General features: G+C 41.7%; 1 protein-coding gene across 17 annotated transcripts; it reads left to right on the top strand.

Annotated features, from left to right (window-relative positions):
- Nucleotides 1–42,929: 42,929 nt before the first annotated feature.
- Mbnl1 (muscleblind like splicing regulator 1) lies at nt 42,930–228,003 on the top strand. 17 transcript variants are annotated; one of them, XM_076867098.2, is made up of 11 exons: nt 42,978–42,996; nt 94,300–95,297; nt 190,140–190,310; nt 199,938–200,138; nt 209,531–209,788; nt 210,947–211,000; nt 211,858–212,011; nt 219,023–219,058; nt 219,741–219,835; nt 222,811–222,885; nt 224,611–228,003. In XM_076867098.2, exons 2-10 carry the CDS (start codon nt 95,124–95,126, stop codon nt 222,865–222,867), a joined length of 1,200 nt encoding a protein of 399 aa, XP_076723213.1. In that variant the 5' UTR covers nt 42,978–42,996; nt 94,300–95,123; the 3' UTR covers nt 222,868–222,885; nt 224,611–228,003. The 17 variants fall into 17 exon arrangements, 16 of the variants coding, with proteins under 16 accessions (XP_076723228.1, XP_076723213.1, XP_076723210.1 ...); XM_076867095.2 differs by lacking the exon at nt 42,978–42,996 and adding an exon at nt 66,279–66,465; XM_076867108.2 differs by lacking the exons at nt 42,978–42,996; nt 94,300–95,297 and adding exons at nt 66,281–66,465; nt 126,663–126,781.
- The last annotated feature ends 60,355 nt before the right edge of the window (nt 228,004–288,358 follow it).

Genomic DNA, 288,358 nt, shown 5'->3' on the forward strand with positions numbered 1-288,358 from the left:
GTAAAAAACTAGAACAAAGCTACAAGCTATAGTTGGAAAAATAGCAAAAATCCCAATTTGCTGGAAAGTATTGTTAGACCTAGTCCAGGAGGATGGGAGGATGGAAGAGCCTGAGTAGTGGATGGGGCGACACCACAGAAGTTCTTGAGGCCCTAATGCAGGACTTTATATGTCACTAGAGAGGTCATAGGGAAGTTATTGTGAATATTTTTAACTTGACAACTATTTTTTTAAAGCAGAACATAAAAAAAATATCAAGTGGATTCTATTCTGAACAGAAGAGGCAATTGACTAGAGAACAGACTTAAAGTTTAGGCATGAATCTGAATCTAGGAAGGGGACTTGGGGAAAATGTGGGAGAGCAAAGATGAAGACCAGAGAGGCACTTTAAACCATTGTTAACCAAGCAGGGGATTTAATCATCCAACTTCTCACTCTGGGGAAATGTTTTTAGAAAGTACCCTTCCTCTTTTCTCTAATCTGTTGTTGAATTAATAAACTATTAACTACAGCACATTTGCTGAAACAGGAACTTAGGCTGAGAAACATTCATGAGTTCAGCCTACGCTAACCACATGCAGAGTTTCACTTTCAGTCATGTTAGCTTAAAGCATGTTTTACAGCACTTTGCACTTTTTTTCTTTTGCTTTTCTTTCTTTTATTTTTGCTTTTAGAGGGGTGTTTTAAAATGGATTATGAAAAGATTACCTTATGCTAGAATCCATATCACTTCCAGATATCTGAGGATATTCTGAAATGGAAGTGGCATATACATGAAATTAAAAAGTTCCCCAAAGTTGGGGACTTAGCAAAAATTACAGAAATGAAACATATCCATCCTGGGAAAAGTTTTTTTTTGTTGTTGTTGTTGTGTGTAAGTTACATGTATAAGTCAGAGAAACCTAATAGAAAGAATTCTCTGCAGTGTAGAAGCATTTGGCAGGTCTCTCTATGAAATGACCTGCTGCCATTGATGCTTTCATACTGCAGTACCTCGATCATCCAGAGAAGACGATGTTGGATTAAGGTAGAGAAGAGGATAGGCAGCTCCTCTCACGTCTTGACACACTGTGACTTCAGTGGCTATAAAGTTACTTGGTAGAAAGGAGATTGCAAGGAACTTGATCAGAACATGCACTTTCAAATGCAAGGGCTTCTATTACTGGCCTTATGACTCAGATGTCATTCCTAATAGGGTTATTTTTTGGTTGCTGTTCAGTTTTTTGAACTCCTACTAGCTAATCTATGAAGATGAATCATAGCCCGCTTCAGATCCTTCATCCATTTTGAGACCTTCCTTTAAACTGCCCAAATTATTCATCAAATCAATGTGTATTAGCAATCATTTATTCATGATGTCAACATGCGTTGTCTATAATGTGCCAAGAACTGTGCTGAGTACAGATGATGAAAAATAGTGATAAGACAATATGCCCAAAATAATTTTCAGTGCTCTATCGTCTACTTTGAAAATATATTCAGAGAATACTGAATGCAGGGCCAGCCTTGCTGAAAACATTTTGTCTCTCACATCAAGATATTTACAGATTCTAGTACTGAGGTTTGGATAAGGAAAATATGTGCCAGGGATAATTTAAACAATATTCATAGATACCTCTTCATTATCTCTAGAGGAAGGATCCTGCTCTGCTACAATCTAATGAGGAACAAGAGGAGAATAAATGTCCCTTCTGGAAAGAGCTTTTCTGTACTTAGGAAATTGCATTGGCATTCCACTTTACTGTATTTAACGTCTATTAGAGGTACTTCGAAATATCTTTGCAAAAGGTCCCCAAATCTCTCCTCATTTTCTTTTAAAAGAATTGAGGGACAGAGCATAGATGGTCTGTTTGGACTTAGAATAACTAGCCACACTCAGATAAGGAGCAAATCTTGGGCTGGGGATGTGGCTCAAGTGGTAGCAAGCTTGCCTAGCATGCGTGAGGCACTGGGTTCGATTCTCAGCACCACATAAAAATATATATATATTGTGTCCACCTAAAACTAAAAAATAAATATTAAAAAAAACCTCAACCTCACACAAAGTGCGATTTAAAAAAAAAAAAAAAAGCAAATCTTTTGAAAAGGCTTGTCACATTATATACAATTAGAAATCACTCAACAAACAAATCTCCCCTAGCACCAGTGTCCACAGTAGTGTGATCACTGTGGACTAAAAGCCAATCTAGGTTCTGGCCACTTAGTCCACAGTTTGATTGGTGTGTTCCACATCCTGAAAAAACAGATGGGACTTTTGATCAGCACGATTAATATCTTCCTCCCTTGTAAAGAAATGTGGGAGACAGACCATACTAAGTAGAGCAAAATCAACACTTATAAATACAAGTCTAAGGAAAACTTAGGTCCCTTTTCATTTTCTATTGCTTTACAAGCATATTCACGTTTATTTTACATCCAAAAATCTGTCTTTCCAATCGAGGACCCTCAGGTGCCCCCCTGGACTTTGTTGATACTTTAAGTGCTCTGTAAACCAAGGGCTTCCCGAGGACACGAAATTCGCTGGTGTAACAGCCACACTCTCTCTGCCCTGAAGCATCTGTGTGCTGTTCAAATCCCCATCACTTTAAGGATGGTTTTGGAGGTTTCCTGTTTGTTTTGGTTGTCTGGGTTGGGTTTTTGCTTTTATTTTTTAATCTATAAAGTGAGTTCCAGCTTCTTGACAAAAGAGAAGATTGAATTGCTAATGCTGAAAAGACCTCTGAAGTCAAGCACTCTGCTCACTTCTCTGGAAGCCTGAAGGGGGTGGTGAGCAGGCAGAGGGTTAAGAGGGGGCCTGCAGAGGTGGACAGACATGCTTTGCAAATAATGGCTGTAAGAGGACCCCAGGCATGTGCTGACCTGAGGCTTACAGGGTGGCCGCAGTGCCTCTTAAGAGCAATGATGATCTGGTCGCATGGGGGAGTAAACAGATGCTGGGTTTGCAGGGTTGGGGGCCAGGGTACCCTCAGGAAGGCTGAGGGCTTGCTAGCTAGCATTGATTTGGATGTAGCTATTTATACTAGCACTTCTCAAAATTTTGCCATTATTCCTGCCTAAGAGAACATAAATTGCTGGACTCCATTCTCAAAACTCTGATTCATAGGTATGGAGTGAAGGCCCCGGAATTCCTAACTAGTATTCAAGCGGTGCTGCTGTTTCCAATGAGACCATGGAAAGAGGAGCTTGAAATAAAACAGCAGCCAGGTAAGGAATGTAAATGGGAGAAGCCAAACAGTGGAAAGCAGTGGAGCTGAGAAGGGAAGGAGAGGCTCTGCCTGCAGCATTCATGTTGAAAAGACAACAACAACAACAACAATAAAAGCCAAAATGAAAGGATATGAGCCGGAACAACCCTGTCCGCTTTGAAGGCTTGAAGATCTCCTGGAGTCCTTCTGTATATTACTGGCATTCTCTATACGACAGGTACAAACTGGATCATGACTTCATTGAATTTCATTCCTATATTTCAGGAGCAGGAAACTGAGGTTCATGGAGAAAAGTAGAATATGCAACAGGAGAACCACAGTGAAAAACTTCAAAGAAGCGTACTTTTTAATAACAATCACACACCCACCTAAAGACCTAAGGGGTGGGCTGCCCCTACCTTGGGAAGCTCAGGAGTAATGGCCGAAGGTCACGGGCAGGGGGCAGTGTGCAGGGCACAGCAGGGGCTGGCACTCATTGAAGGAGAGCAGCCCACCTGCAGGCCTATTCCATACCATGGGCTCTTCTGGATGCTTTTCTCACTTGTTCTCACACTGCTCTAAAGGTGGCCTTGTTGAAACATCAAAACATTTTATATGAAGATGAGGAACCTGAGATCCGACCTGGGAAGATCAGTGACTCTTCCAAGATCACAGCCCAGTGACTGTGGGCCTCGGGACTGAGAGAGGCCTGTGTTGCCCCTGACCATGTTGGTTTCTGTTCTGTGGCTGAACTGTGTTGCTAAAGGTAAACCCCCTGTTCTACCTGGAAAAGGAAATGAGCAAATTTCCCCTCCTGACCACTCAGATAGCACAATCATTGTCATCCCAGAACTGGAGCTGTCCTTGAACTTTGCATCAGATGATCTGGAGAAAGTGGAAGGCAATGCAGAGGACAGTTTTGGGGACTGGCAAATCTGGCTTTAAATTCTGATTCCATGAACTCTCCTGTCATTCTGCCTCCACAGGTAACACAACAGGTTGAGGTCAGTCACATCCAACTAATATGAGGATAAATGGCCAATGACACAACTTAAAGTTAAATGACATAAGTTGAATATTTGGGCATAACTGCTGGCAGGGGGCAGTTGGCTTAGGGATGTTATTTCCCCCACCTTTTTTCTAGGTTATGTATGGGCAGGAGCACTCAGAAACTGTTTTCACGACTGCTTAACAACCCCCTTTTGTTTTTCTCAGCACCTTATCTTAACTCTTGTACTCTGGTTTCCTGTTCCACTGGTCTCTTCCGCTTTGCAATGCCCCTAATCTTTTACTGAGCAAAAAAATGTCTTTTGTCTCATTATCCCCTTCTAAAATGCAGGCTAGCCCAGATCCCAGCATTCCCTAGAGAACAGATGCTACTGAGGGGAGAGTTCAAGCACTCTGTCACTGCACAGGCACCAGCACCAGCGTATTCCGCAGTTTAGATTTTATGTTTGGTTTAATCTCTCCTGGCAATAAAAATAAACATTATAGAAAATAGTAATAAATATCATGGACACTTATTTTAAAAAGGAAAAATATGTTCTCTAAAATGCTGTAAGCCATAAAAATATCCACATAATATCCTCAAAGTATTTTTTTTTTACAGGCTTACATGTGCAGATGTGCATGCGCACACAAGGTTCCTAACTGGGTTCTCAATGTTCTTCTCTGGACATTACATGATTCTTTCTCCTTTGTTGTTAGGAAACAGTTTTAAAATGTGCTGGTGGTTGCACAGTGTTTCATCACGTAGCTCCCCTCCTTTCTCATTTGTTGTGTGTGATTCCCTGGAGAAAGAGCCACGGTGCAATTACCTGTTTAAATTGCCATCACTTGCCAAAGGGGACTAATGGGAAAGGGCATGGTTATGGCCCGCGTTTAGTCTCTCAGTTTGTTCACCTAATGATTTGGAGGAAATGCAGAGTCCGTGCAGCTGTGGTTTTGTGACACAGTTACCTAAAGTGGCAAAAATCCAGCATCCCCGGTGCTGAGAGAAGTCTTACCACAGGCTCTGCATGCTGCTTCGATGGCAACATTCTTTCAGGTTTCTTTTTGTTAGTGGAAGAAGGTGGCCTTCTTCTGCAAACACTTCTCAAGCAAATAAAAAATAAAGATTTTTGGTCTCTTTTTATTCTCTGATAACAATGTTTTTTAAAAAGGGTGCCTGAGTTCTGGATCTAAAACCAACCATGTATGGCAGATTCTCAGGGGTTCAGTCACATAGTCAACTGAAGCAATTTTCAATAGTGATTATTTTAAATAGAAATTACTTTATTGTTCATTTTCAAATTCCTCTATCAACCCTGTATTCACAACTGCTGTATGAATCCAAGCAATTTTGTCCTTCAGTAACCCTCTGTTTTCTAATCTGCAAAATGGAGGCAGTTTAAGTAGCTAATTCTTAGGTCCAAGTCATCCCTAAAATCCAATATTTCTCTATTCCGAAAGATGACTTCCTTTGGTTTCTAAAATTAAAACATAATAGAGTCATATGAGGGAACTTGTCTTTGAGGATGAGAAAGAATTTGTTTAAAAGCCTTATTAATTTTTCAGACATTGTTGTACATCAATTAAACTAAAACTTTAGAAATTAAACACTTGCATAAGGTATGGCAATCAACTATGGCTACTGATCATATAAAATATAAACAGGCCCCAAACCTGCTGAGTTAACAAAAAATCTTGTTGTCAGGACACTATTAGTTTCGATAAGATCACTATTTTAGTAAGACACAATTAATTAAAATATCCCTTTATTTTGTAAGATAGAGGTTCACATGGGAAATGGTACATTATCCAGAATTTCAATAGTTCAATATAATTAATAGCCAGAAGTGTTTTGGTGCTTCAATGAAAGTACACCATAAAAAAACTTATTTTGAGGAGTACTTTAGCAGTTACAAAGTTATCATGTAAAGACATGATATTACATGCATGCATTCTTGCTAGGGGGTGCCTCTTTGGTATTTTTTATTTTATTTTATTTTTTAACTAACTCAATTTTTACATTCTTTGTTTGCCTCTAAATAATGCTAATTTGTTTGGTCAGACCGTAGGTGATGGAGGTCAGTGCATTCTCTGGAATCCTGTAGGTGACCTCATGGTTGATGTCCTCTGTGGTATGGACACAGCTAAGGACCTGGAAGTTTGGCCAGAACAGTGAGAGGTCTCCAGGGACCACCTCCCACACAGCTGCCACACTGCCCATTCCCACTCCTGTTTTCAAGGTGGCTCAGACCTTTCCAAGAAATGTCTAGCAGTAAGTTTGAGCCCAGCACTCCTCTCGGGCTCTGTGACAGAGCCCTGGCACCAGTCAGCCAGACATCTTGGAAGAGCAGCCGTTCTTCACGGGGGGCCTCCACGTCCCCTGACAAACACCTTCCTTTGCACTGTGTCTGAGCGGTCTGTCTGTCTGCATCATGTTATTGTTCCCTTCCCTCATGTCTCCTGGCATTTTAGCAAAGTGAGTTTTTGGAGTTTTTGGCTCCTAAATTATATAAAACAAACAAAAAGTGTCGGCTGCTTCAACTTTCGTTTTCACATCAATATTTCCTGGACTTTTCAAACACACACACACAAACTTTTCTCAAGGTTTTAAAAAGGACCCCTGATTTCAGAAATAAAAAAACAATGGGAGGAAAGCATGGTTGTTTACTAAATTTGTGGCAAAGAATCAGAATATGTGAATGGCCAGCCTGCAAAGCATGTAGTTAAAATATAAGCTGTTTAATATCAACTTTATTGTTACCATCCTCTCAAATGCCTTCTCTACAAGCCAGGGCCTTGCAGAAAGCCATAAAAGGGAAGGAATATAATTTTGTTTGCTGGCTCTTACTGAAAATCTAAAATAGAATAGTAACAGAAATCATATTGGCCAGCTCTAACCAAGGAGTTGTGAAACTTGGTCTCAGAAGATTGTAAGTTATGGTAAAAATGTTGTAGTTACCATCCTATTGACTATGTTTTATAGGAGTTAAAACTTTTGTTTAACCAAAAATGATTGAAAGCAACAGACAGCAATTAAGTAGCTACTCACTTAGATCTAAAAATAACTTACAAAATATATTATAAACAATGATGTGGAGCTTTTTAAAATATGTCTTCATTTGAAAGATGACAGTTCATTTTTTTATTTCCTGGTGAGAATTCGGATTCTTGCAATGAAATTTTTCAAGTCTATGTAATTGTATCTTTGTAATAATTCACTTATTTTTCCAGTTGATGGGCTGGAAGGGTAATAAAACTGTGTTGTTTATTTCATAAATTCTAAAATCTTTAAAGCAAATTTGGGTGAATGAAAGCTTGCAAAAACACTTCTATAGTAAGAAATGACTTGGCTCCTCTTTGAATTGTGACTGTCTCAGAAAGTGACTCATTGGCTACGGCTTGAATAGCTTAACCCTTTGCAGTGCAAGTAAAGTGTGTGTACACATGATACATTTTGCAAAATTCAAAATGTTTGAATTACAGATGCATATATAAAATTGTGAGGCACACAGGGAAAATTTGGGTAAAATGTCCCTTAACCAGAACTCGAAAAATTACCATCAGCTCTGGGAACTTTTGCTGATGTAATAATAATACACACTAGGGTTCACCTTTAAAAATGCCTCCCTCTGCTGACTACTGCATTATGACACGGCATAATTACTGCTCTTCAAATGCAATTGTGAATGTGGCTCTTACTGAAAATCTAAAATATGGAATTATTTTTTATTTATTTTCTAATTATAATTTTCAATCAATGTAATAGCCAAGGCTACATTCCAGGAACACAAGTCAATTTATCTCTCCGTATTTTTTAAAGTAAAAAGAAAACTAAGCCTTTTCTGACTTTCTTTCTGAAATTACTTCCTTATTCTATCGTGAAAACAAATTTAATTAGAAATTTAAATTTAAATATGAAACCCTTTATCAAGATATGCATGTAATTTGTTTTTTTTTTTTTCTGGGCTTTGTTCTCCATAAGAACAATTTCTATGGTTCAGGCTCTAGTTCTAAAATAGTTTAAAAGTAGGATTATGTTTTTTAAGGAACCGAAACACCGATTTTCTGTCTTGACTGGCTTTATCAACGCCTCTTTCCTCCTTCCCTCCACTACCCTCTCACATACCTTTCCACAAGCCACCAGCCAGCTGATCCACAGTTCTTTCCCAGCTCCATCAAGTGCTTTCCAGGTACCCTGAGGGTTGTCCCTGGCCAGGGCAATAGGCGTGTTAGGGAGACTGTTAGGGAGACGAGTCCCTGAGACATTAAATACAAGCTACATAGGGCAATGTTATGAGTCAGCTGGCTTCTCTGTCTCCACAGCCTGAGCTCTGCCATGTTTGTGGAGGAGGTTGGGCAGTGGGTGCACTTACTTGCCGCTCTATGGGGAAATGCGGTTGCTTTAGAAATCAGAACAGCAAACCATGGCTATTCTGAACCTACCAGAGAACAAGGACCCGCCTCCTTCCCCATTTACATGGTTTGGCTAACCGAAGGCCAGTACTGAAGGCTCTTTGGGGAAGAGTCTGGGGACTTCACCAGACTTCTCTTTGGCATGCTTTCCAGCTCCAGGCTGCAGTGTTTCCTGGGGGCTTTGAACATCTGAAAAGGCAAGAGCTCTAGTTCTCCGTTCTGTATCAACCTGCCATTAGAAATTCTCTTGATCTTGGTTGCCCAGATTGTTTTTTCTTCTCTTAGTTTTTTACCCATTTTATTTCCAAGCTGTCTATGAGGAAGACCATTTATTTCTTGTCTATTATCAATGTTTCTGATGCCTACTCTTTTCTTAAAAGAATAATGGGATAAGATATAAGAAGACACTGGAGCGGGGGAGTTGTTTTACATTCCATCCAAGGAAATTATTGACATTGCACTCTGCTAGTCAAAATCCCCACACTCCAGTACGCAGGAGATGGCACGTCCTTCTGCTACCATCATTTCAAAAGTCTACTTCTGGCCCTGAGAACACTTCCCCTTTGGGGTAACAGGAAATTCAGCCTCAGGCCTCCTCAACTTCCTTTCCTCCCACTGGCACCAGTTGTATTAGAGGAGGGAGAGGATCATAGGTGGATCATAAATGATGCAGAAGCCATAAAAGGTGGTGCCTTTTCAAGTATTCGCCCTTCTCTACGTGGGACCATCTGATTGTTGGTCCTGCATTGACAGCTGTTCTGTATTTCAACAGAAGCCACAAATATGAATATTTTTGTGTGAATTATCCCAAATCCAAAAATTTATTTAAATGATGCCATTTAAATAAAATATATCTTGGAGCCAGTTCAGCCCAGTGGTTGACATTCTTCAACTTCTGTCTTGAACTGAATAAATGATGGACGGGCACTGGCCTTCTGCTGTTGCAGCTTTCTGCCCTACGTGAAGGCCAGGGGTCAACCTGGCTGCTGTTAACTTTTCAGGGTGGAGGGGCCCAGTGGAGATGCTCACTTAGCTGGACTCCCATCTAATATTCAGTGATTATTATTTATTAGGAGCACTTTGTGCTTCAGGATTTCCTTGGTGCTAAGGGTTGTGAATGCAGCAGTAATAAATTAATTATAGCAAATCATAGGCATTGCACAGGCCTGAAAAGGTGAAATTGTAGGAAAAGTTTGGTTCTTCTTTGGAAATTTTCCACAAATCCGTTTATATGAGGAATACATTTGTAAAAGTAGAGACACGAGAGAGGTTAGATCCCCAATACACGATGGTCTTCAAAAGTCCAGGAAAGAGCTAGTAATGGAAGTCCGAATCTGGACAGGGAGGATGGGAGGAAAGGAAAGCAAAGATGCAAGAGGTGTGAGGAGTGCCATGGGGGGGTCTGGTACCAAACACACCCCCAGCCGATGAGGGGAGGCAGAGCGAGCCCAGAGAGCTAAGGTTGGAGGACCATGTGATTAAGAGGATGAATTTTCCCTTAATAAACATTTTGATAAAGGTGGGTTGCACAGGATCTAGAATCTGTTGTATTTGAACCCTGAGGCTCTCCTCCTGAAACTCTCCACAGGCTTTCTAACATGACTGGGCCTGCTTTTAACCTCTTCTGTTTGGTCTAGAAAGTCCTTTACCACAAGACAGCATACCCTCCAGTCCTTATTCAGCATGCAGAGTGCCCAGTGTTTGCTTCTCTTTTACAGACGTTAAATGTTCTGCTGTTTCTGAAACATGCCAGGCAAATGCTGCCGTTTTGCTGTCCTGGCTGCAGTGCCCGCCTTCTCCTTCTGCGCCTGGCAAACCCAGTGCTGAAGGCACTGGCGTTGAAGGTGCTGGCATGGCAGAGGTCCCCATGGCAAGGCCAGTCATGCTTCCTCTCCTCTGTTATGGGCTGATGTTCATTTCAGATGATGATTCTGGATGCCTAAGACTTCCTAGATTTCTTCCAACCTGTTCTATGAGACTTTAACAGATGACAAAATAATTCACAGTAGTCCACTGAATTTAGCAGCTTCCTAAATTTTACTGAGTATATCATGTATTCAGCTGAAATTGGTCAGCAGATATTTTTCCCTCTTTAGGAATGCTAAGGTTTTAAATTATATTGAATGTAGTATGTGTATGCAAAAACATATTTGAATATAATCAAACAATTTGGTGACATTCAAAAATAGATTCTTTTGAACTTTACTCTTATTTTTAAGAAATAACATATTTGTTGATGACTTAGACATGAAAACAATATTTGAAAGATTGCTTAGCATGCATGAGGCACTGGGTTCAATCCACATAAACAAACCAAATAAAATAAAGGTACTGTGTCCATCTACAACTAAATAAAATTTAAAAAGTAAAAATAAAAAAATATATAAAATAGAGTGGTGGTTTATCAATTCTTACATAAAAGACTTGAATCTGCGGTACTTTGTTTTGAGCATAAATATCAATGCTCTCAGGAGATTTGGAAAGCAGTTTTTCCTGTCACATTTACCAGTGTTATTATTTTAGAAATTAAATAATCAGAATTTGTTTCTTTGAACTAACAAAGAGCATGCCTCTATCTTAAGCAAAACTTCTGAAGGTTTTTATGTTTGTTATATTATCTGAAGATTTAAAATATTTTAGTTTCCTAATATTATAAGTTAAAAAATAAAATCATTGAACCATCAAACAACAAACAAAACCACCAGTTTTGAACGCCATCCTTCAGTGTGGTGGACACGGAAAGCAGTCTTTGGCTTGTTTTATAATTTTCCTATTGGGCAAAAGGGGAAAGTGCTTCATGATTACACAATGACAGGACTGCTGGTTCACTCTTCCCTGCCTTTCGGGGACACATGGGTGGTTGGCTGCCAAATCACCGAGAGCCACCAGTAGGTGTGGTTGAGGAGAGTGGCGAAGGACAGGAGGGTGGTCAAGGAGCTGTCTTCATTGTTATGCCCATCACCAGCTTTGTGACCAGGGTCACTGTAAACGAGATCCACCGAGTTTATAAACTCTGTTGCATAAAAAGATATTTCCCCACATATTACGAGGAAATTGCTCAACTGAAATGCCAGTGCTCCACTTTCTCTGATCATTTCACCACCAAAGCAGCTCCAGGCACTGCCGTTGAACTGGAGGAAAAACTCCACACGGGTCCAGGAGCCTGGGCGTTTCCAGCTCTCCCTGCTCCTTCCCCCACCTGGGAACCGTGAAAACAACTCGGGGCTGTGTACGGAATTAGAGCCATTTAATAGGGTATTATACTTTGAGAGCTGATAATTTCGTTCAGGAAAAATGAAAAGGCTATACTATTTTCACTGGTTGAATTCCTGTGAACAATCTTTATTTAAAGATGGGGTGCTTGTCCTGAACGTTAAATCAAGCCATGTTTATACAGGGGCTACTCAACAAGTGTTAGGTTCTGACTAACTGACTGATGGCTTGGCCAAAAGGAAATTGAGGACACCAAAGTACTGGGAAGGGGAAAGGGAGCGAAGGGTAGAAGATGAAAACGAGAATGATAGCCCCGTCCTTCCAGTGGAGTCCCCTTAGATGATGTCTGCTGATAATAAAGTAGGCTCTTCCAGGAATATTTAAAATGCATATTCATTAATTTATCAAATGCCAGAAGTACATATTTATTTAGCAAAATACTTCCTCAGTGGAAAGTTTGGATGTCCTTGTGAAACATTAGGAGATTTGATTCTCATTATCTGTTGTGTTGCTTTAAAATGAAATCTTTCATGTCTAAACCACAACCGGTGCCCCGTTTGTGCATAAATTTCTGACTCTGGCAACAAGCAGAGGGGAGTACAGAGACTTGGGGGAACAGCTAATATTGACTTCTGTGTTTCCCAGGAGGGTTCTCAGAGCTGACTGTGAATGAGAACTGTGTTTCCGCAGCCATGAGCTGGGGGTTGAGAAAACCCAGGCAGTGAGCTTGATGGGGAAAGGCGGCCTCTTCTTCTAATGTCCCCAGTTCTTTTCAGTAGCCATCATTTGCAGAATTTCAGTCAAGTCTTTCTGTCTCTCAGAGGAATAGAAGAGTAGGGAGGAGAGAGAGGCTCACCCTTCCTCTTGCTCAGGACTCCTGCACCCCGACCTTGAACTTGCCAATTCCCTGTTTCCACCACTCCAGCCTCATTCTCCTGCCCACCTGACCACTTCGTACTACATAGGTCTTGGTTCTCACCTCCATCTCTGACTTTGAACTTGACTAAAACCTTCCGTATTTATTTTCTTTTCCCCCAAGACAGTATGATATATGTGTTCATTTCCTGCAAATGACTGTCCCCTGCCCAAGGTCATCTGAGGGTTCAAGTCACACTTCTTCCCACTCTACTTACACTACCACAGGGCATCCTCTGGATGGCCAGTCATCAGGAGTGTGTCCTTAGGAGTGGGTGTCTATGGAAGGCTCAAAGACACCCTGCTGCCCCTGAGCAGGAATTCATTTACATCATCCCAAACAAACTATCTCTGTCTCCCAAACTCATTTTTCATAATTAGTAAATAATGTCTAAAAGAGATTTGGGGTCCAGCTCTTGAAGCAAGGTCAGAATGTGCAGTGACGGCTTGATGCACAAAGGCCCTGGAGAAGTGGGTGCTTGCTCTGACACAGCGGTCAGGAGGAAGGCTCCTGGGGTCTGGGGGCCGGGGGAGCTGCTGCAGGGAAGGAAGACGGCTATGAGGACCTGAGGACCACTATCCATCCCTGCCTTCCTCCTGGCCTTCTGCACTCAGAGAGGTTGAGAGAAGGGACAGGGCTTTCGCACAGTCCCTCCAAAACCACCCCACCTCCTGGGAGGGCCTTCAGCTCTCTCCACCGTCCATCTGTGCCCCCCCCCATGGCCCTTATGTCCTCTGGCCTCCCAGACTCCCGCCCTTGGTCCCGTCTGGGGCCTGTGTTCTCCACGGGCTCCTTCCGCTTGCTTCCTCAGGTGTCCTCCCAGGGCATCACCACTGTCCCCTGCTCTGAATCTTCTTTGGTCACCTGCATCCTCATCTGGTTCAATGCAGTGTTTAGATCAAGTGCAGGGCTGAGGCTTAGGAAAGGATTTTTTTTTTTTTTTTCCCAACAAAACAAGAAATCCAGAAATAGTTACTGGTGCTGATTCAACAGCTCAGAAATGTTGGGACTTCACTCCTCTGGGCCCCTGGACGTTTGTGATCACAAGCCTCTTGCTCTGGCTTCAGTCATCCATTCAAATTCCAGGCAAGACGGAATTTGTCGTTTCTTCCCCATGTCTCCATTTACCGAAGGCGGACACCAGAGGACAGCAGACCAGCCGAACTGGCCGGGTCCTGCAGGAGCCCCCCAGGCTGTACCCCATAAGCTCTGCCAGTATTCCCCTGCCCGACAATAACTGTAGGGAGTTTAAAGTCTCAGGAGGCCTCACTGGCCTTCACACACAACTTCAAGCTTCCTTAGGAAGGGAGAGGGCGAGAAGGAGGACAGGTAGGGACCAGGTCCCTGCCACAGGGTCCTTTCTCTTCTGTTAGGTGATAAGCCCTTATTTATAACAGAGCAGTGTGGGATCAAGAACCCTGGGGTGGCGGTTAATTTTATGTGCTTGGCCAGGGTGGTGAAGAATCTGGAGGAGCACCATTCCAGGTGTCTCTGTGAAGGTGTTTTCTAGATGTGATTAACACGTGAGTCACTCCACTGAATATCACAGATGACTCAGCATAATGTGGGGGAGCTCCTTCAATTAGCTGAAGGCCTTAAGAGAAAAAAATACCCAGTCACCCAAAGGCAGAGGGCATTCCATCTCCACGCAGCCTTCAGACTCAAAGGGCAAGGTCTCCCCATGTCTCCAGAATGCTAGTCTGCCTCTGCCTTGTGGATTTCATACTTGAAGTCCCCACAAGCAATTCCTTAAAAATCTCCATTGAGAGAGAGAAAGAGGGCTGGGGATGTGGCTCTAGTGGTAGCGCGCTCGCCTGGCATGTGTGCGGCCCGGGTTCGATCCTTAGCACCACATACAAACAAAGATGTTGTGTCCACTGAAAAATATATATTAAAATTCTCTCTCTCTCTCTAAAAAAAAAAAAAAGAGAGAGAGAGAAAGAATGTTCAAGATTGGTTGGAATAAATCTGGAACATGAAGACTGCATTCTAAGTCCTTGTATTGGTGTGTGATTGGTGCATGGTGGGTGGAGCAGATCTTGGATTTTCCTTGTATTGGTGTGTGATTGGTGCATGGTGGATGGGGGCAGATCTTTGATTTTCTCATTTCCGTATTCTTATTTCAACTTCCTTTTTTCGTTTCTTGTTACTTGAACTTTTAAAAATTGAGCTTCCCCATTAAACTGCATTTGACCAAGTTGATCTAATTAAAATAACATACTAGAAGATTCTGACATGAAGTGTCACAGACTCATTTCAAGGCATGTGGGAATATCCAACAGCTGGGGCATCAGGGACTGTGGGTGCAGGGACTGAGCCAAATAGATGGGCTCCTTGGAACGTGACCAGTGTTGCAGGTGACAGTGCCTTCATTAGTGTAAATGTAGATGGTTCAGGCTAGGGTGTGGGGAACAGCAGCACGAGGGGTGACATGGGACAGGCTGTGCTGTCGTGGGCTAAAGGCATTGCTTGGTTTGGTCTGAGGCTCTGCCAGTCATTCTCTGTCTTCACCTGAGGTGGGGAGAAGGTCCTACATGCCTATCTTGCTAGATTCCCTCAGGAGAAAGGTTCAACTTGGCTCTCATTTGGCTATGCTGGCTAGGGCAAATTGGACTGACCAAGACTTCAGGGCCTTTGGGTTGCCTGAAATTCTTTGCCCACAAGAGAGACTGCATAAAAATACGGTAAATAAATAAGTTGAGAGTAACCCTACAACTCAAAAATCAAGTCCAAAGGTCATCAGAGTATTTAATGTAAATGTGTAATATGCATGTTCTTAAGGAGATATCTTCATTAAATGCAGAGTTTAAGAGATTAAACATCCAAAGTTTAAGAGATTATTTCCCCTTAGAAGAAAATTCTTGTTTTTCCAGCTATAAGAGCAATTATGGGGGAAGATGTTAAACTCGAGGAGAATCTATATGCCTTGTTTTAGATCATGTTATAACAAAATTTCCTCATTTTTATTGAGCTACTTGAAAGTATCTTTACAAGAAGGAAAAAAGAGTTATCTTTCTCCTAATATGGCGAAATACAAGTAGAGTTTATTATTGAGATTTACTGTATTATTAACCCAAATTAGTTCTCTGTGAAATGTGACCAGTTATTTTTTGGATATCACTTCTTTTATCTTATAACAACTGTAGAAGATCTGGTTTTGACCAAAAGTGTTTTAAGATGTAGCTCAAAATTTGTAGTTAAAGTCTATAACTGCGTATGTGATTAAGAGCCTTATTTTCATAGGTTTCTTTTATTTTGTTTTATTTAGATAATGGGATTTAATTAAAGTCCTGGATCTGAATACTGACTTCATGTGGAACATTGGAAAAGCTGCTTAATTTCTGCAAATTCCACAACTCCCCTATGTGTTGAATAGGGATAATAATAATAATCTCATTTACTAATAGGTTCTGAATTTCAAGGTTTATCGAAAAAGCCCATGTACAGTGCTCAGTCAAGTACATAACATAATGAGAACTGGAGAGTTAGATAAGTGTCAGTTACAATTTTTACATTTTATAACAAAATGATGGCTAAGTTTAATAGACATAAATTGTTTCTCATTTTAAAACATGTGAAATCTTGTAAATGGACATGATTACAATCACCTATGTGCAGAATTTCTTGTTCACACATGAAAAATCTACTGATAATATCGTTGTCTAAACTGTCTCTCCTCACCCTGACTTAGGGGAAATATTCACACGAAACAGAGAAGTCGTACTTCAGATCAATAAATACAGGACCCGGAGGCAATGGAGTCAGGGAATCAGGATGAGGAATGAAGGGTGGGAGAGTGGGAGGGGAGGCCACGGGCTTTATTCCCACTGTCACTCTGCTCCTTCCAAAAGACCTTGCTCCTACCCAGGCTAGTCTTAGGGTAGAATCCTCAAGGGCTCACATAAGCTGCTCTCAAATCACTGACGATGAATAAATTGCTCCTATTCTTATTATATTATCATTTAGGCATTCAAACTCTAAAAGATCACCATTCAGGAAAAAAAAAACAGGGGCAGCAAAATTTCTAAAAGACCAGGAAACACCAAGGTCAATAGCTTAAGGAGAAATTTTGAATTGGTAAGTACCATGGGATAAGGCAACTGGTTTTCGGCCACAGGCCACAGGCTGAAAGCTGGACCTGAAAACAGGGAGACTGCCCACCACGGGGGATGGCAAAACAGGAGTGGCTTGGGGACTCGTGACTTGGGCTTGCTGGAATACCAGGGAAGGGAGGGCAGCTCTCGGGCCACCGGGCAGCACTGAGCTTGCTTCAAGCTCAGAAGCACACCAGGGCATGTGCTAGCAACCTGCAACTCCACATCCTCCGAGAGCAAGTGATCAAGACTCTGGACAGGAAGCCTGCTTCTCCCTGCTTTATTATTTGGCTTGAATCATTCCTCAATTAACATTAGCAGAAGTGCTCACAAATCTGTAGTGAATCTTGACCACACGTTCTTCCCTTTCATCCCTATTCTTCCATCAAACAACTTGAGTTTTTAGTTCCTCTAAGTAAAGCTTTCACACTCTGGTTTTGTTTCCAGTTTCTGTTTTTCATTCTTCTCCCCTCTGTTGTCACTTGTGCTGATGGAAACTCTTCATCGCAGCTGGGAAGAGTGCTATGCTCAGTAACTCAGGTAGACTCTAGTCCAAATGGATGTTTCTTGGCAGACAACCCTCAAGCAAGAATTTTTTAACAGACACGGGCAAAGTCTCCACATCCACATGTTGAGTAGTAATAGTGCAGCCTTCTTGCATGAAGCCTTTATCCACATGATTGTTCTCTTCTTGGTTTTCATTCTAGGGAAATATCCAGTGTGATGAACTAAGAGCATAAACTCGTGGGCCAGACAGATCCAGTTGGAATCCTGACTCCTTCTTACTCTCACTGTAACATTGAGCAAAAGGCTTGACCTCTCGTGGTATCAGATGCTGCCCTTTGTTGGAGAACCATCAAAGTGAGGTAAGAAAGTGCATATGACAGCACTCCATGGCTATGTTGTTTGCATCGTCCTTGGCGTCACTAATCCTGTTTCCTCGCAATGTCCGGTCACTCTAAAATGCTGACAAGGCAGAGCTCATAAAGCCCAGAATTTATAGAAAGTTTGTTATGGTGCAGCTTATTGCCCCTTTCAGAAATCCTGGTACCCAGTTTTTTTCTTTCAAGTTTTGGTAGTTAAGTAACTGCAAAGTCAGATACCATTCTGTCCCTCCAGGCAACAAAAAATACAGAGAAAACATGGGGGGAAAATTCACTGGGTGCTTTAAATACGATCAAAACTCAAGATAAAGTTGGATAGATGGATGAGAAAACTGATCCATTATTTATATGGCCACATTACTTTTCAAAATGCCTAATTTCTTCAGATCGCTTACTTGCTACCCCTAATTGGCCTCATGGAATAATCAGATAGAAGGATCTGGTGGCCATGGACATATTCAACATGGTAGCATGGGAATAGGGTGAGAGATGAGAAGTGCAAGTGGAAGAACCTGCCTGATAGTAAATACAGGAAATTTTGACACTTTTGATGAAAAAAAACTATAAACATGTTGTAGACTGACATTTGCCAGTTCCTTTAGTAGATCAAACTTCTTGCCAAATAAACTGTTATGCAGAACTCTCCTGTAAAGGATTTCAGAGTAATACTTGGATTAAAGTGACTTTACAACTTAAAAGTTTGCATAATTGCTCCTGTTGTGTGCAGATTCAATGACACCTAGGCCTTTGAACCCCAGGGTGACAGAGGACACTTTTATTCTCAGCATTCATTGCAATTGAGCCCAAACTTTATGGAACTGCTAATAGAGTTGGATCCTGAGGATCCCTGAGAATTTACTTGAAAATCTCTAGGGTAGAGCATTTAAGGACAGGTTTTCCTTAACTCAGTTGAAAATGGGAGTTTTTGAAGGCTTCTTCGAATTGGGGTGGCGAGACACACTGCTTTAGAAAGACTACTATGATAAAATGACGAGGGTGAGTGAGAAAACAACAGTTTCTCTGAGTCCTCTTTATCTGCAGAGTGCTGAAATAATTCAAAAGGGCTGAACCAGGGCCTCAAATTATGGTGGAGTAAGAATGAGGTATTCACTAACATTCTAGTCGAAATTAAGGCTTTATTCTCTAGTAAGAAACTTTTATTTCCACAGCTTTGATATCATGGTAGCTTATTGCTTCTACATTGACCACATTTTTATAAAATGTAAGTTATCTTGAAATTAATTGTTACCTAAGAAATGGAACCTTTTCTAAACATTCTGGAATGTCGACTTTTATAATTATATTTGGTTGAAAATACCCGAAAAGAATTCTATTTTTCTTTCTTTTTCTTTTTTCTTTCTTTCTCTAAGGTTTTAGTTCTTTCCTCTGAGCCTCTTGACCCATGCCCTCAGGTCCATCTTTTCAGCATGAGATTCATTAGATAAAAAGCCCACACGCCACCCTTTTACATGTACAAAAATATTAGTAACTTACTAGGCTTAAGTGAATAAGGACCCCCTCGACCTGTGCTTCTATTTTCTGTATCACAAACTTCGTCTAAGACAGAATTGCATTTCTCCTTAAAATTTGTCCTAAAGTGTAGGCTTTTCACCTGACACTGGAACCAAAGTTTAGACAGAAAAGTTCAGAATAGTTTTGTTGCCAAGTTCTAGAACTCAGGCGAATATCTTGAAGATGTAAACAGCTCTGTCTAAAGGTTTTACGACACTTAATTTATCAATCATCACCAAGAAAACTGATATTCCACACAAGAAACCGCCAACGGGAGGATGCTTATCACCTGTCGCTCACTCCAGATTTATTTTGTTTCAGTCATTTTAAGGGACTTCTTCCATATGCACTTCACATTGCCGAGCCAGTGTGATAACAGCATCAGCAACAAAATTTCCTCAATACTCTCTCAGATTTCAGATTCCTTCCTGGGTCTTTATAGGATCACCTTGATTTTCAAAGTGTCTGATTTCTTCGAATCTCTCGCTTGGTACCCACCAGTTGGCCCTTATGGAATATCAAGCAACAAAGAAATTTTAAAATGTTGTTACAATTACATGTATTATAAAAACCAAAAGGAAATGATGGTTTAAAGACCACTTTGTGACAGCCATGTGCCAATCAGAAATATTTCAACTCCAAATGGTCGAGGCTGTTGAATGATCATTTTTTTCATTAAATGGAATTATCTCTGTAATTTCCTGAGACACCCGTAATTTCAATGCTTAAATTTGATTGTAGACATGACAGGGAGGACATAGGTGAAGAATCCCTCTAAATTAAATAAATCCACCACTCTTTGGAGAGGCACGGCCACACAGACGGCAGCTTCTCTGTGTGGGATGGTTCCCGTGCCATTTCGGGCAGCTCCTTCCTGAAGGGGCACCCTCCCATGCCCACTGCACTCTCCCACCCCCACTGTCCCCTCCCACTCCCACTGCACCCTGGATCTCCACCACATGGTTCTTATTTCTTTGTAATTTTTTTCTCTCAAATCTTTCTGCCTTCTAGACTTAAAAGAATCCTAAGGGAAAGACCTGCTTAGTTTTATAGACACAAAATAGGTCCCAAAATATACCCCAATTTTCTGTTCATTATTGAAAAACATTGGGAACCAGGCAGATCTAAGAACTGAAAGGCCAGGAGCAGCAACTCAATCTGTTTCTTCTGGTTCAGTCTTCGAGGCAATCTTGGGCTGTGCTTGCTCTCACCCCTCTTACACACATACACATGCACACATACATGCACACACTCACTCTGGCCACCTCTGCCAAGCCCAACATCCTATCTCATCGTCTCTCTCCTAATTCCCCAATCTCCTTTCCAACACCTCTGAATATTGACCGTCTGTTCCAAATAAGCCCGTCCTTGGTCCTCACATGTTCCACCGAAGCTCTCTCCAATTTAGAGTAGTTCTCTGTCTGTGACTACCTGTCACTCAAGTCCTACTTCAGAGAGAAAAGGACACTGAAGGCGCGCATCATTTTGTCTTTGAAACCAAAGGTTTATAAACTTAAAAGTGACCCAGAGTCCGCAGGATGTCCCAATAATAGCTCCATTTCATCATTTTGTAATGTTTGTTTAAAACAAAGTTAAGCCTTCTCTATACCTCATTCATTAACCTAGTGAGTTACTTTTAAATGCATTTTAAGATTAGACAACTAAAGACCAGAGAGGTTAAGTAGAATTTCCAAAGGCACAAAGGAGAACCTCAGAGTCGGGTTGTTTCTCTTGTGGCATCCTGTCTTAGAGCAATAGGATCATTATGTTTCCCGGTCTCACCTTTCACTGCAGGACAATTTCTGTTTTCAGAAGCAACCTGGCATTTTCATAAAAGCCTCCTCTGACAAACTGTGTCTTCCTAATTGCCAAAGCCCTTTTCCTTCCAGGTTCTGTAAGCCTAGGAGCATTTGCCTGGTAAGTTGCAAAGAGCTCCATATGGAAACCAGCCTGATTCAGGGCTGCCAGTGAGAAGCAGCAACGTTTCCATAATGGACATGAAAAAATCTAAAAACTCTCAGGAATACGTCAAAATTTCAGGCACCGTGACCTGATTCTTGGGAGATATTTGGGGCAAAGATATTTACTAAGACACATCAAAGGCAGAGAGGTGCTTCTGATGAAATCTGTATGATCCAAGCTTCTCTACTCACATCATGATGAACTGTAGCCAGTGGGAGTGGTAGTAGAATTGCTTTTTTATTATTTATTTTAGCAGGGGAGAGGGACATGGATGGGAATGGGTGATGTCTCTCCTTAACAGGCAGAGTAAGCAAGCAGGATGAACCATGAAAAGTACAAGGCAAACCAGAGGACATGACAGCTGAATGAAGTGCCAGAGGGAAAACACAGACACCATATTTTCTTCTCACAAAGTTTTGGGGTCTCATGATGACAGGAGGCAGAGGGAAATGCTACCCAACAAAATCTCTGTAGTAATGGAATTTTTAAAATCTCAGCTGCCTACTCAAGTTTCCCCTAGTTACATGTGGCCATCAAGAGCTTAGAAATGTCACTACTGAGGAGATGATTTTTGTTTTAAATTTTATTTAACTTAAATTTAAATAGCCTTGCATGGCTAGTGGCTACTATTAAGATAGCTTGGAAGTCAAAATAGAAATTGAAACCATTTGCACCTTTTATTCCTGTCAAAGTTAATAAGTTTCTGGTTTTTGAAAGTATTATAAAGGCTATACTATTTGTAACTTGGCTCAGCTTATACTTGTGACAAGTCTAAAGTTAAGTGACATAGTCCAGCCTTCCAAGCCTAGATCCCTAAGGTCGGCAATTGTAAACAGTTTAAAATGGAAATAATTCCCCTGAATGCATTAATGATCTATCCAGAGACACAGGTAAAGCCCCTTTACACAAAATAGCCTAAGGGGCCAGGCAGGGTGATCCATGCCTGTAATCCCAGTGGCTCGGGCGGCAGAGATAGGAGGATCATGAGTTCAAAGCCAGCCTCAGTAATTTAGTGAGGTGCTAAGCAACTCAGCAAGACCCTGTCTCTAATAAAATACAAAATAGGGCTGGGGATGTGGCTCAGTGGTCAAGGGCCCTGAGTTCAATCCCTGATATCCAAAAACAAAAAAAAACATAGGGTAGTAAATTAAGGTAGGAAATATTTATGGTGGTTCCCTTTGGATCAGGAAAGAATGCTGTCAGTGGCCTGGGGAAACCTCTGCCCCTGGCCTGGCCCTTCTTCATCTGTGGCTGCAGTATGAAAGGAGAGGGAGAAAGGGTAAGAAGAAAGGTGAGAATATCAGTTAAGCTTCTCAAGTTCAGGGGCCTACAAGGCCTGGGAAAATAGTACTGCCACAGGAGGTGTGAGCGGAGAGCCCTGTCCCTGTCCCACGATGTCTTCCACGGTGCTCAGTCAGGCTGCCCTCACCACCCTGGGGTGGCCACCTGCCTCTTTCATGGATGCTGTAGATCCACCTGCTAGATGATTTCTAAGAACCCTTTCAATTCTGGGCCCCTTGGATTCTAGGATAATATACCCAGTATCTTCCATGGGGAAAAGGGGAGTCTTTGTTGAATCAAAATTCTAAAATCTTAGACTTTGAGGTAAGGATACCTTTACAACTGCTACTTGAACTTATGGGAGGAGTTTAGAGATTATTATATGCAATTTTTCCCCTAGGTCAAGTAAAATCACAGTTTACTTTCACACCCACCAAAAATCTCTAAAGCAGGTTGCCACCATGGGCACAACCTAAATTAGTGGTGTATGTTCCTTCCTTATTTTACACGATGGCACCACATGGTGTCCCACCAACAGGTCTGAGAGGGCAGGAGGTACTCAGCAAATGCTCAGGGAATGAATAGTGTGGGCTCCTGCATTGAGCATAAACATATTTCTGTTTGCACGGGCTTATTTTAAGCCACAACTTGCTTGAGACAGTGTCTGAGGACACAGTGTTCATTTCACCTTGTGCTCTTCTTCATTTTTGGTGCCAGACCAAAAAGTCATGCCAATAATTAAAGCCAGTGGCAAGCATTTATACCTGTCATGGATACTTCAGCTATCTAGGGCTTATGAGAGCCATGACCCTAACTCCATCTCCTTCCCTGTCTCCACATCTCTCTCCTTTCTCAAAGCCCAGAGATTTTCAACAGTTGGCTTAGGATGGTTAGGATACCTCTGCTGGAACTAATTCCACTCGGGGACTGTGAGCTTCCTGGATCTGTAGGTTTCTCGTTTTCAACTAATACAAGAACTTTGTCCATGATTTCTGCCCCCTCCTTTCCCTCCTTTTGTTCTGGTTCTCTACTGGCTTCAAATTGTCCCTTAGGCCATTGAAATTTTGCTTATCTTTTTCAGTGGTATTTTTTTTTTCTTTGTGCTTCTCATTCTGAATGGCTTCTATTGCCTTGCCTTTACATTTTCCAAAATGAATTACTTCTCCTGATTTTATCTGGTGAAATTCTCACTTAAGATATTTAATTTTCATCTCTGCAGGTTCTGTTTGTTCTCTTTTACACCATTTTTGTCCTTACTGTGTCCATATTTTCTTTTCTGTCCTTGAGGACAGGAAACATATTGATCATAGATATTGTAAGGTGCCTGTCGCTGACTTTACCATCTCTTTCACTTCTAGGACTGGTTCTATTGAGTGATTTTTCTCCAAGCTGGTTACAAGTTTTTAATCCTTCATACATCTAGTAATTTTTTCACCAGGTGCCAAATATTGTAGATTTTAGGTGTCTGGGCGCCCGATTTTGTTTCACTTCTTTAAAGATTGTTAGACTTTGGCCTCATCTTAGAATGTTGATCTTTTAGCCTTCTTATTAAGTCACTTCGGGGAAGATCCAGAATAAGTGCTGCCCTGGCTCCTTCAGCTCCAGTCCTCGGACGTGGGCTCTGCTGTGAGCCTTACCAATGTTCTGTATATTTCACAAGGCGTCTCTGCTCAGCCTGATGGGAATGCAAAGCCTCCAGCTCCATGTGGGTTCTGTATGTTGTTCAAGGAAAACTCCCACGTAATGCCTCTTTTCAGATGTGAGACCCATGGGGCTTCACTGCACTCTTGGGTTTGTGGTATGCAGCCAGAGAGGCACAGGGATTCCTCATCTCCTTTAGGAGGTCCTTCTCCACCTGGCTTCTTTATCTCAGGTTCTTTGTACGGTGGGGTGGAGCCTCCTTGGCCTGAGTTCCTACCTCTCCAATTCTGTGACTCCGCCAGGCTTATTTTAAGCCACAGCTCGTTTGTTTCTTCCCTCAGTGACCATTACCTGTGCTGCCTGTGGCTCAATACTGAAAATAGAAATGTCCTCTGCTTTGCCCAGTTTTCTCCTTGCCTGTTACGGCCTCATGGCCAGAAGCAGAAATTCCCAGGTTTCCACACTCAACACTCAGAACTGCTTGGGTTTCCCTTCAGTCCCTTGAACACACAAAATCCTGACTGGCCCCGTGCTCACGAGTGTGTAAAGCACACCATCCCTGAACAACTGGTTACCTCCTCTTAGGCTGTTGCCTTTCTGTCTTCTCAGGAAAACCTAAAATATGCTTTGTCTAGGATTTCAATGAATATATGAACAACTTTGAGGACAAGAGGTATTTTTACTTGAGATGGAGAATCAGATGGAGATGGATGTGAAGACATAATTGAATCCTGTTGTTATGGTTTGGATGTGAGGTGTTCCCCAAAAGCTCATGTGTGAGACAAGGCAAGAAGGTTCAGAGGTGAAATGGTTGGGTTATGGGAGCCTTAACCCAATCAGTGAATTAATCCCCAGTGGGTTTAACTGAGTGGTAACTGAAGGTGGTTAGGGTGTGGCTGGAGGAAGTGGGCTTTGGGGGCCTGTGCCTCTGGGGAACATATCTGGTATCTGACAAGTGGCATCTCTCTCTTTGCTATCTGATCATCATGTGAGCCACTTCCCCCCACCACTTTCCACCCTGATGTTCTGCCTCACCTTGAGCTCCAAGAAATGGAGCCTTCTGCCTATGGACTGAGACCTCTGAAACCAAGAGCCCACAAATAAACTTTTCCTCCTCTAAAATTGTTCTTGTTAAGTCTTTTAGTTACATCAGCAAAAAAGCTGACCAAATTACCTGTCCACTCACAGTTCTAATTATTAGTGGTGGGTACTGCAGTTTCAGGCTACCAGGAGAGTGAATTTTAAACATCAGTGGAAATAGAAATCTGATATTATTGTGATTTTTATCATAATTCATTTTAAAATAATTAAGACAGGAAGCTTTCCGTGGTTGATTGACTTTGCCTCCCTTTCTAGAAGTTACCTGTATCTTTAAGTTTTCAATAAAACTCAAGTTATGAGACAGGTTTTTCATATGAAATATTCCTTAAATCTGATTTTAAATGTAACTATGAAATTTAGCTGTTATTGCTCCTTACAATTCTGAAAACAGGTATAGCCACAGATCCAGTTAGGCAAAAATTTCCATATTTTTTAACCCAGAAGATTCAAAATTTAAAACTATTGATCTCAATATAATCATCCTCATGCAGCATCAGTGAACACATAACATAGTAACTTGGTTCTGTTTGAATCAAAAAATTCACAGATTTTTATGGAATGAAAATGGTGTATCAGTGGTTTTATAATGTTCTTCCTGTCTCTATAATAAAATTCAACTAAAAATGATTTTTAAGTGAAAAATTAAGATATACTATGGGCCATAAAGGGAGAATGCCTGAATGATTTCTGGTATTGATGTGAAGATTTATTCAAGGACTCTCGCAGTTTATATTACTACATGGCATCCATCTTTTAAGTACAAAGAACCACATATTGCAAATCCCTTTAAAAATTATCATAAGCAAAATTCCTTATTTATTCAGATAGACAGTAAAGACCCTTCTGCAACATAATTCAGGATGAAATACTCAAATGATTTCAAACTTCAAATCTTCAACGGCTCTACTTAGACTATTTGGAAAATTGTGTGGAAAGTGTTAGGAGGCTATGTGAATGAACTTGCTTCAGCACGAGATCCCATGGATTGGAGAGCTGTAGGGCACAGTGGGTGCAAGGGCCTCACCTTCCTGTCTCCCTAGCATCAGTCATAGAACTTTCTGGTAACCATCTCCCTGGATTACACTAGATGGTAGTACACAGTACACTCACATTTCAGTCTTTTGTGGTATGTTTAAAGATTTTATTGTTTTCTTGACCAAGCTAAAATAAAACAGATGCAAGTCAATCCAACAAAGATGTGAATTTGACACATGAGTAGACAGAGGGCAGAATGAGTGTCTCTTCCTCATTGTTTGCTTAAGCAATGTTAAACATATTCTGTTATTGTGAACAAGGGCTAATGTTTTAGTAGCAAAAACTGCCAAGTTTTGCCAATTTTGAAACTGGCAAATTAGACATTAGGAAAATGGAGAAATGGGAAGAAACATGATACTAAAATCTGGGAAACCTACTAAACAATAGGAAAGTTCATGCACTGACTCACTCATTAAACAAATATCTATTAAATTGAGCATGAGTGTGTGTGTGTGTCTGTGTGTGTGTGTGTGAATGCCTGTGTATAATTGTAAATTATGTTGTGCCATGAAAATTGCATTAGGTCGAAATGCAGCCATCACTATCCTAATGCTAACTGTGAAGTGAAAGGGAGGCATTACTAGTACACAACAAATCCCACTTGTTTTCCAGCGAGACAAAATTATGTTTTTACTAAAATGAGACAAAAGGGTCAACAACATAGGTCCACGTATCATTACATCCTTGCTTTGCAAGAAATCAAGATACAGTATGTGCTCATGCTGAAAGATGCCTGAATTAATTTGGAAGAGTCTAGGGTAGGTGCTGGGGCTGTGGCTCAGTGGTAGAGCGCTGGCCTAGCACATTCGAGGCCCTGGGTTTGATCCTCAACACCACATAAAAATAAATAAATAAAATAAAGATATTGTATCCATCCATGACTTAAAAAAATTTTTTAAAAATAATCTATGGGAGCTTAAGTAGAAAACAAAAACTATTTTCTAAGAAGGTATTTTTTTCTTTTTCTTTTCTAATATCTGGACAGATTTTTCAACTGATTCTCTAAACCTTTATCAAAATGTATCAGTCTATTAGGTCAGTTTTGCTTTTATACACCAACATTTTATTCTTTGTAGTAAAATAGAGAACAAATCTTTGTAGTAAAATAGAGAACAAATCTGTAGTAAAATAGAGAACATATTCCTTATTTTTTCTTTTTCCACAATTTGAAACAAAAATTATTTTAAACAGAAAATCATGAGAAATTTAAAGGATGATAAAATTATTTATTCATAAAATGACTTACTAATATTTACAACACATGTGGGCAATCATTTAAGAAATGTATTTTGGTATGTTTTAAGTTTTCTAACTGGAGACCCTTCTTCCTTATTGTCTTTCAAACCAAATAATATTTCATGTTGGTGTAGAGAAAGAATATGGAAGAGCAAAACTTCAGTAAATTTTATTGAGTTTCTTTGCACATTTTTGGTATTTTCAATTAAAATAGCTTAAATTCTTGCACATGAAATAGGTCTTGACATATTTTTATTCCTCAGTCTTACAACCTAATAGCAAATGTAACCTGACAAGTCATACTTTTGGTCAAAACTTACCAGCTGAGAACTCCAATTCACTAAGTGTTGACTAAAAATTAAAATCATTTCCACAGGAACTAAAAGTAGATGACAATCTACTTAGTACTCAAATAATATAATACATTAAATACAAATATGAAAAAATAAATATGACAAAACAATATAACCTATAGAACAATGTATCATACATACAAATTATTGAGAGTTTTGAAAATTTTCCACATTATTTCATAGTTACTGGAAAGTGTCCATTATGTTTGACTTTGATGATTTTTTTCTTTTTCTCAAAAAATGTCTATGAATATGAAATGAATAGGCCTCTTGTATACTTTCACCATGTCTGTAATATTCCCAAAGTGTATATAAGTGTGTTTCTAGTTATATCAAGGATTTTCTAACAAAAGTTTGAAAGAATCACCAAGTATTTTCGCTTCCACCACAAGTGGTCAACCAACGTTAATCACGTGCAAGGCAGAGGACCATGTGCTGTTTGCAGAACGGTTTCAATGGACTGCCCGTGTGTCATCATGTCACATCTGTCAGCCCTGGTCTGTTTTTTTCAAATTCTTGACTAATTCAACCAACCATTACCTTCCCCTGTGTCACACTTTAATTATAATTAAGTAATGAAGTATTTAAAGTACTTTGTCCCAAACTTTCTCATATTATACATGTAAAACTGATGTCAAAAAACATTATGTCATTTCTCTTTTAATGTCAAACCTAGAAGAGTTGAAATAATAATAAACACATATAAGCTTCACCAATTTACATTTCGACAGTTTTTGTTCTCACTTCCTGATGACGCACACGTGTGTGTGTGTGTGTGTGTGCGTGTGTTCCTGTGGAACTTTCTGTTCCATCACTCGATACTTTACCTCACAGGTTTTGGAACACACCTCCTAACAAGGACAGATGACGTAGATCAGTGAGACGGTGTAAATCTTGCATTAATTAGGCATCACAAAAAGTTGCATTGCTCCCTCTGGTTGATCCTAAATGAGATCTCTCCATTAAATAGCGATTTCAAGATCTCCCTGTAATAAAGGTTCATTTTACATTTATAATTTTAAAGTTGCTGTGGGGGGTGATATTTTAAAATTGTGCAGATATTTTGTCCTCGAGAAACTTTCACCACCTGGTTTGCGTACTGAGATACCCTGGTCTCCACTACACCTTACGTTGGTGGTGACATGGTGGCAATTTTCCAACCCCATCCCTCCCTGCAGATGTATTGCTGGCATTCTTCTCTGCGGATGACAGCTCCCCTTTTGCAGGCCTCCTCATTTCCTTTCCTTTCTCAACCTTTTCAGGGACCACTCGGTCAAGTTGTCCAGAGATCTCCGCCGTCTCACACTCTTACCTTCAACCTGGAAAATGCTCTAGTCTTCAGTCATGCACCAACATCTCCCATGCTGCGCATCCCAGACATGCCTTGAGAACCACTCTGTGCCAGTTTCCCCGAGGCCCACAAGAGCAAAAGGATGACTGGACGAGGGACAGACTCGGAAGAAAGGGAACCAAAGGGAAAAAAGATTTTGAGTTTGGACTTATTGGCTCTACTGATTAATGGAAGCAGGAGGTTAGGTCTCAGGTTGAGAGGGGGCTTCTTTATTTATTAGCTTTATTTATCTTTTAAGTTGACAATTTCAAACATAAAGGAAGCCGAATGAATAAGAAAATAGACCCCCAAATACCCTCCATTCAGTTTCCCCCAATCTGACTGTCTTCTCGAGCTTATCACATCTCCTGCTCACTCTGTTCATTTCTGCTTCAGTGCGAATGCCCTCCATACAGCCCCACTGTGTCTGTGCACGTCAGTATGTGCCTCTAACACCAGGTCTGTGGCAGATTCCTGGAGCCTCTTCTCCATCGTTCAACCAAACATCAATTTACTTTTTATTCCTTTTGCAAGGGCTGGGGTCACGGCTCTATGGTAGAGTACTTGCCTGGCATACATGAGAGCCTGTGTTTGATAGACAGAATCAAAAAAAAAGAAAAATGCTTTTGCAAAAGTGGTTAAGATCTTAAGACAATGACCTGAACAGAAGAAGATTATCTGGGTGGAGCTTACCTAGACATCTCAATACTTTAAGTCTAAGTCTAGAGATGGAAAACGGAGGCAGTCAGAGATTAAAGACTGAGAGGAACTTGACCTGCAAGATGTGCTCCATCACTAGTGGGAAGATGAAGGGGTCCAGGGGGAAAAGAACATGGCCTCTAGGAGCTGAGAGGAGACCTCGTCAAAAAACAAGTATGAAGGTAGCGACTTTCATATCCTAGTGTCCAAGTTCACGTATATAAACTTGGACACCAAGTTTCAAAAAGGAATGGCAACCCTGTCTGGTGCCTTGCTTTCAGCAATATAAGACCCTAAACAGAGCACTCGTCACATTATGTGAGATTCTTGATCCACAGAAACTGAAGATAATGAATTTATATTGTTTTATGTTGTAAAGTTTGTGGTAAGTTGAAACTATAAAAAATTAGTAGGGGGGCTGGGGTTGGGGCTCAGTTGCAGAGCACTCACCTGGTGCACGTGAGGCATTGGGTTTGATCCTCAACACCACCTAAAAATAAAATAAAGATATTTTAAAAATTAGTGGAATTATATGTATAATATATGTATAATGTAAATTCATATTTATATGTAAAATATAATGAAATAATAGAAAAACATAGAAGGCTATTTAGTTTAAAACCTAGTCACCATATCATTATGATATCTAACAAAGCCAGCAATCATTGCTTACAGGGTCTGCCACATGAGAGGTCTTAAAGGGGCTATTAATCTTGGCTGTGTGGTATGTTAGACAGACTTTCATGAGCCAGTTAGGAAAGTTAAAAAAAAAACAACAAAGTCTAATCTTGTAACTACAGGGGAGTAAATTTAAACAACTAACATAAACTTTTGAATCACATCCCAATAAAACTCAGAGTCTGTCTGTATTTCTGAAATTAATTAAAGAGTTATAATCAAATCACTGTGGAAACCAAATTACTTAGAACATGTTAAATCATGTCATAGTTAACTTCCTCTCTTTGATGAGTATCTGCAATTTTAAATAATTTCAATGAGTCATTTATTCTAGAAGTTTTTTTAAGAGCGTGTCATTTGCATGACATATTCCTCATTTCTCCCAAAGGGGCCGTTCCCTTTCCAGTTTCTTTCATAATATCCCAGTGCTCTCTTCAAGCACCCCTGAAATGCACCCCTGAACTGCAAGGTTTAATTTTTTTTTAACTGACCCTAATGAAGAGGTTTCTAATTGTTAAAAACTTTTCATTCTGATAGTGAGTACACAGTGTTTGTGGGACTATTTTCTAAACTTATTTTAGAATTTTGCTTCCAAATTAAAAAGAAACTGGTCATTTTCTAAACATTTCTTATCTTGCTTCTGACAAATTCCTTTGTGAATTTTGACTTCTTGATCTTCCTCAGTACAATGTTCCCTGGATATTTCTTAAATTACGACCCCTGATCCCCTGAAGTCTTGCTTCATCCGACCACTAACTTCCTGCGGTATTGAAGATCCTTATTTAAAGACATTCTCCACATCTTATTCTCTTTCTAGAAGGCTCTCAAGGTTTTGTGGAAGGAAATTACTGATGCACGTCATTCACTTTAGAGTAAGAACTACTCCAACTTAAGGCCTAACATCATGTCATTACCTATTTCCAAGATTGCCTCTTGCAAGCATTGGCCTGTGCAGGTTTACAGCAAATAGTGTGTGTGTGTGTGTGTGTGTGTGTGTGTGTGTGTGTGTGTGATAACAACAAAAGCTACGGCAGGTAAAAATGCTTTGAATATAGAGTAATCAACATAGGCATAGGAGCTTGGCTTGTTAAAAGATTTAAGCCAGTAGTTCTAAACTTATGAGTCATAGTTTTTACAAATGTTCTCTAAATCATATCCAAAGGATTAAGTAGAGTGAATATATATCTTCTGTAAGAATATGTGCTACTGTTCAAATGTTTGGAAGTGTTGTTTTTTGTTTGCTTGTTTTCATTGCTAGGGATTTGAACCCAGAGTCTTGAGCATGCTAGGCAAACATTCTACCACTGAGCTGCTCCCCCAGCCCATAAGTAAGAACTTTCAAGTGTTATCAAGTTTCTAGTAGCTTTGTTATTATATATTTTCCAGTCTGTGAATAATAAAAAATAAAAAAGGCAATTATATAGTATTCAGTTATATTTTATATAATCTCATGTTTAAAAATGATTTAGATAGAAGATATAGAAATCTAGAAGGATGAACAACCAAATTGAATAGTAATAATCCCCAACTGACTGACTGCAAAGGACAGTGAATGATCTTTCATGTCCTCTTTACCATTTTCCTGTATTTTCCAAGCTCTTGTCATGATTGCATATTACTTGTACAACTCTCACCTACCAAAAATTTACATATGTACTGTTTGTATCTATATACTTATATGAATATGTGTGTGTGTCTCCCCAAAAAAATATTTCCAGGAAGCCAATGTGTTTTGTGTCCTGACACTCAAGAAATCTTGTAAACCAACCTGATTTAGTCAAGAGTGCAGAATGAACATTCTGTCTCCCTAGGGTCTGCCAAAGTTTTGAGCTTTGACATTTTTGTGAATTTTCAGTCACTGGGAAACATAAGTGACTTCACTCGAAGCCTTTTAAAAGCTGTGTAACTGCTGGTAATTGACTTCTGGGAAAAAGAGAATGCATTAAGGCCCAATTTCTAAATGTTTTACAACAAAATGGCATGTTGTAAAGCTATCCAATGTGACCACCAAAAGCTGTTGGTAGTGGCCAGATGGATGTCTGTACTTGCCATTGACCCTCAGGATTTACCTTCTGATACTGTGATTAGGTCTTTGACTAAAACAGCTGCCTCCACAACACAGAGGTCAGTACTCCTAAGGAGCAGCACTTCTCTTTTTGATGTTTACCGTTCCACAAACTGTGAGCCCCTGCATTTCTAATTATGGATCTCATCACAACCCCACACAAACAAAATAAAGGCAAGTGAAGAAGCCCATGTGTGACTGTTTAAGAGAGCATCACTGTTCTTAGGAACTCGTGTACCAAGGCAGCCACAGCGTCCCCAGTGCCTCTGCTTGGCTGTGGCCACTACATTGCCTTCCCCGGGGCTGGGGTGGCCACTCCCCAGGCACTTCCCTCTGGGGGGGACGTTTTCCCTGACCTGACCCCATTCTGAAGCATGTTCCTGTGTTGTAGAGGTTGTATGCTGTTGAAAGAGAACATATCCTTTCTTTGTTTTGATATAGAAATAACAAACATAGCCCTCACCCAGTGGGCAGAAAGAAAACAAATTTCACCAGCTACATAAAACATTTCTGCTCACGGATTTGGAATGTTCTTGCAGAAAAGGGTGTTTCTTACAAAACTGTTTTGGTGAGCATAATTCATTTGTTAAGACAATACTAAGACTCTTATAATTTATATAATTGTTGATTAAAATTGCAGTGAATGTTCTTGAATGAAAAGTGTTATATCTTTAAATGACTTTACATTTTTAAAAATAGAAAATAAAGTATGAATCAAAAAATTTAATCAAGAAGTTATTTAAATATGCTAGATTAAACTTTATAACAATTTTAAGTTATATTTTATTTTAATTATCCAAGAAGATTAGAAAGATAATTATTTGTGTTTTATAATTCACTGGTTCCATTAGACAAATATAATTTTTTGAAGACCTAATGGGAAGAAATTGAAACACTTTATGAAAAATAAAGCAAGTTTTCCTCCTTTGGAGCTAGCAGAGATAGTATATTTTCTTGATTCAAAGACTTACTTTTTCCTATTTGAATAGGTCTCAAATAAGAATTGGTCTTTTTGATTTTTTTGTGCAACGTATATTTGACTCCAAGTGTCCACATATCTGGTGACCTAGAAGCAGAAATCAGAATTCCAACACCACTTAATACCACCAGGGTATACCAAGCTTCGTCACAGGCAAAGAACGGATCGACACTGTTGGGAGAGAATCCTGCTCCACAGGAGAGTGCTGGGCTGTCACACCTGGGCACAGGTGCCACACAGCTGAGTGCCACAGTGCAGGCTGAGCATGAGAGAGTCCCTGGGCTCAATCCTCAGCACCCAAACCAGGACAACACAGAGTGACTTCTTTCTCCGGCTGTCACACTCTGAATGGGTGATTCTGCCCCTAGAACACCTGACGTATGTCGTTAACTCCCTCAAGAGGATTCTAGAAAATACATCATTAACTTGAGGGAGAAATCAGAAAAACTGTGAGTATGCTAGAGCTACCAGATTGTTTTTATCGAAACTTTTTCTTGCATCATTTTCCTGTTTAAAAATATCAAATATCTCCTCTTTGTAAGGCCCTGACATTTTCCTACTGGCTCGATTTCTGCTAGGTCGTTGGCTGCTCACTCTGAACCCTAAGATCTACAGTCTAGGGCTGAGCCATCTAAAGTTATTGAGCACTTAAAATATGACTAGTGAGATTAAAGATTGGATTTTTAATTGTGTTCAGTTTTAAGCAATTGATGCTTACATTGAAAAGTGGAACCATTATCATTTTCTATATTGCTGCATATTGAAATGGTTACATTCTTACATATTGGGTTAAATGCAATTTTATTCAAATTAATTTCACCTGTTTCTCTTTAATGTTGTAAGTAGAATTTTTTAAAATAATGTATGTAATTAGCATTATATTTCTACTAAAAAATGCCAGTTTATATACAATTTAAAAGTCTTGCTTTTCTTGATATTTTATACTTCAAATAAAACATGCCCCCTCCTCTGAGCATCATATCTGATATAAAAGACTCTTTGGGTTGCGCATGATAGAAATTTAATTCAAAGAAGTTTCAGGAAAAAAAAAAGAATGTATTAGTGCAGTAAATTAAAGAGAAACAGGGTTTCAGGCTCAGCTGGAGTCTGTCCCTTTCTCCCTCTTGCTCTTTCTCACATCTGGTTTCTTCTCTGTTGGCCTCTTTCTTTCGATGTCTCTCTCATCTGTGGTCTCTCCTAGTTTCAGCTTATATAATTATTATTTTGTTTTGTTTTGGGTACTGGGGATTAAATCCAGGGACACTTAACCACTGAGCTGTGTCCCCAGCCCTTTTTATATTTTATTTAGAGACAGGTCTCACTAAGTTGCTCAAGGCCTCCATAAGTTGCTGAGGCTGGCTTTGAACTTGCCATCCTCCTGCCTCAGCTCCTGAGTTACTGAGATTACAGGTGTGCATCACCACACCCAGCCCGGTTTACATGATTCTTTTTTTTTTTTTTTTTTTCAGGTTCACTTGATTCTTAAAGCAAGCTGATCCCAGCAAAAACAGAGCTTAAAATTTCCAGAAATTTTGGAGCATAAATCTTATTCCAAAAGTATGTCTCCCTGAGATTTGAATTATATGCTCATCTCAGAACCAATCACTGTGGCAAAGATCAAGCATACAATTTACAGGCCAGACACTGGTCACATGCTTACACTAGCGTTGATGTAAGAGAGAGATCAATGCCACTCACGTTACACGGGCTGATACCAAGGAAGGCCAGTTCCTCAGGGAAAAGCCATGGGACCTGTCACTGCAAGAAAGAGAATTGGTAATGGGTACAAATGTGCAAAGAGCCTGATCGCCCACACGATAAGAGTTTTGTCTTTTACAACTTTTGTTTGGTTGGTTGATTTGGTTTTCTGTGCTGAGCACTGAGCCAGAGCCTTCCCCATGCGGAGCATGGACTCCACCATTGAGCTAACCCCCAGTCCTTTTATTTTTTGTATTGTTTCTTCTTCAAAGAACATTTTTGAAAATACCACTTATTGCAAGGCCCCTCAGTCATCTTCCCGAGCCTCTTTCTCTCTGGCTTTGTCTATTGTGTTTCTTCATCATCCTTTACCAGCCCTCCCAGTTTATGCACCACAAATATCATACCGCGTGCAGCTGCATGAAGTGGTGCCCTCTCTCCTGCTCCACAACTCTGCAAACTGGAGTCCTCTAACCTGGGACACCTACAGATTTGCAGGTTCTCTGCTACTTCACCTTCTAATATATCAGTTTCACACTAACATGCGCCCCTACGTTGCATGACAGGACTGATACAGACCTTAAGTGGATACATTTTAAAGTAACAATTTCAGGTGATTTAATGAAGGAACCATATAAGGGGTTAGTATGAGGTTTCCCTCCCTGGGTGAAACTTTTGGGTTATGAGAGCCTTAATTTAATTAGTGTGTTGATGCACTTGAACGTGTTAACCGCAGGGTAACGTAGGCAGGTAGCTGTGGCTGGAGGAGGTGGGTCCCTGGGAGTGTGCCTTTGGGGTTTATATTTTGTTCATGGTGAGAAGAGCTCTCTCTCTGCTGCCTGATTTGCCATGTCCTCAGCTGTTTTTCTCCTCCACATCCTTCCATCATGATGTTCTGCCTCATCTTGGGTCCAGAGCAATGAAGTTGGTCATCTGTGGACTGAGACCTCTGAAACTGTGAGTGCCAAATAAACTTTTCCTCCTCTAAAATTGTTCTTGTCAGGTTTTGTGGTCACAGTGGTGGAAAAAACTGACTAAAATAAATTATTTAGTGGTGTTGGCATAATTAGGAGTCAGTGAGGTCTGAGAGCACCCAAAGGCTAGCAAAAGTAGCAAGCCATTACCCCTTCTAGCCCTGAGAGGCAAAGAGGAGCCATTTTGCAGGAACCTACTGACAGCCCAAGCCGAGGAAGAGGAGAAGACAAAAGGACAGCAGCTACAGGCAGGGAACAGCCACTTGCAAACCCTGGACCTAATGGGAAGAAGCAAAAGTAAATACTCAGATTCTCTCTTCTCCATCCAGTGATGGTGCCCCCATTGGCCAAAGTCAGTCAGCAGATCAGCAGATCAGCAGGTCAGCACAGAGGTCAGCTTCTAGACAAAAGTGTAGGGCTAGAAGGACAGGGAAAGCAATGCACAGTCCAGCTGATTTTGTATTTCCAGCTCTTCTTAAGCTTCTTTCAGAGAGTAGGTAAAAAGTCTCAAATGGATGAATGACTCCCCACAAATCTTCTCTCTTCTGATTCTTTGAATTCATTTTTCTTAATAAGAACAACAGATATAAGTTGTAAAACTATTTGTGGTTTAATTTGTAGAATTTTGTAAAGTTTTCAAATATCTAGATTCACAAAGTAAAAGAATTTTTTGGTTTGATCATGTGTCTCAAATTAGATTTTGAAATTGTCAACACCACACTTATGAAGAGGCATGTCCTTTCTGGCCCTTCAAACTGGGTAGCCAGTGAGTACTCAGAGCACCCATAAGGTGGCTATTCTCATCTCCTTTTAGAAATATGGAGACTGAAAGTCCGAGATATTTGAGAATGATCAGACAATGACTTTGTCTTCCATTCTGTAAATTCACAGAGACAAAACAATAAGCATATGAATGTTAAAATATTAATGCTAGTTCTTCAATAAGATAAAAATAAAACCAGTGAAACAGAAGTACTTTTTTTAACCACTGAGCTATGCAGATAGCAATTGAAATATTACTACTTTAGTAGTTTTAAAGTGGCTATGATAATATACCTTGGGAAAGAAATAGTGCTAAAGCTATGGTATATTTATTTTATTTTAATTGAAAACTTTTTCCAGAGACATATGCACATTGCTTAATGCTTTCCAGGGATAAGTTCATACAGGTTCAGTATTGCTTGTCTGAAATGCTCAGGCCCAGAAGTCTTTCAGATTTCAGATTTCTTGGTATTTTGGAATATTTGCATGTACATAATGAGATATCTTGGGAACAGGACCCAAATTTAATCTTGGAATCTGTTTATGTTTCGTATACACCTTATATACATAGCCTGAAGATAACATTAAACAATATATTGACTGTCACCTGAGGTCAGGTATAGAATTTTCTACTTGTGGCATTGCTTCAGTGCCCAAAATGTTTCCCATTATGGAGCACTTCAGATTTTGAATTTGCATGGTATAGATACTCAACTTGTCACAGAGAAGGAGGAGGGGCAGGGGAGAAGGATGAAGGTGACAGAGAAGAGGCCTGAGGAATTGGGGGTTGTTATGGTAAATATAAGGAAATAGGGAAGCTGTATAATAGTTTTCCAGTCTACATGATTTTTTGACATCTTTGTGGAGTTTTTTTTTCATATTTTTTTTAATTTGTTTTAATTAGTTTCACATGACAGTACAATGACCTTGACATATCATACATTTGAATCAGGTGGGATATAATTTCTCATTTTTCAGAGTATACAGGTTGCAGAATCACATTGGTCATGCAGTCACATATATACACACAATAATAATAATGTCTGTAACATCTTTGGAAGGGTAATTTGAAAGTTCTAAGTGTGAATAACAACAATTACTACATTATTGCCTTATTGAAATAGTGGCCAATTTTTATTCAAAAACAAGGCATTTTGTTGTATTAGACATATTAATCTTACATTATTTTTAATAAAATGTAAGATGTATTCTTCATACATGTTATAAAACTTCCGAAACATGTTTTAGTATATTTTTGCAAGAATGTGTTGCTTGGCATGTAGAAGAAATTAACATTTTATTGACTAACCAGGTTTGTTCCCAATACTAATGATAACTTAGAAGAGATGAGCACCACAAAAGGTTTAGGTTGTGGTCCCAGAAAGCCCTGTCTCACTAAAAGAAACCAGGTTCCTTTAGACAAATGGCCGATTTGGGGCCTAGGGCAGGAAATACACAAAATTATCCCAGTTATCTTGTGCCGGAAAGCAAGGATATTACCAAAAAATATTAGGGTCATCTCAAAAGGTTATAGCAGCCAGTGTAGAGGGCCTAAAGTGGATTCTGGGAAGACTAGAGCATCATCCAAACAGAGTGTTCATGACACTGGGAGACCGAGAACCTCACCTCAGCAATCAAGCTGTCCAGGGAGCACATGTCCACGGTGAATGAATAGGCAAGTCATCAAACAGGAACAGGAAGGAAGGACACAGCATGAGAATATGCTCAGTCTCTGTTTTAATCAGGAAATGCAAATTTAGATATTAAGATGACATTTTCTTACCCATCAGACCGGCAAATCTTTAAAGGTTTCTCGATACAAGTATCGACTATAGGCAATAGTGTGGGAAAATAGGAAATATTCGAAGTGCAAACCAGTAAAACATTTTTGACTGAGCAAGTCAGTCAGGACAAGTAACATTTTAAGTGTCTAGACTCTCTGGTCCAACAGTTCTTTCCTATATGTAGCCTGGAGATTTGGGCATTCTATTAAAGAGGCCTTTGCTCTGGTGTTGACTGGCCATATTGTTTTTGTTTTTGTTTTTTTTTCCTAGAGAGAGACAGAAATTTTTAAATATTTACTTTTTAGTTTTCGGCGGACACAACATCTTTGTTTGTATGTGGTGCTGAGGATCGAACCCGGGCCGCATGCATGCCAGGCGAGCGCGCTACTGCTTGAGCCACATCCCCAGCCCAACCATATTGTTTTTAATTTGCAAAAAGTAACACAGATTCAATCGATAGGGGGATTTTGTAAGCATATGAAATAGCTCAAATGAATGTCTTGGGAATATCGTCAAGTTATAAGTTAAGGAAAAGATACATAGTGTGGTGCTATTTACATTGAAATCCCATAAATATCAAATTCTGGATGAATAGATATGTAATTTCACAGGAAATATGTCTTCAAAGATACACACCAAACTGATAACACTGCTTACCTCAGGAAAGGAAACCACCTCACACCTCAAAGGGAATTAGGATGGACTTTGGGTTTCTCTTTATTTTTCATACTATAAATTCTAAGTAAGTATCCTTTGTTTTGTAATCTTCTAGTAACCCTCTTAGGAGAAAAAGGAAGTCCCCCTTTACAAGTGAGGATACAGGGATAAAAATAATGGATGGTGTGCCCCAAGGTTAAGTAAACAGTTGAGTTGAAAAATGAACTCAAGCTGATAGTAGGGCCTTCATGCAAACTCTCCCCAGATCACAAAGAAAAAATGATTTTTTATTGTACTGATCAGAATGTCTCCAGGGAGATATCTGGGTGTAAAAGGGCACTTTAGCAGCCATTAGTATTTGCCATCTGAATGCATATTGAGGAGACTGTGGTAAGCAGGCAGGCCCAGACAGAGTCCGCAGAGCAGCAGCCTCCCGAACACACACTGTTGCAGACTTCTGTGAGAGGAGGTCAGAGGGCAAGGGCTGAGGCCAGGCTGAGACCCAGAGAGCGCCACCAGGTGGAGGAAGGGTTCTGCAGTGGGCCCAGGCTGCCTCGTCACCTAAGAGGGCTTTGAGTGGCACTTTGGGTAACAAGGAGCTCTTCGGTGACCTCAGCAAGAGTCCTGATGAATAGGAAGGGGCAGAAACCCAGGAGGAAGGAGTGTAAGCAAACAAGGTGGACTTGGCAGCCTGGTGGTTCCTCCAGATGGCCAGGTCCATTGTGGGTGTCTACCCAAAAGAACTGGAAGCCAGAGATGCAAGCGGGTCTCTGTCTGTTGGAGTCTACAGCAGCACCAATCATAGTTGCCAAAAGATGGGAACAACCCAAAGGTTCACCAATGGAGGGACAGAAACATAAAGCATGGCAAACATGCAGTAGCATGCTATTCAGCCTTGGAAAGAGGGACATGCAGACACATGCTAGGTCCTTCATGAACCAGTTCCCAAGTCACATGGTCGATCCTAAGTGGACTAAGGCAGACGCAAGAGGACAAGTGTCAACATTCCCTTACACAGGGTCCCTGGGGTCTTCAGATTCACAGAGACAGAAAGTAGAACAGTGGTTGCCAGGGTGGAGGGGGTGGGAAAGGACAAGTGACTCCTTAATGAGCACTGAGTTTTAATCTAAAGGATGAGAAGGTTCTGGAGGTGGGCAGTGCTGGTGATTGCCCAGTGACAGCAACATACACTTAGAAATGGTTCACATGACCCATGTTCTATGATATACTTTCTACCACACCTACAAAACCACAGTGTTGACAACTTCCCCAAAAAGTTCAGAAGAAGGGAAAGAAAGTACTATGGTTGTCAGTCAAGGAGAACTTTTTAAGGGGGAGGAACATCAAACATATATACCACTGGGAAGTGGTCATCAGGAAAGCATAGTTGCACACCTACCCTTCAGGTAAGAGGGACACACACTCTGACTCACATACTTAACTAGCCCATTAAAATTATGGTTGACCCCCTTATCCACAGGGAATGTGTTACAAGACCCCCCAGATGGAGGCATGGGAGTGCATAGTAACACGCCTTACGTGATAAAGTTTTTCCTATTTTGTTCTAAAACACTGTTCTAAAATATACATCTTAACCTCAGCACAGGTTCCCTTTGAAGCAGGGCTTTCTCGATTCTCTTTGGCATATTTGCACTCGCAGCATCACTGTCCTTGCATTTGGGGGCCGTTATTGAGTACAACAAGGGTTACTTGAATCCAAGCACTGGAGCACTGTGCCAGTGGGTGTGACAACTGCAGTGACGACCAAGTGACTAACGGAGGGTAGTGCATCCAATGTGGGCATCTGGACAAAGGGACGATTCATGCTGTGGTTGGTACAGAGCAGAAGGGCCTGAGATCTCATCATGTCTGTCCAAATGGGATGCAGTGTTAAACTGATGAATTATTTCTCCAGTTTTTACTTAGTATTTCCTGGCTGTGGTTGACTACTTGTAACTGAAACCTCAGAAAGGAAAGCTATGTATAAGGAGGTCCTAGAGCACCCACAGACATTGAGGACTACACTTCCTGAAGTGGGACTGGGTCTTTGGGGTCAGAAGAGCCTAGTGTTTCATGATACTCACATGCAGTGATATTTAAATTTTATCTCAACACACAGAATCTAAGTCATCTTCATTCCATCAATAACTTTTTCTTCCAGTATTTTCCTACAATTACCTCTCTAAAGAATTCAAATAAAATTTGATATTGATGACACTTGGGGATTTTGGGTTTTTTTGTTCTTACTTGTATTTTTGTTTTGTTTTCTTTTGAGGGTATTATTATATGGTGGTTTTCTTAGTTTGGTGTATTTCTTTTTACTTCCAATCAATTCACATTAAATTTGAGGTTAGGTGAAATAAAAAAAAATATTCCCATTTCTAATCACTCCCTACTCTGTTGCCCCTTTGGAAATATTATTAAATAAAAAGCAAAGAATATGATACTCGGAGAGTCACTAGTTTCTAAAGTCTTGCAGTGTGTGGAGGTTTGCATAATTACTGTCATTCTTGCAATCCCCCCTCCCACTTCCCCATTGAGCAAGGGAGGGTTGGAAGAACTGCCACCAGTTTGCCACCCGTGGCTTTTATTAACGGGTAACCTGGGCATGGGAGAAATGTGTACCTATATGTATATTCAGACAGACAGATATCCTTTTATTTGAAGTTGACCACAGCATTTCCTTTGATCAACTGTCTCTGTTCCTTTTCAACCAACCTTTGTCCCTATGGTCCTTTAAATATTTCCATTTACTTCTCCAACTTGGAAGAAACTTAACCAGTTAAATGCTCAGCATTGCAAGATCTGCACCTGTTTTTCATTCTTGTGGCTTGAATTATGAGAGATCGTGGATAAGCAACAGTTTCAGTTTTGCAATGCTTTATCTCTATGTAACAGGCAAGTATGCATGAGAAAGGAAGTTAAGACTTATAGGTAAAAACACCACTACCCAAATTCCAGGAAAATGGCCACTTACTGCTCTTGAACTTGGATTCTCTCTCTGTCTCTTTCTCTCTCTCAGATGCTTACAGTCAGATTATCATTTAGGTTATACTGCAGAGACTTTAAATTAACTACATATAAAAGTAAGTGTATGCCCCATATATTACTTTCACAGTTTTCTTCCACATACAGTTTTTCTTCCTTTTTTTATAATTATCATTAGCCACATAGAAGATGTTTCCTTATATAAGTGAGCCTACTTAATCGAGTATAGATTTTAAGAACTTAACTTTTCTAAAATATGCTTAACAGATAAATATGTTTATACATTAATTATTTATGCATAGATGCGTAGATTATAGCATGTTTCCATGATTCCGAGTGTAAGTATTGTGAATAATTCACCATTTCCCATAGAATTTATAAAGCATAATGACTCTGGTGTTTCACAACTTCCTCTTTTGGTGCACTAGCCTTCTGCAGAGGAAAAAAAAAAAAAGGTAACGTGACTACAGAAGAGAGCTGGGTAGAGAAACAGATCTCCTTGAAGAGCAGGGAGTTCAGCTCACCAATGGAGCAGCTTGACCAGCAGCTGTAGATAAGACAAAGAGGTAAGAAGAAAGCAACGTTGTTCATATTTTAGGATTTGGGTTGCTATTTATATGCCAAAAATGTAAATGCTAAACAGATTATAAAATAGATTGTGTAGACCTGATATTTCACTCAAGCAAGTAGTACATATTTAAAATAAAAGACTTGCATAAACATACGATTTCAACTTCACTCGCAACCTTCTAAAAAGCCAGGAAATTTAAAAAATTATCATCGCTCTCCAACTTATATTACCTGCAAAGTAAAACGTTCTCTTTCTTGTGTGTGAAGAAACTTTGGATGAACAAAGAGAACTTTCCTTCCTCCCCTACCATCAGTTTATTCCTACCATTTCTAAATTCTCTCACGTGGATCTCTTGTTCATTTTGAAAAACCATTTAGTTGAGCCTTTTCAGAAAAAAATACATTTGTTTTTACCCACTGCGAAAATAGATTGAATTATTTTGAATGTAACATTCCAGTGCTATTTGTTATATCATCATATGATGACACTTAAACTTAGAGTAATTTGTGATGATAGCATGATTTTAAAGTCTAAATAAGTAAATCTGACTTTTGAAATGGTTTTCCTAATAAGATTAATTGGTAGTTATAATACTTAAAATTGGAGTAAGAACTAAAACTAAGATCATTTGAAGTGATGGTTGGTGACCAACATAGGCTGAGGGTGATCTTGTTAGTAAGTCCCCAGATAATCTAGGTCCTGTAGGACCCTTGCTCCTTGCTGGTGCCGGTCCAGGACAATAGCAGCTCAGATCAACTCTACTTTATATAATTGTCTTCAAGGCACAGCAATTTTTAAGACTTCCTTTTAAAAGCTGTTGGTTTCTTTATACTTCAGTGAAGACATTACCGATATTTCATTGAATACAGCTTTAAGAAAAATACAGATTTAAGTGAACAATTTCTGTCATGTTGTGTGGAAGCAGGGGAGTTCGTCTGAGCACTCTGTCATTGAAACATTTTGAGGTGAACACTATACATTGCCTGTGTGAGCTTTGCCGAAGTAAATATCCCAAGTAATGTTTCAGAATGCTCACTTGATTTGGTTTGCTTTTTGAATTCGACGAATCTCATGACTTTCTTGAAGAAAGTTCTTATCCCTTCAATAAATGGATTTATCTTTTATAAACTTCTGTAAAATTTGTGAAATATGTAATAGAACCAATAGAACCACGGTCCTGTTGGTTTATTACATTACCTGGTACCCACTTTTGTAAAAAATCTATTTTCATGTAATATGCTATAACAATAGTTGGTGTCTCTTTATCACAGGGAAAAGGAAAGCAGGTTGGTAGTATTATAAATTCAGGAAATGAATTAAGGACACAACTTTGACATTTTTGGTTTAGATCAGAATTTTAAAATTAAGATGCTCTTTTGAGAAATCCATTAAAATTGTGCATCTTTGTCTTTGGGTGCCACATACTAATTAAGCACTAATTCCAATAGAACTTATGTTAATTTAATACCAATTTAACACCATCTCTTTTTTTTCAAACAATTGTGGTTTTGAATGGACACAATTTTGCGTATGTGATATTTTGACATGGTGGACTATTGAGCATTACGGGGAAGTTACAGTGAGTGCATGTGGCTCTCTCTGGGGAATGAGCAACCCTGAGAAAATGGAGCCGAAGGAAATGGCCAATGAAGGCCAGAGCAGCCCGAGAAAATGCTGTCCTGCTGGAAGGACAGATTTGTGGTAATTCTTGTTAAGGCCTGAATGAACAGACCAGTTTTAGCTTGTTGAAAATGAGTTTAGAATTTGTTCTTTCCTTGTGAAAATTCTATTTTCTAGAAGAAAAAACAGAGTGCTCATCTGGCCCAGCTTCCAGGACACACAGGGGTGACTGAGGGAGAACTTCTTGTAGCGATTAGCATTGCATTTTTTTCTCACATGCTGTTGTTTTTAAAAAGCAGTTAGAACCTGCCCCGGAATCCAAAAATTTTAAAGTGAAATTAGACACATTGTAAAGAATCCATTGCTCAAAAACACATTTTGACTTTTGAACTACAGATACGTATTTTACTACGATTCATTAGAGTATATTCATGTGACAATTATTCAGGACAGATATTTTCCTTGAGTCTTATTATAAAACTTGGAACCAGGCAGCTGCTCAATGGCATGGTGAAGCCTGGGGTCTGTCCTAATGAAACATGGCTGATCTAGTGACCTGTGGGCCATCTCACAGGTGATCTATGTGACTGGAGAAAGCCAAGTGGCCTCGACTCTCCCTGTTAATGGGTGTGTCCTCCTGCTTCCCAGAAGGACCTCCCAGTCTCCCTCTAGAAGAATCTGACCAGCTTACAGAGAGCGCTCTCCCACCCTGACACATAGGCAAATATATTATTTTCCAAACAACGATTTTACTTGGGAACAACCATGCCATTTGTTTTTGACATAAATGACAAGGCTTCCAAAAGAACATTGAAACATTTATTTTTTACTTAGTTGTTTTGTTTTTTTCTTCTTTCCATCATTTTCCATTTTGCACCAATAAAGAGAAGGAAGTCAGTTGCCTTGAAAGAAAATTTATGGTTTGCGTACGAGCTAAGAATATTCTGATTGCAAAACCAAAACTCCTCTAAATCTAGATAATGTACGTCTTTTAGCCTTTTAGAAACAATTTTGTGTCTTCTATTTCTATAGAACTTCCATTTATTTTTAATGAATGTGACTTCCAAATAAGTGTCACACTTAACATTTTCACATCTACTATACTAGAAATATGTACTAATAAACAGGAAAATTACCGTGTTCACAAAATAACTGCTGTAGGAGCAAATGTGGCCTGTTATGATAGAGTGTGCATCTCACTTCATACACAAAGCAATTTGTGCAAATATGAAAGATAAAGGAAGCCATTTTATATTTATAAACATTTCTACTTAAAAAAAATGAAATGCAGTCTGACTTATACATCTGCACTGTAAAAAATTTAAACATTTAAAAACACGGCTAATTTTTGAATCTTTAAAATACAAATTATTTGTTGAGAATTGTTATATTTCCATCACTTTCCTGACAGCATTAATGTTTTTTAGTATTTTTTTATGAACTAAAATTTGGCACTTAGATTTAATGTTTTCAAGATTATTCCAGTTTTATTTTTTTGCCATTGTATATGTATGCCAAAAATATTACATTTTATTTAATAATATTTTATTTAACATTTGTTATTTTTTACATCATTGAGATAAATACCAGATTTGAGTTTTTAAATCAAAATTCAAGGAGAAATGAATTTAAATCATTAGCTGACGCTGGAACCATGGAAAACAGATCATAAATCAAGTGAGCCTAAAGGTGTTGTTCCACGCACACCTCGGTATTATTTTGCTTTAAACATATCTTATTATAAGCCTTTAGGTATTTTTTTTAGTAGTAGTAGTTACCACATTCTCAACATTATTCTCACCTTGGAAACAAATATGTAGTAATATGATTTTGAAAAACATCACCACAGTTTGTTCTGATTCTGGAAAATATAAATAAAATTAGTAGAATTTTAAAAATATACCTTCATTCATTTTATTTTCACTTGGCACAAGAAAAGAACTTAAGCAGTTGTGTAGTGTGTATGCTTTGTCATGGTGAATAGATCTGACTTAGAGGAGTTGCAGAAGTCCTCACCATGAAATTAAGTTGTTTTCTGAGCAAATAAAATCCTATGTGTGTGGTGGCAGGTATTTTTTAAAATGCTCACCAGAAACTCTTATTAATTATTCAAAATATTTTTATTTCGGAATAATTTCAAGCTCAAAACGTTTCTAGGAAAAAAATTATAATGAATACCTTTCTGTCCTTAATTAGATTTGTTTGATCTCATTATTTTCCCACATTTGATTTCTAATTTGCTCTTACTCTTTTTTTTATCCATTTCTTTCTGTAACCATGATTTTTTCCCCTGAACCACTAAGAGCATGTTATGCATAGTGTGGCCTTTAATTCTGTGCATTCCTCAGAGTAGAGATCGTCGTACGTCCCAGGGGCACGTAAATGGCTGCTTCATAAATTTGCAGCAATGCATAACTTTTATCTAATATTTGTCCATTTTCCAGTTTTGTTGCTTATCTAATAATATTCTTAATAGCAATTTCTCCCCAGGTGATCATTCTGTCTAGAATCAGCTATCACTTTAAGGTGCCACCTCTCTTTTAAAAAATTTAATACACAAATAAAATTGCATGTATTTCCTGTGTATATCATATTGTTTTGAGACACATATATTGTGGAATTTGAGGTAATTAACATAATCTACTTGTGTTTTGCGATGACAACACTGAAAGTCTTCCTTAGCATTTTTCAAGAATTCCATACATTGTTATTAACCATAGTAATGATGTGGTACCATAGATCTCTTGAACGTCATGTCCCTTTATTCTCTTTTAATGTGGGACATTTTTATATCATGTCTTTGTCTCTTATGAAATTGAAGATTTTAAAGAACACCAATACTTTTTAATTTATTTTTTAAATTTAAATTTATTTTTAATGGTACATAAAACAGAAAACCTGTATACATGTATGGGCCACCCTGTGATGTTTCAATACATATATAGGTTATATACATAGTATAATGTTCAAATCAGGGTGAATGCATTTATTTCTTCAAATATTTATCATTTCTTTATGGTGCCAACATCCTATCTTGCTGCTCTTGAAATATACAGTGCAGTATTGTTACCTGGGTTTTTTTCCACTTAATAGCATGTTTCTCATTTTGTGTTTGTCTGATTCCTCATGATTTGATTGCAATTCTGCATTTTCGATAGAGCACTGCACAGGTGACGTGACCTCTCATGCTGACACCCATGAAGGCCCATGGTACTCGCCTGTCCCACCTGGTGACGTGGCCTCTCATGGTGACACCTATAAAGGTACCTAGTGCTCACCTGTCCCACTTGATGACGTGGCCTCTCAGGGTGACACCTATAGAGCTACCTGGTGCTCACTGCCCCACCTGGTGAGGGGACTCTCATGCTGAAAACTTGGAGGCCCATGGTGCCCACTGTCCCACCTGGCGAGGGGGCTCTTTGCTCCCTGAAAGCTCCGTTGAACTCTGTGGTGCAGTGATGACTCCTCACCAACTCCCGGGGATTTAGCAACCACAGTCACAGACCTTCCCATCTGAGGCAGTCTTTTCTATAAAGATTACAAAATTATGATTATTCAACTTATCACTCGTCGGCGTTAACATCGTCTTTTCCATTCGGCTGTAAACACAAGAACTCCTTCTCTGATGTTTTTTCAATGATATGGATTTTGCGTTTCCCTGTGTTTCTTGTATGAACTGCTGAACTCCCAGGTTTTCAACAGTTCTCTACTGCCTTAATTATGTGATATCGAGTTGTCCACAGTTAACCCCAGGAGCTCCGTCATTCTGTCTGTGTCCTGGTGATGTCCCCATCCTAGGAGTGAGCACCTTCTCCACCTGCCCCCCGCCCCGGAAGCCTTCACCTTCATTTCTGTAGTAGGGAGTGGCCATAGGTACCCAAGTCAAGTGGTGTTTCAATCAGCTTCTTCACTGCTCTGACTTAAAGACTTTACAGGAACTATTTTAAAGGAGGAAAAATTCATTTGGGGGCTCACAGTTTCAGAGGTCTTGGTCCACAAACAGTAGGCTCCATTCCTCAGGGTAGAACATCATGGTGGAAGAGTGTGGTAAAGGCAAGCGGCTACCATGACGATCAGGCAGAAGAGACTCCACTCACCAGACACAAATATATACACCCCAAAGCCATGCCTGCAATGTCCACCTCCTCCAGTCACACCCCACCTGCCTCGTCACCACCCAGTTAACCCATCAGGGGATTAATTCACTAATTGGGTTAAGGCTCTCACAACCCAATCATTTGTCCTCTGAACTCTCTTGCACTGTCCCACACATGAGCTTTTGGGGGACACCTCCCACCCAAACCTGAACAGGCACTTAAGTGTATTCCCCGCCACTGGCTGCAGAAATACATTAATGCACACGCACACCAGTAACATGAGCACACAATCTGCATGCCAACGTTCATGCAGGCACACACATGAGTATTCATCTACATTCAGATGTGGCTACCACACACGTGTATTCTGGGCACCCAGTGCTCACTGGTGTTTCCTCTTCAACCTGTCCCCGCAGTGTTGCTGCCTCCCCCACACCGGGGTGCAGTCCCTGGATGCCAACAACACTGCTGTGTTTACACACCTGTCAGTTCTATGGCATGTCTAGAATTATTATAGAATTGCTTCCCTTAAATCACTGCAATAAGTAGATCTTCTGAAGCAGCATTCAGGGTCTGTGCCCACTTCTTCCCGGGCACACCCACCTCCCAGAAATGCTTTATTTAGAAGTTGCCTGGATTCTTCCTTCCCTCTTTTTCTCCCTCCCTCCCTCCTTCCCTCCCTCTTTCTTACTTTCCACTCAAGGTGACCACAGTATTAATCTCAAATACAATTAAGTTTGGTCCAGTTCATTTCCAGCTTCGGGGCTTTTTTTTCCTTACAGTTTTTATTGGATTTCTTTTATTTTTTAAGTAGATTATTTATTTATTTATTTATTTATTTATTTATTTATTTATTTATTTTTAGAGACAGGGTCTCACTGAGTTGCTTAGCGCCTCACTTTTGCTGAGGCTGGCTTTGAACTCACCATCCTCCTGCCTCAGCTTCTCTAAATTTATTTTAAATATTTCTTTTCTAAGTCATGGAGACAAAGGGCTACTCACCCTAGTCATTTTTATTATGCCCCATGTGTCCTAATTCAAATGTTATTGACAGAATTCACAAATACTTACTTGAGTTATCGATCAAATTTTTTTTTGTATTTCAATTCTAATCAATCTACCTCTAGCCTGAAGTCTAAATATTTGATATTTAGATGTTTGATATCAAAGAATATTACTCTCTGATATTCTAAAAAGTGACAACTTCAGAAAATGAAGTAGTTACTTATGGTCACAATGATACTTGGTAAACCCTATGGATTCCAGAAGCTTTTTCTTTTTCTTTTTTTAGTTAAATGTGCAGACAGCATCCTATTTACAGAAAAACAGTTACGTAAGGAAATAAGAAGAAACTATGAATTTTTGCAATAGATAAGCACTAAAAAAAAATTCTCTACCTTTTGTATATGTTTATAGAATATCCCAGTCTCCAACATTTCCCATATTCTACTCCAGTAAACGGGCTATGATATTTGTGGTGGGAAGAGAAAGTGGGTCAGTCTCAAAAGATTGATTTCCAGGTTGTACACCTTCTGACTGTGGGTCTGAATAAGTCACTTTTCTATGGCCAAGTGACTCTCATCCCACAACTTGACTAATAAAAAGTCAAAGGGCCTTAACTCTCCGCCACTTCTGGACTTGTAGACAACCTCTGCTCACAGGCATCTCAAATTCCACACTCCCCAAACAAAACCTCCTTTCCCACCTGTCCTGGTGCTATGTGATCTTCTCTCCTCAGTGCAGAGCATCACCTCACCCCAGCTGCTCAAGTGATTTCCTCTGACTTTCCCTCTTCCGTACTCCACCTACCAGCAAGATCATTGTATATCCAAGATACTTGCCAACGCTGAGCAGACTCTCCCCTTGTGCATCTGAGCACGGCATAGGACGCTGTGGTCTCTGTTGGTCTGTGTGTGTGTGGTGCTGGGATGGCACCCGGGGCTCCTGCATGCCAGGAGGCATTCCATCACCCAGCTGCATGCCCAGCCCTCATCTCTTTCCTCGTTCAGCCTCCTAGGAAACTCTTTCTCTTCCTTGCAATCTTGCCATAATCTGAGACACAAATCCCACTATGTGGCTCCCTGCTCAAGATTCTTCAATTGATTTTTATTTTAATGAGGAAAAAATTCAAATTCCTCCTATGGCTGTTTCTTGGTCTCTGCCTACCTGTCCCCCTTCACAGTCTTTCCCCCACTTCTGCACTCACCAGATCCTGGCTCCACTCCTCCACTTTGCCCTCAGGGTACCCCAAGCTCATTCATGCCTCTTGGACTTTGCAAATGCTCACTCCTTCCTTCTTGGTATGCTCCTCCCACACCTCCTGTGATACAATCATTTCCTTATTCAGGTCTCTGCCCAAATGTTTCTCCTAAGAGAAGTCTCCCATAACTAGATATTTACAATGTCCCTGGCCCAGTCACTATCATTAATATGGCAAAAGTTTTTTTTTTTTCTTTAGTACCAGGGATTGAACCCAGGGGGGCTTAACCCCTGAGCCACATCCCCAGCTCTTTTTATTTTTATTTTGAGACAGGGTCTCACCAAGTTGCTGAGGCTGGTTTTGAACTTGCAATCCTCCTGCCTCAACCTCCCCAGCCACTGGGATGGCAGGTGGGGCCACTGAGCCCTGCATAAAGTTGTAATCTTTATTTCTTTATTCAATGATTTGTTGCCTGTTCTTCCTATTCAGGATGCAAGTTCCAGAAAGGCAGAGACTTGGGCTGTGTGATCCAGGCTCATCCTCAGCTTGTACTCAGATGCACAGAGCCTAGTCTGTGCTCAATGAATAAATGATGATCAAGCCAAAGACCCCAATGTTTCTGAACCTCATATACAAATCAAATGGGCAACATGAAAGTACCTGTGTCCCAGGGCTGTCCCAGGGCTGTCCCCAGGAGGCCCTGGCCACGGCAGCCCTCCCAGTGGCCATGCCACCGTCAGGGCTCACGTTGAGTGCATGGAACTGAAACCAAAAAGTGGTTGCTGGAGATGGCAAGTGGGGAAATTTTCCATCCCTCTGTGGGGTCTCTTTTCCTCTGAGCTAAAGAGAGACAGGTTCACGGTGGTTGCCACTAACGTCTGCGAATCCCAGGGGGGCAAGCCCAGCTTGCCCCACCCCCTTGCCCTTCCCACCAAGAAAGACACCCAGGTGCTTTGACAGCCCAGGGTCTGGGCCCTCCTGGAGCCTGGTGGCGGCACTCTGTCCCCCTAGTACCTTCCTCAGGAACCATCTGCCTGGCTGGTTACATATTGAAATGAGGACTATTATTCTCATTTTATAGACTTAAGGAAAAAAGGAGAAATTCAGAGATGTAGTAGCTTGAAAATGGTTACAAGATGAATCCTGGTGCATCTGTCTCTAGGGTGGATCTTCCTTGTGTAATTATGGCACCTCCACTGTTTTTTGAGAAGCAAAGCAGGCAAATCTGTGGTTTAGATACTGTAAAGAATTTATAGATTTAATGGTGCCTCCCAGGGGAAAAAAAACTTATAGTCTAGTAGAAGAAATATCAGAAGAAGTAGAGTGTCAGCCACAGCCTGAAAAATTTGAAGTGTCCTGTGAGACAAGTGAGAAGTGTACTCATTTGCGGGGATGGCCCGCCGTGCCCTGCAGGGTGGCTCTAGACTCAAGCCACTGAAAGCAGCTCATTAGCTGGAGAAAGTTGGGATAAGAAAAGTTCAGAAAAAAATTAGAGAAATGAAAACTAATGTTAATAGTGCATGAATTAAACGTCAAGCCCTTTCCTTCTGCTCTATCGTCCTATCCTAGAGGTGATTGGTGGCCTTGGGGTTCATCTCAGGAAGTGGGCTGTGTGAGGAGGGCTTTAACTCTCGTGAGAAGCTAGTTTCCATCTTAAACAGGCTGCTCAGCACTCACCTGTCCAGCCCTGGGCATGGGCCACTGTGCCACTCGTTGGAAACAGCAACAGATAAGATCCAGGAACCCTCAAGGAGCCCAAGGAGGGAGAGACGATGAGCAAACCAGAAAAGAGGGACATTTTTAAAGGGGACTTTTAATGCAATATGACCAAAAAAGGTAGCAGAGTGAAAAACCAAAGGAGGGAAGCTTCTTACCCAGGTGGCCTCTGAGAGGGGAAGGCTCAGGCCAAGCCCTGGATGACAAGAGGGCAGTTGCCCTGCAGGGGACTCGGGCAAGAACAGCCCAGGAAAAATGATTGCCATGAACAGGGACAGGAAAGAGTGTGGCATATTCGAGAAGTAGACTGGAGATTGGGTCTTAGAGGGAGGAGGGAAATGAGGACGCTCGTCATGCACCATGGACACAGGCCCAGGAAACTATTGTTTGAAAAAAAAGCGGAAATTACTACATAGCTCAACAGCTTTTTGGGAGATGAATTATTATATTAGATGAGGTCCTGAAAAGGCAGGTCTACCTTCAGAAGTTAACTACATTTTCTTGCCTTTTCATTTCGATAACAGGTCAGATTTGATCAAAGTGAAAAGGGCTCAAATATTATTTAAATTTGTCAACCTAAGACTTTCAGCAGAATTGGCATGGAATAATTGACCCTGGTCTCAGCCAGGTGCAAGTCTGAACACTGGTGTCCGGTAATGGTGTTGCCGTGAACCTTGATTTCTGCATCCACATGAGGTGGAAAGGACTAGAACAGAGGCTGTTTTCCAGCCCCCAGAGATCACAGATGTGCCCTTGTTTATTCCCCAAACCCGACACCAGTGACTGTTGGGCCCATGTCAACATCAGCCTGCTCCTCTTAAAAATAGAAGCAACTTTGTCATTTTCCACAGTAATTATAAATCTCCTCTAACATTTTAGAATTATCCCAAGAGTACCAAAAATGATCTAAATTATTACCTATTAAGCCCCAGCATTAGTTGGACCTGACTTCCTGTGGGGGTGGAGAGGTCGAGGGAGGTGACGTGGGAGGGAGTTTGTAGCAAAGAGATGACTGGAAAGGACATGTTTTAATTGAGTGAATGGACTCAACCTCCACTGGTCACACCCCCAAAGTTAATGACAACAGATGTGGAGTCTTCTGTTTCTGGTTTGGGCCAAAAGCTGGCAATAAAAAATCTGGTAGGGGGCCATGGGCTGTGTGAGTCAGCAGTACGGGCACAGGGGGAAAGAGAGGCTGGTGGTGGCTCCGAGGCGAGCAGATGAACATTTGGCGACTACCAGCTCAGTGTAGAGTGCTGCAGGGAGCCCCAACTCCCGACCCTTGTGCTGCTGTGTTGGGGGGATATCCATGGCTTAGGAGCTGGGTGAGCAGTGCTGCCCACCTGTCATTTACTTGTCCAGGTATGCCGCAACACCACACTGTCACGTCACTGCAGAGTGTGAGGCAGGTGCGGTCCCCAAGTGCAGACCCAGGAGACAACAAACCTGTGATTATCTGCAGTGAGTCTCAGAGGACAGCATGAGACATTGAGCACTTCCTGACCTGGCCAACCGGGTGAGAGGCACAGTGACTAGAATTATGGGGGTGTTAGGTTTCCTGCCCGATGAGTGGATGAGTGGTGTGCATTTTCTTCGTCCATTGTTTGAAAGCCTGTTAACTAAGCCCTAAATCCTGTGTTCCCTTCCTGAATCTAGTTCACGTCAAAAATGTGTGCCTCTCTACTAAGTACACTCCACTAAGTACAACAATAGGCTCCATCTATTGATGGAGAGCTTGGGAGTGCAGACGTCTCTTCACATACTGATTTCATTTCTTTGGACATAAGCCCAAGAGCAAGATTGCTGGATCACATGGTGTTTTCGTTTTTAATCGTGGGGTGGGGGTGGGGGACCTGTGTATGTTTTCCATAGTGGCTACACCAATTTATACCCTGGCCAACAGTGTGCGAGGCTCTCTTTTGTCTATATCTCTGTCAAAGATTATTTTTGTCTTTCCATAATAGCCATCCTACCAGGAATATTTCATCACTAAGAGATGAGATGTTAAGTGTCTCCACCACAAAAAAACAATAACTATATGAGGTAATGCACTTGTTAATTAGATAGATTCAATCATTCCACAGTGCATTACACTGTACTTTAAGACATTATGTTGTACATGATAAATAAACACAACTTTTTATGTTAATAAAGAAAAAAATTACACGTTTTTGACATGAACTAGATTCAGGAAGGGAACACAGGACATGTGGGTTTAGGGCTTGGTTAATAGGCGGTGCTAAGGATGCCTTCTCTGGAGCCCAGGGGCCTCCTGCCTTGTTTGGTTTTGCACAATGAGACATTGGCGACCCCTCGTATTTAAAAAAAAAAAAAAAATCTTTCAAAAGTATCAAGAGTCCTCCTTCTGTGGGTGATGTCACTGATCCTACTGACTAAGGCTTTGCTCATGAATAGTTCTTAGCAACACATGGTCATTATTTTCTCCCCTTAGCATTCTGAGCAATTCCTGATGGGTATTACAAGAATCAAGAGGGCTGGGGGTGTAGCTCAGCAGCAGGGCACTTGGGCAGCATGTGCGACACCCTGGGTTCAATCTCATGCAAAGGAAAGAAAAGAAGCAAGAAAGCAACTGAAATTTCCATCCTGTGCCAATAGCTCTGACTGGGTTGAAAGATATATTCTTAACAAACATGGCCCCAAAGGAAGTGGCTCCCGTGAAGTACTTGCCATGCACTCTCACACGGCAGCAGATGCCTTTGCCTGGCTGTCTTTGGCTTGTCTTTCTAGGTTTCTTCCTCATCCAGTGCGAGTGGGTGGGCAATCTTGGACCAAAGAAAGCCTTGCACTGGCCAAGGAAAGGCCACCTTTCCAAAGCGCCAGTTCTTCATTGCAAGGGACACATGGGGCCCCTTTCTAATGACATCTTGCTTACCCACTCAAAGACTGCAAGGGCATCTCTGTCCCTATACTAGACTATCTCCTAAAAAGTAGCTGAATATCTCCTAACTTCTTATGATTTGATTTAAATCATGACATTTTGGAGGGACCTGAAGTTGAAAAGGAGCTTATTATTTGTAAAATTATATTTTAAAATTCACAGTTACTATCCATTAAATAATAGCAATAGCCATAATGTATCAAAGACCTCACCTATGTTAGGACAGTTTTCTTAAGTCATTCATTATCATCTTTCCGTGAAGTAGCCATTGAAGTCTTCAGGAAACTGTGACTTGAAGCAATCGTTCACTATCTCATGCTTAATAACAGACTCTGAAGCCTGTTTCTATCACTCAGGAGCAGCAGTCCTGGGCAGAGGAGCAGACTCTTAAATAATGCTCCATTTTCTTTCCATCCTGATTCTTCTAAATATTTGGTGGCCTACCCAGGCCATGGCCCCACATAGGGGGAGGGGGCGTGGGACGCCCGATTGCCAACGGCAGCAGCAGGAGAGACAGGCAAGAAGGCAGCTACACCTGGGAACTGGCCCAGGTGCCTGGCAAGTGACAACCTGTTGCCCAGAGCCCCAGATCAGACAGTGTTCTCTTCTTATTCACCCAGTTATTCATTTAGTGGTGAACCCAATAGATTTACTTCATTTGGCTGCTTCTTCCACCACAGTGAGGAAGGTATCCAAAGTATGCCACATGTCATCCACACTGTCCTTCCTCCCCATAAATACAGGGGCTGCCTCCTGTGAATTGCAGATCAGTGCCAAGCATGCCCTTTCCCACAAGTTCAGGATGGATGGAGCAAAGCTAACACCTTCCAGTGCCACATGGAGGGCTTGCTGTGTAGGGGCCTGACAGATTACTTACAGCGTCTTCCAGATAGACCTACCAGAAATCCGTAGGAATAAACAGATCTCAAAGGCCTCCCCGGGGGAAAACCGTCCTGGCTAAGTCTGTAATTTAGGCTGTTTTTAGAGAGGCCCAATTGTATAAAGATAGAGGGTCAGTGTGGCCGGCTGCCTTTGTACAGTTAACTTTTTCTTTACTTAATTTCAAAGGCTAAAGGACAAATAGAAGAGTGTTTTTGCAGGAACGTGGGCATCTGAAGCTGTAGAAGGCATGGGCATGGCGTAGGCACAGGGGTGGGAGTTACAGATCACTGCTCTATTGCTAGTCTGAAATGATCCCACATAAACATCTTTACCATGCCACCTTGAACAGAACCAAGAAACTCCTGTTATAGGCACTCGATGCATTACTTAAATAAGCATGTAACACCTGATAACCAAGAATAGAAAAATAACTTTACAACCAGGAAAAAGGATTTTTAAAAGAGCATTTACTATGGCACAATAAAAGATAATACAATTGGATTTTCTTTTTTCTTCAAATATTAATTCAAAAGCCGACATGTTATGCTCCCTGAAAATATCAGAGGCTGACTTTGTCCACAGATGTCATCACTTTATAAGATTAAGCCTAAGAAGTGAATAAAAGTACTATCCAAGAGCACAGCGAGGGCATAGCAATAATGTTAGCTACAGATTTCTTCCAAACTTGCCCTTGGGGCCACATGATGAACATCCTGGCCCTTAACAGAAATAAAGTCACTATTTCTGGCAACTAGTAACAGAATTCTGTCCTTACAAATGAAGATGAACCCAGGCAGTGTAGACAGGTAGTCTCAGTACTTTGATGATTCTCAATGGCTATAATTCTAGACATCTGAATTCAATCAAACAAAGGGGGAGATCAGAAAAATAATGATAATTGTCTGTTGAGTGTAGAATCACCACTTATACACTCTTAATTTTCTCTTTTATTCCATTTTACCCGTTTAGATTATTTACTGAACTGATCATAATTTGCTAATTCAGACTCATTATCCTTGCTAGACTGTACACTCAAGCAGCTTTGGGGTCAGTCTTTCTAACCCTGTGCCTTCAGACTGCAGAAAGGCCAGAATCATGCTGATGTTGAGTGACTATTAGGGGACTAGGCGGGAAAGTTGATAGCAATAAGGTTTGGAATGAAAATGAAACAGTGTCTGGTGACCTGATGACCTATGTGCAGAAAAATTTGAAAAAGGGAAAGAATGTTCCACATTGCTTAAATGTTCCACATTTATTACTGGGCAGGCTGGATGGATCAGGCCCTGTTAGCAGCTTCTCACTGCTAATCCCACTGCAAAAATATGGACATTCAGATCAACCCAATTGTGACCAGGATCTTCCCTGGACTGATGATGGTGAATTCACAAAGGCTGTAAATGAAGACTTTCATGCCAACTTCAAAGTCATTTCAAATGAGGTGCATCTTTTTCATTTGTCCGTGTTTATGATTTAACTTGGTTAATTTGTCAAATGAACTTATAAAACAGAGTCAAATTTGCAGAAGAGTGTTTGACTATTTCTTCATGTGAATATACACACAAAAGAAGTGGTCCAGGACACACTGGGGGTCCCGGAGGCTGTAACATTCTCATGGGGGTTCATGATTACAGTTTCTCAGCAAGGGATGAGGCTACGGGATTTTAAGCAAACAGCAATCTGTGTATTTTAGAATATGTCAGTTTGTCCCCTGTGAGCCTGGCCACTTCTCTAGTCTATGTTTAAGCCCAAAGATGGTGAATGCTTACATATTTTGGTTGCCTGAGAAGCTCCATCTCCAACTAGGTGCATGATAAAATAAATATCTTCTTGCTCCTCCAAGTTTAGCTCCCACAAGTATTCTAACTCCCAGGTTTCTAGGAGCTTATGAACACCAGCTTATCCAAACCTAACTCTATTTGAGGCAGATTTTCCTGCAGATAACACTGTTTCTATTGAACCAAATAAACTTTACTTGCCAAAGGGAGAAATGGAGCAGGTCAGTGGATTGCCAAGGAGCCTGAGAAATTTCCATTTTCTCAACTCCAGTGCAACCTTGCCGCAGCGTACTGAAACCACCTGAGGGCCTTAAGAAAAGCCAATACGTGGTGCCACTCCCAGAAATTGGTTTAATTGGTCTGGATTGTAGTTTATTGATCTGAAATGTAACCACGGTTGAGAGCCACTGTGCTAGTTTTAGTGTTCTCATTTCTAGCAAAATTATCACCTCCTAGGCCTCCTAAGAGGGCTCAAAGAGAATGTGTGAAGTTGGAGTCCCTAAGAATCCTGAATTCCCCAAGTTCCATTCATCCTTTACCTCAGGAGGGGAACCAGGAAGGGAAGGAAGGTCAGTGGGAAGTCTGAGAAGGCCAGGAGGAGGGCTCCCTGCCCATTAGCAGGTCATTAGGGTTGACAAGCTGTCCTCTGTCAAAGCAAACACTTCTGATGGACTAAACCTCATTCTCACCTTAGTGTTAATGACTATAATCAGATAATCTCCTGTCACCTAGTGGATTGGCTGAAGGTCTAGGGGAGGAAAGGAGGAGAATCTGCAAAGCCCTCCTGGGGTTCACAGAGGTGCCCAGGGGATCCCTCTGCCTGCTAGCCTCTGGCTCCCGGAAGTGGACTTGTTCCTTGGTAAATTTTCAAGAGGGCCCATAAAGCATCTGAAAAGGAAAGTTTCCCCTCACAGTGCCGGGCAGTGATTTGTTGAAGGTGTCCTCTGATCAAGGCACGTGTCTAGTGGCCCGTGCTGCCTTCTCTGGGTCTTTCTTTCTGCCATGATGCTGTTAACATGCAGGGGATGGTTTTACCACTTGCCAGCTGCTTGGGGGTTGGTGAAGAGCAAGGCCTGGCCCAGCCAGCCTTCCTTCCATCTGCTTGGCACATGGTAAGCGTGCAGGGCTTGTTGGATTGAACTGAATTGTTACATTTGCTACACTTGCGTCCAACGGGGTCCCCACTAGACCAGCCTGCGAGCACCCCAAGGAACACTCAGGCATTCCTGCATCCCTGGTGCCAAGCACAGCTCTCGGCATATTGTTGGTGCTCAATAAATACTTGTTAAACACATTTAGAGGCAAAAGCCAGTGTACTGATGTCTACATTGAGATATTAAAATTGATTTTCAACTGTACACTACTCAGTTCCCACACTGGTGAAGAAGGCAAACAGGGAAGATGGGAAGAAGTTGCAAGTGTGGAACTCCTCCTGCTGATGAGCACGACCAGAGTTGTTCTTATTCAAAGTCCTTTTGGGGCATCTCTTGAAACATGGTTTGAAGGTCATTTCAGGAAACCAGCTTGGTAAGAAAGAAAGAAGGTCCAACAACCAGTCCTGAGAGAGCACAGGATGGAATGGAGAAAGAACTGGGACACCTCACAACCAAAGAAAGGGGCCTGGAGAATGAAGTGAGGAGACAGACACAACAGACACCCACCGAGCAAAGAATCAACCCTCCCTCTGGCACTTAAAGGAATGGGTTGGCCTTTAGAAATAAAAAAAAAAAAAAGGTGATAACCATACTTTTCATGGTCTTGTTTCCCTACATGGATCAAAATTAATGTGCAGAAATGTTTGGATTACAGTACATAAAACAGTTCACTATAACATCAATACGTAAGACCTGTCACTACTATTTTTTAAAAGATTACGTGGGAATTCTGGGCTAAGCAACAGCACACAGCACACAATTTTATGAGAAGGTTGCACAATATTCCATTTTTTTTTTTTTAGAGAGAGAGGCAGAGAGAGAGAGAGAATTTTTAATATTTATTTATTTTAGTTTTCGGCAGACACAACATCTTTGTTTGTATGTGGTGCTGAGGATCGAACCCGGGCCGCACGCACGCCAGGCGAGCACGCTACTGCTTGAGCCACATCCCCAGCTCATAATATTGCATTTCATTATTATTTTATAAGCAAAACTAGATAACAGTATACTTTCACCTTCAGGCTACTGTTTTACATCTATTTTTTTTGTATTTATTAAAAGACCATCATTATAGCCTTTCATGGTGGTGCACACCTGCAATTCCAGCTGCTCGGGAGACATAGGCACAAGGATCACAAGCTTGAGGCCAGCCTCAGCAACTCAGTGAAGCCCTAAGCAACTTAGCAAGACCCTGTCTCAAAAAAATTTTGAAAAAAGAGGACTGGGGATGTGGCTTGGTGGATAAGCACCCCGAGGTTCAATCCCTGGTATTCCCCCTAAAATACTAGACATTTTCTTTTCCTATTAACAGTCCATAGAAGACCTGTTTACATCCTAGATAGAGTGTTTAGAAGTATATTACACATTAAGCAGATTAATTTAGGCTCTTGGGATATAGGCTGGGAAACACTGTGAGGCGGGCCTCTCGGTCTCTTAGTAGCTGTGAGGCTTTGGTCAAGGGTCAGCTCTCCAGCCCCATTACCTCATTGTAATGAGTAATACGGGATGCCATTTATTCCATAAGGTTGTGTTAAAAGATTAAATTTAAAAATTTGAATTTAAATTGCATACATAGTACAGTATCGATTATGTACAAAATAAATAAATAAATAAAAATGCGTGGAAAAGCCCAGAGGAAATAAACTGTCAGACTAACAGTCTTTGGGACATGGAATCACTGCTGATTGTCATAAAAGTATGCATCTTAAGTGACATTGAATATTCTATATTGTGTTGATGCTAGGGGAGAAATCAGTCTCCCACACAGGGTTGCCACCTACTTCACTTGTCACAAGGCATGGCGGTGGCGATCCAAGGCACCCTCCTCAGCCCTGAGAGGCAAGATTCTAAGGTGTGCCGGACCTACTATTAAGCTTAGTCACCCTCTGTGCTGGGCCTCCAGCAATTTGCTGCTCCTCGCCCTTGTGGACAGAGCTGCTCCTTGGATTTGCCCTGACCCAGCAGCGGCACACCCCGGGTCTTGCTGTGAGAACAGATCCTCAGCCTCAAACAGCAGCTGAGCTGTCTGGTTTGGCTGGGGGTTTGGCTCACAGGTAGAATGTTTGCCCAGCACAGTAAGACCCTTGGTTCAATCCAGCACTGGGTTCAGGGTCCGGGGAGTGTTTTCTGATCATCTTTATGAAAAGCAAATTTGGATCATGTGCCATAGCACCACCTCCTCTAACACAACCATTAACAAAGGTCAAGGTCAAGATCATAGCCTTAAATTTCCATTTGATTAATTTGTTAGTTTGCCGCTCTGTCAATTCCTTGGGCTCAGGTAGTCCTTTGCTTTTTCTTCACTCCTGGACATACAGCCCTACAATCAGGCCCTGGACACTTGACCCCAGGATTCTCCTTCTTTGCTTGGTCTTTCCCCAGGCATTGCTGTCTTGCCAGTGGAGGGCCCAGCCGCCTACCTGTCGTTACTCCATCTTGGAATGTCCTGCCTGACAGCAACTCTCAGCCTATTTTACTTCCAAGTGCTGATCTCCATCTGAAATTGCCCAGAGCTTATCTTCTTCTTTATTCTTCACTTGTTTATGGCTTGTCTCATCCTGGGAGAATGTAAAACCCTTGGGGGAGGTGATCTGTGTTCCCTTCTGTAACCACAGGATATAGAATGGGACCCAGCTATGGTTGATGCTCAGTAAACATCGGTGAGGTAAATACAGTCATTGTGTGAAAAAGTGGTTTCTGTAGGGAAAAAAAGAAGAAGGAGAAGGAGAAGAAAAGGTAAAGGATAAGGAAGAATAAATGAAAGAGAAAAGGAAAGATGTAAAACTGACCACGTTTATAGACAGCTGCTAGGGCCACCTCTGGGCTTCCTGTTGTCCCCACTGTCTTTTAGGACAAAGACACAACAAATGACCTGAAGAGTTAGAAGACATCAGTGCAGGGTCTACTCATCCCTATGTGATGCTCTTTGCTGGCCTCACAGGGAACAGAGCCAGACGGTCACCCACATCCTGTCCTGCTCACACTCTAGGCTCTGAAATTATAATTCTGAACTGTATTTGCTTTCTCTTTCTCCATCGCCAGATCCCCAAGTAGTTACATTGAAGGGTAGATTCAACTTTTAGGTAAAATAGCTTGAAAAATGTATAATGGAATTGATATTTTGCTGTTTTAGTTTTTATATCATTTTAAGATAAATATATTGACTTTATATAATACTTTCACATTTATGTGTTTTATTACAATAAGTAGTATATATTTTGCATGTGTATATTGTGTTATATACTATATATACAGAATTATATAATAGAATACATGTTATTTACAGTTGAATAATGGACATCGTTTAAAGGACTTATTTTGCACATGAAATATACAAACATCCTTGATGATAAACAGAATTCATGTAATTCTATCAAGTGTACTTAATCATATAGCTGAACAATTTGAATTCAGGCTAAGAAAGAGTATCCCACCTCTGCCCCTGCTGTGAAATGTATAACAAAATACATTTAATGCATCTCTTTAAAACTGCTTCTCCATACAAGTATATATGAGATGCTTCATTGCTTTCTGTAAGTTTCTTCTCTTAACTGTCTACATTTTAGCATGATAAGGAAGGACCAGATGTTGAGTCCCAGTTTTGACACCAGGTTTCAATTCATTATTTCTATCCTGGTCTAATAGAAATGGCATTCCTGGATCAGTGATTCAAGACCTTTTTACATGTCCATTTTTAAACGTATCTCTTTTTTTGTGATAGTTTCACTTAGATGATTTGGGAGAAGGGGGCAGAAAAAGAAATTACATTTGCGAGGCAGTGAGTGCTTGTTGAGCTGTGAATGTGGCGTGTAGGACAAAAAGATAAAAGTCTCACACACAAACACACACACACATTTATGTGGGTGTGGTAAAGACCTCCATTTGACTGAAAAAGATAAATGCTACCATTTCTTTTATCTGTATTATTGGTAAACAGAGTTGATGTTATCTTTAAAAACCATATCCCCTTATCTGTATTCCTATAGGGATGTACTGGTATAATTAAGACTCACTGGACTGATGTATTTCAGGAACCTGTGCTGAACACTCTTTCCTCTGTCTGAAAAAGTAGTTTTATTTCATCTGAAATTGTTTTCTATAATTTCCTTTTCCGCCCGCAAATGACCTTCTTTTTGTACTTATGGATGTACTTACTCATGGGCCTGTGGACTATAACTACACTTCACAGAGTAAGAGAAACCAGAGTACTCTCCTGGCACTGAGGAAATATCAGTGATGTTCTAAATGGGGAACTATTAACTTTTTATTACTGCAATGATTTCTTAGTAATTTCCACAATTTGCAATGTGGTTAGGATGCTACTGGTAGTTGAAAGCTGGCAACCTGATTTAATATTTTGACATGATCTAGTGTTTGTTGCAGTGCTTCAAAAATTTAAATGTCACTCTTCATATTATATTATAAGTGATAATAGATTAGCTTTAGCCAATGGATATATTGTTTTATGTTACAATTTACTTTGGCTCAGTTTTGAGTTCTCGATTTACCATTTTGTTTTAAGAGTTGTTTCCTTAGCCATTCCTTTTCTCTTTATCTAATGTAAAATAACATTTTTTTTCTTTCTTGTTCTTTGCTAGAGTATTTATTTTACTGTTCCAAACATTCAAGGGTCTTTCTTGTATTTCTTTGTGCTCCATTAGGTAGAGCAGAAATTTTGTCTCAGTTTCAATTTCTCTTTTGTTCCCAGCAGTTCCTTTATTGTGTAGTGCTGAAGTAGAAAAATAATTTCCCTTCTTGTACCATACTCAGGTTCAAAGTCCTGCTTTTCACCGTGTTGCTGCATAAAGTGAATTTCTGACTCACATAAAAAAAAGAACACTAAAGCTCTAACTTGGAAGTTGACAGGGTCTGAGAACAATGGAAAATTAACTCGTGGATGAGACCACGGCAGCTCACCAGGCACCTTAGGAGAGGGACATGGGAGCTACCTGGGGCAGCAAACTGCCAGCAGATGTAAAGGTGGCTCTGCTGTCAGGAAGTTAGGCCTCTGCTGTCACAAAGAGTGGGCCGCCCACAGAAGAAACGGAAGGGCAAGCAACAAGCACTCCAGTAGGCTAGGCCAGGGGCCTGGAAGTCTCCCAAGACGCCTCCCTTCCTCATTCCCTGCATGAGTCACTTCTCCACTGTGTCCACACCCATGCACCCTTCCCTTGCCATCACCCCACACTCCCTCCTGGCTGCTGCCGCAGGTCTTTCTGCAAGTCCAGACGCCGTTCACTGTCCTGACTGCACAGGCTTCTCTAGCTCATCAGTTCTCAGAGTAAAGCCACAACTCCTTTGGATTATCAATAGTCTACTTTCAGCCTCAACTGCAGCCACTTCCCTGTGGGACACTCCCTCCCTTCTCCTGGAAAGTCTGGCGAGGCTTGGCTGTGCTCTCTGTCTCCATTGGAACTCAGCCCTCCTTTCATCTTCTATAGCCTTTCAGGACACCAGTTGGGGGAATTCCTCCAGGAGGCCTTCCTGACTCTCCCCAGGGTCCTCCTTGGCATGCCCCCACAGCCAGCACTGTCTCTCAGGTAGAATTAATTGGTTGCCTCTTCCCTCTGAGAAGTGTCATCTTTGAGTGTAGGAACTCTCTTATCCATTCTTGCATTTATGGCATAGTAGACATTTGCTGTAGTTGTGGAAATGAATGCTCATTGAGAAGAAAGGAAGTCCCCATAGCTTGGGTAGTTACTGATTGGCAAATAGAAAGTACCCATCCCTGTTCTCTGAGAAAGTGTCAGTGTCCTTTTACTTTGTTTCAACTGTGTGGGGACTTGGGTACTTTTTAATGATTAACACTGAGAAGTGGCACGGTTTAATCAACTTATTTCTTCATTCTGGAAGTGATAAGTACAAAGCATTAACTCAAGTGTTTTGTGCATGTAGCCAAGGGTTAAGACCTCAACTCTGTTATTAGTCTTTCTAGAAGATTCTGTACTTTAGCACTTTTCCTGATGTTTTCCTTTCTTCTCCTCTCCCTTTTCTAGACTGCGCAGTGACCTCTCTGGAGGAACATTGTGCCATACCTACATTTTGTCTCAAATTATGTCCCAAACCTGGAATAAACATTCTCAGAATCATCCCTGGGCAAGTTACTCAAATTCCTTAATTTTGAAGGAAATCCTGTCCCCAAATCTTCAAAACATTATCTCCTCACAGCAGCCCAGGATTCTTTCCATTCAAGGTGCAGCCAAGCTGCATCTTAAGGCACCAGTGAATTATGATTTGAGGCTGTTTTCTTTTGCTTAGGCAACGACATGGCTTAAGCATGCCTTGGAATATTTCAGTATCTTGGAGAATATTTTATTCTACAGGAGGATCTCTACTTTCTGTACATCGCACAGCACAGAGCAGGCAATTCGGGGGTTTTTACAACCCAACTATCATTCATGAACACGATGGGACGCTGGTCTGTGTCTGTGCTTGTGCGACAACCAGTTCTACCCAGGACTTCCAGACCGAGCACAGCCTGTTCTGAGACAGATCCACCCCGCAGTCCTGCGGATGCTTTTCCCGCCCGTTCCAGCCTTCAGGTTCCAGCACCGTGCGGTGCGTCTCGGGACGGCAGCGCCCTGGGAGCCTCAGGTTGGGGCCTAAGCGGAGGCTAACCTTCAGCCTAACCTTGCCGGCGCCCTCGCCAAGCAGCGTCCCGGCCGCTCCGCGAGCCCGCGTGCCCGGGGGCGTTGGTGGCCAGGGCGCGGCGCGTCCGCAGAGCGCGGGGCGCGGGGAGCCAGGCGCGGGCGCGGGAGCGGGCGCGGCGGGGCGCGGGGGCGGCGGGGCGCGCGGGCCGGGCCGGGCGCGGGCGCGGGGCGCGCGAGGCCGCGCCGTGCGCCGCCGCGCGCGCGCTGCAGCTGCGAGGCCGCCGGCTTCCTGGTGGGGCTGGGCGGCGGGGGAGGGGCCGCGCGGCCACGGCGGAAGCGCAGCCGGCGATAAGAGGCCGCACCGCGACATGCAACAGCCTTTCCACTGCGGCTGAGCGGGCGCGGCGCGCGCGATGCTCGCGTGACGGGCGCTGACAAGTTGGCTGTCCCCGCGCGGCGTCCGGAGTCATGACTCCCACAATGCCTCGGGCCCCCGCCGGGCAGTCGGGCTGCCCCGAGAGCGTGTGAGAGGTGAGCTGCCACCTCCGCCCGCGCATTGTTCGGGCCGTGGGCTGCCGCGGCGGCGGGAGAGCGCTCGCCGGCCGGGCGGGGCGGCGGGCACGGGGGCGCCGCGGCCGGGCTGCGGCGCTGCGGGCGCTGTCACCGCGGGCACCGGGGCGCCGGGGGCGGGGAACAGGTGCGTGGAGTGGACGCACAACTTGCCGGCCTGTGGGGCGAGCGCGGGTCCTGTCTCCGCTCCGCATCCCTCTTCCCGGGCGGCCGTCCAGCCCGGTTTCCATCTGGGCCAAATATGTGCACGCAAAGGTTAATTCTCTGCCTGCTACCCATAAATTACGCATGACATGTTTAGCTGGGCTGCCTTATATGGAGAGTGCTGTGTTTCAGTCCAGTTTGTTTTTTGCTAAGTTTGCAGGGCGGAAGACGCCCTGCATGAGAAGGCTGCTGCTGCTGCTTTTCCTTCTTCTGCTGCTGCTGCTTCTTTTTTTTTTCATCGTTTTGTAGTGCGTCACTCAAAAACTGTAAGAAAAGTAAGTATAGAGGCGCTCTGGGTGGAGCCGCAGTTGGTTGATTGCATTGCTTTCTTGAAAGGTCGAAAAGAATGAGAAGTAGTTGGTACTTGGGTTCTGGTTTTTAGACAAAAGCAGGACAAATATGTGGCCCCCCTCCACCCACTTTTTTCTTTTTTTTTTTTTAAACGGAGCCGGAATCTGTTATTGGTAGTAATGTGTCATGTGAGAATACTTTGATTCCAGAGCCTGTAACACGAGCAGGTATATGGTGGAGCTGTGCCTTCCCGGCTCAGCTCGCTCTGGGCGCTTTACAACTACAGGGTGTTGATACAAGACTAATTGTGCTCTTGCGTCTTGGGGCCTGGAGCCTCTGCGGCTGCTGGGATTCCGAGGTATATTTCCGTGGAGCATGCCTCCCCATGAAAAAAACCACGGAGGAAGCAGATGCCGGAAAGGTGACTGCCACTCTCTTGGCTGTGTGTGCCCATCAGCGCAGGCAGCACTGTTGGTTGCAAATGCATCCTCAACTGCCATACTCCAAGGAATTTCTTAAACAAATTAATAAACCCAGAGAAAAGTCATAATTTAATTAATGCCTTTGGATTTGCAGGCCCTCTGCAATGTGCTTTGAAATACTACACCAGTGGACGTCCTGTTCCTCCCTCTTGGGTTTGAACACGGTGTCTGTTTATACAAAGAGGGCATTTAGTACATAACTATTCTATAGCAGCCGGATTGAACCCTGCCACGGTCTCTCTCTGTGGGTTCAGAGTGCTGGTGTTTTCTCGCCTTGTTGCTGTTGAGATAAAATATCACTCTGGCGAGTTAAGACGAAAGTTGAACAACTTCAAAATTCATCCCAAGAATATGAAGTTCAATACTTAGAATGTCTTGGGTGTGGAGTGATAGCCCACACAGAATAAGTTATTTTGTAGCCTGTGAAAGCACACTGCTGTCACTTGGGTCTTTGCTTCCTTAAAGTTGGTGACAACTGCGGTTCCAGACTCTTTTAGGAAACCTGCAGTGTTCCCATTTTCCCTGGTTTTGTGCATTTGCTTGGGGGTTACATTTTCTTTTTATTGCTATGTTGTTAGGCCTTCTTTCAAAATGCAGACATAATTTTCAGTCTTCTTTGTTTAATGCGGGGTTTCTGGCTGAGAACTACAAAAGTTACCTTTTGTGCTTTAGAGAACAGGTTAGGTCAGCGCCAGCAAACCTGTTCATCTGTCTGTAATTATACTGTCACTTAAGACATAATAATCGGGTTTTATTATTACTAAGAGACTCTGCAAAACCTCACATGTGCCTAGTTGGATTTTTTCCCTCATATAACTAGAACAAATCTATGTGTAGACGTACAACTGTGGTACTCTGTGCACTTGTGCCAAAGAGAAACCAAAGTTCTGTGTGGTTCGAGATGATATTGCTGTGTTTACACTTCCATATTTGAGGCAAACTTAGACTCCAAGTCAAATTCATTAAACTCTATTCCAACATTCTGTTCTTCCACTGGGCACAGAATTCCTATGAAATGAAACACTGGGTTCTCTTCCAGAACAAGAAGAGATTCTTCCAAGGTTTCTTCTTGGGGGAGAAAAGAGTAAAATCGTATATCTGATTGAGGAAGAGTATATGACTTTGTTATATAAAATTTCCTGTCTTCATTGTAAGCAAAAAAAAAAAAATTGCTCTTGCATTTGTGACTGCCATCATACATTAGGCCTGCATTTGACATACCTGTTTATAGAAACACAATAGTCTTCCTGTACCTGCTGGCTTTCTGCTGGGTTTTTGGAGATGTACAGACTAGAGAGCACCTCAGGTCCTACTTGGAATAAGTTTGAAAAGAAGAGGTGATTGAAATTTTTATGCTCTGAGAAAATGACATTCAGGTGGGCCGAAGACCTGAGGGTCAGGGGCATGGAGGGAGGAGGTGAAGTATGTCACTGAATGATTGGTTCAGTATGAAGTCCAGCAGCCATGCCATGTCTATAGAGAGGTTACACAGGAAGATGGTGAAGTGTCTGGCCTAGTGAGCCCCAAAACTCCATGGTTTGGGGAATCTAGAAGGTGCTATCCTGTCAGTCACTAGTCTTATGTTCCTAGAGCACTTGAAATGTGGCTTAGTCAGATTGAGGCTTCCTATAGGGTAAAATGTGTACTGATGTCGAAGACTTCAGACAAAGGAAAAAACAGAACATCTGACTAATGTTTTTATATTGATTATATGTTGTAATGATAATGTTGTGGCTGTTGGCCTCAGTAGATCTTGTTAGGTTAATTTCACCTGTTTCATTTTACTTTTTTACAGTGGCTACTAGGAAACAATATAATAAATGTGGCTGACATTATATTTGGATTGGAGAGTGCCATTCTAGAATAAAGAAGGAAAACAGTATTCTGAGAAAAAGAGTTTGCTGGTCACAGCATAATGAAGTTGACTTTTAGTTTGCAAGAGAAAGAATTTATTATACATAGAAATGCCTTATTTTTCTTATTCATTGTAACCAAAATTTGAGAAAACATACCACCTTACATCTATTTTTATTTCCTGAAAACTACTACTTAGTTTAGAGATTTAATGGTGAGGTCGTAATAGCAGAGAAAAGGCTTATAATTAGGAGATGAGTCTTAACACCTCTCAAAGGCCAGAATAGAGTATGATTGCTACTTGGGAACATTTTAGAGACACTATAGTTATCATTGTCCTGGAGTTACCGAACATAAACAAGTCACTAAAATTTATTTTAAAGTAGAGTTTTCGGTAAATAGCAGTTATCCCCAGAAACTTAATATGTATTTTCCTCTGCTCTAACTTTCCTTCCTTAGAAAATAAAAACACCCATTACGCAACCCTTGACCTGGTGTTAATACAGGATTCACAGGAGCAAAAGCTTGTCACCAGGAGGTGGGCTCAGGCCTTGTTCAAGTGTTAGGAAAGGTAAAAAGAGGTAATGTCACAGCTTGGAAGAACTCGTGTGCGCAGAGACATGGTCTGGAGACAGCGTCTGGCTGCAAACAAAGCATGATGGCACAGGTCCTAGAGACATTCCTTTCAGATACTTTCATCACTGAAGTCCATTGTGCCTCGCACAGTGAATCTGGAGCCAGAGAAGTGTGGTTCTTTTCTAACCATATAAAGTATGCTTGCTGGTATTTTCTTGAAAGACGTCAAAAAGAGATGCATGTACTGGGCATTCTTGGAGGCAGGAGGACAGGTTCCACGTGGAGCGTGGAGAAGACTGCTTCCTGGCTTGGTGGCCCCTTGAATCTGTCTTCTGTAGCGTGAGGCCTCAAGGAGTTACGTGGAGGATTGGGGGACGATGATCCCATTAACTGCATTGTTTCTGATGAGTCATGGGGCATAGTCACTGATGGCTGGAGTGTTATTGATTGAAAAGCAGAGGATGGAAGAAGAGCTATTGACATGCAGCATTAAATGTCTGTGAACATATTTTTATTTTTAAGTTCAAGGTAGAGAAATTGATTTTTATGTAATTTTTTCATACTTCACAAATGTACATTTATATGAGCATATAGCCATATCCTTGAAAACAGATCAGAGATACCTAGTAAATCTATGATTGTGGGTTGACACCTATTTTTAGTCTTTTAAAACAGAAATTCACTACATCTCTTTCAGATAATCACTCATGTTTCTGGAGAGGTATCTTGTCACACATGCCTGGAACATTCACAGAATTAATCTTTGAGAAACTTGGTGTAGGGGGCATATATTCAGCGCTTTTCCCCACTACTTTTGAGATCTTTTTCTAGGTTGCTGTGACTATTCTTTGTTTAAACCATCAGAGGAATAATTACTCTCAAGGTTAAATGTAGACATGTTGGGTAGAATATAGAATTGTTTTTCTACTGAGGTCAGTTATTTCAAAAAGGCGGAGATGTTTCTAGAAGAGTACATGGTTCATGTAGTATGTCTGCTCCAGGAAAACAGCTGTTGCTTCTTTTGACTTTGTTTCAAGAAATGGAGAGAGTGACTTTTACCTGTCCCAATAGGTACTTGGTGAAGGTACAGGGGGTGTGCTCTCCTTAGGTGGGCAGATGCATGCATGGGAATATGGGTGTGGAGATGCAACTTTTGCTAAAGCAGCTGAAGTAAGTTTGGATACTCTGTGATAAATGCCATGCTATTATTAAAAATTGTGGTAAATATACAATCCACAGACCACTCTTGATAGCCATACAGGTGTCAACTTCATTCTAGTCTCTCGTTAGTTAAAAAGAGATTTTCCACCCCCTCTGGAGGCATTTTTAAAAAATTTGTATTCAACACTGGATTTTCTCTACATTTTATTTTTTAAAAAATTGGAGGCTATTAACTAAAAGTGAACTTGTTTTAAAGAGTAACAAGATTTTAGGATTACAGGGATAAGCTTAATCCTGTAAAATGAATAGTCTAAGGCTGGTTTGTAATATTAATTTATCATGTAAAGTTGATTTGTAGGTGAATACATACTGTGAGACATACCCCACTAGCTCATGAAAATCTACCGAATTTAGTCCATATATCCCCCTCCCATCCCCATTGGCAGTCTGCTGAGGGGAATGAAAGTTTGGAGCTAGCTGTGAAACAGAAACAGCACTTTAGAAACATGGCACAGAAGTCCCCACACAGAAAAGGTAGGTCCATGCAGCTCAGACCCATGTGCCTATAATAGAGCAGATAGTTTTGCAATGAAGCATGCTTGGGTTTCTCATTACTTAATTTCACCTTTACCAAAATCGTGTTCTCTTAAGGAGCATTGGTGACATCTGACTGAATTTCCCATGTGTGCATGTACCGTCTAGACACGGGGTTTTCCCACATGTTCTTAAGCCTTTTATCTGGCAGAAGTGTTTTGTTTCCCAGTGACCTGTACTAGAATGTCGATAGAGTGCGTCATTAGTGTTAGTGAAAACCATAAAATCAAAGCTTTTTATAGTTACATACATATCAGAAAAACAAAGTGGGTAGCCAAGGCAAGCTGTGGATGTAGAGAATTTGCCCAGGAGAAGCTTGATTGAAAGTAACCCAACTCTTAGACTAGGTTACGATAATAACTTGAATGTGTGCCCAGAATTCGTATATTAAAGTTCATCATTGCAAATGATACCGAAACATACCAAAAAACAGTGATGTAATTTTGGAAAGTAAATGGGCATAATGAACGCAAAGAGAGAAATACACGGGCTCGGGGGTTAGAATCAGAAACAGCCTGAGTATCTAATTTACCATGACTGAGTAAAAGTGACCCTAGACCAGAAGGTGTGGCTGATGGTTTTGGACATAGGTACGAGTGTCCTATCTTGAATTCAGTTTTATGGGTGTTCAGAAACCTTTATGATACTTTAAGGGCCCTGTCTGTGAAAAGTATTATAGCAGTGTCTGTAAGTTTTGTACTTAGAATCTCTGTGACCAAGTAGACTCTTCCAGAACATTCTTAAAAGCAGGATAAAGTTCTATATGCAGTGAAACTGTAAGGAAGTCAACAGTGAAAGACTTCTATAATCTTCCTAGTACATGGGAAGCATGTACTGTGCTGACCAATACAGGGTCAGAATGAGGCCTTATTCTTCGTATTCATGTTGGGAGAGTATCATAGAGCTTTCCTGAGCTTGCCTTAGTATCAGCATTCAGACTGTCCATAGTTCATTGTATCAAAATTTTTTCATCATCTGTTTAATAATCCATTTATTAGTATTGCTGATGATACTAGAAACAGTACATTAACATTTTATTTGTTTCTCTCTTGTCCCATTATAAGAGAACTTTTCTTTCAGGGAACATTTCAGGCTCCCTTGGTTGGAGGAAATACTGTCTTTCATTTTCTAGTAGAAACCAGGTGGGCTATTCAGTGAGGGGAGGTGAGCAGAGGAGGGGCCAGGGCTTGCTGCTGGGGACAGCCCTGAGCTGTAGCTAGACTCAGGATTCCCCTTCAAAGGCCCCTCATTGATATTTGTGTGGACTGAATTTTGGTTTCACAAAGCAGAGTTGGGAGGGCACACCAGTTCCTATGAACACTTCAGTTTGTTTTCAAAGTCCAGTGTTTATTGAGTGTAGGTGAGCCACCCAACAGACCTCACGGGGCATGGCACGTTTGGAAGGTCAGAACTCCTTAGTAGATACAAGTGGTGACAGCCAGATGACATTCATCATTTTACTGTTGTATTCATAAAACATTTATTATTTTTTTGTCAATTTCTTGAAAGGAAGAACAGATTTAAGAGAAAAAGTTTGCTCTTCCCATGGCTTTAGTTTCTACATCTCTGAAATTATAACATCTAAATAAGAATGATCAAGTTAACAGAATGTCTCTTGCTGTACATCTCTTTACAAGGTCTCATTTAGTTTTTTCTGTAAAATAGGCCCTGACCTTGGCCTTCAAGGTTAGACAGAACAACTAGAGCTTTTTTGGTCATGTGCATAGTTCAGAGGCTTCATTGTTTTCTGATTTCCATGTCCAAATTTTTAACCCAGATTTTTGGCCTCCCCTAATATGTAAAGAATCGTGATGAGCAGAGCAGCCATACTTGTGCTCACTAGGATTTCCCACGTGCATCAAGTTGAGGCTGATGTACTCATACCTGTATTCCCTGGGAGGGCTTCATGAGGTGGGCATGACCAGTACCCTGGATTCACAGATGGGGAAACTGAGGCACAGGTATACTTCTTGACCAAGGTTATTTACCTAGTAAGTAGCACAAGGAGTTGAACCAGGGTGGTCCCATTTCAGGACCCATGCTCTTATGTGAAAGAATAGAAACAGATTTTTTTAAAATGCTGTGTTGGCTGCTGATAGGAGGTTGAGGGCATGAAATCTTGGGGTACTTGAGGAGTCATACTTGCTGCATACACACCTGGGAAGCTCCAAGAGAGTGGGCGAAGAGGAGGCGGGTGGAGGGAGATGCGAGAGGGCACGGAGGCTGGGGAGAGGCCGAGCAGGTGGAAGGAGGCTGCACTGGGCTTTGGACACCGTTGAGGAGCTTGGGAGAGTATAGCAGGTGCTGAGCACGAGCTGACCTTGGTGAGGGAGTTGACCTCATGGAGCTGTGTGCTGGTGACTTTGAACAGAGGAAGGATGGGGCACATGGATGAAGTCCAGATTCTGGTTGGCAAGCAGAATGTGGGACCACGTGGAGACAGGAATAAGGGGCATGGGAATAATGGCTGCATGTGCTGGGGACGTGTGCCAGGCCCAAGGTCCTGAGGTGGAGCTGATGAGGCCAGCATGGGAAGCTTTGGTTTACTACCAAGGATTTAAAGCATCTTAAGGATTAAAAAGCTTCCTATCCATCAAAATCCCTTATTGAGAACTTGACTGCTTTCCCTGAGTATCATTGCTATATTAGAATAAAGAATTATATTTTAAAATATCAGCAAGAGAGTGTCTCATCAGGGCTTCTAACTCGGCTGGGTTGATGACACCATCAGTTCCATTACTGGCTGTGCCAGGCCTGGGCCATGCTCAGGACCTGATGGGCTACAGAAGGCCACCGAATTCTCCATCCTGACTTGGCCCTTCTGAAGTCAGTACAGCCTGATCTTTACCGTCTGTTGCTATTTGCTGGGAGGTGTCTCAGTGTCCACGCGGCCTGCCTGTGTGACCTGTCCTCAGTGATAAACAAGGCGGCAGATAGATGCATGATAAAGCGAGTTTGCAATGTGCTCAGCGTGGCTGACATTTGTCCTCCTCAGACCTGGCTATTTTAGGGAGGGTATCAGTATAACTGTGTATTCTTTTTCCTGGAAATAAAAATCCTCAGTGATCAGTCACTCTTCTAAACAGAGCGATTTGCCTATGGGAATCACTAAGCGGTTGCATTTGGCTCATGGCTGTGCGCATGGCTGTGATTCCCGTAGAGCAGGAGGCTTTCTGTCAGCAGCCCTTTGACTTGAGACTCTTGCCCACTTGTTCACATAAATGACTTAGCATAGCATAAGCAGAAGATGTCATAGTAATGATAGATCATCTTGTATTCAATCATGTATAGAGAAATCCCCATGAAACCAAGACAGTTTTAAAGAAAAAGATCCTATTTATAAGTGCTCACCATTTATTATTAATTTAGGTTCTCTAGATCCAAAAGAGTAATATAGGAATTATACTGTTTATGTGTCTTTAAATACATAGCATGTTTATATGGAGCTAAAGAATAACCTTGCTCTGTCTTGTCTTGCCTTTGCTATGCACTGTTAGTTATGAGGCAGAAGCCAACTTTGAGTACATGCCTTTTTCTGTTAGACTCGTTTTCTTATCTGGTCTTTGCCTTGTGCCCTACAGATGCATTGAAAATCATTTTGTTATATTAAGAGAATGCTTAGAAAGTCTTCTTTTTTAATTAACTAAGACGAAGCAGTATTGAAATGAGAACTTCTTCTTGGCCTTCTCTATTATTGTACTGATTTTAACTAGACTAATTGGCTCCAAATGAATTTGAGCCCTTGTTTGAGTTTTACTGCCCCACCATTCAGGGAAAGCTGTGCTGTCAGTTTGGGGGCATTCCCAGGAGGCATTTGGTATTAAGTACCTCCCTGAAAGTCTTCAAGAGATTGGAAGGACAAAGTGGTTGGCAATAGCAGGGACACCAGAAAGTCATTGACGTAGGGATAGAGAGTCTCTCTGAGGCAGTGCACAACCTTTCCACTAGATAATTTGAAAAGTGCAGTACAGTAGTAGTTTGGACTATTGAAAAATATATACCTCAGAGAAGATCCTGCAGAGTGCTTTGATGAGGCAGGGGGATACTTGCTAAATGTTGCATAGTGGAAATGACTATCAGAGGAATATAGTTTTGAGGACTGGGATTTTTTTTAAGAGCATTTATTATATTGGGAGCAATTAACATAGGAAGAAGAATATTACATGTACTTCTCAGTAATGGGTTAACGTCTACTAAGTGCCCAAGTCTTTCCCTCTCAAAAGTTACTTTATCATGTTAACAATAAGACCATAGAAAGGTCAATTCACCTTTTATGTTCTGCTAAATAGTCAATTAGCACACATATTTGGAGCACCTATTAGAGTCAAGAGATTGTAACAGATCAGGAGAGGAGGCTCTCCAACTGAGTGACAGTTTCTGACTTTCTCTCATGAATAATTGAGTTGGGGAAAAAGACACAGGAGTTAACAATGGAGACCACACAAGGGAGACCAAAGAGGAAGCTCAAAGAAGGAAGGAAATTCAAAGAGGAAGTCTCTGAAACTGAATGGCCAGGACCTCTACGCAGAGGCCTCTGAAAAAAGGTCTGGGGGTGCAGCTCTCTTTGCAGATGTGGAGGGAAGCAGTGCACACAGGGCAGATGTAGTGGAGCAAGCTGTCACCCCTGAGCGTCTTCTCTGCGGGAGCCATGATGGGCTTGTGTTCTTTTCTGTGAAAGGCGAGGTGGGAGAGAGCACCCTGGCAGTGGTCACAGTTATGGGCTCATAGTGCTGACCAGGACACTGAGACTCAGAGAGGTTAATGTAGCAGCTAGAAGTCAGGTCTTCTATTGCATCCCAACCAGCATCCCTTCCCACCCTGTGTGATTCTGCCAGGGGTGAGGGTTAGGGTTCAAGATTACAAGACAGTCATTTAAAAACTTTACTCTTATAACAATGGACACAGGTCTAGGAAATGCAAATTTAATTTAAATGGTTGTCAGATTTTCATGTTTATGCTTTGATGTTGGGATTACAAATGGTATATAGTTTGGCGAACGTTTACAATCTTTGTTCCTTGGATTTGTAAAAACTGAAACGCACATAAGATAGGACTCCTGTTTTGTGGCAGGATGAGGCTGATGGCGTGTGCTGCCTTCTGCACTGCCCTGGCACTTGTGTTGGGCTTCCCCTCAGAGAACGACCGACTTGGGAAGTTCAGAGGCAAAGCACAGTTGTCCCTCAGTATCCCCAGGGACTGGATTCCAGAACCCCTCTTGGGTCCCAACATCATGGCTGTGCAGGTCCCTTACATAAGGTCCTACATGCTTGCCCTGCATTTCTAATCGCCTCTCGATTACTCACAATACCCAGCACAGTACAGATGCTGTGTCCGAGGCTGTCAGACTGGCAGGGAAAACCGTCCACAGTTCTGTGCCGACTGAAGGTTCTCCAGTGTTTTTCTCCAGAGCCTCCAGCCCATGTTTGGTTGATGGCAGATACAGAGCCACAACTGCTCAGGGTGGGAGCAGTCATGGCGCCATGCAGCTTCCCCAAGACGTGGTAGAACCTCAGGCGTGCTTGTGTTTGGTGCTTTCAGAAGTCACCCTCGTCACCCATTGGTCTGTGCCCTCTGTGACTGCCCCTGTGACTCAGCTATGTCTTTAAAGGATGAGTCCTTCTGAGGACATGTTCTGCAAGAGACCTCTCCTTGGCCAGCAGCCTTCTTTCTTGGGGAGCTGATCAGGACATACCCCAGATAGAGCCAGATGTGGTTCAGAGAAGGAGGGTTGTCTTGCTCTTGGCATCAGAGCAGAGTGTTCTGGGGCAGTGTTGACCTTGTGCTGCTGTCATACCTGGGCTTCGGGGGCAAAGGGGGAGGAAGATGTGCCTGTTCTCAGAGTGGTTTCTGTATAGTGATAGAAACGTTCACCAGTGAGTTAGGGCAAAACAAAGTGGGCACAGAGGAGCCTAGAATAGGCTGTTTGTGGGCAGAGTGTGGAATTTGCCTAAAACCATTCAGTGAAGCATTCACTCTTTAGTCACTTTGTATTAGAAAAAACAAAATCCACCTATAATTTTACTAAAATGATATGACTCATTGCTTAAACTTTTTTTTTTTAAAGAAATTTTAAAAAAAGTTGTTAATAAATAAGCACAATCCAGCCACAGTATTATCCTGGATTAGGCAGAAGAGATTAATTTATTTTTCATTTTGGTGCTTATGGAGCAATGTGGGGACGTCTAATTCCTGTGAATCTTTTCCACATTAACTCCTGATTTAGGGATAGATTCAGACACTCTGTATTGACAGTCAAGTTTCAGAGCCTCCAACTTTTTCAGTAAAGAAAACCCATAAGCGAGAGGTAAACGTGCTTGGTTACAAAGGGTCCTGGTGTACGCACCATGCTTTCTCCCCCATTCTCCTTTGGGTGCAGGAGATAGAGCTGTGTTCTGCAGGCCAGCTTCTCGACTGCACATGGTCCTTGTCAGGGGAGGTGTTCCTGGTTTCCAGGACTCCATCTGCCCTCTAGGTTAGAAAACTAGCTGCTTCCTAATTTCAGAAAACTAGATGTAATTTAAATATTTGTTTAAAGCCCCCTGCATGAGAAAGTTTACTCTAAGATTGTGTTTGAAATATTCAAGAGCAATTTGGGATATGATTTCTGATTTTCTGAAGTTCATGGCTTAGAGAAAATGGCCCATTCATGAGTGATATAAAGCAGAACAGCCACCAAGACCTCAGCATTACCAATTGTGATATTAAAAAACTGGGTTCTCACCTGCACAGTTCCTGTTCACTTATCTAGGGGAGTGTGGCTCTTACAGGGCTCTGAGAATTAGGATTGCTCTCCTGACTCACTGGGAGATGGGAGACCTTCTGGGTTAGAAGATTTGCTTGGGTGGTACAGCCAGGTGTTTGAGGGCTGAGACTCAGCCCAGGGGTCTTGCTGTTTGTGGGTGTGCTTGTTGGTTTCCATGGTGAATAGAAATATCCAGATCAATGCAGATTTGAGGCTGACTCCAGGTTAATTCTGGAAAGACTGAAGGGAGTGAAATGTGAAAGGAAGTTTTTGAAGCATTGCAGTCATAAAACAGCAGACGTGAATGGACTTTGAAGTCTCACTGGCTTAGGAAGGAGTCCTGTGTCAAGTGGCCTGATCTGCTGGCGTGGTTGCATAGTATTCTGCTCCCACCTGATATCCTCGGCCCTAGCACTCTCCAGGATCAGCAAAATCTACTTTTAGACTCAAAATCATCACCCCCTGTGAAGTTTCTGATGTCACTTCTGAGTGACAGAGCACTCTGCCAATTGCTCTGTCGAGTGGCTTGCTACATGGCCAAATTCTGTTTGTCCTGAGCCCCCAAAGAGCGTAGCAAATGCTATTGCCCCCTGTTCAACTACATTATTGCAGGGTCAGGGGGATGGATTTCATTTCTCTCATCCTAGAAAAATACAAATCTGTGGCCAACATTCAAATAAACAAACATGCCATCGAGAATTGATAGCTCTGTGTTCTCTTGGAGATTTCTGGTTGATTGTTCTCCTGTACCCCCACATCCTTAGCAGAGTAATCACAGCAAGTCTGTGTGTGTGCACGTCTGTGCACATTTTTGGGTTTTATCCATATGTCCGATTGTATTCCATAAATTTTCATGAAGTACTGCATAAATTGTAACTAAAGTTGGAACAGAATAAATATATGAAGCCACAAGATTCATTCTTCAACTAATGGGCTAGTTTATAAATTTGCTTTGAAACATGTTTTATGTCATCTTGTGGATCTCTGCATTGAGTGGACTTGTGAGAGTGTAGGCTGCCACAGACTCTAAGTAGAACAAAAGACACTTCTAGAGACACATGCAAATTTCAGTGTATTCTTCATGACTGTGTTTACTGAGGCTTGAGGTCAAAGGGTTGGTAAGTAGGTACCGTCATTCGGACCTCAGTCTGCATCTTAATGAATTGATTGCCATTACGGTTTTCTTCTGCTGGCATTCGTTTTTTTTTTTTTTAACATGTATTATTATTATTTTTTTAGTAGTCGGTGGACATAATACCTTTATTCTATTTAATTTATTTTTTTAAAGATGGACACAATATCTTTATTTATTTTATTTATTTTTATGTGGTGCTGAGATCAAAACCAGTGCCTCACCCATGGCAGGCAGGCACTCTACCACTGAGCCCCAGCCCCAGCCCTGGCGTTCAGTTTTAACCTGTGTTTGGAGCAACAGTTTTTTGGCGTACTAATTGCTTGACATTCATGGATAAAAAATATTTTCCCTTAATATGTCAAAAAATTTCAGAGATAGATACATTCATAGAGATGGATAAGTTTAAAGATTCTATGCTAAGGTTCTAATGTATGGTACTAATGTGAGGAAAAGTAAGCACCTACATTTCAATTCAGTATTTCTGTGAAAAATGAAATATTAAATGTGCAGATTATACAATGTTTACTGAAATATACAATTGAGTTCTTTTATATTCTACGTACTGTGGTAGGCATTGGGTAGGCATAAATAGTAAGTACATCAGGAAATGTAGACGTCTCTCCAGTTTTAAATTGGCCATTGAAGGAAGAATGACGTTTTGTAAGGTCTTCCTGCCATTAAATTTTTGGTCATTAAAAAGTATTGTGTATAGATGCCAGGAAATATTTATTTTAAAGCTCCTGCCAATGTTAGGTGTATTATGTATGCATAAGCAGAATATTTCCATGTAAAGGAAAACGTCATTTTATGCTTAGCATTACTGCTTTACAGTTAAGTAAAAGTCGAAGCATCCAGAAATAGTTCAGAAAATAGTCCAGAAAGAGAAAACTCAAGTTTGAGTGGCCGCAGAATATTGTGAGTTGGAAAGGTAGGGCCAGCACGGAGGCTCTGGCTTTGCCGCTCCATAGCATGCAGAGTGCTGTGACAGCAGGGCTGAGCAGCTGAAAATGTCTGCAGCCGGGAAGCTTGTGAGTTTCAGAAGGTCATTTTGGCATCCTAGTAAGAGCACCGATTCCCAGACAAGGTCCAACTGGACGGCCAGGAGAGGAGAGAGGTCCCAAACCCTGGGGTTGCAGCAGCCAGGATTCTAATTGGTTGTGGCCGTCTTTCATTGAAATATTTATAGAGCTGTGAGCTTTGCTTTTCTCTTCTGAAAGTTTCAGTTTTTTTACCTCTGGTTTTGTCCTGGTAACAGGGCAAATGTTACTTTAGTTTTATTTGTGTATGTCATCAACCCTGTCGAGAGGAGAAGGAGCGGACTACACAGCACTGAATGTGCGTCAGAGGCACCTGTGAGAGAGAGCGCATGTCAATCAGAAGGAAGAAGAGGAAGCAAGTATTGGACATGAAATTGAGGGTGAATTTCTCAGCTATCTGGCAACTGAAGCAAACATGTTAGGAAGTAGAAAAATCCATTTAATGAAAGTTCTTCATATCCTATATAGTGTTTTATTGTTTAAACCTTTAGGGTGTTTAAATATATAACTCTGCCCTTAAATGAGATCTCGGAAGAGATGAATTCTTATTACTTAAGAAGTGAAAGCAGAATTCTTTTTTTTTTTGATGTATTTTTGTTTCTTTATCTTTATGTGGCGCTGAGGATCGAACCCAGGGCTTCCCACTAGTGAGGCAAACACTCTACCACTGAGCTCCAACCCAACCCCTGAAAGCTTGTCTTTCAAGGCCCATCCAGCCTCCTCTCCTGCCAGCCCCATTGCATATGGACACACCCGAGAGATACCACTCCCTGTGCCCATGGTCACCCCTTCCCCAGCTCTCTGCCTTATGGCCCATATTTCCACAGCCTGGCTTGCCTTCCCTCCTTGTCTCTCTGTGGGTAAAAGGCACTGTTCTGGAGCTGGGGCACAGCTCTGTGGTGGAGTACATGCCTAGGATGTAGGTTCAGTCGCCAGCACTGGAAAAAAAGCCATTTTCCCAGGTCCACTTAGATGACCATCACAACGCCATCTCTGACTTTTCCTTCAACCCACCAGTTTTACCCCTTGTGTCTAGGCTGCGGAGAGAGGGTCATCAATATGATTAACACAGTCAACACACATACATCATTTTACCTGTGTATTGCTTTTAGCATTAATGCTTACATTTATTCATTTAATAATGTATGGAATGCATTTAAATTTATTTTGGGAAATATGTATTCCTCTAAGACAGGAGGAAAAAAAGAACTGGAGAAAAGAAGCACCCTTGGAAGAACAGCAGGAGAGACATTTGGGGATGTTGGAACCGGGATTGTAATTTTTTAAGTTCTTTTCACTTTGGGTTTTAATTTTCTGAACCAAAATACCATTGACTACTTCCCTGGACCACCAGGTGACTTACCTAATGGGGAGCAGGTTTGGCACATGGAGAAAGAAAGCCCTCACTGTCACTGTAGGTAGTGCTGGGGGCTTCTCTCCGCCACGCTCCTCTACAGTTTTAACAGCTGTCCGGGCTTCACTGTGTTGGGAAGGGTCATCCCCCCTCGTCCATGCTTCCCAGCCACGTCCTGGTGGCCCTTGGAGCCTGGCTGGCTCGGGCTCCCTTGGCCTGAGTGGGTCTCACCCGTAGGGCACTTTCTTCTCACACGCTCAGGTTCCCGAGGGAAGCACTGAAGGAAGCGCAGGCTCCTGTTGTTCCCAGGCATATTCAGGTGGCCCTGGGGCCTCTTCCTCAGAAGCCAGCCTTCCAGTCAGCAGAACCTGTGACCTGTGAGGAGAAGCCAATCGATGTGGTGTTGGATTTCCACGTCCCCAAGTGTACATGTTGATGCCCAGCGTGGATTACAGGGACAGTGTGTCCTTCACTGTGCTCACAAAGGAGACCATGCCATCTCCCTGGGAAACCTTACCTGAAGGTGTCCCTGCACTTACCCATCTCACACCCAGCAAGCCTCAGGAGAGACACCCGGTCATGGCCCACCAGCTTGACCCCGGGCACACCTCGCTCTGATTTTGGCATCTGTGGTATTTATAGTCCTTGTCATTTCCATGATCTTTGGTATGAAATGGCTGGGGTTGTTGTGAATGAGGTTTTGTACCTGGAACCATCAAGACCTGACACTGAATCCTGGCTCCTCCGTGTAGCTAGCTAAGGGGACTGCGGTGAGCGTCTTGGAACCATGCAGTTTATTGGTTGTGAGCAATCACTGTCTCTGAGACTTATGAAAAACAAAGAATGAGGATGAAGATAAATTATACACTAGTATGTAGAATATTATTTGCTGTGTTGAACAACAGTAGGCGGTATGAGTTGTATGTGGAGAAAACCCCAATTCTGTACTTAGCTTCTTCACTGGCAACTTCAGAATTCAGTGACCAGATGATGCCCTTGCAGGGAAGGCCTGAGCTCACATAGACAGCGGCAAAACCTCACTTTTCTCTTTAGTATTGGGGGCCCTTTACCGCTGAGCTACATTCCCATCCCTTTTGTGTTTTTTATTCTGAGACAAGGTCTCAGTTGCTGAGGCTGGCCTTGAACTTGGAACACTCCTGCCCCAGTCTCCCAGGTAACCGGGATTATAGATGTGTACCACTGCACCTGGCTCCAAGATAATTTTCAAAAATTAATCTCTTTAAAGGTTATTACCTAATAATAGTTTTATCCAAAACAAAATGATTCTTATTGCAAGAAGATTACAGAATGATCTGAATCTTTTTTTTTCTTCCTACTAACTTGGATATGGAGGGTTTATTTGAATTCAAATAAAGGGCTGGGTTTTTGTTATATTGAAGGAAAAGATTCCATTAATTTTCAAATACACACAAACATACACATACATTAATTCTTATTTCACATTTTATCTATAATGATAATTTATTCAGTCATATTTTAGTGATTGGATAGGTAGGTGTCTCAATTGTTTTTCATATTTTTGTGAAATAATTTTACTATTCTAAATTATTATTATTGTCTGGTGGTATCAGGGATTCAATTCAGGGCCTTATATGCTAGACAGGTGCTCTACCACTGAGCTATACCCCCAGCTCTTACAGTATTGTTCTTATAAATAGATAAGGAGCCTACATACCACTCTGTAAAGCATTTCTCTTACATGTCTGTGTGTGAGTATGTATAATAGTTTGATACTGAATTGATTGGAAAATATGAAAAATTCAAGATTGCTACATGAGCACTGCTCTCATTTGTCTGATGCATTCTTTAAGATGCGCTGGGGGATTTTGTACAAAGCTGATTGCTTTTGCCTCCACATTAGTAGTGCACTGTTGGAAAGGACTCAAGTAAATTCCCGGAGACAGGAAGGGTGGTATTTTACCATGTGCAGAATGTGAGCGTGATGCTGGGGGACATGCGTGACTTAATGATGAGCATTGGCAGAACTTTCCAGAACATTTTACAGGTGTACTAATTTTCCAAAGTAGTTGATAGAGGATAATCAAATAGCATGCCACTAAATATGTAAGCAAGCCATCTTTTCAAAGAAGAAACACTTTAAAAAAAAAAAAAAAGGAAATGATGGGGTCAGAACACAGTGAGCAGTCAATTGTGACAGGAGTGTGCTAGCTTTAGTTGACTGTGATTGTCAGAGTTATATGGGGTTAAGTATGACCTCTAGAGTCTGGTAAAAACCTGAGTTTCCAGTCTTGTGCCTCTGGGTGTCTGCTGTCTGTCCTAGGAGTATGTTTTTAGTGGCCAACCCTAAGGGGTGGATTCAGGTTCCCCTGGCTTCTTTCTGGAAGTTCAGCCTCCTAGAAGGTTGGCCTTGCAGCTGACCGATGCCTGGCGATGGCGGGAGCTTGCTTGCGGCTGCTCTGGGTGCTCTGATGGCCTGGAAAGCTACTTGTTGACCAAGAGCACAGGATGCAGAGGGACAGGCATAGCGCCCCAGTCACTGTCTCATTAAAAGGGCAAAGTCTTTATGTGTCCCCATGTGTCACGGCCCTTCTGGGATGCACAGAACCTATGTCCTATTGAAAGAATTAGGAAGAGGACTTTTTTTTTTCTTCTTATTTAGCAAAGGAAACAAATCTCAAGCTGTCCTATTGGTTCAATATGTGTATTCTTTTGTAGAAAGTAGAAAATCCTAAGAATAAAATCTTTGATCCCATCTCCTAAGACACATGACTTTATTTATACTCTGACAACATGGTGAATCACTTTGTCAAAATGGGAATAAAAGCCTTGGAAATGCCCACATCCTGCCACCCAGCCATTTCAAGTCTTTTAAAAACCCTCTTTGAGTTACTTCTGTATCCTGGGAACTGTTGTTTACTCACCGGGAGAGAGAGGAGAGCAAAGTCAGGGAGGAGTGCTTCTGCTTTCTAACAGGACACTTGCTCAGGCGAATTAGAAGAGAGGACTGGGCATGGGTCTTGGTTCTTTAATTGGAAGTGCATGCGGCTTCAGGAGGGCCCAATGCAGATCTGTGAAGGAGGCCTCTGCATGCCCAGCCTTGGGAAGTTACATGTGGGAAGATATGTCCGGGCACCCATGAGCCTTCCAGAATTTTGTTGTGCCTTAGCTAGTCTGATAATAACTTATATTTATAGTAGTTGTCAGAAACCATTTCCTTTAGTCAATTAGAATCTAAAGGAGGAAGAGGGGCATGGGCTATTTACTTGCATTTGTAGAAGTACTGTGTTGAAGCATTCTTTAATCCTGTGACCATGCTGTCAGGTTTCCCGAGTAGAGCATGTCCACAGACACCTGGAACTGCACAGTGTTTTTATTAATATGAAAATAACAGTAAGCTATGGATTGTCCATTTTGATACTGTCAACCCCCAAATTTATTCAAAGTTCCAGCTTCTGTTTTTTTGGCAAATAATTATGGAATACAATTGCTTGATTGTTTTGGCAAGAAAGGCTTTACTTTGAAATAACAGGAGTCTAATAACATGTTACAAATGTTTCCATTGATTAGCTGCCTTATATGAACCAGCAGTTGAAAATACTTTGCAAAATACAAATAGGCTTTTAGTTTCATTATAAGAAAATAAAGGTCCGTCATACTTTTTGGCATATTCCTACAAGAGAAATTTACAGTGTAGATTTAAAGATGGTGTCTTTTCAAAGTAAGCTTAGATTTAACAAAAACAGTGAAGCGTATTATCATTCATTGCTGGTGAGAGCATTTTGGTAAATATTTTCTTGAAAGAAGTTTGTTGTTCTAGTTCAGAGTTAATATAAGATGTATACTATTAAAAGCACTTATATATAAGGATAATTTTTCATATGCAAATGCAGCATTGCCTAAAATAGTAAAATATCTAAGTTAAAGAAGTAGATATAGAGTAATGTATAATTGTTAAAAAAATAATTACATTGATAGGTTTCTGTTGACATAGATCATTAGAGTGTTTTATATTTATACTTATACTGTAAAATAGCAACATGATTTGTTGTTATTAAACATTCCAGACCTAGTGAAGCATGGGAGTTAGTGTGGAACCTTCCCCAAAGAATAGGAAAGGCATATGGGGAAAGAAACCCAAGAGGTCAGCACACCTCTGAGTCTTGACAGGCCTTACTCCTCTAGACCAGGGAAGCACACCTGGCACCTGATTCACTGTCAGGAAACATTACTGTAAGCTTTATGTGAATTTGAGATTTTTTTTTAAAGAAAAAGCTCACGTTAAACTGATCATCTAATTTTTGGTTTTGGAATGAATTCATTTGATATTGGCATACTGTTACAAGTGTGTGTGAAATCACTTGTTGAGCAGGTGATCGTCTAGATCAGATGTGTCAGTCAGTAGAAATGCCCACCCATCCATCAGGCTAAATAGACCGTGCAGCATCTGCTTGGCTACGTATTTATAAAAAGTTCGGAATAAGAAATGTGCTAGCGAAATAACAGAGACTTTTACTGATTATGTGGAAAGGAGGGAATGTGTGTGTGTGTTGTGTTGGCTCATGAGAAGTCTACTAATTCATCTTTTAAGGATGCATGTAAGTAATTCCATACTATGTTCACTCATAAGTGGTTTTAGTCATTATGATTATTTTAGGTCTTTGTATTTAATAATATTTTTTTATACTTTTCTCAAAATGATTAATAATTAAGCAACTTATTTTAAGTAATCTTTAATAGAAGCCAGTAAATTCTTCCTGATTGAGTTTACTGTGTTAGGTTTTAAAGCAGACATTTTAGAAATTCAAGATCTATTTGTTAGGGTCAAGATTTTATACTCAGATTTAGTTTTTAGTATTGAAAGGAGTTGCTACATTATATTTTTAGAAGTTCTATGAAGTATGGCAACAACTGATCCTGATAGAGATTAATTTCTATTTTGGGAGGGTTTTAAAAATTATACCTTCAATTTCTTCATATGTTTATTTTATTGTTTATTTTCGTACTTGGGATTGAACCCAAAGGGGTGCTTTACCACTGAGCTAAGTCTCCAGTCCTTTACATTTTTTATTTTTATTTGGTGTAAGGTCTAGGTAAGTTCCCCAGGTGAGACGCCCTTAAACCTGTGATCCTCCTGCCTCAGCATCCGAGTAGCTGAGATTACAGGTGTGCACCACTGCACCTGTGTGATTTCTACTTCGTCTCAGCCAACTTGAGTCTGCTACAGTGGCAGCAGGAACAGGCTAACAGTGGAGAAGATCTTACCACCCCTGGCTGTGAGAATGGCTTCTGTCTTGGAGGGAAGGTTGGACTAGTGGGGCAGAGGGGCACCAAGGGAGCAGCTTCCACTGAGGCCTGTGGACTGGGGACTCTTTCCTCAGCTCTGGTGGAGCACCTCCGTGGTCACTCCTGAGCTGCAGTGGTGTCACTAGGGCAGCCTCAGAGGCTCTGCTGCCACCCGCGCCCCCCCCCCCCACCCAGGCAGTGAGGGACACATTCTAAGATGGGCTGGTAGAAGTGTTATCAGCTCCATTGAGAAACAGGGTGACATTGTTCAACAGATGGAGAGGTGCATCATGAAAGTGAGACTTTAGCCCTTAGTCGGGTTGTCAAGGGTCTAAACTCATCTAGATAAGCTGTAGGGTCACGTCCTATGATGGGGAGGGGCACTGTGAGGGGACACAGGACCATGGCGATGGCATTCCATTGGGCAGTCAGGGTTTCCTCCGGCTCCTTTCACTCTGATGGATTGTGGCTGCCTCCACATACCATTCTTCCTGAAAATCACCAGGATGGGGATATTGGTCTTTTCTGTGACTTAGCTCTTGAGTACAGAACAGCTTTGTTAACTCTGTGTGAGTCTGTGTTTTGATTTCTGACTGTTTTTCATTTTGAAATATTACTAGTTTTGGAAAGATCAGCTATGACTACCTGAGGCTCAAAAGATTATGCCGTTGTGTAATAGATGAGAGTAAATAAAACACCGAGGGAGTAGGGTTTCTCCTGAAGCACGTGAGGGTAGCACCATGGTTTTCTCTCATTATTCCTCCGCGTAGACTCAGGGCAACGCTGAACACCGCCTGCTTGAATGTCATCAGGAAAATGCAAATGTTCTCTTCTTTTGCCAGAAATGAAGACTGGGTCTGTCAGAAATTTGCAGATAATTATTTAAATGTTTCAAATTTGCAAAGCCACACAAAACTGTTTTGAATTATTCTGTGGATAAGAAAATCTTCTTTCAACTCACAATCCAGGAGGTATTTAAATGTGGTTCTATTTTAACTTCATTGCCTCCTGCTCTTTCGAGGGAGCACCTTCCAGTGTGAATTCTCTTGGTTATAAAGGTGGCATTGCCAGCTCAGTAAACTGGGCCCAGGCACCGGGACTCTTAGCTAGGGCGCACAAATCAGGCTTCAGATCCACCAGGACAGACATCCTCTCATGTCCCAGGTGTGGGTGGCTTGTTTTCTGTGGGTGAGATGCTGTTGTGTGCTTAGCAGTTGCCTGTGCTCCAGGGATCCTGTGCCACGGCAGAGCAGGACAGGTAGCGGGACAGGTAGCGGGGGCAGGCGCATGGTAGTACTCTGCGGTCTTTCCTTCCTGTGGCTCGTTATTGCTGGTGTGACGTTAGGCCTCTGTCTTTCATCAGGACTGGACTGGTGTTGGGAGGAGCAGAAGGTTGAGCCTTTGTACAGTGGCTGGAGAGGCCACTGGGAGGAACCCTTATGGTAGGGGCTGGCTGAAGGCCTGTGGAGGGCCAGCTAGGATCCCATGTGATGCCAGTGCAGCTGCTGTAGTGGGGATTACCTCCTGGTGACCCTAGACCTCAGGTGCTTCCTTGTGTTGCCTGAGGGAGGATCATTCAGAATTCACCTTCCATCCCTGTCTGGAGAGAAGCTTTGTGTTTACTTTTGTCTCAAATGTAAATATTCTGATTTGAGTGGAGTGCAATTAGTGGCCTCTGGAATTCTATTCTGTGGCCATGGCACTTCACCTGACCATCCACCGCCCCCCGCTGGTGACTTAGGGAACCAAGGTTGGGAGGGGGTGGCACTTTGTGATCTTAGATGACTTGCCTGTGTTCGTAGATGCACCTTCTTCCTCTGGGCAGCAGCTAGTCTGCCAGCCCAGCACAGTGGCGGCGTCGACCGAAGGCTGTCTTTTCCTTAGTAGTGTTTCTAAAACTCCAGTCATCTACAGTCTCGTCCCCAGTCTCCGTGGTCTGCCAGGGCCTGCTCTCAGCCTTGCTCTTTTTATTGAATTTGAGCTTTTTTCTAAGCCGTCGAGCTGATGTGGTCACAGAACCCGCAAGCTGTTCTTCGCGTCCCATGGCGTCTGGGAAACTCATGTATTTTGCATGATACCTGCAAGCGTGTGGCGCTCCTGGGAGTGTGCTGACCCCTCACTAAGAAACGCCCATCTCAGTTCTTTGGCCAAAGGATGCTGAACACTGCTGAAGGCTACTTTGACCTCAGACCAGTTTTTCCCATCAAATAACTGACCTTGTTCCCGATTCAGCACCTCAGCGGGGAGAGCGTTGGCGGACCATCACCCAGGAGTGCTCAGCTGAGCGTTTGCCTCCTGCGATCTTGGTTCATATTTGGGACCAGCCCTGAGCAAAATCGCTGGATGAGCAAACTTAGTTAGCTGAAGGGCTGTGTTGCTAATTATGGACTCGTTGACATCAGTGACCCAGCGGGAGAAGTTAGGGGTTTGGGCAAGGGGTCCCTTCTTGTCACCTCCAGACTTACTTGGTGAAGTTGACCTCACCGTCCAGTTAGATTAAAGCTTAGGGGGTGAGAGTCATCATGGAAGACTGCCCATTGGTACCCAGTTACCCTCTTGAGCACATACCTGTCTCAACCTCAAGAGCTTATGAGAAGGGTCCCCAGATTCCTGCCTGAACTACTCAGGAGGAAGCTGGACCAGCCTGCACGCATTTGGCCTGGGGGGACAAGAACAATCAGTAAACACACGTGACTAAGAGATCTAACCTTGCTCATGGAGGCTGCCTCGTTCTCAGAAGTAGAATCTCATCCCAGACCTTGGGCTATCCTCCTCCTGCTCTGTGTGCATGTGGGTCTGGAAGGTGCTCAGACCAGGCCGTCCAGCACAGCACCTCAGTACCCTCAGGGCGTGACACTGGCCATGACAGTAACTCTCCATGAGCTCCATGATTTTCTTTTCTCTTTTACTTAATCCTTGCTCTTTTTCTTGGTTTTTCACCATCCCCATCATTTCATGTCGTCATTTCTGTTTCCCCTTACATCCGTCCTAAAGAAGAACACGAATGTGACTTCTCAAGAAGACATTAGTTCTTGGTTCCCAGGCAGAATATCGTATTTATGTAGAGTGTATCATGTAAGGTGAGGAACTTGAGAATTTGGGGTTTGATAGGGGGTTAAAGAGGGCTTGTTAAAAAGGCTTCAAAAGATTTGATTTTCACTGTAAAACCATTAACTTCCTCAAGTAATCTCTTTGTGATTGGGGAAGTTTATCATAATATGTTGAAGTACAGGTCATATATTTACCTATTAGACAATATCTGTAAAGTAGAAATATTTCCTTTAATAATCATTAAAAATAAAACAATTTTAGGGAAAAGATGTTTGTAAGACTTGTCACAATCTGGATATTATCCACATGTTTTAAAATGTCATCTATGTCTGTGGAACCAAAGCTCATTACCAGCTGAAGGAATCCTTTGAGAATTCAATATTGGTCTAAATTCTGTGAAATCTTAATTTACTAAAACAGTTAATGCTGATTTCAAATCTTCTCTGGAATTCTTTTTTTGAATAAAGAAAAGGAATAAGAAATCATATTCCTATATCAGCAGTTCAGTCAAATCAGTTCATAGGATAGAATCTGAATTTTGTATGCAAAGTGACTTACATGGGGGCGGGGGTTGCCCACAGCATGGGATCCAGCAAGACCAGTAACACAGAGGGGTCACTGTCTGATCTAACTGTCAGTGTGTGTGCCCAGCTAATGATAAATATTTTGATTCTCATCTATACTTATATCCTTTTTACAGTTAAATAGTATATGATGAACTTACAAACACATGTCTACAATGTTTTCAAGAGCACTTTTTCAAATAGAATTTTTCTATCCTGTAAAATAAAAGCAACCAAAACACTAATTTGTAAGCATTTTAGTAACTTTAGTATGCTTTGTGCTGAGCCGCAGCCTCAAGGAGCCTGTCACGTGGCGGAAAGGAGAAACGGTGCACTCTCGAAGGCAGTTTTGTCATTGTACTTAGATATAGCCACCAGTGCAGCTGTGCAGGTCTCTTTACTGGTACCGCTTGTTTGGACCCCGTGGATCATGACGGAAAAATTTCCTCAGAATTGGGGACACATCCTCATGTTCATGTTTATTCCAGAGCAAACTTCATTTACCAAACATGTTAAAAGGTCTGTTGTATTCCAGGATCTGGGGAGTGGGGTTATTGCGGGAGTCCACATGTTGTCAGGGAGTTGATCATCACCAAGGGGCCATAGGAGGAGGCCCAGGTTCTGAACATAGTGAGGTTTAGTATTGAGGCCCAGCCTTCAGAGACAGTGGGATCTGATAGCAGCTTAAGCAAGGGGGAGGGGTTTGCCACGTTGTGGGGGGCGGAACCACACATGAAGCCCCAGGAGAGTGTAGTGGGCAGCCCTGTGCCTCTGCCAGAAGAGGGTGCCGTGGGAGGAGCTGCAGAGTAGTCTGTCAGCTCAGGCCAGGGAAAGGTCCAAGGCAAAGAATAGAAGTGGTAGCCTCAGAGGTTCTGGAAAGACAGAGGCTGCCCTCATCTCTGGATGTTGGCCTTGCTGAACAGTGAAGTTCAGGGTCTGGAAGTCAGACTCAGAGATGAAAGAGCAGAAAGATTTTGGACACTGGGAATGATAGGTGGAAAGCACTAGGGAGCGCAGGGCGTGCAGCGCAGGCAGCTTCTCCTGAGCCGGAGAGAAGGAGCTGCTTCCGAGAGGGCTGCATGTGTGAGGGGAGGAAAGGACAGTACCTGAGAAGGACCCCGCAAGGAGGATGTTCGCAGAAGGTCACCTGGACAGGAGGGGGAAAGTGCTGGAGGCTGAGAAGCAGGATAAGGATTTCAAGTCAGGTGAGCAGCAGGTCAGAGAATTGAGAATCCTGCTCAGCGGCCACTGTTGTGACCAGGACGTATCTGTGATGTATGAGCTCGTGTGCCTTGATAGGGAGGAAAGCAGGAAGAGGGCCTTGGGAGTGAAGGTGTAGGAAAGTCGCTATTTGGAACGAGAGAGGGAACTGTCCGAGGCCCAGGGAAGAACCCTAGACAATGGGAGCGTCTAAGTAAGTGACCCTGGAGCATAATAATTTATAAAGGCTGGTTCTGTGTTTTTGTTTTATTTATTTTTGGTACTGGGGATTGAACTCAGGGTCAATCAACCACTGAACCATATTCCCAGCCCATATTTGTATTTTATTTAGAGACAGGATCTCAGTGAATGGCTTAGGGCCTAGGTAAATTGCTGACTTTGAACTCATGGTCCTCTTGCCTCCTAAACTGCTGGGATTTTCATACTTGGGTGTGTTTATGCATAAGTGTACACGTGTATGTATATTTTCATGCCCTACAGGTTATCTCAGTCCTAATGTAGTAATTGATTATTTAATCTACAGGTCATTGAGTAATGCTAAATGTGCAGCAGAGATTCAGGAAGATAGACACAGCTTAGGGCTTTTGACTGGAAATAACTTGGATTTTATAGAATCAGGCATTAGGACCTGAAAATGTTTTTTTTTGAAAACAAACATTTCTGAATACTTGGATGAGTTGGTTCTTATGTCCCTCTCAAAAGTTTTTGTTGAGGGAAAGGGGAAATACTGGGGAGTGATATTGGCCAAATTATATTGTTATATTTGTGTGTGTACAAATATGCAACACAATCCCACTATTATGTACAACTATAATGCACCAATAAAAATATGGAAAAGTAAAAGTAAAAATGTTTTGGTCTTGCTACAGTGTTTTCCAAGTAGTTTTGGAAGATAGGTTAAACTATATTTTTAAAGTTACTGTTGAGAGCTGAAGTATTAATCTTAAAAAAATAGAAGTTTAGTGATATTCATAACTTCAATGTATATGTATTCTATATTTTATGTTCTAATTCCCCAAATTATAAATATACAAAATACCAGTCTACCTGTTTGGCCCAAGAAGCGCTCCTTTGGAATGTGAGATTTAGTTTCTAAAGCCTAATTTTCTTCATTAGCAACATTGAAAAGTTAAAAAAAAAAAAAAAGCTGTAATTTTCCTAGCTAGTAAAATTTTCTAAAACTTTTTCATCCTGATTGAAATAGAAAATCAACTGTCAGGCATCCATACCCTTGTCTAAGGAGTGGCCTCAGTTGTCCAGGGAGCAGACTCTGGGTGCTGCCCTGCCCTCTTCCAGTGCCCCTAGACTGCTGCTGAGGTGCTGGCTGCCCGGTGGATTGCTCTCCTAATATTTAATGTTTCTGCGACTGAATCACTTTCTCCCCTGAGTTGACTTGGGATTTGCCAGACGCACTGACAACACTGCACTCCTTATTTTCGCCACATGACCTCAGCTTCTGCTTTAAAAGTGTTGGAATAAAGGATGCTTTTGTTCCTATCTCGCCTCCTGTGATATATGGACGAAGTGTCTGCGGGCTGAATGGAATAGTTCTACAGTAGGAGGCTGCCTTCAGTGCAGGGGCTGGCCTGGGCTCCGAAGGAAGTGAATCGGATAGGTCAGGAGAACGTACCATTTGTAAACACCCCTTTCCTTTTTTATTCACATGTCAGGACAGCAGCAGCAGGCTGTTCAGCCCTCCCTGCGCAGAGCAGAGGAGCAGCCGGGAAGTGAGCTGCAGTTTTTAAACCTCGCCTTTTAATCCCCGGTAGTGATCTTCAAGGGCTTGGGCTCCTGTTAGGAGCTGTTTTGAAACTAACATGGTTTAGTCCACTAACTGCATGTTGGGTAAATTCAAAACCCACATGCTCGTCCTCTTGCAGTGGAATAAGTCACATCTGATGGACATTTTCTGTGCTTATAGCATAGTAATGAACGTCTGACAGGCGCGACCTTTCATAAGACAACCCACACTATTGGCTTTCTGCCCAGAATATTGCTGCAATACTATCTGTGATTGGTTATCTCTCTATCATGCATTGCTTCACAAGGGGAAACGGCCCCTTTTTTTAATAAATCTACGATGGCTGGCTGCAATATGCCTCACTGTAAGTATTTGTGTGTGTGTGTGTGTTTGTGTGTGTGTGTGGGAGAGAGAGGCAGAGTTTGAAAATTACTTAGTCTGGTATCACATGGCAAGGTTGTGATACTGTAGGACAGCAGTGAAGTGCTACTTAGTAAATCTTAACCTATCTCTTTTTTCTACAGGTTGGTACTAAGAAGTGCCTTTCCTGACGTCTCTGCTGCTTGGAACCGCTTCTAGAGCAGTCTCTGCTTTTGCCTTGCTTGCTGCCAGCTAGACTGTGACGACAGCACATCCACCCTCCACCTCTGCCCAGACACCCCCATTTCTACTTATAATCAAGAGAAAAGCTCTAAGTATCTGGCATTGCCCTAGGCTGCTTTAGTTTTAAAAGAAAAGTTTGCTGAAAAAGTAAGATATCTTCTGCCAGGAAATCAAGGAGGAAAACAAAATCATTTTCTCGATTTTGCTCTAAACTGCTGCATCTGTCTATGCCAAACTAATCAATACCGATTGCACCACCAACTCCATTGCAAATTCAGCTGTGAGGAGATTCCCTTTCAGACAACTTTGCTGAAAGCAGCTTGGAAATTCGGTGTCAAAGGGTCTGCCACGTTTTCATGCTTGCATTTTGGGCTCCAAATTGGCACTGGGAAGGGGTAACCGAGAGCACAAGGCTGATTCCAGGCCCTACTTTTAAACGTTCATCTACTTACAATCCTAGTATTTCTCTGAAAACCAAAACCTCTTTGAATTAACAGTTTCGTGCTGTGAATTTCTCGTGGGAGATCTTTTCCTTGATATCGACAACACAGTTTTCCATGTACTTTTAAAGCAGGGAGTGGGGGAAATATTTTGGAGGGGAAATTTTCATCATCATTTTACAGTTTTATCAGTTCATTGGTTTTTTTGGGGGGGGGTTGTTGCTTTTTTTTTTTCTTTTCTTTTTTCCCGGGGGGTCGGGTTTGTTGGTTTCACTGAAAAATTTAACTACCTGTAAAATCTAAACATGGCTGTTAGTGTCACACCAATTCGGGACACAAAATGGCTAACACTGGAAGTATGTAGAGAGTTTCAAAGGGGGACTTGCTCACGGCCAGACACGGAATGTAAATTTGCACATCCTTCGAAAAGCTGCCAAGTTGAAAATGGACGAGTAATCGCCTGCTTTGATTCATTGAAAGTGAGTAAACATTCTATTATTTTAAGGATATGCAATAATTGAATACAGTCCTCTGACTGGGAATTGGGGGTTGCTTTATTGATAGTCCTACAGATGTTCTTATGATGATGTTGGGCTGGGAACTTTGTTAGATGATAGCACCAGGCAACTTTGCTCAAAGCAGATTGGAAATTCAATGTCAAAGAGTCTGCCACATTTTTGTGCTAAACTTTGTCTAGCCAACCCTGTTGTGAATAACTTTTTAAATTTTATTTATTTATTTATTAATCGGTCCTTTTAGCTCCATGCCTTTTTTTTCTGGAGCAGAAAGTGTTGATGTATGTTTACTTCCTAATGGAAACATAGTATCTGTTCTGGATGATAAATGTGGAGATATGTGTTTGGCATATGCAGACCTTATATCATGAGGGTCTCACAATAGCTGAATGGAGATGATTTGCCTGTGTTGGCATAGGAACTGCCCTGTGGTCAAAGAACAGTAGATTTTAAATCAGTTAATTTTACATAGAAATTTTTTTTTCACTTTTTTTTTTTTTTTTTTTTTTTTTTACTATTTTGAAAAGTTGGATTCTCTTTTTATTTTATGGGCATATTATTTTAAGGTAGAAGTCTTGCATTTTGTGGAAAATATAACTAGAAGTGAGAGCCAGAACTTTTGCTACAGTACCTTATTTGTGGCACAAGCTTTATTGATAATGAATTTTATAGATAAGTGGAAATTCAGAAGTCCAGTTATTCATTGGATTTTTTTCAGCCTCAAAAATTCTAGTTTGAAGGAAATTAGCAGTTGATTTTGTGTTAGATCCTTATTAGTTTTTATTTGTAACAGTCTCAGTTAGAAATGTTAAAAGTTAGCTTTTGTGGGCTCTGGAATACTAAAAGATTTACTTAAGTGTTTTTTGACATTCAAAAATGTCATTAGATTTGCAATCCAGATATCAGATTTGGAAATGTGTCTTGTGAAAGGTAGCATTCATGTCTTTATTTTGACACACAAGATCAAGACTAGAAATGTGTTCTTAGTACTCTCAATCTATTTAATCAGATTTTTTTTTAATGCCAACAATGGTTAATTCATTAAACGTTTGAGGAGGGGATCAGTCTCATATCTACCCTTATACAGATGTGAAAGTGTCGAAGATCCAGCTTGTCTTTTAAAAAACAAATAGTGCTTTAATAATACTTTTAAAAACAATATCAGGGTGAGTTATGAGTTAGCTGTTTCAGTCAACTGCTTCTTGATCCACCTTGGGCTGCTTACTCTGCTAAAGTTTTTGCCAAAGATTCCAAGGATATCATCTTCAGAGTAGGATAAAATTGAGACGTTAACAACCACAGAAATATCTTGAGATGTTAGGTTGTTCTTAATGTCATAGCCCTGAGATCAATAAGCACAAGTTGTAAATTACTCTCGGGCCTTCCCCCCTTTCCTTTGAAAGGCGTGGATGAAGGGCACAGTGGTTATACTTTCCTGAACACGTATTCCTAAATTCATGCTGACCGAATTCAGGTGTAATTAGAGATGGGGACCCGTAAAATAAGGGCCAAAGGGCTAATTGCTCTTCTCAATAACCAGCTGTGTCCATAAGTGACCCTGTTTTGACCCAATTACTGATAAATCCAGTCTTTAATCCTATAGACGGTTGCTGGTGCATTTGTAGCTGCAAAGGAAAGGACATTAAATTTGGCTGTGACGTTGAGTGGTTTCGCAGAAGACCTGCCCTCCACAGCGTCTGGAAACATTGTGAAACATTAATATTCAGTTGCTGTTTTTCCATCTGAAAATATTTTTGTAGTTGCTGCTCACTTGTGGCCAGGGAACAGTTCCCCTTTGAGCTGAGCGGCGGCATCGCTCAATGACAGACTGTGTCACTGACGGGATCCAACTGCCACATCAGGGGCTCTGTTAGCTGACAGGCGGTTTCAAGATTTTAAGTTTATTGATGACATGCATTCACTGTAAGCAGCTAATCAACATAAACTTTGTCCTTTGTCTAAGAGAAACTGAAATCTATGTTGTCTAAAACTTGGTAAAATATCTGGGGCTTGAGTCAAAGGAGAAGAAAGTAAACATAAGTTTATTTATGGTGGAGCTTCATCATCAGGACAGCAGCTCCTTAAATGTTGGCGACATAACTATAGTAAGAGTGAATTAGGACAGTTTTGCATATGCAGTAAAATGCTCATGCCTGAAAGACCACGTCTCATATATATACATTATAACTGATGCACGGTGTGATCTTTTAAACAGTGTTGAAAACGCTACCTTTTAGATGATAGCCTCCCTGTCTTCGGTTTTGTGGCTAAAATAGATCAAAAACATATTTTAAAACAGTTCAAGTAACTGTGACTCATGCTTGAAGTTCTGAAATTTGGGAGCCTGGCACAGGTTCTGTGCCAGTAACCACTAGATGGCTTGCATTGTCTCAGTGAGTACAAGGAATTCAGAAAGCTCCACATATCCCGACTTCTTCAGCAAAATGTGCCCTGTGTGTTCCTGCAGTCCATAGTCCAGCCTCTGTGAGTTCTTGAGCCGCGAGATGGAGGTGGCCTGTGTAATCTGCTATTTTTAGAAAGTTAGGAAAGCAAACCAAATACTCTCTGAGAGGACCCTGTGAAATGGCTGTCCCCTTCAGCTGTGCCGTGGCAGGCTTTGGCCAGGCTCCCGGCTGACTTACATCCACGGCAGACTTCTTGTTAGGAGAATTTGCTTCATTAAAAAACACAAGTTAAACAGAACAAGAAAGTATTCATTTATCTAAAATCAGTTGGCACGATACTGAAGATGATAGGAAGAAAGTTAGCTGAGGGTATTTCAGTTGGTATTCTGGTGAGTTTAAGTTGCAAAAAAATAACATTGAATATACAACAGGGAAAACATAGAAATCTGTAACAATAAATGTATTGCTAAGTAAAATGGTTGTACATGGTAATGAGGAATGTATATACGGAGTGTGTGTGTGTGTGTGTGTGTGTGTGTGTGTGTGTGGTGAAGCAGAATAATATGAGTTGCAGTGAGTGTAGTATACCAACCAGTATTTTAAGCACTTAATTTCTCTCATTAGTTTTGCTTTTAGATTTGGAGTTCTTGTTCACAGTCCCTTTTTCACAGTCCTTAAAAGAGTACGTTCCATCTGAGGCTCTGCATGTTTACATGCTGTAGCTTTGTGTGTTTTACTTACTTCAGAAATCTAGGACATTTGAAATATGTATTGTTTTATGCTGATGAGGAATTTTCCTGCTTATGGCTTATGAAAGGAGTACGAAGAGAGAGAAAAAATAGGAATTAAAAATGCCAGTCTTAAAAGCCATCTTTAGAATGTCATATATAAGAAACAATATTTTAGATAATAACTGATTATGGTTACCTATTTTCTTCAGTCATGACCTTTCAAATTTAGGGAGTATATGTAAAGAGAGCCTACAAAATGTTTTTTTTAATGTGATGTTGAATTTGTTATATTCTTGAAAATTAAACTTTTATTATATGATCGACAGAAATGGAGACTTATTGTTGATTGACTTGTTTTCTTTCAAATATCCATTCACTTTTCAGTTCTGGGAGGGAGGGAGAATAAACCTTTATGTTTAACTATATGTTTTAAAAAAAAATCTATCAAAACTTATTTTTCTTGAAACTTCAGTAACTTGTTCTCTTATCAAACTAAACAATTTCATTTAAGATAATTAAACTTTCATTTTGCTATTATACATATCTGTGTATGTGTGAGTGTGTATGTGTGTGTATGTGTGTGTAGTCTGTCTATATCTATCTCCCCTGATGAGATCTATCATCTTTCTTATCTATTTATCTCCCTCCCCTTACAAGGACTATCTGTCTGTCTCCCTTGATGAGATCTATCATCTGTTTGTCTGTCTATCTATCTAGCTATCTCCCTCCTCTAACAAGATCTGTCTATCTTCCCTGATGAGATCTATCATCTCTGTGTCTGTTTGTCTGTCTATATAATCTCTCTCTCCCTCCCCCGAGGAGATTGTTGTAGATACAGCAGAAATCATATTCTCTCTCTCTTTCCCTCCCTAACCTGATGAGATTTGTCAGTCTCTCTTGATGAGATATATCATCTCTCTTTCTGTCTGTCTCTCTCTCCCTTGCTTCTCTGAGAAGGTTGTTGTAGACAAAGCAGAAATCAGATGCCACTGCACAGTGGCATGGGATCTGGGCATTGACCTAGGACAGCATATGAAGTCTAGAAGTTGGGCTTTGGGGCTCACAGAGGTGCATTAGGTAAAGGACCAGCTCAGTGCAGAAAGGAACCTAGTCTCTGGGTGTCCCATGTGGGCTAGATGGCATATATAGAGGATAGGAATTGGTCCCAAAGGTGTTCTCAGCTAATTCTTGGAGTTGCTTCTGTTACTGCACAGGGTTCTTCAACCCAGTGACTGTCTGTATTACCTCTGTTGCTGAGCCTCAACACGGTCTTTTCCTGTATTTGTGACCAAGTTTAACAGTAACCCTGACAGAAGGGTATCTGGGAGTTCCAGATACAACATCCTCTTTCAAATTAAAATGTTCATCCAGTAGGTACCTAATTGGAATAGCTGTTACTGAGTGTTTTTTTTGTTTGGTTTTTGCCAGTGATGTCTCCACATGACATTAAAGCTTTTCTCATAGTTACATGTGGCTCTTTGGGCACACGTTCAATGTGCCTCTCAGTGATGGGTTGACACGGCAGATCCTTGTCTCCCATATCTTTGGAGATGAGTTCACTGGGAGGCATGGCGAGCACCATGGTGCTCTGTGCTTAAGTGCCACTCACACTTGGTCAGCAGAATCCTCACGCCTCTGAAGAGCCGTGCATGTGCCCAGGGCCATCGCTTTGACAGGGACCTTCTTAGCCAGGTCCTCGGTGGCTACAGCTGCTTCAGTAGACTCGGGCCTATGTTCATTTGCTGTTTATGCTCTTATAGTTAGAAAGTCTTTGAGAGAAGATTTCCAAGTGAATGGATGTCTTTAAAGTTATCGGACAAACAAATCTGTGTTTTGAATGGCACTGTGTGAGGACAAGTGTAGACCTTGCAGTTGAGCCACTGCTTCTGCTTTGCCTTTTCTCCTTAAACCTCGCTTCAATGTGTGCTGTACTAAGCTGTTGCAACCCAAGACGCACAGGACTTTAGTGATTAGGCTCAGGTTAGTAGTAGGACTTGAGCAGTTAGTGCTCGGGTTTGCACACATCTAAAACTGCTCAGGATCTGTCTGATTCCATGAAGAGTTTGGAGCGGTCCAAGAGCTCAGAGCAGTCCACGGAGAACTCAGAACAGTCCACGAAGAGCTCAGAACAGTCCACTGGGAGCTCAGAGCAGTCCACTGGGAGCTCAGAGCAGTCCATGGAGAGCTCAGAACAGTCCAAAGAGAGCTCACAACAGTCCACGAAGAGCTCAGAACAGTCCAAAGAGAGCTCAGAGCAGTCCACAGGGAGCTCAGAGCAGTCCACGGAGAGCTCAGAGCAGTCCACAGGGAGCTTGCAACAGTCCCACAGCAGGCTACTGCTAGGAGGGTCTGTTCTGTGAGCAGCATGCTCCTATGGCTGATCCAGGGTAGAGGAGAGACACTTGAGTGTTTCTGAGACCCCCACAGAGGCACTCGGAGACTTTTTTTGGAAGCTGATCCTGTCACTTTCCTTGCCAGGGATAAGCACAGGATTGTGGCCATCAGCATGGCTAACCTGGTACCTTTCATGCTGAGCCAGTGTCTGCCTTTCCACAGACATAGACAAAGCTGCTTATTTTCTTAAAAGATCCTATTGAAAAATTCGAGGCTCTTAAAAGTTTTTTTTTTTTTTTTGTAATTTTAACAGAAACACATTCTGTGTTTTTAGCTAGAGGAACAGTTTCCTATGTTGACATGTAGGCCAAAAATTAAGACAGTAGTAATGGGTAATTAGGTGACTTAACACTAGTGAGAGTTGTTAGCATACAGAAAACTGACTGAGGTGAAACCCCCTGGAATCTTGATGGAAATACTTACTGGGTTGAAGTGTAAGAGGTTATTGGAGTAGTGATTTCTCTGTGAACGTCACTGTAAATGAGATTAATTACAGGGAAGACTTCTCAATCTAATACTCAGGATACACTAAACTACTACAGAATTTTACCAAATATCATATTTCTCACATAGCTATCATCTAGTGCACATTTACGTATAGCATCGTCCTTAACCCTCTGATGTATTTTTGGAAGATTTTCGCTCGGAGATAAAATTTCATTTCTTGTTTTTTATGGTACAAGATTTTATGTTGTGAAAATCACTGGTGGTTATTAAACTGTCCAACTGACTTATCCCTTTTAGTTTGACTGACAGGCTGTCCCCGGGATGTCTTTGGACCTTGTCCATCTTTAACCTCTGTTCTTCCTGTGCTATCTGTAAGACCTTTACAGCTCCTAGCTGTCCAGCCTCAGAACTGTTGGTTGTGAACCCTTTTACTTTCCTCTCCACAGTCACACAGAATTCATTTACACATGGTGTTTGTAAAGTATTAGATTCAGCATTGAGTAAGAGAGATACTTCATCCCTCCCCAGCATTTGGCATAAACAAATTAGGGGTTTATAATCCTTATCTAGGCCTGTTGGTGACTCCGTTATGACTCCTGTTGGTGACTCTAATGACTCCGTAGTCATTAGAATTCAGGTTCCTTCGTCCTTAGTTCTGAGGAGCATTTGACTTCCAAATTCAGGCTTGCTTTAAACCTGTAAGATGGCTGCTACAGCCCCAGCCATTATATCCTTGTTCTAGAAAATAGGAACAGGAAAGAGACAGAGGGACCTCAGGCCAGTCCAGTCAGGATTCCTTTCACAACGGTCCTCTGAGCTTCACTCAATGATCTGTCCTGGCCTGTAGTTGGTTGGTGTTGGCATATGGTTTTCACATAACCGTGGTCTTTTGTTATCTTCATTAAAATGAGACCTCTGGTAGGTAAGGTGGGAAGATGGTTGGGGGTCCAGTTGCTGGGGTAAGAGTTAGAGATGTTTTCCACCAAAAAGCTTCTAGAATCAAATAAACCTCCCAGAAAAGCAGGGTAGGCGTGGGATTGGCCGGAGGGAGGCCACTTCTGAAGAGAACCTTGTGTCTTGTCATGCGGCAAATCTGTCATCACTTCTCCGTCTTGGCTGTGGGTCAGGCCAACCTGGTGTATCTCAAATGGATTGATTTTTACTTACATAAAAATAAAACAGCTTCACTTTTATTTTCCTGTAGCAGTGCCTAATTATATATTTACTTACCCATTTGCAACTTGAGTATAACAGGCACACCTACCATAAAAATGGGTCCCAAATGATCATACATGACGAGAGATTCTGTGCTTACTGTGATTCTATTTCTGCTTCCTCCATAAAATGTTCTTCTTTTTTTTCTTCCATATAGAATACAATAATAAAATGACTTAATATTTAAGTTGCTGCATGTGTGCGCCCTGTTCAGTGCTCTGTGCTGTTTGGTGATACTTAGTCCTTCTAGCAGCCCTTGGACCTTGTTCCTGACACTGCTCCCATTTGAGAGATGGGCGGGTGAAATGCAGGGAGGCTGGGCAGGCCTCTGCTCTGCTAGTGAGATGAACAGGAAGCCTCAGCTTGTGCCCTTTTCTGCTCCCTGGGGAGCATTACTTTGCATTCACATATTCTAAGGAGTTCACCCAAATCACACAGCATGCTTAGGAGTAAAAATGAATATTCCAGGCAAGTTTACAGCCCAGGGCCTCAAGCAGTAAGTATTTAGAAGCAATTATACTTTAAGTCAACAAGGAATCAACAAGTATTGAATCCAAGAACTGGAGAGCAGGAGACCAGCTCTCAGAGATTACGTATTTGTTGTCAAATACGTGGCCATCTGAGATAAGGAGCATCTGAGATAAGGAGCCACTGTTTCAACTAGATAGCTGCCCCTCCCTGGATACAGCAAGTCCCCAAGTTGTAACTGTTGAGGAGGCCTTTTCCCACAGAGCAGTGTGGTCCCATCATCAGGCCACGGCTGAGAACTCAGAGTGACCGGAGGATGCTGGGATTACTGTCTGGAACAAGCAGCTCTGAAAACTCCCCTGATTGGGGAGGCCCAGGAGGCTCCAGAGAGGCCTGGGGAGAACCACGCCTGTCACACATCTCAGTCCCACAGACCTCGGTGCTCTCCTCAGAGTGTTTCTGTGGGAGAGAAGTGTTGGAAGTTTCAGTTTGGGGTTCAGAAAGGCACCTGGGCCCAGGTGGGGAGGAGGCCTTCCCCAGCTCCAGGAGTATCCTCTGCAGCCCCGTGCGGGGGTTCTCCAGTGTCATCTCTGGGCTGCTCCTGTTCCCTGCAGGTGGCCTTCCGTAGGCCAGGGCTGGAAATGGGCAGACCAGAGAGGGTGGGGGTGGGGGAGTGGCCAGACAGGCAGACGGTGGAGAGGTCAAGCTCAGTTGTCCCCCTTTCTGGCCATTTTATCACAGTAATAGTCAGGGGTTCATAATCGACTCAGATGGGAGCACAGAGGCCATTGAGGAGGCGACGGGGTGAGTGTTCAACTGTTTGAAGTCTAGTTCAAGTGCTTCCTATGTCAGACTTGGGAGGGGCAGGCTTTAAAACACAGGGCCCCCCTCAGGAGACCAGGGTGTCAGGGAATGGGGTGATGAAGGAGGACCCAAAGTGTCTGGGCAGGAGTTGGGGCGGGGAGTCCTGCGAAGTCTGAGACCACAAGTGGGGCCACAAGAACTGGAGAGAATCCCCACTAACAGAGATCCCCTTCCCACAGGAAGTAGCTGGCCCTGGTGGTCCGTGGTCAGGCGGGAACCACCTACATTTCAAATTAGATCACAGTTTTGGATCCAGCAGAATTCTTCTGAAGCTTGCTGGGCTTATTTAACACTATTTATGTTTTAGTAGATGTTAATGTGAGTTTGAGGCTCAATGATTAAGACCCAAGACCCAGGGCTGGGGCTGGGCTCAATGGTAGAGTGCTCGCCTCACCCGTGCAAGACCCTGGAATTGATCCTCAGCATTACATAAAAATAAATAAGTGAAATAAAGGTATTGTGTCCAAATACACCTAAAAAAATAAATATTAAAAAAAAAAAATTCAAGACCCTGGACTTTCCAGGCCCTGTAGGACTCCAGTGTCTTAGGTTAGAATTTATCTCTGTGCACAAGACCCAAACCTAGTGTGGAGGTTTCTGGATTATAGAAACACTTACGCCTAAGTCCAGGCTTTTCTCAAGTAAGGAGGAAGCAGCTGTAGCTAGCAGTCGACAGTAAATTACACGAAGGAAAACATGGAGAATTAAAGTTAGGAAAGCTGGGAAAACTTTCTGTCATTTCCAATTTTCTGCACAAATACAGACACAATCAGTGTTCAGGATCTGCTTGTGACAGATAAATTACATCTGTAATTCATTCTTTTCCATGGTACTGCATTCAGACAATTTGCTTTCAGATATCTTTGCTCATCTAATATTCTAAAATCTTCCATAGACTGAAAATAAGTCTAGTAACGTCTTCCAATCCCAGGAAGCTTTTATAACTAAACAGTGTTAGCTTGCAAAGTGGGCCAAATTAAGAAAAAAAAAAAAAAAAAAAGGAAAAAAGAAAGAAAGGTTTTAGAGAAAAACACAGCCAAATTTATCCTTCCTGAAATAAGATTCCTTTTTGTAGACGACATTGCTTTTCACAAAACAGTTCTCCTGTAAGGGAGGCAACCGAGAAATGAACCATGAAGAAAGACATACCTAAAGAAGTCATTATTTATATAAAGAATCTCGTTGAGAAAGATCTGTGTTCTGAATGAATTATTTTTCTCCACATTATCTCATATCTCTTCATGGCTAAGTGGAGACTAATGAAATCCAAATCTAGCTCTGAGAAAAGATTATCATTATGATTTTATTTATTGAACTTTTTTTTTTTACTACTGTGAACTTTTACTCCCAGATATCGCCTCCCATGAATCATAGCAGAATAATAAATTGAAAGCAAATGTTCAAATATGAAAACCCAATATATTAAAAAAAACCCTCAACTCCCATTGCAAATGTTTTGTGTTGGGATCACGTGAATAGCTCCTGTAGTACCTTTAAATGATTATTAAAGTATAGTAGTTTAATATGTACTATATAGTAGTTTAATATGTACTGTATAGTATAGTGGCTTAAGTATATACAGAATAAGAAAGGCAAATAAATTCAAAATGAATTTTGCTTTGCTTTTAGTATCTTTATTTGCTACTCTTGGCTTTTTTATTTCCTACTAAGGCTGAATAGTGCAGGAGGAGAAATCTCATGGGAAATACACACTTTTCTACTAAAGGTTTATTTAAGAATTTGAGGACATTATAATTTAAAGTACATGCCACCTCTGCATCTCAGTTGCTAAAAGATAATCCATCCTGCTACCCTTTCATTACCTGCTCCCTATCAGACGTTGCAGTTGGCAGGACTAATGGTGAATGATAGTCTTGCTGCTGTGGGTGTTGACACACTAATGGTTATTCTGAGCTCTCAGGCTATTGAGAAGTACAATGAAGATGAAAATGATTGTAGAATAATAAAATATTGTTTTAAACTTCTCAAGTCTTTAATTTCAAAATGTTCCACTAGAAAACAAATTTGCCCACATAAAACACAGGCAGGTATTAAATGTCTGCGTATGTGCTTGAGGTTGTCCTGAAGTGGGTTGGAAACGTCATCTGGTTACTGTAGGAGGAGCAGAGAGGAATCTCAGCTTCAGTGCTGTGTACTGCAGAAGAATCTGTGTGTTTGGGTTGGAATGGGTATAACCCTGATTTTTTTTTTTTTTATATGACAAGAGGGTTATGCCAGGCCCTCCATCAGATTCTGTGATTCAGTGAGATAAATCCAAGTCACATTGAGTTTTAGGTAGCACAAGTATTTGTTGAGTCACCACTATTGTCTGAATATAACTATACTTTAAAAAATCATGATCAGTCTATCTCCAAATAATTTCTTAATTTTTTTTTCTCATTTAGGATGTGGAATTTCCATTACATTTTAAATTAGGGATCTGACAGCGTAGAGTCTAACCCTTGGGTCAAGTTGAATTTTAAAATTTAAGCCATGCACAGAGAACAAACATGTTAGCAAATGGAACAGGCTGTTCTGGGGAAAAAAACCATGAGAGTCAAGGTTGCAGGATGAGGCCTCGTAGTGAAGGAAAGGGCAGCAGATAAAGGGGTTTTCATTTCATGACTATCCTGATGGGACTTTTTTCTTAAAATAGAGTATTCCTTCTTTCAAGGAAGCAGCATAATTGATGTTTACCTAATGCATGTAATTGTGGGATTAGTTTGACGCTGAAATTTCATTTTTTTGTGAGTTTTATTGGGCACTTTTAAAAATTTCCAATATTATTATGTATGCTTAAAAACAAGACTTGGTTAGTTGTACTCTGTGGAGTTAACTGTAGGTGAGAGCCTTCTGTGCCTCTTTGACAGTGATTCTTGTTAAAGGTCTTCCTATTGTATGTTGCACTTATGTTTCTGATTTCTAATATGGCATTTCAAAATAAGCTTGGAATAAAAACACAGTAATTAATTTCTATTCTTTGTGTTTCTGTAATACCGTGTGAATAATACTGACATCTAGATCCAGGTAGTGGAATTTTTTTCACATTAAGTATGAATTTCAATGATGTATTTAAAAAGAACTCACATCATTTTTTGAGACTTTTGTACTATATGTAATTGAAATAAAAAGGACTATGTAAATGTAAGAATACTGTTTGCATTTTGTTGCCTGTTTGCTCTCAGAAAAAAACATGGATTTGAGAAATCCATGAAATTCCTGGTCTTATCGAACGCTTAGGAAATGTTAGTTTAAATTGTCATCCTGGACTCTTAGAGATGTGGCTAGACATTAGTGCCCATGGTGTGATTTGGAATGCCCTGGGAAACACGTGATTCTCAGGGAGCAATTCTTTTGGATGGATGGCAGGAACAGAAAGCCCCTGCCCCCTTCAGCTGGTGTTCGAGGGTCTCTCCTGAGAGTGAAGACACTTGGGTGCTTAGCCGTTTTCTGGACCATATCAGTTTAGTCTGACAGGCGGTTGGAAATATTTTTTTAGAAAATTGGTTGCTATGTGGATTGAAAGTTGGTGCGTGAATGGGATTCACTGTTTCCAGGACTGAGCGGTAGTCCTCATCCTTCAAGTTCACCTTGTGGGCAGTTTCTTCATCATTCTGCTCTAACGTCACCTTTCCTTTTTGTTATCTCTTGGTGTTTTCTGAGGTTCTAGATTGGTATCCCTGCTCTTTTTCTTGGGGTGAAATTTACAATAAACAAGAGGCAAGTGTTAGTGCCAGGAATAATAAGAGTGTTAGTTCTCTTGCTTACCTGTGGAATTGTAATCAAAGTGGGGTCTTGAGGATGGTTGCCCGAAGCTCTACGCAAAGTCTAGTAACAAAGAAACAAATTCTTTATGGCAAAGAGTCAAGGCGCCTTAGGAGCTCACACCTGGGATTCAGCTGGACGTAATTTATCACGAAAAGAGAAGAGGTTCCCTCCTCTGTGAGCCCCATACCTGTCCTGAAGGTTCGTGAGGATTCTGTAAGGTCCACTGTGTTATGTAAATCACCTGGGCTCTGTCTTGCTCTCTGTGAATACCCTAGAAGCAGTGGCCATTGGTATTGTTCTTGTCTGGGTGCCAGAATTCAGTGGCGGTTGTGTATCCCCTTAAGAGAGAAACTGCCTTGGTTCAGAATGTCACTCACCATTTTGCACATTGCAGGGTAGGTGTCCATGGGTCATTTGATTGAAACAATGAGAAATAGCTGTGGAGGTGGTATCTAAACACACACTCTCACACTCTACCTCATTACTGTCCACTTACCAAGAGAGAGTATCCCATCACATGTCTATCACTTGACCTCAAGGTAACGAGGTCAGTATCAATAGAATAACCCTGTATTTGCACTATTGTTTATGTCTAAAACCCATTTAGTGAATGCAGTTGTCCATGAATGGAAAAGTCGTTATAACCATCTGTTGTAAATTTGATTTTATTTTAAACTAGTGCCTCTTAGCTTTATGCTGTTCTACAATAAATAGATCTGCATTTGATATTTCAACTGTGATATTATCTTTGTAAATTTCTTCCCAAAAGACTTATCTAAAACATTTTTAAAAATTGATGTTTTTTTCAGTAGAGTACCTGCACAGAATAGAAGGTTGAATTTCAAATCCATTTATTCATGATTCGTACTGTCCTCCTGTGATTCCCTCACCTCTGTGAACTTTTTCAGACCTCTGCCTCTTGCCTTCCCTGGGGTCTGAAGGAAGTTCCAGATCCATGACGCTCTGTCTTTCACAGCCTCTGTTTTCTTCCTCTCACTGCCACTCCCCAATTCATGGGGATGCACTTCTAGCCCATTGAAATGGCCCCTTTGCACCAAGGGATTTAAATGCATTTGCTTATCAACTCACAAGTGTGGGGCTTTTGTACTGGTTAGAAGTACAAGAGAATCTGCTCCCCACCACCTGCTGCCCCCAGAAAGTGAACAGAAGCAAAACAAAACCATCACCCAACACCACCTCGGGTCCCTGCTGCTGGGTTTTCTGTGCAGCTCACGAATGTGGTTGCTGTTATGTCCTAGCTCTGAACACAGGCGGTGCGTTTTCTGTTGGCTGACTGGGCCATGCCCCTGCCTCCGTAAGAGGCTGATTATTTCCCACTCTGGACTGCTGGGTAGCGATGAGTGTGTGGTGGTGAGTTAACTGTGTTATTTCCTGTTCTGGAAGGATCAAGTGTGTGCAGGGGAGGGGCTCCGGGCTCTTAAATGGAGGTGGCTATTTTAGTTTCTTACCATGTTGAGAAACAATTAGGAGAAAGTACAGGGGGACCTCTGAGAGCAGGGAATATAAAATTTATTTTCAGCCTTTTGGCAGTTGCCAAAAATGGTGCAGTAAGACCTTCCTGGAATCAAGTAGTCAATTGGTATTTTGTTAGCAGATGCATAAAACCTAGAATTTTTCCTCTCTGCTTCTTTTAAAAGTCATAGAGGGCAGCAGCACCATTAGATGCTTCCATTTTCCTGAGAAAGATTCCCTTGTCTTTAAGAATGGTTCCATATTGAAACTGCATGCTGTTGGATTTGTGAGTACAACAAGGTGTGGATATATATACTGCTGTTCACATTTTGGGGTATTGCAGAGGTAGAAAACTAAGCTAAATCATAAAATTAGCAATCAAGTGTATTTCTAACTTAGATTTGTTTTGTGTTTTATAATTTAAGTTTTTTTCACATAAATAATAACATTTAAGGCAAGGCAGACATTTACTTATTTTCTTTGACATTGATAGTTTGATTTTTTCAAATTTTAGACAGTTTGCAATTAATTCAAAAAATCAACCTTCAGAATGAGATCATGGTGCCCTGCTCCACTAATGAATGTCACCTTTTGTTTTAGCTCTCAGTTGGCTCTTATCCATGGAAAAGTTTTTATTTCCCATCAGCTCCAAGGTAGGAGCCAAAACCAAAGTTAAAGAAACATTTTCCAGCAGACAAGTTTCTGTAGATACTATCAACAGTCGGAGCCCATGCACACTTGCTTGCTTTCTTTCTTGCTTTCTTTCTCAGACTCATGCAGGCACTTCTTATGGGTCTGTTAGATCAGGAATAGTTGCTGAAATAATGATCATCAAAAATAAGGTTAAGTTAATAAAGGTGTTGTTCCTTATTAATCCCTTCTAATTACATGTTGGTCCTAAAACGTGATTGATTTTTCAAAAAAGTATTTGCTTCAGGATGAATTGAGGTTCTGCCCCTCTCCTAACCTTGATGCCCTCTAGCAAGGTATTGCCACCTTGGTTTCCTTGGCTAGCTTATGAGTTTTAAAGGAGGAGGGAACATAAATAATCATGACAGGCTTTTTCTAAATGCCCATTACAATCCAGGCCTCAAAAGACCTGTCAGTTCAGAACTCCAGCTGTAAAAAAGCTTGGCATTCAGTCACGCATGTGGGTGCTAGTGCCCGTGGACCCCATTGTTATTGGAACCTGCTAGACCCCCACCTTGCCTTGCCTTGTGGCCAGTGAGTGGCAGCCTCCGTGGTGTGGCCATTGTGTGCTCAGCAGCATCTTGAGCCCTTTTCCAGGTGCCCTGCTTGAAGCACAGGGAGGGGAGCAGTGTGTTTATTTCCCAACCTGTTGCCGGCCCCACCCCTCCACATAGTTGGTTGGAATTGCTAATCCGATAGATGTGGCCAGGTAGATGTTCTTAAGAGCGGCATGCTCCTGATTGGCAACCATTGCTTTAATGTGTCTAAGCAGGCCAGGGAACCCAGCGTTTTTTGCTGTGATCTCTCAGTCCGCTTAGAAGGAAGTATTTGTCTCCTAAGGCTAAAACCATCTGGAGACCTTCACAGGCTCCAGTCTGAAATAGAGCTGGCTTTTCTTGTCTTATTAGCACTGTGGGTAATTTTGAAAAACATGATTTGAAAAGCAAAATTACCCTTCTTACCTACTTAATGAGTTAGTTCTTTTTGTATCTGTGTTAAGTTTTTGATTAAAAATTTGTTCTCCAAAGACCATTTCCTATGGCTTCTGTTCCCTAGAATGTGAACCTGATGTATACTCATCGTCTCCACTGAATACAGCTTAAGTTTTCTGTATCTTCTCCATCAATTATATGTTTGCCAGTAGATAAAATGAGCTGTTATCTTTTATACGATTCTTACAAAACTTTTCAACAGATGTGGAGTTCCAGTGACTACCTGGTATAACTACCCTATTTTTGTAAAGAATTCATATTTTTACCTATGTCATTTTTGATCTACAAATAACTGTATGTGAATTTATCTCCAAATAACTCTTAATATATTCTCTTTGAGTTTTTAATTATTCCTTATTTGTAGCATGGAAGTTAAAGAAAAAAAAGACAGATATTATTTTATTTATTTGATTTTTTTAACCTTCTGATTGCAATGGATTTAAATAAGTTTTCTTAAAGAACAAGTGGCAGTCCTCAAGTACAGCAAATTAATACATTAACTTATGTGTATGTGGTTTTATAAAATATCAGCTCATAACAGCAGTCTAAAACTCCAAGTGTTGTTAGTTTAGAACTTCATGCATAAATGTGTGTGTTTTTTCTAGGAAACAGAGAAACTGATGGTCGGCATTAGCCTGTAGTGTGTTTTGACAGCATGAATGAGTCAGGCAAGCGATTTTCCAGACTGTTTAATAGTACAAAGAAAAGGTTTCTAAGGAAGTCATCCTTATGACGAGCTGAAAAATGTTTTTTCTTTGTAACTGTTCTAGAGAAAAACAGGTCCCCAATGGAAGAAAAAAGAGAGATCTTGAGTTACATGCATTCTGAAAATGATTCGATCACTTCAGTACGTGTATTTTAAGACAAAAACCCCTTAAAAGGATACTGCAGAATATATTTTGAATTACTTAAAGACTATTGCCTTGAAGCTCAAACAACAAATTTTGTAGCACCATTAGAAGTTTTATTTCAACCATCAAGGTAGAGCTTTAGAGCTTTTAATCCTTGGAGACAGAGAGAGAGAGAGAGAGAGAGAGAGAGAGAGAGAGAGAGAGAGAGAGAGAGTGAGTGTGTGTGTGTGTGTGTGTGTGTGTGTGTGTTTATTCCAGTAGCACAGGTAACACTGTGTCATCATAAAGACAGTGTTTTAGGTTGATGAAATTACTGCAGATATATTCCAGTGTGTGGCGCAGAACTGCATTTGAGTTAAGATGGGACTTGATGGATGAAAAGTTGTTTGCTTGTGGTTTACAGATTCTACTCTAGGTCAAGATGCATGGTCCAGCACAACCCGTAACCCAGATATGTGGTACTTAGTTAGCCCAAGCTGCATGGATGCGAACCACTGGGTTTATCATCATTGCACAGATCCTTGAAAGGACAGGCTGCAAATCTCAAATCTGAGGCATGTCCAGCATTATGTCAATACAGATTTTTTTAGAAAACACTTCCTAAAGTTATTCACAGACTGCAGACCAGCTCTCAAATTATAATGTTCTGACTGGTTAAGTTCCCCTGATTATTGTGCTTCTTCAGTATCAGGTTAACATTTTGAATTTGTTGTATAGCTTACTAGTCTTGTTTCTATTCACCGTATTGGAAGTGTCTGTAGCTTTTTCGAAGGGACCGGAAAGACACTGATGGTTCAGCTGTGGTTCCTCTCAGGTTTTTACCAGAGTGACTGCCATGGAGGACTTCCAGATAATCCAAGCTTCATAAAAATGTCAAGAGTGAAAACTCAGGTGTTAGCCTTAGTTCCATGAACAGTCTGACATTTTTTCTTCTTGTTCTACATTCAAGATTTGTTTATTCTTTGCATTTTGAAATATAGTTTGTGTAACCGTAGAGGGTTTGGATTAGTGTTTGGAGGTGATTTTCTTCCTTTGCCACGTTCAGCGTTGAGCTCCAGTGATGTGCTGTTTGGTTTTGCAGTTGAAGGCACTTTAGAAATGATGTCATGTGATGCTTTCATTTTACAGATTAGGAAACCCAGGAGTGGTGACGGTAGGGATTAATGATATTCATAAAAATGTCATGGTTGGCAGGACCTTTTATATGTGACCAGTTGCTAAGTCGAAGGAAAACAAATGGAACCTGCTGGGACATTGGGATATTTTCATTTGATGAAAATCACATTACCGAGACACCTGACCGATGAGGGTCCCAAGCGGAAAGCTTTCCTGACTGTTCTGAAGCCTTGCTCGTGGGTGGCTTAAATACATACACTGTGTTTTGCTGTTCTCAGAAGAAAGCTTGCCTGTATATACATCATAAGTTAATTATCAGATTTCCTAATATAAAGGATGTGCGGGACACAATTTAATATTATGATTAAATATATAATGCCTGCCATTTTAAAATCGATGTGGCCAGTTGATTCTTAGTGAATGCCACTTTCATCTTGGCCAAGTCTTGCTGCTAGCCACCCTGTGGCCGCAGTGGACAGAGGGTTTGATTCTTCTTCTCCCGGAGTCCCTCACCTTCCGATAGCCCTCACAAGAGGCCTCCTTCATGAAGTGGGTGGTTTCTTCCTTCACATTGCCTTGCCTTTTGTGTCCCATAGAATAAATCATATTATGCTGAATTTTACGGCCAGTTTGTGTTTTCCCCCTCTGGTTCATAAGCTCCTTAAGACTGGGTGGCTTACATTAATCACCTCTGTATACATGGTGTCATGAATATCCTTGGCATTCATTAAGTGTTGAGTGGGTTGAAAGCAGTGTTTCCTCCTGACCATGACCAGTAATTACCCGTGGATTTTATGTGCTTTTGAATCCAACTTCAGAGAAATTCTTTTCAGGAGATGGGACATTGGCCAGACAGCAGTGTGACTCCTCATACGTGCTATCTCTGAGGATTCCAGCACCCTTCATTCATGGTGGTCCTTATTAGTCATGCTGCCATGGCATAGTCAGGGTCACTGGTGTTCTGTGGATGGACACGTTTGGAGCAGGCCTTGATCTGGACCCCTGCTGCGTTTGTATGTCACCCTGTGCTGGCAGCACGTGGGGGCCTGGCCAGCCTCCCTGACACAGTGACTAGTTTCTGAAGCCCATGTTTCAGAGGGATTGTAGACTGGTCTCTGCAGGGCACAGTCCACAGGGGTGCTAATAACTTTGCCAACTCCTTGTGTGCAGTGTCCTATGGCTTGCCTTCCCTTCAGGGGCTGTGGGGAGGGACGTCCTGGCCAAGGCAGCAGCATGAGTAGAGCTGTGGCTGTCTCTGTTTTGACCCCATTGAGAGAATCGACAGCAGCTTTGCTGATTATTTTTTGATTATGAGAGTTACGCTCTGAAAACCTGACTACCATCATTACTTTGTTTTTAATACAGAACTAATAACAGTAATAAAGATATGTGGTATTTATAGAAAGATGTAAGTGCCATTACACTTTACTTTCTCCCCACTCTTAGTTTTGGGAAAAAAATTGTTTTATCTTTCAAAAGTGAATATGGTGCTACAATTTTCACACTGAAATAGAAAGGAGATCTGAGCTTCTAAAAGTATAAATGCATGACTCTGCCGATTGTTCATCTGCTCCTTATTTTTCCCTCCAACAAATTTTAGGAGCTCTGGATATGAGCTATATTTAAAAGAAGTGAAAAGTTCTATAGAGTTTAAAAAAAATGTTCCAGATTATGCATTGGTGCCAGTACTGACAATTAAGTGTTTGAGGAGAAACCCACATTTATCCACTTTGAAGAAGGATCATCAGGAGGGATTAAACATTTAGTACTTGAGGCTCATTAAGGGTTAGAGTGGAGTAATTATATGTGTAGCTGGTAACATGCTACAATCTGCACTTGAACATGAAGATAGACTCCTGGCTCTGTCAGGATCTTCCCAGATTGTAGAAGTCATCTGCTTCCAGAGTAAGTTCTGCTGTCCCATTATTTTAGGTCAGCCCTGCTTGTCTGCACACAGCGTGTTTTCAGAGAAGAGAAGCTTTATAATAATCTTTAGAAAATACGGACTTAACAGAACTTGGCCTGAGCAGTACTTCGTGTGTTGAGCAGTGGGTTTTGTTCACACGGTGTTTGAAAGACGCATGCATGAGGACCTTCACACTGCATTCTCTTGGCTTGTGGGTAATTCATGGCTGGTCAAATTTTCTAATCTTGCAAGTTGGGAAGTGATTAGAATACTCTAAGGACTGCAGATGGAGCTGGTGGTGTTCTTCATCAGAATTCTCAGGGGCTTCCTATCAGTCACTCTGCTTTGGTGTATTTCAGTCCTGATTCCTAATTTTATGTGCACACTGGCACATTCATTTCAGAAGAAAATGTAGTCTGATCTGCTTTCCAAACCACTGGAGGAGATAGTGGTAGTTGTTTTATCCTGAGGGTTTTTGTGGCTGTTGTTCTTTCTTTGTAAAATCTGGGCATATCAGTTTTCTCCTAATACAACCTCTTAATCCCTAACCAAGAGCGGATTCATTCTTATTTTAGAAAAGCCAGGTGATATCCTGTTGTATAGATATTTGAAAAATAATGAGAACACATGGCTACTATGTTATTTTATGGCATAAAAGTGCAGTGACCAGAGGGCCATGGTAGAACTCTGCCCCGTGCCCATCTGGACAACTGCGATCAGCCTTATAACTCCAGCTTTCTTTTTCTGGAAGCTTCTGAAAGCAGAGGCGAATACCTTGGTTATCTTGGATGTTACCTGCCATGAGATTGCCCAGGGGAGGCCCCCAGCAAATGTTCCTTGACCCAGATGGGGTTTAAAGTGGGAAGGAGTGTGGACTGTCACCTGACACAGCTGCTCCCCACCCTGCCAAAATCTCCTTCTCCCCACCCCTGGGTTTGAGAAACATTTAATTACAGTCATTATTGTTGTGAATGAGGTCACACATTTGATTAAAAATGGATGCCATCACCTTTTCAAAAGACCACGTCAAAGACAGGAAAAGTAGCGTTGTGTCAGAACCCTGAAATTGTTTGACTTGAATTTATTTTCACTTTTAACTAATTGTGATATCACAAAGATAAAAAAAAAAAAAAACAAACAAGTCTACATTTTATTCTCAGTCTGATAACTGTTTGGCTGGAAAAATGTCAATTTCGTTGAATAACAAATTGGTTATTTTGTGTACTAGACAGCAGTATCATTCATTGATTATTTCATTTTTTCCAGTTTTAATCACAAATTCTGAGGGTTTTTCTCCCCTAGGCAGTAGACTGAAAAAGTGACATTTTTTTTTCTGCCATTTATAAGAGTTAAGAGTAGAAATCAATAGTTAAATTGACCTGATAAAAGATTTCTGTTCCCTGCTGTTGAGACAAGAAGAACGCTGGGAAGCAGCATGCTGTGTGGGACAAGGCCCTGCGCCACCCATGTGAACTCAGCACAGGACGGTGCTGATCACTCACATTTGTCCCCGCAACCCTGTTAAGCCAGGACTCTTTAAGAATCGGGCTGCAGGTTCTTGTGAGCCAGACTCCTCAACAGGTCAGCCACAGGCGGAGTTGAGACTTGCTGGTTCACTTCACCCGTGAGCAGTTGGGGTAGAATTTGTCTTCTCCATGTTGTTCATCTCTGGTTGCTTCTCTTTAACATTATTTTTGCATGCCTCATGAAAGATGGATGCTATACTTAATTTAAAACTTTTATCTAAATATGCTTATTATTATTTATATTTAGATAAAAGTTTTAAATATACTTATTATCTAAATATACTTATTATTCATTAGACACTTATTAAATGATAAAATGATAAAAGAGTTTATAAAGTGGTAGGATCAATGTATAAATCTAAATCCCCTTTTATGCATATATGGTTTGTTTAGCTATACTTATTTATTCAGTGCTATTGCATGAATATTCTAAAGTAATGTTTTTAAAGCAATAGTGAAAAGATTCTAATATTAGTGAGAACCCTCATATACATATATCTGTAAATATATTCATTAAATATAAACTGTTAAAAAGGGATGTGTAGAGGATGGAGAAATCTGTTCCCTTTTCCTTTCTGGTTAATATTTATTCACCTTTTGCATGACATATGGTTTGAATAGGACATGAAAAAATAAATTCCTGTTTTGGCTTCGTGTTTATTGCTGACCCAGATCACCTAGTTTCTTTCAGCTGTGCTTTGGTCTCTAGTTAGAAATAAATCCTCTAGTGTGCCCCCGAGGGAGGAATAGTTAGCAGAAAAATCACTTACCAATCGCAGTTCATGGATCATATGTAAAGAATACTTACTGTCAGTTGTCATTCATAGAGAAGGCAGGTTTCCTTGCAGAATCTCTTTGAGTTACTTGTTCATCCTCAGTGTCTTTTGCACAGTAGCTACATTCCTCAGGAGGTCATTAATTTCAGATGTAAGTCGACAGGTATTTGTTTACAGAGTCTTGTATATAACAGACAATGTCAGTGGCATCTTTTTTTTGCTTACCTGCCTCCCTTCCAGCTTGTTGGCCCCACACTCCGCTTGAGTAATTCACAGAAGGTTGTAGGAAGGATGTGCAGGAACTGGCTCACACAGCTGCTTCAAGTTGGCTATGGGAGGAGCATTTACACCAGGGAAATTGGCAGAGGATCCAGGGGCCTTTCCTCTCCAGACAGCCATCCATTAAACCTTTAGTAACACTCACTTTTTTTTTTTTTTTGGTTCTTTGGGAATTGAGCCCAGAGGTACTTTACCACTGAGTCACATCCCCAGTCCTTTATGTTTTTTTTTTTTTTTTTTTTTGAGACAGAGCCTCTATTTAAGTTGCTGAGTCTGGCCTTGAACTTGAGATCCTCCTGCCTCAGTCCCTGAGTCTCTGTGATTACAGGTGTGTGCTATCATGCCCAGCCATTAGCACTCACTATTTACAGTTCTCTCTGTCCTTCGGAAAAATATATAATTCTATGGGAATAGCCATGTAGAGTTTTCTTTCTTGATTTTTTTTCCCCACACTCAAACACTCAGAACATTCTTTATTATACCACTTGCCAGCCAAGTGACTATGAGTTACTTCACCCTCTGAGCCTCAGTGTCCTTACCTGTAAGACTGGGAGAAGACAGCTTGCCTTGGGGGTGATGTGGGGTTTGTCTTATTAGAAAGATTAATCTTAGTGTCCTTGCCTAGTGGCCTGGCACTCAGTGAATGCTCTCATAATGCTGCCTGAGTCTTGATTACCACAGTCCCCCTCAGTGTTCCTTAGGGTTGCTCACAGGCCCTTATCCTATTCCTCAAGGGTGCCGCAACCTCTGATGTTCAAGTCCTTATTTAAAATCCTGCAGTGTTTGCATGTAACCTGAGCTCACCCTCCTGTATGCTTTAAATTTTCTCTAGATTGCTTACACTATCTAATACCATGCAAACGCTAAGGAAATAGTTATGATATTGTATTATTTAGGGAATCATGACCAAAAAAACCCCTGTCCATGTTCAGTGTGGACACAGGGTTGTTTTGTTTTTGTTTATATTTTCTGTCTGTGGTTGGTGGAAGGCATGGAGGTGGAACCTGAGGATGTGGAGGCGTGACTGTATATGTTTATTGATCCCTCACTGAGTCCAGTGGGTCATCTATGGAGAATCAGTGCCTCTCACGTGGAATAGTGTTGGACATACAGGCCTGGGGAACATGGCTTCCTGTGCCGATCCACCTGATGTCTTTCTGGATTTCCCTCCTGATGGGAGTTTGGTGAACCTCCATATTTAGATTTGGTTTAGAGCATCCCTCCTCACCCTTGCCCTCTCCACCCTGCTGTGTCCTCTGCTGCCACAGCTCATGCACATCATACTCTACCTGTACTTGGAGTCACCTCGAGCAGCTCCCTGCAGCTCAGGTTGGAGTTCATGGCCTGAGCTGGACTGTTTCTGCGTCCTTATCACTTGGTCACAGAGACTTGACACATGGCAGATTCACCAGAAACAGATGTGGTCCGGCTGGGAGTTGAAGGGATAAGACCTGAACTTTGCCCCTGGAGCCCTCACTGCTTGTTTGAGAAGAGATAATGTATTCACACACGTGGGATTATGGAGAAGGGCGAACAGGTCATTACACCGCATGGTAATGACCCCTACAACCTTAACATTTTTAGTTTATCATTCATTTTCATATACATGATATTTTTTATATTAACCAGTTATTTCCATGCTACACCTGTGAACATTCCTCTTCACAGATATAAATGCATTGCGTTAGGCCAGCCAGACCAGCCTGTCAGTAGCAGAGCACATTTTGTGACTTCAAGTCAGATATAAAGTAAGCTTTGTTACTTGCTCATTCTATTTTTCTGTTTGTTTTTATTTTTTGATCACTTTTCCATCATCATGGTAACTTTTAAACATGTAAAATTAGAAAAGACCTTCTGAGCACCTTCATGTCCACCTGAAGTCTGGTGTGCACCTGCTATGCAGCTGCACTCCCCGGCCTTGGGGGTCCCTGTGTCCCTGTGTGCCTCTGTCAGCATTTTGCCCATTTCACTTATTCCCTCCACGTGCCTTTTATCCCTGAATATGGCAAAGTAAATTTCAGCCCCATGCAGTTTCCCGTGTAAACTCTTCAGTGGTATTTCCAGCAGATAAGAACTTGTCTAAATGTGTCTCTCTCCAGATCTGTCAGATCTATAGTTCTCATCATATCCTGTGTACATTTCGTGGGCCTCTCTCCCTGCACTGGAAGGGAAAGCGGTGTTTCTCATCTGTCGCTCAGGCCAGCCGCGACTAAACCAAATCTTTTAAGATTCTTTGTTTCAGTGTCTCAATTCCTGCTTCTGTTTTCCTCTTAATGCCATTATTTGTTAAAAAATTCAGATTGTTGTCCTGAAAAAAGATCTGAAATTCTGATATCAGCCGACTGCTTCTTCTCTGTAGTGTCATTTATTTTGTCTCTTTCCACCACCCTTGTTTTCTGCACCTGAACTTGGAGCTGGAGTTCTGTGCACCTTTGGTATTATTTCTTAGGGTTTGGGAGAGCCTTCCTGGAAGGTCAGGTGTCTTGAAAACATGCCAGCAGGAATAATTCCCCTGGTCCCCACTTGCTGTGGTGCTGGTCTGTCAGGGGCTGGAGTTGCCTGGCCCAGCCCCTGGGGTTTCCTAGACCCAGGGCTTTTACTAGATTCTCCATCATTTTCTAGCACCATTTTTTGGGGGGATTACAAACAGATGACTTCATTTCTCCTGCATTTGTTACCAGAAATTCTATAAAGAACTTTTCTTTAGTATTAATTGGTTGCTCCATTATGCCGTTTATAATCAGAAAGTAGGAAATACACCTGATTTTTAGATTTATCAACTTTCAGAATCATATATTAATTTCTAATATAAGATCTGAATAAAGCCACACATATATTTAGAGTATTCTAATGTATCTGGAAATTCTACTCTTGGGGATATTCTCAATTGCTCTTTCTAATCCTGTTGATTGTTTGGACTAATGTGTTTTGATAACATTACTTACCTTGGTGCCAAGAAGTTTTCCCATCCTTTTTTCTTTAACTATAATATGCCTCTATATGATGGGATTTGTTAGTGCAAAGATATTTATTATTTGCTGAGTGTACAGATATGAACCCTGCCTTTTCATAGAACACATATTTTTGGTTTGTTTTATATCCCTGATGTGATTTTAAAAAATGGACATGTTGTCTCTGAATCTGATTTTGCTTAATATGACCTTTAATATCAGATACTATACATTTTAATCAACAGTATTTTCAACTGACTTTAGAGTTGTAGGTCTTACTTTCAAATTAGTGGCCATAAGGGGGGATTTGGACATTGAATTGTATTTGCTGAAGAATACAACAACTCTTCTTTGCTGATTCCAAAGAAGAATCAGATGATTCTTTAGGGCACTCTACATGACATTAAAGGAATTTTTAATTAATTCATTTCAAAGAAGTAAGAATTAGAAGAGAGAATATTGGGAGTGCTCCCACCTCCAAGACAAAAAGCAAATTATAATTTTTTGTGTTTTTTTTTTTTTTTGGTAATGGGAATTGAACTCAAGGGTACTTAACTACTGAGCCTCATCCCCCGCCCTTTTTATTTATTCATTAATTTTTTTGAGTCAGGGTCTTGCTTAATTACTTAGGGCCTTGCTGAGTTTCTGAGGCTGACTTTGAATTTGAGATCCTCCTGCCTGAGCCTCCCGGGCTGCTGGGATTAAGATGTGTCCCACCATACCCAGGAAATTCTGTGTGTTTGGTTAAGATTTTTAATTGTGTTTTTTTTGTTGTTGTTGTTGTTCAGAAAATGCATTTTTTTTCCAGGTGTGTGAGTATCTTGATTGGCAGCCAGTGTGAGCAGGAAGGGCAGACTCCTTTTGCCCCAGACCTGTGGCTGAGATAAGAAATATAATACCAGGTGTGCCACATAGGCCTAGGGTTGGGGTCTGTGCTGTGGTTTTGCTACATGTGGTTCTGGCTGTGAATTTTAGGATACATTATTTAAATGATCACTGTAATTCTAGAAGTCTCCTGAATATTTTCTGTAGAGCAGAAACACAGCTCTTACTCGAGTTCAGATGCTATAACAGAACCATTACAATTATTTGGGATTATAGAGAAGACAAATTCTTGGCATGAAATTATACTGTATTTTACAATTGATTAGAAAATAAGGAAAGCTTTATTTAGGTTGTGCTCATAAAGCCATGGTAATACATTTTATGATGTTACAGACAAGTGGCTGGGAAGAAAGAGGTCTTTAAAAGGAGTGGTATTCTGCTTGCTTTGCCGGGAGTACCTTATCAGGAAATTTGAAAGGAGAAGAAAGATCTAAACCCTTTAATTGTGGCATCTGGTAACACTAAGGATTAGGCTGAATTTAACTTTGAAGATCAACAAAGGGTTATTTGTTTATGTCCATTGAAAGAGTAGTTGCATTTTTGACTTGAGGAAGTAGCTTCATCTGAATAGCACAGAAGTTGACCAAAAAAGTTTGCTAATGCATAAATATTGACTATTTTAATCTGTTGAAAACGGAAGGCTAGCACCAAGGAGGTGGTAGTAAAGTTCTACAAAGAGCCCCTGAAAAGTAAACGTTATGCAAATGAAAGGAATCGCAGGGGAAAAACTGAAGAGTCCAATAACAGGAAGATTAGTCATTTCTGGGAGGAAAAGAAAAAACCAGGGGGTAGGCGTGCTTTCAGCAGGAATGTGGCCTGGAAGTGCCTGTCCCCAGAGGCGGAGGGCAGCTCAATCAGAGCTAAACTGGCTTTAAACAAAGAACACGAGTAGTATTTAGTATCAAATTATAAAGTTTACACTAATAATAAACAGAACAAAAATGGAGAAGTTTCTCTATCAGGGATTAAGAAAGCCTGTAAAAAATAAAAGAACGATGTTTACTCCTTTACAGAGCTGATTTGGCTTCGCTCAGACAGCTCTGTCAAACGTGAACAAAGAAGCTATATTTCTTTGAAAACAAGCTGAAGTTCCATCCTTTTCAAGTGTTGGATAAAAATGAGCATACTGGATGTCTTGGGTGTGTGCTTTCTTCAGGTGGAATGATGTTCACTGATGCAGTCCATTCATCTGAAAGTGAAGGAGTAGCAATTTCCAAGTATTTTAAGAATTATTTGTGTAAATTCTTGGAAACATGAATTTAAGTCTATGTATTGTACAAAAGGTTATGTTGTTTCCTGTCACTGAAAATATGAAGGTACATATGATGTGTGTGTGTGTGTGTGTGTGTGTGTGTGTGTGTGTGTTTTCATGGAGTCTCATTAACCTCCAGGATCTACTTAGGTTCTTAGGGACATTCATGAAACACATTTTGCTGGACACATTTTCCACCACTCTGTTCTCATTGGTCAAATGGGAATATTAAAGTACCTGCCTCAGAACTCCATAGTGGGAATGAACTGAACCTTGGGCCCGTATACAGGCCTGATGTGGACGATATAGGTTTTGTGCCCTTGATAGCAGCCCAGTAGCCTGAACGGTGCTGGTGCGTAGGAGAATGCATGATTACAGAGGAAGCCCTCAGGATGCCTTGGTCATCCACAGTGTCACGTTGGTGGATCACCTGTGTCTGCCCCTGGCAGATGTAAAGCTCTCAGCTTTTACTGGCTCTCCTTTAGCAACTCTGGTAAATAACAGATTTTGTAAAATATATTTTAAATAAAGTAAACGATACTAGGCTTATGTAAGCATGACACAAGGAGAAAAATCTGCTCCTTTTTGTATCAGGAGAAAAATATACTGTCTTCACTTAGCGGTAGAAAATGACTTATGCATGTTGAGATGAAGATATCCAAATAATTTAGGATCCCAAGATCTGGAATATAACTTTCTGTGTCGTTTAGTTCATTGGCAGTAAGAATTTCTCGTTGATTCTGATATAAATGGCAACACTTTCATGGCTCTCGTTCACAAAGTTTTCTAGGTAAATTCTAATTCCTGCATTAATAGCCAGGTAACACAAATACTAAGTACTGCTTTGGGAGGAAAAATCCTGTTTTTCTATTTCTTTCTTTCTATTCTGTCTCTGCCTGCACCCCAGGCATCACTGAGTGGGAAATGTTTGTTTTCCAAGCTACAGAAAAATGTTATCTCCAACACCGAAAGTCTTTCCTTTTCCTGGTTTGGAAACACTAGGTCATATTGAGTCACTTGTGGATTTTCTTTAGTTTTGTTTAAAGCGTAAGGTTGTGAGGACATGGTGACTCAGGAATTGTGATGCACTGTTAGAGCTTTGCACTGTTAGATGGCTTAGTATTAGTCCAGACTGGTGGATAGTTTAGTCTGCAGGAGAAGCTGCAGAACACAGAACAGCTTCATCTGGTGTGCCCAAGTGTGCCTAGAATTTGTGTTTATTAATGTATTTCTAGATAAAGCCATATCTGAGGAATTAAATAAAAAGTAGACCCAGTGAGAGCTGATAAGAAGCTGTTAATCATCTGTAACTGTTCTTTTGATAGCACTTTAAAAGTAAAGTTTTAAAATTATTAGATACTTGAGGGTGGTTAATTGCACTGTCATTAGAATTAGCGAGGAAGGACTGGAGTTGCCGAGGATAAATTGAGAAGTCCACCTGCCTGTCTGCATCCATGTCTGTATCTTTTCTCTGTCTGTAGCTCTATCTGTATGTATTTGGATGGCTGCATAGATGAGTCATGAATTTTTCTGGTCTACCACTTAGTAATGCCAAGGTCATAAAAATTGTTTGTTATGATCCATCTTCTGTAAAAGCCTATGGGGTTACTTTGATTTTCTCACCCAAAGATGTTAGGATGTGCTTTTTAGAATTTTTGAATAATTTTACTATAAATTCAGTCTTGAGATTGGAGATGGAGATAGATTTAAATCTGCTGTCAGCCAAAAGGTAAATCAAGCTTCTGCTGGTGCTGTGTGTAGCACCACTACCAGGGAGTTCTGCAGCTCTGCAATTATCTAGAGGCTGGGTACAGATTGGCACCTTCCTTCTGTAGTGACTATTGATTACAAGTCTAATGGAGAGTAAATCAACTCTAAGTGACACATCACCTCAAGCTATGCCACATGGGCACCTAAATAAGGTCTTTGCTAAATGCTACCACGTGGCTGTATTTCTTAAAGCTATGGCTTAATTTTAACAGGGAAAGTGCCTTTGCCATAAGTATGTATACTCTCTAAGGCTCTCATTGATTTTTTTTTTGTGCTGATTTATATTGTTAGGCCTAAAATAGCTGAAGATAGACAAAATTAGTCCATAAAGTTAGGCTTGCTGCCAAATTAAAGAAACAGGTTGGTTTCTCAGTCTTCCTTGGCTTCTCCTTCTCAGGTTTAGGGCTCTGGCTGCTGGATTTAACTGTTCAGTGGCTTTGTGTCCTCAAAGGGCCCTTCAAAGAAGGCCATTTCAGCTGCTGAATATGCAAGGAAGTTCTGTGGTCCAGGGATGGTTCCAGACCGTGTCTCAAGGGGTGACCCTTGGACTTCTGAAGCTCTCTCTGAACACATGACTTTTGTCTAGGCCCTGCATATCAGTACATTGGTTTGCCAAGATGGGAGTGAAGTATTGGTGTGACTGGAAGTCCCCACATGGAGTGACAGGCATCGTGAAGGTAATGATGTTTCTTCCCTGTCGGTGCCTCTGGAGAGCTCGGAAATCCAAGGAAATGGCATTTGTCCTTGAGGTTCCAGAATCTGAGATTCACGTGAATTGTTTGAGACTTCCTTGAGCTAGTAAACATCAAAAGAGCAATGTGCCTCCATAAGCTTATGCACAGATTTCTGTATTTTAAATTTTTGAGAAGGAGGGGGCCATTTCAGGTTGTCCACCCTTCAGGATTCGGGCAGCCTGACCTTCCTCATCCCCTTTCTTGAAAAGCTCTGACACTGGGTCAGCTTTCCAGAAGCAGGAAGGGGCGGGTGGGGGGGGGGGAGTCCAAAGCCACTCTTCAAGGACTGCATTCCCTGGAGGTCAATTTTGCCTTTGTCCTGTGTCAATCATGTGACCTTGGACAACCTAGTTAACACTCTGTGCCTCAGACTGATCAGAGGCACCCTATGCAAAGGAGCATCTCTACCTTGCTAGGTTCTTGTGAGTCTTCAGTCAGATAACACACACAAAGGACCTGTGGACTTTGAGGACACGACACAATAACTGCTAGTCAATCTTAACTGCTAGTCATTTTGTAATATCTGCTTTGTCAAAGATAAACTTTCAAATAAGCACGTAAATGAAAGCCGAAATTAGTGCTGTACTTGTAAGGAGGGGATTTGTAGCTCTCAGAACTGTGCAGCCTGGGTTGGTAGCTCTGTGACTTGGAGGTTACACGAGCCAGGGGAGCCTCAGTTTCCTGAGTTCCAGAATGGGGCCCCATCTCCTCTTCAGTGGTGTTGTGCAGATTGCATGGGGCAGCGTTTGTGAAGCCCTATAGCAGCACGGGCACTGGGCAGCTGGGCTTGTGAGCACTGCTGCTCCTCATTGCAGAGGTGACGATGAGAGCAATTTGAAGGACTCCTGCAAGGGGCCACACATCGCACTTGGGATCCGGGTACGCAGGGATTTTAGTTTTCCTAATAAGGATTATTATTCTTTACTATGCAGGTGACACATGTCTTGGTGTTGAAGGTTCTCTAATAAATATTTAGGAAAATGTTCATCTTTTTTTTTTTTTTTCACTTATCCTTTGTTGAACTAGTTAAGTTATGGGGAAAAAACCCTCTTGGTGCTTTTTATATCTGTAGGATTTTAACTCTGGGTCAATCAGTTAAGTGAAGCACAGGCTTTATTAATGTTGTTACAGCTTAGCTCTGCTGTCCAGCAACATTCTGGTCCCTTGCTAAAGCTGAATGCCACTGAAAAGAAAAACAACGGATCAATAACGTCAAACGGAAATGAAATGTGGGAGCAAAGAGTTCATGGCTTGTTCTGTAAAATGTAGATCATGAGACCTGATATTTCCCCATCTGTTCTGAGTGTTGTAAAGATTAGGAAAACATTAGCATTTGCAAAAAAAAAAAAAAAAAGAAGATTTCATGCCAGGAAGACAGATAGATTATTATGGAAGAAGTGATCAAAATTGCTTGGCAGCAGTCATTTTATTAGCCTTTCTTTGATTAGCAGGAAAATTTGGGGCGATCTATTTGCTTGTTGAGAGTGGGGAGGGTGAAGGAAAAATTTAAAAGAGAGCATCAGGGTGGCCTTACAGTAAAGCAAACTTTAAACTTTGAAGAGCATGCTTTCCCATGGCACTGGAAACTTGGAATACGCATCACCTTGACTGGGGAGCAGAGCTAAGTGGGATCCCAGGGACCTCCTGTGTTGACACCCTGTGGGAAGGTGCAGAGGACCGGAAGCTCCGTGCAGGTGGGAACCATCATGCTTTGGCTGGCATCTGCCAGGAGGAGGGTCTCAGTGGTCTGCTCCAGCTTCTGCCGCCGCTGCTACTGCTAATACTGCTGGGACGGAAGAGTGGCTGACCTGGCACGTCCTTCACTCCCGTGCTCAGCAGTTCTCGGGAGATGTGGTGGAGGGGAGCCTTCAGCATCCTTCATCGCACCAGGTCCAGAAGAAGCCGTATCTTCTCTGTGGAAGACAGTTGATGCATCAGCTGATGGATGGATGCCGGTGAGTGAACCAGGCAGGTGTGGAGCCAGGGTTCCCAGATGCCCACCCCTGGGAACCTGGCCTCTGGTGCTCTGCCCTCAGGAACTTTGCTTTAGAGAGGGGTCATGATTTTTCACATTAGTGACATGACTGTACTCCTGAGTAAGTGTTCCATGACTAAAGTTCCCACTGTCTTCCAGCGTCACTACTTGAAGATGCTAACCCCAAAGTTTGTCGGCTGCTTCAGTGGATGCCTTTCCAAATTATTTTTTAGTCAGTAATCAATCTCTGCTCTTGTTTTCATATTAGACTCACAAATTAAAAAATGTCTGTTATCTGAAAGCAGTTACTTGTTCTTCATTTCCAAATGAGCTCATTCTTTTTTCACATTAGTAGATTGTAAAATTTTAAATTAGATTCTTTTGTATGCATGACTATTGCCAGGAATACTGTTTTCAATTCAGATGATGACATAAGCAAACTAGTATGAAATACACTTGTATTAGAGAATGGCACAGGATATACCTTTGACATTAGCAGTTAACTTTTTATTGCTAATGTATTCATGTACCAATACAAGTTGGTTATCTTCAAGGTTCCTTTTGAGCTATCAAAGATCTTACACTAAAATTTTCTCTCAAAGTAGACCCCTTTTTTGACAAAACAATATATGATTAGAAATATCTATCTGCATATTTAGATGATCTTCATGATTTATATCAGACACAAATATGTACCAATCTATAGCTTATGTGTGTTTTTTGTTAAAAAATTGGAAGAAATAGGAATTTTAAGTTTTCCATGAAGATATACACCACATTTTCCTAAAAGAATTGTTCTATGATTAATAGACATTTCATGAAAACTTTGACAGCTAAGTTTGGGTACTTAGAGTGAGTAACAAAGACTCTGACAAGTTATGCAGGAAGACTTGTTTAACTTCATTTTAAGTTTTAATGAATTAGTCAGACCACAGGCCCCTTTGCACACACACTACTCTGAGCGCCTTCTCCACGTGGAGCCAGTCAGTGAGTATTTGCAGGACTTCCTGTTGCTAGGCAGACTGGGCTCCCAGATACAACTGGGCGCTGAGGATACAACTGGGCATGACTTTACAAAGTTCCTTCCCTTGGGGAGCTTAACAGTGGTTAGGGAGACTTCCATTTAGATAATCGACTCTTATGAAACATAATTTTCTTCACAATTTGATTTTTTATCTAAAAGAAGCTGGTCCCGATTTTTTATGTTTATATGAAATGACATGCTGTGTTGTCTTAATGAGTTTGTAAATCAGTGAATGAACTCCATTTCAGATCACCAATATTTATTTACATATTTTTGAGGTTTGTTTTATTTTTTGTCTAGATTTGTTAAAAACTGGTTTTCCTAAGTGGAAATGAGACCATAGTTGCAGAAATAAAAAATACATTTTTTTTTAATTTGAGTTCAAATGATTACATAATGCAAGTGGTGGCTTCCAGTTCATTTCTGTCATAGGGCTCACCTCATTTCCCCTTGTCACTGATAGGTTCATAGGCTAATGTTTCAAAATTTGAAATTTTAGTTCAAACCACATACATTTATTGAAAAAAATTGTTTTTAAGGAGAAAGTTCTTTCCTTTTTTGAAAATCCCAGTTCTTTCAGATTTAAAATACCAAGTGCTCAAGCAGTACTTGGGATGCTGTAGTGCAGGGATCCTTTCATTTGGTAACAATCTCTGAAACTTAGTTATCAGAAGTGGAGAAGCCCGAGAAGCAGCTTCACCATCTCATATGTGGCCAACAACATATATTTTGGAAGTGAGGGAAGGAAGCTGACCTTTCTCAAAAAAACGTTATTCCAAGTAATCATGAAATCATTTGAGCAATTTGGCACCAAAGTAAAATAGATTGTTTTCGCTACCTTGGATTTGAAGAAAATACAGGTAGATACGATACATGAGGTCGAGATGCCATACACACGACTGCTGTCGGGTGTTTGGGTTTCTTCTCGCCTGTTTTTGAAGCAAGTCTGAAGCGCCTTGCGTGGTCAGTCCCCTCCCCTGCTAGTCTGGAAAAAGTGAGAGTCCCTCAGTGGTGCTGGCCACTGCTCCTTGATGCGCTTTGGGTTATTAAGGTCCTGTCAGAGTGTATATTTAGTTTCTGACTTGATTTCATCCAGCTTGTCAAAGCAGAATTGTAGTAGGATCTATCCTGTGGCTGCCTGGTGTTCCCTGTTCCGTGGGCTCCAGGTGGGCTCCAGGTGGGCTCCCAGAGACTGGTGTGTCACTGCAGGGCTGGGAATGGCCTTTGAAAGCTCTGGTCCCTGCAGGGAGCCTCATGAGGGTCTCAATCCTCAGAGCCAGTGCCTCACCGCCCCTTGGATTCTTTCCCCGCCCTTTCTCCTGCCCTTCCCTTTCTTATCTCTGCCCCCTTGTCCATTTGCCCCCTTTCTTCAAACTCTCCTCCCTATCACTCCCAGCCACCCTCATCTGATTTTAGTAGCAAGTGCTGTGCTTGCTAAAATACATGTTGGGCTTTTCAAAACAAGTTCAGTTTTCTTTCAGTTTAAAAAAACAGCCCGGAGTCTTTCCATTGTCTCCCTGCTTCCAGAAAAGTCCATTTTTAGTCTCCATGTCCTGGTGGCTGTCCTGGTGGCTGGCCTAGGCCTGTTTCACTGGTAGGAATCTCTGACGTGGAGGTTGTGGTGACAGGATGTCATCCTCTGGTGTCACTGTCACAGTTTTGGTCTCCACCCAGCAGGTGTGCTGCAGTGCATCCTCACTCCTTTCTAGAAGGAGCTCTCCACACCCTTCCCCCATGCGTCCTGGCTCCCTTAGGAATGTGCCAGTGGCTCTCTCCCAGGATCCCTTGCTGTTCTCCTTGCTGCCTGTGTCCTGGGAGGGCAGGGAGGGTTGGTCATCAGGTGCCGCCGAGCCCATGCTGGCTGTTCTCCTTCTCCCTGGGTCTTGTGCTGCGTGGCCCTGGCTTCTCTTCTTGGCCCCGTCTGGTCCCGGCTGGCTGCCCTCAGCCCTCCAGGGTGGGTGCTCCCTCCCTGCTGCACAGGAGGGGTGTGCTGGGTGCCCCAGTGTCCTCTGTGCTTGCTTCCACTGTTAAGGCTTCCCAGCTTTGGCTGTGGCTCGGGGGTCCTGCTGTCAACACCCTGCAAAACTGTCCAGCCTCGGCCCTTGGGTAGCAGCAGGTGCTGGGATTTCTGCAGGCCCTCAGGCCCGGGCAGGAAGAACTCGGCTGTTGACCTAAACCTCAGGAAACCTGAAGAAGGTGTGGGAAGGTAAGCCTCTCAGTTCTCTAGGCAGCTGCTCTAGAAGCTAGAACACCTAGCCCAGATGGAATGCAAGTGATTTTAGTGGTTAAAGAGTATCCCCTGTGTTGATGACGGAGCCAACATTGTTAATTGATCACAGAGTCCTAGATGGGGGAGTTACTTACTAAAAGCACTTTTACAAAATGTGTGGGATACTTGCAAATTCCATACTGAATGTGGCATTGAATGGATTTTTAAAATATTTTACTCTAGTTTTTGAATTGGAATCTGTAAAGCACCTTTTTGTCCCAGAGTCTGCATTATGTATCTAGCAGGAGAATTCTGTAGATATTTAAAATGGTCAAAATGGAAATAGGATTTTTATATTTTACCAAATGCTTGTATTTTAGTAACTTCTCCATTAATACTTAAAAAAAAAAGAGTAAACGAATATATTCCTCAAAATCTGTAAATTCCCAAATTTAATGAATTAAAAAGAAATTTGGAAGAGCAGCTCTGATCTTGGTGGTGCTGGGATAAGTTTTCGTCCTTTGTCAGAAATACTGCCTGGCATTCTAAAGGCGGGGACTCTTTTTTCTTTGGGGCTTTACTTTATGTTTTATTAAGGGATTATCCTACCCACCCCTGCTTTTTAGGGAAAAAATATCATGCATGTGGTTATAAATCTCCTGGGTGCAGGATCTGTGTCAGGGGCTGGTGCTGGCCCTGTGTGGGGGCTGAGAAGCGGGCAGGGTTGCTGGCCCCGTGTGGGAACAGAGAGGCAGGTTTATGCACATTAGAGTGAGCAAACGCGTCCCTGCTGGTGTCACAGTTCTGCACCAGCTGTGACTACGCACACCTCCTTCCCCTTTGCCCTGCCTCTGTCCACAGGTAGTGATCTGTGACATGACATTAACATACTTTTTCTAATAACAGATCATTGTTGGCCTTCTATTGATCGATCTCTTCTTTTTTTAACTTCTTTGCTTTCTTTTCAATATGAACATAATCCCTTAATTGATTCCCTATAGTGGGAGAATCAAGGCCTTTACTTTAATGCCACAAAGAAACCCTTAACTTCAGTGCCTTAAGAGGCAACTTAATATTTAAAAGTGAAAAAGAAAAGTATTTACCAATAGCTGTACAGAATGAAAAATACCTGTATTTGGTGGTATTTATTTAGGATGAGTTTTAATAATAAACCTTATTTTCATTGATATTTAACAATTTTAAAGTAGGTCAGTACTCTAAAATGACAAAAGAACAGATATCCTCATATTCCAAATCTCATAGATTTTTTTTTTCATGCTGCTTTTCTGAGTAGGGCATGAGGTTTCAGGGCCATATTGACAACATTTTTCCCCATAAGATTTTACCTGTGCATAGAGGAAGGAGAGGAAGCATCCATATATAAGGACTGAACTGAATAATGAGCTCTTGTGGTACCCACCTGGACCTCTGTAGTGTTGTAATAATAATGATTGATTTTTCCCCAAGTTCAGGGTTGCTTCTGCTTTTTAAGCAAAATGTGGGAATATGTGAAGATTCTGTGCTTGTTTCTCTTACGCGAATACATTAAGAGAGGGGAGGCCTGGAGCTTGGCAGTTCTTTATACATGGATGGGACCTATTCAGAATACCTAATTCCAAGTCAGGTGACTGTCACCAAACTGACATCCACACTTAAACCATCAGGCATATGTTTTCCAGTAGAGTCATATTCCCATAATGCCAAGATCCCAAATGTAGCTAGGAAAAACCAAATGTTCCTTTGTCTTGTGGCAGCTGATAAGCACCAAGGCTTGCTAAGCCACTGGACAGGGCTCAGAAGCCAGGGGCTGGTCACTACCTGCTTTGGCATAGCCAGTGATCCCAACAAAAACTATTAGTGCTGGGCAGCCAGAGTAGGACAGAGTCAGGCAGTAGCTGGCCTGTGTCCTGCTATTCTGGCACCCAGCCTCTAGAGAGACAGCACCACACCTGTACCCAGACTGCTGTCCCTAAGGCTTGGACTGGGTACTGGGGTCACATAAGCCAGGGGATGCTTATTTTTTTTAGAATTAAAATATATACAACAAAGTCCTTTATTTATATTTGGAAATATCCAGGTTTTATTCCCTCCAGAACTCAAAGGATAAGGAAATGGAATGTTTTGATACTTTCATAGAACATTTAAATGGGTAATTGGCTTCATATGTAAAAACAGAAAAGTGAAATTTTAATGCTTTTATTCTAATGTTTATAATGAGATTACAGTTTTTAAAAATGTAACTTTATTTTCCTTTTTAAAAAGTCAAGGCAGGGTCCCAGCTAGGGGTCTCACGTTCTGGGCTCTCTCTCTGGTTCTTGCAGAACTTTCACAGTTCCTCCGGGTGAGAAACCAAGCTGCTGGGAGAATGCAAACACTTTTTAGGAAGTTCAGTTTGAAGAGAATGCCTTTATTACTTTTGCAGTAATAATTTGTAATACTTTAGAAAGAACATGAAGTCCTTAGTCTCTGTAAACGTAGAAGTAGGTGCTAGTTCTCAAAATAAGGCGGTGGTCATTCCTGAGGGTGACACCTGTCCAGCTCCCAGCTGTGGCCTCCTGGGCCCTGTGTCCTGTCCACCTTGCCCCTACGCTGTCTGTGCTGGGGACCAGGAGCTGACTGCTCACCGCCCAAATGAAGGAATGTCGAGAGTTGGGTTTGATGGCTTGTTTCTTTTGTCCTAATAGATAAGGTTTCCCTTCCGCATTGGGCACATCCGCGTAGGAAAGAGAGCAGGACAGCTCTGCACCAGGGGAGCAGCTGACAGGAAGGCCATCTCAGGAGGGGCCTCTATGCTGACGTTTCTGAGGGTTTGTGGGCAAGACATTCCTGTTTATTGTTCATTTCCATGTGGAATAGAAGCTGAATCACTTCACTATCAGAGTGTCCTCTGGCGTTAAGCAGTGTGCTGACCCCTGCTATCCCAGCCCCATTGTCTGATTTATTCTCCACAAAACACCTTGAGATGATATATTATCACTTCACCCTAACAGATGAAGAAACGGAGGCCCAAGGTGGGGAACGGGCCCCGGCCCCACTGCACACCTGGACTTCAGCCAGGGAATGTGGCTTCGGAGTCCATGCTCAAGGACCTTGCCGTCAGTGTCCCCCGGGTGGAGAGTGCCAGTCCTGCACCCGGTCCTTACCTCCTGTAGCCACCAAGAGCCTCTCCTGCACCTCCCAGCACAGCTCTGGGCTGCTGGCCCCACTTGCTGTTGGCCTGGGCCAGTTTAGTCCTTGTCCCCTCCTACTCTTGCCCCACCCTCTCTGAAACATGCATCGTGTCATCTCCTTGTCAGGGACTTAGGAAGAGTTAATGCACTGAGATGGAGTCTGTCCAGCAGCCCAGGGGGAGGATGTAGAAAACAGCCAGTAAGTGGCTTTCCCAGGTCACACGGCTGGCAAGTGATAAGAGTCCCAGTTCAGACTCAAGTCTGACTAGAAAACCAAGTAAAACGGAAACATGCACGCGCGCGCACACACACACACACACACATGCACACACACATGCATGCACACACACATGCATGCACACACACATGCGCACACACATGCACGCGCGCACACACACTCTTTTCCACAAACAGTAGGAACAACAGAGAAAGCCATGAAGCTGAGTGTACCTCATCTTTGTAACAACTGGGTTTAGGGATCGGGCAGAACTAATATCGTCAGCGTGGCCTTCAATGTAGGAATAAAGCATTCTATATCATCTATAAAATGTTATAAGTAGATGATATTTAAAGAATTGAAAGCTATAGGAATCCATTTAGATTCATTTTTTTTCATACAGTGAAAAATATTTCTGGCACTGGAAACTCAATTTTGGTGCCAAAGGCTTGAGGAAAAAAGTATTTGTGAATAAGTCCCTGATATGTTGATATATATACATCTTGCTGTGTGTGTTAAAGAGGTGATCGGTGTGGGGTTGTGAATCTGTGCTTTGTCAGGTTGTGCCTGTGGTACGTGGACACTTGAAGAGTGTGTGGATGATGTAGTCAGGTGGTGTCTGAAGGCTGACATACCTGCGGGGCCCATTTGGCGGAGCTTGTGAGGTTTGGTTTTTACTATAGATGTCTCTGCTCTTTTGATGTTGATTTCTTAAATAATAAAAGTAAGAGCATTTTTTCAGGTAACCTCTGTGCCATGCATAGAAGACATACCAAAAAGTTTTTGGTGTTGATTCAACTAGCACCACACAGCAAACCCTCAGGATCTTTCTGGAGCTAGCGTTGCCTCTTGGTGGATCGCACTGGGCATGGTGAGTCAGGTGCCCTTCAGAGCAAGGAGGGCAATGTAGTGCCCTGGTTCCAGTAGGTGACTGCAGTTGGCCTGGTGGGCTCTCCTGTGACGTGTCCTCCAGCTAGACATGTTAGTGCTCTTGGGTTCAAATCCTGGATAGTGTGCACTGGCACCTGACGAAGATTTAGAAAACTTGAGATGAGAGTAAAAATCAAACCAAATGTTTCTGTGAATGTTTGTGTCTTCTTATTTTGAAAAAGACCATATGTTGCAGATGTACTTCTGTGAGATGAAGATAGTGTGGAACTTTCCAGGGCATCTCAAGAACAAATTCTTAAATCAAGTGCTAAGTTATGTCACAAATTTGTGTTACAAATACCACACATTGATGTGAAGGTAGACAGAAGGTTGAGTTTGAAGAGAATAATGATGAGTAGTCCAGGTACTTCATTTTGTAGAAAGTGGGGCCACCTGTGCTTTTGTTATTTTCAAATGTGCCCCTGAGTGGGCCTCTCACTGTGGCTCTTGCTGTGCCCACAGACATGCGCACATCTGGGAGACACACAGGCAGGGGCTTTTGCAAGAACAGGACTTACCTGATGATAGCTCTGTGGTTCTCCGTATTCTTGGCTTTCCTGGCATGTACCTGAGTTCTCGCTGGGCTGAGCATACTTTCTGGGCTCGGAAACATTGTATTACCTACTGTTTTTGTTTTCCTATTCCTTATTTTCTAATGCCTGCTTTTCGTTAATTTTGGCACTCTGCTATGCAGATTTTAACTGGGCACTAATTTTGGGATACTGAAGCAATATGTTTTAACTAACCCAAGGTGAACTCATGGTAACATTTTTTCCATGTGAAATAACTTAGGTACCTGAAATAACTTAGCTCTTTTCCTCCCAGCCCTCATCCCGGATGCGCTCTTGACAGTTTAATATGTTTTCTTTCACTCTTTAAAAAGTATGAGGCAGAGGTACAAATAAAATCATCTCCCTGAGGTGAATTTTGTCATTAGAAACAGAGGTGTCATGGCCAAGGGAGAAGATGCTCTGAGTGGTGTTCGGTGATCGCCACTACTCCTGATTTCCCCTGTGGAAACTGCTTTCAATGAAGAAGTTTTCAAAAGAATCTTGCAATTTTAAAAAATGGCACATAGAATAAGGCAAAGAAATATTTAAAAATACTGGTTTTATTTAGCTGGAGGACCCTCTTGTCAAGCGTCTGGGGTGTGTGTGAAAGTCGAGGTCACCTCAGATGTCATTGGCTGAGTGGAATTGTGTGCGTGCTGGCTTAGCTTTCTGGTTCAGAATGTCAGCCCTGCAGCCAGGTAGCCTGGGCTCCGACCCCAGCTCTTCCATTTATCTGTTGTCTTCCCTTGGGTAAGTTATTTGAGCTCTGTGTGCTCCATATTTCTCATCTGTATGGTGGGTATAATGCCAGCCGTAGCATCATTTCCGGGGGTAAAAGAACAGATAAGCCACTCAGAACAAGTTCTGAGGTCCACGAAGTGTTGAAAAGCTGTTGTTCCTTTTTGCTCTTCCTTTTCTTTTCCCAGCAGATGTGGTTTTTTAGCCCCTTGTTTTATGGTGTAGGGCCGATGAGAACCAGCAGTTCTAGAGAAAGGTGAAACTGAAAGTGTGGAGAAGTTTTTCTTAACCATGAAGTCAAATGTGAGATGCCAAGTCCGTGTGGTGGGGTGAGGGGCTCAGAGCTTAGGGATGGAGGGGGGAAGGGGCCTGGCCAAAAACAGAAGCAGAGGTGCCCATCTGGGAACGGGTGGGGGGGACCCTCAGTTGTGTCCACCCCAGATCAGCCCTGCATCTCCGTGGTTTAGTCGAATGTCCTACCAGGATCTATCTAAGTCTTCCTTGCTTTGTGTTTCCTAAGAATTCTTGCCTTTGGCGTGAACAGGCCACTCTAGGGGTCTGAACACATTCACAGTTTCCCTTCCATCTTGAATTTCTCCCTACATCCCCATCACTACCGAGAAGAATGTGTGGGGGTTAACTCAGGAGCATTTGTGATCCTAGGAGCCAACTGAGGACCACCACTGGCCAGGCCTGGGACGACCACTCGGCCTCTTCCTGGGCTCATTCCAGTCAGTTTTCCTTGAGGCCTGTGTTGCCATGTGTCATGGGGTTTCAGCTCTGAAGTCTGCCCAGGCTATGTGGAGCTACCATTGTCTTCTCCATCAAAAGTGAGGGCTGCCTGGGACCAAAGGACAGAGCTTCTCTAATTAAAAGCACAGAAATAGCAGAGTTTTCATGATTCCTGACCTAGGTTGGAGAGCCGTCCTGTCCTGGTTACCTAGTGTGTCTACCCAGTACCCCGCAGCCCACCCCCGGCCGTGTGTGGAGCCTGCCATTGAGAGACAGCTCCTGCTTCCTTAGTGTGAGTTTAACTTTGGAACTCACTGACATGTTTGTAAACAAACATTTCATAAACAGAACAGTACTAACTGCTATATTAAGATTACTGCACAAACACAGATCTCTTTAAAAAAGACATCTCAGAGGAGAATTTAATTTACTTTCATTCTAAAAGCAAAATTATTTTTTAAAATATTTTTACTAGGTTGAAAAGTAATATTAAAAAAATACTTGATGATTTAAAAAGTACTAATTAATGCTTTATTTAAAAAAATCTTTACTAAACTGAAATTCAGTTAATTTATCCTTTTAACTATTTTTATATTGGAATTTTCCATTTCAAAGATACTTTAAATTTAGGTTTTGTGATTAAATTGTGAGACAGGGCCAACTCAAATAGGCTAACCCTAATGTCAGGTTAGTGCAGTTTGCACCCAAGGTTTTTAATGTATTTGGCCCTTCTGATGGAAGTTGGCAAAGAAGACTGTAAATCATGTAAGGGGACAGTGGACACAGCCCTGCAAGTGGAGCCAGTCACTTGGTTTCCATGAGCTTCCCATCTGGGAACGATGTCACCTGTGTATCCTGTGTCCTCTGAAGCATGCCTGCCATCTTGCCTCTCTGGGCTGGATGGGGCTAAAGAGGTTTTCCACCTGTTGTAATTCTTTATCTTGTGAATTCATTCATTTATCAGAAAAGCAGTAACAGGAAATACATGTTTGAAAGCATACCATGGAAAGCCAGCCTTTTCCTGAATTCTGCTTCTGAATTGTATGTGGCTTTCACAAGCATTAAAACTGAAAGCATAATTATTTTTATAAATATAATTGGTAATGTAACGTTTAATCTACTTAGAAGAATACTGGAATGAGGAAAGAGTTCAAACCCTGCCTTCAAGCTAAGTCATAGATATTAAAAATGAAGATATTTAAATTTAGTCCAAAATAGTTTCACATGTATTTCCCAAGTGAGAAAGTGTATGTAATTGGAGGAAAAATAGAGAACAGAAAACAGTACCATCTGCTCCTCATGGAAAAAATATATTTTTAACAAACACTAGAGAGTGTAGAATGTGCTATGTCAACAGAAAACATTTTTTTCCTCAAACACCTGGATAATTCTGTGTATATTTATTAAGAAATGAGTATGTGATAGTGAAAAATGAATGAGTGAACAAATGCATGGATAAATTTTGTAGGTAGCACATTCTTCTCCCCCTTTTTTAGGAAACAATAAGTACTACAAGGAATTTATTGCAAGATCGTGGGTGAAATCCCCCATGTTCCATTGTGGTAATAGACTGTTGTTAGAGCAGGATCAGAATTTTTGGTTGAAAATGTTGAATTACCTACATTTATAGAGCTTTGGGGAATAAGGAGATGAGAAAGCACAAATCATCAACAGGGCAGTTAGTACTATTCCAAAAATAAGCGCTGATCCATGTGATCACATCCTAAACAAAATAAAAGAAGTGGGTTCAGAAATTACAGTGGTTAGAAGGACTGGGTGTGTTTCCTGTCGCCATTTTCATTTGGTTTGATTGCCACTAAAGGAGGACCAAGCACTCAGTAACTTTGAAGTTTTGCCTGCACGTGGCAGGAAGGCTTGGAGTCCTGGAGCGGCACCGCCTGCAGCTGCGACCCTCTCCTCTCAGGTTTTCACCCACTTGCGAAGGCTGAGAACGTGGGTGAAGTGTCATCTCTGAAGAAGGGCTTGTTGGAAGTCAGGAAGTTCGGAGAGGACGGTAAACCTTTCTCCCACCTGGGAGCAGGAGTGGTTGCAGAAATGAACAGAGGTGGGACTTGAGGGGGAGGAAGAGCCTTGGAGGAGAGGGAGAGGACATCTCCAAGAGTGCTGCTCTCAGCCTGCTCAGGGCCAGACCTGTTCTTGGGCTAGGTGGGTGTGTCCACGTGCCTGAGCAAGGGTTCAGCAGGGGTGACTATGCACTTATTTCTAGCTATTGTGTTCATTTGAGTGCCCGCTGCAGAGCTGGTTTTTGACTTGTGTTACCTATGTTGTCTTGTTCTGTAGTTCGAAAAAAGTACATGAGCAAATTCTGCAGGGCTAGGGAAGAATAGGGCTACTTTAGGTTAGGCGGAAAAGGGAGGGGAGGGGTACAGGGCAGGAGGACGAGAGAATGGATCAGACATTATTACCCTATGTGCATGTACAGCTACACGACCAGTGTGATTCTACATCATGTACAATGAGAAATTATACTCCATTATATATGATGTTACAAAGTACACTCTACTGTCATGTAGAACTAACTAAAACAAATTAAAAATTTTTATAATAAAAAAAACTACATAAGCAACATCAAAGAAAAAAGGCAAACATCAGGGGCTTTATTTAGTGAACAGAACAGCGGGAAACTTGCCTCTGCATATTTTGTAAATGATAGCTGAATGTAACATTATGTTGAATTATGTACACTTATTGAATGTAGGTTGAATTATCATGTTAAAAAAGAAAACAAAAAGAGTGGAACATGGACTTCCTAATCAATAGCTTGTGATTTTGTCCACACTTTGGAGAGTTTTCACTCTTTATAAATCCGGGTGGAAATAACCGAACCTGAAAGGCTGGGTATCATTTTTGATAAACCTGTTCATCATCTTAGTAATAGGAGATGAATTACTTGCTACTTTTCATTATAGTCTAACTTGAACAACAAAATCACAGCCCACCAATCGATGTGACAGGAAAATTGAGATGATGTATGAAAGATGTTAGCACTTTAAAAAGTGGGCAGAGTGAACGTTCTGTAATACGCGGCTATTTTATCAGCGTTTCTCATGTGTAGGTAGGAGAGTTAGTGGAAAACGGCCTCGAGATTCCTAGTTTGGACAATTAGGGATGCAGTGTTGCCCTCTGCCAGGATAGAAAGTGCTCTTTCTTTTAAGGGAGTATAAGCAGGGGAAATAAGGCTGTTTTGGTTCAGAGTCATTGAATTTACAAAAGAACATAGGAAGTCATTCGTCTAGGATGGATCATGCTGTTAAGAAGGTACCATCAGAAGAAGGGATCTAAGGACAAGTCCTTGTGCGCCTCTGTGTGATTCTTAGTGAGAAGAGAAATCAGAGTCTGGGCAAGAGTAAGGATGGTGGGAATGGGAAAGATGCTTGATCAAGAAAGGGAAAGAGAAGGCATGGGAAGGGGGTGAGGGTGGCACAGACAGACAGACTTGGGAGGAGGACCGCAGCCTGCAGACCGGATTCCAGGAGGGTGAGTCCTTGTTGGCTGGAAGTCCTGCAGGAGGACCCAGCAGGTTCAGAGAGCTCTCTAATGAAGTCCAGCAGAAAGGAGAAGAGAAGGGGTGTTCTGGAGAGAGCAGCAGAGAGCGAGGACTGTTGCAGGGCTGGGGAATCAGCTTTTTCCTCAAAGGAAAGGTGCGGCCATCAGTGGAGAGGGGAGAGGGAGTCATTAAAGCAGGCATCCTGGCTGAAATGCCTCTTCAGAGGAACTGGGAAGGGGTCTGCAAAGTGGGCCCGAAAGCTTAGGATTGAAAGGAAGGTGGACCAGACACCTCCTGAGAGGCGGGTGAGGGAGGAGCTGTCCAGTGGGGTCCCTCATCCCAGTGCTCTTGGTGGTAGGCTGCCTTGTCCACATCCTCAGGTGCTGCTCTTAAGTCCCGCAGTCTAACTTCCTTGCCAGCAGGACCTCCCTCTGTGACTGTGAGCGTTTGAGGGCACATCTTATCCACATAGGGGCCATATAGGTGCTCCCTGCTGGTATGATGTAGGTGTCTCAGTAACCGGCAAGGCTGATCCCACCAGCAGATGGGTTCTGCAGCCCTGCCTAGCTATGGCAGTGAAAGCCGAAGTCAGCGACCTGGCTGGACTTCAAAAGCCATTCCTGAAACAAATCCATTCCTAACAAATGGGACAGGTTATTCTGTCAGACTTTTAAAATCCCCGGGTTAAGAAAGTTTCAGGGGCTGGGGATGTGGCTCAAGCAGTAGCGCTCTCGCCTGGCATGCGCGGGGTGCTGGGTTCGATCCTCAGCACCACATAAAAATAAAATAAAGATGTGTGTCCACCGAAAACTGAAAAAAATAAATATTAAAAAATTCTCTCTCTCTCTCTCTCTAAAAAAAAAAAAAAAAAAAAAAAAAAAAGGAAGAAAAAAAGAAAGTTTCATTATAACAAAATGTAACTTAGAGCTGGGGATGGATTACTTCTAAAGCCAGGTGTATAATTTTTAGCCATAATTTATTGTAGACAGCGGAAACACTTGACTAAAACAAAAATACATATAATAAGACAAAAGTTTGCAAAACAAATAGCTGCTAACTGCTATTTATATCCATCAGATAAATTAGACTGTGTCATTAACTTTGATCTGATCCACCTCTGGTTGTTACAGATCCCTGAATTAGAAGAGTTGAATTAAATTTCTGATTTCTTTCATAGCAAAAATGACTCTCAGCAAAAATTAAAAACTAAAGATTGTCTTTTCCTTAATGCGTGTTACTCATTTTGTTTCTATAAATTCATTTTGTTCAATTTTATTAAAAGTGTAATTTCATGGGATGTATTTTTCCAATCTTGACACTTTTTTTTTAACCTGAAATATATACATAGAATAACAATTTTAGAGGCACATTTTTATGTATAGAATGGGAAGGATCATAAAGGAGGAGGCTTGAAAGAGCACTGGTGTTTAAATTCTGGCTTCAGGAACTAATAGCCGTGGAGTCACATGGGAGGTTCTCTGAATAGAAGTGTCTCACCAGTAGATCAGAGGTCCTCACCTGAGGTGAGTTTGGGGACATTTAAAGGAGTTGGAGCTTATAAAATATGCCAGCAGGTTCTAGAACATGCTGAACCTTCTTAGGTGTTCTTACTGTCTCCAGATTATGTTTTAGAGATCAGAAGGCCTCAGTGCATACCGCTGCTCCTAGTGTATGCTTGAGTTGCATTAATCCACTTTATCGTTCACATAAAAGACTATTAGTCCTTTTTCTTTTTTTAAAAAAAATTACGTTTTATAGAAACTATGAACCACGTTCATTATTTTAGGCTCAGTATTATGTTTTAAGTGAAAATTATAACTGTTTTAATTCCTGAATGAGGTAAAGCTATAAAGTCTGTAATTTTAGATACTAGGTTTTATTCTTTTTAAACACTTGGTTTTATTTCTCTTCAAAATAAGCAGAGAAGGAAAAAATAGGAGGGTGAGACAACTTCTTGCGATCTTTCCTGGTTTTTATTGTTGATTGTCTTTCTCATTTGACACACGGATTGTTACAAGTATGCAGTTGCACAGACACTTGCACAATTCCTTCTAGAAGCTTCCTGGAAAGCACAGGAGGTCCTTTATGGAGTTGTCTAAAGAGGCGCTTCTCTTGGGCCCCCTTCCACCCTTCTTCAGTGCAGACTGGCCTCACTGGCCCCTGGACTTCCTCAAGCACATTTCTGCCCACCCCGTCCATGCTCCGCCCACCCTGTCCGGTCACCTCACATAGCCTCTCCATCCTGGTTTTCTTGATTGTGCACTAGGCCAGGCACAGTTCCCTGGGGCCTCTCTTGCCCTCCTGCTCCCTGGCCTGGGGGATGCCCCGTGTCGGAGGCACTTACTCTCCAGTGTCCTGGAGGTGCAGCAGGCACTGTGGCTGGTAGCTGTCCCCATCGGTATTCGCTGAGACATTCTGTCAGTGCCCACTTGAGGTGCGTGGGTGATCTCGGTCATGAGTAGCTGTATGGTTTTTGAAAATCTTCTGGGTCTCATCCTTCTTTATTGGAGGGAACTCAGATAAATAATTTCTAGATCTGTAGTCTGTTTTTAGTTAAGCTGAAATTGACTGTAGGATGCGTAATGTACAAAAATCGAGAAATAACACTGTATAGCGTCATTGTTAAGATTAAAGCATGGGCAGATTTAACTAGGTCTGTCAGAGGGGAAGTCTCCTCTTTCGTGCTGGAGCGTCAGAGTTGGAAGGAGGCTCCCCGTCTCTGCCTTTGCCCACACAGGGCTTTCTTCTTTCTTCTGCAAGGTCAACGGTGCTCTCCTTCATCTGATCCACGTTTGCTCCTCCTTCCTGCAGACCCTGACCTGCAGAGTGGCCGAGACTGTCGCAGAGAGGGGCGGGAGAAGGACACTGGCCCAGTCTCCTCTGCTCTAGTCGATCTTCCTTTGTGCTCAGGTTCCCTTGGCTGGTGCAGCAGAGGCTGGGGTCAAGTCCTGGAGGGTGCTCAGGCAGACTGGGCCTGGCCCACTTTGTGTGTCCTTTTCACTTTCTTTTTAGAACATAGTGGTGAGGTGGCTACAGTGAAGTAGAAGCCCTGTGTGAATCCAAGAGAAACCCACTTAACTCCACAACCGTCCCTGGAGTTCCTGTCCTATTCAGGCATATTGATTGTTAAAGAGTGTATCTCAGGAGATGCTAACATTGGGGAGGAGGTTCTGGTCTAATTTGAGAATCTGTGAGATGTTACAACACAGTGCATGCCAGCATATAACCACAAGTCTGGCCTACAAACACAGGTGTTGGACAGACTCTGTGGCCCACCTGTTCCCTCCAGAATCCCCAGCCCATCCCACCTGGCCTCAGAGCACCAGGTCTGTGTTCCATGGATGGGTGAAGTGTGAGAAGAGGTGAGAACGTAAAATTTATCTGCCTTAGGTGAGCACTAGGAGGTTTTTACAGGAAATTAGGACTTCGTCTCTCAATCCCTGTGGACTAAGTAAATCTGTTGCTACCTATACCTATATTAGATTAGTTGGGAGAGGAAGATGGAGACAGAATTACTGATGAAAGTGTAATTGAGAGCCCAGGTGGTGGATTGAGCACGAAATTCAGTTTGTGTTCATGGTATCTTGCCAGTCTGTTCTGCAGGAGGCTTCCGTGATAAATGGATTAACTCATATTCTTCACGGCTGCACTGCAGAGATGCTGGTGATGTGCTTTTAGAGTATCGTGCTCCTGGGTCTGAGGTCATACAGGTCAGACACAGGGCTGGGGCGGGGGGAGTGCCAGGACCTACTTCCATGTTCAACTTTTTTTATTCTTTAAAAACTCAAAGTACATATCTTTATTCTTTGTATTTCACTGTGACTTTACATTTTTTTTAACACATGAAAAAAAGTCTAAAGCCTTTGGTTCATAAAGAATAAATCGGGCATCTGTTGCTGGAAGAGAAATGAATACCAACTTAGCAGGCTTAATCGTAGTTGAGGATTCTTTCCTTTTAGAAGTAAATACTTTATGCCCATTTTATATGTGAGGACATTGGGATTCAGAGTATTTAAATGTTTCTCCCCAAGTCTCTGCTTTTATAAATGTTTACGACATTTTCTGAGTGTATCGTTGTTATTTTTCCCTTCAGGGTGGGCATTTTTTCGTGGGATTGGTGTGCACTTATTCCATGAGGAAATAATTAACTGAATGTATCGGGGGCCGGGGGGGAAACACAAGACCCAGTCCCTGCACACCTGTCTGAGAGGCCAGGCAGCGTCCTAGTTGGGTGTGGGACTCCAGAGCTGATGCCTGGGTCCAAGTGCCCCTGGACCTCCTTGGGGGAGTGGTGGTCGCCCTGTGTCTCACCCTGTCCTCATAAGGACCGGTGGATGAGTTGTCTAATGCTGGAGAGTCATGTCCACACCCAAGTTTCATTTTGCTTTATAAATTTAAGCCCCAGAGATGATATAATTAGGTCATAATTAAATATTTAAAATTTAAACTAAAATAAAAATTAGTAATTATAAAATTTGCTAGAGATTTAATAAAGTGAAGTTAAAAAATTTTAAACTTTGGTTTATTACTATATATTTGATAATCCAAGAAATTGACACTAAATTTGCATTTTAGTTTTAGTCTAAATATTTGCATGTTATTTAAGTTATTAGGAAGTATAAAAACATTGAGGTTTTATAAGATTATAGAATTAACTTTTCTTCCAAATTTTATTTTATTTCATTGTCAAATGAGCATCCAATAAGAAAAATGCAGTATTTAATTAGTGTGTACTCTATATGCTGCTGCTAGGCTAAATCACGTTGTTCCATGAAGTTCAAAACAAAGATGGATATATACTGAATATTGGCATTCACCTGTTGCACTATTGAAAAGTAAGCATATTAAAATTAGTTTGAAATTGTAATCTGATTTTTGCCCAACAATTGTTTAATCTTTTTCCAGCAAATGCCAGTATTCTGGCAGATAAAATTACAGAGAAATAACAGGAGCTGTCATGTGCTTTTGTCACCTTTGGCTTGTGTCCTCCCCCAACATGCACTCTCTGGTGTGTAGAGCTGTGCCATGGGAGCATTGCAGAGCCTGGTGATTGGCTCCAGCTTCACAGGCGTGGTCAGCCCTGCCCTGTGCAGCCCGCCTGGGTGGAGAGGAGAGCCTGTCTTATTAAAAGAAAGTTGCAGCAACTGGCTTCTGGCCTCAGTTATACCACCTTGTTTCTCATGGAAGAAGCAGGAGTTCTAGAATGGTGTGGCGTGGAAAGTGCTTCTTATTTTCATGTGAAGGGTGTGCTTGGCGGTGCAGCCCCGGAGAACAGTGACGGTCATGAGCAGTCATTACTGACTCATCAGGATGTTGGCTGAGAAAGACGGTTGTCTCCCCAGCATCGTTTTTATACTGAGACGTGAACTTTATGGTCTCAGATGCTGGAGAATGTGGTCCTCCGTTCCCTTCTGAGATCACCCCTCACAGTTCCACGAGCTGCCCACACGAAAATGCCAGTCAAGCCACTTTCCCCTTTATGATGCCTCTTGGCCAGTCCCTGCCCCTGACTTTCCTGGGCCCTAGCATATGTCACAGAGTGGAGGAGGCTGCTTAGAAAAGCCACACCTAAGACTGTTCTGATTTGCCTGGCCATGTGTCCCCCACTGTGCTCTGCGCTGCTCCTCTGTAATCCTCAGGGCTAAGAAGCCACCGTACATGGCGTCATGTGCTGAGGTGGAGGCCTCCCACAGGGCCTGGGCCTTCAATTGCACACTGTCCGCAGATAGAAATTACTCCTGTGGAATAAAGTGATGTAACTGTGCCTTCAGATCTTTAACTTTATTGTAGAAATGACTTAATTTTTTTTTAAATCATAGAAATACAATTACTTCTGTTCTCTGTGCCAGAGGAGGGGTGTGTGTGTGTGTGCGTGTGTTGTGTGGTGTGTGTGGTGTGTGTGCAAGTGTGCGTCTGCTCTCACTGGTCTTCAGGTGTGTCTGATTCAAAGCCATTCGTGCTCCTGTGCTGTTTCTGGGTTTACAGCCTTGGCTGCAGGGTCCAGTGGGAGGATGGCATCCAGGGAATGAGCAGAACTGACCGAATCCCCCAGATTCCCCACTTACTATGGGAGTGATCCTTTGGCTTTGCTGTTCTCATCTTTTAAACAGCATTCAAGTCCTGAACTACAAAATATGCCTTGCGCGGGTCTCCAGGCTGTTGGAAGAGACCCTAGCAAGGACTTAAGGAGTGGCAGCTGTGGTCAGCCATGTTGTTATTTACTGTTCCTAATGGTGCTCCTGGATGGAGGCCAGGTTCAGCGTTCAGAAGCCCATGATTATAGTCAAGTTACCATTGCCACTGTTAATTACATGACCCTGGACCAGACATTTCACATCTTAGAGCTGGCTTTTTTTCCTCTCAAGTGAGGGAGAGTTCACTTTGGTGACTTCAAATGCCCATCTTGAGGTTTTCAGAGAAGAAGATGTTAGGTAAACATGAACAGTGTAGTCTTCCCGTGCTCTCATGGTTCTTGGTTCCCAGCTCTGCAAGGGAACTGTGGAGGAGCTGGGATGGCACCCATCGTGTGCGGGGAGGAACAGCTGGGCACAGTGCTGGAGTAAGCGGTGACTACAGTCAGAGCATGCGTGTGCACTGAATGGGTGAGTGGGGTGAGTTTCTGGGACATAAGCTCCTCGAGGACCTTACATTCTCACTTCATTCTTGCTTGTTTATGTGTTGGTGCCCACAGGACACTGGCTTCTGATGAGGGAGACCCAAACCTTAGTGGTAGGACACTCATCTGTCCCCATAGAGCTCCCAAGAGGTACATGCCAGGTTGGCTGTGTCCTGTGTCATCTGCAAATCAGGATGTGAATGATGGCAGAGCAAAGGGTTGGGGGGGGACTCGGAAACGAGCTGCAGGACCCTTTGGGTCCACAGTGCAGAAGTCACCAGGGCAGTTGGGCATGAAGACAGCAGGGCTGTGAGAGCAGGTTCAGGAGATGCCATCCTTGAAGGTGGTAGTAAAGGAGAAGGGATTCGTGAATTAAGAATACTAAATTTTTTATGAGTATTTTTTTTAGTTGTCAATGGACCATTATTTTATTTATTTATGTATATGCAGTGCTGAGAATCAAACCCAGTGCCTCATACAAGATAGGCAAGCACACTACCACTGAGCCACAGCCGCAGCCCTAGAATGCTAATTTTTTTTTTTTTTTTAAAGAGTGAGAGATAGGAGAGAGAGGGAGAGAGAATTTTAATATTTATTTTTTAGTATTTGGCGGACACAACATCTTTGTCTGTATGTGGTGCTGATGATCGAACCCGGGCTGCACGCATGCCAGGCGAGCGCGCTACCGCTTGAGCCACATCCCCAGCCCTAGAATGCTAAATTTTATATACCATATCAGTAGGCTAACTCTGACATCCAGCGTAGAGTCAAAGGTGCATAAAGCAAGTCTTTAAGCTTAAAAAATAATTTTTAATTTGAGGAGCTTAAAACCATTTAAAAGCAGTTTATTCACTGTTTGTACATATGTCTTTTATCTTTGATTGCTGATATCTTTTAAGGTTAAAATTTGTCCGTATTTAAAGACACATTTATTGATAGTTTCTCAGGAATTGTGCAGCCCTGACTTACAAAGTAGAAAAAGAGTAAGTGATTGAAGAGGAAAGAAGAAGGATAGAAAGGCTACAGTTCTAGCAGCCTTTCAGTATTTAAATGACTCATTCGGATAAAGGATAGAAAGAGGGCAAGCAATATTTGAAATATATTATATACATGTCTATATTGCATTCACTTTTAAATATCATCATTCTACTGTTTTTTTTTTCCTTAAATAGATCTGTTTCCTTTGCTCTTAAGGAGAATGAATTGAGATATCTTAGTGATAGCATTCTGGTTTTTATTTTTCCTTCTATTCCTAACAACAAAACATATTTTGCTCCTTTTCCAGTGGTGGGTTGCCTAAGAAAGCACGAGCTCAGTCTTCCCATCAAGGAAGCTAAAGGTTCCACATCAGTTAATCTCTGATTCTATAAAAGCCATCTTAAACTAATAAATACACATTACAGAAAGAGATCAGTTGTTTAAAAGTACATTAACAAGTATATTTGATTGATTTCCTTTGAAGGGAAAACTGTTTGACTCACTGAAAGACCAGCTTGGCTACTTGTGAGCAGTGACTAATAATTTCCCTGGAGGTCAAACCCTTGCACCCTCAGAACAACACCCTTTAGGCTCACACACCTGTTCTGTCATTTGACTTCAGCTACATGTATAAGTAAGAAAAGGTTTTTGCTTCCGTCTTTGCTGACATTAACAGGAACTACATATATATATATATTTTGACCTAGTCACTTGCTTGGGCAGGACAAATTACGTTTTAAGTTTCAATCATTTGATTTACAAGAGGCATCCAAACCCAATTTGATGGCCAGCAGATTGCTGAACTAAATTTAAAAATATAATTTTGCCTCCATCTTTCCTGTAGCTTTTGTTTAGAGTGTTACTCAAGGCAGCATTTCAGATGTTGTTTATCATGAAGTGTGTGGTTGATGCCTGCCTGTCCCAGTGGGGTGGGTCCTATGGAATCTGGTGGTTCACGTCCTTGTCTCTGAAAGGGCAGAATACCTTGACTGGCCATCATGACTGGTTTCAGAATACCGAAGCAAGGCTGCTGGATGTGGACTTGGGAAGGGCTGCCCACACTCTTGCCAGCCAGTGTGAGCTGGCTTCAGAACCCCTTGAGGGTCCACATTACAGAGGGGTTTATTTCTTGGACCCAGGGAGGAAACAGGGAGGTGACAGCTATGGAACGGCTGGAGATCTCTCGGTGGCATTAGTGAGTGCCATGGTCACATGCACCATAGTTGCTCCAGCTCCTGTGTTCATGGAGAACCTTCCTCAGTGACTCACAGTGTTTTAAAAAGCTGGACGGACATTCAGACAGTCATCCCTGCTTAAAAACCAACCTCTGCTTCATGTGCAGTTCTAGCAGCCTCATGCTGTGCAAGTTGAACCAGGGTACCACCCAGAATGTACTGGGGGTTCAGAAGGTCTTCACCTTACTGCCCTTGGAAGCTGCTGGCCTTTTCCCTCTGGGTCTGGCATCTTCCAGGACACTGGCTTGCCCCGTCTTGGGTTGATCCCTTCGTTTTTTCCATGGCAGCCAAGTACGGGGCCTGGCCCTGATGATTTCTGGTGGTTAACTCTGCCTTGGGTCTGATGTCATTGTTCTGTCCTCTTCTGGTATCTTCCTCTGACAGGGTTGAGGAGGTCTGTGGCCTGCCCTGATAATCAGGTCAGTGGTCCTGCCCGTCTTTCCTCACCCAGCTTATCTTCCCCACTTACTGGAGGCCGAGGCAGCTTCTTCTTATTCCCACTGGCACCCCTCCCCCGTCCCAAACCCAGTGGTTAAGATCAGTGATGACTGTAAGTCATGTGCCCGTCCAGTAGTCAGGTTTCAGTATTTTTCATTGAAGGAGTCCAGTATGAATGAATCCCTTCTTGCCCACTCCCTTCCCCTGTCTGTCCTTTTAGACTCATCTCAGGAATCTCCCTAACCAGCTTTCCCTGCTCCCCAGGCCTAATTGGGGTTTCTTCTCCTGTCCTTATAGTGGCTCCCACTGAATTCTGTTAAACTTTCATTCAGTTTTTTTTTTCATATTTATTATAGCTATTGGTATTTGTTCCCAAAATTTTATTTTGAAAAATTTCACCCTCCCCTCAAATTGCAGTACTAGCATAATAAATACCCATGTGCCATTTAAGCGGTTGTGCCAATCATTTCACTTGGTTTTGCCATGCTGAGGATTGTACCCAGGCCTCACACATGCTAGGCAATCCCTATACCACTGAGCGAAACCCCAGCCTTGTCACATTTTTAATGTGTGACATATATATACAAACACATTCCCAATTTTTTTCTGATTGACTGAAGAAGTGAGTGGCATATATACATTCCTTTTTGTTAGTCATCTTTGCCCAGATCCTGCTCTCCTTAGATTAATTATGCTCAGCTGTTTTTGATGACTTATTTCTTGATTCATTCACTCATCACATAATTATTAAATAGCTATTGTGTAACAGAAACTGAAGCTGAGCCTGGATGGTCTCAGAGTGCAAATGGCCTAGCTGTAGGAGTGTGTGTGTGTGTGTGTGTGTGTGTGTGTGTGTGTGTGTGTGATTATAAGTTGATCAGAAGAGAGAGAACACATGGTCTGTGAACCCAGAGAGGAGCCGTGTGCCCAGGTCTTCACAGTGCCATCATGTGCCCTTTCAGTGGTGCTGTTACAGGTGTGAGCCTGTCTTCTCTGTGTTGGATCTGCCTGAGGTTCTGAGTGGGAGCAGGTGGATCTGCTTACCTATAAAGACTAACCTGACATAGGAGACAGAGATGTGGGAAGAGGCCTGTTTATTGATGGAGAACCCTGGGTGCTGTGGAGCCCTGGAGAGAGGGACAGGGGTCTTCCTGAGTCATGCTGGTTGTCTGCCGTAAATGAGGCAGATAGAGAGAACCCACACTTGAGACCCAGGTGTCATTAAACCTCAAGTCAAAGAAGCATGAATAACTGCAGGATGTCCCCAGAGCTGGCCACAGCTTCCTGTGCTGAAGTGCCAAGGCTCAGGAGCACTAGGGGAAGGGAGGGTCCAGGGCTGCGGACACAGGCACAGGCTCCCAGGGGCTTCCTGAGGGCAGTTACCAGACAAGGCTGAATGACTCGGGGAGCCGTGATCTGTAGCAGATTTGTGTTTAAGTGTCTTACCCTGAGAACACTGTGAAAAGGATTAATCTTGATAGTTTTGATTTGAGGAGGGTGCACCCATCTTTAATAGGAGCTAACTCGAATGTTAAAAACGATTCAAAGACAGATTTAGGTAATTATTAGCCATTTAATAAATTAAGCAAGTAATAGATGCCTTAGCCAATTTTTCTTACCTAAGAACTTTATTTTCTTTTAGATATTTTCTCCTAAGGAAAATTGTGTCTAAAAATTATATATGTAAAAATATATTAAATATGTACATATATATCTTTTTTATATAAAATTATGTATATATATATAAATACATATATTTCACAGCAAGGAGCTCTTATCTCTGTAGCTAATATTGCTGAGAGAGAAGAGAGGAGTTGCTATAATTAGACACCTGGCTTTGTGGGGTACTGGATGTCATTTAAATCATTTTATTTCTTGCTGCAAACTCTTTCTGTTGAGTAAATGAGTAGGAATTAATCAATGAAAACATGACAGTGATTCTCCAGAATTTATAATTGATGTAATGTTTTTGTTTATTGGACCAATTAAGCCTGATTGACTTGCAGATTGCAGCACTGACAAACCCCGTGCTCCCAGCCTTTCCGCCCCTTTGCTGATGCAGTGCAGATCTTCCGCAGGACCCAGGGCTGCAGGGATCCCGACAGAGGTGGCATTAGTGGGGGTCGCTTGTGCAGATGGTCAGTTACTAGACAGGGAAAGCTTCCTAGCTGGCTCAGTTGCAGACTTTTAACACACAGTCAGATAGTGTAATTCACATTTTAAGGTTGTAGCCCAGAAAGAGCGTCAGTTTTATTTCTGAAGGACATGATGTTATTAAATGTCCATGTTTTCCAGAGCTCAGCCTCAGGACGGTAGGCATTTTGGATCTGATAAGGCTTGGTTGTGGGGGGGGTCCCTCCTTACTCTGAAGTGCTAGGCAGGCCACGTCCCTGCCCTCCTCTGGTTACTGACCTCAGTCATTTCCCCTGACCTCCAGCCGTGACTCCAGCGTGTCCATATGTCCTTGCTTGAGCACAATAGTTGTAGTCGTGTAAGAGTTTTTTTTTTTTTTTTAAAGGAAAAGGTAGCTCGGTTACCCTTCCCATGTGCTGATTGCATCCATTCACTTCTGTATTTATGTTGGAATAGATATAGTATTTTGGTTACGTGCTCAAAGTTAGGGATGATTTTATAGAAAGAAGAAATCCAAAATATCCGTGGAATTGTCTATATTAATATGTATGTGAAGTTTTCATATTTTTAAAACTAAGGAAAAGAGTCATGAAACTGTACCGTAGAAATATGTTTTAAATAAAGTAGTTAATGGCATGGCAGTAGTGTTCTAGGTTTTTACATAATAATAGCATATTATTATTCATAGGACTCAGCCTGTGAAAACATGGTCCACAGATAGTCCTTTTCTGTTGTGGTTTACAATATTATACATTTGTTTACAGTTGTATTTTTACCCACAAATTTAATATTTCTATTTTTTGCTTTTCAGAAGTTATTAATGAAAATGTCATTGAGGGATGTGGATGCAGGTGTTAGGACTTTTTTAAAGACTGGGTACACCAGGAGCTGATTTCGTTAGTTGGATGTTCAGGTCACTTTACAGCTAGTAGGATGAGGACTGTCGTGGTGAGTCGTTAGCAGGGCTCTGTGCACATTACTAGTTAAACAGAGGCATATGGTTGTCACAGCTGTCAGGAAGACCAGCCCATGGAAGGCCAGTCTGCTTCTGCAGAGGGAACAAAGGTGGTAGGAGATCCACAAACCCAGGGTAGCGGGTTTTGTCTCAGCCCAACATCAAGCTACCTTTCCCTTCTTTTCTTTCCGGTAGCCACTCCCAGGAGGTGAGGCAGGGGCTCTCTGGCCCATGGTTTCATCCAGTTATGAAGTGGCGGCCCACTGAGGCACAGTGTGGATCTGCCTGCCCCAGAGAAGAGAAGTATGACTTAGGTGCCTCAGCTCAGAGGGGACAGACAGCTCATATCAGACTTGGAGACCAGGCTGCACGCTGCCTCTGTTTCTTCACCCTCTGCCCTGGGCAGGCTCCTGCAGGGCTCTAGGTGGTTCTGCAGAGACACTGTAGCCTGAATGCTGCCCTTCTGTAGGTGACAGTCTTGATCAGACCGCCTTTACCTGCCATCGGTTTTCATACTCTTTCTGAACCAAATTAGGAAGGAGATTGATTCCTCACAGAGCTGATGGCCAGGGAACGTGATCTGTGCAGGTAACTAGCCCAAGCACATCAAAGCTTTTTTTCGGGAAAAGTCTATTGGGTGTAGAGAAGGTTTGTTCCCATAATATATATAAATTTAAGATGCCCTGTTCTTCCTGCTCAGTTCCTGGAATCCAGTTTCTTCTTTTGTTAATAAGACCACTTAAGCTGTGGAGAAGAGACTCTAGTTACGGTCTTTCTGGCTTTCAGAGCCTAAGTTATAGTGTCTTTATTTAGGAGGGCCTCCGTTTTTTATACTTAACATTCCTTAAGACAGGGACATCTGTACACAATGTAGCTATAGTGTGACTTACAATAACTTTGTGTTTTGTTATCTCAGCAAGAGATCACTTGCAGAGGGACAATACACCCTTTGTAATTGCTGATCAACCCTGTGTAGCTTGACATGGGGAGTCCATGGACAGCATGTAGAGGTTGGGCAGGATAAATTCATAACAGGCCAGCATTCAGGCTGGGAATCCACCTCAGCAGACCCAGTGTGAATGCTGAAACTCACCTGCCAGCCCAGGCGATGTGTTCATCACACATGTACTCTGAACTGTGCTGCACGTTTATGACTCCTGGTGAGGATATTTGATTTGGAGATAAAAATCCACCTACCTTTAACACATTGTATTTGCAATATAATTGTTACTTCAGACTATTTGGTGAAACCAGTCTTGCTAACATGATTTAGCTTCTCAAAAAAAAGAAAAAATATTTCAAGCTAGAGACATCAAGTTTTTGTTGTTGTAGTAGATGGGCACAATACCTTATTTTATTTATTTATGTGGTGCTGAAGATTGAACCCTGTGCCTCACATATGCAAGTCAAGCACTCTACCACTGAGCTACCACCCCCAGCCTAAGACATCAAGTTTTAATTAAAGCCTATGACCTGCGGGGTGGGGGAAGAGGTCAGACATACAGAGAGAGGCTGAAAAGAATGGAAAGGAAATTTGTTATTACGGCAGAGAAAAGGAATCCAATTTGTTATTTTTTGACTTGTCTGGCCTTTTGCTGGCATGACCACTTTTGGAGTTCTAAGTCAAGATCTAGGACAGGCCATGTGGGGACTGGGGTTACAGATGTGCCCACGACTCTGTGGACATTGACTGCATCTGTGTGGACACTGGTCTGGCTTCCATCAGGCTGAGCCCCATCTTTCATTACTGACCCCTCCTTGGGGAAATTCTGCAGATAATTTTTACAGCCAGACTCAGAATGGCTGTGGGTGGCTTATTTGGAAACCACTTAAGTGTGCTAGAGATTGGAAATAAACGCAGGTTTGTCTTTAATGAACTTAACACCTGTAACATATATTGAAATAAGATTCCCAGTGTCTTGTCAAAAGACATGAAAGTAAAATATATACGTGGCCTCTTTCTAATAATGTCTGTAAGTTTGTAAATCATTTTACCTAAGTGATTAAGTGAAAAGTTATATATAGTTACACACACACACTCATATACCTCTATGTAGATCTCTCTATATAAGTTAATTTTTGGACTCAGAAATATAAAGGTGGAAACTTCAGAAGTATTGACCTCACAGCTTGTGTGAGGAGCAGTGGGTCAAGGAGGCCAGGAACACAAGACTTGTTCCCTAAGCCTCCATTTCTTCATTGACAGAATGGGATGGTTGTCTCATACTGTTTTGAAGCCTTATTTAACTCTTAAGATTCTGTGACCTATTAACAGCACAGTTAAAATGAAGAGAAAACTGGAGATGGCTGTGTAACTAAACTGCGGTACCCAGGCTGCTTGTCATAGCCAGAGGTTTCGTTGCTGTTTGAATATGGGGTCATGGCTTTCTAACCTTGAATTGCATTACGATTAAAAGAGTCTTTTTTTTTCTGGAGTTAAAGACAATGCATTTCTGACTTGAAGAAGTAACTTTTAGAGAAAGTATGTGTCTTTCATTACCTGTGAGTTTTACAGGTTGGTTTTTACAGCACTTAATTCCACTCCATTTCGATCCATTTGTCTTATTTTGCTGTGTGAATCATCTTCCCGAGCGATGCAGAGAAGGTAATATCCCTTCACACCTAATAGGCTGCCAGACACATTTCATCTGAGTGTAGATGCTATGGAAAATTAACTGAATTGGGCTGAAATGCCCCACTTACTTTTAAGTGGTCCTCATTGGAAGATGAATGAAGGAATTTTTTAGTTCAGTGTTATATTTTGGAAATGCAGCCATCTGATGCTTTGGGGTATAGGTTAATAGCAGGCACAGGAATGCCATTTCAATACATGGTCCTAATGAAGAAACAGGTATCACAGCCCATTAGGAGGTTGAGCAAACTTTTGAATGTCAAGTCATCTTTTTTGTTTGTTTTATTGTTTGTTGTGGAAACGAGTGTCTCCAAATTAATTGCTTACTGATGTCAGTTATTTTGGATGAAAAACAAAGGTAGATTTTCCTCCAGATACCATCTCACTTAACTGCCTTCAACAGTGAAGGGATGGTTTTCAAAACGTTAGACACTGTTTGTTTGATATAACAAAGATGATAAAATGACAGTGTTCATGGTGCTGTCATGGAATTAAAAACATGTCATATATTTACTTAAAGTAATTCAAGTTCTAAATTCCAAAGTGAGAATACCTTAGACATAATCTTTATTTGGTATTTTAAGTGAGTGAGTTTAAGGAAGTAGTGATTTACTATGAAACTTGTGCACGTTTCTGTATTTTAAAACAAGTCTTAAGTGAACAATTTCAAACATATACATAAATGAAATGAATACTGTAATCTGGTTTTGACAATTTTCAATATTTATTAGCCTCATTGCTTCCATCTCCTGCTGCTTTCTGTTCTGTGTGAGGGGGACCTGGAGTACTTTAAAGGAGAGCCTAATGGCATAACATTTCTTGGGATAATGCTTAATGTCTTTTTCATATAAAGACTATTTTGAAAACGAGTCTCTCCTTTATCTTTTCTGTTTAGAAACATTTAATCTTAGAAATAACAATACATTTGAGTTAGAAAGAGTCTAGCTATATAATATAAGCAAGAACATTTATAAACTCAGCTCTTATTTTAAATTCACTATACACAGTGTTGTATTATTTGCAGATTATCTGAGGTTTAACATTCTAGTAAAAGGCATGTTTGGGGGCGAGGTTTGGATGGAAATGGGCCGTTTTTAGATTAGTGGAGTGGCCACCAGCAGTGACCCAGGGAGAGCAGGATGCTCTGAGCATCTTCTGATGGAGAGCATCAGTAGCGCTCTGTGATCAGTGTCAGCCACCAGCATCTCCCAGAAGTGCCGCAAAGTCTCTCTCCAGCTCTGTGAGAAACCCTCAAGTGGCTGCACTGCTGTGGCTTGAGCTCAGGCTGCTGAGAACTGTCTTCCCTTGCTTGCCGTGGGCCAACTTGGGGGTCAGGGACACTGGAAAATGAAGGAAATCGAATGAAAAATGGGCAGGACAGTGAAATTGTTGTGTTAGTCATGGAAAAAAACTTCTGTGGAGCAAGTTACATGTTGATAACTGGGAAGCAGAGGAGGGTTTCAGAGATGTTGGCACTGTCGCGGAGGCTGCCAAGGAGGGCCACTCCCCAGCTGCTGCCCCACACCACAGGCCTGTGTGATGTCAGTAAGTCGGAATGGGACTCGTGACGGGGGTTACTCCCACTGGACAAGGAGGAGATGACGTCTTCATGTCACTCCAGGGTACATTTTTCTTGTATTTCTTTGTTTAGAAGGAGGTTGTCTTTTAAGCCGTGTACCTTGTAAGGACTTGAGGCCGTTCATTCCCTTTTGAGAACAGTTGCATTCAGTAGTAAATAAATATGGGTTTGCCCAAAAGGAACTTTTTGTCTTCCTCATGTAAAACATTGACACTTTTAAAGGCCTCTCTTGGCAACCTGTTTATAGCTGTTCTCACAATAGAGTTTAGAGGACTGAAGATTAATTCCATTGAAATCATAAATGCACTGCAATCTGTAGATTATGCTAGTCAAGATAAATACCACTGATTACCACTGAATTATGCATACAAATATTTACAGCATCCTGTGTAATGAACTCATAAAAATAAACAATAATTATAATAATAGAGATCTAGTTCATAAATTTCCTTATATTTCCCCGATTTCAAACAAAGTATTTTCCAACTGGTTAATACTGTTTATAACTTAATAAAAATATTTGAGATGGCAATGTCAGCCATATTCTTTTTCCTTTAGGCTTCACATGACCTAAGTTTAGATACCAATATTTGGTTTCCTGGAGAAATTGCATGTATTTTTATATTGGGAAGTGTCTCTGCCCAAATCGCACCCTCAGACTAGTGTCCCAGATGTCATTCCAGCTATTGAACATATTAATCAATTCATAAATCAGTAGTTTGGGGGATAATATGAAATTTTATTTCACAAAAGATTTTTAAATTTCAGAAACAATTCTTAATGACTGAAATCTTTAAAATGTAAAATGTAGGGCTTTTTTTCCTTGAAAACTAACTATTTGCTGTTAATGTTTCCGGTTGTGTGCAAGTGTTTGACTCAGAGGTCTTAGAAAATCTTTTCACATATTGAGGAAATAACCATGAACTGATGGCACTCTATTTGTTCCTCTCATGTAATGATAGGCTTCTGCCCTCCCAGCTGGACTGTCCTCAGTAGGGAATCCTCTGAAGGTGCCACTGCTGGGAGTGGGTGGGAGAGAGGTGGGGCTGTTGGAGGAGCAGAGCGAGGCGCCTGGCGCACAGGACTTGCTGACTAACAGCGCTTGGACGCTGTCCACTGTCAAATTGTGTGTGGACGGTCGCGTATTGGATCCAGCTAAGAGGAGAGCCACAGCCCCAGGAACACAAAGGGACGTGTTATTGGCTGTTGGTGTGCCCCTGGGACGAGGGCCGCCTGGGGCAGGCGAAGCCTCCTGTCCTGGGCCTGCTGCCAGCCCCTAGCAGGGGTCCCCGCTGTGCTGCTGTTCCTGGGAGCTCTGTGTCTGCTGCTGACCTGGAGATGTGCCTCCTGCCCCTGGTCTCACTGTTCCCCCTCTCCCCTTAGAGCCCCAGTGTGGTTTGAGTATACTGGCAGTTGGTGGCTCACAGGCCAGCTTCTTGTTACTTTAACACAAAACCCCAGTTAATCACGGAGTGAGGCAGTGCAGCGGTGGCCCCAGGGCTGTCCGAGCAGGTTAAAGTTGTCCGCAGGGATTGTGGCTGTTCCTTTCTTCAAAGGTGTCTTCGTTTTTGATAATAGTCCACTCTATTTATTTAGTTTATGCTCAGACACAATGTGTCTTCCATTGGATTGTCCTGGTCCTTGTGCTTACGTGGACCTTTGCATCTGGTGGATTTGGAGCTGCCTTTTACTCAACCGTCTGCAGAGACTTGAAGGTGTCAATAGTGAAGAGGACGCACCATTTTCAGGACCCAGAGAGTGGGCAGAAAGCCGCCAAATTCAAACCTGGACACCGCCTTGTGGCCACAGAGCATTGGCAAATTCTCCTGTTTGTATTTCTGTCCCATTACCTATTATTTGGGGGAGATAATAGTGCCTACTGTGTAGGCAGTAGGAAAGTCTTACATGAGCTAATCCACGCAAAGCACTTAGAACAGTCCCTAGAACACATCATATGACAATAAATGTCGTTGTGGTCATGCGTCCAGACGCAGATTATGGATAAAATTTAAATGTTTATTGTGACTCACATCCATGTATTTGGAGGCCATGCATTTGTGGTTCTGAATCTCTGGCATTTATTTATGTAGAATTCTTCAACATTGAACAAATTAGTTAATTTGCAGTGCCCTAAATTTCTTCTGTGACGGACCTATCACATCAGTCAAGCTGTTGTTTGAGGCAGTGGACGGCTGGCGGTATTGGACACAAAGGCCGAGTGTTAGGAATGCTGCATCTGTGAGCCAGGGCAGTGGCACGCACCTGTAATCCCAGTGACCGGGGAAGTTGAGGCAGGAACATCGCAAGTTCCAGGGCAGCCTCAGCTACTTATTAAGACCCTTCTCCACTTTGTAGGACCCTGTCTCAAAATAACATTAAAAAACAGGTTGGGAATGTAGATCCGTGGCAGAGTGCCTCTGGGTTAAATCCTTAGTACCATACACACCCACAGAAAGAATACCACATCTTTGTTCCATTTATCCAGATGACAGATAGTAGCATATTCTTATAATTGTTTTGTTTTGTGATACCTAAATTCATATTTTACTATATGAAATAGATACAATAAAATGCAAATATGTTTTAATAATGTTACCACTTTAAATCAGTTTCCATGTTTACTAGTGTATGCCTACCTGACATTTATGGAATAGCTACATAGCCTTTTGCAAAAAGTGTTTTAAAATGTGCCTGTATCATTGCTTTTGCCTATGAAATACATGTCTGTAGGGGACTAGATACCTCTCAGCTAACTCTGATTTATAAAATGCTTATTATGCATGTTTATCATGTACTGAGTAATCTAAAATTAGGTTGAAAATTATGACAAGTGTAAAATGGCTTGTTATGTAAGGTTGCCACTGACGTTTCTGATAGTTAAACTTAAGTTTTTCTGTTGACGCCAGAAACTACACTGAAGTGAGAATCCTGCATGTTTAGCTCTCTGCTGATTCTTCAAGTGGTTATTTTTGAAAAATTTCTGTCAACCAAGGACCATTAAGATTGGGTAATTCCAGCATTTTCCCTTGCCATAGAAGCTACCTGTGTGTGGGTAGCAGCTTCTTTTAGAGGTTCAAGTGTTAAGACCATTTTAATGTTTCTTCAAATTATTGTTTTGATTGAAGTTTATATTTTTGGCAAGATACTGTTTCCTTTCCTGGAACCTTTCCAAATTGCTCAGAATTACCTTTATTAAGTTTATCAGAACACAGATTTTTCTAAATAACATTGACATTTAATAATTGCTGAAAATACGTATGGTTGGAAAGACTTTCAGATTATTACTTGATTGCTAGGCATAAGCCTAAAGAGGTATTGAGAGAACTCTCATGGATTTTACCTCCTGCTCTGCATCCCTAAAGCCTGAACTGACTCTATACAGAGCTCTGTGAGCTCAAAGAAGTGAGAGTCAGACACGGTGGCATATTCTGCTCACCTCCTCCTTTGAGAGTTACCGTGGTATATTTTAGTGCAGTTTGTACGTGTTTCCCTGCACTGTGTTTATTTTTAATCATTTCTGTTCATGCACACCAAATCCGGGTGTATTCCTGTACATGTATTTGTAAGCACCGACTTACCCTTTTTGCCTCGGAATATTTATGTTTTTGTTTACCATCACAAGCAGATTCTGTGAATCATCCTGATATTCACAAGCCAGTCCCAAGTGAAGATATTTTTGTCTTGTTTTTAATAGCAAGTTCTTGCACTATAGTATTTGAGAAATATTTCATGAATAAAACTGGATGTGGTGGATGAAATAGTATACAGTCTTTGCCTCAGAAAATTTCTCCTTGTTTTTAGACAAATCTTAATTGCAAAAAAAAAAAAAAATGCATCTTTTCCAAAACTAGGGTTATATAATGAGTGTTTTCATTATACCAAATTTACATGTACATTACATTTATATATATGGGGCTCTGAACTCTGACCACATTCGAAGTTACAAGTAACAAAGCCTGAATTGAAAAATAGGCACATCTGGGTTTGGAGAAAGGGGTGCAGATACGGGTGTCTGTGAGGGTGGCACAAGTTCATGGACTTTCTTGTTGGAGCTGTCTATAAACTTCAGGCTGCAGCAGAAAGCCCCAGGGCATATGGAACTGCTGTGTATCTTTATTTGCTTGAAAGTAAATGTAAGAACATTTCACCCATAAGTGCATACTGTTCTGTTCTATTTACCGCTTATTTAAAATTTTAATATAACATAAGCACATGAATGTACTTTGATTGGCTACAGAATAAAATCCTGATATTGATCAGAAGAGGTAAAGGGGTCTCCTGTTGTTTGCTGGAGCCCTGCTTGTTAGAAAGCTCATATTGGTGATGATCTGGTATATTCCATAGTTAACAAACCTTCATATTATTTACTTTTTCTATATTCATAGCTCTATGAAAATGGTTCTTCATTTAATTTGTGAATAGTTGAATTTTCCTTTCACTCTTGTTAATTTCTGAATCTGTTTCTGTGAAAGGTTTGTTTTTAATCTTTGATTAAAAAAATGTTGATGTAGTTTAGGTTCGTAACTCAGGGTAAGTAAAGGCTGAAAAAAATTTGTGTTTCCCCAAAACTCAATTTTATTTCACATGATCAACTCCATGAAAGGGTGTGAGGAGAGGTTAGTTGCTGATGTCAGACAGTCATGTGACCCATCTCTTCTCTCTTTCCATCTGCTCCTTTGACATCCTTACCTGCTCTAGTGCCCAGATCTTACTTTTTGAATCCAGAGCCCTGTCAGGTGCTCAGTGCGTTTGTCAATTGATTTGGAAACAACCTCTGTGTAACTAAGTAGCCATAACACACTCCTTGGTTACCCAAGGAGGGTATATTTAGACTTGTTTAGTAAGCAGAGGTGGTAATGTTTAACCATACAAGCAGACATACCTGGGAAGTGATGTGACTTTAAATCCACTTGGCACAACTGGAGCCACATGAGAACTAGCTGCCCCTCTTCTGTGGGGCCTCCTGGTCCTCAAGCTCAGGGCTGCTCGCACATCATGGATCAAGGCAGAGGAAACACTTTTCCTTCCTAAAGTCATAATGTAATATCTTAAGAATCCATGGTGAATCTGGTTAGATCCTCATCCCTTGTCCTGATGTCAGGCCACATTACTTTGCTTAAAGGGGATCAGAGATGGGGACATCCAACCTTGCATGAGCAAGGGAAACGACAGAGAAAGTGAAAGTCTGATTTCCCTGCCCTTCTCTCCATCTTGAAAGTGAAAACAAAACCTTGACAATGCAAAGTGTACGGGGAGAGCACGCTCTTCTGGAGGTTCTTCAAGGCCTGCAGTTCCTCTTGTGTGTATACGTGCAAGTGGTGTGTGTCCCAGGCCACTGTGAGTGTGCGTCCCAGGCCCGTGCACGTGGTGTGCGTCCCAGACCACTATGGGTGTGCATCCCCGGCCACCAGGTGCATCCCAGGCCACCGCACGCTTCCTGTATCTCTAACTCTGGTTGAAAGGTGGTCATCTCCAGTAGGGGGAAGAAAACTGCTCTGCCTGGGCTTGCGGTGAGTTTTGTTACCGCGTCTTACTGCTTTGGGGGTTCCCCTTCCTGTGGTTTTCTCTCCCTGGGATTCCAGCTCGCCATATCCTCAGCCTCGTATGGAGCTTCCCTCAGTGTTGGATGAGCCCTCCTGGCAGTGCTGCTTTGCCTCGTGCATCCCCTGTTCATACTGGGGCGTTTCCACGTGTCCCTCAGACAGGAGGACCTGTTCTCTGCCAGGTTCTGTCCTCATACCCGGAGTGATGGGGGAGGAGCCTCTTGGTGCCATCTCTGGCCCGCGAGAGCTTGTAGGACAAAGGACCCTGGAAGGGGGCATCAACCTTTTGTTTAGACACATGTTTCCACTGTGCTTTCTAAAACTTCTTTCCATGACCTGGTAGAAGCCTGTCCATCAGATTGCAGCAGAGAGTGGCCTTGTGCAACCACCTTGCTCTTGGGCGCTCACTTGGGCCGGGCCCTGTTTTCTCTAGTCTCTAACAAGGGAACCATGGGCGGGGTTGGGGATTCCATCTTAACCCCACAGTTCTTAGAGTGTCTACCCACCCCTGAGGAGATGACAGTTAGGTCTTGGGGTATTCAGAGGCCCTGAAACTTGGGGTGATCACACGTGTACTTCTTTCTGGGAGTCTGCAGTGTTTGGGGATCTGTCATGGCTCTCCACGGCTGAAGAGCTGTTGGTCTGCACTGTACAGAGCCGGAGTATTCTGAAAATAGCAGATGTGAGAACTTTGGTGTAAAGGATCGCTGTGTGCTAAGCAGGAATATGTTACTGCACTAGAGGGGCTGGTTCCCATCCCAAGATCAACACAGGTTGCCTAGCTGCCCGCATAGAGTAGCTGCCACGGAACCAACTCCCAGGAGGGCACTTTGGAATCCTCTGGACGCTTTATATGGCATGATGCTGAGGGGAGACATCAGCTGTTTGGTAGAAGGACATGCTTTGAACATGAGCATGCTGGGACACATTTCAAAGCCCTCACCGTGAAGGCCAGTTGCTACCATCTTGGAAAAACTACACCTAACAAAGTGATGAATTTGGAGAGTGCACCCTTAATTGTCGACTCAGAGAGTCTGCGGTTTCACTCTCCCTCACCTCAGATGGCTTTTCTGTATGGTAACTTTGAGCAGATTTATAGTGATGATGGATATCCAGTCAATCTAAACTGATGATAGATACTGATGTTGGTCTTTATTATACTCACAGCACCTGAGTAAATCATACATAAAGGGGAATACTATTAAACTTGTTAAATTTGTTGTTTATTTAGAAGAAATGAGGATTTTACTTTGTAACCTGTGTTATTTATTTGGGTAACGAAGGGGCAAACATTTTCATGTTGTTACTTTTCTTAATCTCCAAAGGGCATTACTCTCCTGTTTTTGCCTGGCTGCCAGTAACAGTAATGAAAGTAAGATGTATATAATTTGAAAAGAATCTAAGCTAAATGCAAACTGAAGTTACATTTATTTTTCCAAAAAAAAAAAAAAAAAGAAAAAGAAACTTTGTTTTCCATTTAAGAATTATAAAACCTTTAGGTGGGGATTTCATGACAAAATGTTGGAACAGCACATCTTAGAGAAAGCAGCTAAGTATTGAAGGGACGGCAGTCAGGCTTATCTTCCTGGGCCTGGTGCAGAAGGCGTAGGGGGAGGAGTTTGCTGCCTTCCCAGGCAGGTACTGGCTCTGGGTGCTCTTCCTCTCCTAGCTGATGATTTCAAAACATTGAAGTCCAGGTTTTCAGAGGATGTTCCTGCTCCATGAAGCAGAGGTTCTCTGGGTTGCCTTGGGGATGGCTGATGGTGATAGACTGAGTTGCCAGGAGTTTACAACCCCATGCTTGGCCCCCGGTAGTGGGACAGTGGCCCTGAGATGGCCGGGTCTCCACTGGAGCACTGATGCCGTGGGATCGCTTGGTAGGCGTGTGCTTGGAGAGGGTTGATCAGAGACGACCATTTACTCTTTGAGCCTGAGAAGAAGATGAAAGAGCTCTACATGCTTTTCAGAGTCTTGCACTTTTGACATAAAGCAGGAGGAATTGCACATCTCCAGTAGAAATCTCAGAAAGCTATTTGGTAGAAGGACAGTTTTGATGTGCCTACCTCATGTTTGCTATGGTTGCAGAGACAAATAGCTGAAGGTGTGTTTTTAAATGAACTTGTGAGGTAACTTTTAAAAATAGGTCTTTTCCTGAGAGTCCTTTTTGTATTTGGCCTTCCCTGGGTTCAGTCTTTCCAGAGCCTCTGCTGCCTTAAGGACATGGGCGTTCCCTCCCCTGGGAGTGGGAGGAGGAGGCCGGGCCTCTCCTGCAGTGGTCTGTGTATTCATCCAGAGTGTGCTGAGGGAGACCTTGGCGGGTGTCACCTGCCCCAGGTCATACCATTCCTGGAGGACCAGTCACAGGCACTTCTCATGAAACTGAAGGATTCTGAGGGGGTCTTTCCATATGGGGAGTGCTGCCCTCAACTAATGGAGGAATACTTGATTTTTAAAATTCCAGATTTTGATTTCAAAATGTTACAAGGTAAAAAGTAATGTTTGGATCTATGAACACAGTGTGGAATAATTAAATCAATCTAATTATATACATATCCACTCCCTCAAAGAACATTTTTTTTTTGTGGGTGTGGTGAGCACATTTGAAATTAGTTTAGTGATTTTGGTATACAATCTTCCATTGACCATATGTGCCATGCTGTGCAATAAATCTCTAAAAAACACCTATTCCTCAAGTCAGGAGAATTCCATTTTATTTTTATTCTTTGTTGTACTAAGGTTTGAACCCAGGAGCATTCTACCACCCCAGTCTATTCATTTTATTTTGAAACTGTTTAAGTTGCTGATGCTGGCCTCGAACCTACCATCCTCTTGCCTCAGCCTCCTCCTGAGTGGCTGAGATTACAGGTGTATGTGTCACCATGTCCATCTCTAAAAACAAAGTTAACGTGTCACTTGGTTTTTAGATGATCTTGAAATGAGTACAATCTGAGACAGCATGATAGAATTTCTACAAAACATTAATATTTATCTTCTGGGTCACCACCCAAAGACTAACACACTGTGTCTGGAATTCTTGTCGTGGACTGTGTTAGTAAAACAGTAATAAAAGTGATAGAGAGGCTTGCTATTTTCTCTCCCGTGGTTGGTCATGGTCATCTGGCCAGAGCCTGTCCCATATTAATCCCTTGAGTCAACAGTCAGGAACATTCAGTGATAGACTCGGGATATTTTTTAGCATGTGGCATTTAGAATGTTTAGAATGTCAAAGGAGCCTTTGTAATGATCTTCCCCTGGGGTAGTTCAAAAGATATTTTTAAAGTTATTTGTCAAAGAACACAGTGTTTGAAGACTTTTATAAAATATAAATCTAGTAGAGTACTTTGGTTAAATAAAAAAAGAAAAGCTCAGTGGTCGGGAAGTAAATTACAGCATACAGTGAAGTGACAGATTAGTCAGGGAATCTGTGAAAAATCTAAGGAAACAGTATGTTGTTCATTTTCAGGTGAGGAAAGGAACTTGGGTGTGTGTGTGAGTTTAAATTTTAATGACCAGGAGAATGTGTCTGAAGCTCCCTGGGAGAGATACACCTTTCTCTATAATTGTGTTTTCCACATTTTTATGTTCAGATGTAAATGACTGAAGAGATAGCATAACCTGTTCATATTTTTCTCGGAACATATTACAGCCTGTTTCCATGGCAACATTTTTTAATTGGCAAATCCTATTCTATCAGTACTCTCAACTCTATTTTTCTTGGGTGCATTGAATTGTTAGAAATTTTTCACACAGAAACTGTTCGATTTGACCTTATTCTTAGGCGTGGAAGGAGGTCGTGGCCCAGGATTCCCTTTATGACTGCAGTGTGCTTGTGGGTTGGGCTGGTGCTGTGACCATGCACCCTCTGGTGTGTCAGGACACCCCCAGGATTGGTGCAGACACATCCGCAGACTGACAGTAGCACCTTGTCTTGTTCTACACAAGAGAAGGAGTCAGCTGCCTTACCTGGCAAGAAATTGCGAAGTTTGAGAAAAATTAAAATGCTTTTGGGCAACATTTCAGATGTTTTAAAAGAGCTTATCTATGGCTTTTGGTTCCTTATGGCCTGGACTTTAATAGTATAGAGGAGATTGATTTATTAGAAACAAATACAGTTTAAAGCTTTCTTCTCTCTTAAATCAATGTGCTGCAGAACGTGGAAGCAGGTATTTGGTGAGTTGGATCCGCTGCTGCAGTGTTATAAAAATAGATCAGTACACAGACACAGCAGGACAGTGCAGCTTGGATTTTTAAGTCCTTCTGAGACTCTGGCTAACTTTAATAGTCTGTATTCCAGAGAGGGAGAAATATGAATCCCTACGGTGGTTTTAATATTATGTAATGCAGGAAGAACTATTTTGCAGACTCGGGCTCGTGCCTTTCCTGAGGTTCTGGAGACCTTCGTCGGAGGCGTGCTTCGCAGCACTCACTCCCAGTCTGCTCTTTTTCGCCTTGGCCTTGGCTATTTTGGTCGCACTGCAGTAGAGTAACCCCGCACCCCTGGCAAGCCACTGTGCAGTCGGGAACGGGAGGCAGAGTTAGTCCTTGGAAAGAAGGATCTCCTCTGCGTCCAAGAGTGGAAATCCTAATCCCGAACCTGTTTTCTAAAAATTAAAACGTGAAAGGAGGAAGCGAAACGGTGTAGTTCCTTCTTCAAAAGCTGTGACTCCCTTTAGTGCAGAACCGGCGGGTCCAGCCCCTTGTTTCATCATCCTGCACTGCTGCAGATGTTCTGGGAAGGTGTTCCCTCCTCAGATGTCATCCTTGTCCACAGCCTGGTTCCCCTTGCGCCTTTGGGTTTTGTTCTTTCATTAGAAGTCACAGGAAGAAAGCGTTCATGGCTGAATAGTGCAGTGTCACCCGTGGGGCCACGTGCCCTTCCAAGCCATGCACGCTCCCGGAGCAGTTGGGACTCTCATAGAGTTATGCTCAGACATAAAGAAAACAAGGGGTGTGTGTGTGTGTGTGTGTGTGTGTGTGTGTGTGTGTGAGAGAGAGAGAGAGAGAGAGAGAGAGAGAGAGAGAGAGAGAGAGAGATGCTTTGGGCAGATTTGGTCATTTCTGCATCTGTTCTTTCCAGTCGTCAAGGGAAAGGCCGGAGGGCATATCAACTTCAAGAGCAATGGGCTGGTTTACAAAGGCCAGTCCATAGTGAGTGAGGAAAGGAGGAGTAATGGAGACGGGGTGGCCTGTAGCTCCTTGTAGGGCCTGAACGTTGTTTATGGCCAGCAGGGTTTCACTGGACCCTTCATGTTCTAGTTTGGGTTTTTGTTTTGAGTGTTCAAGAACAACCCCAGAGGGCCCTCGCGTCATGGATGGAGGTGCTTGGGAGGAAATTTGAACCCTTCACTCTGTGCCTGCCTGATGAGTCAGCTGGAGAGGGCACCCAGCTGGCCGGCAGCCTCAACATGTCTTTGTTGACTGTTCATATAAACAGTAACTGACGAAGTAGAGGATCATTAGTCCATTTGGGAATTTACAGAGGTCGGGGGGACATGTGGCATTGAAAAACCAAGGCTCTTTTCATACCAGTTTTGTCTTCACAGAATTTGGAAAATGAATATAAGGAAGGTTGCTGGCACAGCTGGTGGGTCTTTGGGTTTTGTCGGCCCCTGCAGTCCCAGGCATCCCCCACAGGTCCTGTATCATAGTTGAGTGGGGCCAACTCTGCCCTCTGCTCCCATCAGTTTCTCTGCCCTTGGTCCTGAGGGCTTCAGATGTCCTGTCCAGTTCTTCCTTCTGCCTGACTACATCCAATCTAAGGGATCTGACTTTGAGAATACATGTCTAGGTCCACTTTGGGAAAAGGGTTGGGTAGAAGGACACAGTTTCTGGGAATCGGCCAGTGATTCTGGCTCAGAGGCTGAGCAAGCCACAGCTAAACATCTGGAACCTTCATCAGTGGCATTCAGTGTACCTGACAGCCCGTGTACATTGTTTTCTCACAAATACAGGTAAATGAACTGGTAAATTAAAATAAAGTATTTTTATACTCTAAAATACTAGCAAACAAAGAAGTTAAGTTGGTGATGGAGCGTCTGGTTTACTAGAAAATACAAATATATAAAGTTTAATAATAACCTTTTTCCAATTTAGAACCTAACATTTCATCTTTGCCCCTGTTCACAGGAAATATTTCACAAACCTTGAATGAGAACCAATCTCCATAATGTACTCCGATGTATGCGTATATCGATCTCTCTGTGTACACCCACAGACATGCACGCACACACACACACACACACACACACACACACACGCGCGCGCGCACACACTCACACAGGTAGTGGGTAAAAATGGTGGTGTCCTCTGCTGCAGGCTGAGATCAGGCTTTTGGGAGTGAGATGCTGTTCTTGTTCTTGTCATGGGGAGGCCAGGTGCAGAGCAGAAACACCGTTCCTAAACTGGGATTCCTGATACAGGAGGAGGGTCACAGGTCTGGGCAAGGACGCCCTTGTCCCTAAGTCTGCAGAGCAGGAGCCAGTGCTTCCTGGAAAGGCCCAGCTGAACCAAAACAGTGTGTCCTGGCCTTTGAAATGTGCTGATGTGTAAGGGAAACTGGAAACTTTGATCCAGCAAATCTAAATAAATGTATAAAAATCTCCCCATGTTCTCTAGGCTGCTGGGTATTAGACCCAGGGCTTTATGCACATTTTTATGTAAATCTCATAGGGAATTAGGTAGATAGTATAGTCACTCCTCTTTTATTGATGAGGAATCTGAGGTCTGGGGGAGGGGGCAAAGAGACATGCCCAACACCACAGGTTTGGAAAGGGGCAGGACTGAGTATTGAACACTGGACATCTCTTTCTGCTTTGTGAGCCCCCACTGGTAAGCTTTGTCTCCTTTATCAGTTTCAGGGGACTTGGCTGCGCAGTGTGAGGGGTAAAAGTGCTCTTCTGGGAGAAATGGGAACCTTACCTGGAGGGAACAGTGACAGTCCCAAGTTTGGAATGAGAAGTCTTCCCAGCAGCACGCATTACGTAACTGCTTCAGCGCATGCTCTCTTGGCACTCCCATTCAGATTCCTGACCTTGTTCCCACTTTCCTTCCTCCAGCTCCCCATACCTGCAGACCTTTCTTGTTTGACCTTGCTTCTTGCATCTGGACACTTGAGTTCCAGAAGACCCAGAGGAGGGCTGACAGTGTTGGGAGCTGAATGCTGCATGCTGCTTGATTCTCTGCAGTTAGCTCCTGCCTGGGAGGGTTCCGTTTTTTGCAGCGTATGGATAAACATGTTTCAGGCATATTGCAGTGATATTTCCTGTAGAAAACACCTTGGCTCAATTCAGAATAAAAAGCAGAGTGTACGTGAGTGGTGAAAAAGCAAATTTGATCAGCACAGTGCTGACATCCTAATTGGAAGCAGGGAGAAGTAGCTGCGGTTGCCTGGGGTATGCTAGATCTGTTTGTCTGTCCCCGTCCCACCCCCACCTCACAGGCTGACAGGGAAGCACATTTTGGAAATTCTGATGAATGCATCCCAATGCTGTTTTGGTGGGAAAGGCTGAGTTTGCAGGGAATTGGTAATAAAGTATTAGCACTCTTTGCTTCTGTTATCTCAATGGATTGCAAACCTCGAGTCAAAAAAAGTTTCTTTTACTGAGCCTGGATAACAAATAGAGGGAGAATCATTAAGTCCTGTAGTTTTGTGTTAAAAAAAAAAATACGCTTGCATTATGGAGAAGCTGTTTAGGTTTATAAATAGAAAGTGGTGGTGAAAGGCTTCTTTTCTCTTCACATAGTGCAGTGTAAACAAAAATCTTTCCAGAGGTGGCTGAAGATGAGCCTGATTGTTTTTTTTTTTTTTTTTTTTTGAAAGTATAGCCCTTGCTAAGGCAATATTGTATCTACATTGATATGGATTCCACTTTCTGTTAAAAGATTTTTTCTTTTGTTAAAGATTTCAGAGTCTCTGAGATGAAACTTGAGAAAACCTGCATAAGTTATGGGAATGGTGTTAATGGAGGACAGAGTTCAACAGATTGAGCCTTTTGTACATATTTACATTTCATGTGCTGTTTCAAAACTCAAAAAATGAATGGAATGCTTTTGAAAATCAGCCTGCTTCTCCTACTTATGCCTCTTTGAATAAACAGCTACTCCAGAATCTCTGCCTTTGTTAAGTGACAGCAAGAAGGACAAAGTGTTCAAAGTGCTAACCATTAGTTTTTGAATAATAAATGTCTGTGTTAACATCTCTTCTCAGCCCCTTTCTATTTTTGTCCTCCTTGGCAATGTTGTGCAGTAGCCTAAATGAGGTGATCCATGATCTCAGACCGGAGAGAGACGCACAGAGGGGACAGGCATTGCCACAGCAGCTTGCAGGGTGTCCTGCTCGTGCCATCCTGTTCTGAGAGGCAGCCACTCTGGCGTTTTTTGCAGTCATTTCACAAAAACTTCCTACAAGATGCAAACATATGCCTGAGAATTCATCCGAGTGGAAAATCCCAGAGGCCTCTTTTTTGTTTTTGACTGGAAGCATGCCTGTGCAGGCAGCCTGTTGAACTCTTCCAGCGTGCTGTGCAGTGGGCGGTTTGCGGCTCTGATCCTCAGTTTCTGGAGTGGCGCTATCCTACTGCTTCAGGGTGCCCCCTGAGAGCACCATCATCTCTGATCTAGATGCCATGGCAGGGTGACTCAAGGCTGTCTGTGTCCTGCCTTCTGTCAGTCCTCCTTCATACCCCACTCTGAGCTCTGGAACACAGACACCGTGCTCCCAGTAGAGAGCGGTGAAGGGACCGGCAGCCGTTGTGTGGCTGCAGATCTGTGGTGCAGGTTAGGATTACAAATTCCCTTGCAGCTAGAATCTCTTACAGAAAATGTTGACATCCAGGACTGATCCCAAGCTTCAGAATACTTCTAATAGATGTGGAAACTGTAGGCCTTTCATTTTTGAGATTTGAGCCTACCATAATTTGGCAGCAGTGAGCTAGAAGTCTTGAGCCAGACTGAGTCATTAGGCAAGGAAGCCATTTGCTTGCCTTCTTCAGAGAATGAGCAACAGGGCGAAGTCGGCCTGCTCTTAGGCCTGGCTGACTATCCTTTGGCCATTTTCCTTTCCATTCCATTCCATTCTGTCTTTGGTACCCAGGGTATCACTGGGGTATATCTCCCGCCTAGCCCATTAATTTCACTTATTTATTTTTGGTTTTTTGAGACAGGGTCTTGTCAAGTTGCTTGAATTTATAATCCTCCTGCCTCAGCCTCCTGAGAGGCTGGGATTACAGGTGTGTGCCACCATTCCTGGCCCCTTTGGCCATTTTTAGCCCATCTTATTCCTTCTTCTTGATTGTTTCTCATGAGGTCAGACTCCATGGACGTCTTCTGCATCTAATTCCCTTTACCAGGTGGAATAGCATTCCACATTTCTTTTTCTACCCAGCATGATGATAAATTGTCACGTACTATATCACCCATTATCCCTCATAATGATAAGCTAACAGATTCTGTACACACAAACACACACACACACACACACACACACATTAACTAATTAATTAATTAATGGGTCGATGTAAAACGAGAGTACTAGTAAACTTGTGGTATACATGTTCCTCTTACCTATGTTTGAGAAGTGGTTGGCACAGTTTATTTAAATATGACATAGTTCACTGGTTCTTTATAGAAATTGCTTTCTCAAAAGAATCGTTAACTCTCTTAGAGAGTCCTTATGTAGGTATTATCACTATTAGTAGTGGTATGTGATTATTTTAAATAATTTGAGAAAATAGTGTCTAACTGAAAGAACTTTCCTAGTAGTCTTTAAGAGTAAACAATTCAAAATTTGTTTTTAATCACTGGCAGTCAGATCAGCCTACATGATCTTCCAAGGTGAACCTACCATTTTTAAAACTGTCTTCCTGATTTCATCTAAAACGACAACTACTGAGACTAATTACCATCTTTGTAATGGCAGCACTCATTCTTTGGGGCAAAACCGAGTGTTATGAAAAGGTGAGACAGACAACCCTACAGTTTGCAAAACTGTCACAGCCACAGTGGAGGTCCATAGTTCAGTGTGTTTGTTGGGTCAGGCTGAGGCGTCCTCCGGCAGTGAAGAGCCTTCTGCAGATTGCTTGCTTAATTGCCACCTTTTAAACCGTGCTAGCTGCTTGAGTTTCCTTGTGGTATTATTGTTTGAGTTCTGAGCTCCGCCTGCCAAGCAGGATCACACAGTACATGGGAAGCTGGCAGATGTCTCTGTCACTTTAATTGTTCTGTGACCTTATAGGAACTATTTAATTTCTCAGGATCTCTGCATGCTCATGGAGGGCAGGGGTACCCAGGCTACAGAGTAGTCGGAAGCCCACGTGAGGGTCATTGTTCCCTCTGGTCAGCTCTGGGCACGCTGCGAGCGGGGCAAAGCAGGGGCCTGCCTTCCATGGCTAGTCAGGGGTAAGCACAGAAGTGACATCTGAATCAAGGAAAGGGGGACGGCAGAGGCGTGGAAGAGCAGGGACGGCCGGGGCGGTGTCTTCTTCCTGTCATCTCAGTGTTCTTGCCTTGTATTTAAATGTGTGTTTCATGGTTTATAAAACATGCGTGAGTGGTTTTTATTTGTGAGAAATATTTTTTATCGAATCCATAGTTTCGTAGCAGGGTGTTCCTGTGTCCAGGTTCCTGGAACCCCAAGTGTGGGTCTTTCACCTCTCCTAGGGCAGGACCAGCCGTCTGGACTTGCTGTTTTGGTGAGGTAGGAAGGCTCTTGTGCCCGGGACAGTTGACACAAGACAACCAGACACTGTCCTCACTCTGGAATTCACTTAATGGGCACAGGCTTTCTCTATCCTTAGGCCATCTCTCCTGGCTTATCTTCCTGAAATTCAAGGCCTCAGGATGGCAGTGGGCCTTCCTCCTTGGTGACCTTGACCTGGCCTTGGAGTTTCTTCTGCTCACAGCTCACCTTAGCTCTTCTGAGCAGCCCCCTCCTCAGTAGCCGGAACATTCTGCCTGTGTCAGGATTTTACCTTGGCCCTTTTGCTCCTGGGGACCTCCTGGCTCTTTGGATTCTGGGGTCCAGTCGCATTATAAGGAGACAGTGCTCAGACCAGTGTCTTAGAGCTGAGCTCTTTGCTGCTCTTGAATCTTGGGTTGGGATTCTTTGACCTTGGTTGAGTCATTTAGCCACTCTGAGCCTTAACATCCTCAGGGCATAAAGGGGCAGGAGCAGTTGGGTCTCAGGTGGGCCTGGTGAGCTTATCTGGAAATGCCTGCCAGAGCACCAAGGGTGCCTTGCCCCGCTGCCTCTGCCTGCCTCCTCCCACCATGGTGCAGAGCTCATCTCCTTCCATGGAGTATCTGTCTTCTTAAATAGCTGTGTCAGCCTCAGTGGTCATCCTCCCCAGGACTCCACGTCACCTTTTCATCTGTTTTTGTTTTTGTTTTTTTTTTTTTTTTGCATGTTTGTTTGGATTTTTTGAGGGGAGTGGGTAGGTTGTGAGATAAGAGAGATTGAAATTCCCCCCCACCAAAAAATAAAAAGTTTGGGAACTGTATTTGTTGATGAGCTGTCTGCCCATTTGGGTGAGTGAAATGTTTAATTTTGTGAAAACTAGCATATAAGAGATGGCCTTTGTGAATTAACAGATGATTTTTAGTAAAGGACTGACTTAGATATATTAGAGGAAAGCACTTTGGGGTGCAGCATGGTTGTAAGCATGCCCCAGGAAGACAGCAACAGGGCCTGAGAGCTGTACACCCACAGCAGGAAGCAGGCTGGCCAGCAAGTTGGGACCCTGGGGCAGCAGTACCTTAAACGCATGGCATAGGACGTTCGAGGACCAGGTGAGCTGACGGCCTCCACTGCAGTTCCATTCTGAGACCAGTGCTGTCTGTGATGACTGACACGGTGATAAAGCAATGGATGATTTGTAAAGTTGGCTCCTCTATTGAACATATTCTTGGTACTTTCATGGTAATCTTGTTTGATCTTTCTCTAAAATAATTCTATTCAATAATACATTATAAACCTTTTCTGGCCCTGTGACATGAGCTCCAGCACTTGCCCCGATTCACACGCGTGGAAAGGAACCCACCCCGCCTTTCTACACCTTCCCCACTTGCAGCTTATTTCAGCAGATCCCTGGCAGCTCATGAAGCGAAGTGCAGGTAGAGAAGAAGTTATTCTTTGTTTGCACAGTAGTCCATTTGATTATTGGCTAATTTTCTACTTTCATGATATTAATGTTTAAACAAATTCTCTTATGAAATGGTTTATTAAGACCACATTTATTTATTTGTTTGTTTCTTTATTTTAGTACTGGGATTGAAATCATAGATGCTTTACCACTGAGCCATATCCCCAGCCCCTTTTAGTTTTATTTTGAGACGGAGGGCACTAAGTTCCTTAGGGCCACATTAATTTACTGAGGCTGCCTTGCAAGTTGGAATCTTCCTCCCTCAGCCTTCTGAGTCTCTGGGTTTATAGGCAGGAGCCAGGGCGCCCAGCCCACAATATATTAAAAAAAATTACAAAAAAAATATAAATTAGGAACCACAACTTTTTAAAATCACAGATGAAGTTATGTTGGTGTGCAGATGTGTAAATGCTAAGTACAAAAATGACATAATTTCTGAAAGACCAAAAGATAGTATTCTGTTTTAGTAACGTGGAACTCGAATGACACGATTATGATTCTTTGAAAGCATTTTAGAAAACATGATTTAAAAGATGGACATATCTACTATATTTTTTTTAATGTTAGTACATTTAATATACCATTTAGTACTACTCCTTTTAATGTGTAAAAGGGGCCTTTCATGTTTGAGTTCATGAAATGGTAGATTCACTTAGGCTGAGTGATCAATCTCTGTTTATAAATATAGCTTAATGTGTCAATCTAGAAAATATACATCAAAATTGCCTTTTTTGGCTAATAAATTTAATTCTAAGATACTAAAATGAAGCAAAATAAATTTTTTATTGCTTTTGGTTTTTGTGGAAACATGTAAACCAAGTGTTCTAACAAGAAATATTACAACAGAAAAGAAGAAGCGGCTTTACCTCCGTTTTATTGGTGCATCCCTTGGGGATTTTGCCTAGCTACCCACCCTCTTGACACCTCTAAGTACTTGGGGTTTGAATAATCCAGAGTGCAGTGACAAAATATTATTTTCTGAGTGATTGTAGTATGTGGTCTTGCTGTATAGGAAACAATAAAGTGTAGAATAAAAATGGAAGTTGCAAGAAGTTTGAATATAATAAAGCTTAATTCAGTGGCTAATTAGCAAGCAAGCAAGCGCATTTTGAAAGCATCACTGGCCTTTGAAAAATTGCAACTGTGTGTTCAGGTGACGCGGGTACATTATGTGTCTGGTGTATGATGTGCTTTGTCAGCTTCCTTTATTCACCCGCTCGATGAATGACACCTGCTGTGTACCTGGCACTATTCTAGAGCTTCTCGGTTTGGGGGACACAGCTGAAGAACCAACAGTCATGCCTCTTGTCCTCAGTGGGTCTGACCTGTGCAGGGACAGGAGCTGCCGAGCAGGTAACTGCTGGAGGGGACAGGATGCCCCAGAGCCCGCTGGAGCAGTGGCTTCTGACCGGAAGGCGTAAAGTAAGCCTCCGGGAGGAGGTGACCTGACTCAAGACCCCAAGTCTAACCAGAAGTTAGAAGGACAGAGAGGAGCCAGAGGCAAGAGAGGGAGGCTGCTGAGAATTGTAACAGCTGAATCTTCGTGGCCAGAGACACGTCTTGTGCAAGGGATTGGGCGCAGTTCCGTTTTGTGTGGTAGCAAAGAATGTGTGTGTGCGTGCACCGGTGTGCATAGACTGTGCTCTGAGATAGCAGTCGGGTGGGACAGTGTGACCAGGTGCACCTGGAATTGCAGCCTGGGGAGCACACAGCCTACGGTGCCTCCTGTGGCAGCTGTGAACATACTCACCTATTGGGTCACCCTATCCAGGCTTTCGGCCACCCAGGCCTCTTGAGCCCCTGTTGGGCAAATCCACGAAGCAATGTGGCCCTCACCTCCCCCATTCTGTGGTTCTCCCTGGCTGCAGATGGATGTGGATAGTTGTTCACACAGAAGCCTCCCCAAAGCTACACTCAGCTGCTTTGCAAATTGATTTCTCAGTGCTTTTGTTACAAACTTATTGTTTATCATTTTTGCCTCAATTTATGGTAATACTTGTACCTAGATATCTCTTTAACTTCTCCTGTATAAATTTCACTTCTTGAAGCTCTTATCTGATTCTTCTATGTGAAAAATAGCTCCCTTTCCCTGAAAGTGTTAAGCCTCTTTATCTGAAAGTCCCCTAGCAGCTCTTGCCCTCTGACCTTACATCCTCATTATCTGTGTGCACCTTTAGCTTCCCACCCCAGGAGCTGTCTTTCCTCCCTCCTGCCTCCTCTCCTCCACAACCCTGAACGTGTGACAGGCTTGCCAAGGAGTACTTGAATAAAGGTAGGAATGATTCTAGACAGTATCAAGATTTGGTGTAAAATACATTCAAAGCAAGACCCCTTCCTCCCTCCTTCTATCCTTCCCTCCCTCTTCTCATCCTTTATTTCCATTTTTCCAGTCTGCTCTGTCAGTCTAGATCAAGAAGCAATGAATTAATTGTTATTCTCTGCATTCTCTTGCATGTATTTACACACACACTGTATTTCTAACTTGGATAGAAATGTAATTCTTCTAGAATAATTTTGTAGAGTCAATATGCGTGGATATTATTCCAAGAAAAAACAAAAGACTAATCCTGTTCAATTTTTGACTGCTTAAGAGGGAAACACACATTTTCTATCTCAGTATAGCAGTGAAATAATTCGTTTCATCTGAAGAACAAGCAGAAATAACAAATTAAACTTGCCCTCTAGCCTCAGATAACCCCCGGTGGGCTATATACTCACATTGATGGGCGGGTTCTCCTGACTGCACACCTTCACATTGGCTTGGTTCTGTGTGAAGGGTTTAACTGTCTGGAAACCTCAGGTGTGATGTGAGGCTGATAAGAGCCTTCTTGTGGGATTGCCAGAGGCGAATAGCAGAGTGTGGAGTGATCATGGTAGGGCACTGTAATTACCTTTGAACAGGAAACTGAGAAGAGGATTCTATCCATTTAAATTGTTTTCCAAAGAAAACAGCAATTATCCTGTTGAGACTTATCTTCTTAACTGGAAACTTATAATATACCAGTTTACTTTTATAAACATGAAAATTTTTGACTTAAGTTTAGACAGTTCATGATTGAATTGTAAAAACAGTGTTATCAAGTTAACCTAGGAACTCCTAAAGACCTGTTGCAGTTAAGGTGATACAGAAACTAAATTTGTAAAGGAGTATCATCTAATATTTTGCATTCCTAAAGAATACTGAAGGGCTTTCTCCAGTACCTTGTTGATAAAACCCATCCTCTTTTTAAATTTTTTTTGCTTCCTGTCTAGAAGGTGTTTAGATGTGATTCTCTGGTCACAGAGGTATTGTTGGTCCTGAGACCTTATCCAGGATGGTATGTCCAAGGGAACCAAGGAGAACAGCTCTCCTGTGCAGTCCCTTGTCTCTGAATGCTCTTTATCTCACTCAGTCACTTTGAACAAAGCTGTTTTAGGAGATGGACAATCTAGGAACCCGCTTGTTAGTTACCTCACAGAAAACATTAGCAATTATCTTGAAGCCATTGATAAAAGCTGGCTTCAAAAGAACTCTGGAAAGTGTTTTGGATGTATAAGTGAGAACATGTGTTAGTGGAAATTGACCCTTGGTCTTCAGATGCAGGTGTCAGACTCATCCAGTGTGTGCCGGGGACACTTGAAACATATCCATGCCTGGGGCCTTGCCAAGGCAACTAGGTCACAATTTCTGGAAGGTGGAAGCTGGGTATGGGAGCTAGTTATTCATTTGTAATTTTCACTTGCAGTCATGGTGGGGGTCCAAAAATAGGCCTCACAGAGGGTCTAGGAAACACGATCACTGGGAAGCCCAGGCCTGCCCTCCTGTCTCCTGACATCTCTAGTTCATTCCGCACACATTCACAAAAAGTTCTCAGCTTGCTAAGATAGGGTGAGTCCTGCCCTTAAGGCTGTGTGCAGACTTGGGGAAGACATCTGTCTACAGTTTGACAGTGCTGAAGTCACTCCTGGGGTGCCTGCCACCTGTGGAGAAGAGGAAAAGGAGAGGGAAACTTTGCACAGAAAGTGACCATTGAGCCCCATCTCATAGTCAAATGTAGCCTGAGGGTGGTTCTTTATGATTGTAAGCTCCTTGTAAGTTACATGTGCAGTGTCTCACTGTGAGAGATGTGGACTTGACTTGATTTTTCCTTTGGGCACTGGAGAGGCTCTGGCCCAGCCTCCAAGGCATGGCTGCTGCTTAGCAGATTCCTAGGCGGGGCGGGAGGCTGAGGAACTGGCTCTGTGCAGTCACCTACCTGGTGAGTGAAGAGCTGCAGGACTCCAGGTTTCCCTGGCCCCTAGAAATGTGTTCTTCCCACTGGGCTGCATTGGCCATCTGTAGCCCCTTGGGGCATTGAGTGAGCTAGTTCATCCAAGGAGACTCAGACTTGCTAGGCAGCTGGGAGGACTCTGACAGAAGGTTCCAGGATGGGGAGAATGTGCTCGACAGTGACAGAGGCTCACTCCCAACCACGATGGCAGCTTCTGCCTACGTGCCCTCATTTGAGTCCCACTACATCCCTGGGGTGGTGCACTGATCTTCATTTTTATGGTGGAGGAAGTTGCAGTCCAGTGAGATTGAGTCATGACCCTGAAGTCCTCCTGCTGATAAACAGCCAAGTTGAGATTTGAATAAGTAGTCTCTGATTCCAGTTCATGTGATATGAGACACTGACCTGGGGCTCAGTGGGTTTTTTCATGGCACTGTTTGGGGCTACCTCTCAGGCTTGTGTTCTAGGACAGACTTGTGAACTGAGGATGCAGATACAGCCAGTGAGTGACTGTTTCCTGGTTAGGTGGGAGCAGAGATGCAAAATCATGCTTGGAAAACAGTAACCAGAAAGCTGAGGACAGGAGCAGATGGGAGGAGACAGCAGAGAAGGAGCCTGTGAGTGAAGGAACCCAACCAGGCTCAGGCCTGCGGGTGTCGGGGATCCTGGAGGGGTACGTGAGGAACGTTCAGGAGCTTTACTCCACAGAATGTCCGACTGGAACAGTCAGGACTTGGCAGAGGCTGGGGCTCACTTCTTGAGCCAGAGTGTGTAAAAATCGCAGAAATGTGTTCAGTGGATGCACCCCAGCCGGACAGGGAGCAGATCTGGGCTTGCAGCCTGACTGTGGTTGATATGATAGCAAGAGAAAAACATCATGTGACCGTGGCGGCCTCTCCTCCAAGCTCACATCTAGCTGTCTGCAAAACAGGGTTGATGGAGCTGCGCTGCTGCCTGGCCCAGCATCTCCACCTTCTCTTCCCGAATGTGGCTGGGCAGCAGCTCTGCTTGCTGCCCAGAACCCACCAGCTCCCAGCAGCAGAGCTTCCCAAGAGCCTCCGTGACAATTTCAGCATCCTGTGCCTTAGAGCCTGGCCTATAGATGGGTTAGGAAAGTTCTGTCGTTCACAGTTACTTGTTTTTATTGATTTGTGAATATGAATCCTCCCCCCCAAAAAATCTATACAAGAATACTAGACACATCTATGAAACATTTCTCAAAATGCTGTTTCATTCCCAGCAGTCATTCCCAGGTAGGGGTTTCATTGGGTATTTGGGGACCTATTCAGGAAAGCCAGCAGGGGCCTCTAGGGTGAGCGTGGCAGGCTCAGAGGGCTTGCCTGAGGAGATGGCCTTTGCCCTTCTTGCTGGGCTGCTGCTGGCAGTACCTAGTAGCAGTGTGTTCTAGGCACAGGAGCCAGTTGTCCCTGTCCTCGCCGCAGCCTCAGGTCTGGGAGGGCTATGGCTGGGCGCAGCTTTAGCACCTTGCTGTGGACCAGGGAGGGGCCGTTTCCCCTGTGGGGACAGTCCGTGTCCTGGCGCACATCCTATTCAGGGGCAGAGTGGATCTTCCTTCAGGAGACCAGGTCCAGTGATGATGAGCCTTTGATACCTCGCCTTCTTTTCCTGCTCTGTCATTGTCATTTAGGTGGAGCAGTTGCATCAAATGGTGGGACTGGAGGCAGGATTTGTGAGGACAGACAGTGACAGCATGTTTTCGAGAATCCTACAGGCTGCCAAAGGGAGTACTGACAGGAAAATATCAGGGCAAAGCAAGGGTCTTTGATACTTGGCAAGGACAAAAGTGTTTCTGAAGATCAGAGAGCAGTGTGCTGTGGCGATTTCTCCCCGTCCACAGAGGCCCAGACTCCGGGCCTGGGTTGTAGCCAGGTTGCTGTTGAAGCACTGATCACACGCATAACATAAGATATGTCATCACATCTAGTAGACGTTGAAGATTTATCATGGAAATATTGACCAAAAGTTTTGGACACATTATGTGACATTGTACTTTGACATTTATCATAACTTAAATAATAAATGTCACTACATTTGGCATGTAAACACAGGGTTTACTCTTCTATATTTGCAGACATGTGTGGGATCCAGCTGGTACCAATGCAACCGTTTATCAAAACGTTTATTCCTCTGGTTGTGTTTAGATTCTTTCACATTCTCAGATGGAGACTTGCCCCTGAAGCCTGCCATCCAATGTCACATCTGACTTGACGTGTACATATAGCTGTGCATCACTTTTTCATTACTCCTGACACCTTCAAATCACAGAGGCCCAGTCAGCAGATGCACAAACCACCCAATAACCTCTTGAGTCTCTGTGAAGCCACATTTTAACTCAATGGTGTGCAATTTTTTTTTTTTCTCTTTTACTGTTGATCCTGTAATAAGAGGTCCCTCTGAGGGGGGAACAAGGCAAGAATGACAGATAAAATGAAATTAAAAGAGCATCTAATTTTTCCCATTACACTTTGGAAATACCACGTGGGTTCATCTTCTTCAAAACTGGTTGCTCTGGCTCCAGGACTTTTATTCCTTTGTAGAACACAGAGGGTTGGGAGCCTGCATTGCCTTCTGACCCCTGCTGGTTGGTCATTTGTGTTTTAGTGAGTAGTCAGTGGTTCAAGAACCTTTATCCTTAAAGATGAGACAGGTATATGCCTGGTACAAAGAAGGCCCGCCTCAGGCCGTGGTCAGTAGGGCTCTTGGGAGCCAGCTGTGTCCTGGGCAGTTTCTCTGTGAGCATGGTCCTTCAGTACAAGGTAACAGACTCTAAAGTGACAGTGATGTTGAGAGGAACAAGTGGAGTAGCACCCACAAGATGCTCAGAACAGTGCCTGGGGCACAGGAGCTCCGTGTAAGTTTCACTCTTCCTTTATCACAATAAAATACACCTCTTGGACTGGGCGTGGTGGCACACGCCTGTAATCCCAGTGGCTTGAGAGGCTGAGGCAGGAGGATCACAAGTTCCAAATCAGCCTCAGCAAGTTGAGATGCTAAGCAATTCAGTGAGACCCTGTCTCTAAATAAAACTCAAAATAGGGCTGGGGATGTGGTTCAGTGGTTGAGTGCCCCTGAGTTCAATCCCCGGTACCAAAAAAACAAAACAAAACAAAAAAAACCCACATACCTTTTGGGTTTTAGTCAATAGAATATAGAGGGGGAGAGATTCAGAGATGGAGAGGTTCTGCTTTAACAATGAACTGGGAACTGACACAGGTCAATAAGGACAGTCTAAACAATTCTTCAAAGACATTGTTTTAAGGGAACATTGTATGCGTTTGACTTAAGAAATTCCCTCCTCCTCATCCTCAGGAGAGCCCTGGGAGTATATAGAGAAAGTCATGCCCTATCCACCTGTGATGGTAAGAGGAACTATTGGGTGCTGTTTCTAAAACATTTTTTTTAATTTCTCAATTGAAAATCAAACATTAAAATAGACCCTGAAATTTAATAATGTAAATGTTAGTGGTTTTAATTATTAGCCAAGATTGAAGAGTATCTGATTTGGGAGTCCTAAAACTTGAGAAATGTTTGAGCTACAAACAGCTTCGAAGTCTGACAGTTGCTCTATCAAAAACATAAATAACTAATGAAGCAATTGGAAAAAAAAAAGAAAGAAACACAGTCATCTGGCATTTCCAATTTTATGATGCTATAAAGCAGCCAACAACTGTTGGACTGCTTAATGATGCTGGCACCTAACAAATGTCACTGAACTTTCACAAGGTCATGAGACTGATTTGGTGCAGGGATATTGGCCAGATCATCTTCGGGGCCGGAGCCGACTGTGGAATAGGGGCCGACAGTAGGTGCCAGTACTGCCCTTCAGAGCATTAGCCTTGGTGACATCTGCACGCTCGTTTTTAGGGCCCTCTGGAGAGAGACCATGGGCATAAGAAAAACACCAGGTTGCTTTTTCTGACAGTGTCCCTTTTCAGCAGTTCCGAGATATTCTCCCAGGCCCTGCGGAGGTGAGGGTCCTGCCCCCACAGCACCCTTCTGCCTAAGTGCTGTGAGTGTGGCCTCCCGGGAGGGCTGCTGGTCACGCATGAGCAGTGGGCTGCGTGTCCTCTTCCACGATCTCCCCCTCCCTGGTCTCCCCCTCCTCTGTGGCAGCCAGCCCGGCCCCTGCGTTCCGTGAGGCTTAGGTGGATGTGTGGGTTTCAGCTGCACCATTTTCAAGATGATTAATGGGAGTTGTGCAATTAAAGCTCCAAAGTTCTCTGGGAAAAAAGTCATAGTATCCAGGCGTTTGAGTTAGATTGCCTTGACATTGCGTCAGCAGTGAGGGTATTTTGGGATGTTGTAAATGTCACTATTGGTTTTAATATCCAAGAATCCTCACCATCAATCTTAGGAATGTTCTGTAGAATAGTGCCTAGAACAGCCGAGGCACCCTGGGAAGGGCTCTTTAAATAGCTGGCAAGGTCCGCCCCAAACCTCTCCTGTGAGATCAGATTGGAGGTTGGTGGGGAAAGGTGTACTGGCTGCTAGATGGAGCCAGTTCTCACAGTCTTCCAGGCCCCAGTGACACGTCCAAGCCCGATAGGCCGTGTAAGCATGTCACCTTTACTGGCCTCAGTAGCACTAAGCCAGTGTGTGCCTGTGGCTCTAGAGACACGTGTGTATGGAGGGGAACTTACGGGATCAGGAAAGGGAAGGCTCTGAGTTAGCCTTCTGTCCTGCTTCCCTTGAAAGCCCACTCTGTGCCCGAGGTGAACTACCTGTGGGAAGCTGTACACCTGCTGGAGTCTCCCCATTCCCGGGGTGGTCGCCAGGTGTGTGTTACCTGGACTTGGGGAAGAGACTGTCGCCTGCATCTGGAAGGTGAAGTTCACAGTGCTGTCTGGGACTGCTGTCCTTCTCAAGCTCCCCGCGCAGGACTGGGGATTACCAGCCTGGCAAAAACGGGGAGAACTGACCCTCTGCACCCGCTTGGTCCTGCTGTCCTCTTAAAGATGTGGGGTGTTAAAACAGGACATGCTTGCTGCAGGGGTGGTCTCCTGCCTTTGCAGATGACAGAACTATGAAATAAAGACAAAGAGTAAAGATAGGAAATGGTGTAATAGAAAAATCTCACTTACCTGGGCTAAAGCCTCGTGAAGATTTGGGCATACAAAGTGAACATAGCATTGAGGTTAGTATGTGACTGCTTTGTAGGTACTGTCCCGTGAACCACCTGTGGTAGACCAGTGTGCTGTGCTGTAGTCCATGCCTCGTACCTGCCTATGCACAGTAGGCACTCTGCAGGGCCACTCGGTGGCATGTTTTTTTTGTTTGTGAAATGAAACAGACGGTAAACATCAAAACACAGAGGCTTTCTAAAAGAAAAAAAAAATGTGTCTCTGTTTTGACTGCTTTAGAATTTTCCTCCAAATGATAGTTTGGCATCCCTTTAGGTTTTATTCTAGAGCATTCTAAAGTTTGTAAGTGTTTTTTCAAGTAAAACACAAAGCGCAGATTTTAAGTCATGTATCCTAGGTTTCTTGAGTTTGGAGCATAAGCACTGTGTGTGTAATATGTGTCCTGCTCTTAGAAATGGGTGCCTTGTTGGGGTGGCTACACAGGCAAGTGTATATGCACAAATATGGCCACGATATCCACTTATATGCAACCTAACAGCAACAACTTTATGCAGTGCATGTACTAGAATTCTAGTTAGTGGTCAGAAACCTTTTATTTTCTGACTTCTGAGTCCACTTGATTAATCTTTTTTCTGGTAGCCTCTTATACATATTTTAGTTTTATTTATCCCGAAAAGACTTTCTGTAGAGAAGTGCAAGCCAAAATCTGTCATTTTCACTTAAAAAAGCCAGGGGTGGGGGGTCGAGGGGGGGATCAATCAGCACCTCCAGTGTTCCAGTTAATAAATGGAAACAGACATGAATAGGATTTTAAAATTCAACTATTTACTCTTTGATATACTACGATCTTTATTTGTTTTCCTTGTAAATGCAAGAAAAATACACATGGACACTCACATACTCAGACCTTGAGAGCCTTACAAGTGGCATCTGTGACTTGACAAAATTGGAAAGAACAACTGGCCAACCACAGGCTCCTTTTCATTCAGACTTTCGAGGACAGATGTGTTCTCTCATGTTTGAGGAAGTCTCCAGAATAAAAGACCTTACCATTTAAGTGTGAACATATTTAGATCTATATACAGTAACTGTTCATCAGCTGCTTTTCATCCCTGTTGTAAATTGAATGTTTGTGTCCCTGTAAAATTAACATGTTGGAGACCTAAGTCCATGTGTGTATTTAGAGATGGGGCCCCTAAGGAAATAGCTAAGACTGAAGGAAGCAATGGGGTGACTCCCCTGATAGGAGTCGTGTCCTTCCAAGGAACACCAGAGCTTGGGGCTCACTTGCCTGCTCTGTCTCATCTCATGCATGCTGAAGAAAGGCCATATAGGGACACCCTATGAAAGTGACCCTGGAGAGAGCACTAATAGAAACTGAATTGAGTAGATCTCCATCTTGGACTTGTAGCTCAAAATCATGAGAAATAATTTCCATGACTGAAGTCACCCGGTCTGTGGTATGTTGTCATGTGGCCCTCACTGGTTAATACAGCCTCTGGCTCTCAGCTAGGGATGGTTCTAACACTGGCTCCCTCCATGCCCCAAACTGGGCATAGGGGCACTAAGGGCATCTAGTGGCAGAGGCCTGGGGTGCTGCTGGGCATCAGCAGTGCACAGGACAGCTCCTGTGACTAAAGTGCCACAAAAGTGATTTTTTTTTCCTGCCCCTCCTCCCCCCCAAAAAAATCTGGCTCCAGACATCAGCAGTGCTGATGAGCCTGAGGAAACAAACACTTTTCAGGATGTGTGATCTTGTAGCTGACACAAGTTCATCATGGAAGTAAGTGAGTTGTAAGGAAATAAGCAGTTAAGAGTGCAGTATATTCTGAGTTATTCAGTAATTTATTTTTATTTTTCATACTTGCAAAAGCCAATGGATTGTGGTTCTTAGAGGTCATTAAAACTCATATCCACCTAAGTGAGAACAAAATAAGTCTTTTATGTATGTTTGTTTGAATGTTTTGGGGTATATAAAGTACAATTTTTTTTCTTAAAGTAAATCACCTTATAGACTTCTATGAATTTCTTATTACTAGATACAGTGATTTAAAAATAATCATTGTATGTTAACATCACATGATAATATATACATTTACCTAATAGAATAGCATTAGAATAAAAAACTAAACAGTATTGTAAGCCATAAGAAAAGCATCTTAGCTGGGGAAAAAAATGGTGAGAATTTTCAATAGGCAGTTACCAAATTTCCTAGCTAATTCCTGACTGAGATCTGAGCAGTGACTGTCTCCAGAAAGTGCTTCAAAAACATTTGCATACGTCAGCTGTCCCAAAGGAAATATTGGCTTTAACAAGTGACAGGAATGGTTCTAGTTTGAAGAGCCTCACGAGGAACCAGTGTTGCCAGGAAAGCTGTAAAAGACTTCTAAATTGGTGCCCCCCACATTCCTTGCCCCTTGATTTCCAGAGTGTGCTCAGATGTCCTGGTGATCTGAATCCTCCTGGCAGTCACAGCCGGGTTGTAGGCCTCTGTAGACCATGACTGCACACATTCCAAGACTCCTTTAGTTTAGGTGGGAGAAGTAAAATTAAAAATGGAAAATCAGAATATTTTTTTTTCACTTTACTAAGTTCATCCAACTGAGTCAGTAGTTACTATTTTAGCTAGGAAATCGTTTTCTCAGTTCTCTTAAATTGCCACCTGTAGCTTCATTCAGTTTTACTCTTGTTCTGGCTTATTGCACCATATTCTGTAATTTCTCTTTTACTGAATATATCACATACACCCAATTTTATATAAATTACCATAGATACACATATTTACAATTTTTCAAAAATATGCTTTATTAATTCATTTTGAGGATTGATTAATCTAAACATATATCTTCCCTTATTTATGATCACAAATGATAACCTTCAGTTCATAGTTGAACAATATTTAATGTCAGAAATCAAGGGCTTGATCTTTCAAATCACTGTTATTAGACTCATGCAGACTTTATGACTACAGCGGGAAATCTCACCTTTTTGGACAGTTTAATTTTACTTTAAAGATGTAGAAAAATATTAGAAAAAGTAGACTCGGTGAGTATTAGACTCAGTGTGTGGTAGAATGCAGCAGTTCAGAATACATAGTATGTGTGCTACAGTGGTGTCTTTGGAATCTTTCATGGTCCTCCTCTAAGCAGGTCCCTGAGTGCTGCCTAAGGAATCGTGGGCATGGGCATTCCAGAAGGCCTGCTGGGCAGTTGTACAGCTCTCTGAAAATAAGACCGCAATGCAGTCAACACAACCAAAGCACAGAAATACAACACTGTGAGAAATGTACTAGAATGACATTTTCCTCGGTGGATGTGTCAAATACAGAATGATGATTAAGGACCAACTTTGTATTACATTATTGATGATTGACATGCATTGTTACTGGATGTCACTACCTGTGTTATTTTTAGTGCCTTTAACAGATATGGTGCTAAGCTGAGCAAATGGTGCTTGTTCTTAACTTGTGCATGTAAGGAAAGAGGAAAATAACGAGCAGTTATTGACTGTTATGCCTGTGCCCCTTGCCCTTGCTCAAACTCACATGTCACCAGTGCAGATGCAGTCATCACTGTTCTACAGAAAAGGTGTGGCCACACCAAGAACCTCACTCCCCCTACAAGGGGCCACACAGCAAGTAACAAGGTTGCTGTTTGAGCCAGGCTTTATACAGTTATGCAGTGGGTGCCACTACAGGCACCTCTGAAAAAAGAATGAAAACTCTTTCTATTTTTAACTTAATGCTAGCAGCCCAGTTTAATGTATGTGAAGGTGAAATCTCTGGATGGTTTAGTGTAGCAGCTTCTATATGAAAATTTGAATACATGAAGTCTAGACAGTTAATTTGTTTTTGACTCTCAGAATCTATTGTCAGTGTATCGATCTTAAGATGCCACACGCACAGCACAGGTGCACGCAGGTCTCCTTCCTCCGGGCTGTACTACAAACCTCCTTCTCTCACCCTTTCTTTCTTTATTGTGGCAAGCTTTATTTTTCATTTAAATGCCTGGTTTCTGAATAAAGCATCATTAGCCATAATCCAGAACCAGGATTTGATATTAAATTTAGTTTGTGTTCTATTTAAACAGGTAGTAGGTTGTATGTTAATTATAGAATAATATCTTAACAGAGGTCTCTGTTACAGAGTTAAACATCTTTGAGCATCTAATAAGAAATAGATATGCATCCATTCTGCAGATGCTTATGGAGACATGGTGCTGGGAACTCAGCAATGTGTGTGGACCGATGGGTTCCAAGGTGTGCTGGTGGTGGCCATCTCTGGGTTTAAGCAGTCCTCTAACACAAGGATGTTTATTCGAATGTATTCTCAACGATCCTATTTGTGAAATCACAATTATTCAGCAGCAGAGTCAGCATTAAACCAGTGTTGAAGTTCCTAAGAAGCAGTTTATCCAATATTGCTAACAAAGGTCACTATGTGACTTTTTTCCATGTTGTCAATAAGTGTGGTGATGCACCGTCTTTTGTAGTGTTTTCCCTGTGCCAGAATCACCTGTAACACTTGCTTAAATGCAGATCCCTGTACCTGTGGCCATGAATGGGGAGAGGTGGAGTAATCTGCACACATTTTTACAAAATTAGCTTTGTTGATTTTTACGACAAGGTTTTTTGAAAGTGAGCCCTAATGTAGTAACATCCAGCTGGGCAGCATAAAGAAGAAATGTAATCAAATGGTACTTTTTCTGCCCTCAGTAGATATAGTAAATACACAGCAAAGCCAGAGATGCGATCTGTCAGAAGCCCTGAGATGCACTGGTTCAGGATACCTAGCAAACACTCCTGATTCCTTTCTATGATTGCCCTCCAGGTGGTGTCCAGGTGGGAGGGGACTGGGTGGTCTGTGTTGAAGGAAGGTGCTGGAATGAAGTGCTTTGGACAGCCACTGTTAGTTCTGGCAAGGCCTGGCTCAAGGCCCAGGGCCATCGCTTACTATTTATGGAACTCCAGAAACTGACCCAGTGAATTCAGTTTAATCCTTTCGGTGGATATAAGCCTGCTTATCTGCACTCACATAAATCCAGTTCAGTGAGACGTATGATGTGGAGATACTGAGGACCAGAGTTTGTTCTTTGTGCTGAAATGGCAGGTTTCCCCTGGGAAGCCTTGACCGGGGATCCCTGAAATTGGACCATGTGTCATTCATGAGCGTGTTTGTTTTGGCCAGCCCTGCCCTGTGGTTTATCTTGTGATTCTAAGTTATTTTGTGGTTGATTTGCACTGAGGTGCTTGTAAGCTTGTAATAATGTGCCTGTGAGCTCAACGTATAACAAGCATGGGCATTGTACATGGAAAAACTCATATTTATGTAAACATTGATCTATTTGTGATCATATCAGGAGAGGCTATAAATATTACCTTCCTGCCAACGTTTTTTGTTTGTTTGATATGTGGTCGAAGTTGCAGCAGGAGTGAGATAGATTGTGCAGCAGCTCCTGGTTACAAAGCCTGGGGTTTAAAGTGGTCAGCGTCTTACACTGTCTGTGCCGCTTCTGGGAAAAAGCTGGGCATCTGTCTCAGGTCCTGAGATCCTTGCTCTCCACCCTGTCCTTTACTGCCTCCTGATTTCAAGTGTGCCATAAAGCTCGTTAGAACATAGTCTCCCATGACATTAATCCTGCACGGATGCTTCTTTTTAAAAAAGCAGCAACAGTATTCATATAGAAGTGTGACGAGTTCGATCATACATGTGAACATTCGTTTTCTCAGTTGCTTTACAATATAATGACAAATTAAGATAAATTGATTTGTTGAAAAATCAAAGAAAGCTCCACAAGTTGGTTAATTGCTTAATATATTTTTTGTGCAGAGTTCTAATTAGATTTATTGGCAAAAGAAGTTGATGAGGTCTGTTATTATCCATATGACTTGACAGTGTCTTGAAAGAAGTCACTGTAACACACTTGATGTTGCATGTTATACAGCTAATATTTTAATGAAAAATAATTCCAAAGGAAAAGTCTACTTATATTTCTTATTTTATAGTAAATTATTTCTTTCTTCATTGTCATGATCAGTTGTTCAGAGGGCACATATTCTTCTTAGTGCTTTAATAGTTTTTATTGGTGGGGACTAGGTTTATCTTTGAAAGGTTAAAAACCAGTGTTTCCCTACACCTCAGTCCCTCTGGGCACTGGGAACACATGGGCGTTTTCATCTGTAAACTTCCTCATGCCTGGCTCAGTAGGGCTCAGTGGTGTTGGGGTTAATGGTAAAGGATGAGGATGCAGTCTGCCTAAGCACATTTCTTAAAAATGCAGCATAAGTAAAAGTAGGTGATAAAACTCCAGATTCGTTCGGGTTTATTGAAGTGAACCAAGAAGATATTATGGCAGGAGCTAATGTACTTTATTTGACAGTCCGTGTTTTAATATTATTACCTTGGAAGTTTGTTTTTAAACTTGAATCTATAAACATTTACACTAAAATTATTAAAATAAGGAAAATTTTTTAAGTGTTTGAACTTCTTCAAATGTCTTACTCCTTTGTTTGGGTGAAGTTGTTATGGACCCTGAAGTTGCAGCAAAAGGATGGGACTTGGTGGAGAAAACCTTGGTGGATTCAGGGCTTGATTTACATGGTTATTACTGTTTACAGTTCACTGATTCTTTCTTAAGATGGAATTTTGCTTTTGTCTTTGTAGGGTCGTTGCTCCAGGGAGAACTGCAAGTATCTTCACCCACCCCCACACTTAAAAACACAGTTGGAGATCAATGGGCGCAATAACTTGATTCAGCAGAAGAACATGGCCATGCTGGCCCAGCAGATGCAACTAGCCAATGCCATGATGCCCGGCACCCCGCTGCAGCCCGTGGTAAGCCCTCCAGCCTGCTCTCCAGCTGTAGGCGCAGCACTTAGCTTAGGGAGAAGGGGCTGCAGTAAATGGTCTGAACACAGGTTAGTTATCAGCTGCTGGTATTTTCTGGTGAATAAGTATCAGTTATTCCTGGATCAGTTTTCACACTATAAACCCAGGGGCACTTGACCACTGAGCATAGCTCCAGCCCTTTTAACATTTTATTTAGACAGTAAGTTGCTTAGGGCCTCGCTGAATTGCTGAGGCTAACTTTGAACTTGTGATCCTCCTGCCTCCGCCTCCCGAGCTGCTGGGATGACAGGCATGTGCCACCTAGCATTGTAGGTCTCTTTCTTTTAAAACTTAAATTGAAATGATTTCATAGTCACAAATGCTAGGCAGCTTCTGACTAGTGGTGATCATCATACTGAATTTGGAAGCCTCATCAAAGGAGACAGAAACTCCAAGGGCTGTTAAAAAAGAATGAAATTGATAAACCTTGGGTGTCCCTAGATGTTCAGTGTCTATCAAGCAGTAGATGTGTGCAATCCTGCTTCTGAACACACATATATCTATTAAGCCAATTGGATTTTTATGATTATGTGGGTGATTAAGTATCTCTAATAATCTTCTTTACATCATAATTGATATTAGGTTGATAAGCTATTTTATGTTAATTGTGATATAGTAGTTTTATTTTTAAATATATGATGAAATCTATAGTGATCAGGGAAAATATATATATATACTATTGCATCTAAATTATGACCTAAATTATTGCATCTAAATTATTATGGGGTCATAGGAATGTAAAGACCCCCATTTTTTCTGGCATCTTTACCGGAAAACTGCTAACAATTTTTTTTTCCCAGATGCGTTATTATAATACCTGAACTCAATGTAACTGGTATTCTCTCTTAGAGCTTAAAGCAACAATCATTCCAAAAACGAGGAGGGGGTCTATTTGAGGTGGGAGGACCTCCATATTACATGTGCAATGATACGGTTGTCAGTACTATACAGTAGAGGTGAGAGAATTATTGTAATTATTTCTGTATCTGTCTTAACCTGATCTATTTTTTTTCCCATTGTTGGGGACTCAGTTAAAAATGTAGTATCTTTTTTTTTAATATTTATTTTTTAGTTGTAGTTGGACACAATACCTTTATTTTATTTATTTTTACGTGGTGCTGAGGATCGAACCCAGGGCCCTGCACATGTGAGGTGAGTGCTCTACCGCTGAGCCACAACCCCAGCACCAAAAAAATGTAGTATCTTAACTTTATTTTTTGTGACATCTGCTAATTTTCCATGTCTGAATTGGGATAGCAGGAAGATTTCTATTTGGTTAAAAGTTTATCTATTATCATTCTTTCTAACAAAACAATATGGGGCAAAAATCTCTCTTTCCCTTGGCCCTCAGATTCAGTTTCAAAGATCTGGATGGCTCCTACCTTAGTTGATATAAGATCTCTCCTCGACGTGAGACACTTGGTTCCAGTTAAACATTTAAAGTGTACTTACTGCCAGGTTTGGCCTCTCTCCACCCAGGGAGCCCCTTAGATCAGCATGAGGAGGACCGGAGGGTCACAGCCTTGAGTTCCTCAGTGCGAAGTTGGGCCCATCTCCTGACCCAGCCCTTGAGTTCTGACTCTCAAGGTCATTCCAGGGTTATCACACACAAGATCCTAGTGCAAATTATAAATGACGTTCTGCTCTTGAAATGCTAGTAACACATGTGTTGTCTATCAAACCGCTCAGTCACAGATTTCAGAAACCATCTGAACACTCGCCCCATTTTTTGCTGCTTTTGTAAGAAAATTCTCTGCTTTGATGATGTCATTGCTGTGTTAGTCTGGAGCACATTCCAGCTCTGTGTTAATTTTCCCCTCATGTGACTACTTGAATGTGGAGTTACCCCTCTGCTAAAGGCATCCTGAGATCAGAGCCTTAAAGTATTCTGCATACAGATTGAGATTTTCGTAGTAAGTATAGGAATCATTTTAATTTTTCAATTCTGAAGCATTGGGGGTTTTAGTGGCTTCAGAGAAACCTTCAGTCTAGGAAAGTTTCTCTCAGAACTCCACCTGAGACTGTCTTTTTGTTTTTGAGGTCAGCCCTGGGATGATGAGGATGATGAGAGGCAGGCTCAGGAATGAAAGGGACGGTTGTGAGCAGCTGCTGGCTGGGACTTAATGTGGCCCAGGAATAGGGACTCCAGCAGAGCCGGGAGCCGCCTGCTGGCCACATGAGAAGGACTGCTAATCAAGGGAGCGGCCCTGGTCAGGTGGAGTCTTGAAGACATGGCTGTAACTTGGACCCAACCAGGAGGTGGCCCTGTGAAGAAGATCCACCGCATGGGGCACCTCCAGCAGTGACAGGTTTTTTGACAAGGTTTTTAGACAGGTCATTGACAGTGCCTTGGCTCTCTATGACCAGACAGGCTAGCTGGAGGAGCAGGAAGGAGCAGGGCTGGAGTGCACGGTCTAAAGTAAAATTCTCAAGCAGCTGCAATGGTGGCTGGCACCTTGTGGAGTCAGATCAATAATCACTTGATGAACGAAAGGGCAGGTTGAGGAAGGAGTACCACCGACAGCAGAAATCACAGGCAGAGGTTCCTGGCAGTTCTCCTGCCCCGGAGACCAGAGGAGCCTAAGTCACCAGCAGAGCAGCAGCCCCGTCATGGAGGCCCCCACAGACCAGGTGGAGTGGCTGCTCACCCCGGGTGGGAGCCTGAGAGACTGGCGCTGTCCGTTTTCAGAGCCTGGCCTGGACTAACTCAGTTAGACAGGGATCTGTAGGACAGGGTCCTGCCTTCATAGCCTTTATTAGGTTGAAGAAATGCACCACACCGAGAATCAGAGAGAGGGCTGGCATTTTTGAGACAATACTTGAGGGGCATTCACTGTACTCAGCACTTTTTGTATATTACATTCTATCTTCTATCTTATGAAACAGGTCATATTACCTCAGCGTTAGAGATAAAGAACCAAAAGTTCAGAGAGGTTAAGTAATTTGCTCAGCTACACAGCTAGTGAGTAAAAAGGTTCAGACTTTAATCCAGCTGGTTTGGGCTCCAGTGTCCGTGTGGGGAACCGCGTATTTGGGACAGGTGGCCAAACATCTCTGGGTCCTGGGCAACTCATTTAAGCTCTCTGACCTCTTCCCAAATAGAGTGAAAAATTTGAAATCTATTACCTATAAGGTCCTGGCACTCCCACACCTCAAACACAGTTATTCCCATTTCATAAGATGAGGAATAAAGTAGTTGAAAATGACCAGTAGAATTTATCTGTCTACTTCCTAAAAGTTAATAATGAATTATAGAAGTATTGGCGTTAATTCTGTTGGCATTCGTAAATTCTTAATAAAAATGTAAAAGTTCACTTCTTTTTCTTTTTATCCTATAATCTTTGAAAATAAATAGAAGACCTCTAGCATTTAGTTATCAAATAAAAAATAATGAAATTTCTGCTTTCTCAGTGTTCCTTTTTTCTAGTATGACTTTGCTGCACACTGTCAGGTGCAAAGTCATCAAATAAGAACCTGCAGCATGGTTTGGCCACCAGCCCGCACCGTGGCTCACACCCTGGAGAGCATGGGTCCCCCGGCCCATCCAGAGGGCCTCAGGAGATGTGCAGCTCCTTCTAGGCTCTCTGCATGGCCCTCACAGAGATCTGTGGAAGCCTTCACAGTGAGGAGCTCACTGTTAGCAGCCTCTGCCCTTATTGGGCACCCAGAGCTTAGCTGTGGCCCCTGTAATTCTGCTGGCAGCTGTCCCCAAGGGCAGAGACCTGGCTTCCTTGAGACACGGAACTCATGGAGAAGTCCCTGTGCATGTCATGAAGTTGAGATGCTTCGAGGATAGAATCCCAGTCACCAGCTTCAGCTTCAGTTTCAGGAGCGTCTTTGGCTCCTGTCACCTCGTCTCTGCCATTGCTGGCATTTGCAGAGCACTTTGAAGTGGCCATTGGTCACATCTTCAGGAACTTTCAGAGTTCTTGAACTGTTTTTTCCTGTTTTACTCTCCAGCTGGTGTTCCGGGGATTGAGAGGAAGCCTCTTTGTCCCTGGGAGTTTCTCAGAAGAGTTTCCGTCTCAGCTGCCTTCAGGTGGTGCGGGTCCACCTGCCTCAGTCCCAGCCAGCAGCCCTTGGGCAGCCCAAGAGCAGTGCCGATGTGGGAACCAGCCTTTGGTCAGCATGTGCCTGTGGACAGGGGGCTGAAGTGAGCCTGCTTTATTTAAAGGGTCTCAGTAAAACTGGCCTGAAGGGCAGAGTGACCCTGAGAATCACACACATCTCATCCTTTCTGTGTAGGCCCAGCTGGCCAGAGGCGGGTTCTGGCCTGTTGACAGCTCCACTCCAGTCCCAGACTGTGTTCTTGGAAGAGGAGAATTTGCAATGTGGATTTGTTGATTCCTCCCATTAGCTTTGAGTGACGTTTATATTCAAAATAATGGTTTACTCACGATAGCTGTGGGCACAGGATGATGCCTCAATCTCTTTCTCTTACACACACACATACACACACACACACACACACACACAATCTAGAAAAACCTGACTTGTAAGATTTGTGTTCCATAAGTCTCAAGTAATGCTGATGATATGTTACTTGTAATCTTTTCATTTTATTACTAATTTCAAGCAATATTTTCAAACAAATGTTGTTTCACATAGTGTTTTTAAATAAACAATCCCTATGATAGCTTCAGCATTACAGTATAGTAGCTACCAAAACTTGGGCAGTTTAATAAAAAAAAAAAAAAATTGCAAAACACATTAAATTTTCAAATCACCCTGGAAGTAACCATTAAATTTTGAGGTGAAGGGCTGGGGTTGTAGCTCAGCAGTAGAGGGCTCGCCTCACACGTGCGAGACCCTGGGTTCGATCCTCAGCACCGTATAAAAATAAATAAGTGAAATAAAGGTATTGTGTCCAACTGCAACTAAAAAATAAATATTAAAAAGATTTTGATGTGAAGAGAGGAAATATTAATTAATCTCTTCATTTTTTGACATTTGGGTGTCTGCTCTTGAAAATATTTAATGCATTTGCTAGTTAATTTCTGTGGCAAAGAAAAGCATTTAGCAAATCCACTCAAATACTCATTAGCAATAATTGTAGAGGCCTTGTGGAAATGCCAGTTAGAGCAGATACGGATATGTATTTATTCATGTGTATATATATACTCGCATGAATAGATACACACACACACACACACATATACATATATATAAGCATGAATAAATACACACACACACACACTGCACAAAGCGTAAGCAGAGAGATTGCCCTCTGGGAGTCCACGGTATAGTTGGAGCTAGGCAGTCTTCATGACACCTAGGTGGTATATGGATAAATGCTGCTTTCAAGGGATAAGGCATTTGGAGAACAGAGGATAGGAATCAGATCAGAGAAACTTCAAGAAGAAGAGTCCTGGTTCTTGAAGCATGATTCAGAATTAACCAGTTGGGCTGGGAAGTGGTAGCATTCAATGTGGAGGAAAAAAAAAAAAACATGCTCAAAAGAGGAGAACCCTAAGAGAAGGTGTCTCCTGGGAGACCTCAGTAGAAGCAGAAAAGTGCACTGTTTCTGTGGAAAACCACACGGTGCATGGACTTGTAGTCACTAGGAGCTTTCAAAAAATACCTCCTCCCTGGTACATTTTGTCAGGGATTCAGAGGAGCAGTGTCCTGGGCTTTCACAGATCAGCAGTCCTCAGGTGGTTAAAGGGGACCTGGTCCATTATGTGAGAACCTGGATTCCAGAACTATTGGAATCAGACACACCCCTCTCCAACTTGTAGGCCTTCCAGCCACTCATTTGTAACCCTGGGCACATGATCTTCGTGAGCTTTTTATCTACAAAGTGAGTAAGTACCCACCTGACCGTGCTGTAATTCACTCACTCATCCATTCAGTCAAGTGTTCATTCAACAAATTTCCATTAAGTCCCTACAGTATGCCTGGCATTGTTCTGCATTCTGGGGATTTAGCTGAGAAGTGAACAGTCCCCTCCTGCAACTCCACCCCCATCCTAAATAAATAAATGGAAAAACAAAAAGGAAAAGAAACTTGCCAGGGATCTGGGTAATGAGGATTAAATACAGTACCACAGGTAAAGCACTTAGCCAATGCTGGCACAGGAAGAATAGAGAATTTATACTAATAATCACGTTTGCATAGTTAACTAGGTTTTATAATGTGAAGCTGAATAACATTTTTATTTATAACAGAGCCCGACTGCCTTAATGGAAGTATAATATCTAATTTAAAAAAAAAACACAAGTGATTAACCCATAAGTGACACCCAAATTAGTAAATTAGCAGTTTGTTTCTCTCTGCTGAGGGTGTTCCCAGGGAAAAGGGAGTCACAAGCCACTTTCCTGTGCCTTCTGGGAACGAAGATAACTGTGAATCATTATCACAGGGGTGTCGTTGGTATCAGATATACCAATTACACAGTTCTGCATTATCCTGTGGGCACTTTAAAGAAAATTGGGTGCCACTTGATGTTCCCGGAGCCCCCCGAGGCCGGTTCCTGCTGCAGCTCTGTAGGAGAGCTCGCAGAATAGGGGCAGAGCCCCGCAGTCCAGGGCCTTCCTGCACCCGGGAGGGCATCTTCCAAGGCTTGGCCATGACCGGACTCCACCAGGTGCTCTGGGACGACTCCATGTTCCATGTAACCAAAGCTGTGTAGCAAATTTGCAGAAATTGAAAAGAATGGAAGGAATGTGGTACTTTTTTGTTTATGGCAGCTTTTGGAATCAAGTTCCAAAATGCAGAGCTGTTGTTACCAGTTGTCTTCAGTAACTAGCTCTACCAAACCTGAGAGGGAGCCATTGGAGGTAGTGCTTGCTGAAGAGTTGATATTTCTAGTTTTTAAAGCTGCTACAGACTTTACTTGGGGACCGTGCCCTTAAAAACTTCAGATTTGAATTTGTTCTGCTGAATTAATTCAGGAAATCAGTTCACGTGACAATCTGGAGAAACAACTCATAGTGAGATTGTTGCCAGTTAATGGGATCAATACTCTCATATAATAAAAGTATTATCTGTAATGTGCAGCAGCTGTGTTGTGTGCGTTTGTGGATTTTCACTGTATTTTGTTTAACAAGATTTAACAAAGCTGGGTTTTATTGGCCCTCTGGCATTAGGTTAAAATAAGGGTGCTCTTTTCCTCCCCCCCCCCAAATTTTTGCTTTTAAGTAATTATACTAGATTGTGGGCAGTGACATAAACTTCTCAATAACTCCCTGGAATAAACATTCAAAATATACTGTCTGTAAACACACAGTCATTCATAGCAGAGTGGAATGATACTAAGTACCTTCTTCCTCCTGTTCTCAGCTCTCCTTTTTCTGTGCTGTTTCTTACAATTCTGAAACATCTAGTAAGAAATTAGAGTGCTGGTCTGGCTGGGTTTTCACGCACTGCATCTAACAGTGGGTAGCAGTGCACATTTCACAAGAATGTTCTTAAATAGAAATTCAGGTTCAACATGAAGTCGCCACACGGCCCCATCCTAGTCCAGGGCTGCCTGTGTAGCAGGGGACAGTGGAGCAGCATTAAACCAGCTGCAGCTCGGGCAGGTGCGGGTGGACGGAGAATGCCCGGCCCCTCCCTGACAGGCCGATGGTTGTCTGTGATACAGTTTCCTGTACTCTGAGGGGAGCTTCTCCGGGCAGGGGTAGGGCTGGAATTGCAGGTGTTGCCTAGGCATCAGGCATCACCTGGCAGATCATCTAGCCATGCCAGTCACACCACCATGTTTGGAGGCCTAAGTACATCAGCTTAGTAGTAGCAATGGAATCTGTGGTGTGTTGTTTTTTCTCCCCAGGGAATCAAACTGTGCATTGAATAGTCTGTTTCACATTTTCTTATTAAAAATGTGTATACTAACTGCAAAGATTCTGTCCCAAAGCAGTTTGTGAGGCCAGGAGAACAGTGGGTGCCCTGGTAGCCTCAGTCCTAAATAGATGGCTTGGGCTAGATGGTGCTGCTGTGGGGATTGTCCTAGGGCCTCAGGAGCCCCGCAGTGTGCCAGCACTGTGCCTCTGCAGGTGAAGGCAGCCACTTCTCCCTCCTGATAGGAAAACACATGGGATGATGCCAGGGCACAGGGAGTGTCCAGGGAGCTTTGAGTTTGAGCCTTGTGCAGTGTGGGTATGTATTAAAAAAGTAACATATGGATCCAGCCATCAGGTGCCAGAGTGCTGCTGCCACCCAGGGTATCTCCAGGTGTTGACGAGCATCCCCTGAGAAGTATCATCCCTGGTTGAGAACCATTGACCTAGAGAAAGGGAGTGCGGGAATTCTATTTTACTGTTCTGCATATGGGATGATTGACAGCCAGACTAGAAAAAGGATGTTTTATTTTCTAACCAGTTTCTTCTGTGCTATAAGAATTACTTTTGTAATTCCATACTATATACTGCACAAAGCTTTAATCCAGAACTCTCTTCATGTACTATGGCATCATGGAACTTCTTACTCTTATCAGAGGGAAGAATTAGCTACATTCAGTTGTAATCTAATATCACCTAATGCCACTTTCATTCCAAGAAAGTACTGTGTTACTATTTCTTTTCATCAGGTAAAGAAAATGAATCACTAAAAATTACCTTAAACAACAGGATCCATTTTGTCCATGAGTTTTTGTGTTTCAGAGACAAACATAATTATACAGAGCATTAAACTTAAAGAATTGGAACTACTGAAAGTATATCATCAATAAAGTGCAAATGGTTAAACTAGACCTCAGGTAAACGGTTCAGATCTGTGCAAGAATAAATGTATTTGATAAGGCAAATCTGCATATCAACAGTTGGAAACAAGCCTCACATGTATGACAGAAGTTGTACCTGTTCTTGGTTGCTGTATGGATTTCCTTGAACCGTTCTGTAGCACTTCTTCAGAAGCATTCTCTGTCCACACATTTCAGACTTCTTTCCTCCCTGGTGAGATAAATTCATTGTTGAATATCTCACAAGGATGTGACAGGCTGGCAGAACATTTGCAGTGACCTCAGAAACACCCATATCAAGTGAATGTCCACACACCTTCTCCTCTGCTGTGAAGGGCAAGCTCCTCAGTGCCTGCCTTTCACTTAGCCCAGGGACTCATTTACAATTTACATTGGCTGTGAGACTCTCACCCCCAGGACTTCTGCTGTATTTATGCCAGATAATAGGGCACTTGAAACCTGTTAGCACTTGTAAACAGGTCTGTCAGGCTCATCTAACATGGCAATTATGAAGTCTGTGTCTTACCCAGGTTTCTAGGATTAAATCAGAACAACAATGTAGATAAGAGACCACAGGAAGTTTCTGCATTGAACAGTCAATCTATTACTTAAAGGAAATCCCAAGTACTATGGACCTCAGACTTCAAAATCCCTGTGGAGGACTTAATGAACTTTACCTATTGTGTTTTAGGGGAAAAATATTAATTTGATGAATATTTATTTAACAAAGCATTGTTCTCCTAAATGAGGGTAAATAAATACAGGATTAAAGGGAAGGAGGGAAGAAGGAGGAATGGAATATGGATGGGTGGCCGGATGGATGGATAAGATGAAAGACAGCAGCTTTGAACTGTTGTTTATGCACGTTGAACTTGGATTTCTGTTTTACTTTTCAGCCAATGTTTTCAGTTGCACCAAGCTTAGCCACCAATGCATCAGCAGCCTTTAATCCCTACCTGGGACCTGTCTCCCCCAGCCTGGTTCCAGCAGAGATCTTGCCCACGGCACCCATGTTGGTTACAGGGAATCCCGGAGTGCCGGTGCCTGCGGCTGCCGCTGCCGCTGCCCAAAAACTGATGCGCACGGACAGACTGGAGGTAGGAATGTGGTGTCCGCGTCTTTGTGTTTTCCATTCTAGTGCTCAAACTGTGTCCATGGCCAAAATTTTTTTTTTTTTTTAAATCAGAATCAACATTTGGTTTAGTGTTTGTAGCATTTTAGAAGAAAATAGGTATGCTTTATTTGATGAAGGCAGTGTTTATAGAAACCACAGCATCCCCCAGTATAATAGCAGAGAGCCTGAGCTCTGGAGCTGCCTGTTACTCCACTGTGCCTCAGTTTCCTTCTCTTTAAAATGTTAGTAATAATGACATTTGCCTCAAAGAGTTAGAAAGACATCTGGTGCTGAGCAAGTATTTCTTTTTCTTTCTTTCTTTTTTTAGGGGGGGAGAGTACCTGGGATTGAACTCAGGGGCACTCAACCAGTGAGCCATACACCCAGCCCGTTTTTATGTTTTATTTAGAGACAGGATCTCCCTGAGTTGCTGAGCACCTCGCTAGGTTGCTGAGGCTGGCTTTGGATTCACGATCCTCCTGCCTCAACTTCCTAAGCCACTGGGATTGCAGGAGTGCTGTTTATTGACACAGCCATCAAAAATAGCAAATTGGATCAGTCCGCCAAAATTCAGTTCTCATGAAGACTTACCAGGCATTAGTTACTGTGTATTAAACATTATAAAATTTATTATTGCAAGTTTCTTCATAAGCTGTACAATATTTTGGTTGAAATCCCAGAGCACCTTTGTGAAATGTACTCTTCTAAAAGTATTTTTTATGGGAAATTGCTTGGTGCTCTCAGTCTTCCTGTCAAGGATGATCAGGTGCATGTACTTTGCTGTTGATACATGAGAAAGAAATTAAAGTTATAATACTTTGAAGTGGTTGCTCAGAGTTTCAGCATGGCTGAATGAATGGATCTGGAAGACTACAGATATGGGGGAACTGGTAGTATTCATGAAAGGTACAGACCTGGCCCTGAACCACTTCTTCTTCCTTCTCTGTTGGGGCAGTACCCGGGCCGAGAAGTCCTGCGTGTGTGAACTGCTGAGGCGGCAGCAAAGGAAGGCTGTCAGTCGAAAGTGGTCTGTTAGTTTGCAGGAACTTACTTAGTAAGCACCAGAGTTCTACTGACTGAGTCTTGTCTCCTTTGTTAAAGAGGGTCTCGGTTTTCAGCACATTTGCAGCCATATACCAGACAGGTGCCCCACACATTCACACCTCAAAAAACCTTAGGAGAATGTCATGACCTTCATTTTACAAGGAAGTGAGGGGAAGAGAGGTGCACTAACTTGTCCTTGCTAAAGAGATGCATCTGGACTTTTAGTGGGTTGTCATTCACGGTTGTACTTGCTCATTCATTAACTAATTCTGTTTGCAAATGAGTTAGGTCAAAACGTACTGAATTTTAAATATTTCAGATCACTGGGTGCTCACCATTTGAAGCAGTTGTGTTTCATCTGACCTTTCTAAAGCAAACTGTGGGTTCTTAACTCATGATTGTTAATTGATTAATGGGAGGACATAAGCTGTCTGAGCCAAACATCTATGAATTAATTATTAATCGGTGATGATATTTAAAAAACTGAGAGAATGGAGACAGCAAAAGGCTGAGTTGTGTGGCCAGAATGCTTCCAAAACTAACCCTCCCTCCATTTGAGGTCGTCAGCCTTCGGCTGCATTTGGTGGTGTTTAATTGGAAGCAGACTGGTCTTTGGGTCCTGTTTTCTGTGGATATCACCTGTGTGCTTTGTCTCTTTCTTTTGCTGTGGTCATAACAGGTGTCTTCTGCCCCATCAGCTGTCGCTCTTTTTTGCCTGAGGGCCACATACCCCAATGCTTGATCCTAGAGCAGCGTCCTGTGCTGCTTGGTCAGCAAGATCAGAGTCGGTGTCCCAGCCTCCATCTGCTGGGGTGCTGAGCGTGACAGAGGAGAGTCCTCCGAGCTGTGCTGCATTGTTGTGGACAGTCTCCTGCATGCTAATGACACTGCTTGGGGGAGGGCGCAGGAAGGGCCGGGAGGGCACACAGTGGTTCACTAATGGCCACTTGTTTGGTTATTTGGAGTTGAAACCCATACTCTATTTTAATATGTATTTTAAACTTTGTGTTTCGTCTGAGGTGAGACTAGCCTAAGTCATTTGGTATATTACCTAATTCTTACCACTCTCTTTTCTCTTTTTATTACACAATTATTACACAGTGAAGAAATCTTAAAAACTTCTGATTCTTTGGATTTGCTTAGAAGAATTGACATGTTTACAGACCCTATGCCATGCTACAAAAAAGAATTCTTAAATTGGAAAACTGACAGCTGAGCATTAATGTTCTGGTGTTGTTAATTAGATGGACTTGGTCTGAGATTCTCAAAACTCCAAGATTCACATTTCAAACATGTAAAATGAGGGGATTGTACCCAATAATCTCCACTTACAACATTCTGTGGATATTGAGGCCATTTTCTTGCTTTTAGCACCAGCCACAATGTTTTGGAACATTTACTTGAAAGTGTACACACACACACACACACACACACACACATCACATGCATGGCATGATCAGGCCATCTGTCTGTCTGTTTATCCACTCATCTATCTTCCTTTTTTCTTTATTATTTTTAAAGACTGTCTTCATGCATTTCCTGTATTATCAACCTAAGACTTTGTGGTAAATACCAGTCACCAATGTGACTTTTAAAATTCCATTTTGTGACCTTCCTAGGAAGTTTTACTTCAATGATTATTTTAGAAAATCACTAAGGTGTGTAGCTACTAGAAAAGTCTGGGTCTTTATGTCCTACCATACTTCTTAGCAAAGAGCTGGTACTGAGGGAAATCATTGTTTGACTTGCTTTTGAAAAGCATAGTAAGTTTGGGTACAAAAGGATAATGAATGAATTACTGCCGAGCATCCAGCAGAGAACGGCTGAGCTTCCTTCAGGTAGAAGCGCCTGAGGAACACCTGGGAAGCCCCTGATCTCCCTGACCAGTCTTCAGGAAAGGGCCACAGGAGAACTGTGCCAGCTTTACACCGCTGTCCAGTCACTGTTTATGTGAAAGAATGAAGGAGTCCTTTAGCCTGTCAGTCCTTCAGTCCATCCTAGAAAGATACACGCCTAGCTGGGCATGGTGGTGCACGTCTATAATCCCAGCAGCTCAGGAGGCAAAGGCAGGAGGATCACGAGTTCAGAGCCAGCCTCAGCAACTTAACAAGGCCCTAAGCAACCCATCGAGACCCTGTCTCTAAATAAAATACAAAATAGGGCTAATGATATGGCTTAGTAGTTGAATGCCCCTGAGTTCAACCCCAGTACCAAAAAAAAAAAAGAAAGATACATGCCCTGTTTAGAGCTTAGCGGGATCCCACAGGGTCACAAAACATGAAATTTTAACTTGAAGAGAAATTTTTAACATGTGCTCAGGTGCCCCTGAGGTCACGTTTACATTCTGAGCAACCAGCTACAAGACAGGAGTCTCGCTCACCCTCCTAGATGCAGTGCAGTAGCTTCAGGCCCAATGAGATTGGAACCACTTAGAGTGATTGCCAGAGTCACAGGGCCTCCTCCGAGGACTTCCTAGTAGGGCTGTCCTGAGGCTCAGGCTGTTTGTTCCCACAAGTCAGCTGATGCCTGCTGCAGGCTCGCTCTGGAGGGGCCAGCGCTGGTTACCTGTGCCTCAGCATTTCATTGTTTATTTCACGTACAGTTATTGTGACTCGGTTGAAAAGTCCGCCTCATCCAGACAGAAAACATCTGCATCTGCGTAGTGCTAAACTGCTCCGAATGGAATTCCCAGCTAATGAAGCCTTTAGGTAGACAGTGATGCTTATCAGAGTAGTTGATGTCACACAGCAGTGGTCAAACCAACCCAGGGTGCTTAGGAAGACGTTAGGTGGCTCTAGGGTCAGTTGCTTCCTTTTCACCTCAGGGGGCTTCATGAGAACATAGCTGTTCCAGGTGAGGCGGGTAAACCTCTTGGTTTCTCCCATTTTCAGTTGAAATTTCCTTGTAAATAAAATCACCCTCGTGCTGCTGCCTTTCTCGACTGGGTGATGGTGACGCAGCTCCGACTCAGGCCTCTGGCTGCCGTGTGCTGCCTCCGTGCATGTGCGTGGCCAGAAGAGTCAGAAGGCTCCTCTGTGGGCCGAGGGTAAGGGGACAGTATTCACCTCGCAGAGCTGAAGAGAGGTCGGAGCTTTCATGAGTTCAGTGGATTTAGCATGATTAGGTGTAAGAGTTTCTATTCAGAGGAGATTAGAAAAGCAGAAGCTTTCAGTGAAACACAAGAGGCTTATTGGCAGGGTTACTTTGCTCTTCTATTTCTGTAGAGAACGTTTGGCTACTGCTTATGTAATATTTTAATTTCTCAAGAAAATGAGAAATCGTACAAGTTTTGTGCACAGGAATTAATCTAGAAAGCACAGTAAAAGCAGCCGTGCAGGTAGGTGAGTGTTCAGCCATCTGGTGAAGGTTGGTTTCTTTTCCTATCCCAGTGGGTTTGCAGGCTTCTCCCTTCACCCAGGAATAACTGGACCCCTGCAAAGTAGGTTTAGTGATTCTTTTGTTGGTCATCCCTACATATTAACATTTGGTTATTTTCATGAAGTCAAATGACAAATTCCCACCATATATATATATATACATATACATATATACACATACATACATACACACACACACACACATATACACACACACACATATATACATATATACACACATATGCACATACATATGTAAGATATAAATTATACTATATAGAAGTATGCTGTGTTCCTGTGTTCTCTGGCATAAATGATAATTATAGGGTCCACTTTAGATTTCAAAGAAAACTTCCCTTTGATCTTAACAGAAACAGAGACAGTTAAAGCAGGTGTCCTTTTCTTCCTTTTTAACGAGAGGAGAACATTGATCAGATTTGTGCAATTATGGAATAACTGACCAAAGCTAGCATCATGTCTTTGGATACATAAAAACCTTATTATATAGTAAATTAAATGAAGTCACTTCCACTGATCACCAGAAGTTTAGGACATGGAGATTTTAATCATTTCTAAATTGAAAGCATAAAAACATTAAACTCACTGATAAAATCACTGATTGTCAGTATTACTTTTTTCCCAGTATTACTGTTTAAAGTGTCATGTTAGCTCAAGCTTAATTGGAAATGAAGGCCACGGTGCCTCCTGCTGAACATGTATGTGTATGTCTTTCAGTAAGTCCCGAATATTGGTCATTTAGTTTAAAACTGACTGCCCCAAATATTAAAATAGACTGAGTCTCTGTCTCTGTTATAATTAGGTCTCTGTTCCTGATTTGGGATGTTATTCTTCAAAAAATGGCTGAGTCAATTACACAAATACGATGAACACAAAGACTGTTGCTTCAAAGGTATCTCTTCTGGAAAAGAAAAAAAGAAAAAAAAACATGCAGATGTCAGTCCATTAACTCAGACGTTGACACTAGTTTCCTTGGACTCCAGCACCTCACTTGCAGAATTAGTTTCCTTAGACTCCAGCACCTCACTTGCAGAATAAGGAGAATACTCCTTATAAAACCTATTATTATTTTGACCATTTGGAAACATGTTTGTCATACTTAAAAAAAGAGATCAAATAACAGAATTGTCTGTCGTCATAGGACTTGTGTGGCATGTTATAAGCTATGAATGCATTATCTCCTACAGTGTTCATGACCTTTTAAAATTGGGCTTAATAGTGTTCTCATTTTGAAGATTCCATAGCTGGCAAAGTGGCAGAATTGGAACCCGCAATCTTAGACTCAGAACTATCTTCTTTCTACTGTATCACTGCCATTTATTTAACAAAAAGAGATTTATTCCTTTCTGTTTTTTTTAATTAACTTCTTAAAAGTGTACAATTGTTTCATAGATGTTTTAGAACTTAAATGTTTTTAGAGAATATCTTTATTGGAATGCTGATTTTTTTACTTGAAAAGCAACCTTTTACCCATTTTCTGTTGATCTTGATAAACTTGCCTGATTCATAAAATAAATTCTGCCTTAATCAGTTGAATAAAAGACTCAATATTCTTTTTGATTGAGTCACATGTTTATCTAAATATATCTGATTGTTTTAATTTAGATTTGAAACCACTTGTGCAACTTTAGATAGTGCTTTCATTTTTTGACTCACCAAGGCCATTCTGCACGTTCATCCTTGGAAATGATCAGAAATTCCTCTATCAGGAATGTATTCTTTATGGTATTATTTGTAGTATGGGAATATTGGAAATAACCTGGGTGTCCTCTGAGGTACCTGTGTTGTGCGAGCTAGTGGATGAATTAGAGGCACCATTCAAGGTGGTCACTGCAGACCATGTTTAGCAGAATGATTAAATGCTCATGCTATGCTGTTGTTGTCCATAGAAGGCCACCAAGTTTAAGTATACTATAATCACACTCTTTAAAAACATGTGCATGTGGAAGACTAGATAAGAAGACAGGGGGAAAGAAGAACCATGATATTGGGGTTTTTACATGTGCCCTACCGTCTCTATTTCAGATTCCCTGTGTGCTAGATCCCATAATCTCTTATTCTGATTTGAATTATGAAGGTAAATTTGTAGAAATCGTTTGTCAATTATATTTTGCTAATGCAATTCTACATCTGAAAGATTTCTTTGGGCATCGGTGCAGTCTAAAGTGTTCTTGAATTTATCGGAGAAAACAGGCCAAACCCGTTATTCAGTCAAGGGGTGGATCCGTTTATTGATGGAGACTGTGGAGGACGGTGTGCTTTAGCTCGAGGAATCCTGTTCCATCTGCAGAAGGACCCAGCAGTGCAGACAGATGTCTAGCACCTGGAAACCCCTCCTGTCCATCTGTCCCGGGGTTCCCTGGGACTTCCACCAGGGCAGGTTTTCCCAGGAGCTTTCCTCTTCCTTCTTTATTTTTTTCAAAGACATAAATAATGTGAGAGTAGCACTCTCAGTATGTTTCTTCTGTCCCATTTCTTATATCAGGGAGAAATTAAATAAAAATTAAAATATGAAACAGCCAAAAGTGCATATCCTACAAAATCATTGGCTTTGAAACCTGAAAAAAGGCTTTGATTTTAGGAAATGCTCTAAACTAATTGCCAAAGATTAAGTCTGCTTAATTATTTTCTGATTTCTTCCTGTATGCATCCCACCGAGGAGTGAAGAGTGTAAAATTGTAATGAACCAGTCCTGAACCTATAGAAATCACACACGTGAAGAACTCACACACACATTCACTCTGGCTTTCTTGTCAGTGTGCACAGAGTAAGTTCAACTGAAAATTGGAGTGTGAGATCTGCTGCCGCTGGTTCCTCTCAAAGCGACTCGGGAAGGTGGGAATCACCAAGAGCTCAGGACAGTGGGGAGAGATCCCTCGTACCTCATCCAGTTCCCTGCTGGACGAGGCCTCCTTGGCATGGATATGCATAAACAGCAAAGGAAGCTTTTTTTTTTTTTTTTTTTTTTTTTTTTTTAATGCTGTGGCATTTGCTCAGCATGAGCCTGGTATATGGGCGTCAGCTACTGCTTCTCACTGAATTTGGTGCTCCTTCTCTTGGCTCTGGTCAGGTACCGGGAATCTGTTCGAGGAAGCTCCACCACTGACTCTGAGGCTCTGCCAGAGAGGGGACAGTCATGCTGCAAAACAGCTTGGCCACTTTTGCTTTTTAAATTATGAACTTCCTGGTTATGCTTTTCCCCCTCCCATTCAATAAAATAAATACAGTACTAAAAGTTGCTCTTTTATAACTTCCTAAGTCCTCTCTGTACTCTGAGTGGCTCTCAAGAGTGTCTGTCTGGCACATGGTAGTGAATTATTCAATAAATTTTGAAAAATTAAATAAATTGAATGAGGTGATGAATGGAGTTGGCGGGGCCGTGCTTGCTGAATACAAAGCTTCGGCCGGCTGACATCGCCCGGTGGTGCGGGCTGTCATTCTGGTGGTGTTCTTAGGATCTAGTGTGGTGCAAGCTGTGGAGTCCTCCTTTTTTTTTTTTTTCCAAACATTTTTAAAAAATCTCTTTATTTTGTTTCATTTATTTTTATGTGATGCTGAGGATCGAACCCAGTGCCTCACCTGTGTGAGGTAAGGGCTCTACCACTGAGCCCCTGCCCCAGCTCCTGTGGAGTTCTTCTTAGGAAGCACTTTCCTCAGTACTAAGATGTGAATGTGCTGGGGGAAGCAGCAGGTTTGAAGGCAGTCATTTATTGATGAAAGTCAAAGAAAACCTTTACTTTTAAAATCGTAACAAGGTTAGTTTGTCTTTCTTGCTTGACTCCAAAATAAAGTGCCCCATCTGCATTGCGCACTCTGTGGAAGATCTGGAAGCACAGAGCTGTTTCCTTGCAAGCCTGTGCTTCCAAAGCTTTGGCCAAGTTTGAAACAGGAGCATGTAAACAGTGCCAAGGCCTTTCTGTGATTGAGAGCGCCCCCTGGTGGTGAAAACATCAAACTGTCCCCAGTGAAGATGGCAAATGGTAATGAGTCGAATCTGGCCCATCAATAAGAAATGATCCATTTTCACCTTTTCCATGCCATCCCCGTGGAGAAATTAACAGATATAAAACAAGCAGATGATAACACAACCAAGTATTTGTCCATATGCTTTGTGTAGCTCCCACGTGAATCTCTAGTGATCAGAAATAACTCCTAGGAACGAGGTAGTTAAAAGCGTTCAGATTTGGTTTACTTTTCACTTGGAAATAATTTCATATTTACACAAAAGTTGCAAAAACAGATCCCAAAGTTTCCACCTACCGACCTAAATATTAACATCTTATATCACCATGCTATTTATAAAACCAGAAAGTCTGCATTGATGTGCTGCCCTTAACCCATCCTCAGGTCCAAATCAGGCTCCACCAGCTGTCCTACCACTGGTCCTGTCTGTGGCTCCCAGGTTGTCCCATCTCTGACGGGGTCTTGGTTTTGCTTTGTTTTATGAGCATGACAGTTTGAAGGGCACTGGTTGGTTATTTTGTAAAATATCCTGCACACAGTTTGGGGTTTCCTCATGGTTTTTTTAGGTTGTGAAGCTGTGGCCCTCTCATTGTTAGATGCGTGATGATGTCCTTGTGTCTCATGATGGGTGATGTTAACTTTGTTCACTTGGGTCAGGTGGTGTCTGCCAGGCTAGGTCTGTGAAGTTACTCCGTAATTCCCTTGGTAATTGCTAAGAATATCAACATGATGTGATGAAGGGTTGCCATGGCTGAATCACGAATGCATTTTCTTTCTCAGGGCATTTTTCCTAAATGGGGTTGTGATTTGCATACTAAACTGGGCACCACTGAAATTTTGTTGCACTGTTTTGCAGTCATCTTTTGCCTGTCATCTATGCCTTCTGCCACCCGTTTTGACCATGAAGGCACAGTTTCTGGAAAGGTCCTCCTTGTTCATGTTGACTGAACCCCGTGCATTTAATGCCCCCCAGGTATGTCGAGAGTACCAGCGTGGCAACTGCAACCGAGGAGAGAATGATTGCCGGTTTGCCCACCCTGCCGACAGTACGATGATTGACACCAATGACAACACAGTCACCGTCTGTATGGATTACATCAAAGGGAGATGCTCTCGGGAAAAGTGCAAATACTTTCACCCTCCTGCACATCTGCAAGCCAAGATCAAGGCTGCCCAATACCAGGTCAACCAGGCTGCAGCAGCACAGGCTGCAGCAACCGCAGCTGCCATGGTGAGTGGGGCCAGCAGCCCTCCCCGTGGGCGTTCAGGAGCCCGGGGAGCAACTGTATCTGACTACAGGCTGTTCATTTATTAACCTTTTCCTTTTTGAATCTTTGCTGAAGATATGTTTGTTCAGGTATCCCAGACAATACATAAAGAAGTTACCGCTCGCAGAAGTGAGGCTTGCCCCTCCGGTGGTTGAGATTGCTCCTACTCTTGGCCTGACTCTTAATGTCTGTCTTATTCTGGATGTAGGGTTTCTGAAATCCCCGCTTTGTAAAGAACCACCTGTCTCCTTTCCAATTGAACCATATTGCCGTTTCCGGTCTTATTTCTGTGTGCCGTCCAATCAGCCACTCTGCCCTTTGGTGTGTTCTTTTGCACATCAAACTTCCTTTTAGTGTATTATCTGACTTTGAACAAGAACATAATCTGGAACTATTTAGGAGAATCACGTCCACCAAATTGTTTTCAGAATTAGCTACAGGATTTGGAATAGTGCGCTATCTAGATCGGCAGAAATGATACTGTGGCATAAACATAACCATAAAGCTACAGAAGCTCGACTCTGCCATTATACAGACAGGAGGAAGCTGTCTTCAGCAGTTAAAAGACTGCTTAGAGTAGATCCCAAACCACTCTCCAAAGGTGAATTTAATGGGACCTAATGGCTGAGTTTAATGAGTCCATTTTTTGTTCTTTGCTTAGCTGTTTTAATGTTGTCCTTTTTTTTACATAAATATATGCCTTAATCTCCAAAATGCCCATAAAAATATTGCTGTGCAGTATTTTATAGCACAGTGAAATGACGGCGGGAGAGATCTTTTCTGTGTTTGTTATGGATACTTGAGCAAAAATACAGAAGGCCGACTCTCTCCTGTTCTCCTTCTTTCACTCTTTTTTTTTTTTTCTGTTAGAGTATCTCGTTTGTAATTAACTACAAAGAGGAGTTATCCTCCCAATAACAACTCAATAGCGCCTTTATTGTGCATGCTTAGTCTTGTTATTCGTTGTATATGGCATTCCGATGATTTGTTTTTTTATTTGTTTTTTCTCACCTACCCAATGCACTGCTGCCCCCATGATGCACCTCTGCTTGCTGTTTATGTTAATGCGCTTGAACCCCACTGGCCCATTGCCATCATGTGCTCGCTGCCTGCTAATTAAGACTCAGTCGGCTGTCAAATCACTGAAGCGACCCCTCGAGGCAACCTTTGACCTGGTACTATGACCTTTCACCTTTTAGCTTGGCATGTAGCTTTATTGTAGATACAAGTTTTTGATTTTTTTATTTATTTTTTTTTTACCAATTTAAAAATATATAGATTCATTTTTCTGTTATAAAGATGTAAAGTACAAAGTACAATGAAAAACTGAGTGTGGTTTCCTGACAAAATGAGTGGAATACTGTAATCTGAGTACAGAGATGGATATCGTGCAGGGAGACGCTGAAAGCCCAGCAGCCCACATTCAGTTTAACCACATTGTAAATGTTCTAAATGAAATACCTGGAGGACTATAGGGTGTATTTTTTGACTGTATATTTATGTACCTGTTTGGTTAGCATGGCTTTAGTGATAGAATGATCTACTTTTCAGTATTTCTAGTTGAGTATTTGAGGGAAACAGTTGCATGTTCTGGGACATCTGCATGTGTAGGCGGGAGGGGACAGCGGGGGTCGGTGTTACTCCCTGTTGCAGTCACTCTGCACAATTAACTCTTAACATCGCTTGTCCCTGTCGACGCTCATGGAGCTCGCAGTGCAGCTTCTTCTTCCCCCAAATCAGTGGCTTCCCCCTGAAAGCCTGAAGCATTATGGGACTTGAAACCCGTAACACACCGTAACGCGTGCTGTCCTACCGGTGGGGATTGTTGTGGGCAAAAATAATGCTTCCTTTAAAGCTTTTATCTTGCTTTGGTACCTTTGATTTTTTTTTGTGTACTGGACTCCCCTGGGTAGTTAAGTGCTCTGCTGTGTGCTTGCTCAGGCTTCCTAACAAGTGTAGCCTTCGACTGATTTCTCTTTTTTCTTTTTCTCTTTTTACTGGTATTTGTTTTTTATACTCATTCACTAAACAGGGAATTCCTCAAGCTGTACTTCCCCCATTACCAAAGAGGCCTGCTCTTGAAAAAACCAACGGTGCCACCGCAGTCTTTAACACTGGCATTTTCCAGTACCAACAGGCTCTGGCCAACATGCAGTTACAGCAGCACACGGCGTTCCTCCCACCAGGTAAGGGGCCCGTAGGCCAATGCACCTGCCAACCTTGCAGCCCCGAGTTAGAGAGGTAGCCCACCCCCTCTGCTCCCCATCCTAGATAAGGGGTACGGTAAGGTAGTCAGCAGTGAAATCTAGCTGAAGATGTTCCTTAAAAACTAAGAGCTTTAGCTTAATGAAACCTGCAGTCAGGGTCCGTGTTGTTTTATAGATTTGTTTTTGTGTTATTTGGAATTGAAATATGGTTCTCTTCTCTTTTTTCTCTTTCCTCAACACTGTCATATGTCTGTCAAGCTATCTTATGATTCTTTTCAGCTGTAAGACCCCTTTGCCTTCATGATTACATAGGAGTTCATTTGAATTATGTGAAATGACTCAAATTTGATCATTTTTCAGCATTTTTGTTTTCAAAGTGGGCAATAAAAAACCAATTATGGTTCCAGAGCTCTGAAAACATGCTTTTCTTAGTAGCAATTAATACGTTGCTCAAAATTATTATTGCTCATACACTATCATGGAAAAAATATCTCTAGGTGACAATGATGTTTGCATTTATTATTGAGGTATAGATCTGTGATTCCAGTTCACATTCCACTTTGCTCACACATATATACTCTACAGTTATTCACCTGGACCAAGGGTTAAAAACACAAGCTGACAACTCATTTACACTCAGGGAACTTTGCTGCTTTTTCACACTCAGGGTTTATTTCAGAAAATCCACGCTAAACTTAGTAATCTGCAAGTTAACAGCCAGGCACTCTAAATCTCATCTTTCTCTCCACTTTTTAACCTTCCTTAAAAAAAAAAACAAAAAAAAAAAAACATGAGTGTAGAATTTTATTTATTCAATAAAATAATTTTACTAATTAAATCAGTAACTAGGTGTTAATGTCAAAGATCCAGTCCCTTATGCCGTATTGACAGTGCATTTGGTTTCTAATGCTATGAGAGAATGTGATGATTTGTTTTTAATTTGTGAACAAAAGAATATACTCACATTAATTTTTACTGGTTAGTGCAGCTTTTACATAGTGCATCTTTGAAAACTGGCTGTCTGTATGTAGTAAGAGTCAGCTAACTAGAATATCATGTTCCCTGCACAATGGACAAAATGATCTTTATACTCATGAAATAACATCTATCCAGTTGCAGTTTGTCCCTGTTAAATAAAAAAGGAAACAGTTTTGGTTTATAGCATATTTGTTGCATTCTGAGGGAAAATTCATGTTTTATACCTTTGTTCCCAACATACGTTTTTTGGAAACCTCCATAAATTAATCTTTTTGCTTTTTGTAAGTTCTCCTGCCCCTAGATTTTTGTTGTTTCCAACAAAAAATCCATCAAATTTTGTATACTCAGATCACTCAACAAAGTTTGGAGGAATTACAGGTGACTATCATAATTTCTTTGAAGAAATTTTAAAATTTATTTTTGTCAGTTTACTTCACTGAATAAAACATTGTCATTAGAAATGACAGTTTCCCTATTTAAAATCTAAAAATAAAAACAAATTTATCTTCCTCCATATGCTATCTAAAGGAAATGGAAATAACCCGTCTCATCAGATGAGTTTTGCATTTGTTTCTGCAACAATATTCAGTTGACTGTACTCTTTCCTAAGTGTAGCCATTGGTCGTATAATATGTATGACCCCTTATTTATGACCTGAATATCTCCCTGACAGCTTTTAGCCTGTGGACAGAGCGAGATAAGGTACAAATTGATGTTAGGAAAGAGTCAAGTGAGGGAAAACAGCAAACACATTCATAAGTCAGATTCAATCGTCCCTCTGTTCCTGAAAGTTAAGCATTGCTAATTTAAATAAAATGTGCTACAGTATCTTGAAAAATTAAGATGGATTCACATTTTTCATTTATGATGCATTTTGTATCAGAGATAGTCTATTCTGGATATATGTAGTTAAAAGTTGCAATTAATATAAAACTATTTTCAGAGTCATATTGAATAACCATTAGTTGCAACCTAGCTTTAAAGTGTTAAGGCTTCAGGTTAATCTATTTATTAGTCTCGTAACCAGAAGCAGGTAACTGCCTTGTGAGTCTTTAAAAATACTGTGAGGGGCACAGGGAGCCATGGGGTCTGGGAGGTGCCCAGGAGCACAAGCCAGTCTCAGGATGGTCAGTGTTCACACAGCCCTATGGCCTGGAGGAAGGTCTGCTGGCAGGTGGCACCTGTGTGCATGGCAGACCCCCTATGTCTCCATTTACATCCTAGTGTATACCACAGGGAGAGGTGGGTAGCTGGGTCTGTGCCCCCTAGGGCTGGCCAGATGCACACACCCACCCAATAGTGTTGCCCTTATGTGCAGTGTTGCCAGATCTAGTGATTTTCCCCCAGAGATTCTGGACGTTTGTGTGTTCATATATGAAAATTTTAGGAACATTTTGACAACTAATTCAATTAAAAAAAAAAAAAAACACCCCTGAGAACTAAAGGAAATCCTCCTACCATAGATTCATAAGTGATCTCATGTGTAATAACTGGGAGTAAATGAGTGAGTTTATTTCCCAAAATCTTAAGTTAACCTGTATGCAAATAGTCCAGAAGCAGCACAGAGCTGAGTAGACTTCTGACCGCTGTGTAGCAACTGGGAAGGGTCCTCCCAAGGTGTTGTTGGGACTGGGAAGAAAAAGGAAGTCATTTATTTTTTACATCTCAGATTTTTAAAAGTCTGTAGTCTGTTGAATCGAAAATAACCACAGAGATATGTAGGCATATTTCATCCAAGTCACAGTGACACATGGTTGATAAATCCTTAAGGCAGCTGACTGTATACAGGGAGAAGGATGCTGGCAAAACAGTCAGGGCTCAGGACTGGGGTTGTAGCTCAGTGGTGGAGTGCTTGCCTAGCGTGGGAGGCACTGGGTTCTATCCTTGGCACCACATAAAAAAATAAAGTGATTGTGTCCGTCTGCAACTACACTATTAAAAGTAAAAAAAAAAAAAAAAAAAAAAAAAAAATCAGGGTTTAATGGCAACCCAGCCAATTGGCTAAGAAAAATTGCTAGATTCAATGACTTTAAGAACAGACTTGTCCTTCGTGGCGTCCACCCACTGCACACACAAGTCCTGTGTGTCCACCAGCGCTCCTTCAGTCCTTAGCTCCCTCTTCCCTTTCCTCTCTTTGGCCTCCCCTCCCATCACCTTTCCCTCTTCCATCCATCCATCCTTCCATTCATTCAGTCAGCAAACATCTGGTCTTACCCCACGTTTTGTGTCCCATGTTTACCCCAGGGATTGCAAACTCAGTTCTCAGGGAGACTCTAGGATCCAGAAATGTTAAAGAAAATCTAGTGTGCATCCTATAGGGGAGGATAGAAGCTAGAAGCCCGTGCCCCTGTGTCCTCAGACCTAGCTGTTTCTTACTTTTGTTCCAGGACTCTCCAATCTAGTGGTCACACCTCATGCCGAGTCACCTGTGTTCCATGATCTCGTTTTCCCCTCCAGCAATATCGAAAGGTTGCCTTATCACTCCAGTTTTAGCAGTGAGCAGTCTAGGACCAACAAAGGCCCAGCAGTTTACCTACAAGTTAAATGATTTACAAGGTTTAGCTAGAACTTGAACTCAGGCCAGGGGACGTGGGTTAGTCTCAGTATCTGTGAGCTTATGACGAAAATATCAACACAATGACTCAGGAGAATGGAACCAGCCCTTACTGAGCACCTAACTTCCTGAATAATGTCTCATGCCCTCCATTTTATTTGAAGACAAATATTAAATGAAATTCACATTGAATTTTTTTTCAATTTTAGGTATATTCTGCTCTTTTTAAAACTTTATCACTCTTCAGGACTAAATTGATAATTGATGCAGATAATCTAGGGCCTTCTTAGGATGTAGATATGAATTTAATTTCACCCTGTAATGAGAGTATGTCAGAAATACCATTTTATTTACATTGTTTCTTTTTCTTGAATTTAAATTAAGCACAACTCTAAACTCCAAGTTTCCTTCCTGGGAGGTAAGAGGCATTATAGGCCTCCTCCCTCTGACATCCTCCTCTCTCCTGATCCCACCTCAGGGTGAGGCCTGTGCAGCCCATGATCCCAGCTGACCCCCCCTTCTCCATTCTCCAGCCACCAGGGCTCATTGGTGATGCAATCATTGCAAGCCGCCAGAGCTCTGTAAGACAGGTCCCCTGGGCTCTGAACCTGCTTAGGTAGGAGCACCCCGCCCTTAAGGTCCTGCTCCTGTGGGCCATTGTGAAAGCATGGGCTTCCTGCACACCTGCATAGCTGCTAGTGGCCTCCACAGGGCCTTGAGGACCTTTCCGCTGGTCACCCGTTGCCATATCTGCCTGCCTGAAGCACATCCGTCCTCTCCCTCCCCAGCACACCTCCTTCGGTCCGTGTGGGCTTTGGCTTATATACCACTACCAGAAAAAAGGGACCGAAGGCCAGGAGACTTCCTCAGGGGTTGGGGCTGCAGGGTGGGGTGGGGGGACATAGAAGACAAAAGATATCCAGCTTGTCACTTTCATTACGATCAGTAAATGTAAATATAATAATTTATACTTATATAATTACATATCAATAAAAGTTTATAATAAAAATAAAAAGGTGCTACTTATTTGGGATATGAGTTTTGATAATTCAGTTGTGACTTTACTCCTAAAATGATAGACATTAATTTTAGAAGATTTAAAATCACTTTTAATTCTTATAATAAACCTAAAGAGAACTGAATTATCGCATGGAAATTCCAACTTCCCAACCAAGCCTTATTACGATTCTTTTTCTCTCTTCTACTTCTTTCCTTTCTCCTTAACATAGTTTTAAATGTGCATACATTTCATTTTAAATTAGCTTCCTCTTGTTTTTCCTGCATCTTCACACAGATCAATTAAAAATTTAATTAAAAACACCGTGTAACTAAAACAGCACATTTCACAGAAACACACCATTCTGTTGTGCAAATATCTTTGTAAGGGAAATTGGAAATAGACAAATACATTCACTTAAATTTTGCCTTGTACTGAAAACTGAGGAAAAATTTAAATTGGCTCTTTGTGCCTCTTTATTAGTAAATGAAACCATTTGAAGTAAAGTTGGATATTATGGTCATTTCACAAGTGCTTTTTGCTCATGGTAAGAGGGTCCTACAGCATTATGTCTCTGTATTTGTGAGTTTCTGCACCCTGGCTAGTATTTTCATTGCTGCCTGATGTTTATTTGCCGCAAATCCCTCTCAGAACTGTGTGCACTGGTTATGATGGTAATGAGGAAGATAAGTCAAACCGAAGCTGAACTCATAAAAGCTCTAGGGCTCTAGAGAGATGGCGTAAGGTAACCTCCTTTCAACATGTGTAGGCTTAATCACAGGGGCTGGAACACCGTGGTCAGACTGCAGCATAATGGCAAACAGTCAATTTAGAACCAACAGCCTGCACAGAACCTAAACTGGCTTTAGGATTCCTTAAAATACCACCTTACTCTTCAGCTTTTCTTTCCCAGTCCTCTTACCCTACCATTAGGGGGAGATGGTTCACAAAATCTAGACCCAGTATTCATTTTGCTTGCTCTTCTGTCTCAAATTAACTTCTGTATAATTATTGGCTTGTTTCTGTTGTCTTTCACAAGTCTTTATTCAGTAGTAGTAGCAAATGACAGAGATAGTCCAGTGTCTTAAATAACACCTGTCGATACCACATGACTCCTGAAGGGTGCCTCCCTAGACCCTCCTGAGGTTGATCACTGATCTTGTGGCCACATTCTAACTGTGAACACAGACTAACTGGCAGCTGGGACAGGGGTTCCAACTAAGTAGTCCCAGCCTCAGCTAAGTCCTCAGTGGCAGCTTTGTTTTGTAAGGCCACCTCTCACAAGACTCAATTGGCAGATTTTTTTTTTTTCCTAACAAATGTTCATCCCAGATGCTGCTAGTATTTAAAAAGGATGTGCCAAGATTTAGATAGAAATATAAAAATCATTTGATATTTTGAAGCCTAGAAGTCTAAAATAAACTCTTAGAAAGAACAGTAGATCTCCATATGGGAAAGTGCCCTGTTCATGGTAAAAAAATAAATAGATTTCCAATATTTCTATGTCAGAAAGAACAGGAGCTATATGTGGAACATTTATTTTTACTTATCATGGTCAAACAATTGTGAACATTGATGCTAACGCTCCGTATATGATACGTGCATCTTCATTATTTCCCACTCAGGGATTTTATTGAAGTCTAATTAGCAATTTCTTATGTGTGAAAGTTTGTAAAACATTGGCTACTCAGGAATCTTGAGGCTCTAAACCAGCAATGAAAACCAGCTTCTTTTCCCTACCAAGTAAACCCACTGGAGACTTAACTTCTATTCCTCCTTTAGTGCTTTTTCTTCATTTTAATTCCTAAGTAAGGCAATAAAGAAGTCTCACTTTCTTTTTATGTATAGTTGATTGCTTGATATCCCTCCAAATAAAATTCCTGTATGGATGCCCCCAGCCCCTTTGTGTCTGTGTGGTTGGTGCTACAGTGAACAGAGGAATAAAGCTCAGGGAATTTAAATAAATGTTTTGGTCTTGTCACATTGTTAAGTCAGTTTTTTGTGCATTGATATTTAGCATTTTAATAATAAATAATATCTCAAATTATTTAGCATGTGTTCGATCTAAAGAAAACGTTAATACATTCATGTGTCAAAGTCAGAAATAGCAAACAGCCAGATGGCTAGGAACCAGATTTTAAAAAAGCCAATTTCAAATATTATTTTCAAAAGAATTAAGCAGGTTTAAATTTTTCCAAATACTTTCCTGATAGGCGGTAATTAAGAGAAACAAAGTGTACAGGCACACAGTTAACCGGCCTTTATTCTTCACTCGAGACTAGTTCTGATTGATCACTGTGCTGTTGTATGATTTGATTGTGCTGACAGTTACATGCCACTGTCCCATAATAACAATTTTTCTTCTTTGTTCAAATGAATTTCCTAATTACACGTGTGATGGGATGTTTTAATTCTTTTCCCTTTTCAAATCCACCTTCCTGTTGCAATGCATGATGGGCAGGCTCAATATTGTGCATGACACCCGCTACAAGTGTTGGTAGGTGCCAGCTTTGTTTCTTGATTATCTTAAACCTATGGTGCACCTCACAGCCCCTCAAAATCCACTGCTAAGTTTAACTTGATCTATTGGGCAAGTCCATTCCCTTTTACTAACACCTGTCAATTAAATGCCATTTTCTATTTAATTGACATGGACTCACATCAATGTTTTCTTTACACACAACAGTTTCCTTGAATCACCTTTGGTGGATTTTGATTGGACTATGAGTTCTGGTGTGTAAAAAAAAAAAATCTATCTCATAAAAGTAATAAACTGTATATTTTTGTAATAATAAATAATAAAAATAGACTTTTACTCAAACAGATAACTGAATATATGAAGTAAATACCTGTATTTTGACTTAGATTTTGAATGTCTGTTGAACACTATATAAAATTCTTGTTTTTGACTTAGCAAATTAAGCCTGTTTGTGTCAATTTTCTTGATTTGATGGTAACAAGCTTTTTTTCCCCTTTTTTTTCTCTTCCATCCCCCACCCCTTCTCTCCTTGGAATGTTGTCCTGCTTTGCGCTGTGCATGTCACTCGCTGGTGATGATGTCCTGTCACATGGCTTCTTGCTCTGATAAATACCATGCCCCATGACCTCTCCGTGTTGCCATGGTTTCCATATCGCTACACTCTTCTGTATGTTTGCTTATATGATTTTCCCTCCGAAAGTTCCCATGGTGCACGGTGCTACGCCAGCCACTGTGTCCGCAGCAACAACATCTGCCACAAGTGTTCCCTTCGCTGCAACAGCCACAGCCAACCAGGTTTGCTAATTTACAGCTTTGTTTCTTAAAAACCAACTCGGATAGGGCTCCATCCCGCAGCCTTGGCGCACGCGGACCTCCCGCTGAGCTCCGTGGGTGCTGTGTGCGCGAGGGCTGTGGAGGGTGCTTTGAGAAGCATGGGGTTTCAGAGATACCTCTTGTTGGCCTACACATTCTCTCTACGATGAGCAGCAGAATGCTTTTATGCCATTTATAAGTGCTCCAAAGTTGTCGCAGCTCCGTTTCTGAAGCTACTAAAATGGTATTTACACAAGCAATTCTCATTTGGTCTCAGCCGATTGTGCAGGCATTTTGACCAATCAAAAATGAAGACAGTTTTAAGATTTGGGTTTTTTTTTTTTTTTGGAAAAACATTTGGTATGTTCAGTCCTCAGTTCTTAACTAAATTCTTACAAAAAGGAAGGTCCTTAAATGTATTGCGTATGCCACAAATGACCCACTCTTGTAAATAGTTTGATATAAAATTATTATAATTTGATTTATTTGACAAGCACATTGCATAGTCAAAATTAGTTAAGTTTAATCACAGCTTCTCTAAGCTTTGATTCTCTTATGTTAAGCAAAAAGAAAAAAAAGCTAAGTGCTGTTATTTCTATAATTACCCTGCATAAATGCTGGCGATGTATGAATGATAAAAGAAATCAAGTAGGGTAAATTGACAGACATTCTATGTTCCATACAAGTTTGTAGGGCAGCAGTTATGCAAGATACTTTTATGTAAAAGTAATCTATTTAAGAAATTTAAGTGTTATGATGTACAAGGGTGACTATTTAAAATAAAATTATTTAAAATATTTGAAATTCAAAACCTGCCACTGATTCCACCAGTGTTTCCTAAGCCCATTTATAAACATGTTCTAGAAAATACCGGTTGAGTTAAAGTCACGTTTATATAAAGTAAGTCTGAGCTTTGAATATTTAGAATGTTTTGGCTGAAAGAGTTCAGTGGCATTGGTACTATATGAAAACAGCTAAACCCAATTTCAGATAACCCACCGACTAAGGTTAAACGGTACCAAATGAGTCTCAAATAGACCCGTGTCAGGTGAGATTCCACATGTCACCCCTTTAGAAGAGAGACCAATTAAGAGTCATCTGAACTTGTGGTTACTCCTCTGAGGAATGGCCACCCCTATTTCTACAATACATCATATAAAATTGATGAACTTTAAGCTATTAGTATGGCCATTAAAAACTTTCAAAAGCATAATGCCAAAATGGACTTATTTTAAAGTTTCAGACGAGTTTTAAGCATTTCTTGGCAAAGAATCATCAGATTTTCAGAAGCTTGTCAAAATAGCCCTGGATTTACGCTAACACATCAGACTCATTTACAAGAATGCTGGGTGGTGCAGATGTGGCATGTTAGTGAGCAGCATTTGGCTGAGATATCTTAATGGATTCAGTGCCATCCACTGTGGCCCAGATCTTTGGTGCCGACCTCTCGCGTGTGTCCCACGCATGACTGTAGAATTGCTGGTGTAAGCAGAACTATAGCAAAGCCAATTTCAACATGCCCTTGGCCACCTGGGTTGTAGGGGACACTTTACTTTTTGCATTGTGCTGTGACCATTTCATGCATAATCTTGGGTCTTCATACTATTTTACAACCAAACAAAAGAAAAGGGAATGGATATATATATACACACATATATTATATCTACATATACATACATATGTATATGCCTACAGTACATTAGCAATGCTGGGAATAGCTGATGCCACAAACTGCAGCCTGCATGCATGCAGAGGTTTCTAGCTGGCCCTTCATCTGCATCGATTGGTGTTGAAGGTCCTTGGTATGTTTCGACAGCCCCATCCTTGATGCTTCTACACTGTTGGGTGCAGCATCCTGTCCTGCAGCAGCAGGAAAAATGGTATGAGAAGCTTCATTATGCTTGGAGCACATTTTCGTGCCATTTGCCAGTGCCGTAAAATTGTGTAAAAATGTCAGCTAAGAAATGGAAATAAAATAGGGTCCTATTAATACGCACTCCAGACTGTGGGTTGTAGTGTGGTGAATCAGCCTAGGATGTCTAAATCGAAACAACAAAAAAATGCCTTCACGTATGTGATTTCATTATTCTCCCATCCACCTTGCTGAAATGGGACGTGTCATTTTATAGATTAGAGAAATTAGTTGCTTAGAGTAATTAGTTGCTTTGCACGAGGTCACACAGCCAGGAGACGGATTGTGAGTGTCAGAACCCAAGCTCCCAGCCTCTGACAGCCTCAGTCTGTTGGGCTGCCTCTCCCAGGCTCGGAGCCTTGAATTTGGGTTTGGAGGAAAATCAAGTCGCAAATTCAAAGTTCTTGGCTTTGGGGACTATTGAAATAAGTAACCCCTATATTGGTTTCTTATTGTATTTCTCTGACGTTTTCTAATTCTCTTGCCTGTTTAAAATACAGTAAGATGTGCAATCAAGATTCAAAGATGGCTCTAAGGCAAACCTGCGCTCCTAGTTCTTTTGACATACTCCTTTATAATTCTTACCTGGTATCGTTAATTTGGGGTGGGGAGCTAAATGCCCTAATTCCAATGAAAATGTTAGAAATTTGGTTGCACAAAAATAGGCAAGTCATCTCCTCTCTGATTTCTATATTATTACTCAATAACCGAAACCGCAGGGGTGCGTGTGTGTGTGTGTAGGCCAACAAAAAGGGATTCTTTCAATTACTGCTCTGCATGAATTTTTGGTAGTTTTACTTCTCTTACTTCCTAAAAACTGGTAACATCTATAGAATAGTATTTAACACAAAAATTAAAAAACAAACTGAGTCGCTACTCTGGCATTGAAGTTGACATTAACGTACTGTTATGTTGACCAGATGAGGACTGTCACCTCGCAGCTGAATCTCACTGTTCTTTAAAAATTTAATAATAATTTGTCTTCATCTCTTGGTTGTTGGCTTGCTTGCATGGATCATTCATTAAATAATCTTTTATTTGCTAGATACCCATAATATCTGCCGAACATCTGACTAGCCACAAGTACGTTACCCAGATGTAGAATTGTCACCACTGAACAGTAAGTGCATTATCTGATGTACAGTCGCGTATTCGTGGTGGGCTTTTAAGATGGCAGTTTTGTAGTGCACTTAAAATTGTATAAAACTTAGAGAAAATATGAATATAGAGCTCCTATTTTTATCTTAGGTAGTTTATGAAGAATTTCATCATACAAATTTATAGTCAAAATGTCAGTATCACTTAAACATACAAAATACTGAAGGGTAATCATTTTCTTATTTCTTATTAGAAGTAAGCACAAGCATGAAAGAAAAAAAAATATGTCTTAAAAGTAATTAGAAGGTGTGGGCTAATTGGGGCAAACCTTTCCTTAAAGGCCCAGACAGCAGGTATCTGGGTTGGCTTGGTCCCATAATTCTGTTGTGGCTGTTGACTCTGCCCCACTGAGCAGGGAACTTGGATGTGGCCGTGTTCCAAGACAAGTTGGATTTTTTTTTTTTTTTTTTTTTTTTTTTTTTACAGGCTAGATAGTAGGCTGGATTTGGCCCACAGCAGAGATTGTCATTAATTATGTTTTTCCTATTACCTGGCTAAATCCTAGATGAAAAAAAGGTACTCACCTCATCCACATGTCACTGTACACAGGGCCATTAGAGTGGAAGTCTGACTTCACACAGCTCCATGTGCACATGCCCACGTATGACGCCCACACCAGTGAACAGCCAGAGCCTTCACAGTTGCAGCCTTGGGGGACTGTGTCGTTCTGAGCATGTGGCCATGGCTCGAAAATGGTCTGAAAGTCTTGTGTTTTGCCTTCAGAAACATTCTCTTACATACTTGCCAAGGCAACTGGTGTTCATTCTTAGAGGATATTTTATTTAGCGTGTGGACATTCCAGTTACAACTAACGCCCAGAAGCGTGATAGGTACTTATTTTTACATTTAGAAGAAGCCACAACATAAAACTGACCCAGGTGAAAGAGATGGATGATGGTTCTTTGTTGCTTCCTCTCCTTCATTTACTTGGTCATTAACACATTTATGAGTGAGGTTTTGGTGCTACTTTGTGAGTCACCATGGCCTGGAGGGAAGGCTGTGAGTCATCTCTGTGTGAGGGAGGTTTGAAGACTTCTCCCCAACAGAGGAGAAAGAGCAGCTCTCTCCAGCAGAGACAGGAAACAAACAAATCTGGACACTGAAGCAGTGGACATAGAGAAGGGAGGGCGGGGAGCCCCTGCCAGTGACCATCCATAGCAAGAGCCAGTGGCAGAGGAAGTGTGGGCAGTCCCAGGGCCACAAGGACAGAAAGGAGAGGCTCTTTCCCGCAGCACTCCTGGAGCTGTGCTGTGCTCACCAGCACGTGAATGGAATTGTGTGGCCAGCTTCCTCGTTTCTGTTAAAGCAGTTCGGATAAGAAGACTCAGGGTCCTGAACAATAGTCACATTTTTAGAATAAGCACATTACTTTATAGTGTGTAGAAGATCTGCTGTTTCTGTATTTAAAAAAAAAAATCTGTCCTTTATACTTTTAGTTTAGTGATGGGAAATTTTAGAATAAAGTCTTAGTTTTTTTAAACTGTCCATCTCATTTCATTCACATGGAGATAAAAGACACATTATCCATTGGCACCGGTGAAGTTTTTGTTTTCACCTGAAGATTTAATGACATACATGTGAAACAGAGTGTTTAATCAAGAAATGAAATTTTCATGTTAAGTATGTGTTGGAAACTGCTTGCAGTGATGATCTGTTTTAACCAAGGTTATCTCTTTTTTCCTTGTAGATCATACTAAAGAGGAAAAGACAGTGTGCTTGGTTAGAGTAAAGGATGAGGTCATTAGCCATATTGTATATACCGTCAAGCGCCACACACAAACCCCTCAGCCACAAGACATCCACATATTGCATGTTACCAGAAGAAAAGACACCACGGAGATCCACCGCACACTGCTGCCTATACACTTTGTACATTTAATTGATATTTGTGCTGAGGTGATATTCCTGTCTAAAAGAACAGCATTGTCTTTCTTTTCTAGCACAGAGTTATGCATTAAAATATGCATACATAATTAGTTTCCTATATATTCATGCCATCTTGAAAAGACAGACTATGGTGTAACCATGATTCTATTATGTATTGGTACGTCTGTAGACCAAGATATAATTTTTTAAAAAAATAAGTTTATTTCTTTCAAGGTTTACAAATAACAAAGGTGCACCTTGTATTTAAAATTGCCATTATAGATGAGAGCGTGCATGCACAGTCATTTTTGTTTAAGAGTAATATTTTTAATGTAATAGATTGTAAGGCGTGGTGAGGGAGGGATCTGACAGAGATGAATGTGCCAAGAAAAACCACAACTGTGTATATTTTAAAGCACATCATGGCTTTAAGTACCATGTTGTTAAGGATTCTCATGAAGTGCCATAGACTGTACATCAAATTAGAGTATTATTTCTTCAGTGTTATTGTTTTCAGAGCCACGTTTTGTTGCTTATTTGCTAGTACTAATCAATCAAAGGGCACCATTCTTTTTTTTTTGTTTTGTTTTTTTGGAAACCAAAGCTGTCTCAGAAATGGCCAATTTAACTACAGTAACAATAGACAGCACAACACAAACTCAATACAGATAAACTCACACATACTGGAGATATATATAATAGATATATATAAAATTATTTTAATGCATTGTAGTGTAATATTTATGCATACTATACTGTATAACATTTTATTCAAAAGGGATATGCCATTTCTGAGACACGATAACAAAAAAAAATGTTTGAGGAAATTCTTTTGCTTCTATTTATAGCCTCTGTCAAAAGTCAAAAAGACTATAAATGCTTTGCAAAAATGGTTTCACGTTTGCTTCAATGCTTCATCACAGTCACATTGAAAATAGTGACTCTAAACAAAGAAGAAAGCAGCACTGTCATCAGATGCATGATAAACCAAAATATGAAAATGGGAAATGTTTAATTAACCTAGTAATTGGGTGGGTTAAGTACATGGGTGAATTTTATATGTGATTTGTTTTGTTTTGTTCAGATTAACTGCTTATAGCCTTAGAAAGCCTTTTACAAAATTAAAAAAAAAATAGATGTGCATTCAGTTTTTAAGAATGGATTCATCCAAAGGAATTCCTTTTTTGTGGTTTGGGTGTTGCAGCTAGTAAAAGGGTATTTTTGCTCTGTTCAGCAGTTCTATCAATTGCTGAAGTAGGGCCAGGTCACTGGTAGTTCTAGTGTGGAATGGGAGAAGCGAAAGTTCAGTTATAGAACTTTCCATACTTCCAAGTTTACTGCAAGTTTTTATGCTTGAGAGAGATGCTTTCTAATATAAGACTGATGTGTTGATTTTACTGATTGTACTGTACATCTATTAAAGCCTTAGATTATTACATTACGGGTTGGAACCCATACCAATGTAATTTCAATCGTGTTAAGAGAGTAATGGTGACTTCACATGTTATTGTAGTTAGTGACATTATAGAATATTACTTATTTTTCTTGTTAAAATGTAGTTTTTCATTTCCTACATTTATTAGATTTTCATTTTCTATTAACAATTGAATACCATTTCAGTTTATAGACTATTGTTTTATTAGATTTTACCAATGAATTTTTCAAAATACAAAAAAATTAAAGTAGTTTTTCCTTCATAACATACTCAGTTTTGAATTACATGTAGTGTCATATGAATATTCGTATTATTGTTAACTAAATGATTTATATTTTACTGATTTAATATTACAGTGTAAGAATGTCAGTCATTGTTAGTTCTTGTCTAGTTTTCATTAAAAGAACAAAGATCTTTTATATGGATATCTTATAAATATATAATCATTGCTAAGTAAGAAGTTAAGTTGTTGCTATCGCAACAATCCTGGCAGACAATTGAGTAATATTTTGATGATTTATTTTGTTTGTAATTAGTTATTATAAGAAGATCTAGATCCTAGATATTAGAATAAAATTTATTTTCTACTGTATCCATTTCAAATGTTAAAGTATTGTTTAATATTTTTGAAATCCCTGAATATCAGGCCTTGTTATAAATAAGCTGCATAATCAATAAATAGAACAAGGGACTTTTTGTTGATAATCCAAATACTCAAAGTTTACGTAATGAGAATTATAGCGTGTGTGCAAACTCTTGAGGGTTGATTATGCTGCAATGGAGCATGTTGGGATGTCTAGAGAGAAGGTTGACTTTTTGCACTTCTGTATATAGTCAAAAGAGAGAAACCTGTATAATAGTAAGATCTTATTTTGAATAAAAACGTCTATAATTACAAGGAGTTTTGTTAAGGCTGATCAATGACAGACTGAGCAGAATTGCTTGCAAAAGTGGCTCAGAGTTAGCGCTCCACACCCCTTCACACGTGTTGCTTTGCTTTTTGTGGACAGCTTGTAGTTTGCCAGGATCTTTTCAGCTGGGAAGATATGCCATCCTTCCAAGATCTCATGACTGACGAAAACTCCATTGGGCCAGATCTGCCTGAAGATCATTACCAAAAATAGCAGGTACTTCGACCATCATGGTGAAATCATGGATCAGATATTCCGTACATTTTTCAAAACTACTGCATGTTTAAAACTTCAACAGACAAAACAAAAGAAGGAACTATTCTAAGGACATAAATTGTTCAGATCAGTTTCTGCCAATTTCAGTGGTTTATTGTTCACAAAAAAGAAATCTTCAAAACGAGTATCGACTTTCACAAAATCTAAACCATGAACAGGCAAACCAAACAGCACACCGTAGCTCTAGTTGTTATGTGATTGTTTTTAATTGCTGTAGGATCCTGTTCTTTCAGCAGGTGAAAAAATAAAACACAGTTCAAATTTCACGGTTTTCATTTTCAACTCAGAAGCACTCAAAAAAAGCCAAATGTAATGATGGGCACTTGTTCATGAATCGAAGCCCCCGCCCCTGTGCGGGTCGCAATGTTGCACTTATGGCAACCGCCACTTTCATCTGCTGAAAGGACACATGTGCTTGGTTTTACTATTATGTAATCACAACTTACTTTCTGCTTGTAGTTGCTTAAAATTATGTATTTTGTCTTGGGCTGCAATTTGTTTTATGCTTATTTTATTATTACTGCAGTAGTTGACTTTGCTGTATGGAAAAATAAAGTGAAATTGCCCTAATAAAACTTCTCTTTCTTAAGTATCTTTGTGTATCTGAGATTGAGTGACAAGTTATTTCTGGGCATTTCATATGCTCACGCGTATACCTCCTTATCAACACGTGGGTGTGTAAGTTCATTATCTTTTCTTATTCTTTTGAGGATTGAACCCCGGGATGCTTGACCAGTGAGCCACATCCCCAGCCCTTTTTTAAATTTTTTTTTTTTTTTATTTTGAGACAGAGTTTCTCTGAGTTGCTGGGGCCCCACTAAGTTGCTGAGGCTGGCTTTGATCTGATGATCCTCCCACTTGAGCCTCCCAAGCCACTGGGATTATAGGCACATGCTGCTGTGCCTGGCCATTATCTGGTTTTAGAGGATTTCAAGGAAGGCATTTACTTCTTTCTCACTAATAGTTTTTTAACTGATTTAGGTAAACAGCTTTATTTTTCCCACTTTTTTTGGTGCATTATAACTGTCCATAATGTTGGATCCAGTGTTACGTATTCATATGTGCACACAATACACGTTCAGCCAATTCCATTTCCCCTTGATACTTAGAATCCGAATCAGGATGTGTTGCCATCCTGTGCCAGGGTGTTTTCTGAAAACAATCTTGCCCTCTTCTGCACTGATGCTTTAAGTGCTGACGGCAGAGAAGAAAATTGTAAAGGAAAAGGGCTTTACCAGTTCCAGATCTCTATCTTTCTATTAAGTAATGCTGTTTGCCTGACTGGTCCACTGACCATGTCATGGCCCCATCTCTCTGCCACAGCAAGGGGTGATAGAGGATTGAGAAAAGATAAACAGCAGAGAGAGAGCTGGGGCCAGGTGGGATGCTGACCTCTGATGGAGGATCAGTGACCCAGATAGCTCTCATTTATTACATAGGTTTCATCAAAAAGTTATTTGTGGGAAAGATGCAGCAAAGCAGGCAATCTGAAGGACTTGGGACTGACAAGACATTAGGGTTATCTTATTATGCTCAGAATTCTCCACCTACAGGAGTTGGTGCCTGAGCTCAAGGTCCCGACTACTACAGCTCTGCACCTTTGCACAAAGCCTCCTCAGGCCGGCATCACCATAGCAACTGGGCCATCTTGACCTGCACCTTTGCACAGGAAGTTCCCAGCACAACACAGCCACAAGACAGAGGGACCATGATTCAAATCACCACTCTCTACAGACCACTGAAAATGAGGCAATGTAAGAAACTTTACAGTGATGTAGATAATAATGCGTGATCCAGGGCATTGAGTTTATGCATACATCCAGCTGAGCTGGGCCATGACTGCTGAGTCTCTGCGGCTGTCTGTGTGACTGACTTCATTAAGCAATAAATTAAAATATGGTTGAAGTTAAACCTGGCACCCCATACCCACTTTGCATGTTGCAATTTCTACAGATAGTCAGCAGAGACCAAAGTTTCCATATGAAGAAATATATGCATTTGATCTTTTAATACTAATTTCTTTTGATTTTGTCACTTGGTATTTAGTCAAAGGCTGTATATTCTCCTTTGAAAGTCGGTGCCTTTTCCCTAAAACTTATTGTTAGTAAGAAAAAGAAGGGCAATATTTATAATTGATAAAATTTTTAGATCATGTTGGTTCTATGACTGGTGCATTATTCTCAGCAGGTCCAACTATTCCAGATGTCATTTATCAAAAAGAGAGTGGCTTTCCTGGACATGGTTCTCTAAAGCAGAGTTCACAACTGAGTAAAAGACACCAGCTCTCTCAAGTCAATGGTGGTATTTTGAGTATCTTCTAATTGAACGAAAATATTATAACAGACATTGTAGTATTTGTAGTACTTTAAAAGCAACTGCATTTTATTAATCACAACAACAGATGCAGGCGTCTGAAAAATGGTGCGGATTTTTTTCCTACCAGACTATTACTATTCAGAAAGAGTTATTATTGCAGAGCTCACTAGGGGTCCTCAGTGAGCAGGATGGGACTCCATGCTGCTCCTGCTTCAGGGGACAGAACATTGGCATTCACACTACTTCACAGGCCCTTGGTGATCTCTTGGGAATGGCGCTGCATGTCGGTGACATGTAACGGCCTGTGAGCTTACTGAGGCACACCTTTGAATAGTGGCTTGCCTTTGAATAGTGCTCTTGCATACAGTGAACAGTCACATGTCAGAGAGCCTGCAGGACATGACAAGATTTGGGTATTTTTCCATTTGTTGTAGCTCTACTCTGAAGAGTCTGGGGACATCATTTTAATATTTGAGGCAGTCTGCTTCGTGTCTTGGGTAGACTATGACGTTCCAGTATTGTTCAAGAATTCAGAAGCATTCGAAAGCTTAGGACAGGCCCATTTTAAGTGACTAAAATCCATTGTATTGACCTGGAGAGGAACACAGATGTGAGGTGTAGAGGCTCAAGTGGGGAAGGATTGGCTCTGAGCGACCTGGGTCTGTCAGAGCATCACTGAAATGCCACATGGAAATGACTTGAAGGTGGCTCCTGTGCCACTTGCCATTCAGTAGCCCAGCCTTGCCCCTCCTCCATGGTCAGCCCTCACTGTCCCTGGAGGGAGCTGGGTGGCAGCAGCACTTGGGGTGGTGATGAAACTGGAACTGCTCACCTACCAGGGCTGCCCACGGCCACATTGGCCTTAGCCCCATCCCCGCCACCCAGGAGGTGGTCCCCAGTCTCACAGGCCCTGTGCTCTGATCACCAGGAAGGTGACACCCAGGTGTGTTAGGCAGCCTGGGCCTGAGGCAGGAGCTCTTCCCACGTCCTGCTGCCCTCCTCCTCTGCCTGCAGTGCCCTGGACACCCCATTGTCCCCATCTGTCTGGGGCACCTGAGGGAGCCCTGTTTTGTCCCCTCTTGAGGAAGCTGACTCCAGGTCACTGTGCACGACTTCCAGGTCTCTCTCTCTCTCTCTCTCTTTTTTTTTTTTTTGCGTAAACTTGTTCTTTGTTCATGTATTTTTGTTTACTAAGCAAATGTTGAAAAGTGAGGGAAAAAATACAGACTTTCTTAACATTTTGGAAAAAAGTAGCAGTGGCAGATCAGAACAGCCCTAAAAGATAAAAATCTGTTACCAGTGGTGACCGTTTGGGCCCTTCTGAAATGACTTCCCTAAGCCAGGGATGCTCTGTCACTGTTGCTCCTTGTAGTTGGGTTTCATCTTGACAAAACCTAGCGTATTTTTTTTTTTTTTTAAATCAGGAATAAACCTGAAACGTGGTTCTTGGTGGTTGGGAGCCACCAGATTGTTGTGTAAATGTAAAAGGCCACTCTGAGCCACATTTGCCTGGTGGCAGTCACCTGGAATATCAAAGGTTAGACCTCATAACCTAGAAGAGCTCAGAAGTGGGGTCAAATTGCAGCTATGGATGGCTTCTGTGATCTGCAACTGGCCTGACCTCCTGTGAGGGGAAGCAGCGCCGCCACTCTGGGGCATTGGTCCCGGGGACGTCTTCTGGGTATGAGAGCCCCTCAAAGTCGGGAGGGTCTAGGTCTATGTGGCTCCCCCAGCTCATGGACCATGACATTTAAGTCTCTTCTGGCACTGAGTGTGCAACTTCCAGGAGGGCTCTAATGATCAGCTGTACCCCAAGTTCCTGTGAAAGGCAGTTGGGTTTCGTAGTTGGGTTTCATCATGGATCAGGATAGCTGTGGCCACGATGGCCCAGGCCGACGGGATCCGCTCTCAGGAGAAGGCCTGCATGGACTTGGAATCCAGCAGTCATGGAGCCTCCTGGAGTCGGAGCTGGGCACATTTTCAGGGGTTTGCATAGGAGAGCATCTTGAATTTAAAGCAATGAAGTAACAGAACCAAGGATTCGGCCAGGTGGGTCTCCAGTGTCCATTCGGAGTGGCACACAGTTCCCTCCCCTGGAGATTATAAGCCCTTTGGCTACAGTCACACAGTGAGAGAGTGGCAAAGCCCAACAGGAAACCCAGACCTGCAGCCCTGTAGTGTTACATGGATGAGGGTAGGAGAGAGCAGGGGAGACCACACTGCAGCTGAGCTTGAACCAGAGCCGTCTTCACGATTCCCGCCTAGCAGTCGGGATCTCCATAGGACCAAGGGGCAGTGCTGACAGGAAGAACCTCACATGTGCCCTGCTTTGCTGTACTGGGTCCCCACCTTGCACCAGTCCCCAGCCATGGGCTCACACAGGCTCTGAAGATAAAAGTGAGGTAGCATGTGGAGGGCTGAGCATGGAGGCAGACAGGGTGGTGTCCGCAGCCTTGTGCATGGGAAGGATGGGTGCCGCCCAGCGAGGTCCGGGCCACAAATGCTCAGGACACTGAGCCCAGCAGGAGTATCTTCCTAAAGCCATGCTTTGTAAATATGTCCTCAGAAAATCAAACTCATCACAAGCAAGTCTCAAGAAGGCCAAGGGCTCCGCCATGTGAACCCCGGGATTCACGCCTCAGCTCTCCAGCAGCCTGATCGGGGCAGGGGCCTCTCCTCTCTGGGGCTCCGTGACACTAATAAAATAGGAACACGAACAGCAACCTCGCAGGACTGTACAGTGGGTTCCAGACCTTGCGGCAGATGGGAATTAGTTTGAGGATCTTTAAAAATTATCCATACTCAGTTCTTCCCCTACCACCCAGGGACATTGACTTAATGACTATGGAGAAAAGTGCTTAAAAGGTGCCCGGCTTTTAGCAAGCCATTAATAATGTTAACTATAATGACTGTCTTGTCCATTTTGCCCATCACCCTACTTAATCATTAACTTCTAGTTCCTGGGTTACATGTCCCCTTGAAGCAGCCAGGTACACGCCACCTTTATCCATCAGGGCTGTCTGTCATTCTGTGTTCCCTGGCGCTTACCACCACACCACAACAGGTTCTGCTCATTTCTTCCCATCTGATAAGTGTTGAAAAACTAGAATTGAATATTGCTTTACTCATTCTGAAAACTGTTTTTTCTTTGTACATTTAGTTCCTGTCCCAGCTTGATCTAAACCAAGTCAAACTGAAAGTAACCATTCGATATATCTTAACCTCGACTATTTGAATCCCTTTTAAATTTTAAAACTGTACTCAGGATCAAATAATAGAATAGATGCATTAATTGTAGTGAAAATTGTGCAATTATATAATGTATTCTAAATATGGTATTTGTCAGAATAAGATTTCTAACAACATTTGAGCTGCACTATATATTTCCATATGCTATTTTGTATGTTTAAATTGGCACTGATTCAGCTCAATAGACTAAGGGTCTCCAATCTGCTAGCCATTGAGCTGGGTATGAAGACAAGTGACCAGAAGCTTGTGATGTAGTGGCAAAAAACACATATGTAGAACAAAGATTTCCTCTAGCCACACACTGACCTGGGTTTTCCCACCTCCCATACCAGACCCAGTCTCTCTAACTGTTCTGCAAAGTAAGTTAGAACAAGAACAAGTGAAAAGTGCTCTCTTCTTGAATATAATGCTATGACTACCCTCTCATCACCTAACTTACTTAAAAAGTAACCCAAGTGTTGAAAAGATTCATATGAATATTTACTATAGCAATTTTGACATCAAGTTTGCTTTTTAAGTGATTTATGCAAACCTGAAGTTGTGCCCATCCACAGGGTCCTATATGATGTTTTGACAAGGATAAGTTATGTAAAGTTTAGCAGGTTAAACATACCTCTCTCTTCAAACATTTGCCGTTCCTTTATGGTGAAAACCTTCAAAGGCTTCTAATCTTTTGAAATATACAGGACATTACTGTTACCGTAGTCACCCTACTGTGCAATAGCATATCAGAGATGTTTGCTCCTGTCTACCCGGTCTTCTTACTCCTAAGTTATCATTTTTTTATAATCACAAACCAGGAATAGCCTATATTTAAATAATTGTTTAACGATCAATTTCACAGAATATTGTGTATTTGAAAAGCACATTTTTTTTTTTTTCAAAAATGACTTAATGACATAGGAAAGTAATTTTAGTGGTAAGATTATAGAATTTTCTGAGTTTTCAAACATTTCTGATTTTTTATTTATTCATTTTTTTAGTAAACACTCACTGCTTATAGTTAAGTTCCTTCACATCTTATTTCTTTATGTTTTTACTTGGAATTAATTTATATTTTTATTTCTTAGAACATTTTTCCATTTGAGTGAGATTGCCAAATTCAGAATATTAAAATGTCTAGTAAAACATATATTACCTATCAATGGTATTTGAAAAATTATATAAAATATCTTGCCAAATCAGTAAAATATATATGTTGTTTTAGGGAACAATAGCTAAAGGATATTAACAACATCCTTCTTAATCTTAATTTTTAGTATTAATTCTCTGAAATTATAACTAGTTTCCATGTGAGATACCTCATTCATATTTTCTTTTTTTTAAAGAGAGAAAGAGAGAGAGAGAGAGAGAGAATTTTTTAATATTTATTTTTAGTTTTTCAGTGGGCACAGCATCTTTTTTTATTTTTATGTGGTGCTGAGTATCGAACCTGGGTCCCGATTGTGCTAGGCGAGCGCTGTACCGCTGAGCCACAATCCCAGCCCCACACATTTTCTTTAGGGAACAGATTTTCTACTTTAAATTAATTCGTCTATTTATTTAGATGGTCATCACCTTACCCTCCCTTCCCTCCAAAAGGTATCCTGAGTCATCAGTATTAGTTTCTATTCATAATGATTTTTGCCAGAAAAGACAACTGGGTGCATCATGCCCAGGGAGATTGGCCAGCAGGGTAGCTGTGTTACCAGGGACACAAGGAAGATGCCGTCCAAGAGTGGACCTCTGAGCAGTGACCCCACTGAAGTGACGTGACCCGGCCTTGCTCCTGGCTGCCATCTTTGCTGCTGGTGCTGACTCAGCCTCCTGCCAGGTTAAACCCCACACACCTGGAAGCCTCCGCCCTCCGGACGCTGCAGGACGGCACCCCTAAGCTCTGCTCTAGTTCTTCCTTGACCTTTGTCTCAGTGCCCATTTTGTCCTGTGGACCTTGCAAGTGTGCCATTTAGGATTTGGAATCCCTCCAAAGACATGCTTTCTTGCCAGTCCTGCTCTTCTACGTTGGACCCGGTGCCCAGCACCATGTTTTGTATTTGGGAAGCACTGGTTGATGGGTTGTTTTCTTGAGTTTTAATTAAATGTGTCAGGCAGCCTTGATTAAAAATGCAGACTGGGAACATTCCCCCAAACTCCGCTTTCCAGGCTGTTTAAACAGTATTGCCAAAGAGTGTCTAGACCTGTGGATAGACTCAAGATGCCTTCCATCTTTTGGAGAAATGAGCTGGTATTTTCCCAGCCCACACCCCACTCGGAATCCCCTTACCTGTTCTACCAGAGTAATTTAGAATGTGTTTAATTAAAACTTCCCTCTCTTCTTCCATAGAAAAAATGTGATTGCCTAACTCATTGACTATTGAAAGGAGACGTAAGAAGGAATATTCTGGAACATGTTAGAAACAAGAACATTTTCTTATAAGGAATCTGTGGCAAAAGAGAGAATGTACTTCTATAATCTTTTTTACATCCTTCAAAATATTTCTAAGCCTGCGCTTTCAAGTCTGTTGCCTTGCATGCATTTGCCTTCCCTGGCCATCTGCTGCTCTGTTTTTATTGAATGTACTTCTTTCCCAGACATCTTCTTGGGCCTGTGTTAATCATCACGGACAGCAGAGCAGAGAGCAACACGGCCATTTACTTGGGAACAAATGATAACAATTGCAGCGGACACACATACACAGTTGCTGAGCAGAACATACATCTGGTCTGGGTGCTAGTTAACGCATTTATTCAGTTTAACTGGTTCCTTTCCCTCTTCCTTCGACATATCTCCAAGGCCTGGATCTTTGATCAATATTTTAGGCCCTCTCTGCTCCAGGCAGGACCCTTGCTAGGAAAAGCTTCTTTGAACAATTGTTCATTTGATATGATTTAAAAGGGTCTGGGAAGCTAGTCTGTCCCCTACAATTTTCCCAGTTGTTTTCGAAAAGAGCAGCCCCTGAATAGAACAGGGGTTTTAAATGCTATAATTAAGGAGATTTTAAGACTTTGAGAGACTGAAATTCGTCATTGTTTATCTTCCTTCCATCCTCTCCCTTCATCCCTGCCTTCAACCCTTCTTTATCCTCTTTTCTGTAAACATTTACAAAATGTTTATCCTTGTCACAGTCTATGGAAGACAGCAACATGAATCCAAATATGTCTCGGTACTCAAGAACCCAAAGAAGAGTGCCCAGGACAGACTAGTCCACAAGTTGCTGCACTCCAAGACTGTGTAGAAGATCATGAGAAAGAAGACAGAAAGGTTGTCAATTCCCTGGAGGAACTGAGGAGGTGCCCCCTGGGTCTGTGGTTACAGGACACAAGCTCCCCCAACCTCACCTTTTACCCCCTACAGTTCTGTTTTCATGCAACTTTCTAAAAGCATTATCATGCTCACAAAAACAGAGGATTGCTGGGTTCCTTCTCCAATTGCATAATACCCAGACCTCGGTTAGTTGAGTCAGAATGTGAGGGTCATCACACCTTGATCCCACAAACTCTGAGGATGCTCTTTCTTTACTTTGAATTCGTGGGTGAGTTATCACAATGTCACATCTTTTTACATTTTCTCACTTGCTAATGTCAAGTGCATACTCAGCACATGCATGTGTAAATGAGAATAATGTTTGAAAACATCTATCAGAAAAGGCACCAAGATATTTTCCTCATTGCATCTTTCCAAAACTCTGAGAGAGAAGACTGGTTAATTAGCTTATTATTAGTCTTATTTCATTTAGAAATGGGTAAGGATGGGTTAGAAAAATACATACCCCAAAAATTCAAATCTTATTTTGGTTTGGGGTGTTTTGTTTTCCTTCAGAGGCACTGTCAATGAGGAGTGGAACAATTCTATGTGCTCTTGTTTTTCTCCTTTATCCACCTTCTGGCGACTAACCCTATATGCTGAATTAACTGTAATTCTGTACTCACCTACTCATGCATCATCTGGAGTGCAAACAGCTTGTCCTCCAATGATTATGCAACACTGGAACAAACTAATTAATTATTCATTATTTTAAGAGTTTCTAAAGATAGTAATTTAATGACATAAGATCCTAACACTTTCAAATAAAAATAAATATTTATTGTTTACTCTGAGCTGAGCATGTGCCAGCACAGGGCACATGGAGATGAAGTGACTGCAGAGGTGCTCCTGCCTCATGGAGACGGCAGCTGCGTTGGAGGCACAGGTCCTGAGGCAGCCACACAGAGGACGAGGAGCACGCAGGAGGAGGGTGCAGCTGGCACCACAGCTATCAGGAGGCAATCTGAGGAGTTCCCCTGAGGAGGGGCCAACCAGGTGAGATTCTGTATCAAGGCAAAGGGGTGGGAACTTCTTCTGGACCTTAGCTAAGGCACAGAGGAAACAAGTACAAGGCATGAGTGGAAAGTGTCAACGGATGTGACATCATTGTCACATAAAGTGTGAGACTGAGAGGCACAAATGGAGAAGCTGAAGGGAGAGATTGTAGTGGTATCATGGAACCATATTAATACGGAAGGTGAACCATCTCACTCTCCGAGCACAGCTGTGGACAGATGGGTCATTTTGGTTGCCACTGGCAGAGGACAGGTGAAGGCAAAACTGGAGGCAGGAGAATCAGCTGTTGGTTATGAGAGGTGAGGAGGATGAGTAGTCTTCAGGAAGTGGATACCGAACTGGATTAAAATTCAAGAGACTTTGTGGGAAGAGAGCCAGGGAAAGAGGAAAGAGATGTCAAAGAACCCCACAGATGTGCACCTGTGGGGACAGGGGGCAGGAAGGAGGACAAGAAGCATTTCAGACTGCAGCGCAACTCCAGGGAAGTTTGAGCCAGACTGAGTGTCCCCAAGCCAAAATGGCCATTGAAGGAGTTGGCATCTTGTCATGGTGTGCATTGATGATAATAGCCCATAGGGAATATGACCTGGGCTCCCAAGGATGTGGTGGCACATCCAGAGAGAAAGCTCCCTGCACACATCATAGACCTGAGAGGTGCTTGTCTATGGCCTCCATGGCATTGGAAAGAGACTGGGAGGCTTGCCCACTACTGAGGGGACTTGTAAGTGGATGTGGAACTGGAAAGAAAAAACAGGGTGGCCTGAAGTTTCTGTGTGAGCCAATGGAAAGCAACATCTTGAGTGGAGAGAAAGTGAGAAATTGAATACAAAAAGGAGAACTTAGTATGATAAGCAAATTCAGAAGAAAAATGAGAACATTTCTTAATGTGGAAGATCCATGCCAGTCAGCTGGGGAGTTGGGAGTTGTTTTTGTTTTGTTTTGTTTTTATACAGAAAACAGTTTACATTATACTGTAAGGTTTTTTTTTCCTGAAAAAGAGGAAAAATTTTTCCTCAGAATTGTTCTCTTACCAAAAAGTTGTAGTAAATGGAAAGAAAGTATAGAAATATTTTGCATCAGATTGCACTAAAGATTTATATGCAAACAAGTTGAGCAAAATGTATTCTTCATTTTGACTATTCCCCCAATACCTAATTAGTAGCACAAGTCGCAGCAGAAAGGAACCTTATGAGAGGGGGCAGAATATCACAAATCACTGCAGCCAGCCATTTGTCAAACTGCTCTCCAGATCCATGAAAATCAAGGTCTCAGAATGATTTAGGCTTTTCTGTTCCAGAGAGCACTTGCCGCACTATTTATGAAGCACAAGGAGATTAACTGAATCCCTTATGTGCACACATATGTATTATGTTTTGCTGTAAAAATATCAAATGCATTCGTCTCAGCCATGCTAAGTGTGATTTATTCAAAAAAATAGAATTTGGAGTCATAAATCTATGGCCATGAGTATCTCCAAAAATTTGTTTGCCAAAATAATATTCTCAGTGAAAAAAAAAATGCCCAAGATTGTCCAAATGCACATCCTTGTTTGACTAGGAAGGTGATTTTTAGTAGTCTCTATCATTTTGTTCTGTGCGTCTGTTTTCTCTGAAGTCTGGCAGGAAAGGTGGACAGTGTGGGTCTCCAGCAGGTGTCAGTGTTGAGGTTGATGTCTCTGAGAAGTCCTCTGTACATGAGGTCTCTCCCTGAAGATGAGCAGGGTACCATGCAAATCCTTAATTCTAGTGAAGTGTGGAAAAACATTCTGAGGAATTCTGCCCTCTGGGAATGTATCTTCAGAGATACATTGTTTTAGACTGGGAAACAGATTTGGCTTCAGCATTATCCTTGGATCTATGAGATTTAATTGATTCTAGATTTATGTTAATTATCTGCATTTATTCCTGTTTCGGTCCCCAAAACATATATTCACTATCTATTCCTCTCTCTGAATCTCTTCTCGAATGCTGATCTTATTTGGTTTATGGAATTTCAATGTGTTTATCACAGAAAAAAAAGGAATTATATATATATATATATATATATATATATATATATATATATATATATATGTATGTAAGTATTATTTATCAGGTATCAAAAGAGTAGAGTGGTCTAGCTGCCTTAAAGAGGCATGATTATGGAATCAAGTTCTGTCACAGGAATGAACAGGTCCTAAGAATGCACAGGAGAAATACATGTAAGGCCTATTATTAGTAGCTCCTGTACCTCATAAGTCATGAAGAGCCACGCAAAAGAAGTAGAGACTCTCAGATTTTTACTCAGAAATGATGTGAACTGATCATTTGTTTATGTCAGGCCAGTGCCTGACCTTCATGCAGAATTGGCTCTACCCTGTAGGAAAGAGAACCCTTCAACACTGACACCCAAACAGTCGGCTCCTCTGTGTTCTGCTCCACGGTTTGTGTCTTGTTCACATGGGATCCAAGTTTAAAAAACAAACACCGAGAGGGAGGTGGTCTCCAGGAGCAGAATGTGAGGACTCTTCCACCAACCACGTGGAGAAAGCCAGGGTTATTGAAGATTCTGTCAATTTTAGTCTAGAAGCCAAAATTCCAGTTAAAAAGGGCACTTAGTAAGGGATCTTGCCTCTCTCTTCCCTCCTGGAGAACAGGGACTCAGAAGGAAATGCACCGGGTGAAATTATGTTATGTCCATGCACAAGTATATCGCAATGAATCCCACTTTTATATATAATTAGAATTCATTAATTAAAATAATGCTAATAGAGGGGAGATCAGCAAAGTAAAGCCAGCAAATCAGGGGGAGGGAGAGGGGAGGAAAAGGGAAGGGAAGGGGAATGAGATAGATGTGTGTGTGCAAGTATGACAGAATGAATCCCACTATTACATATAATTATAATGCTCGAGTAAAAATTGAAAATAACAACAACAACAACAAAATGTTTTGGTGGACGGAGAAAATAAGAATCATATCCTTATCTCTCAAGTTGATTGGGTGGTCACCTTCATTGTGACACTGGTGAATTAGGGGTATATTAAAATCACATTGTCTGTCTCTTCATATTTTTATTTATTTCACTGAGGTCATGGGATTTAGAAAGTTAAATGACATGAAATAGGAAAAACAAGACTTAAAGAAAACAATCAAATTTCATTAACTAAGCAGATACATCTTACATTGATTTTCCACGCAACCAGAGTAGAATGATTCAGTTCAGGTTCCTCCAATCCTCCCATGCTCCCCACCCATTACCATTATCAGTTAGTACCTTCATATCAAAGAAAACATTGGGCCTTTGGTTTTTTGGAATTGGCTTGCTTCACTTAGCACTATCTTCTCCAACTTCATCCATTTACCTGCAAATGCCATGATTTTATTCTCTTTTAATCCTGAGTAATGTTCCATTGTGTATATATACCAAAGTTTCCCTATCTATTCATCCACTGAAGGGCATTTGGGTTGGTTCCACAATTTAGCTATTATGAACTGTGTTGCTATAAACATTGATATAACTGTGTCCCTGTAGTATACTGTTTCTAAGTCCTTTAGGTGTAAACCAAGGAGGGGATAGCTGGGTCACATGGTGGTTCCATTCCAAGTTTTCCAAGGAATCTCCATACTACTTTCCATATTGGCTGCACTAATTTGCAGTCCCTCCAGCAATGGATGAGTGAGCCTAGGCACAGATGGACTTAACCACCTCCTCAACCAAGGCTTTTCCCCCACATCCTCACTAACACTTATTGTTGTTTATATTCTTGATTACTGACATTCTGACTGGAGTGAGATGAAAGAGTTGTTCTTTAAAAAAATATTTATTTTTTAGTTGTAGTTAGACACAATAGCTTTATTTTATTTTTATGTGGTGCTGAGAATCGAACCCAGGGCCTTGCACGTGCTAGGTGAGCGTTCTGCCACTGAGCCACAATCCCAACCCCAAAATAGTAGTTTTGATTTGCATTTCTCTAATTGCTAGAGATGTTGAACATTTTTTCATATGTTTGTTGATTCATTGTATATCCTCTTCTGAGAAGGGTCTGTTCAGTTCCTAAGTACATGTATGAAGACACAAATGGTGTGAAAATACTTTGTGTACAATCAGTGACTTGAGAAATTGTGTTCTATATGTGTAATATGAAATGAATTGCATTCTGCCATCAGGTATAACAACTAGAATAAATAAATAATTTAATAAAAAAAGAAAATATGATATGCATATGCAATAGAGTTCTATTCAGCCATAAAGAAAAATGAAATCTAATTTGCAGAAAAAAATGGATGAATCTTGAAACCATTATATCAAGTAAAATAAGTCAAACTCAGGTCAAGGGTTGTACGTGTTCTCTCATATGTGGAAGCTAGAGAGGAAAAAGGAAAAAAAGGAGAGTAGTGGATCTCATGAAAATCAAAGGGAAATCAGTAGAGGAAATGGACCAGGAGCTGAGAAGAGAGGAAGGAAGAGGGAAGTATTGAAAAGTGATATCAACCAAATTATATAGTCATGTTGTATGCATTTATGAAAATATAACAAATACCATCATTATGTACAACTATAATGCACCAATTTAAAAAAATCCATTTGGTCAGTGGCTTTTTGTCCTTGAAAATATTCCTTGAATTTATTTGCTAATTTTTTGTTTACAGATTTTGTATTTATATTTTCATGTAAATTTCTGTGCGGGTCTGTAATTATGAAATACTGATGTTAAATGCTAAATGCTAGCTATGTAAAATAAATTGGGAACATTTCCCATAAAAAAGAAAGATTGAGTTAAATTAGTCACCTAGAAGATATACATATCAGTCTCTCAAGGAAAACCAAGTTTTTTTCACAAAAAAAAATGTTTTGGGTAAGCTATGGTATAGGGCCATGCGTTATGTAATTAAGAGTGTTCCTGCCAACCAGCCCACTGAGGGTTCCTGCCTCATAGTTTATTTGATGTATGTTTGGATAAGTGAGGCAGCTCACTGAAGTTTTAAATGTAGCATTGACTTCTTTTCTGCTTAGATTCTAATCGTTTGTATTTCGTGGTCTGCCCTCTCTGCCTCTCCTCTTTCAAACCATCTCCTAGTATGTGACCTTGAATGAGTCACTGGTACCCGTGTGCCCTGCAGGCCCCCCCCCCCCCCACTTGCAGACTGAAGACCAACACCACTGGTTTCCTGGCTGGGATTTTAATTGTGTAATTCCCCAGCAGGAACTCATCTCTCCTCTCCCAGAAGACCAACGAGTTTCACTGGCCCCGGAAGATGAAATAAACTCAAGGTGGTTATTGGTACTGACAATCAGCTCTGGTTCCTTGGTTTAAAACTGAGAATGTTTATTAATTATTAATCAACATATGTAACTTGTTGGAGAGATGAAATTATTCATACAGCAACAGCAGGAGTTAAATTATTGAAAGCCTCGCGTCTGAAAAATTATTGTTTCTAGAGTATAGAACCTGTGCCTAGGCTCAAACAAAAGGTCTCTTTCATAGCTTCCTTAAACCTGTCCTCAATCTTCCTGGTATATGAGGGGTTCAGAAATGTACCTCTGCTTTTTCTTACAGCAGAATTTTCTGTCTACATAAAGTTCCCATTCTGCAAACCAACTCACCAAAAGTGCCCACAAAACCCCTCTGATTCTAGTCACTCCCAGAAAAGCCTGTTCAAATCCAGTGGCCTTCCCTCCGGTCCACACTGCCCGTCTGGACTTAACCACCTCCTCAACCATGCCTGCTCCTACCTGCTATAGTGGCCTCTCTTTCTATGTGAGACTTCCAGGCTCCAGGATCCTTCCTATCCAACTCTGCACCCCTCATCAGGCTGTTGAGGAGCCCTGGTTTCCCGGGCACCTGAGTGTGTCTGGAAGCTACTGGTTCTGATTCTGCTCACAGGCCTCTTTGACACAGGCTGATAGGGTGGTGGTGGCAAGGTCCCAGATCACCAGAGTCAGAAGGGACTGCTAACGTTCAGTCTCCTCAGCTCGGATCCACCCCTCAGTGTTCTAGGAAGTAACTTATGCAGCTCCAAAGACCATTCCAGTTACCTCCAGGGCACAGATGGGAAGTAGGACAGAGAGAGCAGCAATGTCCCAGTGTCCTCCATTCCCCCCCTGCTCTGTGAGAGTCTGGTCTGGTCTGGATGAGAACAGAAGCAGAGGAACTAGTTCTAGATTATCTCCAGTCACTTTCTGAATCACCCTTTGATATACCTTGATGGAGGGCTGAAGACAATGCTAAGAGTTCCCATCATTGATGTCACCTCCATTTCTGATGCATCTTAACTGGGCAAGTGGGCTCCTACCTCTTAGCCCTAAAGATATGGCAAGTTACTATCCTTCCATGTGAGTTTCTTAACATTGGTCCAAAATCTAGTGAAGTTGAAGAATAATCTCAATCACCTCCACAAGATAAACATTCGCAGGTTTTTTTCTTTTTTCTTAAGAAGGAAAGTTTCTCAAACCCAGCTTTATTGGGCATATAACTTAGGATAAAAGATTCATGACTTCTATATAGCATAAATTATTCATAAATTATATATTCCCTCAATCAAGACTTTCTCCAAACAGAGATAGCAGACATTATTTCCTTTTCCCTTCTCCTCTTCTCTCTTTTCAGCTTCTTTATATCACATGTACCTGAGTATTAAAGAGACAGAGAATACTATGAGCATAAAAGATAAAGTTAAGATGTGCACAATTCAAACAGATATAAAAGTCATCTTACTACTGAGATGATTTATTGCTTTAGAAGAATGTGTACTTGTAGAGGTGGAGAGAAAATATTCTGAACTTTTAGTATCAAGTGAAAACTACAATAGTACTGTATTGATTGTTGCTATGTGTTAGTGCCATGGTGATAATTATTGTATGGTAGGTATGACCACCAATTGGGTGCTGTGCTTTGCTTCTTTCTGGAAATTATTTAATTATTTAATTATTTTCATGTATTTAGGTGGGCATTTTTTAGAATTTCCACTTGGGATATACCATTAATAATATACCATTAAAAATTAAGGAAAAATTTAAACGAGATTTTTCTGAATCTATAGGTCTTAAGGCAACTTGTTATTCTCAAGAAAAATGTCATTGGACTTAATCAATTTTAAATTCTGGTTAACCGAGCTAGGTGTGGTGGTGATGTTTGAATCACAAATACTTGGGGGTCTGAGACAGGAGGATCTCAAGTTGAAGGCCAGCTTGGGCAATAGTGAGACTCCATTTCAAAAGAACTTCTGGTCAATGATTAGAGGATTGATTTTATTTTATGTAAATTTAATCACAATTATTTAAAGCCACCACATATTTATAAAAAAATTATGCAACTGGTTTGTTCAGTCTTCACTAATTTGTGTTAAGGGATATATCAGGGTTTACATTTTAATATCAATTTCTCTTTATTCAGGGAAAAAATTAATTAAATGTTTAATTATAAAGATACATTGATTCCTAAAGATAATGAAAGACAAAATAGAGGATTTAATGAAGGATAAAAAAGATCATTGTAGACATATCATATTTTAGTTTCATGGCAATGTTTTTGACCTTTCTATTTAATATAGGTGAAACTGATGTTTGTAACTAACTTCTCTTCTCTAAAGCTACCTCCTAGTATTTTAGCTAAATTGGTCAGGCAAGTTCTTCTTGCATCTTATTCTTGAAGGTTTTCCGGTGTTGGATGGCCCTAGGAAACTCCTACATCATGCAAAATACTAACTTTATTCCACGAAAGCCTAGCAAGCTGTTTCCCAGAGGTCTGTGCTGATATCTGAAGGCAGAGGGAGCCTTAATAAGGGTTATATTTGGCTTTTCCAAACTATTAACAATCTAGCAAGACCAAACTCCAGAAGTGCATCTGTGAGACTGGCCTCTTCAGGAGGTAGAAGGGGAAGGATGCATCCCAGAAGAGGGCCACCCATCTGAGGCTACTTGCTATTGGCTAGTGACAAGTGACAACACTGTCATCAGTGTTTGTGAATACGCCCAACCCTGGTGCCAAGCTGACACTGTAGTAAGAGTAATGTATCTCTCGGTCCCAAATTCATGAGGGAATGTGATAAACGAAAAGTGTATCTCAGCAAAACAATCATGCAAAGATACATCTTCCTTTGTTTCTTCCTTTCTTTCTTTCCTTTTTTTTTTTTTTTTGGTACCTGAGATTGAACTCAGGGACACTCGACCACTGAGCCCCATCCCCGGTCCTATTTTGTATTTATTTAGAGACATGGTCTCACTGAGTTGCTTAGTACCACGCTTTTGCTGAGGCTGCCTTGGAACTTGGTATCCTCCCACCTCAGCCTCCTGAGCCACTGGGATTGCAGGTATGCACCACTGTGCCCTGCATAAACATACATCTTAACAAAACAAGCAGAAATTGTTCTGGGTTTAGTTCTGAGGTGTGGGCTTTTCTGTTTGTTTGTTTTTGGTGCTGGGAATTGAACTCAGGGGTGCTTTATCACTGAGTTACATCCCCAGCCCTTTTTATTTTTTTTTTATTTTTGAGACAGGACCTTGATAACTTGCTGACACTGGCCTTGAACTTGTGCTCCTCCTGCCTCAGCTTCCCCTGTAGCTGAGACTGCAGGCCGAGGCCACCTTGCCTGGCCCCCAAAATGTGTATTTTGATTGGGGAAAATATGTTTAGAGGAAAATAGAAAAATTTGAATACTCTCTGTATCCACTTTTTGCATTTTATACAAACAACAAAAAGATTAATTAAAAGAGATCTTTTGTGATCTTCAGTTTCATTTTTCAGGGGAACATCAGCATTTCTGAGTCTCCCGAGTCGAAGACACGTTTGTGAGACGTTTCTTCCTTTACCTTCAAGGAGAAACACAAGATCAGCAAACCGCATGAACTTAAGTGTACGTGTGCAAACTAAACTATTTATATCTGATCTCACAATCACAGGGAGACAGGAAGACAAATGATTTAGTTTATATTATATAGAAAGGAGGGGGAAAAGTCTTAGTATTTGAAACCCAAATTCTTGTAGGCATTTCTGCCAATTCCCATTAACAGTAATAGTAATCACTTCATTGCTCTTTTCCCTTGAATTATCAAACTTTTGGAATAGCCTGCCACAAATGCTTATTTCTTGTCCCACCTTAGGGCTGAGAACCGAACTCAGGGCTGTGTTAGGCAAGCCCTGTGCCACTGAGCTAAATCCCCAACCCCACAAATGCATATTTCTTATGTAAGGGGGATGTTTTTGTTTCTTTTATCATCTTGGTCATGACACGGATTGAATTCTGTGTCAATGTAATTACAAAGCACAGTCTTGGGAGGCAAGATGCAAGAATCACAAAAGAACAGGAATTACGAGACTGGGGTTATCATGGCAACCCAAGTCCTCGTAATGCATGGCAACCTTACAGGAATCCGTGCTGGCAATCTTAGGGGAATTTGTGCGGGAGGCAGTGGTGTGTTTACGTGGGCGTATTCAAACCTGTGCTGTGTGTTGTTCAGACAGAGGACTGTAAAGAGGGGGATTTGTTTTTGATGTTTGTTGACAGTTGCGAGTCCCCCTCCCTTTTCCTTCTGTCTGTTCCACGTCTGGGCATGCTGATGGGAGAGCCAGACACGCCCTGTTTTGCACATGTGGAACATTCAGGCCACTGGGGAATTCTCCCTGCAGCTCTGTCCCCAGCCACCATCAAAACTCCAGGCTGGCAGCCCTTCCACCTCTTTCAGATCACTCCTGGACCTGCTTAGGAACCCCCTGCTCTCCTGCAAAAGCCTCTTTATGTGAGTAATAAAGCTTTGCATACCGTCTTGCTGTGTGAGCATCAGCATTCAAACCAAACTGTGAGTGTAGTCCAGCTCCCTCTCTAGACCTAAGCATTTCTACAGGGACATTTCCGTATATTCACATAATGAGACTTCAGATCTAGGCTGAATTTCTATGGGGGATGCTTACTTATTACCCTGCACTCAGGAAGAGGTCTCAAAACTCAATGAAAAGACAGAAGAGAACAGAGTAATCTAAATATGTGTCCTGAGCCCCTGTCAAAGATGTACAGGAAGGGGACAGTGATAGTCAAATGGCTAAAAAGTCTTTTTGGAAATTAAGGACATGCTGAGAAAAGAGATCATCACTTTTGAAGTTGCACCTAGTAAATGTTTCTCTTTCTTCTAAACACAAGCAAGCTTTTAAAATTCCAGCCGTTAACTACAGAGAAAGCCGTGGAGTCTCTGCTGGGCAAGCACAGATGGCAATTAACGCAGGTTCTCCCACCTATCACCAAAATCACAGCAAGAGCAGAGTCTGACTGATGGGCTAAAACCAATGGGTGAAGTCTATGCACATGGCACTGATGCATGTGGAAAGCCCTAGGCCGCCTCTGTCCCCTCTGGAGTTCAAGGTCATGTCACCCTTGCTAAGGGCAAAGTATTTAGGTCAGATGCACTAGATGGAATTTAATGACAACATGCCCATGAAGAAAGACATGCGGATTTTGTGAGGATAAGTGGGGAAATTCAGAGAAGTTCCATGTGTGGTATGTCTTTCAAAAGAGGAACATACCAGTCATTTTTATGTCTTCAGCAGCCATGTGGACTCTTTTTAAAAAAGACTATATTTAAAAAATCTATCCAGAGTGGCTTTTCTGGATCATTCCGCTTCTAGAGGAATCTCTGAGGTTGAGGTCCTTGGATACACTCTCCAATTTGTATCCTGGTCTCTCAGAGAAATAACTGTTCCTTCTAAAATATGTTACAGCCCAGCCAACTCCCTCAGGCAATAGTAACATCTCATTGCTATATAAATGTTCAGCAGAGGAAGAAGGAATAATCACATTCAGGAGATAATTCTGATGGATTGCAGTTGGGGTCTTGTTAAAGATTATTAAGGATTATATCCTCCAAATGATTTATCCATCACAGTAGGAACAAATATACTAAACAGTTTAAGAATGAGCACTGCCATTTTAATTAGGTGAGCTCTGAGTTGTTAAAACCCAAACAGACAGTAATCTTGATCAATACTCACTGGAGGCACTTAGAAGTATTTTTAAACAATACAATCTTTGTGTAATTCAAGAATAGCTACTTAAGGATTTCCAGTTAACATTTTTCCTGCTTACCCCAAATATTCTTTCTACCATCTTTAAGTGAATGAAGACAAATAGATATAGACATTCTAGCTCCTGAGTGTGGGATTATTTAAACATTATACTGTTTTTTTTTAGACAGCAAATGCAATAACTTTAATTATATCATGGGAAAGTTATGATTATGTGAGAAAGACCAAATGACTAAGAATCCACTTGTAGAAGCAAAAAAAGATAAGTGAACATAAAAACCAGAAATGTGTTTCATTAGGCACCTCCTAAAAGAAAATCAGGAAACTGCAAAGCAAATTACTTCCAAAGACATCTTGGTATCATATGACTGTGCCTATAACAATATTGGATTAAAGAGTAATAATCCTCTGTCTATACCTACTTTGAAGATAATATCTACAGATAATGAGAAGAAATAAAAGTCCAGGCTGTAGGTAATTGTTTTAAGAGACAGGAGGGCACTTTGCAGAGCTGTAATTAGGATTGTGGGAGTCAAAATCCAATTTTGTTAACAGTATGGGTTTTTATTCTTTCCCTCAATCAATTATTCAAGCCTATTTCAGGAATGTACACAATGAACACAGTCAAGGTACTGTGATTTTGGAGGGCACGAAATTGTCCAGAGATGCACTAAGAGTGATTTAGTCTGCACTGGAAAGTTTCCAGTGTATGAGCGTTTGTTAGAAGTTCTATAATGCTTAATTTTCTTCCAATTAAAGTCTTGGCACGAGCTAAGCACTTTAGTGACTCTCAGTAGGAGCAGCCTGAGCACATCATCTGAAGGCATTTGACACATTACACATTCAGTTAGTCTTGGAAACCAAACACAAAAATAGCAACTCTCTATCTATTGAGCATCTATCTGGCCCATTACATATATAATCTCATTCAACCCTAGGAAAGCTCTGTAACCCCACTTTTTAAGATGGGGACATTGTGACTTTTAGCGATTCCATGAGCCCTTGTGTCACTCAGTGGATAAATGGAAGGCCCAGGTTTCCCTCCATCAAACTCTCCTTTGAAGGTTCACATGGATGAAGGGAAACTGCTCTTGAGTCACACTGAGGGATTCGCTTTATGTTCTTGTCATTTTTCTGCTTCTGAGGTGCTGTGGACGGAACGCTAGCCCCAATTCCCTTCATATATTGAAGCCCAATTCCTAGTCTGGTGGTCTTTGAGGGTGGGCCTTTGGAAGGTGATTAGATGACATCCTGAGAGTAGAGCCCCTGTGATGCCATTAGTGTCCCCAGGAGGGGAGGAAGAGGCAGAGGCTGGAGGCTCTCTTCCCACAAGGAGGATACAGCAAGAGGACAGCCAGCCATAGCCCTCAAGCCCTCACCTTGAGATGCTGCAGCTCCTGGGGCTTGGACCACCCTGCCCACAGAACTGTGAGCTACTGAATTCTGTTGTTTAAGCCGTCCTATCCTTGGTACCTTCGCTATAGCAACTTAGCTAAGACATGAAGCTAAGGCCGATGCTCAGTGATGGGGTTGTGCATCAGCCCCTTGGGCTGCCTTCCCGGGCCCGGGTGTGGTGGGCAGCGCATGCACTGTGAGGGGCAGTTCTGGCTCCATTGATGTGAGGGCTAAGTATAGGTGTCCCCTAGACTGGGTTGGAACCAGAGGGCTGACAGAGCATTCCTTCTGGTGTGTCCTGAGAGTGCTTCCTGAGGGGACGCCTGAGAGTTAGTGGACAAGAGGGGGAAATCTGCTCTCGATGCTGGTGGGCACCCTCTAATCAGCAGAGCCTCAACAGAACAAAAATGGGCTGAGGAACAGCGGTCCCCCTCACTACTGGAGCTGGGCCACTTAGTCACCTTCCCCTGCACATAAGAATCAAGCCTCCTGCCACCAGAGTTCAGAGTTTCCCAGAGGCTGCCTGGGTCCTAAAGGCTTCTGCCTCAGACCAAGAGTCACTAGGTGGCTCCCTGGCTCTGAGGCCTTTGGACTTGGGCTAAGCCACACCACCAGCTGCACAGCATGCAGAGAGCCTGTGGAGAAGCCCAGCCTCTATAACCACGTGTGGCAGTCCCCTGATAAATCCCCTGTCTCCTATCTGTATCTATAGCTCTGCCTCTCCTCTCTCTCGCTCACCTCCCGTAGGTTCTCTCCCTCTGGAGAACTCTGATGAATACAGTCCCGTGACCTTTCCCAATTTGCCGTTATGGTATAGATGTGAGGTGTTCCCCCAAAGCTCACGTGTTATGAGACAATGCAAGAAAATTTAGAGGTGAAATGCTTGTGTCACAACCTCATCAGTGCATTGATCCACGGCTCAGGATCAACAGGTGAGAACTGTAGGCAGGTAGGGTGTGGCTGGAGGAGGTGGGTCACTGGGGCCTGCCTTTGGAGTTTATATTTTGTCCCTGGTGGGTACAGCTCTCTCTCTGCTTCCTGATGGCCCTGTCCTGAGCTGCTGTCCTCCTCCACACCCTTCTGCCATGATGCTCTGCCTCACCTCAAGCCCAGAGTAATGGAGTCAGCCTTCTGTGGACTGAGACCTCTGAAACCTTGAGCCAACATAAACTTTTCCTCCTCTGAAACTGTTTTTGTCTGGTCTTTTGGTTAAAGCTATGAAAACACTGACTAAAACATACCTTGTCTGAACTTGTCTTCAGTCACCTCTAAAATGGTAATACAATAATGGTACTTACTTCACAGGATTGACAAAAATAAATAGTACCTACAGTGCACTCGGTCCTTACTATGCTGCATTGACGGTCAGCTACCAGACCAACAAAAAGTTGGTATACACAGGCAAAATGCAGATTTGCTGAAAATAAGATTATGGAGCATTAAAAGATGTTTTGCTTTTTAAAAAAATGATTACAAATATTATTGTTTAGCATCAGAGAGATCTATAAAGAGCTGATTTCTACAGACACAGAGCATGAAAAGATAATTTTCAAAAGATAATACAATAAAAATCATGTAAATTAAACCTAATTAGTAATAAAAAATGCAACACAACAACACTGAGATGCTATTTGTTATTTATTAAAGTGATTTCCCCCAAAATGATACTACTCAATGATTAAATTAGCACAGTAATGAAAGTAACTTTGCAATTACTAAGATAATACTTTGATTGCAACTGAATAAAGTTTTTCAAAAAGTATTAAAATAATATTAATTTTAAACATTAACTCTATCCCCGAGAACTCTAAGGATATAATAAAAAAACGTGAAATTTCTATAGTTACAGATTTTTATTATAGTGTTATTTAATGAGTAAAAACTGAGAAAAATCTAATTGTACGTAAAAAAATTTTTTTTTGTAATAACCATGGTGTCATCCTCTCTTGGTGTATTAACTACCAAATAAAAATAAGGTTATAAAGAGCATGTGGCATGATGGAAAAGTTTATTAAAAAGAGGAAAATGTAATATAAATTGTCTATAGACTGATTAAAGTTAAATGAGAAAGAAATGCCTATGAAAAATTACTGCAAGAAAATGTGATATATTAATAATTGCATTAAAATGTTGGAATCTGGGGTCATTCTTTTACCATATTATTTTAACTTCAATATTGTACAAAATAAGAAATAATTGATTTTTATTAAATCAGGAAGCCAGATAGTGACTATCTTGTGCTCTACATAATAGTGGCAACTTTAGGACTCCTTCAAGTTTTCTGACTTCAGAAGCTAATTTGTAAATTACTATTATTTTTATAAGTGTAGAAATAAGAGAATAACAAACAAAAATCCACCTATAAAAGTTATCCTTCTAGATATTTATGGTCATTATTTTTAAAAGTTTTCCAGTTCAATAAATATTTTTTCAAATGAGATAACTGTACACAGGACTAACTATACACTATATCATTGCTGTGTCCATTTAATATGTTAAAATTTAACCAAATTGATGAATATCTTTAATTTCACATGTGAATGAACCTTGATAATTTGTTTTTTCTAAGTCTGCACATAATCTCTTGTGTTTGGGAAGTTTCTTTAGAAATATCCTAAAAGTATGTTTATTGCTATTTTGTTACCAAAAAAAAATTTTTTGAAGGGTTTAGAAAAAAGTACTAAGTCAATTACACCAGAGCACAGAAACGCAAAGAGCTCTGCATTGCGACAGAGCTGCTTCTAGCAACAGAGGAAACTGAGACATAAAACAATGGTGGCTGGGAGAGGGAATGTTCACCTAAGGGTGGAGTGCAGGTGACAGAGACTCACTCGCGCTGTTTCCCAGGGAAGAACCGCGGGCAAAGCCTCAACAACAGGGATACACAGGAGAATGGTGACGTGTCCTCCAATTCTGCTGAAATCCTTCAATTGCTATTTTTGCTCAGCAATTTTAGAAAATGTAAAGCATAGATGATTTTTACTGTTTCATATAACTTTGAAATACATAAGTAATGCTTGTGCTTATCATAAAAAATTAGGCAAAATGGGCAGATATTGGATTTCTGGTGGGAATAAAAATAGAGCAAGCCTACTGCTATCTTTCCCACTTATTATAACTGAACACTCTGGACACAATATCACATACACACAAAAAAACCCCCAAATTACCTGACAACTCTGAAAGCGGAAAGAAAATTTGGGAAAGGAAGACCAAATAATGTGTGAATTTCCCAATTATTTCCTCTCCTCCATCACTGTGCTTTGATCCAAGGGCAGCAGCAGAGTGGGGTTATGTACATAGTGTAGTGCAGGCTGCACATTCAGAGACAAACTGTCTCTCTGGCCAGAGGGGGGTGGGGGGGAGGGGGATGGTGGTGATGATGGTGGTGGTGGTGGTGTCCTGTTTGTTCCAATGACAGCCCCAATTGTGCATGACCCTGCGGCAGCAACAGGGGCTGAATGCCCCCAAAACAAAGCAAAATTAAACCCAAACCATCTTCCAAGCTGGAAGACTAGGAAAAGGGAGCCCTGGAAGTAAGGATGCTGGGGAAAGTGGAGAGAAGAGAGGTGAGAAAATGGGATTCCTTAGCTCTGCATATGAACTGACAGAGCCCTGGGCTCAGCCCTGAGCTGTCCTATGTGGGGCAGATAGACCAAAGGAACACAGCAAAGGCTTGGAAAACTCAGCTGACTTGGGAAGTCCAGCCACCAGGAGGTAGGGCAGCTTCCACTTTGAACCTAACTAGGTTAATTGTCTGTCAAAACAACAGTCCAAAAGGAAACATTTTACAGTGGGTTGTTCAACATCAAAATGTGCAGGATAAAAATCTATACATATGCACCATACATAAACCAAAGGAAAACCCAGGGAAACAACCAACAGATCAACAGCTAGAACCCTTGAGATGGACCAGATGTTGGGCTGGAAGATTTAAAGTGACTGTTCCCTCCTCCATCCCTCTAAAGATCCCTGGATCCACCTTCTAGTGTCATTTAACCTGTGCAAGATTCTTAACTGCCCTGTATTAGAATTAGAATTCTCTTCTAGAATCCAAGTAATTGATGAGCTACACAATTACTGCTGCCAACAAAGTTCTATTCTTTTCCTACCGTCAGGTCAGCACAGGAGACTAGCACTAATTATAGGCACCCTGGCCATGTAGGCTGTGTTCTCCTCCTGTTTGTAGAATAGAAGCTGCTTGTCAACCAAGATGTTCTCAGGGGTTGAATGAAGCATTTTTTTTTTTTTTTCTATTTTCTCTGTGGCGTTCTACATCCTGTTTTCAATCTCAATGCCAAAGTGTTCAATAGGCACATTACTCCCAAGGTGAATTTTGCAATGTTCTCTAATTTCCCAACCAGAGTGTCTCATTTTTCTTTCCTCGATTTGCTGTCAATTTTCTCCCTTTCTTAGCATCTCTGCTATCACTCAACTCTAATTTCCAATTCCTTCTCAGAATTTTTATATCGTGTTGCATTCTTGCCAAACAGAAGAAAAACTACCATCGTCTGTCTTGGGCCAGGGAAGTTTTACTCTCTGCACAATTTAAAAGATGGATGCTGAGCTATATTTTCTCTGCTAAGTGACAAAATCAGCAAAGCAAGAAACATGTCAGGGAAATGTCGAGCATTAGCAAGAGATGGAAAATAGCGAGAAGAACAAAGCCCAGGAAGGGTTCTGCCACAAATGAATTCACAAGCTGTGAATGATAGTTCTTAGTTTCTCAGTGTCAGATATATGGAAAAAGTAATATTTATCTTGTTACATCTTGCCTGCTTATTTGATACACTATTATATTTTATTCAATGATCTATTTATAGATTTTTAAATAAATTGCTACCATGTGCCATGAAGCAGTGACTAATACAAAGTCTGTGCTACTCATCTTTGCCACCAAGGGTCACAGGAAGATGAGATGCTCTACTTACAGTTGACAGTGACTGAATATTCAGGAATGAAATAGGCAATAAGACAAGGAGCCGAAGTAAGCATTCGAGGATAAATGGTGACAGTGTGGTGATGAAATAGGTTATGACAGCCAGAGAATGTCAATAATTGGTATTGTCATTTGTGTGTGTGTGTGTGTGTGTGTGTGTGTATGTAATATATTTTATTATTTCCTTTTAGATATACATCACAGTAGAGTGTATTTTGACATATTTTACATACATGGAGTATAATTTCCCGTTCTTGGGGTTGTACATGATGTGGAGTTACACCTGGCATGTATTCATATGTGAACTTGGAAAAGTCATGTCTGATTCATTCACTGTCTTTCCTGTTCCCACTCCTTCATTCCCCTTTGAACTGCTATTCTTCCCTCCCTACTTTATTGTGAGTCAGCATCTGCATATCAGAGAGAACATCCGGCCTTTGGGTTTTGGGGACTGGCTTATTTCACTTAGCATGATAGTCACCAGTTCTATCCATTCACCAGCAGAAATCATCCTCAAATAATTCTCTATGGCTGAGGAATATTCCATTGTGTATGTACACAACATTTTCTTTATCCATTCACCTGTTAAAGGGCACCTAGGTTGGTTCCTTAGTTTAGCTATCCTGAGTTGAGCTGCTATAAACATGAATGTGGCTGCGTCACTGTAAGTGTCCTGATGTTAACTCCTTTGGGTATATGCCAAGGAGTGGGATACTCCTAGTTTTCTGAGGAATCTCCATAGTACTTTCCAGAGTGGTTGCCCCAATTTTCAGCCCCACCAGCAAATGGATGAGTAGATCTTTTTTCTCACATCCTCGCCAACATTTATTTGTTGCTTGTATTCTTGATTGTTGCCATTCTTGTATTGCCATCCATCCCACTAAATAATGAAGCCATATTTAAAGTTAGGTAGTCAGTGTAGTTAGGTAAATTGGGTCTAATATCATATTGAGTGAAATCTAAAATAGAGGCCATGCTGACAATGAAACACAGGACAACTCATGGAATGTTAATGAAGTCCCGGAAAGGCCCTAGGCCAAAGTCCACCCCAAAGAAATGTTAATGGAACCCTGGGAACAGCCCCAACAGATTTGGAGATAGCCCATCCCAAGAAGTGATAATGAAGTCCTTCCTGCCCAGATTACTTGTTTGGCCCACCTGTGTCCCACCCCTTCCCCCTTACATTCCATCACTGAAAGAACTATATAAAAAGGGGAGACAACCTCACTTCCACGGATTCCACCTCTTGGGTCCCCTTCTTCCTCCGGGAGAAGTCTTTTCTGCTGTTCTTTAATAAACTTCTAATTTCTACTCTGACCTTGACTCGGCGTGCTTCTTTGGTGTTATTCTTCAGCATTGGGGAAGCAAGGACTCGTCACTGGCCAACAGCGGTAACAATAACACATTATTTATTAAAATGAAACACCTGTTCTATTTCACAGTTCAAACTAGAGTTAAGTCTGGAATCGCCTTTTACATTATGAGGAATAAATTGCTCTGATATTGTGTTATAAGGGAGTCAGTGGCACCATAGATGTTTCTCTCATTTATTATGTGAGCAGCTAGAATATACCAATGTAATTGATAGGAAATTGATGTACCAAATATGTTAAAATTTTCACATTAACTTATTTGTAGTAGAGATTGGAATTAATCTCTTATATATATTATACTTATACAGTTACATTGTATGAATTGTATGAATTTACATGAATTTTTTACAAAAGAATTGGCAATATTTATTAAGAAATCTACTCCATCTCATAAGGCAAATTTATGGTTTTCAAAATAATTTGTTGAAACATCTTCAAAATTGATTTCCTATTAGCACTTGATCCAGAATACTTTGATTCAGGGGATGCTAAATTTCTGAAGTTGGACTCAAAAATGTTTACTAAGTCTGTCATATAAGATTTAATAGATATGACTGGAATCATGAATATTATAAGTAAATATATGTTGATTTCATGTAAAAAAAAAAAACCGGAAATGCTAGAATTTTTCAGATTGCTAGTTTAGGAGAATTAAACTAGAGATAAGCAGAATCCAAGACTGTCCTTCAGAATGCCTTATCATCCAATCCTGTTTTCCCGTGATGGGAATGCAAAGGGGAAATGTCTTCATCTGCCCCATCTCTGCTACAGTGATGCCTGGTACAGGTCTGTCCAGTTCTGTGGTGCTAAGTCGGGGTTGATCTCAATGAGTTCCAGAGACTACTAAGTTAGCACTGATGCTTCATGGTCCTTGATGTGCTCTTGCAGGAATGGGGAAGCTTTATGCACTGCAAACACTCCTGGTGATTGATTAGTGGCATCAGCTGGGAATGGCCAGATTAAACTAAGGGTACATTCCAGAGAGAGGATAATAGAAGAATCTGCTCTCAGTACACAGATCCCATTGAAACTATGCTGTCGCCCATTAGTGGATGAAGATTCCGTGCAGGCCTGCAGCCAGCACTAGATTTCTAGAAGTCCTCCAGGTCAGAGCTCTCTAAGCCCATGTGACAACAACAACAATTGTGCTAGGTTTGCAAAACCCACGATTGGGTCCTCTTTTGTCCCACATTAAGTACATTTGTGTTGCAACAGCTACTTTCATTTACTTAAGCAAATATAAAAGAAAATATGGCCCCCTCAGAGCAAAGACAAAATATATATTTTTATCATATATAAGAAGATATGGTTTATCATCACAACAAAGCATTGGAAAGAAAGTTAACTAGGACTAAGGAAGAACAATGATTAGGGGTTCGTTGCTGAACCAAAGGGCAATTTCTTCAGGATACGGGGGAAGAATCAACCCAGACTTTTCATTTCTTTGTGCTAGAAGATGAATGTTAGGGCATATGGAATTCCATTGGTTAAGGTTGGCCCGTGTGCCCACCTCTTGCCGTCTTGTTTCAAAGTCTTACCAAGAGAACCTTTAGGGATCCACAAAAGATGAGATAATGATATAAGAAGAGAAATGGGTGCTGGGCAGAAAGCATTATGATCATCCCACATTCCCTCCACTGAGTTTCAGAAAGTCATCCCATTGGACCTCACATATCAAACAGCTGAACAGTATCATAATCAGCATGGTTCCATGAGTCTGAAAACTCACACTACTTTGGCTTATATAAGACTGAAGTTTACCTCTCTCTCACATAAAAAGAGAGGTGTCCAGGGCCATTGACTGTTAGCTGGCCTCCCTCTTCAGTCACCTTGCAGATGGCTTCTGAAATTTTGCCATCAAATCTGATTTTCAGGTGATGGGAAGGAAGAAGGGAGAGTCAGAAAACACCCACTGGCAGAGTCAGCCTCTGATGGACAGGTTCCCCAATGGTTCCCTACACCTGAAATCACATCCCATTGTCCGGGTGCAGGAGGGGTGGGCTTTGAATCCAAACCATTGCCAGAAAACATGGCGGCACCCACTGTGGCTGGGTTAGTAAGGGAAGAGAGAATGAGCACTGTCTCCACCCTACTTAGACTTCATAGTAGAAGATTAATTCAGGGTAGCTATAACAATCTGACAGTTTTAAAAAACTCGATTTTTAGCAATCAATGAAGTTCTTATGTCTAAGATTTAATGTTTTTTTCTTCTTCTTGCCAATCATTTGTATTTTTTTTCCTTAATTGACTGCTTGTTTCAATCAAGTGCAATTGCCCTAAAGAAAAGTGAGAGTCACATTCCACTGATTAGAGTTGTCTTCTAATGATTAATGAGCCAGTCTGAAATTCACACTGTGCTTATTTGGAACATGATAGCATCATTCAGTAATGAACTTTCAAGAGATTATTTATTTCCCATTGCCATATTTCTAATCAAGTGCTCATATGCATAATGAATGCTTCAAGACAAATCTGTCTTTTGCCTTGTTTACAAAAGTCATCTTAATGGCAAACCATGAGCATGTTGAGATGGATTGTCTAGTCAAATCTGAACATAAATTAAAATATTTCAATCATTCATACAGCAGTGAAATACCATTGTCTTCAAATTCTTACAAATTGCACAAACTCAGATACATAGGAGACCTTGGAATTTTACCTTAACTCCCAATCTAATGTCATAAATATAAGCACCAGTAGGTGGTTCTTTGGCATCTTGTGGATGGCCTCTGGAAATTGAATCTTATCTTCTTGTCAGTTCCTTCCAGATGGCACTAATTGTTAGAACCTTCTTTCACTGAGCAAAGCCACAGAATTTACTTTCCCCATCATCTTTAACTTCTGTCCTTCTACCATGCTAAATGTGTATGTGTTAGATATTTATTTTAGACAAAGTAAGCGGCCATCAAAATGGACAGCCATAATAAAACAACATTTGATTTCAGTAGAGCAAAGGCAATAAAAATAGCATCAAAATGTAAATAAGTTAGGGAAAGAGGATAGAGAGCAATGCAGGGGAAGGCAGGAATCCTACTTTGACAGGCATAATTTGATCAGGAGAGCAGACAGAAGTGAGAAACCATCATGCAGATATTCAACTCTGCACAGAGTTCCAGGCTGAGAGCATGGGAAACAGACGGGCCCTGGGGAGAGGAGGTGGGTTGGTGGGTGTGTTCAAGGAACAGCAAGAAGACCAGAGCATCCAGAGCAGCATGAGGGGAGGGGAGGGGTGGGCACAGAGCAGGGAGAGGGCTGTGGAGGAATCCAAAGTCTTTGAAAGGTTCTGAGCAAAGAAGAGACACGCTTGCTTATATTTTCCATAATGATTCCGTCGGATGTGTGGGAAATAGACTAGATGGCCAGGAGGAGAGGAGAGAGACCCCCAAAGGCTGCTAAGTGGGGTGGTGGCTTGTGTGGAGGTGAGGTTGGTCTTAAAGCTTACTGATTCCATTTGTATTTTGAAGCACTAAGGAGGAGACCATACCCACCACTCCCTATGAAGGAAACTACCTTACAAGATACTGGGCCAATGCTGTGGCTGGACTCCAACACAGGTAACTACCTGTCTACTCAGTACCTCCGTTTGGATGCCTAGGTGGCATATTAAAACCAAAACCAGCATTTGGTCTTCTCCTGAGTACCTGTGCCCCTCCTGAGGTTGCTCAATTCCCTGAGGGGTGCTGTGACTCTTCCAGGTGTCAAGTTAGCATCACCTGATTCACCATGCCCTGGACGTCCTGCACTGGGGCATCCCCTGCAGGGCCACTGCACTGGGGCATCCCTGCACACCCACTGCACTGGGGCATCCCCTGCAGGGCCACTGCACTGGGGCATCCCCTGCACACCCACTGCACTGGGGCATCCCCTGCAGGCCCACTGCACTGGGGCATCCCTGCAGGCCCTCCAGGCCCTTCCCAACCCAGCCTCCTCCTCTGCTGCTGTCTGCCTCTACTCAGAGGTGTTCCCGGGAGGACTCCCTCATCACCGACACTCTAATCTCCTCTCAGAATCTGGTCGGCAGGGAGTCAAACTCAAGTCCAAGTGTTCCATGAAAGTGAATATTCAAAAATAAAACGTTGTAAGTTGAAAACGTAATGGAAATACTGGCGATAAAATTGAATTTGGTATTATTTCTATTGTTTATTGTAACTGTCCATGAATACCAATTAAAGAAGATTCAATGAAACTATATCCTGTTTAAGATTATTTCACCTAAAGTAGATGGATCCAGGCAGAATCAGAGTCTCCTGGCAAATTTGAATGTCCTCTGCCTTGCATTCTGTCTCAAAGTTTAATTTTAGATTAAATCATCCATCATCTCTCTTAAAGAAAATCTAACAGCAATTATATTTAACAAAACAGGAAAAAAAAACTGAACCAAGAAGTATTTCAATTGCAAAAATACCTCTGAACAATGTGGTGGGTTTATTATTTTTATAATTCAAAAACTTCATAAAAGACACCAGGTTCAAAAGCCCAGAGCTTTTGTGCAGCTTCTTATCTGTCAATCAAATGCTCTTTCTGAACATGTTGCTTTACATCCTTTCAAAAAAAGTTGACGCTTCTGGCTTCTGTTATTAAGATTATCCCCTCCTTTGACCTCCCATGCTTTTTTGTATTATTTTTTAAACACTGATAAAGGATCTGTTGATGGGTTTTGTATGTTTGTTTACTTGATTTCTCATAAACCAGCACACTTTAAAAAAAACAGAATTTCTTCATTGTTAATTCTAAAAACATTTAAAATTCTTAAAATGAACTTTCTTAATTTTTATTATATATTTTCTAGTATAGATTTAAAACATCTTGGAAACATGGAAAGAAAAAGAATGACCAAGAATGAGGCATACTAGAATACTCCTGACTTAATTGCTTTTTAAAAACAGAAGCTCTGAATACAAATGTACGGTTTGCCTGCTGCGTGGAATGGCTGACCCTCATCTATTCTGTTTGTTTAATAATTTGAATCTTCTATTTCTTTCTTTTATTAGTCAGGTGAAACTCAATCTTAGGAGAAAACATGGGCTATGTTTTTTTAGGTGATTTTTAAACTGAAATAGTGTCATTTTAAATTGTGCTTCATGAAAAGAAAATGGAGGCCTGTTGTTCTAATCTTGGTATCAATGACCGAGGTGACTTTCAGTGTCTTGGAGATAAATTTCAAGTTTAAATTGGCTGGCTGAAAGTCTAATTTGGAAGTGTTTTGTTTTTGTTTTCAATTTTTCTTCCATGTAACAAACTGGAATACTCACAATTCGACATGAATTAAAAACCAGTGAGTGTCTCTATAATGTCATCTATCTCTTAACTGTTCTTCTCCAATTCCTTTTGCATCAGTGGAGTTCTCTTTTTGTTTTCTTGATTCACTTTGTAAGATAGGAAGGCTTTATCAGCTTCTTCAATCTGCTCAGAGGTCTACAATTTCTCCTGTATGTCTCCTCCAAAACCAATTAGAAATGGGGGTTGAGGATAGATTTTTGTGGGTCCAAGTGGGAGAGCTGAGCTGTGTGTAAAGACAATGGCTGAGCACGTTTCAGCACAGTGGCAGGAAGCTTCAACCAATGACAGCACAGAATTCCAGCAGGTACTGGGTGCCCTCCCAGGTCAGAAGCCTGTGGAGTGGAGGGTTGCCCTGGGTGGACAGGTCAGCATCCCCATTGCTCCGTAGCTCTACAGCAGGTCTGGATGACCACTGGCTTCGGTGCTGTTTGGACACATCTCAGTCTCTCCAAAGCAGAAGCGTTGCACATTTATGTTGGGTCCTTTTCATGTTGAACCAGCAAAGTTCCTTTGTTTCAGTTTTATTTGTCCCAGTCCCATCAAACCCACTCAGGCTGGAGCCTATTGACAGGCTTGGGCTGTCCTTCAATTTGCTGGCCCAGAGGCTGTCGGGAACAGAGCAACCTCTCTGTCTGTCTGGGAATGAAGTCCTGCTGGGCTCTCACTATGGTGACTTTCTCGCTTGTCCCATGGAGGTGACCCTTGCAGTATCAGTCAAAATATTCCCAGCTAGGCTGTGTGTGGTGGGCAAATCATGGTCCCTCAAAAACATCCTATTTTGGAACCTGTGCATCCGCTATCTTACCTGGCAAAAAGGAACTTTTACAGATGTGTTTAATTTTAATGACTTTGACTGTGCTTTAGGGTTTTCTTTTTGTAGTGCCACGGTCAAACCTAGGGCCTCATTCATGCCAGGCAAGTGCTCTACCACTGAGTCACACCCCCAGCCCTTAATGACCTTGAAACAAGATTATCCAATTGAGCCTAATCTAATCACAGGAGTCCTTAGAAGCTGAGCACAGGGATGTGGTGCTGAGGTGCAGCTCAGGGCAAGAGTGCTTGCCTCCCTCACTGGGGGAGGACTGCAGGATGCTTCTCAGCTACTGCCAGAGCTGTGGACACAGAAGAAAGCACAGAAAGGTACAGAGTTGCAGACTTCAAAGATGGCCAAGGACACAATGGGCCAATGACTATGGCAGCTCTAACAGCTGGGGAAAGCAGGGAAGTGGCTTCTTCTCTACAGTCTCCAGCAAAGAAGGCCCCGCAGGGTCCCGATGTCAGCTATGGGACCCTGTGGACTTCTGACCTGAGAACAAGGGGGCTGCAGACTTGGGGTCTTTGAGGACATCCTGCTGTGGTATCTCACCAAGGAGGCAACAGGAAGCTAGAGGAATACCAGGAAGCTACCTAGATCTCTCCCAAAGGAGGCCTGGGGTCCAGCTGCCGGCATCACAGACCTGCAGCAATGTGCCCTGCAGTCGCTGCCCTGCCCTGCTGCCCAGGCTCTGAGCATCTCCAGACAACTCAAGCAGCTTAGAGAACCAGAGGCTTGGAGTGGATTTCTCCATGGTGACTGCTTATAGCAAGATCCCAGGGGTTTATTTTGCATCATCAACTTAAAGAGGATCTTCAGCATTGTTTTGGTTTAGTAGACATAGAATTGTTATTACATTTTAATTATCTTACAATTTTCTACCCTTCAAAGCCTGCAGGGGGCGAGGGCACTAGTAAATCTATTGCTGAGAAGCCACATAGGAGTCAATGGCATGTGGATCTGTTTCAGCCAAGACGGCCTTAGGCACACTTACAGAGGAAAATAAAGACACTCTTGGTGACTACTCACTTTGTCTTCCATAGGCTCCTTGCCTTGGGCTAACCTGCCACTCAGCACTGGGGTGCCCGTGCACAGAGCTGACATTATTCCAAAATCATTGCATTCTTCACCCACCGTCCTGCTTCCCTTGTATCAGAACAGCTAGTGGAGAGTGCGCCTCATTAGTACAAAGGAAGCCATCAGATTAAAGGCATTCACTGAAGGAATGAGAGCCTTGCCAGTGCTGTGGGAGGCCAGGCGGGCACCCCTGTGGTCAGGGGACCCAGTGCAGACTAGACTTTCCAAAGGACACAGTAACGACAGCCCTCGGCTCCATGGTGTGCCCCCCAGACAAGCACCGACCATGCATGCACTGATGTTCACAAGTGGCTCTCAGACTCCTTTTCAAAGGCCTGTGGTCGGATAAGCTGCCTGGGGTCAGTACCTACCTTCTGGTACCTGTGAGCTGTGCTGATGGAGTGTCTGTTTCCTCACCTGTGAAATAAGAAGGCAGCTCTTAGGTTTATCAAGCCCCAGGACAGTACCTGGCACTTCAGGGGACTCCACGAGCAGGATCCACTTTCCTGATTCAGGCTCTGGGTGGATCCTCGTGTGCAGACAGACAGATCCGGAGCCCTCTCCATCCTCCTGACTCTGTCCTCCTGTACCAGCGCCAGGGAAGCTGCAGCCCTCACTTTAAGGAGTAGCCTGTTCACGCAAACCTGGGACGTTTCAAATATGTTTTCATCAGTAAAAGAAGTCAAACTCATTAAGTAGATCCTTGTGTTCGTGGGTGTCTGCTCATTGCCTTAGGAGCTCATGGATCAGGGAGGGAGCAAAACAAAGGAGAAAACTAATTAATTCACGAGATTATTTTCCCTTCAGTGGTATTACACTGAAGAAATAAATGGAAGTAATTTAGCAAAGATTATTTTTCAAAGTCATTTTACGGTAGATTTTTGAGAAGGAGTGTCAATCTTGGAACATGTCGTGTTCAGGAAAACTTTGTCACTGCTGTGAGGTGCAGGGCAGTCCCGGGCGAGGTGAGGACGTGGAGACGGAGGTGGCAACGGCTCTCAGGTGCCAGTGGTTACTCACGGGTCCTTCTGTGGGATCCAGAATACCACACCAAAATACCCAGGTCCTTCACTTTCTATTTTAGCATTTTAAAAAAAGGTAAAGTACAGCCTGAACACAAGACATGGTAAAGTAACTTGAGAAAGACCTTCTTAGCAGTTCAAGAAAGAAGGATCATTTTCTTGAAAGTAGAATTTAGAGAAAAACATGATTAGAGGAAAGCGGGGTTGCTCCTTGATAGTCCTTCCTTCACAGCCACCCTTCTTCATGACCACCCTCCTTCTCTTCCTGTGATAACAGAGGTGACTGACAAGTGTCCAGAGGCTTCATTTTCTAGGCTAACTCTCAACGTCTCCTCCTGGGAGCCAAGTTTGGTTGGTATATTTTGAGGGGCTGCCACAAACTCATTGGAAGGGACTCGAAGTTTAAGTTTCTTGAGTCTATGAAATCCAGCAGGGATCCCAGGTCTGGGTGATACAGGTTTATTTAATGAAGTTTTTGGAAATTTTTTGAACTCTCCAGAGATATGGAAAAGAATCACAGTTAAAGTCTTTATTAATAAGTCATAGAACTTCAGAACAGTGCTTCCTACATTTAATCATACTTTACTCTTGTCATTTTGAACTGATATTTGCGATTACAGTGAGCTGAAGGTACACAGCAGGTAGAAGCCAAATGCAATGCCATTATTTATTTTGTTAACACTTTTTTGAACAAAAACTGAGTTAAATTCCTTTGTGGCATGAAAGAATAGCTCTAACCCTTAAAACACCTACTTTCTGATGAAGGGAAAGAATGAACATTTATATTTAGTTAATCCTTCCTGGGACAAATGAGTCATACAACCACAAACGAATAAGCACAGAATGATATTATCTTTGTAGAAGTGACACTTATGAATTTCTTAAGATGGTATCTGGCACATGATAGATACTTAATAAATGTTAACTATGTGTCATTGAGAAATGGTAGCTGGTGTTATAAACATCTAAAACATACATTAATCTAAAAAATACATTAACTTTTCTTCATGTACAGTAGAGTTCAGAGATAAGGCTGTTATATTGATTTCCTCACACTGACGATATCTTAGAAAACTTCTGTTTTTTTTTTTTTTTTTTTTGCTTTGCCATTCTTTACAAAATTTTGCATCCTCAGAACCTCCTCATGTTCACAAGATGGCTGCCATGACTCTACTTATCATGTACAGAATAGAAAGAAGGAAGAGGAGCAGGTTGTGTCACAGGTGGAATGCCAGCTGAATTCATTTTAAAGCTTTACAGAGTCCTCCACAATAACTTTGCTCAAATATCACTGGCCTGAACTCAGTCACATGCCTTCTTTTTTTTTTTTTTAAGGGAAATTGGGAAATGTACCTTAGCTGGGGCATATTGCTGACCCTTGCAGAAACAGAGCTTCTGTTGTTAAGAAAGAAGGTGAACTTGGCTTTGGGTAAGAACTAAGCAGTCTTTCTCACTGTTATTTTTGTGACTATGATTATTTAAAGGACTACAAATAGCCCAGTCCTCTTTCAGAGGCTTGCTCCTCCTCTGGCTGTAGTATTTCCTTTCAGCAGCTTGCTGGAGACAGCTCTTACCAGCCTGCGGGAGACCATTTTGAGAAAATTTTAAGCATTCTGCAAATTGCTAATTAAACATTATTTCACAATTAAATAATACAAACAGAAATAGTTATATTAGTAAAAAAGGTGGTGAATACAGGTGGCTTCCTGACTGTTTTACTACGTAAGTGTGCTCTTACCTGTGTTGCTGAGTTTGCAACCATCTGCTGATTTGTATGGAGCCAGAACTGTATCACAGAAACCTACGTGGAGCTTGCACTCCTCTCCTACCTGTGGGGTGAAAATACCAGATGACAGAAACCTAGATGGTGGCACTCAGTGACATGGCTTTGGTAGCTTATAACCAATCTGGAGGGAATATTTATACCACAGAAGCTGACAAACACTAAAACAGTGTGTTTATAGACACACCTCAGTAGTTTGCTCACTAACGAAGGCCAGGATGCAGATGGGAGCAGGAACACTTGGGTGTGTTTCACTGATATGACTGCATGCAGAGGGGGACCAGGCATCCCCTGGATGAGAGGAGACATTGCCTTGAGCCACCCACAGGAGTGCCACCAACCACACACTGCAGATCTGAGCTGGGGCGAGGAATGTTCTGCGGCCAGCCCTGTGGGGATCCAGGCAAGAAAAAGCAACTTGTCTGTATTTTTCCCTAAAGGCTAACAAGTTTTTGTCCCATTGAGCTTGGATAACTCATCAGAAGAGAGAAAGGTAATGAAAAAAGAAAAGAAAAGAAAGAAAACAGCAAAAAGAACAACTCCTGCTCTGCCACACTGGTTATTGTGGGTGAGGGAAATAAAGATGCAGAATTAAGCAGGAAGTAAATGGGACAGTCCCCCTGTAGTGGGGATGATTGAAAGGGAGATGTGATTGATAACGTTTCTGTATCTAGCATTTACATTGAGCCTAGTAAATTAAAGCTAAATTCATTGTTCACTTGGGAGCTCTTCCTTTTGCTCTGTATGATCGTATGTGAACCTCCTGGCCCACTGGCTGGAGTCTGAGACTGTTACAGAGAGATCTGCAGGAGAAAGGAGTTGAACCACCCATCTCTGAGGAGAGGCTGCGGGAGGCCAGCTCCTTTCACGGCTGAAGGAGGTATGAGTTGGTGGGACCTCTATGAGGAAAGTTTGGCAATGATTATCTGAATTGTAAACATAGTCTTTGACCCAATCATTTTACTTTTTTTGCAATATATGTTATAGATATATTTGTATGCACTCTAAATGACGTAGGTTAGAATTTATTCTCCATAACATATTTGCATAATAATAAATGGTCAATGTCAACTCAAAATCCACTCATGCTGGGTAGGGTTTGATAGTAGGACAGCAGAGTGGATCAGACATCATGACCCCATGTGCATAACTGATTACATGACCTGTGCAACTAACTCTACATCACATACAACCCGATGCTGAGAAGTTGTGCTCTATTTATGTATGATATGTCCAAGTGCATTCTACTGCATGCATAACTAATTAGAGCAAATAAAATTTTTTAAAAAAAATCCTCTAGTGGGGAGTGGCTAAAGAGAACATTATTTATTTTTACAGTGGTATTTTATATAGCTATAAGAAAAATCCCAGAACATATACAGTAAACAACAATACATAAAGCCCACATGAATCAGAAAAGCATATATACTATTTGGGTAAAGTAAGAGAAGATAAAAACCTATACTTGTATCTTCTTGATTATGTGTCACGCTGGAAACATTAACAACATAAGAACAGAGAGTTCCAAGTTGAAGGGAGGAAAGTTCTGGCTAGATGAGGCACAAGGTTGGGAGAAAGGGACATTTTTAACTTTTTGACCTTTATAATTTTTCCTTTTTTAAATTGACCATGTGGATTATTGTCCACCTAACAAATATCTTGAGCCTAAGTACACAGCTGTGATACTCAGAAAGAGCAATGTGTCTCCCATCCAGAGACAGGGGTCACAGAATTGATGAGTTCCAGTGTGAGCTGCTCCCTTGCACAGAGGGTTAAAAGAAGACCGTGTGGTGAAGGACCTGGGGGAGAGGACCTGGAGGGAAGCCCCCCAGGAGAGAGGCCCGGAGGGACCCTGTAAGAGCTGAATGCCAAACCTCTGCCATTCAGAAGGGTGGGGTGCTAGGCTGTCTCCACAGTGCTGAAGGGGCAAGGGCTGTCACCTGCAGAGCACAGCCACTTCAGGGACAGATTTGGAGGGGCAGAGACCACCAGCACCCCCACCTTCCTGGGCTCCCACCAGGGTCTCCAGCTAGTGCCAAACAGAGGCCAGAAGGTAAGGAACCTGCTGCCAAAGGGCTATCTTCCTGGAGGACAAATGGGGTAGAGAAGGCGGAGAAGGGAGCCAAGCCACCCATAAAAAAAAAAAAAAAAAAAAAAAAAAATATATATATATATATATATATATATATATATATATATATATATATAAAATTAACAACGACAACAAAAAAGAAACACCACAGGACCACAGGGTGTAAGGATGGCCACTGTGACTGTGTCCCGGATGTGCACAAATCTCTTACATGGGGGTCTGTGTCCTATCGGTGGTCACAGACAGCACCTCTCATGCTCTTTACAGAAGGCAGGGGCCTTTAGCTCCAATCTTGCCGGCACCAAATTCAACTTTTATGTACCACTCACTTTACATACAGTCCAACTGAGCACCTTGTCCAGCCACTCAAGACTGCCTGTTCTAGCCTCCACCCAACACCTGCGGCCCATCGCCCAGCAGAGCACTGGGGCTACCGGACACCCAAGCCCTGCTGCTCCAGGGAACCCTCTGGCCCAGGCTTCCCCATCTTGCTGCTGAGCAGCCCCCGGGACAGGCAGATGCTCTGCACCCCCTCTGGCCCAGGACTCCTGGGTCTGTCATTTCTGGGCTTCCCCCAGCCTATTGCTTCTGGAAGGTCTACTGCTGTGAGCAACTTTCCTGTCCTGCAGCCTGTCCTGTGCCACTCAGCAAGGCTCTATAGGGACCCCTGCCACCTTAGGATTGGCCCAAGTCCTCTAACTCACATTGGCCACTGCTTAAGTCAATTTTAAACTCATACCTTTGTTATTTTATTTCTAGAAACCTGGATAATTACATAGACAAATTCCCTCAATAGCCATAAAAAAACCATGGCTAGTGGTTGGTAGTGCCCTGTTTGCTGTCTTTGTAGACAAGGTACTACCCAGCATTGTTAGAGTCTGTAAACAAGTCAGGATGGCACCTGGCATTTTGCCAGAGAAATGTTAGAGTCTGTAAACAAGTCTGGATGGCGCCTGGCAAAATGCCAGAGGGAGTGGTTTGTGAAGTAAGGCCAGCGAGCCATTAAGTGTGGAGATTCCTTATTGGTTGACTGCTGTATCTAGTTTTTGCTAATTAAGATAAGCTGTGCGGAATGTATAAATACCTCTGTTGTCTTACAATAAACGACTCCTATTCCTGTTGTATCAATCTATACAAGTTGCTCGTCACCCCCCCGGTTATTTTGCTACAGCCGGACTGCGGCACAGCATAGTATATAGTGCATCTGGCCTAGGTGGGCTCAGTTTGAAATTCTGGCTCCACGGCTTTTAAGGGTTGGTTTGTGCAAATCTCTCTATGCCTCATTTTCTTCTCCTATTTGTTGTCTAAAATAATTAAGCTATTTTGTGAATTAAGTAAGCAAAGGCTTCACAGGGCACCTGACATATGGAAGAGGCAGGGTGGGCTTTAGCTCATCTGGGGACAGCGGCCCTGCTAAGCATTTCCAGTGGCAACACACATGTGTACTTGAGACTTCAAATTAGTTACTAAAGAAGATAGAAAGTTCTCCTACATGGTAGGACACTACTGTGTGGCAATTCATTCACTTTTATTGTATTGAGCATATTTAGAAGATATTGATGAAATCGTGCCAAACTATAGGAACAGGATCAATGCCTGATGCCCATTGGCCCTCAGGCTATACACAAAGGAACTCTCACAGGAAAACCGTATCTGCAGTTTGCCCAGTATTTTATACAAATGCTAGGAAATACATGCTGTGGACAGGAAAAAAGCATGTACCTTGCTTATGAAATAATATTGTTACCCCATTTGAAATTACAAGTGAATGAAACCCAGTAGCACAAGCTGAGGGAGGACTTGGCTTCTAGAGAATTCTATTCTTTACAAGGAGAAATATGGCAGACTTCAGTGTTGACCGTAATTTCTTCCCAGAAATTCATCTGAAGTCGTATTATGACAGTGTTCAGCTTGCAAAGTCCACATCTAAACCTGGTGAGGGGTGTTTTTAGCCACAAGCTTGCCCTCTCCTTGGAGCAGAGCAGACTCTGATCTTCCTGTCCATTCTTCAGAGCTGGAGACCTCAGGATCCTATTTAAGTCTAGAATTTTCATTGTTGTTGTTTGACCATTTGGCTTTGGTCAAACATTATTTATTTTGCACAAGGTACTGACATATACTTTGCCCTAGGTTAGACATGCTGATAGCCTCAGACACTTCCTGTAATTCCTTTTAATATCTAGGTGCATGATTCAGTAATCTAGAAATTTCTTAGATCCCTGTACCAGTTTATTATTGTTGCACAACAATCTCTCACAAGCTTAGTGGCTAGAAACAGCAGAAATTGGTTGTCCCACAGGTTCTATGCTGAAGGAGTCCAGGCATGGGTGGTTGGCAGGGCCTGCTGCAATTGCAGTATTTGCTGGAGGGGCTTGAGGCTTAGAGGGATCCCCTTGGAAGCTCACGGTTGTCTGCAGAATCAGCTCCTATGGTCTCAGATCTGAGGCCCCAGCCACTGAAGGCCCCCATGAGATGACTGTTTATTCCTTTGAGGTCACAGGAGAGATTCTCCCACTGCTTGGAGCCTCTCTCTCCCATCTGTCACCACAGACATAACTTAAATAAGAGCTTATATAACTTAGTCAACAAGGGATGCTACCCTTCTATTCCTAGGAGCCACCCACACTGCAGGGGTGGGGATTGCCCGGGACTCTATGCCAGGGGTACGAATCTCAGAGGTCATTTTGAAATCCCGCCTGCTGTTTACTGGTTACTATAAAGACAAGAGGAAAAGGGAGATAATAAGCTTGCACCATGGGTGCACTGAGGCAAACTATCAGCCCCAATTCTGGTGTTTGTTCTTGTCCCAAGGAAAGCATGGCTTGAAACTTGGATTTGCAGACTCATAATTGAAGGATGCTATAAATTAACATAAGGGATAAGGCAATGCTGACAGATCCTACGATTATGCTGATTTAGGGGGAAAATAAACTCATTGTCTACATAAATTCCCCTTTTCAGTATTCAGATTAACAAATTGCAGTAATTGTGAGTGAATAATAGTTACTGGGTGAGTGTCCATTATATCAGGTGATCTCAAGTATCATTTCCCCTGATCTTTTCTATGCAGCAAATAAAACTCAATTAATGTTAATAATGAATAAATGCTAGGGTGCTAAAAAATTAATAAATGCCAATATATTGCTCAATATCCAGGGAGAGTAGGTTTCAGAGCTAGGATTTTTCAATCTAGTTCCATTTGAGTTCAGAGTCTATTCTCTAAGTTCTGCACTGTCATTGAAACTAGGGGCCCCAGAATGTTCTATGCAGCTTGTCCACAAGCACATACTGAGGATCTGTATATGCCAGGTACTGTCCTAACCTCAGAGGACAGAGTGTGGAACAAGATAGATATGGTCTCTACTTTCCAAAATAAAATCTCAAATTTTTTCTGGAGTCTGAGATATAAATGTTCCTTATGTCAAATAAAGAGCACATGTATGTTACTAGTATTACTAATAAATCGCAATTAGTAATATTAGCCATAACATTCTATATTGAATATAAAGAATGTGTTTGAATTTTTGATAAGGCCATATGAGTCTAAAAATTTTTTTTCTAATTGTAATAGAATGCCATAACACTTAGTTGCTCTATTAGTTTAGCAGTTACTACATGAAAAAATCAACAACAACAAGAAATGGAGCTCACACATGTTGGTTTCAGGAAAAAAAAAATAGTTAAAAATTAGCATTAACCACTGTACCAGAAACCTCGGTCCCTGTCCTCAATGCCAATCAATGCCAATTTAATAATAAGGACAAGGTTTTGAGGATAAAGAAAATGTTTTATTACTTTGCTAGCAAAGGAGAAACATAGTGGACTCCTGTCCTAAATGCTGTGACTCTCCGGATCAGGAGGGACTGGGGTGGGGGTGGGGGGACTTAAAGGAATTTTTCAAGGGTTACATTCCAGTAGGGGGTCCCAGGGTGCCCTGCTGGCATGTTAGAATTCACTTGTTAATTTGGGAGATATTCACTTCTCAGATCCTCAGTGGGCATCCCCTTCCTGTAGTGGGTGTATTCAAGGTCAGTTAAGGAGGGGAAGAAAGGATAACACTGGCTCCCTAATCTTGTTAGGGAGGGGAGAAGGGAGAAGAGAGGAAAAAAACATTAAAAAAAAAAAAAGAAAGAAAAAAGAGCAACGAGGGCTACATTCAGAAGGTGAAGGGACCACTCTTACACCACCACAGAATTAAAAACTAGAGAAACTTGGATTTTGAACTTGGATTGTTATTATGCAGTGTTCATCTCTGGGTTGGAGCCGGACTACCCAGGTGCCAGAAGAACACTCTCTGGGCATGATCAAAGAGGGGCACAAGTCACACTAACAGATAAACAAGGAAGGCTGATGGCAGGAGACTGAGGGAGGCTTGACTTCAAAGAATCCACCCAGAAAATTAAAAAAGAGATAATTTTAATATCTATGCACTTGTAAGTCTTATTTATTTATGTATTTATTTATTTATTTTTGGTACCAGGGATTGAGCCCAGGGGTGCTTTACTATTGAGCCACACCCCCAGCCCCTTTTATTTAGACATAGGGACTCCCTAAGTTGCTTAGGGCTTGCTGAATTGCTAAGGCTGGCGTTAAACTCGGGCTCCTCCTGCCTTAGTCTCCAGAGCCATTAGGATTACAGGCGTGGGCCACCATGCCTGGTAAAATGTAAGTTTTAATTTAACCATTTTTAAAGTTATAAAGAGAGAAGAATCAAGTATATTATAATCTTTTCAGTAAGTTGAGGTATCTACAAACCTCAATCTAGTCAGTTTTACTTTGGATCAACTATTTAATATCTCTGCTTCTCTTTCTGTGGACTGTCATTAAAATAAAAAGACATTTTAAAATTATTTTTCTAAATTGGTGCATTATAATAGACATAATAGTGGGATACATTGTGACATATTTGTATATGCACATAACAGAATTTGGTCACCCATCCCCACCCACACCTCCTCTTCTAACTTTTTTTTTTCTTTTTTTTAAATATGGGGTCTCCTTATGTTGTCCAGGTTGGATTCTTCCTCCTGACTCAAACTGTCCTCCCACTTCAGCCTCCTGAGTAGCTGGGACTACAGGCATGTGCCACCATTCCTGGTAACAAAAGTACTTTTAAAGTAAACTAAACTTCTGTGAATTACAGAGAGACAGCCACTGCCACCTAATGGTAACAATGCAAACTGCAGTAGATTCTTTAATAAGCATCTGCTACTTTTAGAGCACATTGGACTATACAAAATGGTATCAATTTAATATGCAAGTGTCACTCATATAGAACAACTTGGCAATGATAAATATGGAAACATTTATTAATATCAGTAATGAGATGTTATATAATAGGAATGAGAAAAACTTAATATCTAATGAACTTTTTCATGATGTTTCTAAAAAGCATAATATAAGAAAAATACTTTTGTATGACTTAAGATCAGTTTCTAAATTACACTGGAAGAATCTAATGTGTCCAAGATCAATTGTTTTGAGTTTACTATGAAATAAAATCTAAATATTTGATAGTTTCTTTGAAATTATTTTTACTCGTGTATTTAAACATTCCATGAATTTTATTTTCTCTGGTAAAGTATATGTAAAATATTTAATTAAAACTCGTGTTTATTGTGTGCTTTAAGATGGATTATGATGTTAGTTAGAGCCATCAGTGCGGTGACTTGAAGGGGATGTGATAACCATTAACAGGATGTGACCCTGCAGAGACAACACGGACAGCTGTGGTTTGGTGAGATGGTTGGGTGGCTCAAATGGCAGTACTGTCAAGGTCCCCAAATGCACTGTAACAGGTGATGTGCCTCCCCTGGTTCTGTCATCTGTCCTTGGGGGACTGGCTGCACTGGGCCTCTGTGTGTGTCCTGTTCTGCTGCCATCAGTGGTCGTTGGGACAGGGCCATGGGGCAGAAGATTCTGACAGTGGTCACAAGAGGAAGCCTGACCCTGAGTGTGCCGCACGGCAGGACAGGACAGGTGGAGACATGTCTAGTAGGAGGCCCCTTCCTCTCCGGCACTGAGCTCCCAGAGGAGCCCAAGAGAATAGAGCATGTAAGGGTAGCGCTGTGAGCCTACAGGGTCTTGAGCCTAGGAGGCATGGGGGTGGTGGAGGGCAGGGATTCAGGGTCAAGAGGCCTCCTCTGAGGTCTTCTAACAACTATTAGGTCATCGATTAAGTTTTTAAGCCTTCGTTTATTTACTTATGTTGTGATTGACAGCTTCCGTCCGAGCCAATTCTCGCCCACAGTCACTGTGAGTTAGTCTACACCCAGGCTACACCTGGACTAGGTGGTTAATCTATGTTAACTCTAGTAATGAGTCTTGGCTGAGGGGGAGCCTGCCTGGGGAAATACATGGTGTGGAGAGAGCTTTTAATGCTTTCAAGGCAGGAACTTGCCCATGAGAGGAAGAAAGAGCCATTCACCTCTCACAAGTCAAACAGGGACTTCTAAGGGTAACTTGTCAGGTATGCAGAAAGCTGGAAAGGGGTTTGATTGCAGTTTCATCTTCTAAACCAAGAGTGGTAAAGGCCATGAGTGTTTATCAAATGCCCATGGTATGCTCAAGACTTCCTACCCACTCCTTCAGCAAGGGTGTGTCCAGGTACATAGTTCTCTAGTCCACCCCCTGAATGAAATGACCTAGGTCCTTCCAGCTGAAGAACATCAATGGCCAGTGTGGTTCCAACATGTTCCTCCCTCCTCTGCCACAGGGACCTTGTGTGCTCCTGATGGTATAATATATTTTATGATACATGATAATATTAATATATTTTATCATACACAAAAAATAACATACAATTCACCATAAAATTTACATTGTGTCAAATTATGCATAATTTATAGAGTATATATAATAATGCATAGCCAAGATCTGATTGAAAGATTGCTGGATTCACACTGTGACATAAGAAGCAAAGACAGAAAGAAATTCTTGTTCTAAGTCTCCAATAGCTTGATTTTTTTTTTCTTTTGCAGTTGTATTAATTATTTAAACTAGTGCAATAATTTAGGGTCAAAACAAAGAAATTGGCCAAAATCTCACAGTTTCTTGTCTGTTCCCAGATGACTGGAGACATATTTAGAATAGAGAAAAGGGAGATTTTACTGGAATGAGAAGGTAGGTGAAGAACTGTGTCACTCATTGGAAGAAGTGAGCACCAAGGACACCTGAACAAAATGGCCCTGGAGTCTTGCTCAGGAGCCCCATGCCACCCACTTTGGCAAGAGAGACGAGCTTAAAAACTCATTTTTCTTTGCATAGATAATAGTTGACAATTTTTTTTCTCAGCAGATCTAAGGGGCAACCTTTTTGACAAACATAAGGCTAAACTACTGGACTGGGCATCCAGGGCTCTGTCCCTGGGTTGGGGTTGGACGGGAGGCTGTTCAGCAGAAAGGACACAGTCTTTGAGACTGAGCTGTCTGGCTCCCGTGTCAGAATCTTTCACTTCATTTCTGATTTGGTTTCTTACCGTCTTAAATGGAATTTGCTTTGGCAATTAGACTCTGCCAGGCTCTTATTCTCTGATTGGATCTAGATGCATTTTGATAATCTTTGATCATTGTTATTCTATGTGTATGTCCCACTTCAGACTGAGAGGCACCTGTGTACACATAGAGTGGTGTGCTAAACTAAGGGAAAAATTCACATGAATTCTATTTATACTTAGATTAGGAGGTTGGAGCCCAGGAAGGAGTAGTTTCATGTACATTTGTTGTATAAGTGACTACAGGGAGAGGTGGGTGAATCAATAGAACAATGGCCAAATAAATCCTGAATGGAAGCACATGAAAAGGATCAGGGAAATGTTCATGGAAGTTGTTGTAAGGGACCACAGTAGTCTACAGGGTATTTCATCATGCCTGGTTTATTGGCATTATTAGGATAAATGTATCAACAACATTGATTTTTAATTCTAACATGTACTTCTCTTAGACTAATTTATACAGGTTTAATATGCTTTTTGCTGCATAAAGAGAATTTTCTCTCCCATTTCATCCTCTAAGGTTGCTACTGGATTGCAGAAAAGCTATTGTAGTGTCTATATTGATTCTCTTAGCAACCAAAAAATTGAATGTTTAGTTTGTTTTTAATGTTTTAAAATTTAATTAACATTTTTTCAAGTATAAAATTGAATGTGCTAAAAACCGAAAAATTAATCTCACATTTTCTATTTTTATGCTTCTTGCCTTTCAGTTATATAATTTTTAAAGTAAGCTATCTCTAGATCAGAATTACAAAACATCAGTGACAATGGCTATCTTCCACTGTCCCCAACTTTAAAGGAGGTAGAACCCTTGCTTAGCATGTGTGAGGTTCTGGGTTTGATTCCAAGTACTGCAAAAACAACAAAACAAGGGGGAATATTTTTAGCCTCTAGCTCTTCACTATGATCTTGGCAATTGGGATGGCATATACTGAAATTCATTAGGTGAACATATCTCTGTGTTCACACACATACATAAATATATACATGCATATAAATACATATTCCTATGAATAAATATATGCATGAGAGGCATTTCTATTTCTTTTTTAAAAAATATTTTTTAGTTGTAGATGGACGTAATATCTTTATTTCTTTATTCATTTTTATGTGGTGCTGAGGATTGAACCCAGTGCCTCATGCGTGTGAGGCAAGTGCTCTACCACTGAGTCCCAGCCCCAGTCCTGTTTTTATTTCTTTAACACATATCTTTACAGTTTTCTTCAAAACATATTAAATTTGACCAGCTTTTAATATCTTTGGATACTGTTATTATCTCTTTATCTAGTACAATGAGTAATAGATTTCTGAGAAGTGAATCATCTTTGCACTCCTAGAATAAACTCCACTTATGTAATGTATTTTTAATAGGTAAAAACATTATTATAGTTGGTTTGGTATTTAAACTGGCCTTCCTTTTTGATTTTGTGATTTTTTTTTTGTTAGAGTTTGAAATAAATGTTAAGGCTTTGTAAAGTATCTGAACATTTTTATTGCTTTTCTATGCTTAATAATATTGAACATATAACTAAATTAATCTAATTATTTCATCATATATATTGATATTATTTAAGACTATGAATTTGCCTCTGAACATTTCCACCCAGATTATTAGAATTTTAAATATTAGCATCATATTATTTTTACATTTTAAAAATTCTTATTTTTATTTTCTATGTAATCTTCTACCATAGACAGACAGACTGATAGGTGTGTAAAAAGTGAGATTCCTATAGTTTTAAATACTTAGATGCATTTCTCTTTGGAATAAGTTAGGAACCCCAGTTAGATGTTTGTGTATGTATTGGTATAGAAATAGACTGTTTTTAAAAAGAAAACTTGTCTTTCTTTCTTTTTTTTTTTCTTTTTTCAAGAAATATATCCTGAATAAGTATCTCAATTTTTATTGATAGGACTCAAACTTTTCAGTGATTTTTGCTTATTAATGCCCTAAATGTGCCTTTAGATTTTTATAGTTAGGACCTTGAACATTCTTCCATGTGTACTGAAAATAATTGATGGTTAGAGAAGAAATATCAAGTGCTCACATATCAACACGGATATCTTGACAGTTGTATCAAAAGGAAAAAGGAGTTCCAGATTTTCAGCATACCATTTATGCAAATTCTAGCACAGTCTTACTGCTGTGTGCATGAGGCGCGGGGGCGCTGATCACCTCCACATACTGGGGAAAGTGACAAGCATCGCCAGGGCCTGGACACTGGCAGGGAATTGGCCCAGCAGAAGGTAGAGTTGGAGTGCTAGCCAACATGTCCAGAGAACATGTCATGTCTTCTTCACAAAAATATCTGATGCCAACGTGGTGAGGTGTTAACTTCTCCTGAATCTGATTGTGGAAGCGTGTGCTGTTTTTATTCTTTTGTATATGAATAAGATATTTCTTAATTAAAATAAAAGAATGTCTTGGAAGACCTGTTGGCAAAGTAGAAGACAGTTGTCCTTACAGTCAGAGGAAAACATCGCCACCCCAGCTCTGCTGCCCACGGGCGTGTGGGGCCTGGGGCAGATTATATAATTTCATGGGGTCTGTTTCTTCTGTCGTAGAATTACCCTGAGAATTACATAAAGCTTCTATATATTGTTCACTTAATTTTGAACTGCCATATGCTAGATGCTCAAAAAATACGAATTCCTGCGTTGGCTGAATAAATGAACACAGAAAGGGACCGCCAAAGCTGTGCTAGGGTCTTGGTGAAGGTCAGCACATGCCCTGCCTCAGTTCAGACTCCAGGAACCTGTCTGATGACGTCATCGAGACCATCAGGACATGGTCCCCCGGAAGTGTTGGGGAACCTTGTGATGCTCTGACCTTGATCTCTTGGCAGCTGCAATCAACCATTGCTTTCTGCACATGAGAAAGCCACATCTTTGGTTAAGGTGACTGCTACATGTCCTGCTTTAAAGATGTTCCAGTGCATAGTTCAAAGGTTGATTCCTTGGTGGCCTCTTCAGCAGTGGCTACTTCCCTTAGGGATAAAATGCCGCTTAGGTTTGGGATAGGATTTGGCTTGTGAAAATCATGATGTGTTTGTTTGGCACTATTTACCCTGGTGGTCCTTAACTGCAGGTCTCCTCCCAGTCCCTGAAGGGCAGGATCCACCAGTCTCCCCGTTTTCAACACTAGACCCCCAGATGGAACACGAAGCTTCTGGGCTATGTGGTGCCAAAATAAGCAGTGGAAAGGTGAGTAATTGGCCATTGTGATTTTGTGGAATTCTTTAGAAGAAAATATGCTTAGTTAAAAAATAAATAAATAAAATTGACCATTTCCCAGAGCTCAACCTCTTTTCAACCTAACTTATCAAAACCATCTGTATGTCTAGACAGAGCCAATGACAAAGTATCCCCAGTAGTACATTAAGTAATGAAAATGAACAAATTAGAAAATGAATAGTTCTGTAGGGACTATTGGCAACCCTGGTAAGAGAACTGAAGAGAGAGAGTTTAAATTTGAAATACATTTAAAGCCTACACTTATTACTCCAAGGTGAGTAAAGTATTAAAATACTAATTTCCAGAATAGAGTTAATTTACCATCTGGAGGCAAAGTTTCATGAGCTATTACTTAACTATTTAAGACAGATCTAAACAGATCTAGGAAGCATACAGAAAATTTCTTTTAAGGAACTAATAGGTGGGATTATTGATTTTAAAAATTGCACAGCAATTTATTTTGCTACAAATATTGGGGAATCATTAAATAGTAAATGTGAACAACTGTGTTTCATAAAAAAAAAAAAAAAAAAAAAAAAGACTGTGTACCTGGGGTTTCAATTCAGGCCAAGGACACTCTGAGTTAGAGCTCTTCTCACTTTTCATGTGATCTAGACGGCCATCCCCAGTTCAAGTTTACCAGAAAAGCAACTTTTCTTGATTCCACCTGTTTAATGGCTTCTGTCATTTTTCTCTATGGAAAGTGATGAAGTGAAGGAAAGAAAGAATGAGGGAAGGAAGTCCTTGCAGGGTCCACAGAGGGAGTCCTGCTAGGTCTTCCATTCCGGGAAAATATGCCAGTGTCCAGATCACGATTCTGTTTTAACAACTGTTTTTGTTTCTTTTATATTGAGGTATAACTTATTTTCTCCCATTTTCTAGTTGTTTTCTCACGGTCTCAGTTCTTTCATTTGAAATGCAAATATTTTCCTTTGGAGGAAATCCAGCTTGCCAAGTTTTCCTCCTGCTGCGTAAACTTTTGGTGGCACATCGAGGGAATTTTGTGAAGCAAGGTCACGGAGATTTACCCCTGTCTTTTCTTCTGTGAGTTTTATCTCTTGCTTTCACACCTGTTTTCCATTTGAACTTTGTGTGTGCACGTTGTAAGTGAAGAGACCCGTGGAACTCTTCTGCACGTGGGTGTCCAGGTCCCTTTGCCCTCTGTGGAAAGACTATTCTTTCTTCATTGAGTTGTCTCAACGCCCGTGTTAGAAATCACTTCATTATCAACATGCAAGTATGTTTATATCTATTCCATTGATGTACATGTCTCTCCAACAGCACTTCTTTTCATCACTGTAGCTTTGTACTAGGTTTTGAAGTTTGCAAATGTAGGTCCAGAACCTTCATTCTTTTCATTAAGAATTTCTAGCTATTGTGGGAGTAACCTTAGATTTCTACATGACCTTCAAGGTCAGCAAGAATAGAATGCAGGCATTTTGACAGGCATTGTGTTGAGTCAGTGCATCAATTTAGAAAGATTTCATTTATAGCCTTATTAAATCTCTTAAATCCATAAAATGGAATTGTTTTCCATTTATTGAGATACTCTATTTTTTTTTAACATTTTTTATAGTTTCTAGTGTATAAGTGTTGCAATTTTATTCATTTTACACCTGTTTAATTATGTTTGAGTCTTTAAAAAATTAAATTCTAAATTATTTTCTTAATTTCATCTCGATCTTAGTATATAGAAATGCAAGCAGGTTTTGCATGTTGATTTATACCTCATATCTTAATGGACTCACTTATTAATTCTAATAGTTTTAGTCAAATTGAATTATTAATATTTTTCTATGCAAGATAATGTCATCTACAAATGGAAATAACATTTATTCCTTCCAATGTAGATGCCACTATTTATTTTTATCTAAATATCTTAGCAAGAACCTTTAACACAATGTTGAATAAAGAAGTGAATGACAGCAATTGTTCTTTTACTAATTTTGGTCTTAGGGGGAAAGTATTCACTATATTAAGCTCTGCTTTTTCACTGATTTCATTTTTAGATGAGGAAATTCTCTTACAAGTTTGTTGAATGTTTTCATTTTCTGCATTCAGTTTTTTTTTTTTTTTTTTTTGTCCTTTGGTCATCTGGATTAGTACATACTGAATTAAATGATTTTTGGAGGTTAAACCAACCTTGCTTGCCCGGAATGAATTCCATTAAGTCTTGTGATGTGTGTGTGTGTGTGTGTGTGTGTGTGTGTATGTGTGTTTGTGGATGTGTATAAATATATCACAAGATTTGTTTTTCTGGTCTCATGGAAGACTTTTTCCTCTGTATTTATAAAATATAGTGGTTGGTTTGCAATTTTCTTTTCTAATATTATTTTTGTTTTATTTTGACATTAGGGAGCACTGGCTTCATATAATGAGCTAACATTATTCTGTCTTTCTTACTTTTTGACAGAGTGTGTGAAGAATTGGCATTTATATTTCTTTAGATTCAGAATTTGCCAGTGAAGCTGTATAGTTCTGAGCTTTTCTTGGTTAGAAGTTTTTTAAATAATTATTTCGTTCTCTATATTTATTATAGGTCTATTAATGTTACCTATTTATTCTTCTGTCAGTTTTGGTGGTTTCTTTCTAAAAATTTTTCCATTTTTCTAATTTATTTATATTAAATTATTTATATTAATTTAAAACTATATGTATTTTAATTTCTATAAGGTCTGTAGATACGTTTTCTCCTTTTCTGATGAGAACTTTCTGTTTGTTTACAGGTCAGACTAATTAAAGTTTTGTAAATATTGTTGATTATTTCAAAGAACCAGCTGTTGTTTCCTTGATTTGCTATCTTTAATGTCACATTTGACTCTTTATTATTCCATTTCTTCTACTGGATGTTGGTTTGGTGTAATTTCTTCCAGAGTCCTAAAGGCCAGTTTTAGATGGTCGATGATGGTCCCCATTGTTAAGGTACGTAAACAAGTCAGGATGGCACCTGGTATTTTGCCAGAGAAATGTTAGAGTCTGTAAATAAGTCTGCATGGTGCCTGGCAAAATGCCAGAGGGAGTGGTTTGTGAAGTAACAAAAGCGAGCCATTAAGTGTGGAGATTCCTTATTGGTTGACTGCTGTATCTATTTTATGCTAATTAGATAAACTGTGTAAAATGTATAAATACCGCTCCTGTCCTACAATAAACGGCTCCTACTCTTGCTGTATCAACGTACACAAGTTGTTTGTCACCCCCTGGTTATTTTGCTGCAGCCGGACTGGGGCACCCCATGTTTGTGGTTGCTCCCCACTTTTGTGGCTCTCCACCCCAACCTCCCCTCTTGGTGACTCCTTACCATGAGACAGGCAGGTTGTGGCTGGGAAGGAGGGAGTGGCTGATGGATCAGTCGCCACAGACCTGCTGTTCTTAACAAGACTTAGTGTTTTTACCCATTTTCCTGTTCCCTTAGGACAATTTCCAGTGACTTTAAATAATTTTAATAATTTAGTCACTCTGCTGAGGAGAAGTCTCTGGTGGGAACATTGGCTCATACCAACTTTCACATTTAGAGTTCTGCTTTTTTCAAACTTATACTTTGTTACATTTATTAATGCTCACAACTCTGAACATTTTATAGAGGAGAAATGCTTTCTTCTTTTTATTTTTTAAAAAGTTTTTAATTGATTAATAATAAGTATACCTATTTGTAGGGCAAATTGTGACATTTCAATACAGCTGTAGTGGCCAGATCAGGGTGGGTAAGCATAGTCATCACCTCCACGTTGACCATTGCTCTAATATTGGGAACATTAAGATTCTTTCTACTAGCTATTTGGAAAAACTAAATTAATTGTTGTCAGCTGTAGTTTTCCTACGGTAGTTTAGAGTATCATAGCTAGTGGGCCATACCCTCCACCTGTTCACCACAGGATTCTGTCTTAACAGGTGTGACTGCAGCTCCGCCTTAGAGTGCAGCACTGTGAGAGCTGAGAGCAGGTGATTTGTCAGTTCTGAAACTTTGTGACTGAGTGACATCCATCTTCTTACTAGCTGATTCAAACTCCCCATTCACACATTAATTAATAAAATGCAGGAATAAGATTTCATTCCTCTCTGTCACAGAATTATGTCATTGAATCAGCCACTGACTTGGATGTGACAGAGGGAGCAGATGCTGTGTCTGCTGGCCTCTTATTCCTGGGAGTCCGCAGCGTCCAGCGTAGTATGGGGACCATCATTTCTAAGTGGAATGCTAATGGCTTAAAGAAAAAAATCACTTCCATGGATCATGGACACAGTCAAATGCCTAGTGCTGTTCTTATTTAAACTTTGTTTATGACTTAAAAAGCCACATGATGTGTGTGTGTGTGTGTGTGTGTGTGTGTGTGTGTGTAGGATGAGATTACCCACACAAAATAAAACAAAAGCAAGGACCATTTATAGCCACTGAAAATCAAAGATGATTGAAGACATAACATGAAGGACTATGTCTATACAATGAGCTTGAGCAATAAAATTAGAAATTCCCTCACCATTTTTACTGGCAATTTTTAAAGTGATGTAATAAAAAAAAATACTCCTCCACTTTTATTTAAATCATGTTACTTGCCACTGTTAAAATAATTTATAAGCTGTGGAATCATAGAGCTAGACTTGTTCAGACTTAACAAATAAAAAGTTAAAATATGAACCATAAGTTTAAAACAACTGGGTGTGGATTGCTAGCTTCCTAAGACTATGCTTCATTATGAAATTTAATGTTCTTTTAGAAGAAATTTGAAAAAAAAAACATTTTATTTTTTAGTATGTTTTCCTTGTTGAGTTTCTATGACATCATTTGACCATGAGACTTTCTTTCAGTATTTTAAAATTTCCAAAAATATGTGTACATTTGAAGCAGAAATGATTTAATGATAAAATATTTTGTTTGCTCAGTTCTGAAATTTTTTTTTTCTAAGAGGAAACTCAAACTCTAAATATGAAAATGTTCTCCTTGAATCATGTGATGGAGAAATTTTGTTCCAAAATGCTTGAAATTTAAGTAGCTCTTATGGAATTAGGTAAAGTCATAGCACTGGCTGGGAATACTAACTTGGATGCTCCCCAGAATCAAGGCTACTAATTTCCAAGTCACATCTCATGTCCCTTTGAAGAAAGTTCATTTAAAATAGGTCATGTTGGCTCAAATAATTCTGTGTTTCTTTAGCTCCTCAGTCTCCCCAAATCAAATTATTCTTCTCCATTCTATTAGAGCAAGCCCACAGAAGGCTCTGGGACTGAGTTTCACTGGAACTGCTTTTCCCTGTTATTATGGTGAACTCTTGAAATTCTGTTTTCTGAGTGTGACCTACTGCACAGAGAGAAAGAGAGGAAGAGAGGGAGGGGAGGTGGGCTGCTACGGTCTCAACCTTGCCTCTTCCTCTTGGTCTTGACCTTCCTGCTCACTGCTTATTTCTTCCTTTAATCTGTGATAACCTCTCAATTGTCCTTGCTCAATAGCAAAGAAAAGCAATATAATCCTTCCACCATTTAGCTTTCTTTCCAAGCTATGTATTCGCTTCTCATTCTTTCCTTTACAATCTCTCTTCTCAAAAGATCTGTATTATGTTAGAGTTTACTTTCATTGTAAAACAGTAAAAACTGGGTAGGGACAAAAATTCGTTGTCTGAAAGGTATTCCTAGATGCTCTTCAATTGTCATTCATTCCCCCTCCCATGATGTTGTTGGTAGCTGTTGGGTAGCTGCCAATATTCCTAAGGTGCTGGTCCATATCTAGGTGAAGGCTGTCCAGGACAGGCATCCATTCCAAATTGCAGTAAGATTTTTCACAGAACTTCTAAAGGTGATTTCAAAACTTAGGGGTTGGGGTTGTGGCTAAGTGGTAGAGCACTTGCCTAGCACGTGTGAGGCATTGGGTTTAATTCTCAGCACCACATATAAATAAATAAAATATTTAAAGATATTAAGTTAAAATAAAAATATTAAAAATATTAATAACTAAAAATATTTTAAAAAAACTTAGAGAGTGAAGGGTCAAGAATATTCAAGGCATTTCCAAAGAGGAAAATTGCTTTAACAGCCAATGCAATATTAATGAAGCTACGGCATTAAGGAATGTGGTATTACCATGGAGATAGAAGAATAAGCCCACAGAACACACAGGATTGAAACGAACCCCTAGATACAGACTGAGCTCGGTGCTACAGAGCACATGTGCTTGCGCTATTTCCACGGTTTTTGGAGGGCTCCGTCACACTCCAGAAAGAGCAGGCCTGGGTTTCCAGGGCAGTGGATGTGGTTCTGTGCCTACATGGCTCCCTGCGGGAGTGAGGAGGTGAAGCCTGGCAGTGGATGGAGAGAGCCCTTGGTCCCTGTCACTGGGAGTTCTGTGGGCTGTGGAATCCACCTGTGCTTGTTTGCCTGGTTCTTGGCTCTTACTGGGACAGAGACCCACCAATAAAACCTGCATGCTCATTGCTTGGCCTGTCAGACACAGGCTGTTATCAGGGGAGTGGAGAAATCTAATCAGATGTGAGCCCAATATCAGCAGCTTTCCTGTTGCCCAGCAGATCTTGGGCAATATGTCCTTATTCCTTTCTTATTTATTTTTTAGTTGTAGATGGGCACAATATCTTTATTTTGTTTATTTAATTTTATGTGGTGCTGAGGATCGAACCCAGGGCCTAGCACATGTGAGGTGAATGCTCTACCACTGAGCCACACCCCAACCCCCTTCTTCCTTTCTTGATAACAAAGCAGACAAGAGCTGTCCACTTTACATAACAAGCAGTCTGTGCCCACAGTTTGGCCTCAGGGTCTTGGTGCAAACTCTCTTCTCTATCATAATGTAAGTTGGAGGAATCTTGATGGATTTTGCCTTAACTTTGTGTTGATCCCTTATTTGGACAGGATCCTGCTAATAACATAGTGAGCCGTAAGTAGCACCTGCCCTACATCTTCAGTCACACACACATATGACTAGGTGTGTGTCCTGGGCCATGCAACATTTTTCTTCAGTGACCCACTGATCTGGGCCATGCTAGAGAATTACCTCCAACATAAGGAACACATTTTTGCATCTTTTTTTTGTTTGTTTGTTTTTTTAAAGTCCTGGGGTACATAATTTCTAAGTACATAATTTTCTAGGAAAATCCCTCCTTATTTAAGTCTGGATTTGTTTTTTTTATTGGCATGTCACACTGAAGTTCAAATGGGACATTATGAGGAGGCCTTAACAACCAAAGGGTCAGCGTGACTTGTCCTCTGCAAGCCAGTTGGCCTCTGCCTTGGTTGCCTCAATATTTATACAACGAATCTATGGCCTGTGTCCATTTTGGCAGGAATAGAAATCACCTGTGAGCCAATGTCAGAGATTCACTCTCACCAAGGTTGGTTCATCATGACTTACTGTTCCAGTGACAGAGACCCAATGCTGAGCCCTAAACGTGAACCCGCTGTTCGGGAAAACCAGAGTGCCCTGCGTCAAGCACCTTGCTCTTGTGGACCGAAGCACTCAGTTCTCAGCAGAGGGGTTGCAGATTCCATGGAGGTTTGCCCAGCCCACTAACAGTGCCTGTAGCAGTATTGCCACCAGAGCACTGAGAATTCCTGATCTCCTGATGTAGCATCTCATGCAACATTGATTCAGAACAGGGGACCCAATTTAGACAAATGAGTCACAATACTGAGGATAGAGAGGGGAAGCAGGAGGGTCTGACACAGCTATAAATGGGCAGGAGCACTCACTACGTCCCAACAGGAACAAGGCAAGTTAAGGGGTCAGACCACTGGGATTGGACATTGGGGTCACCCAATGGTGTGGCCAACTCACCCAGTTTGCTTGGGATTTTTTCCAGTTTTAACACTGAATGTCCTGTATCTTGGGAAACCCTGTGCCCCTGGCAAAATGGAGATTAAAAGTGAGTCCTGCCTTCCAGAAATACCTGGAAAAGAAAAACCCAGAACAGGTGATTGGGGAGCAAGATGATGAATATAATCAACAAACTTAGAATCAGTTGCACAGCGCAGACTTCTTGGTGATTTATTGTCTCCTTTGAGGTTTGTAAGGATCTCACCTGTTAAAGATGAGCACTCACATCCCCTCTATGGGGAGAAGCACCGAGGGGCACTGTTATGATCATCCTTTCATAGAGGAAATGAGGGAAAGGAAGAGATGATGGAACGTGTCCAAACTGTGAAGCGGAGAAAGGATTGGAATGCAGGCCTTCCTGGGGCCAGTCCTGGCCCTGTGTCTCCACGTCATATTGCTCCATGCCATGCTCCCAACTCAGCTAGGTTGGTAGGTGGTGGGACAACTATTTTATGTCCCTTTTTTTTTTTTTTTTATGAACTGAGAAGTGCTACTATAGCCCGTAGTATTATTAAATGTCACCTCCCTCCCACTTGTGTGAACCTCACCACACCGACATTACTTTGCTTTTCCTGAATTGAACAGAACATGCTATCCGTTTCTTCGTTTTAAAATCACTGGAAGAGAAGCCTGCACAGGTGATGTTCAAAATACTCATCAATGCTAAGGAAATAAAAAGCTGCAGAAAAATACAAACAACATGTACACCCTTTTTACTCTCTAAACTGGCGCCTCCGGAGGGAGGTTTGTGAGATGCCAGGCATGCCTGTGCCCACAGGGCATCCTCAGCCATGTGTGGCTGGTGAGTAGCTGGAATGAGTTGTGCCACTGAGGAACTAAATTTTTTACCTTGATTTAATTTAAATTTCAGTAGCCACAGATGGCTGTGGCTGACAGATTGGACAGAACAGGTGTAAATTGTATAAATTATAAAACTCTATAACAAGTGATATAAGTTGCAGAAAAATGGTTGATCAAGTTAATAACCTCTAGTTCCAAGGTGGCCCTGGCTTCTCGCTGATAGATACTGTGGGCCTATCTTCTATGTTTTTGTTTTATTTTGATTTTGCTACTGGAGATTGAACCCTGGGTGCTTATCCACTGAGCCAAGTCTCTAGCCCTTTTTATTTTTTCATTTTGACACAGGGCCTCCCTGAGTTGCTTAGGGCCTTGCTCAGTTGCTGAGGCTGGCCTTGAACATGTGATTCTCCTGCCTAGCCTCCTGAGTCACTAGGATTACAGGTGTGTGCCTCGCCTGACTATGTTTTGACTGTATTTTCCCCACTGAACTTGTGATTGTTGGATGGTAGGAATTCTGCCTGGCTCCCCAAGTGAGCTCACCAGCAGCCTCCTCCTCAGCCTTCTGCTTTCATCATGGCCCTGGTGGTCCCTGGGTAGCTTGTGCACCAGGAACTGCAAAGATAGTTACTGCATCATCCAGATGTCCTTTGTATGCCAGGAGCTGGAGCTGGGGCCATCTGGACCAGGGACAAAGGAGACTGGGAGCCCAGGGTGCCATCAGGATGGGAGAGGAGGTGGGCTGGGTTTGTTCCATCCTGATTGCCTGAGCCAGCACCTTGCCAGGGCTTTGCTTCACCCTAGAAGGCAGGGGTCCAGCTGAGGACAGTTTGGCTGATATATCAGAACAAGGCCACAGTGGGAAGGAATAAGAGGGACAAATAAAGAAAAAATACAAATAGGGAGCTAGGGTGGGCAAGGGCCTCAGAGCCTTCCCTGATGTTCTGTGTGCCCAGCAAGTGACAGAGCAGGTGGGTCC

The sequence above is a fragment of the Callospermophilus lateralis genome, chromosome 10, assembly GCF_048772815.1.
Source record: "Callospermophilus lateralis isolate mCalLat2 chromosome 10, mCalLat2.hap1, whole genome shotgun sequence".
Taxonomy (NCBI): Eukaryota; Metazoa; Chordata; class Mammalia; order Rodentia; family Sciuridae; genus Callospermophilus; species Callospermophilus lateralis.

Coding starts and splice junctions, on each gene's coding strand:
- Mbnl1 (XM_076867098.2), top strand. CDS start 95,124: ATGGCTGTTAGTGTCACACCAATTCGGGACACAAAATGGCTAACACTG. Junction 95,298..190,139: donor CCTGCTTTGATTCATTGAAA/GTGAGTAAACAT, acceptor TTGTCTTTGTAG/GGTCGTTGCTCCAGGGAGAA. Junction 219,059..219,740: donor GACACCCGCTACAAGTGTTG/GTAGGTGCCAGC, acceptor TCCCTCCGAAAG/TTCCCATGGTGCACGGTGCT.